The following is a 288,358-nucleotide window of genomic DNA, read 5'->3' as shown; positions in this document are numbered from 1 at the left end:
GTTGACACACCATGTGGAGGTGTTTAACTTATGGCGGATGTTCCAAGGGTCCCGACCAGGACCAAATGGAATGTTCACTGTGGGGGAAACACCGGAAGAAAAAGATATTAAGGAGGAAGGAGAGAATGGGGAGAAGGAGAGTGAAGGCCCAAAGAACACGGGGAACGGACAAGAGGGAGGAGAAAAGAATAACAACCCAAAAGAAAATGAACTAAAAAAGGAACAGAGCGACGATATAACCCTAGCAAAGATAGTGAAAACAGAGGGAGGGGGGTTGTACCCTTTAAGAGAACTAGGAGAAATAGGAAGAGAACAACTAAGGGCGGCTGAGGAGTACTCAAACCCGACATACAGCCCGCCACCATATGCAGTGACAGGTGTACACAAGGGAGGGGAGCGGACTAGTACGACGGGATCAGCCTATAGGAAGATGCCAGAGGGGGAGGGGAGGACTGGAGAAGAGCAAACTGAGGAAATAGGACATGACGAGTGGGTAGCTGCACAGATACTATTAAAATTACAAGGTACATTAACAGGAGAAGAGAGGAAGGTAGTGAGGAAGATGGACGAGGATAATACCAGGGAGAGTGAAATAAGGGGAGAAGAGCTGATAAGACAAAAGGAAGAGGTTTTGGAGGAACGGCTAGCAGAGCTAAGGGATGAGCAGAATGAACTAATCAAACAGCTCGAGAGTGAGGAAAGAGAGAGAGCAAGGGAATTGAAAGAAGGTAGGAACGAGTTGGAAAGAATAAGGGAACGAAATGAGTAGCAAAGGAGAGAAGCCGAAAGGGTAAAAGCAGCAGCAGAAAGGGTATCAAGAGCAGTACTACAAGAGAGGAAAAAGGAAGAAGAAGAGAAAGAAAAAGAAATGGCAATGTGGAAGAAGAGATTACTATCAGAAACGGCCAGGAAATACGAAGAAGGGAGGGTGATAGAGAGTATATTAGAATGGGAGAGGGTGAGAAGGGAAAGGAAGGAAGGGGATGAAAGGGTATTGGGGAAGATGAGTAGTGAAGTAATGGAGGAATTAAAAAGGAAAAGGGAGGAAATTGGTAGAGAGATGGGGGAGAGAAATGAAGGGGAAAGAGAAGATAGGAGAGGGGAGATTGAAGAAAGGAGGTATGTATATAGAGATACAGAAGTAGCCACAACATCAGCACAAAGGGGAGCGGGTGGTAAAGGAGAAAGGGGAGACACGGACCTAATAGACTTAAAAACAGTAACGATCAAGGGGAGAAAGACAGAGTGGGGGCAGCCACATACAGATGACTTTTGTAGTGAGGAAGAAGAAGGAATGGAGAAGGAAGGAAGAAATAGTGACAGGAAAAGCCTAGATAAACTATACACCACTCGGACCAATACAGACTCACCATGGATATGTATGAGAAAGGATGAACTGGAGAAAAGTGAGGAAGAAGAGCGAGGAATAGCGAAAAGACGGATACATGAAGCCACACCCTCACCATCCTACCCTCAGTCAACCACCCCACGCTCACTACGTACAACTAAACTGGCGCCTTTCACAAACGAGATGACACCTTATGTAGGTAGGCTTAGAGACCTCCCTAGACGTAGGCAGGAAGGACGAATACACACGCCCACATTAAATACAGGAGATGATGAAAGAAGGGGAAAAGATGGAGAAGAAAGAGTTACGAGCAGGGGAACTACGGACGGAATGGACGATATAAGAGAGAGGGAAGAAGAGGAGGGGTGTGGGGACTCAATTTTATGGAACCTAAGGGAGATAACGAGACACAACTTAATGCCACTTCTGGAGAGGGGAGGGGTGAGACCACAATACGTCCCTTGGAAGCATGTAGACAAAGAAAATATAAAGTGCAGGCTCCCATCATTAAGTGGAGGTGCAGGTAAATGGATATATGAAATGGAAAAACACACCGCAGGACAGAAACTGGCAGTGGGGGATGTAAAGGGCCTTCTAATATCCATATTAGGGGATGCAGCGGATGACATTTGGAAAAGAGCGGGATTCACTGGGGTAACAATAACCAACACATCACACGATGGGGCACCATTCGCAAACTGCAGACATGCATTATGGCAGGCACTAAGGGTACAGTACCCAGACACATCAGACATAGGAGCAATTTCCTCAAGATGCGTGAGAACGAAGATCCTGTTGATTATATCCAGGAAATTCAAGAGAAGTGGCGCATGGAAACTAGAGAACAATGGGACAAAACACCAGCAATATTCTATCATATACTGGTACAAGGGCTCCCAGAAGGAGTTCAGAAACAACTGAAGAAAGTAGTGGGAATGGAAGCAAAAGCATGGCCAGAAATACAACTGACAATAGTGCATCATTGTAGGACATGGCAAGGTAAAATGAAACAAAAGGAAGAGGACAGGAAAACGGAAGAGGCTAAACTTGTACAGAAAAAACTTACTAAATACACAATGGAAGGGGCACTAATAACTACACCTGCAACAATGACCCAAAGCCCCACACAAGTAGTGGCTGCACAAGACCCCTCCCAAATACAACCCTCCCAGACTATAACACAACAGATGCCGCCACTCCAACCATACACGGCCAACTTGGGAGGAGGATACTCAATGCCAGGAGCTGGGTATTATAATTACAATAGGGGAAGAGGAGGAATAATGAGAGGGAGAGGATACGGATATAACACACAACAACAGGTGGGAGGACTTAGAAATTCCTACCCCACCGGTCAACCAGTATACCAGGACAACACAGGAAGCTTTCCATGGCAGAGTAGGGAACCACCAGTGTGTTGGATTTGTGGATTAGTAGGACACATGTCACGCACGTGTAGAGTAAGACCAGGAACACCATCATGGAGCGAGCAGGGACAACTAAGGCCCACACAGGAACAGCAGGGGATACAGCAACAGCAGACGTTGCAACAGGGAAATGACCAGCAACAACTAGTAACACAACAACAGCCACAGGCGTTCTCACTGCCACAACAACAGGTAGCGACAATACAACAACCCCAAGCACAACTAACACAACTGGGTAGGGTGACAGTACTAGAACACAACCCTTACACAGGAAACGGTCAATCGTTGTACCCTCAATAGGACAGCCCACAGACGGCCTTGGTGTGTCCCATCCTGTCAGTAACCCCTAATAGTGCAGAGGAACCACGCATAGAGGTAACGATAGGTGACAAAAAGTTATCATTCCTTGTTGATACCGGGGCGACCCGGTCTTGCATAAGGGAAGGTAAGTTTAAGATGTCAGGCGAAGCCATGAACACCCAAGGATTCTCTGGGGATAGGGGGTTGGTTCCCTTTACTGATAACGTTCCCTTATCAATAGGGGATTACGACATGTCAGTCCCACTTTTATATTATAGGGCCTCACCAGTAAATATACTGGGGAGAGACATCATGAACAGGTTGAATATGACGATCTCCTTTACGGAAAACGGCATAATTTGCTCTACTCCAGGGATCAACATGCTCACAGAACGACAAATCATGCAAGCATACTGCGGACAGACAGCGATTAGGGCTGAGCCAGTTGATGGTGAACTATTCCAGTACGGGACAGACATGGCATTTGCCTGGATGCCAGGGATAGAAGGAAAGATCTGGAGGAGGCCAGCAGCCTATTTGTTCAGACCAGAAACTCCAGCCAATGAACCAGAAGGAAAGGTGATTTCAGTGAACATAGAGAGCATCATAGCAACAGCTGATTACATTGCAGTGCATGCCCAAGACAGCAAAGGAAGAGCATGGAGAGCAGTAATAGCACTAGCAGAGGGATGTAGACTCACCCAGGTGTCAGACGAGGAGCTCTTCTCAGAAGAAAAGGAGGAAGGTGAAATGGTGTTTATGATGAGTGTGGAGATATGGCTAAGAGTGGCGTATAAACAAGTGGCCCAAAAAATTGCAATGGCACTTGAGGCACCCGCATCCACCCCAGTTCCCTTCTTTGAGGAGGATATGGCAAAGGTACCCACATCGCTATGGACTACTAGCCCCTATGACGTAGGATGTATAAAAAGTATTGGGGGTGTAAGGATAAAATTGAAAAAAGGTGCAATACTCCCCAGAGTAAAACAGTACCCACTATCAAAAGAGGCAGATAAGAGCATATATGAAACCATAACGGCCCTCATAAATAATGGCATACTGGTCCCATCAGAATCACCATGTAACACAGCTGTATACCCAGTGTGCAAGGCTAAAGGGGGGTCTTGGCGCTTCATACAGGACCTCAGGCCCTTGAACAACATAGTGGAAGCAGAGTATCCCATAGCAGCAAACCCGGCCACAATATTGTGTGGCATTCCAGCAGAGGCATCACGATTTACAGTGATCGACCTTAAAAATGCTTTTTTCTCAATACCATTGCACCCAGACTCACAAGATTTGACAAGCTTCACGTACAGAAACACAAAGTGGAAACACACTAGATTGCCACAAGGGTACTGCGAGTCACCCTCAATATTCAACAGAGTAATACAGATGGATTTGGGTAACATTGAAGTAGAAAGCACAGTGTTGCAGTATGTAGACGACATAATAATTTACAGCACAAACGAAAAAAGATGCAGAGAGGACTCATTAAAAATGCTGACAATATTGGCTGAAAAAGGTTACAAGGTAGACATGGAAAAGTTACAGTACTGTAAGGAACAGGTACTTTACATTGGTCAGCTCATATCCCAACATGGAAGAAAGATTGCACCACAAAGAGCAAAGGCCATTTCAAAAACGCCATTGCCACAAACAGTGAGGGAACTGCAGCAGTTCCTAGGTCTGTGCAACTACTGTAGAGCATGGGTATTTGATTACAGCTCATACATAGGACCCCTGCTTGAGGGGTTAAAAGAAGCTAACAAAGGGGAGAAACAGTTGGGGTGGACAATGGAAATGAAAGAGGCTTTTGATGAACTGAAAGATGAGATATCAACTGCTCCAGTACTGGCCACCCCAGATTATGAGCGACAATTTTTCATATTTTCACATTGCGACTCAGCAGTAATGAAAGCAGTGTTGGCTCAAAAAACAAGCATGGGCTACAAACCAGTAGCGTTTTACAGCGGCCACTTAGATCCTGTAATTTTGGGTCATTTCCCTTGCGAACAAGGTCTCGCCGCAGCTGCTTTTGCGGTAGAAAAAGCGTCAGCAATCACCATGGGGTGCCCAACCACACTATTTGTGGAACATGCACTATTTGCAATATTGAATAAACCCAAGTCCACCCTAACCACGCAGAGGGCATCAGGTTATGAGATCATCTTATCTAGAGCTGAACTATCAATTGTTCGATGTAGCACGGGCAACCCTGCAAGGTTTTTAGCAGAAGTAATTGAGGAAGGAGATTATGCACACGATTGTACGCAAACCACTGAAATGTACTCATGTGCTAGAAAAGTTGAAGAAAACGCACTAGAGGGAGGTGAGCTCCTGTTCATTGATGGGTCATCAACAATTGACCAAAAAGATGGGATAAGGAGGACTGGGGCAGCGGTGGTGAAAATGATGGAGGTACCGGTGTGTGTGGCAATGAAATGTGTGCAATTACCACAGCATTACTCTGTTCAAGCGGCAGAGCTAATTGCTCTGATCTTGGCGTTGAAGGAAAGCTTTAATAAATGAGTGACCATATATTCTGACAGCGCATATGTTACGTCCACTGTCCACTCAGGGCTGTCAAAATGGAGAAGAAGAGGGTTTAGAAGAGCTGACGGCACTCCAGTGCAACATGCTCTTTTATTGGCGGAACTAATTGAAGTAATAAACAACCCCCAGGAATTAGCCTTGGTCAAGTGTACCGCACACACCAATGGAGAAGATCATGTCTCAAGAGGGAATGCAGCGGCAGACGCACATGCGAAGTATGCTGCATACTTTGGTGAGATATGGAACCCCCCAGAGTCAGACAGAGGGAGAGGGAGGGGAATGGCTAAGGAGATGTTGATAAGAGAAGGGTACACCCATCTCCCAGCCACGCAGATAATGGAGCTACAAGCGGCTGCACCAATGGCAGAAAAAGAAATATGGGTAAAAAGAGGATGCACAATGTACCAACTGACGCACTATGGCGCCAGGGTAACACTGGAAAAATTGTAATACCACTGGCACTATTGAATACCGCCCTGAGCCAACTACACCACCCAGCCCATACAGGCAAGGAAGTAATTGCAGCACGAATTAGGGAAGACTGGTTTTGCCCCGAGTTAAATTCTCATGTGTCAAATTTTATAAGTAACTGTCTCACATGTCAACAGTTTACGGCCGGTCACACTCTGAAGGTGATAAAAGGTACTATACCCCGGCCAGAGGGACCCTTCCGACATCTCCATATTGACTATGTTGATATGATCAACGTATGTCAAGGAAACAGGTATATGATTGTAGTAGTATGCCCATTTTCGAGGTGGATTGAAGCAGGGCCATGTTCACACCCAGATGCATTCAGAGCAGCTAAATTCCTAGTGAGGGAGGTCTTCCCCAGGTGGGGGGTGTGCGAGGTACTGCGGTCAGATAATGGCCCACATTTCGCAAACGAAATGTTCCAGCACATCACGTCCTTATTGAGCATCAAGCATAAATTTGCATGTGCATACCACCCACAGGCCAACGGTGTATGCGAACGCCTGAATGGCCTACTAAAAGAGGCAATTGCAAAAATACAGCAAACAACAAAAAAGAGTTGGTTGTATTGCCTTTCGCTAGCCCTATTTGAGCTAAGGAATAGACCAGGTTCCGACCACCACCTCACCCCTCACGAGGTGGTTACCGGACGTCAAATGCGCCTTCCTCTGACACCAACATCAAGAGCATTCACAGACCACGATAGTACTGCCACTGTTTTTGGTGATGAAATGTACCAATATGTGTCTTCTTTGATTACTAGTGTAGTGTTTGTGTCTCAACAGATCGAGCGCACGCGGGGCGGGTCTAACAGCGATCAACAAGAAGACGTGGATAAAGAATTGGAAAAGGAAAGACTGTGCAAAGTTGCTAAAGGTGACCACGTGCTACTTCGCAATTTCAACAGAAAGTGGAACAGCCCACGCTTCACTGGCCCCCATCTGGTAGAAGAGGTATCAACGAGAGCAGTAAAGCTACAGGACAAACGTGCCTGGAACCACCTACACGACGTAAAGATCTACAAACTCCAGACCCGCCCCAGCGCCACCGACAGGGCCACTGGAAGAACAACAACAGCGTCACCAACGGAGGAAGAGACTTCTACCACAACTAACGGCCTAAGTCATACCCTGCCACCCCTCAGATTCCCCAGAGACAACTACTAGAAAAAAAAGGGGTGATCCCCATACCGCCCACCCCATGGTTACACGATTAAAGAGTAAAGAGACTTCCGCCAGTTGAGCTCCAAACCCTCTGCCCATTGACCCCCTACCCACTGTAGTAATAACTGAACTGAAGGACATTGTCTTACACATATACACATGTAAACACCTGAATGTTCTCTTTCTTTTCTCTCGCACATGCAGGTACAGCGTATTATTGTAATACTAAGAAAGTAGATAACTAACCAATTCACTGCCCAGGAGTAGATGGTACCCTCAGACGAAAATTACCTGGAAGAATTGTCACACCAATTTGTATATGAAATAAAAAGGCCAACGTACCTGAAAAGAAGGAGGGTACGTGTCTACTACACAGCATTCCTCTTGGCCATAGAACATTCAATGCCCCACCTCCAACCATACTTGCCTGCCCTAAAAGATAGATCGCTTAGATTGGCGTGGGAACAGCTCTTCGCTTGGGCACTGAATGACTACTTGATAGGGAGAGCTTAAAAACGACAACTAACACTAATAACAAGCATATTAAGAATTTTCAGGCGGGCAACTGTAACGTCGCAAGAATAAGCTGCCGGACTGCAGCAAGGTAAAAGCAAAATGCCGGTGAAATTAGCATTTGTAATAAAATTGATAGGGATTTTAATGATCACCGGGTTCTTGGCTGCCTCTGTATGGCAGTACAGCTATGCTATCAATATTATTGCTGTACCCAAACCTAATACACCCCCACCCCCAGCTGCAACAGGTGTTACGTCAGGTGATACTAGTAAAATCCCACACAAGGAAAATAGAGTTAAACGCAGCACATACTCAGATAATAAAGGTATTGACAACTACATACAAGATTCAGCACACATCTCAAACAACATATGGTACCAACACATGACCCACATAGGTAAGCAGACAACAGAAGACAGCTGCTACGTTTGCTCATTAATTCCATATGCCATGAGCGCTTCTCGAACATTTGTTGCTACAGAAATAGATGAAAAGACAGCACGATGCATAATATACCTGGCACTGTTCCAAACGAAAGGAAGATTTCAAGGGACAGTGGTGCAATTGGTATGGAAAACACGAGACACATATCCATATGAAAACAACTTCCTCAAGACTTATTTAAGTTACCACAAGAAAAGTTTACATACTGAAGCCTTCAGATACATGACAAGTGGTCCTGAAAAAGGAGAAACAAAGAAGGTAACACTACAGTACCTACCATGTGATTGGTATGCCACTGAAGTTCCTGGTAAAACAGGATGTTGGGAGAGGCCACTGGTGACGATAACAGGGAAGGTGCACTTGGACAACAAATGGGAGATAGGAGTGGTTGGCAGCAACATGATAACAAAAGAAACTATTTCAACTATCGATGGACACAACCACAGATGTTGGATGACTTGGATCAAGTACGTACCCATGCTCACGTGGATAGAGAAGGATGAAGACCCAATAATAATACTGCTGCTAACTGCGCCTAAGGTATGCTACCAACATAAAGGAGAGGTGGACGTAGGATATAACACCAACTGTGCAAGCGTGATGGAGCTACCTGAGGGGGGAGCAGGAACAGCAGTGATAATGGACCATTACTGGGCCTGCGGAGAAAAGGCATACCACACGCTGCCCCCCCTGTGGAATGGTATATGCACAATAGTGCACGTTAATGTACCATCACTAGTGGTACCCCAGAAACACGTGAATATGGCCAACTTCCCCAAAATGGATGAAGGGAACGAGAGGAAGAAGAGATCTGTACAACCTCAGAAGGGGCCAGAGAACAAAACCAACAGCAATAATACTGTCCTGAATAGAAAGAAAAGACAAGGAGAACCTCTGACAGGAAATTACCTATGGGGTAGATCAGAAACAGCACTCACCTCAATTCCGCCAGAACACAGACTATTTAGCAGAGCAGCAATGTTCTTCTCCTCAATAATACATCCGGGATTACAGGCTTACGCAAATGCAAAATGGCTCCAGATAACTAGATGGGAACTAATGATGACCATCAATTCTACAGTGAATGGATTCAACGCAATAAAAGAGGAACTGCGCGCAGTGAGGATGGTGGCACTTCAGAACAGATATGTACTGGACGTCCTCACAGCAATGGAAGGAGGAGTTTGCGCAAAGATAGGACAATCATGCTGTACATTCAGCCCTGCCAATGATGCTGACAACGGTACACTGACAGAAGCAGTTTCACAATTGGCCCAGATGCACTCTAAAATGATGGATGAAAGTAAAGGTGTAACAAAGGATGGAAGCTGGTTTTCAATATTATGGTCATGGATGCCATCATGGCTGTCAGATGGACTGAAGGTTATAGTTGGATGTACTATTTTGGCTGGCGCTACACTGATCATAATAAGATTTTGGAAAGCCCGGAAGGCACGCACCACAGACAAAATGATTGAAATGGCCGGTATGCACCCCTTGATGCCAGCAGATGACGGCCAACACACAGGCATGATAATACAAGAGAGAGAGAAGTTGCGCAATCAGATCACCACCAACCACCTGGACCCACCATCTGTGAAGCTCGAAAACCCAAGAAACCCAAGGAGCTACATAGGGAAATGGGTATACTGCACTCCTGGAGGAACCTGTGAATACATGTATTGGTCATTTGAGGACCATGTTAACCACTATGGACATTTGGGAGGAATAACTAAAATATGGAGAGTGAGAGGAGATAAAGAAAAGGATATGTTTGTGGTCGACAAGTCGACCAGAGGGGGGACTGAAGTGGGAGAATGGAACAACACCTCCCACCAATCCCCTCTCGCACTTGGCCTAGAGGATCACGGGATTTGGCACCCGCCACGAGATGAGTTTGCCCATCTACCAGACGACCAAATACCTTGGTACAGGAACCTACGGATGTACCCACCTACCTGCCCTACCTGCCCAGCAGCTCGCCCTACCCAGGCCGACACCTGCAACATGGATCAACTCGACTAAACCAACACATCGTTAGAGATGCCATGACGACCTAGCCAACGGTCACACCTGTACGACCATGCACACTGGACACTCCTACACCAACCTACACGAAGAATATACTCAACGCTATGACGTAGGTGACGAACACATCCACGGACGTGCATCTTTATTATTTTACACATAGGCTTTTAAGATGCAGAAACGCAAGACGCAGGATGAACTTATCTAAATGGCTTGCTTACGCTTCACATAAACCCTATAACCTAAAGCGCCTGTGCACTCAACGGCTCCATTTATGCACCTGATTCAAGTAGGCCGCAAGCAAGAGCTTCCATGAACATTAAAAGGAACAAGAGTCCAGTTGCTGATCCTGCAGAATGAGCTCGGCGAAAAGCAGACAGCCAAGCCACAATGTTGCAATCTCGCACGCCGCACACCAACGTCAAGGTCGCACCTGCAAATTAAACAAGGCACACAGTGGGAAAAACAATATTAATTGTGCAGAATTCGGCCTCAAACACGGTCCTGCCTCACGTGACCAAGCCAAACCTGAAAGGATGCCAAGGCTAGGAGAACAGAGGCGCCTGGATCCCTCGTTACAAGACACAGGCAGATACAAATAAAAGACTCAATGGACATCTGCGACAGTGGGAGTAGTCGGCCTTCCAGCCTATGAATAAATCCTCGCATTGTCTACACGTACCCATAGTGAAACATTGTTGCAAATGACAGGTACACCGCGAGCTGGGAACGGCGATGGTCCCAGGCTGGGAGGCTCGCGAGCGCACCAATCAGAACATAGGGCTCTTATCACTGACGCCATTAACATTGACCAATCCTCAGGGGTCTTCATGTAACAATTCTCATGTATCTAATTGCAGGGACAACCCAGGTATACCACCTGACTGACCCTCAGCCACTAATACCCTTCTCTATATGTATGCTATACTAACCCTACCACTCAAGTAACCAATCCAGAGTGGAGATAGGTTTTTTGCTAACTTTTCGAGGTGACGCAAGTAGCGCGTCATACCAAGGTAAAAAGGGCCTGCGAGCCCCATGATTGTGTGTGTGTCAGGACGGACGCGTACGATCCTTGACCCATCCCTGCCGTTTGTATAATAAACAGCAGAACCACCTTGCTTCTTGCGTGTGCCTCATACTCATTTTTGTGATACGCGGGAGGAGTTGGGGCCTCCCTGCCCGGAGGTCCGCAGACGGCCCTGCCGACCCCGGCAGAATTTCCCCCCGACAAGGCGAACCTAGTTTGCCGCGACAAGTAAAACACAAGAAGGACTTTAACAAAAAGAAATGGCAAAGAAACCCAACCAGAGCCAAAAGAAAGAAGATTTGGTCAAGCGGGTTTATGTTTGAGGCTCATATAATGGCCAAGAACAGTACCACGTTTATCTAATTTAATCGAGGTAGAAAGTTAGGGTAGATACCACTGCCACCAGCCAAGTCTAAATGTTAAAAGAGCGAAACAATGCTCTAGGAGGTACAGATACCAAGGGATACGAATTAACCCTTTCCAGTACTCCATGGAAGATGGGGTGTACTGGATCTCTGGTAGATTGACTAAGTAAAGTTAATAGTAACTTTACCCTTTTCTGAAGGACGGTAGTCGCCTCCGAAATGGAGTCGAGGGAAGTCTCAAAGACAACCCTGTGCCACGGCACTGAAGGTGCTGTGTGACACACAAAAGAAGAGGGCTGCTGAAGTGGTGTACTTCAGAGGCCACAATCACAAAAACAGGTAGAAACGCATAGCAAAAGACAGGTAAGAGTGGGGAAAAAGCTCTCACTCTTACCAAGTGGAAAAAAATAAACTCCAGATGTCCAGCAAAGCTGCTGGGGGACTCACTAGTTGAGAAAAATCAGCCATAGATGAGAATTCTCCCTAACAGAAAGTGCCTAAAGCAGCGACTAAATGTAGATCACATTTGGGAAATGAAAGGGTTGTGTGAAAAAGTGCAGAAGCAAAAGTATGAGACCGCTATGAAAACCAAGCAAACACAACAAATGTCCTACCGTCCCACATTTCTGCAGGTGTCCAGGCAAAAAAGACTTATGCAAATTGCCCCAGAATGAATTACCCACAAGCCCAAGCAAAGACCGAATTTTGGTGAACGAAACTCACTTTTCAGACATTTCCCACCGCAAACCCACCGAAACACTCCGGCAACACATGTCATATCGTTGCGCGTTCCGACAGGTGTCCCAAAAAAACGGTACCTCACATGTGTGGGTGCACATACCTGGGCGCAATGTGAAAAAGCGAAACCACTGGTAACCCCAAGTCTTTCTGCAGAGCAGATTTTGCAGGATTTTGCTCTTGTGGACAACCTACACATTTGGGCCTGTGGTGTCGCAGCCACCAAGGAAAACAGGGAACCCCAAGCATTTCCAAAAAGAAGACACCCATGGGAATCCACAGAGGTCTGACTAGCGCGAATCGCCCCAGAATGTATTACCCACAAGCCCTGGCAATGTCCGAAATTTGGCAAAAAACCCTCTTTTTTTCAGGCATTTCCCACCGCCAAGCCACCGACAGACGCTACCAACAACACATGTCCTATCTTCCTGCATTTCCACAGGTGTCCCGACGAAAACAGTACCTCACATGTGTGGGTGCATCTACCTGGCCGCAACGGGAAGAGGCTAAACCACTGGCAACCCCAAGTCTTTCGGCAGAGCAGATTTTTGGGGATTTTGCTCTTGTGAACAACCTACAGATTTGGGCCTGGGGTGTTGGAGCCACCATGGAAAACAGGGAACCGGATGCATTCCCGAAAAAAAGACACTTGTGGGAAACCACAGAGGTCTGACTTGAGTGAATCGCTCCTTAAATTATTACCCACAAGCCTTGTCAAATTCCAAAATGTAGCGGAAAAAATCAAATTTTCAGACATTTCCCACCGCCAACTCACCAAAACATGCCACCAACAACACATGTCCTACCTTCCAGTGTTTCCACAGGTGTTCCGATGAAAACGGTACCTCACATGTGTGGGTGCACTTACTTGGCCGCAAAGTGAAAAGATTAAGCCACTGGTAACCCAAGTGTGTCGGCAGAGCAGATTTTGCAGGATTTTGCTCTTGTGAACAACCTACAGATTTGGGTTTGGGGTGTCGCAGCCACCAAGGACAATAGGGCACCCCATGTATTTCTGAAAAGAAGACACCTGTACGGATCCACAGAGGTCTTACTATCGAGAATTGCCCCAGAATGTGATGCCCACAAGTCCCAGCAAAGTACAAAGTTTGGTGAAAAAACTGAATTTTCAGACATTTCCCAACAGCAACCCACTGAAACACGCAGGCAACAACTCATGCCCTACTTTCCTACATTCCCACAGGTATCCCAACAAAAACGGTACCTCACATGTGTGGATGAAACTACCTGGGCGCAATGGGAAAAGACTAAACCACTGGTAACCCCAAGTCTTTCAGCAGAGCAGATTTTGCAGGATTTTGCTCTTGAGGACAACCTAGAGATTTGGGCCTGGGGTGTCTTAGCTAGCAAGAAAAACAGGGAACCCCATGCATTCTCGAAAGGATGACACCCGTGGGAATCCACAGAGGTCTGACTTGTGCGAATCGCCCAGAATGTATGACCCACAAGCTCCAGCAAATTTTGAAATTTGGTGAACAAAAACACAATTTTCAGACATTTCCCACTTCCGGCCCATCGAAAACACTCTGTCAACAACACATGTACAACCTTTCCACGTTCTCACAGGTGTCACAACGAGAACAGTACCTCAAATGTGGGTGCACCTACCTGGGTGCAAAGGTAGAAGGCTAAACCACTGGTAACCCCAAGTGTGTCGGCGGAGCAGATTTTGTGGGAATTTGTTCATGTAGGCAACCTACAGATTTGGGCCTAGGGTATTGCAGCTGCCAAGGAAAACAGAGAACCCTGTGCATTTCCAAAAAGAAGACACCAGGTGGAATCCACAGAGGTCTGACTTTCGCGAATCTCCCCAGATGTATTACCCACAAGCCCCGGCAATGTCTGACATTTTTCAAAGTTTTCAGACATTTACCACTGCCAAACCACCGAAACAAGCCACCAACAACACATGTCCCACCTTGCCACGTGTCCTCTGGTATCCCGACAAAAACGATACTTCATATGGGTGCACCTACCTGGGCGGGAAAGGAAAAAGTCTAAACCACTGGTAACCCCAAGTCCTTCTGCAGAGCAGATTTTGCAGGAGTTTGCTCTTGTGGAGAACCTAAAGATTTGAGCCTCGGGAGTCGCAGCCACAAAGGAAATTGGGAACCCCATGCATTTCCAAAAAGAAGACACCCGTGAAAATCCAGAGAGGTCTGACTAGCGCGAATCGTCCCTTAATTTATTACACACAAGCCACGACAAAGTTCAAAATTTGGAGAAAAACACATTTTTTCATACATTTCCCACCACCAAGCCAACGACTCCACCAACAACACATGTCCTACCTTCCTGCAGTCCCACAGGTGTCCCAATGAAAATGGGACAGTATGGCTTGGAATTATTACTATTTTTCCACCAACGTTAAATGCCAGTGAAATATAGGATATCATAGCTTACATCTCTTATCTGCTGCAGTAAACAATACACGTATGCGCCGGGAGGTAGTGTACGCGCTCCAGAGTCGACACGAGGCACAGTGCGCAAATGCGAGTGGTGCTTCTGGCCGACTCTGGCTCCTTCGCTGTTCCACGCACATGAGCAATGAGAACTCTAACGTTTGCCGCGTGCATGCGCGGGCCAATAGCGGCTATTCCGGCCCTCAAGAGCGCATTGACACACAAGCGACACACATCTGCGCATGCGCAGTTATGTACGAACAGTACACATATACGAAACCATGATCGGATGAAATTCACTCGTGATCCAGACACCGAAGGATTTGATTATAACACCCGCCCTGCATACAAAAGTAACTGATATATTTAAGTTAATATATGATAGCTCGTTACACATCCATAGAGGAAAGTTGGAGGTTTACCTGTACCTGCTTTTTTAGACACACCTTTAAGGACGTGGCTACCATCCAGATACAGGAAATAGAGGAGGACTAACAAACCAAGGAGGGAGGGTTGAAAGATTATATCTATCCCCACACAAAAGTGCTTACCATGCACAAAGGTGCTTATAGCATGAACAAATAGGAAGAGAGGTTGATCAAATGCAGCTTTAGAGTCCCCAACTAGTAAAGTATACTGAATCCACATTTTTTCTGTTTTTTCTGTGTCTATTTCAGAAACGTTCTTCTGAGGGGGAGTGTAGGTCATACAGAGTGGATTTGGGCCAAAAATAGAGGTTCTACCAGCATAGAAGAAAATGGTGTGTTAAATGTAATTTTTTTCACAATGGTTCTAGTTAAAAAAGACAATATTGAGTTAGCTAAACTAAATTAACAGTAGAACATTTTGCGGTGTTTTTTTGCCTTAGGAATTTAAAGTATGAACACATACATCTCTGAACAAATAGTATCACTGGCCCTGAAGATGGACTGTTGTAAAGTCTGAAACGCTTTGGCAATACTTTGAAACATCCTGATACTTATTTAGATTGGTGCCTTCAAACCAAAGAACATTATTTTGACTTTTAGAACCAAGAAAGGACTTCTCAATTACGTATTGTAAAGAAGACTGCACAATTGAGCTTGTGAAAAAACAAAGCCTGTGATGTAAACTTGTTATGTTTTACCCAGTTTGTGTTTAGGAAGTAATGCCTATTTCTTTGAAAAAGAGTTTCTTTGAAGAAGTATTATTTGTTTGAAAAAGAACAGCTGTTATTGATTAAAAAAAAAAACATAGAAGGGTCTATTTTACCTATGCAGAATATTGTGTTTTGGAATTGGTCAAATTGACTTGTTACTCTTTTAAATCATTTGTGATTGTTTTGAATCTACTCCTTTTGAATCTATTCACTGTTTCAACAGTATTTAGAGTTTAATGTACAATATTTTAAAACTCGGGGTCAGCCAATTAGGTTTTGGTCTCTCCTCGCAACCTGCATACCGTTATCTTAAACACAAGGAACTACATGGTACTTATACTTTAAACTACTAGCTGTGGGACTCCAATTAGACCCCACAGACTGTCGAAATTAACAGATTTGGGATGGTAATCCCTTTAGGAGTGCACTAAGGGTTGGCATGTAGCAATACATGCTTTCATTCTCACCTTTTCACTTTGCAGCCATGTAGGTGCACCCAAACATGTGAGGTAGCGCAAAGGGAAAATGCTAAACCACTGGTAACCCCAAGTCTTTCAGCAGAGCAGATTTTGCGGGATTTTGCTCTTTGGGACTGTTGGGCTGTGATGTGCTGTAGCCGGCAAAGATTTGCCGTGGTGTTATGGCCGGGTATAAAGCCGTTTTGATCGTTATGTACTAACTCACCGATCTGTCTAGAGAGCCTAGAGGCCAGTATCATGGTCAATATCTTAACATCATAATTCAGCATTGCGAGTGGGCGATACCAATCACACTCATCAGTTGGCTTTCTGGGTTTAAGCATTGGGATAATGAGCGTTTCCCTCATGTTGTCGGGCAGGGTCCCTAGTTCGTTTGCTTCCTGAAACACTCTGAGTAATAATGGTGTGAGGGATGTTTCATAAGTTTAGTAAAACTCTGGGGGCAACTCATCAGTGCCCGGGGTTTTGGAGGTAGCTAAAGATTTTATGGCCCCTGTGATGTCATTGGCTGCGATTTCTGCATCCAGGGCATCTCTTTGTGCGGGTATCAATTTAGGTAAACCAATTTCCTCAAGTGTGTCTAGGATTTTCTCCCGTGGTATGAGGGTATTGTGCACATAAATTTGGGTGTAAAAAGACTTGAACGCATGAGTAATGTCCTGCTGTGTCTGGACTAGGGTACCATCCACTCCTTTTAATGTAGTCGTGAGGTGTTTAGGGTGCTCCCTTTTGCAGAGCCAGGCCAATAGGCGGCCCGGTCTGTCGGCTTCTGTGTGTGCCCTAGTGGTTCTGGCCGTGTAATCAAACTTGGCCAATCTGCCCCATGTGTCGTTGCATTTGCTCTGGAGCTGACGCAATGTCTCCTCGTCTTGTTGTGTGCTAGGGGAGGTGGATTCAACCTTTTTTAATTTCATCCTCCCACCTCTCTTGTTCATTTCGCAATAGTTTTCTGATACCGCCGGCTTTTGCAATGACTTCCCCCAAATTATTACTTTAAAGGCCTCCCACACTGTGCCCACCCTATCCACACTGCCCTCATTTTCCTCAATATACTTCTCCAAGGAGTCCTGGAGGTCACTCTTAAATTCTGTGTCTTTCAGGGCCTCGATCAGCATTCTCCAGAACGGGATGGGGGATCTGGGGCCAGTCGCACTCCATTGTACCTGTAATGGCGAGTGGTGGGATATGGATCGCCCTAAATATTGTGCCAAGTCCATGTGGGCAAGACATTCCCTGCCAGTGAATATGTGGGGATGAGTAATAGGAGTAACCCCACCTCCCCGGATGTAATTCTCGCCAGACATCTGTCAGATCTAGACTTTCTAGCGCTGAGTTCAGCACGGCGGAGGTCGCTACAGCGCGGTTTAGAGGAGGAGCAGATCTGTCCAGATCTAGGTCGCGGAAACAGTTAAAGTCCCCTCCCGCTCCAAGATGAAAAAGCTGATCCTATAGTGAGTTACTTTGGTGTACAGCAACTCTAGATGGGCTGGGATGTTACATTTGGGGAAATTGGAGATTACTAGACACACCTCTACCTGTTCTATATATACCTGCACTATAACATATCGGCCCTTCGGGTCTGATTCTTCCTTGAGCAGCTTGAAAGGAATCTGGGGGCTAATCCATGTGAACACCCCACGCTGAGAGGACCCATCGTATCCCTTTTTCTACTTCTCCGGTAACCTTCTAGTTACAGTGACAAGTTTATCCGAGTGGCTGGTGGCAGTGGATACTGTCTACCAATTTCTAGGGAAACCTATATACAGGCTGCTGTCGCAGCTGTGGTAAGGGACACATTGGACCACCATCGTACTACAATGGTGCTGGTCTTTTCTTTTTTTTTCAACTCTTGATGACTTTTCCTTTCTATTTATTTATTTTTTTCCATTATTTATTATGCACCACTTGCCCATAGGCCTCAGAGCGACCTCTGAACCTACAGTGACTCTTTCCCACTCCTGAAAGTCTTCACAACAGAGAAGGAGACCGAGAATCTGGCAGAGACGTCTGACACAGGTGTGACAACCGTCGATGAACCGTAGCCTGTGACGAGTCCCAACAAGCCAGTATTGTGAAGACCGTCTGCTGGGCGTCCCATCGCTAGAAGCTGACCGCCTACTCCCGCCAAAAGTTCCTTCTTCAGCCTCCATGCCAAGAATACGAACCGGTGCTGCTGTTGCCTTCCCTGGGGACCCGCCGGTGACATTCTCTACTTTCTTCATGAAAAGGTACTGTTCCGCTCCTAGCTTGCTTATTTGATTGACTCCTCCTGATCTTCCAGCTTGGGGGTGGGGGACACAACCCAGCTGTGTTCTCCCAGGCCTAGGACACTGGTCTTTCAGTGTAAACTCCATCAGAGGGTCTACCCGTCCTCCTTGAGCCACCTTTTAACTAAACATTTTACTTACCTGCAACACAGAAGAAATCTGCTATTTTTGACAGCAACTTGTTTTAGGATATTTTGGATAACAGTTATGCTCAACGTAAGTAAAACCTATGTACTTTTGTCAGGAGCTACCAGCAACCTGAAAGGTAAGTATGGCCTAGGAAGACTTATTCTGGACAGGCTACAAGCAGGTCGGGGGAAGCAAGACCCAATTAGGGACTCTCATACAATTATCCCAACATGAATAATCCAGTGAAACCAACATCATTACTTTTGGGAAGAGGGGAACCTAATTGACAGGTGAATAAGTTAACCCTTTACCAACTTTCTGGTCGATTCATGGAAATAATGTGTGCTGAAATTTTCGACTCAAGCGTGCGAAAGTGTGCTAATCGCAGTGCCAGTGTGAAAATCGCAGCGAAACCCGAGCACAGCGATTCATGGAAGTCCGTGCACGAGGAAATTCCAGGATGTGCGCCAAAATACTGCGTGGCGCACGCTGGCGCACACGTCTTCAAACCGAGTGCGCTGAGTGCACAGCGAAAGCGCACATAGCGCGGCAAACAAAACATAAGTAGGCGTAACACGGGGCGTGACACGCGGAATGGGGAAGAACATGTGAAAATGAGGGCGTCACAGGGGAAGTACAGGAGGTAAGTGTGCGAAACGCCCACACGCTCGCCTACAACACGTATTCATGGAATCGAATAGGGCAAACCAGTGCACGGGCAAAGACGCGCACAGGCCTAAACACGTCCGCCACACGAAGGCAGGCGGTAGCGTCCCTGCGCATGAAAGAAATGTGCGCCAAAATGTGCGCTAACAAAAAGGACGTATATTCAGCCATGATGAATGTCCCATACTGTGGCCCTCTAGGACAAATGACGTGCAAAGGGGTACGCTACAAACACTGACACCCGCTGTGTGAAAAATAGCGTGTGCGTGTATTTCGGGGGTGCATGGGAAGTTTCAAACATGATAGGCCTTGGGCAAGCGGGGTACGTGTATTTCAGGGGTTTGCAAGAACTTTCACACGCGATTGGCCTTGGGCGAGCGGGGTACGTGTAAATCTGGGGCACGCAGGAAGTTTCACACGCGATTGGCCTGGGTACGTGTATTTCAGGGGTGCGCGGGAAGTTTCAATCGCGATTTTGCTGTCAGAGCGGGGAACGTGTATTTCGGGGTGCGCGGGAATTGGCAGTTTGGGTCCCCCCAGGTGTCCCCTCTACCCCCTCCATGACCCCTGCAGGCAGCCCACACCACAGGGGACTACCCTGCACCCCTGGTCATGTCCCACAGGCAGCCCATCCACCATGGGCATGCCCCCCAGCCAAGGCACATGTCACCTTGCAATATGATCAACAACTCATGTCCCCCTGCACCCCCACCCCCCAGCAGTCAGGGTCCCCTGCCAGCAGGCCCCCACTCATGTCCCACTCATGTCCCACTCATGTCCCCCAGCACCCCCACCCCCCAGCTGTCAGGGGCACCTGCCAGCAGGCCCCCACTCATGTCCCACTCATGTCCCCCTGCACCCTCACTCCCCAGCAGTCAGGGGCACCTGCCAGCAGGCCCCCACTCATGTCCCACTCATGTCCCCCTGCACCCCCACCCCCCAGCAGTGCAGGGCACCTGCCAGCAGGCCCCCACTCATGTCCCCCAGCACCCCCACACCCCAGCAGTCAGGGGCACCTGCCAGCAGGCCCCCACTCATGTCCACTTGTACCCCACCCCCCTGCAGTCAGGGGTACCTGCCAGCAGGCCCCCACTCATGTCCCACCCATGTCCCCCTGCACCTACACCCCCCAGCAGTCAGGGGCACCTGCCAGCAGGCCCCCACTCATGTCCCCTTGCACCCCCACCCCCCAGCAGTCAGGGGCCCCTGCCAGTAGGCCTCCACTCATGTCGCACTCATGTCCCCCTGCACCCCCACACCCCAGCAGTGCAGGGCACCTGCCAGCAGGCCCCCACTCATGTCCCCTTGCACCCCCACCCCCCAGCAGTCGGGCCCCTGGCAGCAGGCCCCCACTCATGTCCCACACATGCCCCCCTGCACCCCCACCCCCCAGCAATGCAGGGCACCTGCCAGCAGGCCCCCACTCATGTCCCCTTGAACCCCCACCCCCCAGCAGTCAGGGGCCCCTGGCAGCAGGCCCCCATGCATGTCCCACTCATGTCCCCCTGCACCCCACCCACAGCAGTGCAGGGCCCCTGCCAGCAGGCCCCCACTCATGTCCCACTCATGTCCCCCAGCACCCCCACCCCACAGCAGTCAGGGGCACCTGGCAGCAGGCCCACACTCATGTCCCACTCATGTCCCCCTGCACCCCCACCCCCAGCAGTCAGGGGCACCTGCCAGCAGGCCCCCACTCATGTCCCACTCATGTCCCCCTGCACCCCCACCCCCCAGCAGTGCAGGGGCACCTGCCAGCAGGCCCCCACTCATGTCCCCCAGCACCCCACCCCCCTGCAGTCAGGGGCACCTGCCAGCAGGCCCCCACTCATGTCCCCCTGCAACCCCACCCCCCAGCAGTCAGGGGCCCTTGCCAGCAGGCCCCCACTCATGTCCCCCAGCACCCCCACTCCCCAGCAGTCAGGGGCACCTGGCAGCAGGCCCCCACTCATGTCCCACTCATGTCCCCCTGCACCCCCACCCCCAGCAGTCAGGGGCACCTGCCAGCAGGCCCCCACTCAAGTCCCCCTCATGTCCCCCTGCACCTCCACCCCCCAGCAGTGCAGGGGCACCTTCCAGCAGGCCCCGACTCATGTCCCCCAGCACCCCCACCTCCCAGCAGTCAGGGGCACCTGCCAGCAGGCCCCCACATATATCCCCTTGCACCCCACCACCCAGCAGTCAGGGGCACCTGCCAGCAGGCCCCCACTCATGTCCCACTCATGTCCCCCTGCACCCTGACCCCCCAGCAGTCAGGGGCATCTGCCAGCAGGCCCCCACTCATGTCCCCTTGCACCCCCACCCCCCAGCAGTCAGGGGCCCCTGGCAGCGGGCCCCCCCTCATGTTCCTCTCATGCCCCCCTGCACCCCCACCCCCCAGCAGTGCAGGGCCCCTGCCAGCAGGCCCCCACTCATGTCCCACTCATGTCCCCCTGCACCCCCACCCCCCAGCAGTCAGGGGCCCCTGGCAGTGGGCCCCCACTCATGTTCCACTGATGCCCCCCTGCACCCCCACCCCCCAGCAGTGCAGGGCCCCTGTCAGCAGGCCCCCACTCATGTCCCCTTGCACCCCCATCCCCCAGCAGTCAGGGGCCCCTGGCAGCGGGCCCCCACTCATGTTCCACTGATGCCCCCCTGCACCCCCACCCCCCAGCAGTGCAGGGCCCCTGTCAGCAGGCCCCCACTCATGTCCCACCCATGTCCCCCTGCACCCCCACCCCCCAGAAGTCAGGGGCACCTGCCAGCAGGCCCCCATTCATGTCCCCTTGCACCCCCACCCCCCAGCAGTCAGGGGCCCCTGCCAGCAGGCCTCCACTCATGTCCCACTCATGTCCCCCTGCACCCCCACACCCCAGCAGTGCAGGGCACCTGCCAGCAGGCCCCCACTCATGTCCCCTTGCACCCCCACCCCCCAGCAGTCGGGCCCCTGGCAGCAGGCCCCCACTCATGTCCCACACATGTCCCCCTGCACCCCCACCCCCCAGCAATGCAGGGCACCTGCCAGCAGGCCCCCACTCATGTCCCCTTGAACCCCCACCCCCCAGCAGTCAAGGGCCCCTGGCAGCAGGCCCCCACGCATGTCCCACTCATGTCCCCCTGCACCCACACCCCCCAGCAGTGCAGGGCACCTGCCAGCAGGCCCCCACTCATGTCCCCCAGCACCCCCACACCCCAGCAGTCAGGGGCACCTGCCAGCAGGCCCCCACTCATGTCCCACCCATGTCCCCCTGCACCCCCACACCCCAGCAGTGCAGGGCACCTGCCAGCAGGCCCCCACTCATGTCCCCTTGCACCCCCACCCCCCAGCAGTCGGGCCCCTGGCAGCAGGCCCCCACTCATGTCACACACATGCCCCCCTGCACCCCCACCCCCCAGCAATGCAGGGCACCTGCCAGCAGGCCCCCACTCATGTCCCCTTGAACCCCCACCCCCCAGCAGTCAGGGGCCCCTGGCAGCAGGCCCCCATGCATGTCCCACTCATGTCCCCCTGCACCCCACCCCCAGCAGTGCAGGGCCCCTGCCAGCAGGCCCCCACTCATGTCCCACTCATGTCCCCCAGCACCCCCACCCCCCAGCAGTCAGGGGCACCTGGCAGCAGGCCCACACTCATGTCCCACTCATGTCCCCCTGCACCCCCACCCCCAGCAGTCAGGGGCACCTGCCAGCAGGCCCCCACTCATGTCCCACTCATGTCCCCCTGCACCCCCACCCCCCAGCAGTGCAGGGGCACCTGCCAGCAGGCCCCCACTCATGTCCCCCAGCACCCCACCCCCCTGCAGTCAGGGGCACCTGCCAGCAGGCCCCCACTCATGTCCCCCTGCACCCCCACCCCCCAGCAGTCAGGGGCCCTTGCCAGCAGGCCCCCACTCATGTCCCCCAGCACCCCCACTCCCCAGCAGTCAGGGGCATCTGGCAGCAGGCCCCCACTCATGTCCCACTCATGTCCCCCTGCACCCCCACCCCCCAGCAGTCAGGGGCACCTGCCAGCAGGCCCCCACTCATGTCCCCCTCATGTCCCCCTGCACCTCCACCCCCCAGCAGTGCAGGGGCACCTTCCAGCAGGCCCCGACTCATGTCCCCCAGCACCCCCACCTCCCAGCAGTCAGGGGCACCTGCCAGCAGGCCCCCACATATATCCCCTTGCACCCCACCACCCAGCAGTCAGGGGCAGCTGCCAGCAGGCCCCCACTCATGTCCCACTCATGTCCCCCTGCACCCTCACCCCCCAGCAGTCAGGGGCATCTGCCAGCAGGCCCCCACTCATGTCCCCTTGCACCCCCACCCCCCAGCAGTCAGGGGCCCCTGGCAGCGGGCCCCCACTCATGTTCCTCTCATGCCCCCCTGCACCCCCACCCCCCAGCAGTGCAGGGCCCCTGCCAGCAGGCCCCCACTCATGTCCCACTCATGTCCCCCTGCACCCCCACCCCCCAGAAGTCAGGGGCATCTGCCAGCAGGCCCCCACTCATGTCCCCTTGCACCCCCATCCCCCAGCAGTCAGGGGCCCCTGGCAGCGGGCCCCCACTCATGTTCCACTGATGCCCCCCTGCACCCCCACCCCCCAGCAGTGCAGGGCCCCTGCCAGCAGGCCCCCACTCATGTCCCACCCATGTCCCCCTGCACCCCCACCCCCCAGCAGTCAGGGGCACCTGCCAGCAGGCCCCCATTCATGTCCCCTTGCACCCCCACCCCCCAGCAGTCAGGGGCCCCTGCCAGCAGGCCTCCACTCATGTCCCACTCATGTCCCCCTGCACCCCACACCCCAGCAGTGCAGGGCACCTGCCAGCAGGCCCCCACTCATGTCCCCTTGCACCCCCACCCCCCAGCAGTCGGGCCCCTGGCAGCAGGCCCCCACTCATGTCCCACACATGTCCCCCTGCACCCCCACCCCCCAGCAATGCAGGGCACCTGCCAGCAGGCCCCCACTCATGTCCCCTTGAACCCCCACCCCCCAGCAGTCAAGGGCCCCTGGCAGCAGGCCCCCACGCATGTCCCACTCATGTCCCCCTGCACCCCACCCCCCAGCAGTGCAGGGCCCCTGCCAGCAGGCCCCCACTCATGTCCCACTCATGTCCCCCAGCACCCCCACGCCCAAGCAGTCAGGGGCACCTGGCAGCAGGCCCACACTCATGTCCCACTCATGCCCCCCTGCACCCCCACCCCCCAGCAGTCAGGGGCACCTGCCAGCAGGCCCCCACTCATGTCCCCCTGCACCCCCACCCCCCAGCAGTCAGGGGCACATGCCAGCAGGCCCCCACTCATGTCCCACTAATGTTCCCCTGCATCCCCACCCCCCAGCAGTGCAGGGGCACCTGCCAGCAGGCCCCCACTCATGTCCCCCAGCACCCCCACCCCCCAGCAGTCAGGGGCACCTGCCAGCAGGCCCCCACTCATGTCCCCCTGCACTCCCACCCCCCAGCAGTCAGGGGCCCTTGCCAGCAGGCCCCCACTCATGTCCCCCAGCACCCCCACTCCCCAGCAGTCAGGGGCACCTGGCAGCAGGCCACCACTCATGTCCCACTCATGTCCCCCTGCACCCCCACCCCCCAGCAGTCAGGGGCACCTGCCAGCAGGCCCCCACTCATGTCCCCCTGCACCTCCACCCCCCAGCAGTGCAGGGGCACCTTCCAGCAGGCCCTGACTCATGTCCCCCAGCACCCCCACCTCCCAGAAGTCAGGGGCACCTGCCAGCAGGCCCCCACATATGTCCCCTTGCACCCCACCGCCCAGCAGTCAGGGGCACCTACCAGCAGGCCCCCACTCATGTCCCACTCATGTCCCCCTGCACCCCCACCCCCCAGCAGTCAGGGGCATCTGCCAGCAGGCCCCCACTCATGTCCCCTTGCACCCCCACCCCCCAGCAGTCAGGGGCCTCTGGCAGCGGGCCCCCACTCATGTTCCACTCATGCCCCCCTTCACCCCACCCCCCAGCAGTACAGGGCCCCTGCCAGCAGGCCCCCACTCATGTAGCACTCATGTCCCCCTACACCCCCACCCCCCAGCAGTCAGGGGCACCTGGCAACAGGCCCCCACTCATGTCCCACTCATGTCCCCCTGCACCCCCACCCCCAGCAGTCAGGGGCACCTGCCAGCAGGCCCCCACTCATGTCCCCCTGCACCCCCACCCCCCAGCAGTGCAGGGGCACCTGCCAGCAGGCCCCCACTCATGTCCCCCAGCACCCCCACCCCCCAGCAGTCAGGGGCACCTGCCAGCAGGCCCCCACTCATGTCCCCTTGCACCCCCACCCCCCAGCAGTCAGGGGCACCTGCCAGCAGGCCCCCAATCATGTCCCACTCATGTCCCCGAGCACCCCCACCCCCCAGCAGTCAGGGGCACCTGCCAGCAGGCCCCCACTCATGTCCCCCAGCACCCCCACCCCCCAGCAGTCAGGGGCCCCTGCCAGCAGGCCCCCACTCATGTCCCACTCATGCCCCCCTCCACCCCCACCCCCCAGCAGTGCAGGGCCCCTGCCAGCAGGCCCCCACTCATGTCCCCCTGCACCCCCACCCCCCAGCAGTCAGGGGCACCTGGCAGCAGGCCCCCACTCATGTCCCACTCATGTCCCCCTGCACCCCCACCCCCCTGCAGTCAGGGGCACCTGCCAGCAGGCCCCCACTCATGTCCCCCTGCACCCCCACCCCCCAGCAGTGCAGGGGCAGCTGCCAGCAGGCCCCCACTCATGTCCCCCAGCACCCCCACCCCCCAGCAGTCAGGGGCACCTGCCAGCAGGCCCCCACTCATGTCCCCTTGCACCCCCACCCCCCAGCAGTCAGGGGCTCCTGCCAGCAGGCCCCCACTCATGTCCCCTTGCACCCCCACCCCCCAGCAGTCAGGGGCACCTGCCAGCAGGCCCCCAATCATGTCCCACTCATGTCCCTGAGCACCCCCACCCCCCAGCAGTCAGGGGCACCTGCCAGCAGGCCCCCACTCATGTCCCCCAGCACCCCCACCCCCCAGCAGTCAGGGGCACCTGCCAGCAGGCCCCCAATCATGTCCCACTCATGTCCCTGAGCACCCCCACCCCCCAGCAGTGCAGGGCACTTGCCAGTAGGCCCCCACTCATGTCCCCCAGCACCCCCACCCCCCAGCAGTCAGGGGCACCTGCCAGCAGGCCCTCATAAATGTCCCCTTGCACCCCCACCCCCCAGCAGTCAGGGGCACCTGCCAGCAGGCCCCCACTCATGTCCCCTTGCACCCCCACCCCCCCAGCAGTCAGGGGCACCTACCAGCAGGCCCCCAATCATGTCCCACTCATGTCCCTGAGCACCCCCACCCCCCAGCAGTCAGGGGCACCTGACAGCAGGCCCCCACTCATGTCCCCCAGCACCCCCACCCCCCAGCAGTCAGGGGCCCCTGCCAGCAGGCCCCTACTCATGTCCCACTCATGTCCCCCTGCACCCCCACACCCCAGCAGTGCAGGGCACTTGCCAGTAGGCCCCCACTCATGTCCCCTTGCGCTGCCACCCCCCAGCAGTTGGGCCCCTGGCAGCAGGCCCCCACTCATGTCCCACGCATGTCCCCCTGCACCCCCACCCCCCAGCAATGCAGGGCACCTGCCAGCAGGCCCCCACTCATGTCCCCTTGAACCCTCACCCCCCAGCAGTCAGGGCCCCCATGCATGTCCCACTCATGTCCCCCTGCACCCCACCCCCCAGCAGTGCAGGGCCCCTGCCAGCAGGCCCCCACTCATGTCCCTGGCAGCAGGCCCCCATGCATGTCCCACTCATGTCCCCCTGCACCCCACCCCCCAGCAGTGCAGGGCCCCTGCCAGCAGGCCCCCACTCATGTCCCACACATGTCCCCCAGCACCCCCACCCCCCAGCAGTCAGGGGCACCTGGCAGCAGGGCCACACTCATGTCCGACTCATGTCCCCCTGCACCCCCACCCCCCAGCAGTCAGGGGCACCTGCCAGCAGGCCCCCCACTCATGTCCCACTCATGTCCCCCTGCACCCCCACCCCCCAGCAGTCAGGGGCACCTGCTGCAGGCCCCCACTCATGTCCCACTAATGTCCCCCTGCACCCCCACCCCCAAGCAGTGCAGGGGCACCTGCCAGCAGGCCCCCACTCATGTCCCCCAGCACCCCCATCCCCCAGCAGTCAGGGGCACCTGCCAGCAGGCCCCCACTCATGTCCCCCTGCACCCCCACCCCCCAGCAGTCAGGGGCCCTTGCCAGCAGGCCCCCACTCATGTCCCCCAGCACCCACACTCCCCAGCAGTCAGGGGCACCTGGCAGCAGGCCCCCACTCATGTCCCACTCATGTCCCCCAGCACCCCCACCCCCCAGCAGTCAGGGGCACCTGCCAGCAGGCCCCCACTCATGTCCCACTCATGTCCCTCTGCACCCCCACCCCCCTGCAGTCAGGGGCACCTGCCAGCAGGCCCCCACTCATGTCCCCCAGCACCCCCACCCCCCAGCAGTCAGGGGCACCTGCCAGCAGGCCCCCAATCATGTCCCACTCATGTCCCCGAGCACCTCCACCCCCAAGCAGTCAGGGGCACCTGCCAGCAGGCCCCCACTCATGTCCCCCAGCACCCCCACCCCCCAGCAGTCAGGGGACCCTGCCAGTAGGCCCCCACTCATGTCCCCCAGCACCCCCATCCCCAGCAGTCAGGGGCACCTGGCAGCAGGCCCCCACTCATGTCCCCCTGCACCCCCACCCCCCAGCAGTCAGGGGCACCTGCCAGCAGGCCCCCACTCATGTCCCACTCATGGCCCCCTGCACCTCCACCCCCCAGCAGTGCAGGGCACCTGCCAGCAGGCCCCAACTCATGTCCCCAAGCACCCCCACCCCCCAGCAGCCAGGGGCACCTGCCAGCAGGCCCCCACCCATGTCCCCTTGCACCCCCACCCCCCAGCAGTCAGGGGTACCTAACAGCAGGCCCCCACTCATGTCCCACTCATGTCCCCCTGTACCCCCCATTAGTCAGGGGCACCTGCCAGTAGGCCTCCACTCATGTCCCCTTGCACCCCCACCCCCCAGCAGTCAGGGGCCCCTGCCAGCAGGCCCCCACTCATGTCCCACTCATGTCCCCCTGCACCCCCACCCCCCAGCAGTCAGGGGCCGCTGCCAGCAGGCCCCCACTCATGTCCCCCAGCACCCCCACCCCCCAGCAGTCAGGGGCCCCTGCCAGCAGGCCCCCACTCATGTCCCCCAGCACCCCCACCCCCCAGCAGTGAAATGGGGATTCCATGACACAAACCAAAAGTCAACTATGTACATCAACTCATGTCCGCCACACGAAGGCAGGCGGTATCGTCCCTGCTTATTAAAAAAATGTGCGCTATCAAAAAGCACGTATATACAGCTCTGATGAATTTCCCATACTGTGGCCCTCCAGGACAAATGACGTGCAAAGGGGTACGCGACAAACACGGACACCCACTGTGTCAACAATAGCGTACATTTTGTGGGTGCGTGGGAAGTTTCACATGCGATTGTGCCTGGGCGAGCGGGGTATGTGTACTTCAGGGGCTCGCGGGAAGTTGGGCTCGCGGAAAGTTGGGCTTGCGTGAATTTTTACACGTGATTGGGCCTGTGCGAGCGGGGTACGTGTAAATTTGGGGTGGGCGGGGAAGTACAGGAGGCAAATGCGTGGAACGGCCACACGCACGTGCCAAAAAAGACGCGCTAATCCGGAAAGACGTACGCCAGCAGGGAGCTGGCATACGTGGATCCCCGCAGCATAAATGTGCGCGCAAACAACAAGCAAGCTCAGACGCCAGGATGAACATACCGTTCCTAGCAGCAGTGGTCGTGGGATACCGCAGGAGGAGGAGGAGGATAGTCAGGCCCAGAATTTTCACACCCAGAACCAGCCTTTCTGGCATGCCTGATGACCAGGTGTATGGGAGGTACAGGTTTCCACCTCACATAATACTCGACCTGGTCAGTGAGTGGGAGGATGACCTCACATCACCCACCCTCTGCTCCCAAGCACTCAGCCCCCTGGAGAAGGTCCTCAATGTACTGCACTTTTTGGCCATCATTTCAGCTGACAAGTGCCATAGTGGGGGGGGTGTCACAGGCCACACAGTCACGCTGCCTTCACCAGGTCTTGGCAATCATGACTGCACGCCAATCAGTACGCAGGCACATATACCTGCCCAGAACACCTGCAGAAAGGCAGGCTGTCGTCCAGGATTTCTACGGGGTGGCACAATTCCCCAAAGTCCTAGGTGCCATTGATTGCACCCATGTGGCCCTAGGTCCCCCCAGGGCATCAGAGCACATCTATAGAAACCGCAAGCACTGGCATTCCATCAACGTGCAGGTAGTATGTGATGCCAAGGGAATCATCACCTCAGTATATGCCAACTATCCAGGGTCCACCCACGACAGTTTCATTTACAGAATGTCAACCCTAAACCGGGACCTAGAAGCTGGGCGGCATGGCGATACATGGCTGCTTGGTGAGTATAAATGCCTCTGCACATGCATGCAACAGATACTGAGTAATGTCACAACCCCACTAATGATACCCATCACCACCTCCCCAGCGGACAGTGCCTACCCTCTGAGCACCCACATGATGACGCCAATTCGGAACCCCACCACGCCACCCGAGGTAAGATACAACACAGCCCATATTGCAACCCGGGGCATAGTGGAGCACACATTCGGAGTGCTCAAGTCACGCTTTTGCTCCCTTGACCGTTCTGGTGGGCAGCTGTTATACGCTCCCCCAGTAGTGTGCAGGATCATAGTGGCAGCATGTGTCCTGCACAACATTGCAACACTCTGGGGACTGCCGGTGGACATGGTGGTGCCCCCACATCCCCAACCACATGCACGCCCGCTGCGCATGGGAGGGGAAAGGGCACGGGGTGAGGCAGCCCGAACACAGCTGGTGGCTACTTATTTCACTTAGAATCACACCCCTGTGGAGTGCACACAGCCCTGCCACATACCAGCTGACAATCAATGATGATGAAATGAGGGACAGTCAACTGTCACAACCATACCATCCTGAGATTGGCCACCTGGAAGTGTCACAATGTTTGCATCCCTACCTACAGAAACACCACCAATGCTGTGTCATCAAAAGACACACATATGCTGCCAAATGCATGACCCCCTTGCAAAATACAACATGAGAACAGTGCCATGTCACCCAACCCCTCCCCAGCACCGCCACCCAACACACCATGGCATGTCATGCTATGTGAGAGCAAACAAAGCAATCCCAAAAACCTGACACAAGTGTCACAAAGTACAGTGTCCCTAATGGAAACTGGCCACATACAATATGCTCCTAGTAATGTTGAACTAACAACACACATGACCAAATACTTACCAACTAAACAATGCATCTAGACAAGTTCAAACATTTCTAAAACATGACAGTACTAAGTTAAAGTAGTCGTAGTCATACAACCTGAATATGCCACCACATCACCCCCTTCAAACTAAAACTAGTCTGTGTACTGCATACAACATGAACTCCATCTCCAAAGTAGACGGCCTTGTGAAGACATGAGGAATGAACCTGCACATTCAGAGGGAGACATGGAAGCAAAATCATACATTAATACACCATGCAGTATACAATACAACAACAATATCCACAAGGAATGTCTACACAGTATGGACTACAGACTGCCCACACAGCTCATGGGAGCCCAACGTCACTTTGTACATCACTGTCACTTGGTCACACCCTTTGCAAGCCCATGGAAACGGGAAGCAGGAGGGGTGTGTGTCTCATGAACCCAAGCATCTAACCCAAACTCAGGACAAGCCTGCATGTGCCCAGCCGGAATACAGTGGATGCCCACGGGAGCCACACAAGGTAACACACTGTCAAATTATTTTTTTAAATAATCAAAATTGAAAATTCAAAAATCTAATTTCAAAAATCAAAAATTAAAAATTCAAAAATCAAAATTCAAAAATGGCCATGTGGTCGGGCCTGGGGGTGGTGGGGGGCGGATGTGCACCAACAGCCACCTGTGTGCTGCCGTCGCTCTCATGACCCTCTGCTGCTTCATCAGGAGGTGGTGGTGCTATGGGAGGCAGCCCACGCAAAGCCCTGGTATGGTCCTCCATGGCAGCAAACATGTGGGTGTGGAAGGTCTCGTTCTGGAGGATTATAGTGCGGAGATCCCCATGCAACACCTGACGTGATGCCCGGATCTCCTCCCGAGTTGCCCGCATCTCAGCTGAGAGCCTACAGCTGTTCTGCCCTAAAATTAGCAGAAGTCTCAAGCTCAAGAAGAGTCTGCCTGAGGTTATGGAGTTCTTCACTCAGGGCTTGGCGCAGAGTCTCCACTCCAGTGCCGCCCGTCGGTCCCTGTTGGATGCCAACATGTCTTCCCTGTGTGATTGGCAAATGGAGTCTGTTGCCTGCTGTAGTTGCTCCATCTGCCTTTCAGGGGGGATAATGGAAGTGGCCACCCTCTCCATTGCCTGAGCCATCATTTCAACTGATGCTGACTGTTGGGTTGCCATAGCGTACGTGGAGTTCTCCCATACGCTATTGCCTGGTGGCGTACGGCCACCGCGTCGACGGGCACCACACCTGTTTGGGGCAAGGCGATGTGCACCTTGCTGTGCCGGCACTGCCTGAGGCTGCAGGACTGCATCCCCCCTCTGATCTGCTGGCCCAGGAACAGGATCAGATGCTGTGGAGTGTGACCCTGCATCCGTAACCGCCAAAGGCGCCTTAACCAACACTGACATCCCCATAGAGGGATCTACTCCTGGTGCAGGTGGGTTGGCCAGAACAGAATCCCTGCCAGAAACACTTACCTGTGACGGCACATAGGTCTCATCATCCGAATAAGCACCTGAATAGAGGTCTGGGGAGGTGCCCCCAGAGACACCCCTGGAAAGTATGGTCTGCAGGAGGATTGGGTTCTCACCCACCACCACACCACGTCCCCCGCTGGTGCCCTGTCGTGCCTGGGATTCCTCCTTGGTCTGCACCATCTCCTCAACCTCAACTGCATCAAGTGCGTCATCCCCTGCAAAAACATGAAAGAGAAAAAATGGAAACAGGCATTAGCACCCTAGCACACAAATAGGCCTGTCAAGCTACAGAACAAGTACATGATTCACACATGTCCCACATGACTATAACCCTCCCATGCCTGCACTGTCACTGAGTAGTAAGGGGAGGCAAAAGGCAGACACTGATGACACCAATATGGGAGAGCAACACATTTGCTGCATGCTGGGTAGCACTGCCATCACACATTGGCCTGTGAGTGGCATGTCCAATACACATACATGACACATGGCAGCACACAGATGGCATTTAGCATAGCCATGGTACATTTGACAAGTATAGCCATATGTCAGTGATTGAGTACTGTCACCCATCCATGTGAGATGGACATGATGACATGAAAAATGCTGCATACTGGGACTAAGTACACATGTGCCACTCACTGCAACACATGCAAGGTACAAGAATACAGTAATAGTTGGCTGATCTATTTTTCCTCACATTGACATCGCAGGAAACATCTGTCATGTTCCACATGCAAACAGGCACTCATCTAAATATTTGTGCTGGCCAATACTCCATCAGCCTGAATGGTCTCACTGTGTACATAACCAGGTAAAGCATTGCCCCAGTGTGGCCAGTAAACAATGACCGAAGCATATCACATATGTCACAATATGGTTGATACATGTCTAGCAAAAAAGGGGAGAGTGGAAAATATTATCCTGAAGACACACTTACAAATTCTGACCAATGTAGTTGCAAGATGGCAGTACAAGGTCAACTGCACAATTGTGGACCTAATAGGATACTGTGGGCAGAAGGGATGCAGTCATAGCCAAATACAAGGCACGTGATCCCATGTGAGGAAGGAAATGGGTGACCCATAACACTCTGGAGTACACACCCTCACCAGGCACTCAATCAGAACCCGTCACCCAAAATACATACACATGCACTACACACACACGCATGGGCACTCACCGGACAATGCTTCGTAATCAGGTAGTTCTCCCACACCTCGGATCTGTTCCTCTGTGACGAAGGTCCCAGCAACAGACTCATGTTCAGTGAGTTTGTTGTCCTCTTGTGGAGACCCACCGCCAGTCACCAGAGTAGCGGCATGATTTGAGGCCAGCTTGTCCTTTGCTCTGCGTTTTAGGTCGTTCCACCGCTTGTAGCAATCATCAGCTGAGCGCCTCACAAATCCAAGGGCACTTATGTGGTTGGCGATGGTCTGCCAGTGTGTCTTATGTTGACCAGGTGTGGTCTTGGACCCTGCAGTCACCACCATTTCGTGGCTATGTTGCGACACATAGCTCACAAGTGAATTAAGCTCTGCATCATTAAAGCAAGGCTTCCTTGATGTGCCGGAGTGTGTAGCCGTGCCTGGGGTCTCAGCCTGTCGTGCCAGAGCACCCTTCTTCCTCTTTTTAGAAGGTGGAGCGGAGCCAGAGTGGCTAACACTGCTCTGGTCAGTAAGGGCAGAATCACCGGTGGACTCGGTTGTTGGAGTGTGCGAATGCACATTGACCATAGGACTTGGTGCAGGCATTGTCTGAAGTGTGATGTTGGCAGGGGGAACATCAGTATGATGGACCAGGACCGACACTGTCCTGGCTGGGAGAGTCAGAGTTGGGGCGGATGGAGCTGCAGCTGCCCCTGCAGCCTTACCACCCTGCATACTTGGGGCAGCAGATGACATAGCTGCCCCAGATCCACGTGCCTTGGTGACAACTTGCACCGCCACACGTGGCCTAGACTTGCTGACCTGGAAGTCAGCCAGGGAGTCGTCCTGTGCCAGGTCAGGTGCCACAATGGGCTGGTCCAACAGGGGCTGAGCTGGGATGGTCTCAGCCACGTTTCCCTCAACCATGCGGGGGGAGCATGGGTGTCCCTGATTGGTCCTCCACACATGGGGGTCTAGGGACACCCTGCAAATCCAAGCCACATCCCCTACCGCACCCCCCACGTCCACCTTTTGAAGGTCGGCCACCTTTGCCTCCCTTACCGCTTGGTCGCCTCCCAACCATGGTACTGATGTTGTTGTGCGTATGAGAGGAGCAGTAAACTATTGTACTGGGCAATTGGGGGTCAAAGGGGTAGGGTACTAGATGGAATTCGTACCCTAGTGCTCTAACAAGGCTGTCTGTGACCCCTGGGGGAATATGACGGGTCACGCAACGCACAGGCAGCCCAAAAACAAAAATAAACGTGCACGCAACCCCTCGTAGACCACGTGCGTGGAAAAATGAACCCGCACTACGCTGTGGCACCCAGAAACACAAAAATAAGCATACGCGTAATACACGCAGCCTACAATGACCTCTGAAGGGCAGTGCGACACACGGGGCAAGCACAGTTGCTAAGTACGTGCGGAACTCACCGTCTGCCTGGAATAAGAACGTGAAAAATACGCGCGTGTGCGCGTTGGCAACACCCCCGCCGAAAGAAGAATTGTACACTGTCTGAGGAGACAGGACAAAAGGAGAAGTGAACACTGTTTGAGGAAACAGGCCCAAAAAAAGTAGAAAAATGAAAGCTGTCAGAGGTAACAGGGAGTACGAACTTGAAACGCTGTGAAGTAATCGCGTGTGAACTGACAAGAAGTACAGAATTCACCCACTCGCTCTCCACGAAAAGCACGTACAAGAAAATGGCGTTCTACACGTACCTTTTAAACCGGCCCACACGTACACGTCACTTACGCGTGTACGTGTCCTTTCCTCCAATTACACGCGCTGACACTCGGACGTGCAGCTTTTCTACGTGTGCTCTGTCATCACGTGCTATGAGGGAAACACCCGCGCATGTCAGGTCACAGACACGCTTAGGTGCTAAGGGCCTTTGGTCCAATGAAATGGCATACGTGTGCTGACGCACTTACGCGCTAAGGGCCTTTTCTCGAATTACATGCTGACGTGCAAGACTTTCACGTGCCAAATCACTCCGTATCAAGCTGGCCACGCGTTCACACACGGAAGACCACGCTCCTGCCCAGAAGGCCGAATTACTGCCCCCCAGAGCCCTGAGCATGCTCCCACCTGCCATCTGCTGCTGCCTGATTGCCTGCTGCCCACGTGCCCTGCCATTTGCTGCCTGCACGTCAGCCAGGGGTGCTGTTGCTGTGACCACCCCTGCTGGAACCGAAGACTCCCGACTGATATTCCATCACTCCACAGCCCAGCCCCAGGACCCAGTTGCCCACCCACACCTGCCTCTGGGGTTTGCCATGTTGGGCACTACACCATCTGGCACCACTGGCAACCCCCAGCCAGAGAAACAGAGGGCCACCAGCTTCACTGCCACCGAAGTTGGTGTCCTGGTGGAGCAAGTCCTGGGGCAGTATGATGCCCTCTTCGGAAATTCGGCCGCCGACAAGGAAGGACGGACTCGGATCTGGACGGACACCGTGACTGCCATCAACGCGGAGGGGGTGGCAGTCCACGACTTCCAACATGTCAAGAAGCGCTGGGAGGACTTCAGGTCCAGGACCTTCAACAAGGCCCGGTGCCTCTTGAAGGCAGCGGATGCTAAGGGGCACTGGGGCCACCCGTTGGAACATCAGATGAGGGTCCTGGAACGCATATGCCCAGCGCTCCACGTCCAGGTCCTTGAGAGGCAGACCCGTCTGGAGTCGAGCGGTAAGTGTACATGCATACTGATTGGAAGCTGTGGGTGTGGTGGTGTGCCAGTAGTGTGCAGGTTGTACATGTGGTTTTGTAGGGCCATGTATGGATGTGTATGTACAGGGCTGTGAGGCTGACACATGCAAGTCCTTTCATGTGTGAGACACATGGATGGTGTATGTGTGGGTAAGCATGCAGGCCAAATGCAGATGTGTGAGCACACATGTTTGGATTACTGTGTATGTAAGTTGGCATGGTTGTGGTGTCACACATGGATGTTGGTTCCAGCTGCATGTATCTGCACCATGTACATGTGCATGTGTGTGTATTTGACATGGCTGCAACAGTGATGCAACATGGATGCATGTAAGACTGATATGTAGAAGACTGATTGCCAGATGTGACATGGGTGAAAATCTCATCACTGCGACAGTTGGCGGAGGTGTACACATGCATGTAAGTGTGGTGGCGTGTGTGCATGTCTAGTGCACTCCCTGTGTTTCATGTGATGTCTGGCTGACCTTTGGCTGCTCATGCTGTTGTATGTGTATAGATGGTGCTGGCTGTTGCAATATGGCTGTGGAATAGCTCATGTGTGTGAGTTGCAATGACATGTGTGTTGGGGATTGTGATGCCATGTCTGAAGTTTGACAATGCCACTCATGTACAACTGTCATGTGTGTATGAGTCCATTGTACAGTGCCCTGATGCCTGTCTCCTATCTCTCCCTGTCTGCAGCATCAACTGATGAAGAGGGCGGAGAAGGTGCTGTGGAGCACAGCGGCAGGGATCGCACCGCCAGCCGGAGACGCAAGGCCCGGTTCCCCTCCCAGGTTGTCATCTCGTCGGGGAGTGAGGAGTCCGGTGCCGCGTCCCTGGTTGCAGCTGCCGAGGGGAGGTCCAAGAGGCAGAGGTTGGAGTTGGACTCCTCGGCAGCCGAAGGGGCAGCTGAGACCCCACAGGGCCCAACGGAGGAAGATGGCACGGTGTCATCCAGGTTGGTGGGGGGTTTGTTGGAGGAGGAGGCCGTGCAAGGGACAGAGACGGGGTCTGGAGGTGGGGATTCCACTGGTGCTAGTGGTGCAGTGCAGGGGCAGGGACAGGAGGCAGAACAGGCCGTCGCGGAGGTGCCTGTGTGTAATCCTGTTCCAATCCTGTGACTGCATCATCTTGCACCAGCAGGGATACCTACGTCCAGACCCGTTCTCAGGGAGGGGATTGGCTTACACCAACTGGCCTCACTCTCCCTGCAGATGTGGCTATGTGGCACCGGGTTGAGCCTGTCCTGGGTGGGGTGGCATTGCGTCAACGTGCAATGCGAGCTGACCTGCAGTCTTTTCATGAGGAGACTGCACGTCTTCTCGCATGGATCATTGACCACATTGACCCACTGGGACAGCTCACCAGGGCCGGATTCCTCCATTTTCTGGACCTTGTTCCGACCCCCTCCACAACTGAACCCCCTATGCGCCAGTCGTCCTCCGTGCCATCCTCCCACCCATGTGTCACCTGGGTGCCCTGTCGAGCTGCCTCTAACTCTGCAGCCAGGCTGGTGGAGGACACATCCCTGCCACAGTCGGGAGTCAGACGTCCAGCAGGGGTGGCCAGCTCAACAACTGCACCCCAGCTGGAGGAGGATGTGCAGGCAGCAGGAGCCAGTGCACAGACAGCAGCACAGCAGCAGCAGCAACAAGGTGGGAGCCATGATGGCTCAGGGCCTTCATCATCGGAGGGGCAGGCATCGGCCGGAGGGCAGGAGGACCCTGGACGGGAAGTGTCTTCCGTGTGGCAGCGGTCGGGCCATGCGATAGATGCGGAGCGGCTGCGGGCGGAAGAGGCATGGCTCACGATGGTCAGGGTGGAAAGCTCCATGCGTAGGGCCCTGAGGCGGGCCGAGTGCCTCGAGGCCATTCACAGGGACCTGGAGTTCCAGATGTCATTGTCCCTGTGAACCCTCGGGTCCATGGAAGAGGACCGCCTCCGGGACATCGAGCAGGAGTTCGATGATGCCCTGGACCGGGACATCAACATGTGAGCCGTTGGACTTGCCCGCTGCCCTTGTAAATAGTTAGATAGTGTTAGGTTTCCTTTGGTTTTTTCTTTATTTTGGGTGCGCTTGGACAATGCACCACGTTTCTGTATATAGTTATTTATTAGGTAGTATTTTTGATAGGTTTCATTTCTTCAGTTGGGATCATGGACCCTGGATTGTTCATCTGTATATAGTTCACTATTGGATTCATCTCTTTTTTTTGGATTTCCCCATGGAGCAATGGTTTTCATTTTTGTTTTTCCCTTGGATTTGCTTTGTTGGACTGTGACTTTGGACACCTTTCCTTTGGATTATGATTTCTTGTTTTTCATTATTTTACGGACATGCAGCTTTTCTTTTTTTATTCCCATTGTTGTTTGTTTGATTTTAATTCCATTCATGTTGCTTTTAATACATGTTTTTCTTCACACTTCGATGTGTGGTATTATCTCATTGGTTTCATGCATGTCATGATATGGGTTTTCACATTCACTTGCAACCATTGTGTGACGGACATGTGTTCATTTACATACTTGCCATTGGGATTGTATCGTGTAATTGCCTTTTCTATGTGGGTGGATGCAATACTTGGTTGGGTCTTTGGGCTGGGGAGGCTGGCCATAAGGGCCATGATTGAGGATCGTCATGACCTGGGGGCAGGGGGACATGAGTGGGGGCCTGCTGGCAGGTGCCCCTCAGTGCTGGGGGGTGGGGGTTCAAGGGGCCATGAGTGGGACATGAGTGGGGGCCTGCTGGCAGGTGCCCTGCACTGCTTGGGGGGGCGGGTGTGCAAAGGGACATGAGTGGGGGCCGGCTGGCAGGTGCCCTGCACTGCTGGGGGGTGGGGGTGCAAGGGGTCATGAGTGGGACATGAGTGTGGGCCTGCTGGCAGGTGCCCTGCACTGCTGGGGGTGGGGGTGCTGGGGGACATGAGTGGGACATGAGTGGGGGCCTGCTGGCAGGTGCCCCTGCACTGCTGGGGGGTGGGAGTGCAGGGGGGACAAGAGTGGGACATGAGTGGGGGCCTGCTGGCAAGTGCCCCTGTCTGCTGGGGGGTGGGTGTGCAAGGGGACATGAGTGGGACATGAGTGGGGGCCTGCTGGCAGATGCCCCGCACTGCTGGGGGGTGGGGGCGCAAGGGGACATGAGTGTGGGCCTGCTGGCAGGTGCCCCGCACTGCTGGTGGGTGGGTGTGCAAGGGGACATGAGTGTGGGCCTGCTGGCAGGTGCCCTGCACTGCTGGGGGTGGGGGTGCTGGGGGACATGAGTGGGGACCTGCTGGCAGGTGCCCTGCACTGCTTGGGGGGTGGGGGTGCAAGGGGACATGAGTGGGGGCCTGCTGGCAGGTGCCCTGCACTGTTTGGGGGGTGGGGGTTCTGGGGGACATGAGTGGGGGCCTGCTGGCAGGTGCCCTGCACTGCTGGGGGCGCAAGGGGGTAATGCGTTGGTGATCACTAGTGCAAGGTGACATGTGGCTTGGCTGGGGGGGCATGCCCATGGTGGATGGGCTGCCTGCGGGACATGACCAGGGGTGCAGGGTAGTCCCCTGTGGTGTGGTCTGCCTGCAGGGGCCATGGAGGGTGTAGAGGCAACACCTGGGAGGACCCACACTGCCAATTCACGTGTAGGACTCTCCTGCACCCCCGGAATACACGTACCCCACTCGTACAGGGCCTATCGCGTGTGAAACTTCCCTGCACCCCAGTAATACACGTACCCTGCTGAAATCGCGTGTGGAACTTCCCGCGCTCCCCTTTAATAGAAGTACCCTGCTGAAATCGCGTGTTAAACTTCCCTGCACCCCAGAAATACACGTACCCTGCTGAAATTGCGTGTGGTACTTCCCGCGCACCCCTGTAATACACGTACCCTGCTGAAATTGCGTGTTAAACTTCCCCGCACCCCAGAAACACACGTACCCTGCTGAAATCGCGTGTGGAACTTCCCGCGCACCCCTTTAATACACGTACCCTGCTGAAATCACGTGTTAAACTTCCCCGCACCCCAGAAATACACGTACCCTGCTGAAATCGTGTGTGGAACTTCCCGCGCACCCCAGTAATACACGTACCCTGCTGAAATCGCGTGTTAAACTTCCCTGCACCCCAGAAATACACATACCCTGCTGAAATCGCATGTGGAACTTCCCGTGCACCCCAGTAATACACGTACCCTGCTGAAATCGCGTGTGGAACTTCCCGCGCACCCCTGTAATAAACGTACCCTGCTGAAATTGCGTGTTAAACTTCCCCGCACCCCAGAAATACACGTACCCTGCTGAAATCGCATGTGGAACTTCTCGCGCACCCCAGTAATACACGTACCCTGCTGAAATCGCGTGTTAAACTTGTCCGCACCCCAGAAATACACGTACCCTGCTGAAATTGCGTGTGGAACTTCCCGCGCATCCCAGTAATACACGTACCCTGCTGTAATCACGTGTTAAACTTCCCCGCACCCAGAAATACACATACCCTGCTGAAATCGCGTGTGGAACTTCCCGTGCACCCCAGTAATACACGTTCCCCCCTCGGCGTTTGCTGTTTGGCAGCCCTGTATACTGGTCCAGGGTTAGCACAGCCCTTTGCGCTGAATTGGGAATTTTGATGGCTTTTCCTTGCGCAAGGGCATTCTTGGGGGCGTAACTGGCGCTGCTGCAGGGTCGCTGCGCCACTCTGCGCCACGGCTGGTTTTGGTGGCTAAAATCCATGAATACGCTGTGCGCGGATATCGATTTTAGTGCACGCGGCTGGCGCAGACATTCGCACACGCACACTGTGCGCCAGCCGCGTGCGCCAGTTTTGTGCGAAATTCTATGAATTACTCTGTTTGTTGGAATGGCAAAACAGTTTCTAAGGAAAGTAAGACTTTGAGAATACTTATTTAAGATGGCACACAGCTTATAAATGGTAAGTAACTCCTATATATACTTTTCAGAATGGCAAAGCATCTTTAAGGTAAGTAATAACATTTTGTAACTATTCACTCAGAGTTTAAATCTACCAACTAACTCGTTTACAAGTACGTACACCTTTTAATACTTGTTTTACTTTAAAAGGCAGACCCCTTAAATTATCCAGATCTTCCCAATTCTAGTACATGAGTTGGGACCCTAGTGGTCTAGGAGTCTGCTGTAGGCAGGGTGAGATAGGGCTCAGTTGCAGGCAAAGCTCTGAGTTCCAGAAAAAGACTGTTCAAACAAGTATTTTACTTTAGAGTTAGTTGAGGGTCCAGGGACTTTAGAGAAGACACCCTAGAAGTTTTCCAGCAGTGGACCTGGGTTAACTGGACGAGAGATCTCCCAATAACAGAAACAACCCAAAACTACACAGGAATCAGAAGAGACTTAAGGTAAGTAAATACCCAAGCCAGCACAATATCTCGGCACAGAAGGTTTTGCAGCAGGAGGACTTAAGGATCTGCAGCTGAAAACCCAGGCACTGCTTTCCTTGTCAGGAGGACAGAATACAGGATCCTAGATGGGCTTTTTCAGAAAGGATTGAGACAGAAGGCTTCAAGCAAGGGTTTCTTTGTGGCTGAACGTGGCTCTGTGGATTTTGTGCCTTTTCAGGAGCACAGAATAAAACCAAATATCGCCTGTGCGATTCTCAGTGGAATCCCCCTGCAAGTCTTCCAATGGCAGCTCTATGTTTAGAATTAGGCCTTTATTCATTGAGAGTATGGTTAGATTGGAGGATTATTTCTCTTTATAAGATTTGTGCCTCAGCAGCTTGTACACTTTGAGGATTGAGGGCCGAAATGAACACTAGAAAAGCACATGCATTTTTTAAACTTGAGGCAGTGGCTCACCATGGCTTACCATGTTGTGGGATAGTGTGTGCTGGGTCTAGAAAGTTACAAATGTAAGTCAATTTCACTTTGCTGCTCTGGGAAGCAGTAGTTTATCCCAGTGAGGGTGGTTAAACTCTTGCTAAACCTTTGATGCCATCACTTACATGTACTGGTAGTTTCTTCTTTCTTGCTGAATCTCTTATGCCATCTCTACACTGTCCTGGTAGTTTCCTCTTTCTTGCTGAACCTTTGATGCCATCTCTACACTGCCCTGTAGTTTCATCTTTCTTTCTTAACCTCTGTTGCCATCTCTACATTCATCTGGTAGTTTTTTCTTTCTTGATGAACCTCTTATGCCATCTCTATACTGCCCTGTAGTTGCATCCTTCTTGATGAACCTCTGTTGCCATCTCTTCACTACACTATAGTTCCATTGTTCCTGCAGAACCTCTGTTGACATCTCTACACTGTTTTGTAGTTTCTTCTTTCTTGGTGAATCTCTTATGCCATATCTGCACTGCCCTGTATTTTCATCTTTCTTGCTGAACCTCTGATGCCATCTCTACACTGTACTGAGAGTTTCTTCTTTCTTGATGAACCTCTGTTGCCATCTCTTCACTGCCCTGTTATTCCATTGTTCTTGCTGAACCTCTGTTGCCATCTCTACACTGCCCTATACTTTCCTCTTTCTTGCTGAACCTCTCATTCCATATCTGCACTCCCCTGTAGTTTCATCTTTCTTGCTGAACCTGTGATGCCATCTCTACACTGTCCTGATAGTTTCTTCTTTCTTGATGAACCTCTGTTGCAATATCTTGACTGCCCTGTTATTCCATCGTTCATGCTGAACCTATGTTGCCATCTCTACACTGCCCTATAGTTTCTTCTTTCGTGCTGAACCTCTGATGCCATCTCTACACTGTCACGGCAGTTTCATATTTCTTGCAAAACCTCTGTTGCCATCTCTTCTCTGTCCTGTAGATTCATCTTTCTTGCTGAACCTCTGATGCCATCTCTACACTGCCCTGTAGTTTCTTCTTTTTGCTGAACATCTATTGCCATCTCTATACTGTCCTGTAGTATCTTCTTTCTTGCTGATTCTCTCTTGCCATCTCTACCTTCTCCTGGTACTTTCTTCTTTCTTGCTGAAATTCTGTTGCCATCTCTACACTGTCCTGAGAGTTTCTTCTTTCTTGATGAATCTCTGTTGCCATCTCTAAACTACCCTGTAGTTCCATCTTTCTTGCTGAATCTCGGTTGCCATCTCTTCACTGCCGTGCAGTTTCATCTTTCTTGCTGAAACTCTGTTTCTATCCATGCACTGCCCAGTAGTTTGATATTTCTTGCTGAAACTCTGTTGCCAGCTCTACACTACCCTGCAGTTTCATCTTTCATGCTAAATCTCTGATGCCATCACTTACATGTACTGGTAGTTTCTTCTTTCTTGCTGAACCTCTTAGGCCATCTCTACACTGTCCTGGTAATTTCCTCTTTCTTGCTGAACCTATGATTCCATCTCTACACTGCCCTGTAGTTTCCTCTTTCTTGCTGAACCTCTGTTTCCATCTCTACACTGCCCTATAGTTTCATCTTTCTTGCTGAAACTCTTATGCAATCTCACAGTGTCCTGGTAGTTTCTTCTTCTTGCTGAACCTCTGATGCCATCTCTACACTGCCCTGTAGTTTCATCTTTCTTTCTTAACCTATGATGCCATCTCTACATTCTCCTGGTATTTTATTCTTTCTTGATGAACCTCTTATGCCATCTCTATACTGCCCTGTAGTTGCATCCTTCTTGATGAACCTCTGTTGCCATCTCTTCACTGCCCTATAGTTCCATTGTTCTTGCAGAACCTCTGTTGACATCTCTACACTGTTTTGTAGTTTCTTCTTTCTTGCTGAACCTCTGATGCCATCTCTACACTGTACTGATAGTTTCTTCTTTCTTGATGAACCTCTGTTGCCATCTCTTCACTGCCCTGTTATTCCATTGTTCTTGCTGAACCTCTGTTGCCATCTCTACACTGCCCTATACTTTCTTCTTTCTTGCTGAACCTCTGATTCCATCTCTACACTGTCCTGGTAGTTTCTTCTTTCTTGGTGAATCTCTTATGCCATATCTGCACTCCCCTATAGTTTCATCTTTCTTGCTGAACCTGTGATGCCATCTCTATACTGTCCTATAGTTTCTTCTTTCTTGCTGAACCTCTGATGCCATCTCTACACTGTCCCGGCAGTTTCATATTTCTTGCAGAACCTCTGTTGCCATCTCTTCTCTGTCCTGTAGATTCATCTTTCTTGCTGAACCTCTGATGCCATCTCTACACTGCCCTGTAGTTTCTTCTTTTTGCTGAACATCTATTGCCATCTCTACACTGTCCTGTAGTATCTTCTTTCTTGCTGATCCTCTCTTGCCATCTCTACCTTCTCCTGGTTGTTTCTTCTTTTTTGATGAACCTCTGATGCCATCTCTACACTGATCTGTAGTTTCTTCTTTCTTGCTGAAATTCTGTTGCCATCTCTACACAGTCCTGAGAGTTTCTTCTTTCTTGATGAATCTCTGTTGCCATCTCTACACTACCCTGTAGTTCCATCTGTCTTGCTGAATCTCGGTTGCCATCTCTACACTACCCTGCAGTTTCATCTTTCATGCTAAATCTCTGATGCCATCACTTACATGTACTGGTAGTTTCTTCTTTCTTGCTGAACCTCTTAGGCCATCTCTACACTGTCCTGGTAATTTCCTCTTTCTTGCTGAACCTATGATTCCATCTCTACACTGCCCTGTAGTTTCCTCTTTCTTGCTGAACCGCTGTTTCCATCTCTACACTGCCCTATAGTTTCATCTTTCTTGCTGAAACTCTTATGCAATCTCACAGTGTCCTGGTAGTTTCTTCTTCTTGCTGAACCTCTGATGCCATCTCTACACTGCCCTGTAGTTTCATCTTTCTTTCTTAACCTATGATGCCATCTCTACATTCTCCTGGTATTTTATTCTTTCTTGATGAACCTCTTATGCCATCTCTATACTGCCCTGTAGTTGCATCCTTCTTGATGAACCTCTGTTGCCATCTCTTCACTGCCCTATAGTTCCATTGTTCTTGCAGAACCTCTGTTGACATCTCTACACTGTTTTGTAGTTTCTTCTTTCTTGCTGAACCTCTGATGCCATCTCTACACTGTACTGATAGTTTCTTCTTTCTTGATGAACCTCTGTTGCCATCTCTTCACTGCCCTGTTATTCCATTGTTCTTGCTGAACCTCTGTTGCCATCTCTACACTGCCCTATACTTTCTCCTTTCTTGCTGAACCTCTGATTCCATCTCTACACTGTCCTGGTAGTTTCTTCTTTCTTGGTGAATCTCTTATGCCATATCTGCACTCCCCTATAGTTTCATCTTTCTTGCTGAACCTGTGATGCCATCTCTACACTGTCCTATAGTTTCTTCTTTCTTGCTGAACCTCTGATGCCATCTCTACACTGTCCCGGCAGTTTCATATTTCTTTCAGAACCTCTGTTGCCATCTCTTCTCTGTCCTGTAGATTCATCTTTCTTGCTGAACCTCTGATGCCATCTCTACACTGCCCTGTAGTTTCTTCTTTTTGCTGAACATCTATTGCCATCTCTACACTGTCCTGTAGTATCTTCTTTCTTGCTGATCCTCTCTTGCCATCTCTACCTTCTCCTGGTAGTTTCTTCTTTTTTGATGAACCTCTGATGCCATCTCTACACTGATCTGTAGTTTCTTCTTTCTTGCTGAAATTCTGTTGCCATCTCTACACAGTCCTGAGAGTTACTTCTTTCTTGATGAATCTCTGTTGCCATCTCTACACTACCCTGTAGTTCCATCTGTCTTGCTGAATCTCGGTTGCCATCTCTACACTGCCGTGTAGTTTCCTCTTTCTTGCTGAAACTCTGTTTCTTTCCCTGCACTACCCTGCAGTTTCATCTTTCTTGCTAAACCTCTGATGCCATCACTTACATGTACTGGTAGTTTCTTCTTTCTTGCTGAACCTCTTATGCCATCTCTACACTGTCCTGGTAGTTTCCTATTTCTTGCTGAACCTATGATTCCATCTCTACACTGCCCTGTAGTTTCCTCTTTCTTGCTGAAACTCTGTTTCCATCTCTACACTGCCCTATAGTTTCATCTTTCTTGCTGAAACTCTTATGCAATCTCACACTGTCCTGGTAGTTTCTTCTTTCTTGCTGAACCTATGATGCCATCTCTACACTGCCCTGTAGTTTCATCTTTCTTTCTTAACCTCTGTTGCCATCTCTACACTGTACTGATAGTTTCTTCTTTCTTGATGAACCTCTGTTGCCATCTCTTCACTGCCCTGTTATTCCATTGTTCTTGCTGAACCTCTGTTGCCATCTCTACACTGCCCTATCCTTTCTTCTTTCTTGCTGAACCTCTGATTCCATCTCTACACTGTCCTGGTAGTTTCTTCTTTCTTGGTGAATCTCTTATGCCATATCTGCACTCCCCTGTAGTTTCATCTTTCTTGCTGAACCTGTGATGCCATCTCTACACTGTCCTGATAGTTTCTGCTTTCTTGATGAACCTCTGTTGCCATCTCTTGACTGCCCTGTTATTCCATCGTTCTTGCTGAACCTATGTTGCCATCTCTACACTGCCCTATAGTTTCTTCTTTCTTGCTGAACCTCTGATGCCATCTCTACACTGTCCCGGCAGTTTAATATTTCTTGCTGAACCTCTGTTGTCATCTCTTCTCTGTCCTGTAGATTCATCTTTCTTGCTGAACCTCTGATGCCATCTCTACACTGCCCTGTAGTTTCTTCTTTTTGCTGAACATCTATTGCCATCTCTACACTGTCCTGTAGTATCTTCTTTCTTGCTGATCCTCTCTTGCCATCTCTACCTTCTCCTGATAGTTTCTTCTTTTTTGATGAACCTCTGATGCCATCTCTACACTGATCTGTAGTTTCTTCTTTCTTGCTGAAATTATGTTGCCATCTCTACACTGTCCCGAGAGTTTCTTCTTTCTTGATGAATCTCTGTTGCCATCTCTACACTACCCTGTAGTTCCATCTGTCTTGCTGAATCTCGGTTGCCATCTCTACACTGCCGTGTAGTTTCATCTTTCTTGCTGAAACTCTGTTTCTATCCCTGCACTGCCCTGTAGTTTGATATTTCTTGCTGAAACTCTGCTGTCATCTCTACACTACCCTGCAGTTTCATCTTTCTTGCTAAACCTCTGATGCCATCACTTACATGTACTGGTAGTTTCTTCTTTCTTGCTGAACCTCTTATGCCATTTCTACACTGTCCTGGTAGTTTCCTCTTTCTTGCTGAACCTATGATTCCATCTCTACACTGCCCTGTAGTTTCCTCTTTCTTGCTGAAACTCTGTTTCCATCTCTACACTGCCCTATAGTTTCATCTTTCTTGCTGAAACTCTTATACAATCTCACACTGTCCTGGTAGTTTCTTCTTTCTTGCTGAACCTATGATGCCATCTCTACACTGCCCTGTAGTTTCATCTTTCTTTCTTAACCTCTGTTGCCATCTCTACACTGTACTGATAGTTTCTTCTTTCTTGATGAACCTCTGTTGCCATCTCTTCACTGCCCTGTTACTCCATTGTTCTTGCTGAACCTCTGTTGCCATCTCTACACTGCCCTATCCTTTCTTCTTTCTTGCTGAACCTCTGATTCCATCTATACACTGTCCTGGTAGTTTCTTCTTTCTTGGTGAATCTCTTATGCCATATCTGCACTCCCCTGTAGTTTCATCTTTCTTGCTGAACCTGTGATGCCATCTCTACACTGTCCTGATAGTTTCTTCTTTCTTGATGAACCTCTGTTGCCATCTCTTGACTGCCCTGTTATTCCATCGTTCTTGCTGAACCTATGTTGCCATCTCTACACTGCCCTATACTTTCTTCTTTCTTGCTGAACCTCTGATGCCATCTCTACACTGTCCCGGCAGTTTAATATTTCTTGCAGAACCTCTGTTGTCATCTCTTCTCTGTCCTGTAGATTCATCTTTCTTGCTGAACCTCTGATGCCATCTCTACACTGCCCTGTAGTTTCTTCTTTTTGCTGAACATCTATTGCCATCCCTACACTGTCCTGTAGTATCTTCTTTCTTGCTGATCCTCTCTTGCCATCTCTACCTTCTCCTGGTAGTTTCTTCTTTTTTGATGAACCTCTGATGCCATCTCTACACTGATCTGTAGTTTCTTCTTTCTTGCTGAAATTCTGTTGCCATCTCTACACTGTCCTGAGAGTTTCTTCTTTCTTGATGAATCTCTGTTGCCATCTCTACACTACCCTGCTGTTTCATCTTTCTTGCTAAACCTCTGATGCCATCACTTACATGTACTGGTAGTTTCTTCTTTCTTACTGAACCTCTTATGCCATTTCTACACTGTCCTGGTAGTTTCCTCTTTCTTGCTGAACCTATGATTCCATCTCTACACTGCCCTGTAGTTTCCTCTTTCTTGCTGAAACTCTGTTTCCATCTCTACACTGCCCTATAGTTTCATCTTTCTTGCTGAAACTCTTATGCAATCTCACACTGTCCTGGTAGTTTTTTCTTTCTTGCTGAACCTCTGATGCCATCTCTACATTCTTCTGGTAGTTTTTTATTTCTTGATGAACCTCTTATGCCATCCCTATACTGCCCTGTAGTTGCATCCTTCTTGATGAACCTCTGTTGCCATCTCTTCACTGCCCTATAGTTCCATTGTTCTTGCAGAACCTCTGTTGATATGTCTACACTGATCTGTAGTTTATTCTTTCTTGCTGAAATTCTGTTGCCATCTCTACACTGTCCTGAGAGTTTCTTCTTTCTTGCTGAATCTCGGTTGCCATCTCTACACTGCCGTGTAGTTTCATCTTTCTTGCTGAAACTCTGTTTCTATCCCTGCACCGCCCTGTAGTTTCATCTTTCTTGCTGAAACTCTGTTTCTATCCCTGCACTGCCCTGTAGTTTGAAATATCTTGCTGAAACTCTGTTGCCATCTCTACACTACCCTGCAGTTTCATCTTTCTTGCTAAATCTCTGATGCCATCACTTACATGTACTGGTAGTTTCTTCTTTCTTGCTGAACCTCTTATGCCATTTCTACACTGTCCTGGTAGTTTCCTCTTTCTTGCTGAACCTATGATTCCATCTCTACACTGCCCTGTAGTTTCCTCTTTCTTTCTTAACCTCTGTTGCCATCTCTACATTCTTCTGGTAGTTTTTTATTTCTTGATGAACCTCTTATGCCATCTCTATACTGCCCTGTAGTGGCATCCTTCTTGATGAACCTCTGTTGCCATCTCTTCACTGCCCTATAGTTCCATTGTTCTTGCAGAACCTCTGTTGACATCTCTACACTGTTTTGTAGTTTCTTCTTTCTTGCTGAACCTCTGATGCCATCTCTACACTGTACTGATAGTTTCTTCTTTCTTGATGAACCTCTGTTGCCATCTCTTCACTGCCCTGTTATTCCATTGTTATTGCTGAACCTCTGTTGCCATCTCTACACTGCCCTATCCTTTCTTCTTTCTTGCTGAACCTCTCATTCCATATCTGCACTCCCCTGTAGTTTCATTTTTCTTGCTGAACCTGTGATGCCATCTCTACACTGTCCTGATAGTTTCTTCTTTCTTGATGAACCTCTGTTGCAATCTCTTGACTGCCCTGTTATTCCATCGTTCTTGCTGAACCTATGTTGCTGTCTCTACACTGCCCTATAGTTTCTTCTTTCGTGCTGAACCTCTGATGCCATCTCTACACTGTCACGGCAGTTTCATATTTCTTGCAGAACCTCTGTTGCCATCACTTACATGTACTGGTAGTTTCTTCTTTCTTGCTGAAACTCTTATTCCATTTCTACACTGCCCTGGTAGTTTCCTCTTTCTTGCTGAACCTATGATTCCATCTCTACACTGCCCTGTAGTTTCCTCTTTCTTGCTGAAACTCTTATGCAATCCCACACTGTCCTGGTAGTTTCTTCTTTCTTGCTGAACCTCTGATGCCATCTCTACAGTGCCCTGTAGTTTCATCTTTCTTTCTTAACCTATGTTGCCATCTCTACATTCTCCTGGTCGTTTTTTCTTTCTTTATGAACCTCTTATGCCATCTCTATACTGCCCTCTAGTTGCATCCTTCTTGACGAACCTCTGTTGCCATCTCTCCACTGCCCTATAGTTCCATTGTTCTTGCAGAACCTCTGTTGACATCTCTACACTGTTTTGTAGTTTCTTCTTTCTTGGTGAATCTCTTATGCAATATCTGCACTGCCCTGTAGTTTCATCTTTCTTGCGGAACCTCTGATGTCATCTCTACACTGTACTGATAGTTTCTTCTTTCTTGATGAACCTCTGTTGCCATCTCTTCACTGCCCTGTTATTCCATTGTTCTTGCTGAACCTCTGTTGCCATCTCTACACTGCCCTATACTTTCTTCTTTCTTGCTGAACCTCTGATTCCATCTCTACACTGTCCTGGTAGTTTCTTCTTTCTTGGTGAATCTCTTATGCCATATCTGCACTGCCCTGTTATTCCATCGTTCTTGCTGAACCTCTGATGCCATCTCTACACTGTCCCGGCAGTTTCATATTTCTTGCAGAACCTCTGTTGCCATCTCTTCTCTGTCCTGTAGATTCATCTTTCTTGCTGAACCTCTGATGCCATCTCTACACTGCCCTGTAGTTTCTTCTTTTTGCTGAACATCTATTGCCATCTCTACACTGTCCTGTCGTATCTTCTTTCTTGCTGATCCTCTCTTGCCATCTCTACCTTCTCCTGGTAGTTTCTTCTTTTTTGATGAACCTCTGATGCCATCTCTACACTGATCTGTAGTTTCTTCTTTCTTGCTGAAATTCTGTTGCCATCTCTACACTGTCCTGAGAGTTTCTTCTTTCTTGATGAATCTCTGTTGCCATTTCTACACTACCCTGTAGTTCCATCTGTCTTGCTGAATCTCGGTTGCCATCTCTACACTGCCGTGTAGTTTCATCTTTCTTGCTGAAACTCTGTTTCTATCCCTGCACTGCCCTGTAGTTTGATATTTCTTGCTGAAACTCTGTTGCCATCTCTACACTATCCTGCAGTTTCATCTTTCTTGCTAAACCTCTGATGCCATCACTTACATGTACTGGTAGTTTCTTCTTTCTTGCTGAACCTCTTATGCCATCTCTAGACTGTCCTGGTACCTGGTAGTTTCTTCTTTCTTGCTGAACCTATGATTCCATCTCTACACTGCCCTGTAGTTTCCTCTTTCTTGCTGAAACTCTTAAGCAATCTCACACTGTCCTGGTAGTTTCTTCTTTCTTGCTGAACCTCTGAAGCCATCTCTACACTGCCCTGTAGTTTCATTTTCCTTTCTTAACCTCTGTTGCCATCTCTACACTGTACTGATAGTTTCTTCTTTCTTGATGAACCTCTGTTGCCATCTCTTCACTGCCCTGTTATTCCATTGTTCTTGCTGAACCTCTGTTGCCATCTCTACACTGCCCTATCCTTTCTTCTTTCTTGCTGAACCTCTGATTCCATCTCTACACTGTCCTGGTAGTTTCTTCTTTCTTTGTGAATCTCTTATGCCATATCTGCACTCCCCTGTAGTTTCATCTTTCTTGCTGAAGCTGTGATGCCATCTCTACACTGTCCTGATAGTTTCTTCTTTCTTGATGAACCTCTGTTGCCATCTCTTGACTGTCCTGTTATTCCATCGTTCTTGCTGAACCTCTGATGCCATCTCTACAGTGCCCTGTAGTTTCATCTTTCTTTCTTAACCTATGTTGCCATCTCTACATTCTCCTGGTAGTTTTTTCTTTCTTGATGAACCTCTTATGCCATCTCTATACTGCCCTCTAGTTGCATCCTTCTTGATGAACCTCTGTTGCCATCTCTCCACTGCCCTATAGTTCCATTGTTCTTGCAGAACCTCTGTTGACATCTCTACACTGTTTTGTAGTTTCTTCTTTCTTGGTGAATCTCTTATGCCATATATGCACTGCCCTGTAGTTTCATCTTTCTTGCTGAACCTCTGATGTCATCTCTACACTGTACTGGTAGTTTCTTCTTTCTTGATGAACCTCTGTTGCCATCTCTTCACTGCCCTGTTATTCCATTGTTCTTGCTGAACCTCTGTTGCCATCTCTACACTGCCCTATACTTTCTTCTTTCTTGCTGAACCTCTGATTCCATCTCTACACTGTCCTGGTAGTTTCTTCTTTCTTGGTGAATCTCTTATGCCATATCTGCACTCCCCTGTAGTTTCTTCTTTCTTGCTGAACCGCTGATGCCATCTCTACACTGCCCTGTAGTTTCATCTTTCTTTCTTAACCTCTGTTGCCATCTCTACATTCTCCTGGTAGTTTTTTCTTTCTTGATGAACCTCTTATGCCATCTCTATACTGCCCTGTAGTTGCATCCTTCTTGATGAACCTCTGTTGCCATCTCTTCACTGCCCTATAGATTCATCTTTCTTGCTGAACCTCTGTTGACATATCTACACTGTTTTGTAGTTTCTTCTTTCTTGGTGAATCTCTTATGCCATATCTGCACTGTCCTGATAGTTTCATCTTTCTTGATGATCCTCTTTTGCCATCTCTTGACTGCCCTTTTATTCCATTATTCTTGCTGAACCTATGTTGCCATCTCTACACTGCCCTATAGTTTCTTCTTTCTTGCTGAACCTCTTATGCCATCTCTACACTGTCCCGGCAGTTTCATATTTCTTGCAGAACCTCTGTTGCCATCTCTTCTCTGTCCTGTAGATTCATCTTTCTTGCTGAACCTCTGATGCCATCTCTACACTGCCCTGTAGTTTCTTCTTTTTGCTGAACATCTATTGCCATCTCTACACTGTCCTGTCGTATCTTCTTTCTTGCTGATCCTCTCTTGCCATCTCTACCTTCTCCTAGTAGTTTCTTCTTTTTTGATGAACCTCTGATGCCATCTCTACACTGATCTGTAGTTTCTTCTTTCTTGCTGAAATTCTGTTGCCATCTCTACACTGTCCTGTGAGTTTCTTCTTTCTTGATGAATCTCTGTTGCCATCTCTACACTACCCTGTAGTTCCATCTGTCTTGCTGAATCTCGGTTGCCATCTCTACACTGCCGTGTAGTTTCATCTTTCTTGCTGAAACTCTGTTGCCATCTCTACACTATCCTGCAGTTTCATCTTTCTTGCTAAACCTCTGATGCCATCAGTTACATGTACTGGTAGTTTCTTCTTTCTTGCTGAACCTCTTATGCCATCTCTACACTGTCCTGGTAGTTTCCTCTTTCTTGCTGAACCTATGATTCCATCTCTACACTTCCCTGTAGTTTCCTCTTTCTTGCTGAAACTCTTATGCAATCTCACACTGTCCTGGTAGTTTCTTCTTTCTTGCTGAACCTCTGATGCCATCTCTACACTGCCCTGTAGTTTCATCTTTCTTTCTTAACCTCTGTTGCCATCTCTACACTGTACTGATAGTTTCTTCTTTCTTGATGAACCTCTGTTGCCATCTCTTCACTGCCCTGTTATTCCATTGTTCTTGCTGAACCTCTGTTGCCATCTCTACACTGCCCTATCCTTTCTTCTTTCTTGCTGAACCTCTGATTCCATCTCTACACTGTCCTGGTAGTTTCTTCTTTCTTTGTGAATCTCTTATGCCATATCTGCACTCCCCTGTAGTTTCATCTTTCTTGCTGAACCTGTGATGCCATCTCTACACTGTCCTGATAGTTTCTTCTTTCTTGATGAACCTCTGTTGCCATCTCTTGACTGCCCTGTTATTCCATCGTTCTTGCTGAACCTATGTTGCCATCTCTACGCTGCCCTATAGTTTCTTCTTTCTTGCTGAACCTCTGATGCCATCTCTACACTGTCCCGGCAGTTTCATATTTCTTGCAGAACCTCTGTTGCCATCTCTTCTCTGTCCTGTAGATTCATCTTTCTTGCTGAACCTCTGATGCCATCTCTACACTGCCCTGTAGTTTCTTCTTTTTGCTGAACATCTATTGCCATCTCTACACTGTCCTGTCGTATCTTCTTTCTTGCTGATCCTCTCTTGCCATCTCTACCTTCTCCTAGTAGTTTCTTCTTTTTTGATGAACCTCTGATGCCATCTCTACACTGATCTGTAGTTTCTTCTTTCTTGCTGAAATTCTGTTGCCATCTCTACACTGTCCTGAGAGTTTCTTCTTTCTTGATGAATCTCTGTTGCCATCTCTACACTACCCTGTAGTTCCATCTGTCTTGCTGAATCTCGGTTGCCATCTCTACACTGCCGTGTAGTTTCATCTTTCTTGCTGAAACTCTGTTTCTATCCCTGCACTGCCCTGTAGTTTGATATTTCTTGCTGAAACTCTGTTGCCATCTCTACACTATCCTGCAGTTTCATCTTTCTTGCTAAACCTCTGATGCCATCACTTACATGTACTGGTAGTTTCTTCTTTCTTGCTGAACCTCTTATGCCATCTCTACACTGTCCTGGTAGTTTCCTCTTCTTGCTGAACCTATGATTCCATCTCTACACTTCCCTGTAGTTTCCTCTTTCTTGCTGAAACTCTTATGCAATCTCACACTGTCCTGGTAGTTTCTTCTTTCTTGCTGAACCTATGATGCCATCTCTACACTGCCCTGTAGTTTCATCTTTCTTTCTTAACCTCTGTTGCCATCTCTACACTGTACTGATAGTTTCTTCTTTCTTGATGAACCTCTGTTGCCATCTCTTCACTGCCCTGTTATTCCATTGTTCTTGCTGAACCTCTGTTGCCATCTCTACACTGCCCTATCCTTTCTTCTTTCTTGCTGAACCTCTGATTCCATCTCTACACTGTCCTGGTAGTTTCTTCTTTCTTGGTGAATCTCTTATGCCATATCTGCACTCCCCTGTAGTTTCATCTTTCTTGCTGAACCTGTGATGCCATCTCTACACTGTCCTGATAGTTTCTGCTTTCTTGATGAACCTCTGTTGCCATCTCTTGACTGCCCTGTTATTCCATCGTTCTTGCTGAACCTATGTTGCCATCTCTACACTGCCCTATAGTTTCTTCTTTCTTGCTGAACCTCTGATGCCATCTCTACACTGTCCCGGCAGTTTAATATTTCTTGCAGAACCTCTGTTGTCATCTCTTCTCTGTCCTGTAGATTCATCTTTCTTGCTGAACCTCTGATGCCATCTCTACACTGCCCTGTAGTTTCTTCTTTTTGCTGAACATCTATTGCCATCTCTACACTGTCCTGTAGTATCTTCTTTCTTGCTGATCCTCTCTTGCCATCTCTACCTTCTCCTGATAGTTTCTTCTTTTTTGATGAACCTCTGATGCCATCTCTACACTGATCTGTAGTTTCTTCTTTCTTGCTGAAATTCTGTTGCCATCTCTACACTGTCCTGAGAGTTTCTTCTTTCTTGATGAATCTCTGTTGCCATCTCTACACTACCCTGTAGTTCCATCTGTCTTGCTGAATCTCGGTTGCCATCTCTACACTGCCGTGTAGTTTCATCTTTCTTGCTGAAACTCTGTTTCTATCCCTGCACTGCCCTGTAGTTTGATATTTCTTGCTGAAACTCTGCTGTCATCTCTACACTACCCTGCAGTTTCATCTTTCTTGCTAAACCTCTGATGCCATCACTTACATGTACTGGTAGTTTCTTCTTTCTTGCTGAACCTCTTATGCCATTTCTACACTGTCCTGGTAGTTTCCTCTTTCTTGCTGAACCTATGATTCCATCTCTACACTGCCCTGTAGTTTCCTCTTTCTTGCTGAAACTCTGTTTCCATCTCTACACTGCCCTATAGTTTCATCTTTCTTGCTGAAACTCTTATACAATCTCACACTGTCCTGGTAGTTTCTTCTTTCTTGCTGAACCTATGATGCCATCTCTACACTGCCCTGTAGTTTCATCTTTCTTTCTTAACCTCTGTTGCCATCTCTACACTGTACTGATAGTTTCTTCTTTCTTGATGAACTTCTGTTGCCATCTCTTCACTGCCCTGTTACTCCATTGTTCTTGCTGAACCTCTGTTGCCATCTCTACACTGCCCTATCCTTTCTTCTTTCTTGCTGAACCTCTGATTCCATCTATACACTGTCCTGGTAGTTTCTTCTTTCTTGGTGAATCTCTTATGCCATATCTGCACTCCCCTGTAGTTTCATCTTTCTTGCTGAACCTGTGATGCCATCTCTACACTGTCCTGATAGTTTCTTCTTTCTTGATGAACCTCTGTTGCCATCTCTTGACTGCCCTGTTATTCCATCGTTCTTGCTGAACCTATGTTGCCATCTCTACACTGCCCTATACTTTCTTCTTTCTTGCTGAACCTCTGATGCCATCTCTACACTGTCCCGGCAGTTTAATATTTCTTGCAGAACCTCTGTTGTCATCTCTTCTCTGTCCTGTAGATTCATCTTTCTTGCTGAACCTCTGATGCCATCTCTACACTGCCCTGTAGTTTCTTCTTTTTGCTGAACATCTATTGCCATCTCTACACTGTCCTATAGTATCTTCTTTCTTGCTGATCCTCTCTTGCCATCTCTACCTTCTCCTGGTAGTTTCTTCTTTTTTGATGAACCTCTGATGCCATCTCTACACTGATCTGTAGTTTCTTCTTTCTTGCTGAAATTCTGTTGCCATCTCTACACTGTCCTGAGAGTTTCTTCTTTCTTGATGAATCTCTGTTGCCATCTCTACACTACCCTGCTGTTTCATCTTTCTTGCTAAACCTCTGATGCCATCACTTACATGTACTGGTAGTTTCTTCTTTCTTACTGAACCTCTTATGCCATTTCTACACTGTCCTGGTAGTTTCCTCTTTCTTGCTGAACCTATGATTCCATCTCTACACTGCCCTGTAGTTTCCTCTTTCTTGCTGAAACTCTGTTTCCATCTCTACACTGCCCTATAGTTTCATCTTTCTTGCTGAAACTCTTATGCAATCTCACACTGTCCTGGTAGTTTCTTCTTTCTTGCTGAACCTCTGATGCCATCTCTACATTCTTCTGGTAGTTTTTTATTTCTTGATGAACCTCTTATGCCATCCCTATACTGCCCTGTAGTTGCATCCTTCTTGATGAACCTCTGTTGCCATCTCTTCACTGCCCTATAGTTCCATTGTTCTTGCAGAACCTCTGTTGACATGTCTACACTGATCTGTAGTTTATTCTTTCTTGCTGAAATTCTGTTGCCATCTCTACACTGTCCTGAGAGTTTCTTCTTTCTTGCTGAATCTCGGTTGCCATCTCTACACTGCCGTGTAGTTTCATCTTTCTTGCTGAAACTCTGTTTCTATCCCTGCACTGCCCTGTAGTTTCATCTTTCTTGCTGAAACTCTGTTTCTATCCCTGCACTGCCCTGTAGTTTGAAATTTCTTGCTGAAACTCTGTTGCCATCTCTACACTACCCTGCAGTTTCATCTTTCTTGCTAAATCTCTGATGCCATCACTTACATGTACTGGTAGTTTCTTCTTTCTTGCTGAACCTCTTATGCCATTTCTACACTGTCCTGGTAGTTTCCTCTTTCTTGCTGAACCTATGATTCCATCTCTACACTGCCCTGTAGTTTCCTCTTTCTTGCTGAAACTCTGTTTCCATCTCTACACTGCCCTATAGTTTCATCTTTCTTGCTGAAACTCTTATGCAATCTCACGCTGTCCTTTAGTTTCTTCTTTCTTGCTGAACCTCTGATGCCATCTCTACACTGCCCTGTAGTTTCATCTTTCTTTCTTAACCTCTGTTGCCATCTCTACATTCTTCTGGTAGTTTTTTATTTCTTGATGAACCTCTTATGCCATCTCTATACTGCCCTGTAGTGGCATCCTTCTTGATGAACCTCTGTTGCCATCTCTTCACTGCCCTATAGTTCCATTGTTCTTGCAGAACCTCTGTTGACATCTCTACACTGTTTTGTAGTTTCTTCTTTCTTGCTGAACCTCTGATGCCATCTCTACACTGTACTGATAGTTTCTTCTTTCTTGATGAACCTCTGTTGCCATCTCTTCACTGCCCTGTTATTCCATTGTTATTGCTGAACCTCTGTTGCCATCTCTACACTGCCCTATCCTTTCTTCTTTCTTGCTGAACCTCTCATTCCATATCTGCACTCCCCTGTAGTTTCATCTTTCTTGCTGAACCTGTGATGCCATCTCTACACTGTCCTGATAGTTTCTTCTTTCTTGATGAACCTCTGTTGCAATCTCTTGACTGCCCTGTTATTCCATCGTTCTTGCTGAACCTATGTTGCTGTCTCTACACTGCCCTATAGTTTCTTCTTTCGTGCTGAACCTCTGATGCCATCTCTATACTGTCACGGCAGTTTCATATTTCTTGCAGAACCTATGATTCCATCTCTACACTGCCCTGTAGTTTCCTCTTTCTTGCTGAAACTCTTATGCAATCCCACACTGTCCTGGTAGTTTCTTCTTTCTTGCTGAACCTCTGATGCCATCTCTACAGTGCCCTGTAGTTTCATCTTTCTTTCTTAACCTATGTTGCCATCTCTACATTCTCCTGGTAGTTTTTTCTTTCTTTATGAACCTCTTATGCCATCTCTATACTGCCCTCTAGTTGCATCCTTCTTGACGAACCTCTGTTGCCATCTCTCCACTGCCCTATAGTTCCATTGTTCTTGCAGAACCTCTGTTGTCATCTCTTCTCTGTCCTGTAGATTCATCTTTCTTGCTGAACCTCTGATGCCATCTCTACACTGCCCTGTAGTTTCTTCTTTTTGCTGAACATCTATTGCCATCTCTACACTGTCCTGTAGTATCTTCTTTCTTGCTGATCCTCTCTTGCCATCTCTACCTTCTCCTGATAGTTTCTTCTTTTTTGATGAACCTCTGATGCCATCTCTACACTGATCTGTAGTTTCTTCTTTCTTGCTGAAATTCTGTTGCCATCTCTACACTGTCCTGAGAGTTTCTTCTTTCTTGATGAATCTCTGTTGCCATCTCTACACTACCCTGTAGTTCCATCTGTCTTGCTGAATCTCGGTTGCCATCTCTACACTGCCGTGTAGTTTCATCTTTCTTGCTGAAACTCTGTTTCTATCCCTGCACTGCCCTGTAGTTTGATATTTCTTGCTGAAACTCTGCTGTCATCTCTACACTACCCTGCAGTTTCATCTTTCTTGCTAAACCTCTGATGCCATCACTTACATGTACTGGTAGTTTCTTCTTTCTTGCTGAACCTCTTATGCCATTTCTACACTGTCCTGGTAGTTTCCTCTTTCTTGCTGAACCTATGATTCCATCTCTACACTGCCCTGTAGTTTCCTCTTTCTTGCTGAAACTCTGTTTCCATCTCTACACTGCCCTATAGTTTCATCTTTCTTGCTGAAACTCTTATACAATCTCACACTGTCCTGGTAGTTTCTTCTTTCTTGCTGAACCTATGATGCCATCTCTACACTGCCCTGTAGTTTCATCTTTCTTTCTTAACCTCTGTTGCCATCTCTACACTGTACTGATAGTTTCTTCTTTCTTGATGAACCTCTGTTGCCATCTCTTCACTGCCCTGTTACTCCATTGTTCTTGCTGAACCTCTGTTGCCATCTCTACACTGCCCTATCCTTTCTTCTTTCTTGCTGAACCTCTGATTCCATCTCTACACTGCCCTGTAGTTTCCTCTTTCTTGCTGAAACTCTGTTTCCATCTCTACACTGCCCTATAGTTTCATCTTTCTTGCTGAAACTCTTATGCAATCTCACACTGTCCTTTAGTTTCTTCTTTCTTGCTGAACCTCTGATGCCATCTCTACACTGCCCTGTAGTTTCATCTTTCTTTCTTAACCTCTGTTGCCATCTCTACATTCTTCTGGTAGTTTTTTATTTCTTGATGAACCTCTTATGCCATCTCTATACTGCCCTGTAGTGGCATCCTTCTTGATGAACCTCTGTTGCCATCTCTTCACTGCCCTATAGTTCCATTGTTCTTGCAGAACCTCTGTTGACATCTCTACACTGTTTTGTAGTTTCTTCTTTCTTGCTGAACCTCTGATGCCATCTCTACACTGTACTGATAGTTTCTTCTTTCTTGATGAACCTCTGTTGCCATCTCTTCACTGCCCTGTTATTCCATTGTTATTGCTGAACCTCTGTTGCCATCTCTACACTGCCCTATCCTTTCTTCTTTCTTGCTGAACCTCTCATTCCATATCTGCACTCCCCTGTAGTTTCATCTTTCTTGCTGAACCTGTGATGCCATCTCTACACTGTCCTGATAGTTTCTTCTTTCTTGATGAACCTCTGTTGCAATCTCTTGACTGCCCTGTTATTCCATCGTTCTTGCTGAACCTATGTTGCTGTCTCTACACTGCCCTATAGTTTCTTCTTTCGTGCTGAACCTCTGATGCCATCTCTATACTGTCACGGCAGTTTCATATTTCTTGCAGAACCTATGATTCCATCTCTACACTGCCCTGTAGTTTCCTCTTTCTTGCTGAAACTCTTATGCAATCCCACACTGTCCTGGTAGTTTCTTCTTTCTTGCTGAACCTCTGATGCCATCTCTACAGTGCCCTGTAGTTTCATCTTTCTTTCTTAACCTATGTTGCCATCTCTACATTCTCCTGGTAGTTTTTTCTTTCTTTATGAACCTCTTATGCCATCTCTATACTGCCCTCTAGTTGCATCCTTCTTGACGAACCTCTGTTGCCATCTCTCCACTGCCCTATAGTTCCATTGTTCTTGCAGAACCTCTGTTGTCATCTCTTCTCTGTCCTGTAGATTCATCTTTCTTGCTGAACCTCTGATGCCATCTCTACACTGCCCTGTAGTTTCTTCTTTTTGCTGAACATCTATTGCCATCTCTACACTGTCCTGTAGTATCTTCTTTCTTGCTGATCCTCTCTTGCCATCTCTACCTTCTCCTGATAGTTTCTTCTTTTTTGATGAACCTCTGATGCCATCTCTACACTGATCTGTAGTTTCTTCTTTCTTGCTGAAATTCTGTTGCCATCTCTACACTGTCCTGAGAGTTTCTTCTTTCTTGATGAATCTCTGTTGCCATCTCTACACTACCCTGTAGTTCCATCTGTCTTGCTGAATCTCGGTTGCCATCTCTACACTGCCGTGTAGTTTCATCTTTCTTGCTGAAACTCTGTTTCTATCCCTGCACTGCCCTGTAGTTTTATATTTCTTGCTGAAACTCTGCTGTCATCTCTACACTACCCTGCAGTTTCATCTTTCTTGCTAAACCTCTGATGCCATCACTTACATGTACTGGTAGTTTCTTCTTTCTTGCTGAACCTCTTATGCCATTTCTACACTGTCCTGGTAGTTTCCTCTTTCTTGCTGAACCTATGATTCCATCTCTACACTGCCCTGTAGTTTCCTCTTTCTTGCTGAAACTCTGTTTCCATCTCTACACTGCCCTATAGTTTCATCTTTCTTGCTGAAACTCTTATACAATCTCACACTGTCCTGGTAGTTTCTTCTTTCTTGCTGAACCTATGATGCCATCTCTACACTGCCCTGTAGTTTCATCTTTCTTTCTTAACCTCTGTTGCCATCTCTACACTGTACTGATAGTTTCTTCTTTCTTGATGAACCTCTGTTGCCATCTCTTCACTGCCCTGTTACTCCATTGTTCTTGCTGAACCTCTGTTGCCATCTCTACACTGCCCTATCCTTTCTTCTTTCTTGCTGAACCTCTGATTCCATCTATACACTGTCCTGGTAGTTTCTTCTTTCTTGGTGAATCTCTTATGCCATATCTGCACTCCCCTGTAGTTTCATCTTTCTTGCTGAACCTGTGATGCCATCTCTACACTGTCCTGATAGTTTCTTCTTTCTTGATGAACCTCTGTTGCCATCTCTTGACTGCCCTGTTATTCCATCGTTCTTGCTGAACCTATGTTGCCATCTCTACACTGCCCTATACTTTCTTCTTTCTTGCTGAACCTCTGATGCCATCTCTACACTGTCCCGGCAGTTTAATATTTCTTGCAGAACCTCTGTTGTCATCTCTTCTCTGTCCTGTAGATTCATCTTTCTTGCTGAACCTCTGATGCCATCTCTACACTGCCCTGTAGTTTCTTCTTTTTGCTGAACATCTATTGCCATCTCTACACTGTCCTGTAGTATCTTCTTTCTTGCTGATCCTCTCTTGCCATCTCTACCTTCTCCTGGTAGTTTCTTCTTTTTTGATGAACCTCTGATGCCATCTCTACACTGATCTGTAGTTTCTTCTTTCTTGCTGAAATTCTGTTGCCATCTCTACACTGTCCTGAGAGTTTCTTCTTTCTTGATGAATCTCTGTTGCCATCTCTACACTACCCTGCTGTTTCATCTTTCTTGCTAAACCTCTGATGCCATCACTTACATGTACTGGTAGTTTCTTCTTTCTTACTGAACCTCTTATGCCATTTCTACACTGTCCTGGTAGTTTCCTCGTTCTTGCTGAACCTATGATTCCATCTCTACACTGCCCTGTAGTTTCCTCTTTCTTGCTGAAACTCTGTTTCCATCTCTACACTGCCCTATAGTTTCATCTTTCTTGCTGAAACTCTTATGCAATCTCACACTGTCCTGGTAGTTTCTTCTTTCTTGCTGAACCTCTGATGCCATCTCTACATTCTTCTGGTAGTTTTTTATTTCTTGATGAACCTCTTATGCCATCCCTATACTGCCCTGTAGTTGCATCCTTCTTGATGAACCTCTGTTGCCATCTCTTCACTGCCCTATAGTTCCATTGTTCTTGCAGAACCTCTGTTGACATGTCTACACTGATCTGTAGTTTATTCTTTCTTGCTGAAATTCTGTTGCCATCTCTACACTGTCCTGAGAGTTTCTTCTTTCTTGCTGAATCTCGGTTGCCATCTCTACACTGCCGTGTAGTTTCATCTTTCTTGCTGAAACTCTGTTTCTATCCCTGCACTGCCCTGTAGTTTCATCTTTCTTGCTGAAACTCTGTTTCTATCCCTGCACTGCCCTGTAGTTTGAAATTTCTTGCTGAAACTCTGTTGCCATCTCTACACTACCCTGCAGTTTCATCTTTCTTGCTAAATCTCTGATGCCATCACTTACATGTACTGGTAGTTTCTTCTTTCTTGCTGAACCTCTTATGCCATTTCTACACTGTCCTGGTAGTTTCCTCTTTCTTGCTGAACCTATGATTCCATCTCTACACTGCCCTGTAGTTTCCTCTTTCTTGCTGAAACTCTGTTTCCATCTCTACACTGCCCTATAGTTTCATCTTTCTTGCTGAAACTCTTATGCAATCTCACACTGTCCTGGTAGTTTCTTCTTTCTTGCTGAACCTCTGATGCCATCTCTACACTGCCCTGTAGTTTCATCTTTCTTTCTTAACCTCTGTTGCCATCTCTACATTCTTCTGGTAGTTTTTATTTCTTGATGAACCTCTTATGCCATCTCTATACTGCCCTGTAGTGGCATCCTTCTTGATGAACCTCTGTTGCCATCTCTTCACTGCCCTATAGTTCCATTGTTCTTGCAGAACCTCTGTTGACATCTCTACACTGTTTTGTAGTTTCTTCTTTCTTGCTGAACCTCTGATGCCATCGCTACACTGTACTGATAGTTTCTTCTTTCTTGATGAACCTCTGTTGCCATCTCTTCACTGCCCTGTTATTCCATTGTTATTGCTGAACCTCTGTTGCCATCTCTACACTGCCCTATCCTTTCTTCTTTCTTGCTGAACCTCTCATTCCATATCTGCACTCCCCTGTAGTTTCATCTTTCTTGCTGAACCTGTGATGCCATCTCTACACTGTCCTGATAGTTTCTTCTTTCTTGATGAACCTCTGTTGCAATCTCTTGACTGCCCTGTTATTCCATCGTTCTTGCTGAACCTATGTTGCTGTCTCTACACTGCCCTATAGTTTCTTCTTTCGTGCTGAACCTCTGATGCCATCTCTATACTGTCACGGCAGTTTCATATTTCTTGCAGAACCTCTGTTGCCATCACTTACATGTACTGGTAGTTTCTTCTTTCTTGCTGAAACTCTTATTCCATTTCTACACTGCCCTGGTAGTTTCCTCTTTCTTGCTGAACCTATGATTCCATCTCTACACTGCCCTGTAGTTTCCTCTTTCTTGCTGAAACTCTTATGCAATCCCACACTGTCCTGGTAGTTTCTTCTTTCTTGCTGAACCTCTGATGCCATCTCTACAGTGCCCTGTAGTTTCATCTTTCTTTCTTAACCTATGTTGCCATCTCTACATTCTCCTGGTAGTTTTTTCTTTCTTTATGAACCTCTTATGCCATCTCTATACTGCCCTCTAGTTGCATCCTTCTTGACGAACCTCTGTTGCCATCTCTCCACTGCCCTATAGTTCCATTGTTCTTGCAGAACCTCTGTTGACATCTCTACACTGTTTTGTAGTTTCTTCTTTCTTGGTGAATCTCTTATGCCATATCTGCACTGCCCTGTAGTTTCATCTTTCTTGCTGAACCTCTGATGTCATCTCTACACTGTACTGATAGTTTCTTCTTTCTTGATGAACCTCTGTTGCCATCTCTTCACTGCCCTGTTATTCCATTGTTCTTGCTGAACCTCTGTTGCCATCTCTACACTGCCCTATACTTTCTTCTTTCTTGCTGAACCTCTGATTCCATCTCTACACTGTCCTGGTAGTTTCTTCTTTCTTGGTGAATCTCTTATGCCATATCTGCACTGCCCTGTTATTCCATCGTTCTTGCTGAACCTCTGATGCCATCTCTACACTGTCCCGGCAGTTTCATATTTCTTGCAGAACCTCTGTTGCCATCTCTTCTCTGTCCTGTAGATTCATCTTTCTTGCTGAACCTCTGATGCCATCTCTACACTGCCCTGTAGTTTCTTCTTTTTGCTGAACATCTATTGCCATCTCTACACTGTCCTGTCGTATCTTCTTTCTTGCTGATCCTCTCTTGCCATCTCTACCTTCTCCTGGTAGTTTCTTCTTTTTTGATGAACCTCTGATGCCATCTCTACACTGATCTGTAGTTTCTTCTTTCTTGCTGAAATTCTGTTGCCATCTCTACACTGTCCTGAGAGTTTCTTCTTTCTTGATGAATCTCTGTTGCCATTTCTACACTACCCTGTAGTTCCATCTGTCTTGCTGAATCTCGGTTGCCATCTCTACACTGCCGTGTAGTTTCATCTTTCTTGCTGAAACTCTGTTTCTATCCCTGCACTGCCCTGTAGTTTGCTATTTCTTGCTGAAACTCTGTTGCCATCTCTACACTATCCTGCAGTTTCATCTTTCTTGCTAAACCTCTGATGCCATCACTTACATGTACTGGTAGTTTCTTCTTTCTTGCTGAACCTCTTATGCCATCTCTAGACTGTCCTGGTACCTGGTAGTTTCTTCTTTCTTGCTGAACCTATGATTCCATCTCTACACTGCCCTGTAGTTTCCTCTTTCTTGCTGAAACTCTTAAGCAATCTCACACTGTCCTGGTAGTTTCTTCTTTCTTGCTGAACCTCTGAAGCCATCTCTACACTGCCCTGTAGTTTCATTTTTCTTTCTTAACCTCTGTTGCCATCTCTACACTGTACTGATAGTTTCTTCTTTCTTGATGAACCTCTGTTGCCATCTCTTCACTGCCCTGTTATTCCATTGTTCTTGCTGAACCTCTGTTGCCATCTCTACACTGCCCTATCCTTTCTTCTTTCTTGCTGAACCTCTGATTCCATCTCTACACTTTCCTGGTAGTTTCTTCTTTCTTTGTGAATCTCTTATGCCATATCTGCACTCCCCTGTAGTTTCATCTTTCTTGCTGAACCTGTGATGCCATCTCTACACTGTCCTGATAGTTTCTTCTTTCTTGATGAACCTCTGTTGCCATCTCTTGACTGCCCTGTTATTCCATCGTTCTTGCTGAACCTCTGATGCCATCTCTACAGTGCCCTGTAGTTTCATCTTTCTTTCTTAACCTATGTTGCCATCTCTACATTCTCCTGGTAGTTTTTTCTTTCTTGATGAACCTCTTATGCCATCTCTATACTGCCCTCTAGTTGCATCCTTCTTGATGAACCTCTGTTGCCATCTCTCCACTGCCCTATAGTTCCATTGTTCTTGCAGAACCTCTGTTGACATCTCTACACTGTTTTGTAGTTTCTTCTTTCTTGGTGAATCTCTTATGCCATATCTGCACTGCCCTGTAGTTTCATCTTTCTTGCTGAACCTCTGATGTCATCTCTACACTGTACTGGTAGTTTCTTCTTTCTTGATGAACCTCTGTTGCCATCTCTTCACTGCCCTGTTATTCCATTGTTCTTGCTGAACCTCTGTTGCCATCTCTACACTGCCCTATACTTTCTTCTTTCTTGCTGAACCTCTGATTCCATCTCTACACTGTCCTGGTAGTTTCTTCTTTCTTGGTGAATCTCTTATGCCATATCTGCACTCCCCTGTAGTTTCTTCTTTCTTGCTGAACCGCTGATGCCATCTCTACACTGCCCTGTAGTTTCATCTTTCTTTCTTAACCTCTGTTGCCATCTCTACATTCTCCTGGTAGTTTTTTCTTTCTTGATGAACCTCTTATGCCATCTCTATACTGCCCTGTAGTTGCATCCTTCTTGATGAACCTCTGTTGCCATCTCTTCACTGCCCTATAGATTCATCTTTCTTGCTGAACCTCTGTCGACATATCTACACTGTTTTGTAGTTTCTTCTTTCTTGGTGAATCTCTTATGCCATATCTACACTGTCCTGATAGTTTCATCTTTCTTGATGATCCTCTTTTGCCATCTCTTGACTGCCCTTTTATTCCATTGTTCTTGCTGAACCTATGTTGCCATCTCTACACTGCCCTATAGTTTCTTCTTTCTTGCTGAACCTCTTATGCCATCTCTACACTGTCCCGGCAGTTTCATATTTCTTGCAGAACCTCTGTTGCCATCTCTTCTCTGTCCTGTAGATTTATCTTTCTTGCTGAACCTCTGATGCCATCTCTACACTGCCCTGTAGTTTCTTCTTTTTGCTGAACATCTATTGCCATCTCTACACTGTCCTGTAGTATCTTCTTTCTTGCTGATCCTCTCTTGCCATCTCTACCTTCTCCTGGTAGTTTCTTCTTTTTTGATGAACCTCTGATGCCATCTCTACACTGATCTGTAGTTTCTTCTTTCTTGCTGAAATTCTGTTGCCATCTCTACACTGTCCTGAGAGTTTCTTCTTTCTTGATGAATCTCTGTTGCCATCTCTACACTACCCTGCTGTTTCATCTTTCTTGCTAAACCTCTGATGCCATCACTTACATGTACTGGTAGTTTCTTCTTTCTTACTGAACCTCTTATGCCATTTCTACACTGTCCTGGTAGTTTCCTCTTTCTTGCTGAACCTATGATTCCATCTCTACACTGCCCTGTAGTTTCCTCTTTCTTGCTGAAACTCTGTTTCCATCTCTACACTGCCCTATAGTTTCATCTTTCTTGCTGAAACTCTTATGCAATCTCACACTGTCCTGGTAGTTTCTTCTTTCTTGCTGAACCTCTGATGCCATCTCTACATTCTTCTGGTAGTTTTTTATTTCTTGATGAACCTCTTATGCCATCCCTATACTGCCCTGTAGTTGCATCCTTCTTGATGAACCTCTGTTGCCATCTCTTCACTGCCCTATAGTTCCATTGTTCTTGCAGAACCTCTGTTGACATGTCTACACTGATCTGTAGTTTATTCTTTCTTGCTGAAATTCTGTTGCCATCTCTACACTGTCCTGAGAGTTTCTTCTTTCTTGCTGAATCTCGGTTGCCATCTCTACACTGCCGTGTAGTTTCATCTTTCTTGCTGAAACTCTGTTTCTATCCCTGCACTGCCCTGTAGTTTCATCTTTCTTGCTGAAACTCTGTTTCTATCCCTGCACTGCCCTGTAGTTTGCAATTTCTTGCTGAAACTCTGTTGCCATCTCTACACTACCCTGCAGTTTCATCTTTCTTGCTAAATCTCTGATGCCATCACTTACATGTACTGGTAGTTTCTTCTTTCTTGCTGAACCTCTTATGCCATTTCTACACTGTCCTGGTAGTTTCCTCTTTCTTGCTGAACCTATGATTCCATCTCTACACTGCCCTGTAGTTTCCTCTTTCTTGCTGAAACTCTGTTTCCATCTCTACACTGCCCTATAGTTTCATCTTTCTTGCTGAAACTCTTATGCAATCTCACACTGTCCTGGTAGTTTCTTCTTTCTTGCTGAACCTCTGATGCCATCTCTACACTGCCCTGTAGTTTCATCTTTCTTTCTTAACCTCTGTTGCCATCTCTACATTCTTCTGGTAGTTTTTTATTTCTTGATGAACCTCTTATGCCATCTCTATACTGCCCTGTAGTGGCATCCTTCTTGATGAACCTCTGTTGCCATCTCTTCACTGCCCTATAGTTCCATTGTTCTTGCAGAACCTCTGTTGACATCTCTACACTGTTTTGTAGTTTCTTCTTTCTTGCTGAACCTCTGATGCCATCTCTACACTGTACTGATAGTTTCTTCTTTCTTGATGAACCTCTGTTGCCATCTCTTCACTTCCCTGTTATTCCATTGTTATTGCTGAACCTCTGTTGCCATCTCTACACTGCCCTATCCTTTCTTCTTTCTTGCTGAACCTCTCATTCCATATCTGCACTCCCCTGTAGTATCATCTTTCTTGCTGAACCTGTGATGCCATCTCTACACTGTCCTGATAGTTTCTTCTTTCTTGATGAACCTCTGTTGCAATCTCTTGACTGCCCTGTTATTCCATCGTTCTTGCTGAACCTATGTTGCTGTCTCTACACTGCCCTATAGTTTCTTCTTTCGTGCTGAACCTCTGATGCCATCTCTATACTGACACGGCAGTTTCATATTTCTTGCAGAACCTCTGTTGCCATCACTTACATGTACTGGTAGTTTCTTCTTTCTTGCTGAAACTCTTATTCCATTTCTACACTGCCCTGGTAGTTTCCTCTTTCTTGCTGAACCTATGATTCCATCTCTACACTGCCCTGTAGTTTCCTCTTTCTTGCTGAAACTCTTATGCAATCCCACACTGTCCTGGTAGTTTCTTCTTTCTTGCTGAACCTCTGATGCCATCTCTACAGTGCCCTGTAGTTTCATCTTTCTTTCTTAACCTATGTTGCCATCTCTACATTCTCCTGGTAGTTTTTTCTTTCTTTATGAACCTCTTATGCCATCTCTATACTGCCCTCTAGTTGCATCCTTCTTGACGAACCTCTGTTGCCATCTCTCCACTGCCCTATAGTTCCATTGTTCTTGCAGAACCTCTGTTGACATCTCTACACTGTTTTGTAGTTTCTTCCTTCTTGGTGAATCTCTTATGCCATATCTGCACTGCCCTGTAGTTTCATCTTTCTTGCTGAACCTCTGATGTCATCTCTACACTGTACTGATAGTTTCTTCTTTCTTGATGAACCTCTGTTGCCATCTCGTCACTGCCCTGTTATTCCATTGTTCTTGCTGAACCTCTGTTGCCATCTCTACACTGCCCTATACTTTCTTCTTTCTTGCTGAACCTCTGATTCCATCTCTACACTGTCCTGGTAGTTTCTTCTTTCTTGGTGAATCTCTTATGCCATATCTGCACTGCCCTGTTATTCCATCGTTCTTGCTGAACCTCTGATGCCATCTCTACACTGTCCCGGCAGTTTCATATTTCTTGCAGAACCTCTGTTGCCATCTCTTCTCTGTCCTGTAGATTCATCTTTCTTGCTGAACCTCTGATGCCATCTCTACACTGCCCTGTAGTTTCTTCTTTTTGCTGAACATCTATTGCCATCTCTACACTGTCCTGTCGTATCTTCTTTCTTGCTGATCCTCTCTTGCCATCTCTACCTTCTCCTGGTAGTTTCTTCTTTTTTGATGAACCTCTGATGCCATCTCTACACTGATCTGTAGTTTCTTCTTTCTTGCTGAAATTCTGTTGCCATCTCTACACTGTCCTGAGAGTTTCTTCTTTCTTGATGAATCTCTGTTGCCATTTCTACACTACCCTGTAGTTCCATCTGTCTTGCTGAATCTCGGTTGCCATCTCTACACTGCCGTGTAGTTTCATCTTTCTTGCTGAAACTCTGTTTCTATCCCTGCACTGCCCTGTAGTTTGATATTTCTTGCTGAAACTCTGTTGCCATCTCTACACTATCCTGCAGTTTCATCTTTCTTGCTAAACCTCTGATGCCATCACTTACATGTACTGGTAGTTTCTTCTTTCTTGCTGAACCTCTTATGCCATCTCTAGACTGTCCTGGTACCTGGTAGTTTCTTCTTTCTTGCTGAACCTATGATTCCATCTCTACACTGCCCTGTAGTTTCCTCTTTCTTGCTGAAACTCTTAAGCAATCTCACACTGTCCTGGTAGTTTCTTCTTTCTTGCTGAACCTCTGAAGCCATCTCTACACTGCCCTGTAGTTTCATTTTTCTTTCTTAACCTCTGTTGCCATCTCTACACTGTACTGATAGTTTCTTCTTTCTTGATGAACCTCTGTTGCCATCTCTTCACTGCCCTGTTATTTCATTGTTCTTGCTGAACCTCTGTTGCCATCTCTACACTACCCTATCCTTTCTTCTTTCTTGCTGAACCTCTGATTCCATCTCTACACTTTCCTGGTAGTTTCTTCTTTCTTTGTGAATCTCTTATGCCATATCTGCACTCCCCTGTAGTTTCTTCTTTCTTGATGAACCTCTGTTGCCATCTCTTGACTGCCCTGTTATTCCATCGTTCTTGCTGAACCTCTGATGCCATCTCTACAGTGCCCTGTAGTTTCATCTTTCTTTCTTAACCTATGTTGCCATCTCTACATTCTCCTGGTAGTTTTTTCTTTCTTGATGAACCTCTTATGCCATCTCTATACTGCCCTCTAGTTGCATCCTTCTTGATGAACCTCTGTTGCCATCTCTCCACTGCCCTATAGTTCCATTGTTCTTGCAGAACCTCTTTTGACATCTCTACACTGTTTTGTAGTTTCTTCTTTCTTGGTGAATCTCTTATGCGATATCTACACTGCCCTGTAGTTTCATCTTTCTTGCTGAACCTCTGATGTCATCTCTACACTGTACTGGTAGTTTCTTCTTTCTTGATGAACCTCTGTTGCCATCTCTTCACTGCCCTGTTATTCCATTGTTCTTGCTGAACCTCTGTTGCCATCTCTACACTGCCCTATACTTTCTTCTTTCTTGCTGAACCTCTGATTCCATCTCTACACTGTCCTGGTAGTTTCTTCTTTCTTGGTGAATCTCTTATGCCATATCTGCACTCCCCTGTAGTTTCTTCTTTCTTGCTGAACCGCTGATGCCATCTCTACACTGCCCTGTAGTTTCATCTTTCTTTCTTAACCTCTGTTGCCATCTCTACATTCTCCTGGTAGTTTTTTCTTTCTTGATGAACCTCTTATGCCATCTCTATACTGCCCTGTAGTTGCATCCTTCTTGATGAACCTCTGTTGCCATCTCTTCACTGCCCTATAGATTCATCTTTCTTGCTGAACCTCTGTTGACATATCTACACTGTTTTGTAGTTTCTTCTTTCTTGGTGAATCTCTTATGCCATATCTGCACTGTCCTGATAGTTTCATCTTTCTTGATGATCCTCTTTTGCCATCTCTTGACTGCCCTTTTATTCCATTGTTCTTGCTGAACCTATGTTGCCATCTCTACACTGCCCTATAGTTTCTTCTTTCTTGCTGAACCTCTTATGCCATCTCTACACTGTCCCGGCAGTTTCATATTTCTTGCAGAACCTCTGTTGCCATCTCTTCTCTGTCCTGTAGATTCATCTTTCTTGCTGAACCTCTGATGCCATCTCTACACTGCCCTGTAGTTTCTTCTTTTTGCTGAACATCTATTGCCATCTCTACACTGTCCTGTCGTATCTTCTTTCTTGCTGATCCTCTCTTGCCATCTCTACCTTCTCCTAGTAGTTTCTTCTTTTTTGATGAACCTCTGATGCCATCTCTACACTGATCTGTAGTTTCTGCTTTCTTGCTGAAATTCTGTTGCCATCTCTACACTGTCCTGTGAGTTTCTTCTTTCTTGATGAATCTCTGTTGCCATCTCTACACTACCCTGTAGTTCCATCTGTCTTGCTGAATCTCGGTTGCCATCTCTACACTGCCGTGTAGTTTCATCTTTCTTGCTGAAACTCTGTTGCCATCTCTACACTATCCTGCAGTTTCATCTTTCTTGCTAAACCTCTGATGCCATCACTTACATGTACTGGTAGTTTCTTCTTTCTTCCTGAACCTCTTATGCCATCTCTACACTGTCCTGGTAGTTTCCTCTTTCTTGCTGAACCTATGATTCCATCTCTACACTTCCCTGTAGTTTCCTCTTTCTTGCTGAAACTCTTATGCAATCTCACACTGTCCTGGTAGTTTCTTCTTTCTTGCTGAACCTCTGATGCCATCTCTACACTGCCCTGTAGTTTCATCTTTCTTTCTTAACCTCTGTTGCCATCTCTACACTGTACTGATAGTTTCTTCTTTCTTGATGAACCTCTGTTGCCATCTCTTCACTGCCCTGTTATTCCATTGTTCTTGCTGAACCTCTGTTGCCATCTCTACACTGCCCTATCCTTTCTTCTTTCTTGCTGAACCTCTGATTCCATCTCTACACTGTCCTGGTAGTTTCTTCTTTCTTTGTGAATCTCTTATGCCATATCTGCACTCCCCTGTAGTTTCATCTTTCTTGCTGAACCTGTGATGCCATCTCTACACTGTCCTGATAGTTTCTTCTTTCTTGATGAACCTCTGTTGCCATCTCTTGACTGCCCTGTTATTCCATCGTTCTTGCTGAACCTATGTTGCCATCTCTACACTGCCCTATAGTTTCTTCTTTCTTGCTGAACCTCTGATGCCATCTCTACACTGTCCCGGCAGTTTCATATTTCTTGCAGAACCTTTGTTGCCATCTCTTCTCTGTCCTGTAGATTCATCTTTCTTGCTGAACCTCTGATGCCATCTCTACACTGCCCTGTAGTTTCTTCTTTTTGCTGAACATCTATTGCCATCTCTACACTGTCCTGTCGTATCTTCTTTCTTGCTGATCCTCTCTTGCCATCTCTACCTTCTCCTAGTAGTTTCTTCTTTTTTGATGAACCTCTGATGCCATCTCTACACTGATCTGTAGTTTCTTCTTTCTTGCTGAAATTCTGTTGCCATCTCTACACTGTCCTGAGAGTTTCTTCTTTCTTGATGAATCTCTGTTGCCATCTCTACACTACCCTGTAGTTCCATCTGTCTTGCTGAATCTCGGTTGCCATCTCTACACTGCCGTGTAGTTTCATCTTTCTTGCTGAAACTCTGTTTCTATCCCTGCACTGCCCTGTAGTTTGATATTTCTTGCTGAAACTCTGTTGCCATCTCTACACTATCCTGCAGTTTCATCTTTCTTGCTAAACCTCTGATGCCATCACTTACATGTACTGGTAGTTTCTTCTTTCTTGCTGAACCTTTTATGCCATCTCTACACTGTCCTGGTAGTTTCCTCTTTCTTGCTGAACCTATGATTCCATCTCTACACTTCCCTGTAGTTTCCTCTTTCTTGCTGAAACTCTTATGCAATCTCACACTGCCCTGGTAGTTTCTTCTTTCTTGCTGAACCTCTGATGCCATCTCTACACTGCCCTGAAGTTTCATCTTTCTTTCTTAACCTCTGTTGCCATCTCTACACTGTCCTGATAGTTTCTTCTTTCTTGATGAACCTCTGTTGCCATCTCTTGACTGCCCTGTTATTCCATCGTTCTTGCTGAACCTATGTTGCCATCTCTACACTGCCCTATAGTTTCTTCTTTCTTGCTGAACCTCTGATGCCATCTCTACACTGTCCCGGCAGTTTCATATTTCTTTCTTAACCTATGTTGCCATCTCTACATTCTCCTGGTAGTTTTTTCTTTCTTGATGAACCTCTTATGCCATCTCTATACTGCGCTGTAGTTGCATCCTTCTTGATGAACCTCTGTTGCCATCTCTCCACTGCCCTATAGTTCCATTGTTCTTGCAGAACCCCTGTTGACATCTCTACACTGTTTTGTAGTTTCTTCTTTCTTGGTGAATCTCTTATGCCATATCTGCACTGCCCTGTAGTTTCATCTTTCTTGCTGAACCTCTGATGCCATCTCTACACTGTACTGATAGTTTATTCTTTCTTGATGAACCTCTGTTGCCATCTCTTCACTGCCCTGTTATTCCATTGTTCTTGCTGAACCTCTGTTGCCATCTCTACACTGCCCTATACTTTCTTCTTTCTTGCTGATCCTCTGATTCCATCTCTACACTGTCCTGGTAGTTTCTTCTTTCTTGGTGAATCTCTTATGCCATATCTGCACTCCCCTATAGTTTCATCTTTCTTGCTGAACCTGTGTTGCCATCTCTACACTGTCGTATAGTTTCTTCTTTCTTGCTGAACCTCTGATGCCATCTCTACACTGTCCCGGCAGTTTCATATTTCTTGCAGAACCTCTGTTGCCATCTCTTCCCTGTCCTGTAGATTCATCTTTCTTGCTGAACCTCTGATGCCATCTCTACACTGCCCTGTAGTTTCTTCTTTTTGCTGAACATCTATTGCCATCTCTACACTGTCCTGTAGTATCTTCTTTCTTGCTGATCCTCTCTTGCCATCTCTACCTTCTCCTGGTAGTTTCTTCTTTTTTGATGAACCTCTGATGCCATCTCTACACTGATCTGTAGTTTCTTCTTTCTTGCTGAAATGTTGTTGCCATCTCTACACTGTCCTGAGAGTTTCTTCTTTCTTGATGAATCTCTGTTGCCATCTCTGCACTACCCTGTAGTTCCATCTGTCTTGCTGAATCTCGGTTGCCATCTCTACACTGCCGTTTAGTTTCCTCTTTCTTGCTGAAACTCTGTTTCTATCCCTGCACTGCCCTGTAGTTTGATATTTCTTGCTGAAACTCTGTTGCCATCTCTACACTACCCTGCAGTTTCATCTTTCTTGCTAAACCTATGATGCCATCACTTACATGTACTGGTAGTTTCTTCTTTCTTGCTGAACCTCTTATGCCATCTCTACACTGTCCTGGCAGTTTCCTCTTTCTTGCTGAACCTATGATTCCATCTCTACACTGCCCTGTAGTTTCCTCGTTCTTGCTGAAACTCTGTTTCCATCTCTACACTGCCCTATAGTTTCATCTTTCTTGCTGAAACTCTTATGCAATCTCACACTGCCCTGGTAGTTTCCTCTTTCTTGCTGAACCTATGATTCCATCTCTACACTGCCCTGTAGTTTCATCTTTCTTTCTTAACCTCTGTTGCCATCTCTACACTGTACTGATAGTTTCTTCTTTCTTGATGAACCTCTGTTGCCATCTCTTCACTGCCCTGTTATTCCATTGTTCTTGCTGAACCTCTGTTGCCATCTCTGCACTGCCCTATCCTTTCTTCTTTCTTGCTGAACCTCTGATTCCATCTCTACACTGTCCTGGTAGTTTCTTCTTTCTTGGTGAATCTCTTATGCCATATCTGCACTCCCCTGTAGTTTCATCTATTCTTGCTGAACCTGTGATGCCATCTCTACACTGTCCTGATAGTTTCTTCTTTCTTGATGAACCTCTGTTGCCATCTCATGACTGCCCTGTTATTCCATCGTTCTTGCTGAACCTATGTTGCCATCTCTAAACTGCCCTATAGTTTCTTCTTTCTTGCTGAACCGCTGATGCAATCTCTACACTGTCCCGGCAGTTTCATATTTCTTGCAGAACCTCTGTTGCCATCTCTTCTCTGTCCTGTAGATTCATCTTTCTTGCTGAACCTCTGATGCCATCTCTACACTGCCCTGTAGTTTCTTCTTTTTGCTGAACATCTATTGCCATCTCTACACTGTCCTGTAGTATCTTCTTTCTTGCTGATCCTCTCTTGCCATCTCTACCTTCTCCTGGTAGTTTCTTCTTTTTTGATGAACCTCTGATGCCATCTCTACACTGATCTGTAGTTTCTTCTTTCTTGCTGAAATTCTGTTGCCATCTCTACACTGTCCTGAGAGTTTCTTCTTTCTTGATGAATCTCTGTTGCCATCTCTACACTACCCTGTAGTTCCATCTGTCTTGCTGAATCTCGGTTGCCATCTCTACACTGCCGTGTAGTTTCATCTTTCTTGCTGAAACTCTGTTGCCATCTCTACACTATCCTGCAGTTTCATCTTTCTTGCTAAACCTCTGATGCCATCACTTACATGTACTGGTAGTTTCTTCTTTCTTGCTGAACCTCTTATGCCATCTCTACACTGCCCTGGTAGTTTCCTCTTTCTTGCTGAACCTATGATTCCATCTATACACTTCCCTGTAGTTTCCTCTTTCTTGCTGAAACTCTTATGCAATCTCACACTGTCCTGGTAGTTTCTTCTTTCTTGCTGAACCTCTGATGCCATCTCTACACTGCCCTGTAGTTTCATCTTTCTTTCTTAACCTCTGTTGCCATCTCTACACTGTCCCGGCAGTTTCATATTTCTTGCAGAACCTCTGTTGCCATCTCTTCTCTGTCCTGTAGATTCATCTTTCTTGCTGAACCTCTGATGCCATCTCTACACTGCCCTGTAGTTTCTTCTTTTTGCTGAACATCTATTGCCATCTCTACACTGTCCTGTAGTATCTTCTTTCTTGCTGATCCTCTCTTGCCATCTCTACCTTCTCCTGGTAGTTTCTTCTTTTTTGATGAACCTCTGATGCCATCTCTACACTGATCTGTAGTTTCTTCTTTCTTGCTGAAATTCTGTTGCCATCTCTACACTGTCCTGAGAGTTTCTTCTTTCTTGCTGAATCTCTGTTGCCATCTCTACACTACCCTGTAGTTCCATCTGTCTTGCTGAATCTCGGTTGCCAACTCTACACTGCCGTGTAGATTCATCTTTCTTGCTGAAACTCTGTTTCTATCCCTGCACTGCCCTGTAGTTTGATATTTCTTGCTGAAACTCTGTTTCCATCTCTACACTACCCTGCAGTTTCATCTTTCTTGCTAAACCTCTGATGCCATCACTTACATGTACTGGTAGTTTCTTCTTTCTTGCTGAACCTCTTATGCCATTTCTACACTGTCCTGGTAGTTTCCTCTTTCTTGCTGAACCTATGATTCCATCTCTACACTGCCCTGTAGTTTCCTCTTTCTTGCTGAAACTCTGTTTCCATCTCTACACTGCCCTATAGTTTCATCTTTCTTGCTGAAACTCTTATGCAATCTCACACTGTCCTGGTAGTTTCTTCTTTCTTGCTGTACCTCTGATGCCATCTCTACACTGCCCTGTAGTTTCATCTTTCTTTCTTAACCTCTGTTGCCATCTCTACATTCTTCTGGTAGTTTTTTATTTCTTGATGAACCTCTTATGCCATCTCTATACTGCCCTGTAGTTGCATCCTTCTTGATGAACCTCTGTTGCCATCTCTTCACTGCCCTGTAGTTCCATTGTTCTTGCAGAACCTCTGTTGACATCTCTACACTGTTTTGTAGTTTCTTCTTTCTTGCTGAACCTTCGATGCCATCTCTACACTGTACTGATAGTTTCTTCTTTCTTGATGAACCTCTGTTGCCATCTCTTCACTGCGCTGTTATTCCATTGTTATTGCTGAACCTCTGTTGCCATTTCTACACTGCCCTATCCTTTCCTCTTTCTTGCTGAACCTCTGATGCCATCTCTACACTGTCCTGATAGTTTCTTCTTTCTTGATGAACCGCTGTTACAATCTCTTGACTGCCCTGTTATTCCATCGTTCTTGCTGAACCTATGTTGCTGTCTCTACACTGCCCTATAGTTTCTTCTTTCGTGCTGAACCTCTGATGCCATCTCTACAATGTCACGGCAGTTTCATATTTCTTGCAGAACCTCTGTTGCCATCACTTACATGTACTGGTAGTTTCTTCTTTCTTGCTGAACCTCTTATGCCATTTCTACACTGCCCTGGTAGTTTCCTCTTTCTTGCTGAAACTCTGTTTCCATCTCTACACTGCCCTATAGTTTCATCTTTCTTGCTGAAACTCTTATGCAATCTCACACTGTTCTGGTAGTTTCTTCTTTCTTGCTGAACCTCTGATGCCATCTCTACAGTGCCCTGTAGTTTCATCTTTCTTTCTTAACCTATGTTGCCATCTCTACATTCTCCTGGTAGTTTTTTCTTTCTTGATGAACCTCTTATGCCATCTCTATACTGCCCTCTAGTTGCATCCTTCTTGATGAACCTCTGTTGCCATCTCTCCACTGCCCTATAGTTCCATTGTTCTTGCAGAACCTCTGTTGACATCTCTACACTGTTTTGTAGTTTCTTCTTTGTTGGTGAATCTCTTATGCCATATCTGCACTGCCCTGTAGTTTCATCTTTCTTGCTGAACCTCTGATGTCATCTCTACACTGTACTGATAGTTTCTTCTTTCTTGATGAACCTCTGTTGCCATCTCTTCACTGCCCTGTTATTCCATCGTTCTTGCTGAACCTCTGTTGCCATCTCTACACTGCCCTATAGTTTCTTCTTTCTTGCTGAACCTCTGATGCCATCTTTACACTGTCCCGGCAGTTTCATATTTCTTTCTTAACGTATGTTGCCATCTCTACATTCTCCTGGTAGTTTTTTCTTTCTTGATGAACCTCTTATGCCATCTCTATACTGCCCTGTAGTTGCATCCTTCTTGATGAACCTCTGTTGCCATCTCTCCACTGCCCTATAGTTCCATTGTTCTTGCAGAACCTCTGTTGACATCTCTACACTGTTTTGTAGTTTCTTCTTTCTTGGTGAATCTCTTATGCCATATCTGCACTGCCCTGTAGTTTCATCTTTCTTGCTGAACCTCTGATGCCATCTCTACACTGTACTGATAGTTTCTTCTTTCTTGATGAACCTCTGTTGCCATCTCTTCACTGCCCTGTTATTCCATTGTTCTTGCTGAACCTCTGTTGCCATCTCTACACTGCCTTATACTTTCTTCTTTCTTGCTGAACCTCTGATTCCATCTATACACTGTCCTGGTAGTTTCTTCTTTCTTGGTGAATCTCTTATGCCATATCTGCACTCCCCTATAGTTTCATCTTTCTTGCTGAACCTGTGATGCCATCTCTACAATGTCCTATAGTTTCTTCTTTCTTGCTGAACCTCTGATGCCATCTCTACACTGTCCCGGCAGTTTCATATTTCTTGCAGAACCTCTGTTGCCATCTCTTCCCTGTCCTGTAGATTCATCTTTCTTGCTGAACCTCTGATGCCATCTCTACACTGCCCTGTAGTTTCTTCTTTTTGCTGAACATCTATTGCCATCTCTACACTGTCCTGTAGTATCTTCTTTCTTGCTGATCCTCTCTTGTCATCTCTACCTTCTCCTGGTAGTTTCTTCTTTTTTGATGAACCTCTGATGCCATCCCTACACTGATCTGTAGTTTCTTCTTTCTTGCTGAAATTCTGTTGCCATCTCTACACTGTCCTGAGAGTTTCTTCTTTCTTGATGAATCTCTGTTGCCATCTCTACACTACCCTGTAGTTCCATCTGTCTTGCTGAATCTCGGTTGCCATCTCTACACTGCCGTGTAGTTTCCTCTTTCTTGCTGAAACTCTGTTTCTATCCCTGCACTGCCCTGTAGTTTGATATTTCTTGCTGAAACTCTGTTGCCATCTCTACACTTCCCTGCAGTTTCATCTTTCTTGCTAAACCTCTGATGCCATCACTTACATGTACTGGTAGTTTCTTCTTTCTTGCTGAACCTCTTATGCCATCTCTACACTGTCCTGGTAGTTTCCTCTTTCTTGCTGAACCTATGATTCCATCGCTACACTGCCCTGTAGTTTCCTCTTTCTTGCTGAAACTCTGTTTCCATCTCTACACTGCCCTATAGTTTCATCTTTCTTGCTGAAACTCTTATGCAATCTCACACTGTCCTGGTAGTTTCTTCTTTCTTGCTGTACCTCTGATGCCATCTCTACACTGCCCTGTAGTTTCATCTTTCTTAACCTCTGTTGCCATCTCTACATTCTTCTGGTAGTTTTTTATTTCTTGATGAACCTCTTATGCCATCTCTATACTGCCCTGTAGTTGCATCCTTCTTGATGAACCTCTGTTGCCATCTCTTCACTGCCCTGTAGTTCCATTGTTCTTGCAGAACCTCTGTTGACATCTCTACACTGTTTTGTAGTTTCTTCTTTCTTGATGAACCTCTGTTGCCATCTCTTCACTGCGCTGTTATTCCATTGTTATTGCTGAACCTCTGTTGCCATTTCTACACTGCCCTATCCTTTCCTCTTTCTTGCTGAACCTCTCATTCCATATCTGCACTCCCCTGTAGTTTCATCTTTCTTGCTGAACCTGTGATGCCATCTCTACACTGTCCTGATAGTTTCTTCTTTCTTGATGAACCTCTGTTGCAATCTCTTGACTGCCCTGTTATTCCATCGTTCTTGCTGAACCTATGTTGCTGTCTCTACCCTGCCCTATAGTTTCTTCTTTCGTGCTGAACCTCTGATGCCATCTCTACAATGTCACAGCAGTTTCATATTTCTTGCAGAACCTCTGTTGCCATCACTTACATGTACTGGTAGTTTCTTCTTTCTTGCTGAACCTCTTATGCCATTTCTACACTGTCCTGGTAGTTTCGTCTTTCTTGCTGAACCTATGATTCCATCTCTACACTGCCCTGTAGTTTCCTCTTTCTTGCTGAAACTCTGTTTCCATCTCTACACTGCCCTATAGTTTCATCTTTCTTGCTGAAACTCTTATGCAATCTCACACTGTCCTGGTAGTTTCTTCTTTCTTGCTGAACCTCTGATGCCATCTCTACAGTGCCTTGTATTTTCATCTTTCTTTCTTAACCTATGTTGCCATCTCTACATTCTCCTGGTAGTTTTTTCTTTCTTGATGAACCTCTTATGCCATCTCTATACTGCCCTCTAGTTGCATCCTTCTTGATGAACCTCTGTTGCCATCTCTCCACTGCCCTATAGTTCCATTGTTCTTGCAGAACCTCTGTTGACATCTCTACACTGTTTTGTAGTTTCTTCTTTCTTGATGAATCTCTTATGCCATATCTGCACTGCCCTGTAGTTTCATCTTTCTTGCTGAACCTCTGATGTCATCTCTACACTGTACTGATAGTTTCTTCTTTCTTGATGAACCTCTGTTGCCATCTCTTCACTGCCCTGTTATTCCCTCGTTCTTGCTGAACCTCTGTTGCCATCTCTACACTGCCCTATAGTTTCTTCTTTCTTGCTGAACCTCTGATGCCATCTTTACACTGTCCCGGCAGTTTCATATTTCTTTCTTAACCTATGTTGCCATCTCTACATTCTCCTGGTAGTTTTTTTTTTCTTGACGAACCTCTTATGCCATCTCTATACTGCCCTGTAGTTGCATCCTTCTTGATTAACCTCTGTTGCCATCTCTCCACTGCCCTATAGTTCCATTGTTCTTGCAGAACCTCTGTTGACATCTCTACACTGTTTTGTAGTTTCTTCTTTCTTGGTGAATCTCTTATGCCATATCTGCACTGCCCTGTAGTTTCATCTTTCTTGCTGAACCTCTGATGCCATCTCTACACTGTACTGATAGTTTCTTCTTTCTTGATGAACCTCTGTTGCCATCTCTTCACTGCCCTGTTATTCCATTGTTCTTGCTGAACCTCTGTTGCCATCTCTACACTGCCCTATACTTTCTTCTTTTTTGCTGAACCTCTGATTCCCTCTCTACACTGTCCTGGTAGTTTCTTCTTTCTTGGTGAATCTCTTATGCCATATCTGCACTCCCCTATAGTTTCATCTTTCTTGCTGAACCTGTGATGCCATCTCTAGAATGTCCTATAGTTTCTTCTTTCTTGCTGAACCTCTGATGCCATCTCTACACTGTCCCGCCAGTTTCATATTTCTTGCAGAACCTCTGTTGCCATCTCTTCCCTGTCCTGTAGATTCATCTTTCTTGCTGAACCTCTGATGCCATCTCTACACTGCCCTGTAGTTTCTTCTTTTTGCTGAACATCTATTGCCATCTCTACACTGTCCTGTAGTATCTTCTTTCTTGCTGATCCTCTCTTGCCATCTCTAACTTCTCCTGGTAGTTTCTTCTTTTTTGATGAACCTCTGATGCCATCTCTACACTGATCTGTAGTTTCTTCTTTCTTGCTGAAATTCTGTTGCCATCTCTACACTGTCCTGAGAGTTTCTTCTTTCTTGATGAATCTCTGTTGCCATCTCTACACTACCCTGTAGTTCCATCTGTCTTGCTGAATCTCGGTTGCCATCTCTACACTGCCGTGTAGTTTCCTCTTTCTTGCTAAACCTCTGATGCCATCACTTACATGTACTGGTAGTTTCTTCTTTCTTGCTGAACCTCTTATGCCATCTCTACACTGTCCTGGTAGTTTCCTCTTTCTTGCTGAACCTATGATTCCATCGCTACACTGCCCTGTAGTTTCCTCTTTCTTGCTGAACCTATGATTCCATCTCTACACTGCCCTGTAGTTTCATCTTTCTTTCTTAACCTCTGTTGCCATCTCTACACTGTACTGATAGTTTCTTCGTTTTTGATGAACCTCTGTTGCCATCTCTTCACTGCCCTGTTATTCCATTGGTCTTGCTGAACCTCTGTTGCCATCTCTGCACTGCCCTATCCTTTCTTCTTTCTTGCTGAACCTCTGATTCCATCTCTACACTGTCCTGGTAGTTTCTTCTTTCTTGGTGAATCTCTTCTGCCATATCTGCACTCCCCGGTAGTTTCATCTATTCTTGCTGAACCTGTGATGCCATCTCTACACTGTACTGATAGTTTCTTCTTTCTTGATGAACCTCTGTTGCCATCTCATGACTGCCCTGTTATTCCATCGTTCTTGCTGAACCTATGTTGCCATATCTACACTGCCCTATAGTTTCTTCTTTCTTGCTGAACCTCTGATGCCATCTCTACACTGTCCCGGCAGTTTCATATTTCTTGCAGAACCTCTGTTGCCATCTCTTCTCTGTCCTGTAGATTCATCTTTCTTGCTGAACCTCTGATGCCATCTCTACACTGCCCTGTAGTTTCTTCTTTTTGCTGAACATCTATTGCCATCTCTACACTGTCCTGTAGTATCTTCTTTCTTGCTGAAATTCTGTTGCCATCTCTACACTGTCCTGAGAGTTTCTTCTTTCTTGATGAATCTCGTTTGCCATCTCTACACTACCCTGTAGTTCCATCTGTCTTGCTGAATCTCGGTTGCCATCTCTACACTGTCGTGTAGTTTCATCTTTCTTGCTGAAACTCTGTTTCTATCCCTGCACTGCCCTGTAGTTTGATATTTCTTGCTGAAACTCTGTTGCCATCTCTACACTACCCTGCAGCTCCTTCTTTCTTGCTAAACCTCTGATGCCATCACTTACATGTACTGGTAGTTTCTTCTTTCTTGCTGAACCTCTTATGCCATTTCTACACTGTCCTGGTAGTTTCCTCTTTCTTGCTGAACCTATGATTCCATCTCTACACTGCCCTGTAGTTTCCTCTTTCTTGCTGAAACTCTGTTTCCATCTCTACACTGCCCTATAGTTTAATCTTTCTTGCTGAAACTCTTATGCAATCTCACACTGTCCTGGTAGTTTCTTCTTTCTTGCTGTACCTCTGATGCCATCTCTACACTGCCCTGTAGTTTCATCTTTCTTTCTTAACCTCTGTTGCCATCTCTACATTCTTCTGGTAGTTTTCTATTTCTTGATGAACCTCTTATGCCATCTCTATACTGCCCTGTAGTTGCATCCTTCTTGATGAACCTCTGTTGCCATCTCTTCACTGCCCTGTAGTTCCATTGTTCTTGCAGAACCTCTGTTGACATCTCTACACTGTTTTGTAGTTTCTTCTTTCTTGCTGAACCTCTGATGCCATCTCTACACTGTACTGATAGTTTTTTCTTTCTTGATGAACCTCTGTTGCCATCTCTTCACTGCGCTGTTATTCCATTGTTATTGCTGAACCTCTGTTGCCATTTCTACACTGCCCTATCCTTTCTTCTTTCTTGCTGAACCTCTCATTCCATATCTGCACTCCCCTGTAGGTTCATCTTTCTTGCTGAACCTGTGATGCCATCTCTGCACTGTCCTGATACTTTCTTCTTTCTTGATGAACCTCTGTTGCAATCTCTTGACTGCCCTGTTATTCCATCGTTCTTGCTGAACCTATGTTGCTGTCTCTACACTGCCCTATAGTTTCTTCTTTCGTGCTGAACCTCTGATGCCATCTCTACAATGTCACGGCAGTTTCATATTTCTTGCAGAACCTCTGTTGCCATCACTTACATGTACTGGTAGTTTCCTCTTTCTTGCTGAACCTATGATTCCATCTCTACACTGCCCTGTAGTTTCCTCTTTCTTGCTGAAACTCTGTTTCCATCTCTACACTGCCCTATAGTTTCATCTTTCTTGCTGAAACTCTTATTCAATCTCACATCGTCCTGGTAGTTTCTTCTTTCTTGCTGAACCTCTGATGCCATCTCTACAGTGCCCTGTAGTTTCATCTTTCTTTATTAACCTATGTTGCCATCTCTACATTCTCCTGGTAGTTTTTTCTTTCTTGATGAACCTCTTATGCCATCTCTATACTGCCCTCTAGTTGCATCCTTCTTGATGAACCTCTGTTGCCATCTCTCCACTGCCCTATAGTTCCATTGTTCTTGCAGAACCTCTGTTGACATCTCTACACTGTACTGATAGTTTCTTCTTTCTTGATGAACCTCTGTTCCCATCTCTTCACTGCCCTGTTATTCCATCGTTCTTGCTGAACCTATGTTGCCATCTCTACACTGCCCTATAGTTTCTTCTTTCTTGCTGAACCTCTGATGCCATCTCTACACTGTCCCGGCAGTTTCATATTTCTTTCTTAACCTATGTTGCCATCTCTACATTCTCCTGGTAGTTTTTTCTTTCTTGATGAACTTCTTATGCCATCTCTATACTGCCCTGTAGTTGCATCCTTCTTGATGAACCTCTGTTGCCATCTCTCCACTGCCCTATAGTTCCATTGTTCTTGCAGAACCTCTGTTGACATCTCTACACTGTTTTGTAGTTTCTTCTTTCTTGGTGAATCTCCTATGCCATATCTGCACTGCCCTGTAGTTTCATCTTTCTTGCTGAACCTCTGATGCCATCTCTACACTGTACTGATAGTTTCTTCTTTCTTGATGAACCTCTGTTGCCATCTCTTCACTGCCCTGTTATTCCATTGTTCTTGCAGAACCTCTGTTGACATCTCTACACTGTTTTGTAGTTTCTTCTTTCTTGGTGAATCTCCTATGCCATATCTGCACTGCCCTGTAGTTTCATCTTTCTTGCTGAACCTCTGATTCCATCTCTACACTGTCCTGGTAGTTTCTTCTTTCTTGGTGAATCTCTTATGCCATATCTGCACTCCCCTATAGTTTCATCTTTCTTGCTGAACCTGTGATGCCATCTCTACACTGTCCTATAGTTTCTTCTTTCTTGCTGAACCTCTGATGCCATCTCTACACTGTCCCGGCAGTTTCATATTTCTTGCAGAACCTCTGTTGCCATCTCTTCCCTGTCCTGTAGATTCATCTTTCTTGCTGAACCTCTGATGCCATCTCTACACTGCCCTGTAGTTTCTTCTTTTTGCTGAACATCTATTGCCATCTCTACACTGTCCTGTAGTATCTTGTTTCTTGCTGATCCTCTCTTGCCATCTCTACCTTCTCCTGGTAGTTTCTTCTTTTTTGATAAACCTCTGATGCCATCTCTACACTGATCTGTAGTTTCTTCTTTCTTGCTGAAATTCTGTTGCCATCTCTACACTGTCCTGAGAGTTTCTTCTTTCTTGATGAATCTCTGTTGCCATCTCTACACTACCCTGTAGTTCCATCTGTCTTGCTGAATCTCGGTTGCCATCTCTACACTGCCGTGTAGTTTCCTCTTTCTTGCTGAAACTCTGTTTCTATCCCTGCACTGCCCTGTAGTTTGATATTTCTTGCTGAAACTCTGTTGCCATCTCTACACTACCCTGCAGTTTCATCTTTCTTGCTAAACCTCTGATGCTATCACCTACATGTACTGGTAGTTTCTTCTTTCTTGCTGAACCTCTTATGCCATCTGTACACTGTCCTGGTAGTTTCCTCTTTCTTGCTGAACCTATGATTCCATCTCTACACTGCCCTGTAGTTTCATCTTTCTTGCTAAACCTCTGATGCCATCACTTACATGTACTGGTAGTTTCTTCTTTCTTGCTGAACCTCTTATGCCATCTCTACACTGCCCTGGTAGTTTCCTCTTTCTTGCTGAACCTATGATTCCATCTATACACTTCCCTGTAGTTTCCTCTTTCTTGCTGAAACTCTTATGCAATCTCACACTGTCCTGGTAGTTTCTTCTTTCTTGCTGAACCTCTGATGCCATCTCTACACTGCCCTGTAGTTTCATCTTTCTTTCTTAACCTCTGTTGCCATCTCTACACTGTACTGATGGTTTCTTCTTTCTTGATGAACCTCTGTTGCCATCTCTTCACTGCCCTGTTATTCCATTGTTATTGCTGAACCTCTGTTGCCATTTCTACACTGCCCTATCCTTTCTTCTTTCTTGCTGAACCTCTCATTCCATATCTGCACTCCCCTGTAGTTTCATCTTTCTTGCTGAACCTGTGATGCCATCTCTACACTGTCCTGATAGTTTCTTCTTTCTTGATGAACCTCTGTTGCAATCTCTTGACTGCCCTGTTATTCCATCGTTCTTGCTGAACCTATGTTGCTGTCTCTACACTGCCCTATAGTTTCTTCTTTCGTGCTGAACCTCTGATGCCATCTCTACAATGTCACGGCAGTTTCATATTTCTTGCAGAACCTCTGTTGCCATCACTTACATGTACTGGTAGTTTCTTCCTTCTTGCTGAACCTCTTATGCCATTTCTACACTGCCCTGGTAGTTTCCTCTTTCTTGCTGAACCTATGATTCCATCTCTACACTGCCCTGTTGTTTCCTCTTTCTTGCTGAAACTCTGTTTCCATCTCTACACTGCCCTATAGTTTCATCTTTCTTGCTGAAACTCTTATGCAATCTCACACTGTCCTGGTAGTTTCTTCTTTCTTGCTGAACCTCTGATGCCATCTCTACAGTGCCCTGTAGTTTCATCTTTCTTTCTTAACCTATGTTGCCATCTCTACATTCTCCTGGTAGTTTTTTCTTTCTTGATGAACCTCTTATGCCATCTCTATACTGCCCTCTAGTTGCATCCTTCTTGATGAACCTCTGTTGCCATCTCTCCACTGCCCTATAGTTCCATTGTTCTTGCAGAACCTCTGTTGACATCTCTACACTGTTTTGTAGTTTCTTCTTTCTTGGTGAATCTCTTATGCCATATCTGCACTGCCCTGTAGTTTCATCTTTCTTGCTGAACCTCTAATGTCATCTCTACACTGTACTGATAGTTTCTTCTTTCTTGATGAACCTCTGTTGCCATCTCTTCACTGCCCTGTTATTCCATTGTTCTTGCTGAACCTCTGTTGCCATCTATACACGGCCCTATACTTTCTTCTTTCTTGCTGAACCTCTGATTCCATCTCTACACTGTCCTGGTATTTTCTTCTTTCTTGGTGAATCTCTTATGCCATATCTGCACTCCCCTGTAGTTTCATCTTTCTTGCTGAACCTGTGATGCCATCTCTACACTGTCCTGATAGTTTCTTCTTTCTTGCTGAACCTCTGTTGCCATCTCTTGACTGCCCTGTTATTCCATCGTTCTTGCTGAACCTATGTTGCCATCTCTACACTGCCCTATAGTTTCTTCTTTCTTGCTAAACCTCTGATGCCATCTCTACACTGTCCCGGCAGTTTCATATTTCTTGCAGAACCTCTGTTGCCATTTCTTCTCTGTCCTGTAGATTCATCTTACTTGCTGAACCTCTGATGCCATCTCTACACTGCCCTGTAGTTTCTTCTTTTTGCTGAACATCTATTGCCATCTCTACACTGTCCTGTCGTATCTTCTTTCTTGCTGATCCTCTCTTGCCATCTCTACCTTCTCCTGGTAGTTTCTTCTTTTTTGATGAACCTCTGATGCCATCTCTACACTGATCTGTAGTTTCTTCTTTCTTGCTGAAATTCTGTTGCCATCTCTACACTGTCCTGAGAGTTTCTTCTTTCTTGATGAATCTCTGCTGCCATCTCTACACTACCCTGTAGTTCCATCTGTCTTGCTGAATCTCGGTTGCCAACTCTACACTGCCGTGTAGTTGCATATTTCTTGCTGAAACTCTGTTTCTATCCCTGCACTGCCCTGTAGTTTGATATTTCTTGCTGAAACTCTGTTGCCATCTCTACACTATCCTGCAGTTTCATCTTTCTTGATAAACCTCTGATGCCATCTCTTACATGTACTGGTAGTTTCTTCTTTCTTGCTGAACCTCTTATGCCATCTCTACACTGTCCTGGTAGTTTCCTCTTTCTTGCTGAACCTATGATTCCATCTCTACACTGCCCTGTAGTTTCCTCTTTCTTGCTGAAACTCTTATGCAATCTCACACTGTCCTGGTAGTTTCTTCTTTCTTGCTGAACCTCTGATGCCATCTCTACACTGCCCTGTAGTTTCATCTTTCTTTCTTAACCTCTGTTGCCATCTCTACACTGTACTGATAGTTTCTTCTTTCTTGATGAACCTCTGTTGCCATCTCTTCACTGCCCTGTTATTCCATTGTTCTTGCTGAACCTCTGTTGCCATCTCTACACTACCCTATCCATTCTTCTTTCTTGCTGAACCTCTGATTCCATCTCTACACTGTCCTGGTAGTTTCTTCTTTCTTTGTGAATCTCTTATGCCATATCTGCACTCCCCTGTAGTTTCATCTTTCTTGCTGAACCTGTCATGCCATCTCTACACTGTCCTGATAGTTTCTTCTTTCTTGATGAACCTCTGTTGCCATCTCTTGACTGCCCTGTTATTCCATCGTTCTGGCTGAACCTATGTTGCCATCTCTACACTGCCCTATACTTTCTTCTTTCTTGCTGAACCTCTGATGCCATCTCTACACTGTCCTGGTAGTTTCCTCTTTCTTGCTGAACCTATGATTCCATCTCTACACTGCCCTGTAGTTTCCTCTTTCTTGCTGAAACTCTTATGCAATCTCACACTGTCCTGGTAGTTTCTTCTTTCTTGCTGAACCTCTGATGCCATCTCTATACTGCCCTGTAGTTTCATTTTTCTTTCTTAACCTCTGTTGCCATCTCTACACTGTACTGATAGTTTCTTCTTTCTTGATGAACCTCTGTTGCCATCTCTTCACTGCCCTGTTATTCCATTGTTCTTGCTGAACCTCTGTTGCCATCTCTACACTACCCTATCCATTCTTCTTTCTTGCTGAACCTCTGATTCCATCTCTACACTGTCCTGGTAGTTTCTTCTTTCTTTGTGAATCTCTTATGCCATATCTGCACTCCCCTGTAGTTTCATCTTTCTTGCTGAACCTGTCATGCCATCTCTACACTGTCCTGATAGTTTCTTCTTTCTTGATGAACCTCTGTTGCCATCTCTTGACTGCCCTGTTATTCCATCGTTCTGGCTGAACCTATGTTGCCATCTCTACACTGCCCTATACTTTCTTCTTTCTTGCTGAACCTCTGATGCCATCTCTAAACTGTCCTGGTAGTTTCCTCTTTCTTGCTGAACCTATGATTCCATCTCTACACTGCCCTGTAGTTTCCTCTTTCTTGCTGAAACTCTTATGCAATCTCACACTGTCCTGGTAGTTCCTTCTTTCTTGCTGAACCTCTGATGCATCTCTACACTGCCCTGTAGTTTCATTTTTCTTTCTTAACCTCTGTTGCCATCTCTACACTGTACTGATAGTTTCTTCTTTCTTGATGAACCTCTGTTGCCATCTCTTCACTGCCCTGTTATTCCATTGTTCTTGCTGAACCTCTGTTGCCATCTCTACACTGCCCTATCCTTTCTTCTTTCTTGCTGAACCTCTCATTCCATCTCTACACTGTCCTGGTAGTTTCTTCTTTCTTTGTGAATCTCTTATGCCATATCTGCACTTCCCTGTAGTTTCATCTTTCTTGCTGAACCTGTGATGCCATCTCTACACTGTCCTGTTAGTTTCTTCTTTCTTGATGAACCTCTGTTGCCATCTCTTGACTGCCCTGTTATTCCATCGTTCTTGCTGAACCTATGTTGCAATCTCTACACTGCCCTATAGTTTCTTCTTTCTTGCTGAACCTCTGATGCCATCTCTACACTGTCCCGGCAGTTTCATATTTCTTTCTTAACCTATGTTGCCATCTCTACATTCTCCTGGTAGTTTTTTCTTTCTTGATGAACCTCTTATGCCATCTCTATACTGCCCTATAGTTTCTTCTTTCTTGCTGAACCTCTGATGCCATCTCTACACTGTCCCGGCAGTTTCATATTTCTTTCTTAACCTATGTTGCCATCTCTACATTCTCCTGGTAGTTTTTTCTTTCTTGATGAACCTCTTATGCCATCTCTATACTGCCCTGTAGTTGCATCCTTCTTGATGAACCTCTGTTGCCATCTCTCCACTGCCCTATAGTTCCATTGTTCTTGCAGAACCTCTGTTGACATCTCTACACTGTTTTGTAGTTTCTTCTTTCTTGGTGAATCTCTTATGCCATATCTGCACTGCCCTGTAGTTTCATCTTTCTTGCTGAACCTCTGATGCCATCTCTACACTGTACTGATAGTTTCTTCTTTCTTGATGAACCTCTGTTGCCATCTCTTCACTGCCCTGTTATTCCATTGTTCTTTCTGAACCTCTGTTGCCATCTCTACACTGCCCTATACTTTCTTCTTTCTTGCTGAACCTCTGATTCCATCTCTACACTGTCCTGGTAGTTTCTTCTTTCTTGGTGAATCTCTTATGCCATATCTGCACTCCCCTATAGTTTCATCTTTCTTGCTGAACCTGTGATGCCATCTCTACACTGTCCTATAGTTTCTTCTTTCTTGCTGAACCTCTGATGCCATCTCTACACTGTCCCGGCAGTTTCGTATTTCTTGCAGAACCTCTGTTGCCATCTCTTCCCTGTCCTGTAGTTTCATCTTTCTTGCTGAACCTCTGATGCCATCTCTACACTGCCCTGTAGTTTCTTCTTTTTGCTGAACATCTATTGCCATCTCTACACTGTCCTGTAGTATCTTCTTTCTTGCTGATCCTCTCTTGCCATCTCTACCTTCTCCTGGTAGTTTCTTCTTTTTTGATGAACCTCTGATGCCATCTCTACACTGATCTGTAGTTTCTTCTTTCTTGCTGAAATTCTGTTGCCATCTCTACACTGTCCTGAGAGTTTCTTCTTTCTTGATGAATCTCTGTTGCCATCTCTACACTACCCTGTAGTTCCATCTGTCTTGCTGAATCTTGGTTGCCATCTCTACACTGCCGTGTAGTTTCCTCTTTCTTGCTGAAACTCTGTTTCTATCCCTGCACTGCCCTGTAGTTTGATATTTCTTGCTGAAACTCTGTTGCCATCTCTACACTACCCTGCAGTTTCATCTTTCTTGCTAAACCTCTGATGCCATCACTTACATGTACTGGTAGTTTCTTCTTTCTTGCTGAACCTCTTATGCCATCTCTACACTGTCCTGGTAGTTTCCTCTTTCTTGCTGAACCTATGATTCCATCTCTACACTGCCCTGTAGTTTCCTCTTTCTTGCTGAAACTCTGTTTCCATCTCTACACTGCCCTATAGTTTCATCTTTCTTGCTGAAGCTCTTATGCAATCTCACACTGCCCTGGTAGTTTCCTCTTTCTTGCTGAACCTATGATTCCATCTCTACACTGCCCTGTAGTTTCTTCTTTCTTGATGAACCTCTGTTGCCATCTCTTCACTGCCCTGTTATTCCATTGTTCTTGCTGAACCTCTGTTGCCATCTCTGCACTGCCCTATCCTTTCTTCTTTTTTGCTGAACCTCTGATTCCATCTCTATACTGTCCTGGTAGTTTCTTCTTTCTTGGTGAATCTCTTATGCCATATCTGCACTCCCCTGTAGTTTCATCTATTCTTGCTGAACCTGTGATGCCATCTCTACACTGTCCTGATAGTTTCTTCTTTCTTGATGAACCTCTGTTGCCATCTCATGACTGCCCTGTTATTCCATCGTTCTTGCTGAACCTATGTTGCCATCTCTACACTGCCCTATAGTTTCTTCTTTCTTGCTGAAACTCTGATGCTATCTCTACACTGTCCCGGCAGTTTCATATTTCTTGCAGAACCTCTGTTGCCATCTCTTCTCTGTCCTGTAGATTCATCTTTCTTGCTGAACCTCTGATGCCATCTCTACACTGCCCTGTAGTTTCTTCTTTTTGCTGAACATCTATTGCCATCTCTACACTGTCCTGTAGTATCTTCTTTCTTGCTGATCCTCTCTTGCCATCTCTACCTTCTCCTGGTAGTTTCTTCTTTTTTGATGAACCTCTGATGCCATCTCTACACTGATCTGTAGTTTCTTCTTTCTTGCTGAAATTCTGTTGCCATCTCTACACTGTCCTGAGAGTTTCTTCTTTCTTGATGAATCTCTGTTGCCATCTCTACACTACCCTGTAGTTCCATCTGTCTTGCTGAATCTCGGTTGCCATCTCTACACTGCCGTGTAGTTTCATCTTTCTTGCTGAAACTCTGTTTCTATCCCTGCACTGCCCTGTAGTTTGATATTTCTTGCTGAAACTCTGTTGCCATCTCTACACTATCCTGCAGTTTCATCTTTCTTGCTAAACCTCTGATGCCATCACTTACATGTACTGGTAGTTTCTTCTTTCTTGCTGAACCTCTTATGCCATTTCTACACTGTCCTGGTAGTTTCCTCTTTCTTGCTGAACCTATGATTCCATCTCTACACTGCCCTGTAGTTTCCTCTTTCTTGCTGAAACTATGATTCCATCTCTACACTGCCCTGTAGTTTCATCTTTCCTTCTTAACCTCTGTTGCCATCTCTACACTGTACTGATAGTTTCTTCTTTCTTGATGAACCTCTGTTGCCATCTCTTCACTGCCCTGTTATTCCATTGTTCTTGCTGAACCTCTGTTGCCATCTCTGCACTGCCCTATCCTTTCTTCTTTCTTGCTGAACCTCTGATTCCATCTCTACACTGTCCTGGTAGTTTCTTCTTTCTTGGTGAATCTCTTATGCCATATCTGCACTCCCCTGTAGTTTCATCTATTCTTGCTGAACCTGTGATGCCATCTCTTCATTGTCCTGATAGTTTCTTCTTTCTTGATGAACCTCTGTTGCCATCTCTTGACTTCCCTGTTATTCCATCGTTCTTGCTGAACCTATGTTGCCATCTCTACACTGCCCTATAGTTTCTTCTTTCTTGCTGAACCTCTGATGCTATCTCTACACTGTCCCGGCAGTTTCATATTTCTTGCAGAACCTCTGTTGCCATCTCTTCTCTGTCCTGTAGATTCATCTTTCTTGCTGAACCTCTGATGCCATCTCTACACTGCCCTGTAGTTTCTTCTTTTTGCTGAACATCTATTGCCATCTCGACACTGTCCTGTAGTATCTTCTTTCTTGCTGATCCTCTCTTGCCATCTCTACCTTCTCCTGGTAGTTTCTTCTTTTTTGATGAACCTCTGATGCCATCTCTACACTGATCTGTAGTTTCTTCTTTCTTGCTGAAATTCTGTTGCCATCTCTACACTGTCCTGAGAGTTTCTTCTTTCTTGATGAATCTCTGTTGCCATCTCTACACTACCCTGTAGTTCCATCTGTCTTGCTGAATCTCGGTTGCCATCTCTACACTGCCGTGTAGTTTCATCTTTCGTGCTGAAACTCTGTTTCTATCCCTGCACTGCCCTGTAGTTTGATATTTCTTGCTGAAACTCTGTTGCCATCTCTACACTATCCTGCAGTTTCATCTTTCTTGCTAAACCTCTGATGCCATCACTTACATGTACTGGTAGTTTCTTCTTTCTTGCTGAACCTCTTATGCCATTTCTACACTGTCCTGGTAGTTTACTCTTTCTTGCTGAACCTATGATTCCATCTCTACACTGCCCTGTAGTTTCCTCTTTCTTGCTGAAACTCTGTTTCCATCTCTACACTGCCCTATAGTTTCATATTTCTTGCTGAAACTCTTATGCAATCTCACACTGTCCTGGTAGTTTCTTCTTTCTTGCTGTACCTCTGATGCCATCTCTACACTGCCCTGTAGTTTCATCTTTCTTTCTTAACCTCTGTTGCCATCTCTACATTCTTCTGGTAGTTTTTTATTTCTTGATGAACCTCTTATGCCATCTCTTTACTGCCCTGTAGTTGCATCCTTCTTGATGAACCTCTGTTGCCATATCTGCACTGCCCTATAGTTCCATTGTTCTTGCAGAACCTCTGTTGACATCTCTACACTGTTTTGTAGTTTCTTCTTTCTTGGTGAATCTCTTATGCCATATCTGCACTGCCCTGTAGTTTCATCTTTCTTGCTGAACCTCTGATGCCATCTCTACACTGTACTGATAGTTTCTTCTTTCTTGATGAACCTCTGTTGCCATCTCTTCACTGCCCTGTTATTCCATTGTTCTTTCTGAACCTCTGTTGCCATCTCTACACTGCCCTATACTTTCTTCTTTCTTGCTGAACCTCTGATTCCATCTCTACACTGTCCTGGTAGTTTCTTCTTTCTTGGTGAATCTCTTATGCCATATCTGCACTCCCCTATAGTTTCATCTTTCTTGCTGAACCTGTGATGCCATCTCTACACTGTCCTATAGTTTCTTCTTTCTTGCTGAACCTCTGATGCCATCTCTACACTGTCCCGGCAGTTTCGTATTTCTTGCAGAACCTCTGTTGCCATCTCTTCCCTGTCCTGTAGTTTCATCTTTCTTGCTGAACCTCTGATGCCATCTCTACACTGCCCTGTAGTTTCTTCTTTTTGCTGAACATCTATTGCCATCTCTACACTGTCCTGTAGTATCTTCTTTCTTGCTGATCCTCTCTTGCCATCTCTACCTTCTCCTGGTAGTTTCTTCTTTTTTGATGAACCTCTGATGCCATCTCTACACTGATCTGTAGTTTCTTCTTTCTTGCTGAAATTCTGTTGCCATCTCTACACTGTCCTGAGAGTTTCTTCTTTCTTGATGAATCTCTGTTGCCATCTCTACACTACCCTGTAGTTCCATCTGTCTTGCTGAATCTCGGTTGCCATCTCTACACTGCCGTGTAGTTTCCTCTTTCTTGCTGAAACTCTGTTTCTATCCCTGCACTGCCCTGTAGTTTGATATTTCTTGCTGAAACTCTGTTGCCATCTCTACACTACCCTGCAGTTTCATCTTTCTTGCTAAACCTCTGATGCCATCACTTACATGTACTGGTAGTTTCTTCTTTCTTGCTGAACCACTTATGCCATCTCTACACTGTCCTGGTAGTTTCCTCTTTCTTGCTGAACCTATGATTCCATCTCTACACTGCCCTGTAGTTTCTTCTTTCTTGATGAACCTCTGTTGCCATCTCTTCACTGCCCTGTTATTCCATTGTTCTTGCTGAACCTCTGTTGCCATCTCTGCACTGCCCTATCCTTTCTTCTTTTTTGCTGAACCTCTGATTCCATCTCTATACTGTCCTGGTAGTTTCTTCTTTCTTGGTGAATCTCTTATGCCATATCTGCACTCCCCTGTAGTTTCATCTATTCTTGCTGAACCTGTGATGCCATCTCTACACTGTCCTGATAGTTTCTTCTTTCTTGATGAACCTCTGTTGCCATCTCATGACTGCCCTGTTATTCCATCGTTCTTGCTGAACCTATGTTGCCATCTCTACACTGCCCTATAGTTTCTTCTTTCTTGCTGAAACTCTGATGCTATCTCTACACTGTCCCGGCAGTTTCATATTTCTTGCAGAACCTCTGTTGCCATCTCTTCTCTGTCCTGTAGATTCATCTTTCTTGCTGAACCTCTGATGCCATCTCTACACTGCCCTGTAGTTTCTTCTTTTTGCTGAACATCTATTGCCATCTCTACACTGTCCTGTAGTATCTTCTTTCTTGCTGATCCTCTCTTGCCATCTCTACCTTCTCCTGGTAGTTTCTTCTTTTTTGATGAACCTCTGATGCCATCTCTACACTGATCTGTAGTTTCTTCTTTCTTGCTGAAATTCTGTTGCCATCTCTACACTGTCCTGAGAGTTTCTTCTTTCTTGATGAATCTCTGTTGCCATCTCTACACTACCCTGTAGTTCCATCTGTCTTGCTGAATCTCGGTTGCCATCTCTACACTGCCGTGTAGTTTCATCTTTCTTGCTGAAACTCTGTTTCTATCCCTGCACTGCCCTGTAGTTTGATATTTCTTGCTGAAACTCTGTTGCCATCTCTACACTATCCTGCAGTTTCATCTTTCTTGCTAAACCTCTGATGCCATCACTTACATGTACTGGTAGTTTCTTCTTTCTTGCTGAACCTCTTATGCCATTTCTACACTGTCCTGGTAGTTTCCTCTTTCTTGCTGAACCTATGATTCCATCTCTACACTGCCCTGTAGTTTCCTCTTTCTTGCTGAAACTATGATTCCATCTCTACACTGCCCTGTAGTTTCATCTTTCTTTCTTAACCTCTGTTGCCATCTCTACACTGTACTGATAGTTTCTTCTTTCTTTATGAACCTCTGTTGCCATCTCTTCACTGCCCTGTTATTCCATTGTTCTTGCTGAACCTCTGTTGCCATCTCTGCACTGCCCTATCCTTTCTTCTTTCTTGCTGAACCTCTGATTCCATCTCTACACTGTCCTGGTAGTTTCTTCTTTCTTGGTGAATCTCTTATGCCATATCTGCACTCCCCTGTAGTTTCATCTATTCTTGCTGAACCTGTGATGCCATCTCTACATTGTCCTGATAGTTTCTTCTTTCTTGATGAACCTCTGTTGCCATCTCTTCACTGCCCTGTTATTCCATTGTTCTTGCTGAACCTCTGTTGCCATCTCTGCACTGCCCTATCCTTTCTTCTTTCTTGCTGAACCTCTGATTCCATCTCTACACTGTCCTGGTAGTTTCTTCTTTCTTGGTGAATCTCTTATGCCATATCTGCACTCCCCTGTAGTTTCATCTATTCTTGCTGAACCTGTGATGCCATCTCTACATTGTCCTGATAGTTTCTTCTTTCTTGATGAACCTCTGTTGCCATCTCTTGACTGCCCTGTTATTCCATCGTTCTTGCTGAACCTATGTTGCCATCTCTACACTGCCCTATAGTTTCTTCTTTCTTGCTGAACCTCTGATGCTATCTCTACACTGTCCCGGCAGTTTCATATTTCTTGCAGAACCTCTGTTGCCATCTCTTCTCTGTCCTGTAGATTCATCTTTCTTGCTGAACCTCTGATGCCATCTCTACACTGCCCTGTAGTTTCTTCTTTTTGCTGAACATCTATTGCCATCTCTACACTGTCCTGTAGTATCTTCTTTCTTGCTGATCCTCTCTTGCCATCTCTACCTTCTCCTGGTAGTTTCTTCTTTTTTGATGAACCTCTGATGCCATCTCTACACTGATCTGTAGTTTCTTCTTTCTTGCTGAAATTCTGTTGCCATCTCTACACTGTCCTGAGAGTTTCTTCTTTCTTGATGAATCTCTGTTGCCATCTCTACACTACCCTGTAGTTCCATCTGTCTTGCTGAATCTCGGTTGCCATCTCTACACTGCCGTGTAGTTTCATCTTTCGTGCTGAAACTCTGTTTCTATCCCTGCACTGCCCTGTAGTTTGATATTTCTTGCTGAAACTCTGTTGCCATCTCTACACTATCCTGCAGTTTCATCTTTCTTGCTAAACCTCTGATGCCATCACTTACATGTACTGGTAGTTTCTTCTTTCTTGCTGAACCTCTTATGCCATTTCTACACTGTCCTGGTAGTTTCCTCTTTCTTGCTGAACCTATGATTCCATCTCTACACTGCCCTGTAGTTTCCTCTTTCTTGCTGAAACTCTGTTTCCATCTCTACACTGCCCTATAGTTTCATATTTCTTGCTGAAACTCTTATGCAATCTCACACTGTCCTGGTAGTTTCTTCTTTCTTGCTGTACCTCTGATGCCATCTCTACACTGCCCTGTAGTTTCATCTTTCTTTCTTAACCTCTGTTGCCATCTCTACATTCTTCTGGTAGTTTTTTATTTCTTGATGAACCTCTTATGCCATCTCTTTACTGCCCTGTAGTTGCATCCTTCTTGATGAACCTCTGTTGCCATATCTCCACTCCCCTGTAGTTTCATCTTTCTTGCTGAACCTGTGATGCCATCTCTACACTGTCGTGATAGTTTCTTCTTTCTTGATGAACCTCTGTTGCCATCTCTTGACTGCCCTGTTATTCCATCGTTCTTGCTGAACCTATGTTGCCATCTCTACACTGCCCTATAGTTTCTTCTTTCTTGCTGAACCTCTGATGCCATTTCTACACTGTCCCGGCAGTTTCATATCTCTTTCTTAACCTATGTTGCCATCTCTACATTCTCCTGGGAGTTTTTTCTTTCTTGATGAACCTCTATTGCCATCTCTACACTGTCCTGTAGTATCTTCTTTCTTGCTGATCCTCTCTTGCCATCTCTACCTTCTCCTGGTAGTTTCTTCTTTTTTGATGAACCTCTGATGCCATCTCTACACTGATCTGTAGTTTCTTCTTTCTTGCTGAAATTCTGTTGCCATCTCTACACTGTCCTGAGAGTTTCTTCTTTCTTGATGAATCTCTGTTGCCATCTCTACAATACCCTGTAGGTCCATCTGTCTTGCTGAATCTCGGTTGCCATCTCTACACTGCCGTGTAGTTTACTCTGTTTCTATCCCTGCACTGCCCTGTAGTTTGATATTTCTTGCTGAAACTCTGTTGCCATCTCTACACTACCCTGCAGTTTCATCTTTCTTGCTAAACCTCTGATGTCATCACTTACATGTACTGGTAGTTTCTTCTTTCTTGCTGAACCTCTTATGCCATCTCTACACTGTCCTGGTAGTTTCCTCTTTCTTGCTGAACCTATGATTCCATCTCTACACTGCCCTGTAGTTTCCTCTTTCTTGCTGAAACTCTGTTTCCATCTCTACACTGCCCTATAGTTTCATCTTTCTTGCTGAAGCTCTTATGCAATCTCACACTGCCCTGGTAGTTTCCTCTTTCTTGCTGAACCTATGATTCCATCTCTACACTGCCCTGTAGTTTCATCTTTCTTTCTTAACCTCTGTTGCCATCTCTACACTGTACTGATAGTTTCTTCTTTCTTGATGAACCTCTGTTGCCATCTCTTCACTGCCCTGTTATTCCATTGTTCTTGCTGACCCTCTGTTGCCATCTCTGCACTGCCCTATCCTTTCTTCTTTCTTGCTGAACCTCTGATTCCATCTCTATACTGTCCTGGTAGTTTCTTCTTTCTTGGTGAATCTCTTATGCCATATCTGCACTCCCCTGTAGTTTCATCTATTCTTGCTGAACCTGTGATGCCATCTCTACACTGTCCTGATAGTTTCTTCTTTCTTGATGAACCTCTGTTGCCATCTCATGACTGCCCTGTTATTCCATCGTTCTTGCTGAACCTATGTTGCCATCTCTACACTGCCCTATAGTTTCTTCTTTCTTGCTGAACCTCTGATGCTATCTCTACACTGTCCCGGCAGTTTCATATTTCTTGCAGAACCTCTGTTGCCATCTCTTCTCTGTCCTGTAGATTCATCTTTCTTGCTGAACATCTATTGCCATCTCTACACTGCCCTGTAGCTTCTTCTTTTTGCAGAACATCTATTGCCATCTCTACACTGTCCTGTAGTATCTTCTTTCTTGCTGATCCTCTCTTGCCAACTTTACCTTCTCCTGGTAGTTTCTTCTTTTTTGATGAACCTCTGATGCCATCTCTACACTGATCTGTAGTTTCTTCTTTCTTGCTGAAATTCTGTTGCCATCTCTACACTGTCCTGAGAGTTTCTTCTTTCTTGATGAATCTCTGTTGCCATCTCTACACTACCCTGTAGTTCCATCTGTCTTGCTGAATCTCGGTTGCCATCTCTACACTGCCGTGTAGTTTCATCTTTCTTGCTGAAACTCTGTTTCTATCCCTGCACTGCCCTGTAGTTTGATATTTCTTGCTGAAACTCTGTTGCCATCTCTACACTATCCTGCAGTTTTATCTTTCTTGCTAAACCTCTGATGGCCTCACTTACATGTACTGGTAGTTTCTTCTTTCTTGCTGAACCTCTTATGCCATTTCTACACTGTCCTGGTAGTTTCCTCTTTCTTGCTGAACCTATGATTCCATCTCTACACTGCCCTGTAGTTTCCTCTTTCTTGCTGAAACTCTGTTTCCATCTCTACACAGCCCTGTAGTTTCATCTTTCTTTCTTAACCTCTGTTGCCATCTCTACACTGTACTGATAGTTTCTTCTTTCTTGATGAACCTCTGTTGCCATCTCTTCACTGCCCTGTAGTTTCATCTTTCTTTCTTAACCTCTGTTGCCATCTCTACATTCTTCTGGTAGTTTTTTATTTCTTGATGAACCTCGTATGCCATCTCTATACTGCCCTGTAGTTGCATCCTTCTTGATGAACCTCTGTTGCCATATCTGCACTCCCCTGTAGTTTCATCTTTCTTGCTGAACCTGTGATGCCATCTCTACACTGTCCTGATAGTTTCTTCTTTCTTGATGAACCTCTGTTGCCATCTCTTGACTGCCCTGTTATTCCATCGTTCTTGCTGAACCTATGTTGCCATCTCTACACTGCCCTATAGTTTCTTCTTTCTTGCTGAACCTCTGATGCCATCTCTACACTGTCCCGGCAGTTTCATATTTCTTTCTTAACCTATGTTGCCATCTCTACATTCTCCTGGTAGTTTTTTCTTTCTTGATGAACTTCTTATGCCATCTCAATACTGCCCTGTAGTTGCATCCTTCTTGATGAACCTCTGTTGCCATCTCTCCACTGCCCTATAGTTCCATTGTTCTTGCAGAACCTCTGTTGACATCTCTACACTGTTTTGTAGTTTCTTCTTTCTTGGTGAATCTCTTATGCCATATCTGCACTGCCCTGTAGTTTCATCTTTCTTGCTGAACCTCTGATGCCATCTCTACACTGTACTGATAGTTTCTTCTTTCTTGATGAACCTCTGTTGCCATCTCTTCACTGCCCTGTTATTCCATTGTTCTTTCTGAACCTCTGTTGCCATCTCTACACTGCCCTATACTTTCTTCTTTCTTGCTGAACCTCCGATTCCATCTCTACACTGTCCTGGTAGTTTCTTCTTTCTTGGTGAATCTCTTATGCCATATCTGCACTCCCCTATAGTTTCATCTTTCTTGCTGAACCTCTGATGCCATCTCTACACTGTCCCGGCAGTTTCATATTTCTTGCAGAACCTCTGTTGCCATCTCTTCCCTGTCCTGTAGATTCATCTTTCTTGCTGAACCTCTGATGCCATCTCTACACTGCCCTGTAGTTTCTTCTTTTAGCTGAACATCTATTGCCATCTCTACACTGTCCTGTAGTATCTTCTTTCTTGCTGATCCTCTCTTGCCATCTCTACCTTCTCTTGGTAGTTTCTTCTTTTTTGATGAACCTCTGATGCCATCTCTACACTGATCTGTAGTTTCTTCTTTCTTGCTGAAATTCTGTTGCCATCTCTACACTGTCCTGAGAGTTTCTTCTTTCTTGATAAATCTCTGTTGCCATCTCTACACTACCCTATAGTTCCATCTGTCTTGCTGAATCTCGGTTGCCATCTCTACACTGCCGTGTAGTTTCCTCTTTCTTGCTGAAACTCTGTTTCTATCCCTGCACTGCCCTGTAGTTTGATATTTCTTGCTGAAACTCTGTTGCCATCTCTACACTACCCTGCAGTTTCATCTTTCTTGCTAAACCTCTGATGCCATCACTTACATGTACTGGTAGTTTCTTCTTTCTTGCTGAACCTCTTATGCCATCTCTACACTGTCCTGGTAGTTTCCTCTTTCTTGCTGAACCTATGATTCCATCTCTACACTGCCCTGTAGTTTCCGCTTTCTTGCTGAAACTCTGTTTCCATCTCTACACTGCCCTATAGTTTCATCTTTCTTGCTGAAGCTCTTATGCAATCTCACACTGCCCTGGTAGTTTCCTCTTTCTTGCTGAACCTATGATTCCATCTCTACACTGCCCTGTAGTTTCATCTTTCTTTCTTAACCTCTGTTGCCATCTCTACACTGTACTGATAGTTTCTTCTTTCTTGATGAACCTCTGTTGCCATCTCTTCACTGCCCTGCTATTCCATTGTTCTTGCTGAACCTCTGTTGCCATCTCTGCACTGCCCTATCCTTTCTTCTTTCTTGCTGAACCTGTGATGCCATCTCTACACTGTCCTGATAGTTTCTTCTTTCTTGATGAACCTCTGTTGCCATCTCATGACTGCCCTGTTATTCCATCGTTCTTGCTGAACCTATGTTGCCATCTCTACACTGCCCTATAGTTTCTTCTTTCTTGCTGTACCTCTGATGCCATCTCTACACTGTCCCGGCAGTTTCATATTTCTTGCAGAACCTCTGTTGCCATCTCTTCTCTGTCCTGTAGATTCATCTTTCTTGCTGAACCTCTGATGCCATCTCTACACTGCCCTGTAGTTTCTTCTTTTAGCTGAACATCTATTGCCATCTCTACACTGTCCTGTAGTATCTTCTTTCTTGCTGATCCTCTCTTGCCATCTCTACCTTCTCTTGGTAGTTTCTCCTTTTTTGATGAACCTCTGATGCCATCTCTACACTGATCTGTAGTTTCTTCTTTCTTGCTGAAATTCTGTTGCCATCTCTACACTGTCCTGAGAGTTTCTTCTTTCTTGATGAATCTCTGTTGCCATCTCTACACTACCCTATAGTTCCATCTGTCTTGCTGAATCTCGGTTGCCATCTCTACACTGCCGTGTAGTTTCCTCTTTCTTGCTGAAACTCTGTTTCTATCCCTGCACTGCCCTGTAGTTTGATATTTCTTGCTGAAACTCTGTTGCCATCTCTACACTACCCTGCAGTTTCATCTTTCTTGCTAAACCTCTGATGCCATCACTTACATGTACTGGTAGTTTCTTCTTTCTTGCTGAACCTCTTATGCCATCTCTACACTGTCCTGGTAGTTTCCTCTTTCTTGCTGAACCTATGATTCCATCTCTACACTGCCCTGTAGTTTCCGCTTTCTTGCTGAAACTCTGTTTCCATCTCTACACTGCCCTGTAGTTTCATCTTTCTTTCTTAACCTCTGTTGCCATCTCTACACTGTACTGATAGTTTCTTCTTTCTTGATGAACCTCTGTTGCCATCTCTTCACTGCCCTGTTATTCCATTGTTCTTGCTGAACCTCTGTTGCCATCTCTGCACTGCCCTATCCTTTCTTCTTTCTTGCTGAACCTCTGATTCCATCTCTACACTGTCCTGGTAGTTTCTTCTTTCTTGGTGAATCTCTTATGCCATATCTGCACTCCCCTGTAGTTTCATCTATTCTTGCTGAACCTGTGATGCCATCTCTACATTGTCCTGATAGTTTCTTCTTTCTTGATGAACCTCTGTTGCCATCTCTTCACTGCCCTGTTATTCCATTGTTCTTGCTGAACCTCTGTTGCCATCTCTGCACTGCCCTATCCTTTCTTCTTTCTTGCTGAACCTCTGATTCCATCTCTACACTGTCCTGGTAGTTTCTTCTTTCTTGGTGAATCTCTTATGCCATATCTGCACTCCCCTGTAGTTTCATCTATTCTTGCTGAACCTGTGATGCCATCTCTACATTGTCCTGATAGTTTCTTCTTTCTTGATGAACCTCTGTTGCCATCTCTTGACTGCCCTGTTATTCCATCGTTCTTGCTGAACCTATGTTGCCATCTCTACACTGCCCTATAGTTTCTTCTTTCTTGCTGAACCTCTGATGCTATCTCTACACTGTCCCGGCAGTTTCATATTTCTTGCAGAACCTCTGTTGCCATCTCTTCTCTGTCCTGTAGATTCATCTTTCTTGCTGAACCTCTGATGCCATCTCTACACTGCCCTGTAGTTTCTTCTTTTTGCTGAACATCTATTGCCATCTCTACACTGTCCTGTAGTATCTTCTTTCTTGCTGATCCTCTCTTGCCATCTCTACCTTCTCCTGGTAGTTTCTTCTTTTTTGATGAACCTCTGATGCCATCTCTACACTGATCTGTAGTTTCTTCTTTCTTGCTGAAATTCTGTTGCCATCTCTACACTGTCCTGAGAGTTTCTTCTTTCTTGATGAATCTCTGTTGCCATCTCTACACTACCCTGTAGTTCCATCTGTCTTGCTGAATCTCGGTTGCCATCTCTACACTGCCGTGTAGTTTCATCTTTCGTGCTGAAACTCTGTTTCTATCCCTGCACTGCCCTGTAGTTTGATATTTCTTGCTGAAACTCTGTTGCCATCTCTACACTATCCTGCAGTTTCATCTTTCTTGCTAAACCTCTGATGCCATCACTTACATGTACTGGTAGTTTCTTCTTTCTTGCTGAACCTCTTATGCCATTTCTACACTGTCCTGGTAGTTTCCTCTTTCTTGCTGAACCTATGATTCCATCTCTACACTGCCCTGTAGTTTCCTCTTTCTTGCTGAAACTCTGTTTCCATCTCTACACTGCCCTATAGTTTCATATTTCTTGCTGAAACTCTTATGCAATCTCACACTGTCCTGGTAGTTTCTTCTTTCTTGCTGTACCTCTGATGCCATCTCTACACTGCCCTGTAGTTTCATCTTTCTTTCTTAACCTCTGTTGCCATCTCTACATTCTTCTGGTAGTTTTTTATTTCTTGATGAACCTCTTATGCCATCTCTTTACTGCCCTGTAGTTGCATCCTTCTTGATGAACCTCTGTTGCCATATCTCCACTCCCCTGTAGTTTCATCTTTCTTGCTGAACCTGTGATGCCATCTCTACACTGTCGTGATAGTTTCTTCTTTCTTGATGAACCTCTGTTGCCATCTCTTGACTGCCCTGTTATTCCATCGTTCTTGCTGAACCTATGTTGCCATCTCTACACTGTCCCGGCAGTTTCATATCTCTTTCTTAACCTATGTTGCCATCTCTACATTCTCCTGGGAGTTTTTTCTTTCTTGATGAACCTCTATTGCCATCTCTACACTGTCCTGTAGTATCTTCTTTCTTGCTGATCCTCTCTTGCCATCTCTACCTTCTCCTGGTAGTTTCTTCTTTTTTGATGAACCTCTGATGCCATCTCTACACTGATCTGTAGTTTCTTCTTTCTTGCTGAAATTCTGTTGCCATCTCTACACTGTCCTGAGAGTTTCTTCTTTCTCGATGAATCTCTGTTGCCATCTCTACAGTACCCTGTAGGTCCATCTGTCTTGATGAATCTCGGTTGCCATCTCTACACTGCCGTGTAGTTTACTCTGTTTCTATCCCTGCACTGCCCTGTAGTTTGATATTTCTTGCTGAAACTCTGTTGCCATCTCTACACTACCCTGCAGTTTCATCTTTCTTGCTAAACCTCTGATGTCATCACTTACATGTACTGGTAGTTTCTTCTTTCTTGCTGAACCTCTTATGCCATCTCTACACTGTCCTGGTAGTTTCCTCTTTCTTGCTGAACCTATGATTCCATCTCTACACTGCCCTGTAGTTTCCTCTTTCTTGCTGAAACTCTGTTTCCATCTCTACACTGCCCTATAGTTTCATCTTTCTTGCTGAAGCTCTTATGCAATCTCACACTGCCCTGGTAGTTTCCTCTTTCTTGCTGAACCTATGATTCCATCTCTACACTGCCCTGTAGTTTCATCTTTCTTTCTTAACCTCTGTTGCCATCTCTACACTGTACTGATAGTTTCTTCTTTCTTGATGAACCTCTGTTGCCATCTCTTCACTGCCCTGTTATTCCATTGTTCTTGCTGACCCTCTGTTGCCATCTCTGCACTGCCCTATCCTTTCTTCTTTCTTGCTGAACCTCTGATTCCATCTCTATACTGTCCTGGTAGTTTCTTCTTTCTTGGTGAATCTCTTATGCCATATCTGCACTCCCCTGTAGTTTCATCTATTCTTGCTGAACCTGCGATGCCATCTCTACACTGTCCTGATAGTTTCTTCTTTCTTGATGAACCTCTGTTGCCATCTCATGACTGCCCTGTTATTCCATCGTTCTTGCTGAACCTATGTTGCCATCTCTACACTGCCCTATAGTTTCTTCTTTCTTGCTGAACCTCTGATGCTATCTCTACACTGTCCCGGCAGTTTCATATTTCTTGCAGAACCTCTGTTGCCATCTCTTCTCTGTCCTGTAGATTCATCTTTCTTGCTGAACATCTATTGCCATCTCTACACTGCCCTGTAGCTTCTTCTTTTTGCAGAACATCTATTGCCATCTCTACACTGTCCTGTAGTATCTTCTTTCTTGCTGATCCTCTCTTGCCAACTTTACCTTCTCCTGGTAGTTTCTTCTTTTTTGATGAACCTCTGATGCCATCTCTACACTGATCTGTAGTTTCTTCTTTCTTGCTGAAATTCTGTTGCCATCTCTACACTGTCCTGAGAGTTTCTTCTTTCTTGATGAATCTCTGTTGCCATCTCTACACTACCCTGTAGTTCCATCTGTCTTGCTGAATCTCGATTGCCATCTCTACACTGCCGTGTAGTTTCATCTTTCTTGCTGAAACTCTGTTTCTATCCCTGCACTGCCCTGTAGTTTGATATTTCTTGCTGAAACTCTGTTGCCATCTCTACACTATCCTGCAGTTTTATCTTTCTTGCTAAACCTCTGATGGCCTCACTTACATGTACTTGTAGTTTCTTCTTTCTTGCTGAACCTCTTATGCCATTTCTACACTGTCCTGGTAGTTTCCTCTTTCTTGCTGAACCTATGATTCCATCTCTACACTGCCCTGTAGTTTCCTCTTTCTTGCTGAAACTCTGTTTCCATCTCTACACAGCCCTGTAGTTTCATCTTTCTTTCTTAACCTCTGTTGCCATCTCTACACTGTACTGATAGTTTCTTCTTTCTTGATGAACCTCTGTTGCCATCTCTTCACTGCCCTGTAGTTTCATCTTTCTTTCTTAACCTCTGTTGCCATCTCTACATTCTTCTGGTAGTTTTTTATTTCTTGATGAACCTCGTATGCCATCTCTATACTGCCCTGTAGTTGCATCCTTCTTGATGAACCTCTGTTGCCATATCTGCACTCCCCTGTAGTTTCATCTTTCTTGCTGAACCTGTGATGCCATCTCTACACTGTCCTGATAGTTTCTTCTTTCTTGATGAACCTCTGTTGCCATCTCTTGACTGCCCTGTTATTCCATCGTTCTTGCTGAACCTATGTTGCCATCTCTACACTGCCCTATAGTTTCTTCTTTCTTGCTGAACCTCTGATGCCATCTCTACACTGTCCCGGCAGTTTCATATTTCTTTCTTAACCTATGTTGCCATCTCTACATTCTCCTGGTAGTTTTTTCTTTCTTGATGAACTTCTTATGCCATCTCAATACTGCCCTGTAGTTGCATCCTTCTTGATGAACCTCTGTTGCCATCTCTCCACTGCCCTATAGTTCCATTGTTCTTGCAGAACCTCTGTTGACATCTCTACACTGTTTTGTAGTTTCTTCTTTCTTGGTGAATCTCTTATGCCATATCTGCACTGCCCTGTAGTTTCATCTTTCTTGCTGAACCTCTGATGCCATCTCTACACTGTACTGATAGTTTCTTCTTTCTTGATGAACCTCTGTTGCCATCTCTTCACTGCCCTGTTATTCCATTGTTCTTTCTGAACCTCTGTTGCCATCTCTACACTGCCCTATACTTTCTTCTTTCTTGCTGAACCTCCGATTCCATCTCTACACTGTCCTGGTAGTTTCTTCTTTCTTGGTGAATCTCTTATGCCATATCTGCACTCCCCTATAGTTTCATCTTTCTTGCTGAACCTCTGATGCCATCTCTACACTGTCCCGGCAGTTTCATATTTCTTGCAGAACCTCTGTTGCCATCTCTTCCCTGTCCTGTAGATTCATCTTTCTTGCTGAACCTCTGATGCCATCTCTACACTGCCCTGTAGTTTCTTCTTTTAGCTGAACATCTATTGCCATCTCTACACTGTCCTGTAGTATCTTCTTTCTTGCTGATCCTCTCTTGCCATCTCTACCTTCTCTTGGTAGTTTCTTCTTTTTTGATGAACCTCTGATGCCATCTCTACACTGATCTGTAGTTTCTTCTTTCTTGCTGAAATTCTGTTGCCATCTCTACACTGTCCTGAGAGTTTCTTCTTTCTTGATAAATCTCTGTTGCCATCTCTACACTACCCTATAGTTCCATCTGTCTTGCTGAATCTCGGTTGCCATCTCTACACTGCCGTGTAGTTTCCTCTTTCTTGCTGAAACTCTGTTTCTATCCCTGCACTGCCCTGTAGTTTGATATTTCTTGCTGAAACTCTGTTGCCATCTCTACACTACCCTGCAGTTTCATCTTTCTTGCTAAACCTCTGATGCCATCACTTACATGTACTGGTAGTTTCTTCTTTCTTGCTGAACCTCTTATGCCATCTCTACACTGTCCTGGTAGTTTCCTCTTTCTTGCTGAACCTATGATTCCATCTCTACACTGCCCTGTAGTTTCCGCTTTCTTGCTGAAACTCTGTTTCCATCTCTACACTGCCCTATAGTTTCATCTTTCTTGCTGAAGCTCTTATGCAATCTCACACTGCCCTGGTAGTTTCCTCTTTCTTGCTGAACCTATGATTCCATCTCTACACTGCCCTGTAGTTTCATCTTTCTTTCTTAACCTCTGTTGCCATCTCTACACTGTACTGATAGTTTCTTCTTTCTTGATGAACCTCTGTTGCCATCTCTTCACTGCCCTGCTATTCCATTGTTCTTGCTGAACCTCTGTTGCCATCTCTGCACTGCCCTATCCTTTCTTCTTTCTTGCTGAACCTGTGATGCCATCTCTACACTGTCCTGATAGTTTCTTCTTTCTTGATGAACCTCTGTTGCCATCTCATGACTGCCCTGTTATTCCATCGTTCTTGCTGAACCTATGTTGCCATCTCTACACTGCCCTATAGTTTCTTCTTTCTTGCTGTACCTCTGATGCCATCTCTACACTGTCCCGGCAGTTTCATATTTCTTGCAGAACCTCTGTTGCCATCTCTTCTCTGTCCTGTAGATTCATCTTTCTTGCTGAACCTCTGATGCCATCTCTACACTGCCCTGTAGTTTCTTCTTTTAGCTGAACATCTATTGCCATCTCTACACTGTCCTGTAGTATCTTCTTTCTTGCTGATCCTCTCTTGCCATCTCTACCTTCTCTTGGTAGTTTCTTCTTTTTTGATGAACCTCTGATGCCATCTCTACACTGATCTGTAGTTTCTTCTTTCTTGCTGAAATTCTGTTGCCATCTCTACACTGTCCTGAGAGTTTCTTCTTTCTTGATGAATCTCTGTTGCCATCTCTACACTACCCTATAGTTCCATCTGTCTTGCTGAATCTCGGTTGCCATCTCTACACTGCCGTGTAGTTTCCTCTTTCTTGCTGAAACTCTGTTTCTATCCCTGCACTGCCCTGTAGTTTGATATTTCTTGCTGAAACTCTGTTGCCATCTCTACACTACCCTGCAGTTTCATCTTTCTTGCTAAACCTCTGATGCCATCACTTACATGTACTGGTAGTTTCTTCTTTCTTGCTGAACCTCTTATGCCATCTCTACACTGTCCTGGTAGTTTCCTCTTTCTTGCTGAACCTATGATTCCATCTCTACACTGCCCTGTAGTTTCCGCTTTCTTGCTGAAACTCTGTTTCCATCTCTACACTGCCCTATAGTTTCATCTTTCTTGCTGAAGCTCTTATGCAATCTCACACTGCCCTGGTAGTTTCCTCTTTCTTGCTGAACCTATGATTCCATCTCTACACTGCCCTGTAGTTTCATCTTTCTTTCTTAACCTCTGTTGCCATCTCTACACTGTACTGATAGTTTCTTCTTTCTTGATGAACCTCTGTTGTCATCTCTTCACTGCCCTGTTATTCCATTGTTCTTGCTGAACCTCTGTTGCCATCTCTACACTGCCCTATCCTTTCTTCTTTCTTGCTGAACCTCTGATTCCATCTCTACACTGTCCTGGTAGTTTCTTCTTTCTTTGTGAATCTCTTATGCCATATCTGCACTCCCCTGTAGTTTCATCTTTCTTGCTGAACCTGTGATGCCATCTCTACACTGTCCTGATAGTTTCTTCTTTCTTGATGAACCTCTGTTGCCATCTCTTGACTGCCCTGTTATTCCATCGTTCTTGCTGAACCTATGTTGCCATCTTTACACTGCCCTATACTTTCTTCTTTCTTGCTGAACCTCTGATGCTATCTCTACACTGTCCTGGTAGTTTCCTCTCTCTTGCTGAACCTATGATTCCATCTCTACACTGCCCTGTAGTTTCCTCTTTCTTGCTGACACTCTTATGCAATCTCACACTGCCCTGGTAGTTTCTTCTTTCTTGCTGAACCTCTGATGCCATCTCTACACTGCCCTGTAGTTTCCTCTTTCTTTCTTAACCTCTGTTGCCATCTCTACACTGTACTGATAGTTTCTTCTTTCTTGATGAACCTCTGTTGCTATCTCTTCACTCCCCTGTAGTTTCATCTTTCTTGCTGAACCTGTGATGCCATCTCTACACTGTCCTGATAGTTTCTTCTTCCTTGATGAACCTCTGTTGCCATCTCTTGACTGCCCTGTTATTCCATCGTTCTTGCTGAACCTATGTTGCCATCTTTACACTGCCCTATACTTTCTTCTTTCTTGCTGAACCTCTGATGCCATCTCTACACTGTCCTGGTAGTTTCCTCTTTCTTGCTGAACCTATGATTCCATCTCTACACTGCCCTGTAGTTTCCTCTTTCTTGCTGAAACTCTGTTTCCATCTCTACACTGCCCTATAGTTTCATCTTTCTTGCTGAAGCTCTTATGATATCTCACACTGCCCTGGTAGTTTCCTCTTTCTTGCTGAACCTATGATTCCATCTCTACACTGCCCTGTAGTTTCATCTTTCTTTCTTAACCTCTGTTGCCATCTCTACACTGTACTGATAGTTTCTTCTTTCTTGATGAACCTCTGTTGCCATCTCTTCACTGCCCTGTTATTCCATTGTTCTTGCTGAACCTCTGTTGCCATCTCTGCACTGCCCTATCCTTTCTTCTTTCTTGCTGAACCTGTGATGCTATCTCTACACTGTCCTGATAGTTTCTTCTTTCTTGATGAACCTCTGTTGCCATCTCTTCACTGCCCTGTTATTCCATTGTTCTTGCTGAACCTCTGTTGCCATCTCTGCACTGCCCTATCCTTTCTTCTTTCTTGCTGAACCTGTGATGCCATCTCTACACTGTCCTGATAGTTTCTTCTTTCTTGATGAACCTATGTTGCCATCTCATGACTGCCCTGTTATTCCATCGTTCTTGCTGAACCTATGTTGCCATCTCTACACTGCCCTATAGTTTCTTCTTTCTTGCTGAACCTCTGATGCCATCTCTACACTGTCCCGGCAGTTTCATATTTCTTGCAGAACCTCTGTTGCCATCTCTTCTCTGTCCTGTAGATTCATCTTTCTTGCTGAACCTCTGATGCCATCTCTACACTGCCCTGTAGTTTTTTTCTTTTTGCTGAACATATATTGCCATCTCTACACTGTCCTGTAGTATCTTCTTTCTTGCTGATTCTCTCTTGCCATCTCTACCTTCGCCTGGTAGTTTCTTCTTTTTTGATGAACCACTGATGCCATCTCTACACTGATCTGTAGTTTCTTCTTTCTTGCTGAAATTCTGTTGCCATCTCTACACTGTCCTGAGAGTTTCTTCTTTCTTGATGAATCTCTGTTGCCATCTCTACACTACCCTGTAGTTCCATCTGTCTTGCTGAATCTCGGTTGCCATCTCTACACTGCCGTGTAGTTTCATCTTTCTTGCTGAAACTCTGTTTCTATCCCTGCACTGCCCTGTAGTTTGATATTTCTTGCTGAAACTCTGTTGCCATCTCTACACTATCCTGCAGTTTCATCTTTCTTGCTAAACCTCTGATGCCCTCACTTACATGTACTGGTAGTTTCTTCTTTCTTGCTGAACCTCTTATGCCATTTCTACACTGTCCTGGTAGTTTCCTCTTTCTTGCTGAACCTATGATTCCATCTCTACACTGCCCTGTAGTTTCCTCTTTCTTGCTGAAACTCTGTTTCCATCTCTACACAGCCCTGTAGTTTCATCTTTCTTTCTTAACCTCTGTTGCCATCTCTACACTGTACTGATAGTTTCTTCTTTCTTGATGAACCTCTGTTGCCAACTCTTCACTGCCCTGTAGTTTCATCTTTCTTTCTTAACCTCTGTTGCCATCTCTACATTCTTCTGGTAGTTTTTTATTTCTTGATGAACCTCGTATGCCATCTCTATACTGCCCTGTAGTTGCATCCTTCTTGATGAACCTCTGTTGCCATATCTGCACTCCCCTGTAGTTTCATCTTTCTTGCTGAACCTGTGATGCCATCTCTACACTGTCCTGATAGTTTCTTCTTTCTTGATGAACCTCTGTTGCCATCTCTTGACTGCCCTGTTATTCCATCGTTCTTGCTGAACCTATGTTGCCATCTCTACACTGTCCTGATAGTTTCTTCTTTCTTGATGAACCTCTGTTGCCATCTCTTGACTGCCCTGTTATTCCATCGTTCTTGCTGAACCTCTGATGCCATCTCTACACTGTCCCGGCAGTTTCATATTTCTTTCTTAACCTATGTTGCCATCTCTACATTCTCCTGGTAGTTTTTTCTTTCTTGATGAACTTCTTATGCCATCTCTATACTGCCCTGTAGTTGCATCCTTCTTGATGAACCTCTGTTGCCATCTCTCCACTGCCCTATAGTTCCATTGTTCTTGCAGAACCTCTGTTGACATCTCTACACTGCTTTGTAGTTTCTTCTTTCTTGGTGAATCTCTTATGCCATATCTGCACTGCCCTGTAGTTTCATCTTTCTTGCTGAACCTCTGATGCCATCTCTACACTGTACTGATAGTTTCTTCTTTCTTGATGAACCTCTGTTGCCATCTCTTCACTGCCCTGTTATTCCATTGTTCTTTCTGAACCTCTGTTGCCATCTCTACACTGCCCTATACTTTCTTCTTTCTTGCTGAACCTCCGATTCCATCTCTACACTGTCCTGGTAGTTTCTTCTTTCTTGGTGAATCTCTTATGCCATATCTGCACTCCCCTATAGTTTCATCTTTCTTGCTGAACCTCTGATGCCATCTCTACACTGTCCCGGCAGTTTCATATTTCTTGCAGAACCTCTGTTGCCATCTCTTCCCTGTCCTGTAGATTCATCTTTCTTGCTGAACCTCTGATGCCATCTCTAAACTGCCCTGTAGTTTCTTCTTTTAGCTGAACATCTATTGCCATCTCTACACTGTCCTGTAGTATCTTCTTTCTTGCTGATCCTCTCTTGCCATCTCTACCTTCTCTTGGTAGTTTCTTCTTTTTTGATGAACCTCTGATGCCATCTCTACACTGATCTGTAGTTTCTTCTTTCTTGCTGAAATTCTGTTGCCATCTCTACACTGTCCTGAGAGTTTCTTCTTTCTTGATGAATCTCTGTTGCCATCTCTACACTACCCTATAGTTCCATCTGTCTTGCTGAATCTCGGTTGCCATCTCTACACTGCCGTGTAGTTTCCTCTTTCTTGCTGAAACTCTGTTTCTATCCCTGCACTGCCCTGTAGTTTGATATTTCTTGCTGAAACTCTGTTGCCATCTCTACACTACCCTGCAGTTTCATCTTTCTTGCTAAACCTCTGATGCCATCACTTACATGTACTGGTAGTTTCTTCTTTCTTGCTGAACCTCTTATGCCATCTCTACACTGTCCTGGTAGTTTCCTCTTTCTTGCTGAACCTATGATTCCATCTCTACACTGCCCTGTAGTTTCCGCTTTCTTGCTGAAACTCTGTTTCCATCTCTACACTGCCCTATAGTTTCATCTTTCTTGCTGAAGCTCTTATGCAATCTCACACTGCCCTGGTAGTTTCCTCTTTCTTGCTGAACCTATGATTCCATCTCTACACTGCCCTGTAGTTTCATCTTTCTTTCTTAACCTCTGTTGCCATCTCTACACTGTACTGATAGTTTCTTCTTTCTTGATGAACCTCTGTTGCCATCTCTTCACTGCCCTGTTATTCCATTGTTCTTGCTGAACCTCTGTTGCCATCTCTGCACTGCCCTATCCTTTCTTCTTTCTTGCTGAACCTGTGATGCCATCTCTACACTGTCCTGATAGTTTCTTCTTTCTTGATTAACCTCTGTTGCCATCTCATGACTGCCCTGTTATTCCATCGTTCTTGCTGAACCTATGTTGCCATCTCTACACTGCCCTATAGTTTCTTCTTTCTTGCTGAACCTCTGATGCCATCTCTACACTGTCCTGGCAGTTTCATATTTCTTGCAGAACCTCTGTTGCCATCTCTTCTCTGTCCTGTAGATTCATCTTTCTTGCTGAACCTCTGATGCCATCTCTACACTGCCCTGTAGTTTCTTCTTTTAGCTGAACATCTATTGCCATCTCTACACTGTCCTGTAGTATCTTCTTTCTTGCTGATCCTCTCTTGCCATCTCTACCTTCTCTTGGTAGTTTATTCTTTTTTGATGAACCTCTGATGCCATCTCTACACTGATCTGTAGTTTCTTCTTTCTTGCTGAAATTCTGTTGCCATCTCTACACTGTCCTGAGAGTTTCTTCTTTCTTGATGAATCTCTGTTGCCATCTCTACACTACCCTATAGTTCCATCTGTCTTGCTGAATCTCGGTTGCCATCTCTACACTGCCGTGTAGTTTCCTCTTTCTTGCTGAAACTCTGTTTCTATCCCTGCACTGCCCTGTAGTTTGATATTTCTTGCTGAAACTCTGTTGCCATCTCTACACTACCCTGCAGTTTCATCTTTCTTGCTAAACCTCTGATGCCATCACTTACATGTACTGGTAGTTTCTTCTTTCTTGCTGAACCTCTTATGCCATCTCTACACTGTCCTGGTAGTTTCCTCTTTCTTGCTGAACCTATGATTCCATCTCTACACTGCCCTGTAGTTTCCGCTTTCTTGCTGAAACTCTGTTTCCATCTCTACACTGCCCTATAGTTTCATCTTACTTGCTGAAGCTCTTATGCAATCTCACACTGCCCTGGTAGTTTCCTCTTTCTTGCTGAACCTATGATTCCATCTCTACACTGCCCTGTAGTTTCATCTTTCTTTCTTAACCTCTGTTGCCATCTCTACACTGTACTGATAGTTTCTTCTTTCTTGATGAACCTCTGTTGTCATCTCTTCACTGCCCTGTTATTCCATTGTTCTTGCTGAACCTCTGTTGCCATCTCTACACTGCCCTATCCTTTCTTCTTTCTTGCTGAACCTCTGATTCCATCTCTACACTGTCCTGGTAGTTTCTTCTTTCTTTGTGAATCTCTTATGCCATATCTGCACTCCCCTGTAGTTTCATCTTTCTTGCTGAACCTGTGATGCCATCTCTACACTGTCCTGATAGTTTCTTCTTTCTTGATGAACCTCTGTTGCCATCTTTTGACTGCCCTGTTATTCCATCGTTCTTGCTGAACCTATGTTGCCATCTTTACACTGCCCTATAATTTCTTCTTTCTTGCTGAACCTCTGATGCCATCTCTACACTGTCCTGGTAGTTTCCTCTTTCTTGCTGAACCTATGATTCCATCTCTACACTGCCCTGTAGTTTCCTCTTTCTTGCTGACACTCTTATGCAATCTCACACTGCCCTGGTAGTTTCTTCTTTCTTGCTGAACCGCTGATGCCATCTCTACACTGCCCTGTAGTTTCCTCTTTCTTTCTTAACCTCTGTTGCCATCTCTACACTGTACTGATAGTTTCTTCTTTCTTGATGAACCTCTGTTGCTATCTCTTCACTCCCCTGTAGTTTCATCTTTCTTGCTGAACCTGTGATGCCATCTCTACACTGTCCTGATAGTTTCTTCTTTCTTGATGAACCTCTGTTGCCATCTCTTGACTGCCCTGTTATTCCATCGTTCTTGCTGAACCTATGTTGCCATCTTTACACTGCCCTATACTTTCTTCTTTCTTGCTGAACCTCTGATGCCATCTCTACACTGTCCTGGTAGTTTCCTCTTTCTTGCTGAACCTATGATTCCATCTCTACACTGCCCTGTAGTTTCCTCTTTCTTGCTGAAACTCTGTTTCCATCTCTACACTGCCCTATAGTTTCATCTTTCTTGCTGAAGCTCTTATGATATCTCACACTGCCCTGGTAGTTTCCTCTTTCTTGCTGAACCTATGATTCCATCTCTACACTGCCCTGTAGTTTCATCTTTCTTTCTTAACCTCTGTTGACATCTCTACACTGTACTGATAGTTTCTTCTTTCTTGATGAACCTCTGTTGCCATCTCTTCACTGCCCTGTTATTCCATTGTTCTTGCTGAACCTCTGTTGCCATCTCTGCACTGCCCTATCCTTTCTTCTTTCTTGCTGAACCTGTGATGCTATCTCTACACTGTCCTGATAGTTTCTTCTTTCTTGATGAACCTCTGTTGCCATCTCTTCACTGCCCTGTTATTCCATTGTTCTTGCTGAACCTCTGTTGCCATCTCTGCACTGCCCTATCCTTTCTTCTTTCTTGCTGAACCTGTGATGCCATCTCTACACTGTCCTGATAGTTTCTTCTTTCTTGATGAACCTATGTTGCCATCTCATGACTGCCCTGTTATTCCATCGTTCTTGCTGAACCTATGTTGCCATCTCTACACTGCCCTATAGTTTCTTCTTTCTTGCTGAACCTCTGATGCCATCTCTACACTGTCCCGGCAGTTTCATATTTCTTGCAGAACCTCTGTTGCCATCTCTTCTCTGTCCTGTAGATTCATCTTTCTTGCTGAACCTCTGATGCCATCTCTACACTGCCCTGTAGTTTTTTCTTTTTGCTGAACATATATTGCCATCTCTACACTGTCCTGTAGTATCTTCTTTCTTGCTGATTCTCTCTTGCCATCTCTACCTTCGCCTGGTAGTTTCTTCTTTTTTGATGAACCACTGATGCCATCTCTACACTGATCTGTAGTTTCTTCTTTCTTGCTGAAATTCTGTTGCCATCTCTACACTGTCCTGAGAGTTTCTTCTTTCTTGATGAATCTCTGTTGCCATCTCTACACTACCCTGTAGTTCCATCTGTCTTGCTGAATCTCGGTTGCCATCTCTACACTGCCGTGTAGTTTCATCTTTCTTGCTGAAACTCTGTTTCTATCCCTGCACTGCCCTGTAGTTTGATATTTCTTGCTGAAACTCTGTTGCCATCTCTACACTATCCTGCAGTTTCATCTTTCTTGCTAAACCTCTGATGCCCTCACTTACATGTACTGGTAGTTTCTTCTTTCTTGCTGAACCTCTTATGCCATTTCTACACTGTCCTGGTAGTTTCCTCTTTCTTGCTGAACCTATGATTCCATCTCTACACTGCCCTGTAGTTTCCTCTTTCTTGCTGAAACTCTGTTTCCATCTCTACACAGCCCTGTAGTTTCATCTTTCTTTCTTAACCTCTGTTGCCATCTCTACACTGTACTGATAGTTTCTTCTTTCTTGATGAACCTCTGTTGCCATCTCTTCACTGCCCTGTAGTTTCATCTTTCTTTCTTAACCTCTGTTGCCATCTCTACATTCTTCTGGTAGTTTTTTATTTCTTGATGAACCTCGTATGCCATCTCTATACTGCCCTGTAGTTGCATCCTTCTTGATGAACCTCTGTTGCCATATCTGCACTCCCCTGTAGTTTCATCTTTCTTGCTGAACCTGTGATGCCATCTCTACACTGTCCTGATAGTTTCTTCTTTCTTGATGAACCTCTGTTGCCATCTCTTGACTGCCCTGTTATTCCATCGTTCTTGCTGAACCTATGTTGCCATCTCTACACTGCCCTATAGTTTCTTCTTTCTTGCTGAACCTCTGATGCCATCTCTACACTGTCCCGGCAGTTTCATATTTCTTTCTTAACCTATGTTGCCATCTCTACATTCTCCTGGTAGTTTTTTCTTTCTTGATGAACTTCTTATGCCATCTCTATACTGCCCTGTAGTTGCATCCTTCTTGATGAACCTCTGTTGCCATCTCTCCACTGCCCTATAGTTCCATTGTTCTTGCAGAACCTCTGTTGACATCTCTACACTGCTTTGTAGTTTCTTCTTTCTTGGTGAATCTCTTATGCCATATCTGCACTGCCCTGTAGTTTCATCTTTCTTGCTGAACCTCTGATGCCATCTCTACACTGTACTGATAGTTTCTTCTTTCTTGATGAACCTCTGTTGCCATCTCTTCACTGCCCTGTTATTCCATTGTTCTTTCTGAACCTCTGTTGCCATCTCTACACTGCCCTATACTTTCTTCTTTCTTGCTGAACCTCCGATTCCATCTCTACACTGTCCTGGTAGTTTCTTCTTTCTTGGTGAATCTCTTATGCCATATCTGCACTCCCCTATAGTTTCATCTTTCTTGCTGAACCTCTGATGCCATCTCTACACTGTCCCGGCAGTTTCATATTTCTTGCAGAACCTCTGTTGCCATCTCTTCCCTGTCCTGTAGATTCATCTTTCTTGCTGAACCTCTGATGCCATCTCTACACTGCCCTGTAGTTTCTTCTTTTAGCTGAACATCTATTGCCATCTCTACACTGTCCTGTAGTATCTTCTTTCTTGCTGATCCTCTCTTACCATCTCTACCTTCTCTTGGTAGTTTCTTCTTTTTTGATGAACCTCTGATGCCATCTCTACACTGATCTGTAGTTTCTTCTTTCTTGCTGACATTCTGTTGCCATCTCTACACTGTCCTGAGAGTTTCTTCTTTCTTGATGAATCTCTGTTGCCATCTCTACACTACCCTATAGTTCCATCTGTCTTGCTGAATCTCGGTTGCCATCTCTACACTGCCGTGTAGTTTCCTCTTTCTTGCTGAAACTCTGTTTCTATCCCTGCACTGCCCTGTAGTTTGATATTTCTTGCTGAAACTCTGTTGCCATCTCTACACTACCCTGCAGTTTCATCTTTCTTGCTAAACCTCTGATGCCATCACTTACATGTACTGGTAGTTTCTTCTTTCTTGCTGAACCTCTTATGCCATCTCTACACTGTCCTGGTAGTTTCCTCTTTCTTGCTGAACCTATGATTCCATCTCTACACTGCCCTGTAGTTTCCGCTTTCTTGCTGAAACTCTGTTTCCATCTCTACACTGCCCTATAGTTTCATCTTTCTTGCTGAAGCTCTTATGCAATCTCACACTGCCCTGGTAGTTTCCTCTTTCTTGCTGAACCTATGATTCCATCTCTACACTGCCCTGTAGTTTCATCTTTCTTTCTTAACCTCTGTTGCCATCTCTACACTGTACTGATAGTTTCTTCTTTCTTGATGAACCTCTGTTGCCATCTCTTCACTGCCCTGTTATTCCATTGTTCTTGCTGAACCTCTGTTGCCATCTCTGCACTGCCCTATCCTTTCTTCTTTCTTGCTGAACCTGTGATGCCATCTCTACACTGTCCTGATAGTTTCTTCTTTCTTGATGAACCTCTGTTGCCATCTCATGACTGCCCTGTTATTCCATCGTTCTTGCTGAACCTATGTTGCCATCTCTACACTGCCCTATAGTTTCTTCTTTCTTGCTGAACCTCTGATGCCATCTCTACACTGTCCCAGCAGTTTCATATTTCTTGCAGAACCTCTGTTGCCATCTCTTCTCTGTCCTGTAGATTCATCTTTCTTGCTGAACCTCTGATGCCATCTCTACACTGCCCTGTAGTTTCTTCTTTTAGCTGAACATCTATTGCCATCTCTACACTGTCCTGTAGTATCTTCTTTCTTGCTGATCCTCTCTTGCCATCTCTACCTTCTCTTGGTAGTTTCTTCTTTTTTGATGAACCTCTGATGCCATCTCTACACTGATCTGTAGTTTCTTCTTTCTTGCTGAAATTCTGTTGCCATCTCTACACTGTCCTGAGAGTTTCTTCTTTCTTGATGAATCTCTGTTGCCATCTCTACACTACCCTATAGTTCCATCTGTCTTGCTGAATCTCGGTTGCCATCTCTACACTGCCGTGTAGTTTCCTCTTTCTTGCTGAAACTCTGTTTCTATCCCTGCACTGCCCTGTAGTTTGATATTTCTTGCTGAAACTCTGTTGCCATCTCTACACTACCCTGCAGTTTCATCTTTCTTGCTAAACCTCTGATGCCATCACTTACATGTACTGGTAGTTTCTTCTTTCTTGCTGAACCTCTTATGCCATCTCTACACTGTCCTGGTAGTTTCCTCTTTCTTGCTGAACCTATGATTCCATCTCTACACTGCCCTGTAGTTTCCGCTTTCTTGCTGAAACTCTGTTTCCATCTCTACACTGCCCTATAGTTTCATCTTACTTGCTGAAGCTCTTATGCAATCTCACACTGCCCTGGTAGTTTCCTCTTTCTTGCTGAACCTATGATTCCATCTCTACACTGCCCTGTAGTTTCATCTTTCTTTCTTAACCTCTGTTGCCATCTCTACACTGTACTGATAGTTTCTTCTTTCTTGATGAACCTCTGTTGTCATCTCTTCACTGCCCTGTTATTCCATTGTTCTTGCTGAACCTCTGTTGCCATCTCTACACTGCCCTATCCTTTCTTCTTTCTTGCTGAACCTCTGATTCCATCTCTACACTGTCCTGCTAGTTTCTTCTTTCTTTGTGAATCTCTTATGCCATATCTGCACTCCCCTGTAGTTTCATCTTTCTTGCTGAACCTGTGATGCCATCTCTACACTGTCCTGATAGTTTCTTCTTTCTTGATGAACCTCTGTTGCCATCTCTTGACTGCCCTGTTATTCCATCGTTCTTGCTGAACCTATGTTGCCATCTTTACACTGCCCTATAATTTCTTCTTTCTTGCTGAACCTCTGATGCCATCTCTACACTGTCCTGGTAGTTTCCTCTTTCTTGCTGAACCTATGATTCCATCTCTACACTGCCCTGTAGTTTCCTCTTTCTTGCTGACACTTGTATGCAATCTCACACTGCCCTGGTAGTTTCTTCTTTCTTGCTGAACCTCTGATGCCATCTCTACACTGCCCTGTAGTTTCCTCTTTCTTTCTTAACCTCTGTTGCCATCTCTACACTGTACTGATAGTTTCTTCTTTCTTGATGAACCTCTGTTGCTATCTCTTCACTCCCCTGTAGTTTCATCTTTCTTGCTGAACCTGTGATGCCATCTCTACACTGTCCTGATAGTTTCTTCTTTCTTGATGAACCTCTGTTGCCATCTCTTGACTGCCCTGTTATTCCATCGTTCTTGCTGAACCTATGTTGCCATCTTTACACTGCCCTATACTTTCTTCTTTCTTGCTGAACCTCTGATGCCATCTCTACACTGTCCTGGTAGTTTCCTCTTTCTTGCTGAACCTATGATTCCATCTCTACACTGCCCTGTAGTTTCCTCTTTCTTGCTGAAACTCTGTTTCCATCTCTACACTGCCCTATAGTTTCATCTTTCTTGCTGAAGCTCTTATGATATCTCACACTGCCCTGGTAGTTTCCTCTTTCTTGCTGAACCTATGATTCCATCTCTACACTGCCCTGTAGTTTCATCTTTCTTTCTTAACCTCTGTTGCCATCTCTACACTGTACTGATAGTTTCTTCTTTCTTGATGAACCTCTGTTGCCATCTCTTCACTGCCCTGTTATTCCATTGTTCTTGCTGAACCTCTGTTGCCATCTCTGCACTGCCCTATCCTTTCTTCTTTCTTGCTGAACCTGTGATGCTATCTCTACACTGTCCTGATAGTTTCTTCTTTCTTGATGAACCTCTGTTGCCATCTCTTCACTGCCCTGTTATTCCATTGTTCTTGCTGAACCTCTGTTGCCATCTCTGCACTGCCCTATCCTTTCTTCTTTCTTGCTGAACCTGTGATGCCATCTCTACACTGTCCTGATAGTTTCTTCTTTCTTGATGAACCTATGTTGCCATCTCATGACTGCCCTGTTATTCCATCGTTCTTGCTGAACCTATGTTGCCATCTCTACACTGCCCTATAGTTTCTTCTTTCTTGCTGAACCTCTGATGCCATCTCTACACTGTCCCGGCAGTTTCATATTTCTTGCAGAACCTCTGTTGCCATCTCTTCTCTGTCCTGTAGATTCATCTTTCTTGCTGAACCTCTGATGCCATCTCTACAGTGCCCTGTAGTTTCATCTTTCTTTCTTAACCTATGTTGCCATCTCTACATTCTCCTGGTAGTTTTTTCTTTCTTGATCAACCTCTTATGCCATCTCTATACTGCCCTCTATTTGCATCCTTCTTGATGAACCTCTGTTGCCATCTCTCCACTGCCCTATAGTTCCATTGTTCTTGCAGAACCTCTGTTGACATCTCTACACTGTTTTGTAGTTTCTTCTTTCTTGGTGAATCTCTTATGCCATATCTGCACTGCCCTGTAGTTTCATCTTTCTTGCTGAACCTCTGATGTCATCTCTACACTGTACTGATAGTTACTTCTTTCTTGATGAACCTCTGTTGCCATCTCTTCACTGCCCTGTTATTCCATTGTTCTTGCTGAACCTCTGTTGCCATATCTACACTGCCCTATACTTTCTTCTTTCTTGCTGAACCTCTGATTCCATCTCTACACTGTCCTGGTAGTTTCTTCTTTCTTGGTGAATCTCTTATGCCATATCTGCACTCCCCTGTAGTTTCATCTTTCTTGCTGAACCTGTGATGCCATCTCTATACTGTCCCGATAGTTTCTTCTTTCTTGATGAACCTCTGTTGCCATCTCTTGGCTGCCCTGTTATTCCATCATTCTTGCTGAACCTATGTTGCCATCTCTACACTGCCCTATAGTTTCTTCTTTCTTGCTGAACCTCTGATGCCATCTCTACACTGTCCCGGCAGTTTCATATTTCTTGCAGAACCTCTGTTGCCATCTCCTCTCTGTCCTGTAGATTCATCTTTCTTGCTGAACCACTGATGCCATCTCTACACTGCCCTGTAGTTTCTTCTTTTTGCTGAACATCTATTGACATCTCTACACTGTCCTGTAGTATCTTCTTTCTTGCTGATCCTCTCTTGCCATCTCTACCTTCTCCTGGTAGTTTCTTCTTTTTTGATGAACCTCTGATGCCATCTCTACACTGATCTGTAGTTTTTTCTTTCTTGCTGAAATTCTGTTGCCATCTCTACACTGTCCTGAGAGTTTCTGCTTTCTTGATGAATATCTGTTGCCATCTCTACACTACCCTGTAGTTCCATCTGTCTTGCTGAATCTCGGTTGCCATCTCTACACTGCCGTGTAGTTTCATCTTTCTTGCTGAAACTCTGTTTCTATCCCTGCACTGCCCTGTAGTTTGATATTTCTTGCTGAAACTCTGTTGCCATCTCTACACTACCCTGCAGTTTCATCTTTCTTGCTAAACCTCTGATGCCATCACTTACATGTACTGGTAGTTTCTTCTTTCTTGCTGAACCTCTTATGCCATCTCTACACTGTCCTGGTAGTTTCCTCTTTCTTGCTGAACCTATGATTCCATCTCTACACTGCCCTGTAGTTTCCTCTTTCTTGCTGAAACTCTTATGCAATCTCACACTGGCCTGGTAGTTTCTACTTTCTTGCTGAACCTCTGATGCCATCTCTACACGGCCCTGTAGTTTTATCTGTCTTTCTTAACCTCTGTTGCCATCTCTACACTGTACTGATAGTTTCTTCTTTCTTGATGAACCTCTGTTGCCATCTCTTCACTGCCCTGTTATTCCATTGTTATTGCTGAACCTCTGTTGCCATCTCTACACTGCCCTATCCTTTCTTCTTTCTTGCTGAACCTCTGATTCCATCTCTACACTGTCCTGGTAGTTTCTTCTTTCTTTGTGAATCTCTTATGCCATATCTGCACTCCCCTGTAGTTTCATCTTTCTTGCTGAACCTGTGATGCCATCTCTACACTGTCCTGATAGTTTCTTCTTTCTTGATGAACCTCTGTTGCCATCTCTTGACTGCCCTGTTATTCCATCGTTCTTGCTGAACCTATGTTGCCATCTCTACACTGCCCTATAGTTTCTTCTTTCATGCTGAACCTCTGATGCCATCTCTGCACTGTCCCGGCAGTTTCATATTTCTTGCACAACCTCTGTTGCCATCTCTTCTCTGTCCTGTAGATTCATCTTTCTTGCTGAACCTCTGATGCCATCTCTACACTGCCCTATAGTTTCTTCTTTTTGCTGAACATCTATTGCCATCTCTACACTGTCCTGTAGTATCTTCTTTCTTGCTGATCCTCTCTTGCCATCTCTACCTTCTCCTGGTAGTTTCTTCTTTTTTGATGAACCTCTGATGCCATCTCTACACTGATCTGTAGTTTCTTCTTTCTTGCTGAAATTCTGTTGCCATCTCTACACTGTCCTGAGAGTTTCTTCTTTCTTGATGAATCTCTGTTGCCATCTCTACACTACCCTGTAGTTCCATCTGTCTTGCTGAATCTCGGTTGCCATCTCTACAATGTCGTGTAGTTTCATCTTTCTTGCTGAAACTCTGTTTCTATCCCTGCACTGCCCTGTAGTTTGATATTTCTTGCTGAAACTCTGTTGCCATCTCTACACTACCCTGCAGTTTCATCTTTCTTGCTAAACCTCTGATGCCATCACTTACATGTACTGGTAGTTTCTTCTTTCTTGCTGAACCTCTTATGCCATCTCTACACTGTCCTGGTAGTTTCCTCTTTCTTGCTGAACCTATGATTCCATCTCTACACTGCCCTGTAGTTTCCTCTTTCTTGCTGAAACTCTGTTTCCATCTCTACACTGCCCTATAGTTTCATCCTTCTTGCTGAAACTCTTATGCAATCTCACACTGTCCTGGTAGTTTCTTCTTTCTTGCTGAACCTCTGATGCCATCTCTACACTGCCCTGGTAGTTTCCTCTTTCTTGCTGAACCTATGATTCCATCTCTACACTGCCCTGTAGTTTCCTCTTTCTTGCTGAAACTCTGTTGCCATCTCTACACTACCCTGCAGTTTCATCTTTCTTGCTAAACCTCTGATGCCATCACTTACATGTACTGGTAGTTTCTTATTTCTTGCTGAACCTCTGATGCCATCTCTGCACTGTCCCGGCAGTTTCATATTTCTTGCACAACCTCTGTTGCCATCTCTTCTCTGTCCTGTAGATTCATCTTTCTTGCTGAACCTCTGATGCCATCTCTACACTGCCCTATAGTTTCTTCTTTTTGCTGAACATCTATTGCCATCTCTACACTGTCCTGTAGTATCTTCTTTCTTGCTGATCCTCTCTTGCCATCTCTACCTTCTCCTGGTAGTTTCTTCTTTTTTGATGAACCTCTGATGCCATCTCTACACTGATCTGTAGTTTCTTCTTTCTTGCTGAAATTCTGTTGCCATCTCTACACTGTCCTGAGAGTTTCTTCTTTCTTGATGAATCTCTGTTGCCATCTCTACACTACCCTGTAGTTCCATCTGTCTTGCTGAATCTCGGTTGCCATCTCTACAATGTCGTGTAGTTTCATCTTTCTTGCTGAAACTCTGTTTCTATCCCTGCACTGCCCTGTAGTTTGATATTTCTTGCTGAAACTCTGTTGCCATCTCTACACTACCCTGCAGTTTCATCTTTCTTGCTAAACCTCTGATGCCATCACTTACATGTACTGGTAGTTTCTTCTTTCTTGCTGAACCTCTTATGCCATCTCTACACTGTCCTGGTAGTTTCCTCTTTCTTGCTGAACCTATGATTCCATCTCTACACTGCCCTGTAGTTTCCTCTTTCTTGCTGAAACTCTGTTTCCATCTCTACACTGCCCTATAGTTTCATCCTTCTTGCTGAAACTCTTATGCAATCTCACACTGTCCTGGTAGTTTCTTCTTTCTTGCTGAACCTCTGATGCCATCTCTACACTGCCCTGGTAGTTTCCTCTTTCTTGCTGAACCTATGATTCCATCTCTACACTGCCCTGTAGTTTCCTCTTTCTTGCTGAAACTCTGTTGCCATCTCTACACTACCCTGCAGTTTCATCTTTCTTGCTAAACCTCTGATGCCATCACTTACATGTACTGGTAGTTTCTTATTTCTTGCTGAACCTCTTATGCCATCTCTACACTGTCCTGGTAGTTTCCTCTTTCTTGCTGAACCTATGATTCCATCTCTACACTGCCCTGTAGTTTCCTCTTTCTTGCTGAAACTCTGTTTCCATCTCTACACTGCCCTATAGTTCCATCCTTCTTGCTGAAACTCTTATGCAATCTCACACTGTCCTGGTAGTTTCTTCTTTCTTGCTGAACCTCTGATGCCATCTCTACACTGCCCTGGTAGTTTCCTCTTTCTTGCTGAACCTATGATTCCATCTCTACACTGCCCTGTAGTTTCCTCTTTCTTGCTGAAACTCTTATGCAATCTCACACTGTCCTGGTAGTTTCTTCTTTCTTGCTGAACCTCTGATGCCATCTCTACACTGCCCTGTAGTTTCCTCTTTCTTGCTGAAACTCTGTTTCCATCTCTACACTGCCCTATAGTTTCATCCTTCTTGCTGAAACTCTTATGCAATCTCACACTGTCCTGGTAGTTTCTTCTTTCTTGCTGAACCTCTGATGCCATCTCTACACTGCCCTGGTAGTTTCCTCTTTCTTGCTGAACCTATGATTCCATCTCTACACTGCCCTGTAGTTTCCTCTTTCTTGCTGAAACTCTTTTGCCATCTCTACACTACCCTGCAGTTTCATCTTTCTTGCTAAACCTCTGATGCCATCACTTACATGTACTGGTAGTTTCTTCTTTCTTGCTGAACCTCTTATGCCATCTCTACACTGTCCTGGTAGTTTCCTCTTTCTTGCTGAACCTATGATTCCATCTCTACACTGCCCTGTAGTTTCCTCTTTCTTGCTGAAACTCTGTTTCCATCTCTACACTGCCCTATAGTTTCATCCTTCTTGCTGAAACTCTTATGCAATCTCACACTGTCCTGGTAGTTTCTTCTTTCTTGCTGAACCTCTGATGCCATCTCTACACTGCCCTGGTAGTTTCCTCTTTCTTGCTGAACCTATGATTCCATCTCTACACTGCCCTGTAGTTTCCTCTTTCTTGCTGAAACTGTGTTGCCATCTCTACACTACCCTGCAGTTTCATCTTTCTTGCTAAACCTCTGATGCCATCACTTACATGTACTGGTAGTTTCTTCTTTCTTGCTGAACCTCTTATGCCATCTCTACACTGTCCTGGTAGTTTCCTCTTTCTTGCTGAACCTATGGTTCCATCTCTACACTGCCCTGTAGTTTCCTCTTTCTTGCTGAAACTCTGTTTCCATCTCTACACTGCCCTATAGTTTCATCCTTCTTGCTGAAACTCTTATGCAATCTCACACTGTCCTGGTAGTTTCTTCTTTCTTGCTGAACCTCTGATGCCATCTCTACACTGCCCTGGTAGTTTCCTCTTTCTTGCTGAACCTATGATTCCATCTCTACACTGCCCTGTAGTTTCCTCTTTCTTGCTGAAACTCTTATGCAATCTCACACTGTCCTGGTAGTTTCTTCTTTCTTGCTGAACCTCTGATGCCATCTCTACACTGCCCTGTAGTTTTATCTTTCTTTCTTAACCTCTGTTGCCATCTCTACACTGTACTGATAGTTTCTTCTTTCTTGATGAACCTCTGTTGCCATCTCTTCACTGCCCTGTTATTCCATTGTTATTGCTGAACCTCTGTTGCCATCTCTACACTGCCCTATCCTTTCTTCTTTCTTGCTGAACCTCTGATTCCATCTCTACACTGTCCTGGTAGTTTCTTCTTTCTTTGTGAATCTCTTATGCCATATCTGCACTCCCCTGTAGTTTCATCTTTCTTGCTGAACCTGTGATGCCATCTCTACACTGTCCTGATAGTTTCTTCTTTCTTGATGAACCTCTGTTGCCATCTCTTGACTGCCCTGTTATTCCATCGTTCTTGCTGAACCTATGTTGCCATCTCTACACTGCCCTATAGTTTCATCTTTCTTGCTGAACCTCTGATGCCATCTTTGCACTGTCCCGGCAGTTTCATATTTCTTGCAGAACCTCTGTTGCAATCTCTTCTCTGTCCTGTAGATTCATCTTTCTTGCTGAACCTCTGATGCCATCTCTACACTGCCCTGTAGTTTCTTCTTTTTGCTGAACATCTATTGCCATCTCTACACTGTCCTGTAGTATCTTCTTTCTTGCTGATCCTCTCTTGCCATCTCTACCTTCTCCTGGTAGTTTCTTCTTTTTTGATGAACCTCTGATGCCATCTCTACACTGATCTGTAGTTTCTTCTTTCTTGCTGAAATTCTGTTGCCATCTCTACACTGTCCTGAGAGATTCTTCTTTCTTGATGAATCTCTGTTGCCATCTCTACACTACCCTGTAGTTCCATCTGTCTTGCTGAATCTCGGTTGCCATCTCTACACTGCCGTGTAGTTTCATCTTTCTTGCTGAAACTCTGTTTCTATCCCTGCACTGCCCTGTAGTTTGATATTTCTTGCTGAAACTCTGTTGCCATCACTTACATGTACTGGTAGTTTCTTCTTTCTTGCTGAACCTCTTATGCCATCTCTACACTGTCCTGGTAGTTTCCTCTTTCTTGCTGAACCTATGATTCCATCTCTACACTGCCCTGTAGTTTCCTCTTTCTTGCTGAAACTCTGTTTTCATCTCTACACTGCCCTATAGTTTCATCCTTCTTGCTGAAACTCTTATGCAATCTCACACTGTCCTGGTAGTTTCTTCTTTCTTGCTGAACCTCTGATGCCATCTCTACACTGCCCTGTAGTTTCATCTTTCTTTCTTAACCTCTGTTGCCATCTCTACATTCTTCTGGTAGTTTTTTATTTCTTGATGAACCTCTTATGCCATCTCTATACTGCCCTGTAGTGGCATCCTTCTTGATGAACCTCTGTTGCCATCTCTTCACTGCCCTATAGGTCCATTGTTCTTGCAGAACCTCTGTTGACATCTCTACACTGTTTTGTAGTTTCTTCTTTCTTGCTGAACCTCTGATGCCATCTCTACACTGTACTGATAGTTTCTTCTTTCTTGATGAACCTCTGTTGCCATCTCTTCACTGCCCTGTTATTCCATTGTTCTTGCTGAAGCTCTGTTGCCATCTTTACCCTGCTCTATCCTTTCTTCTTTCTTGCTGAACATCTGATGCCATCTCTACACTGTCCCGACGGTGGTCAGTCACAATCTATAAAAAATAATCTCCAATAACAATAAGGTCGAAAAAAAAGACCGAAAAAAAAAAGTTTTTTTTTTTTTTTAAATTATATATTGATTTTGGGGTCCGGGATTAAAAAAAATGGTAAAAAAAAAACAAAAAAAGGGGGGGCTTGGGGGGAACCCCCCCATTTCGAATAAAAAATGTCATAAAAAAAAATTCGACCTTTTTTTTTTCGGCCTTTTTTTTCCGAGATTTATTTTTTCGAGATTTGTAAATTAGGTATTATGACCATAAACCTGTCCCGACAGTTTCATATCTCTTGGAGAACCTCTGTTGCCATCTCTTCTCTCTCCTGTAGATTCATCTTTCTTGCTGAAACTCTGTTTCTATCCCTGCACTGCCCTGTAGTTTGATATTTCTTGCTGAAACTCTGTTGCCATCTCTACACTACCCTGCAGTTTCATCGTTCTTGCTAAACCTCTGATGCCATCACTTACATGTACTGGTAGTTTCTTCTTTCTTGCTGAACCTCTTATGTCATCTCTACACTGTCCTGGTAGTTTCCTCTTTCTTGCTGAACCTATGATTCCATCTCTACACTGCCCTGTAGTTTCCTCTTTCTTGCTGAAACTCTGTTTCCATCTCTACACTGCCCTATAGTTTCATCTTTCTTGCTGAAAATCTTATGCAATCTCACACTGTCCTGGTAGTTTCTTCTTTCTTGCTGAACCTCTGATGCCATCTCTACACTGCTCTGTAGTTTCATCTTTCTTTCTTAACCTCTGTTGCCATCTCTACATTCTTCTGGTAGTTTTTTATTTCTTGATGAACCTCTTATGCCATCTCTATACTGCCCTGTAGTTGCATCCTTATTGATGAACCTCTGTTGCCATCTCTTCACTGCCCTATAGTTCCATTGTTCTTGCAGAACCTCTGTTGACATCTCTACACTGTTTTGTAGTTTCTTCTTTCTTGCTGAACCTCTGATGCCATCTCTACACTGTACTGATAGTTTCTTCTTTCTTGATGAACCTCTGTTGCCATCTCTTCACTGCCCTGTTATTCCATTGTTCTTGCTGAAGCTCTGTTGCCATCTCTACACTGCCCTATCCTTTCTTCTTTCTTGCTGAACCTCTGATGCCATCTCTACACTGTCCCGACGGTGGTCAGTCAAAATCTCGAAAAAATAATCTCCATTAACAATAAGGTCGAAAAAAAAAGACCGAAAAAAAGAAAGTTGATTTTGTTTTTAAATTATATATTGATTTTGGGGTCCGGGATTAAAAAAAAATGGTAAAAAAAAAAGAAAAAAAGGGGGGGCTTGGGGGGGAAACCCCCCCATTTCGAATAAAAAATGTCATAAAAAAAAATTCGACCTTTTTTTTTTCGGCCTTTTTTTTCCGAGATTTATTTTTTCGAGATTTGTAAATTAGGTATTATGACCATAAACCTGTCCCGACAGTTTCATATTTCTTGGAGAACCTCTGTTGCTATCTCTTCTCTCTCCTGTAGATTCATCTTTCTTGCTGAACCTCTATTGCCATCTCGACACTGCCCTGTAGTTTCTTCTTTCTTGCGGATCCTCTATTAGCATCTCTACACTGTCCTGGTAGTTTCTTCTTTTTTGATAAACCTCTCATGCCTTACACTCCCCTGTAGTTTCATCCTTCTTGCTGAACCTCTGTTGCCATCTGTACGCTGATCTGTAGTTTCTTCTTTCTTGCTGAAATTCTCTTGCCATCTCTACACTGTCCTGAGAGTTTCTTCTTTCTTGATGAATCTCTGTTGCCATCTCTACACTACCCTGTAGTTCCATCTTTCTTGCTGAATCTCGGTTGCCATCTCTACACTGCCGTGTAGTTTCATCTTTCTTGCTGAAACTCTGTTTCTATCCCTGCACTGCCCTGTAGTTTGATATTTCTTGCTGAAACGCAGTTGCCTCTCTACACTACCCTGCAGTTTCATCTTTCTTGCTAAACCTTTGATGCCATCACTTACATGTACTGGTAGTTTCTTCTTTCTTGCTGAACCTCTTATGCCATCTCTACACTGTCCTGGTACTTTCCTCTTTCTTGCTGAACCTATAATTCCATCTCTACACTGCCCTGTAGTTTCCTCTTTCTTGCTGAACCTCTGTTTCCATCTCTACACTGCCCTATAGTTTCATCTTTCTTGATGAAACTCTTATGCAATCTCAAAGTGTCCTGGTAGTTTCTTCTTTCTTGCTGAACCTCTGATGCCATCTCTACACTGCCCTGTAGTTTCATATTTCTTTCTTAACCTCTGTTGCCATCTCAACATTCTCCTGGTAGTTTTTTCTTTCTTGATGAACCTCTGTTGCCATCTCTCCACTGCCCTATAGTTCCATTGTTCTTGCAGAACCTCTGTTGACATCTCTACACTGTCCTGGTAGTTTCTTCTTTCTTGGTGAATCTCTTATGCCATATCTGCACTCCCCTGTAGTTTCATCTTTCTTGCTGAACCTGTGATGCCATCTCTACACTGTCCTGATAGTTTCTTCTTTCTTGATGAACCTCTGTTGCAATCTCTTGACTGCCCTGTTATTCCATCGTTCTTGCTGAACCTATGTTGCCATCTCTACACTGCCCTATAGTTTCTTCTTTCTTGCTGAACCTCTGATGCCATCTCTACACTGTCCCGGCAGTTTCATATTTCTTGCAGAACCTCTGTTGCCATCTCTTCTCTGTCCTGTAGATTCATCTTTTTTGCTGAACCTCTGATGCCATCTCTACACTGCCCTGTAGTTTCTTCTTTTTGCTGAACATCTATTGCCATCTCTACACTGTCCTGTAGTATCTTCTTTCTTGCTGATCCTCTCTTGCCATCTCTACCTTCTCCTGGTAGTTTCTTCTTTTTTGATGAACCTCTGATGCCATCTCTACACTGATCTGTAGTTTCTTCTTTCTTGCTGAAATGATGTTGCCATCTCTACACTGTCCTGAGAGTTTCTGCTTTCTTGATGAATCTCTGTTGCCATCTCTACACTACCCTGTAGTTCCATCTGTCTTGCTGAATCTCGGTTGCCATCTCTACACTGCCGTGTAGTTTCTTCTTTCTTGCTGAAACTCTGTTTCTATCCCTGCACTGCCTTGTAGTTTGATATTTCTTGCTGAAACACTGTTGCCATCTCTACACTACCCTGCAGTTTCATCTTTCTTGCTAAACCTCTGATGCCATTACTTACATGTACTGGTAGTTTCTTCTTTCTTGCTGAACCTCTTATGCCATCTCTACACTGTCCTGGTAGTTTCCTCTTTCTTGCTGAACCTATGATTCCATCTCTACACTGCCCTGTAGTTTCCTCTTTCTTGCTGAAACTCTTATGCAATCTCACACTGTCCTGGTAGTTTCTTCTTTCTTGCTGAACCTCTGATGCCATCTCTACACTGCCCTGTAGTTTTATCTTTCTTTCTTAACCTCTTTTGCCATCTCTACACTGTACTGATAGTTTCTTCTTTCTTGATGAACCTCTGTTGCCATATCTTCACTGCCCTGTTATTCCATTGTTATTGCTGAACCTCTGTTGCCATCTCTGCACTGCCCTATCCTTTCTTCTTTCTTGCTGAACCTCTGATTCCATCTCTACACTGTCCTGGTAGTTTCTTCTTTCTTTGTGAATCTCTTATGCCATATCTGCACTCCCCTGTAGTTTCATCTTTCTTGCTGAACCTGTGATGCCATCTCTACACTGTCCTGATAGTTTCTTCTTTCTTGATGAACCTCTGTTGCCATCTTTTAACTGCCCTATAGTTTCTTCTTTTTGCTGAACATCTATTGCCATCTCTACACTGTCCCGGCAGTTTCATCTTTCTTGCTGAACCTCTGATGCCATCTCTACACTGCCCTGTAGTTTCTTCTTTTTGCTGAACATCTATTGCCATCTCTACACTGTCCTGTAGTATCTTCTTTCTTGCTGATCCTCTCTTGCCATCTCTACCTTCTCCTGGTAGTTTCTTCTTTTTTGATGAACCTCTGATGCCATCTCTACACTGATCTGTAGTTTCTTCTTTCTTGCTGAAATTCTGTTGCCATCTTCTACACTGTCCTGAGAGTTTCTTCTTTCTTGATGAATCTCTGTTGCCATCTCTACACTACCCTGTAGTTCCATCTGTCTTGCTGAATCTCAGTTGTCATCTCTACACTGCCGTGTAGTTTCATCTTTCTTGCTGAAACTCTGTTTCTATCCCTGCACTGCCCTGTAGTTTGATATTTCTTGCTGAAACTCTGTTGCCATCTCTACACTACCCTGCAGTTTCATCTTTCTTGCTAAACCTCTGATGCCATCACTTACATGTACTGGTAGTTTCTTCTTTCTTGCTGAACCTCTTATGCCATTTCTACACTGTCCTGGTAGTTTCCTCTTTCTTGCTGAACCTATGATTCCATCTCTACACTGCCCTGTAGTTTCCTCTTTCTTGCTGAAACTCTGTTTCCATCTCTACACTGCCCTATAGTTTCATCTTTCTTGCTGAAACTCTTATGCAATCTCACACTGTCCTGGAAGTTTCTTCTTTCTTGCTGAACCTCTGATGCCATCTCTACACTGCCCTGTAGTTTCATCTTTCTTTCTTAACCTCTGTTGCCATCACTACATTCTTCTGGTAGTTTTTTATTTCTTGATGAACCTCTTATGCCATCTCTATACTGCCCAATAGTTGCATCCTTCTTGATGAACCTCTGTTGCCATCTCTTCACTACCCTATAGTTCCATTGTTCTTGCAGAACCTCTGTTGACATCTCTACACTGTTTTGTAGTTTCTTCTTTCTTGCTGAACCTCTGATGCCATCTCTACACTGTACTGATAGTTTCTTCTTTCTTGATGAACCTCTGTTGCCATCTCTTCACTGCCCTGTTATTCCATTGTTATTGCTGAACCTCTGTTGCCATCTCTACACTGCCCTATCCTTTCTTCTTTCTTGCTGAACCTCTCATTCCATATCTGCACTCCCCTGTAGTTTCATCTTTCTTGCTGAACCTGTGATGCCATCTCTACACTGTCCTGATAGTTTCTTCTTTCCTGATGAACCTCTGTTGCAATCTCTTGACTGCCCTGTTATTCCATCGTTCTTGATGAACCTATGTTGCTGTCTCTACACTGCCCTATAGTTTCTTCTTTCGTGCTGAACCTCTGATGCCATCTCTACACTGTCACAGCAGTTTCATATTTCTTGCAGAACCTCTGTTGCCATCACTTACATGTACTGGTAGTTTCTGCTTTCTTGCTGAACATCTTATGCCATTTCTACACTGCCCTGGTAGTTTCCCCTTTCTTGCTGAACCTATGATTCCATCTCTACACTGCCCTGTAGTTTCCTCTTTCTTGCTGAAACTCTGTTGCCATCTCTACACTGCCCTATAGTTTCATCTTTCTTGCTGAACCTCTGTTGCCATCTCTACACTGCCCTATCCTTTCTTCTTTCTTGCTGAACCTCTGATTCCATCTCTACACTGTCCTGGTAGTTTCTTCTTTCTTTGTGAATCTCTTATGCCATATCTGCACTCCCCTGTAGTTTCATCTTTCTTGCTGAACCTGTGATGCCATCTCTACACTGTCCTGATAGTTTCTTCTTTCTTGATGAACCTCTGTTGCCATCTCTTGACTGCCCTGTTATTCCATCGTTCTTGCTGAACCTATGTTGCCATCTCTACACTGCCCTATAGTTTCTTCTTTCTTGCTGAACCTCTGATGCCATCTTTGCACTGTCCCGGCAGTTTCATATTTCTTGCAGAACCTCTGTTGCAATCTCTTCTCTGTCCTGTAGATTCATCTTTCTTGCTGAACCTCTGATGCCATCTCTACACTGCCCTGTAGTTTCTTCTTTTTGCTGAACATCTATTGCCATCTCTACACTGTCCTGTAGTATCTTCTTTCTTGCTGATCCTCTCTTGCCATCTCTACCTTCTCCTGGTAGTTTCTTCTTTTTTGATGAACCTCTGATGCCATCTCTACACTGATCTGTAGTTTCTTCTTTCTTGCTGAAATTCTGTTGCCATCTCTACACTGTCCTGAGAGTTTCTTCTTTCTTGATGAATCTCTGTTGCCATCTCTACACTACCCTGTAGTTCCATCTGTCTTGCTGAATCTCGGTTGCCATCTCTACACTGCCGTGTAGTTTCATCTTTCTTGCTGAAACTCTGTTTCTATCCCTGCACTGCCCTGTAGTTTGATATTTCTTGCTGAAACTCTGTTGCCATCACTTACATGTACTGGTAGTTTCTTCTTTCTTGCTGAACCTCTTATGCCATCTCTACACTGTCCTGGTAGTTTCCTCTTTCTTGCTGAACCTATGATTCCATCTCTACACTGCCCTGTAGTTTCCTCTTTCTTGCTGAAACTCTGTTTTCATCTCTACACTGCCCTATAGTTTCATCCTTCTTGCTGAAACTCTTATGCAATCTCACACTGTCCTGGTAGTTTCTTCTTTCTTGCTGAACCTCTGATGCCATCTCTACACTGCCCTGTAGTTTCATCTTTCTTTCTTAACCTCTGTTGCCATCTCTACATTCTTCTGGTAGTTTTTTATTTCTTGATGAACCTCTTATGCCATCTCTATACTGCCCTGTAGTGGCATCCTTCTTGATGAACCTCTGTTGCCATCTCTTCACTGCCCTATAGGTCCATTGTTCTTGCAGAACCTCTGTTGACATCTCTACACTGTTTTGTAGTTTCTTCTTTCTTGCTGAACCTCTGATGCCATCTCTACACTGTACTGATAGTTTCTTCTTTCTTGATGAACCTCTGTTGCCATCTCTTCACTGCCCTGTTATTCCATTGTTCTTGCTGAAGCTCTGTTGCCATCTTTACCCTGCTCTATCCTTTCTTCTTTCTTGCTGAACCTCTGATGCCATCTCTACACTGTCCCGACGGTGGTCAGTCACAATCTATAAAAAATAATCTCCAATAACAATAAGGTCGAAAAAAAAGACCGAAAAAAAAAAGTTTTTTTTTTTTTAAATTATATATTGATTTTGGGGTCCGGGATTAAAAAAAAATGGTAAAAAAAAAACAAAAAAAGGGGGGGCTTGGGGGGAACCCCCCCATTTCGAATAAAAAATGTCATAAAAAAAAATTCGACCTTTTTTTTTCGGCCTTTTTTTTCCGAGATTTATTTTTTCGAGATTTGTAAATTAGGTATTATGACCATAAACCTGTCCCGACAGTTTCATATCTCTTGGAGAACCTCTGTTGCCATCTCTTCTCTCTCCTGTAGATTCATCTTTCTTGCTGAAACTCTGTTTCTATCCCTGCACTGCCCTGTAGTTTGATATTTCTTGCTGAAACTCTGTTTCCATCTCTACACTACCCTGCAGTTTCATCTTTCTTGCTAAACCTCTGATGCCATCACTTACATGTACTGGTAGTTTCTTCTTTCTTGCTGAACCTCTTATGTCATCTCTACACTGTCCTGGTAGTTTCCTCTTTCTTGCTGAACCTATGATTCCATCTCTACACTGCCCTGTAGTTTCCTCTTTCTTGCTGAAACTCTGTTTCCATCTCTACACTGCCCTATAGTTTCATCTTTCTTGCTGAAAATCTTATGCAATCTCACACTGTCCTGGTAGTTTCTTCTTTCTTGCTGAACCTCTGATGCCATCTCTACACTGCTCTGTAGTTTCATCTTTCTTTCTTAACCTCTGTTGCCATCTCTACATTCTTCTGGTAGTTTTTTATTTCTTGATGAACCTCTTATGCCATCTCTATACTGCCCTGTAGTTGCATCCTTCTTGATGAACCTCTGTTGCCATCTCTTCACTGCCCTATAGTTCCATTGTTCTTGCAGAACCTCTGTTGACATCTCTACACTGTTTTGTAGTTTCTTCTTTCTTGCTGAACCTCTGATGCCATCTCTACACTGTACTGATAGTTTCTTCTTTCTTGATGAACCTCTGTTGCCATCTCTTCACTGCCCTGTTATTCCATTGTTCTTGCTGAAGCTCTGTTGCCATCTCTACACTGCCCTATCCTTTCTTCTTTCTTGCTGAACCTCTGATGCCATCTCTACACTGTCCCGACGGTGGTCAGTCAAAATCTCGAAAAAATAATCTCCATTAACAATAAGGTCGAAAAAAAAAGACCGAAAAAAAGAAAGTTGATTTTGTTTTTAAATTATATATTGATTTTGGGGTCCGGGATTAAAAAAAAATGGTAAAAAAAAAAGAAAAAAAGGGGGGGCTTGGGGGGGGGAAACCCCCCCATTTCGAATAAAAAATGTCATAAAAAAAAATTCGACCTTTTTTTTTTCGGCCTTTTTTTTCCGAGATTTATTTTTTCGAGATTTGTAAATTAGGTATTATGACCATAAACCTGTCCCGACAGTTTCATATTTCTTGGAGAACCTCTGTTGCCATCTCTTCTCTCTCCTGTAGATTCATCTTTCTTGCTGAACCTCTATTGCCATCTCGACACTGCCCTGTAGTTTCTTCTTTCTTGCGGATCCTCTATTAGCATCTCTACACTGTCCTGGTAGTTTCTTCTTTTTTGATAAACCTCTCATGCCTTACACTCCCCTGTAGTTTCATCCTTCTTGCTGAACCTCTGTTGCCATCTGTACGCTGATCTGTAGTTTCTTCTTTCTTGCTGAAATTCTCTTGCCATCTCTACACTGTCCTGAGAGTTTCTTCTTTCTTGATGAATCTCTGTTGCCATCTCTACACTACCCTGTAGTTCCATCTTTCTTGCTGAATCTCGGTTGCCATCTCTACACTGCCGTGTAGTTTCATCTTTCTTGCTGAAACTCTGTTTCTATCCCTGCACTGCCCTGTAGTTTGATATTTCTTGCTGAAACGCAGTTGCCTCTCTACACTACCCTGCAGTTTCATCTTTCTTGCTAAACCTTTGATGCCATCACTTACATGTACTGGTAGTTTCTTCTTTCTTGCTGAACCTCTTATGCCATCTCTACACTGTCCTGGTACTTTCCTCTTTCTTGCTGAACCTATAATTCCATCTCTACACTGCCCTGTAGTTTCCTCTTTCTTGCTGAACCTCTGTTTCCATCTCTACACTGCCCTATAGTTTCATCTTTCTTGATGAAACTCTTATGCAATCTCAAAGTGTCCTGGTAGTTTCTTCTTTCTTGCTGAACCTCTGATGCCATCTCTACACTGCCCTGTAGTTTCATATTTCTTTCTTAACCTCTGTTGCCATCTCAACATTCTCCTGGTAGTTTTTTCTTTCTTGATGAACCTCTGTTGCCATCTCTCCACTGCCCTATAGTTCCATTATTCTTGCAGAACCTCTGTTGACATCTCTACACTGTCCTGGTAGTTTCTTCTTTCTTGGTGAATCTCTTATGCCATATCTGCACTCCCCTGTAGTTTCATCTTTCTTGCTGAACCTGTGATGCCATCTCTACACTGTCCTGATAGTTTCTTCTTTCTTGATGAACCTCTGTTGCAATCTCTTGACTGCCCTGTTATTCCATCGTTCTTGCTGAACCTATGTTGCCATCTCTACACTGCCCTATAGTTTCTTCTTTCTTGCTGAACCTCTGATGCCATCTCTACACTGTCCCGGCAGTTTCATATTTCTTGCAGAACCTCTGTTGCCATCTCTTCTCTGTCCTGTAGATTCATCTTTTTTGCTGAACCTCTGATGCCATCTCTACACTGCCCTGTAGTTTCTTCTTTTTGCTGAACATCTATTGCCATCTCTACACTGTCCTGTAGTATCTTCTTTCTTGCTGATCCTCTCTTGCCATCTCTACCTTCTCCTGGTAGTTTCTTCTTTTTTGATGAACCTCTGATGCCATCTCTACACTGATCTGTAGTTTCTTCTTTCTTGCTGAAATGCTGTTGCCATCTCTACACTGTCCTGAGAGTTTCTGCTTTCTTGATGAATCTCTGTTGCCATCTCTACACTACCCTGTAGTTCCATCTGTCTTGCTGAATCTCGGTTGCCATCTCTACACTGCCGTGTAGTTTCTTCTTTCTTGCTGAAACTCTGTTTCTATCCCTGCACTGCCCTGTAGTTTGATATTTCTTGCTGAAACACTGTTGCCATCTCTACACTACCCTGCAGTTTCATCTTTCTTGCTAAACCTCTGATGCCATTACTTACATGTACTGGTAGTTTCTTCTTTCTTGCTGAACCTCTTATGCCATCTCTACACTGTCCTGGTAGTTTCCTCTTTCTTGCTGAACCTATGATTCCATCTCTACACTGCCCTGTAGTTTCCTCTTTCTTGCTGAAACTCTTATGCAATCTCACACTGTCCTGGTAGTTTCTTCTTTCTTGCTGAACCTCTGATGCCATCTCTACACTGCCCTGTAGTTTTATCTTTCTTTCTTAACCTCTTTTGCCATCTCTACACTGTACTGATAGTTTCTTCTTTCTTGATGAACCTCTGTTGCCATATCTTCACTGCCCTGTTATTCCATTGTTATTGCTGAACCTCTGTTGCCATCTCTGCACTGCCCTATCCTTTCTTCTTTCTTGCTGAACCTCTGATTCCATCTCTACACTGTCCTGGTAGTTTCTTCTTTCTTTGTGAATCTCTTATGCCATATCTGCACTCCCCTGTAGTTTCATCTTTCTTGCTGAACCTGTGATGCCATCTCTACACTGTCCTGATAGTTTCTTCTTTCTTGATGAACCTCTGTTGCCATCTTTTAACTGCCCTATAGTTTCTTCTTTTTGCTGAACATCTATTGCCATCTCTACACTGTCCCGGCAGTTTCATCTTTCTTGCTGAACCTCTGATGCCATCTCTACACTGCCCTGTAGTTTCTTCTTTTTGCTGAACATCTATTGCCATCTCTACACTGTCCTGTAGTATCTTCTTTCTTGCTGATCCTCTCTTGCCATCTCTACCTTCTCCTGGTAGTTTCTTCTTTTTTGATGAACCTCTGATGCCATCTCTACACTGATCTGTAGTTTCTTCTTTCTTGCTGAAATTCTGTTGCCATCTTCTACACTGTCCTGAGAGTTTCTTCTTTCTTGATGAATCTCTGTTGCCATCTCTACACTACCCTGTAGTTCCATCTGTCTTGCTGAATCTCGGTTGCCATCTCTACACTGCCGTGTAGTTTCATCTTTCTTGCGGATCCTCTATTAGCATCTCTACACTGTCCTGGTAGTTTCTTCTTTTTTGATAAACCTCTCATGCCTTACACTCCCCTGTAGTTTCATCCTTCTTGCTGAACCTCTGTTGCCATCTGTACGCTGATCTGTAGTTTCTTCTTTCTTGCTGAAATTCTCTTGCCATCTCTACACTGTCCTGAGAGTTTCTTCTTTCTTGATGAATCTCTGTTGCCATCTCTACACTACCCTGTAGTTCCATCTTTCTTGCTGAATCTCGGTTGCCATCTCTACACTGCCGTGTAGTTTCATCTTTCTTGCTGAAACTCTGTTTCTATCCCTGCACTGCCCTGTAGTTTGATATTTCTTGCTGAAACGCAGTTGCCTCTCTACACTACCCTGCAGTTTCATCTTTCTTGCTAAACCTTTGATGCCATCACTTACATGTACTGGTAGTTTCTTCTTTCTTGCTGAACCTCTTATGCCATCTCTACACTGTCCTGGTACTTTCCTCTTTCTTGCTGAACCTATAATTCCATCTCTACACTGCCCTGTAGTTTCCTCTTTCTTGCTGAACCTCTGTTTCCATCTCTACACTGCCCTATAGTTTCATCTTTCTTGATGAAACTCTTATGCAATCTCAAAGTGTCCTGGTAGTTTCTTCTTTCTTGCTGAACCTCTGATGCCATCTCTACACTGCCCTGTAGTTTCATATTTCTTTCTTAACCTCTGTTGCCATCTCAACATTCTCCTGGTAGTTTTTTCTTTCTTGATGAACCTCTGTTGCCATCTCTCCACTGCCCTATAGTTCCATTATTCTTGCAGAACCTCTGTTGACATCTCTACACTGTCCTGGTAGTTTCTTCTTTCTTGGTGAATCTCTTATGCCATATCTGCACTCCCCTGTAGTTTCATCTTTCTTGCTGAACCTGTGATGCCATCTCTACACTGTCCTGATAGTTTCTTCTTTCTTGATGAACCTCTGTTGCAATCTCTTGACTGCCCTGTTATTCCATCGTTCTTGCTGAACCTATGTTGCCATCTCTACACTGCCCTATAGTTTCTTCTTTCTTGCTGAACCTCTGATGCCATCTCTACACTGTCCCGGCAGTTTCATATTTCTTGCAGAACCTCTGTTGCCATCTCTTCTCTGTCCTGTAGATTCATCTTTTTTGCTGAACCTCTGATGCCATCTCTACACTGCCCTGTAGTTTCTTCTTTTTGCTGAACATCTATTGCCATCTCTACACTGTCCTGTAGTATCTTCTTTCTTGCTGATCCTCTCTTGCCATCTCTACCTTCTCCTGGTAGTTTCTTCTTTTTTGATGAACCTCTGATGCCATCTCTACACTGATCTGTAGTTTCTTCTTTCTTGCTGAAATGCTGTTGCCATCTCTACACTGTCCTGAGAGTTTCTGCTTTCTTGATGAATCTCTGTTGCCATCTCTACACTACCCTGTAGTTCCATCTGTCTTGCTGAATCTCGGTTGCCATCTCTACACTGCCGTGTAGTTTCTTCTTTCTTGCTGAAACTCTGTTTCTATCCCTGCACTGCCCTGTAGTTTGATATTTCTTGCTGAAACACTGTTGCCATCTCTACACTACCCTGCAGTTTCATCTTTCTTGCTAAACCTCTGATGCCATTACTTACATGTACTGGTAGTTTCTTCTTTCTTGCTGAACCTCTTATGCCATCTCTACACTGTCCTGGTAGTTTCCTCTTTCTTGCTGAACCTATGATTCCATCTCTACACTGCCCTGTAGTTTCCTCTTTCTTGCTGAAACTCTTATGCAATCTCACACTGTCCTGGTAGTTTCTTCTTTCTTGCTGAACCTCTGATGCCATCTCTACACTGCCCTGTAGTTTTATCTTTCTTTCTTAACCTCTTTTGCCATCTCTACACTGTACTGATAGTTTCTTCTTTCTTGATGAACCTCTGTTGCCATATCTTCACTGCCCTGTTATTCCATTGTTATTGCTGAACCTCTGTTGCCATCTCTGCACTGCCCTATCCTTTCTTCTTTCTTGCTGAACCTCTGATTCCATCTCTACACTGTCCTGGTAGTTTCTTCTTTCTTTGTGAATCTCTTATGCCATATCTGCACTCCCCTGTAGTTTCATCTTTCTTGCTGAACCTGTGATGCCATCTCTACACTGTCCTGATAGTTTCTTCTTTCTTGATGAACCTCTGTTGCCATCTTTTAACTGCCCTATAGTTTCTTCTTTTTGCTGAACATCTATTGCCATCTCTACACTGTCCCGGCAGTTTCATCTTTCTTGCTGAACCTCTGATGCCATCTCTACACTGCCCTGTAGTTTCTTCTTTTTGCTGAACATCTATTGCCATCTCTACACTGTCCTGTAGTATCTTCTTTCTTGCTGATCCTCTCTTGCCATCTCTACCTTCTCCTGGTAGTTTCTTCTTTTTTGATGAACCTCTGATGCCATCTCTACACTGATCTGTAGTTTCTTCTTTCTTGCTGAAATTCTGTTGCCATCTTCTACACTGTCCTGAGAGTTTCTTCTTTCTTGATGAATCTCTGTTGCCATCTCTACACTACCCTGTAGTTCCATCTGTCTTGCTGAATCTCGGTTGCCATCTCTACACTGCCGTGTAGTTTCATCTTTCTTGCTGAAACTCTGTTTCTATCCCTGCACTGCCCTGTAGTTTGATATTTCTTGCTGAAACTCTGTTGCCATCTCTACACTACCCTGCAGTTTCATCTTTCTTGCTAAACCTCTGATGCCATCACTTACATGTACTGGTAGTTTCTTCTTTCTTGCTGAACCTCTTATGCCAGCTCTACACTGTCCTGGTAGTTTCCTCTTTCTTGCTGAACCTATGATTCCATCTCTACACTGCCCTGTAGTTTCCTCTTTCTTGCTGAAACTCTGTTTCCATCTCTACACTGCCCTATAGTTTCATCTTTCTTGCTGAAACTCTTATGCAATCTCACACTGTCCTGGTAGTTTCTTCTTTCTTGCTGAACCTCTGATGCCATCTCTACACTGCCCTGTAGTTTCATCTTTCTTTCTTAACCTCTGTTGCCATCTCTACATTCTTCTGGTAGTTTTTTATTTCTTGATGAACCTCTTATGCCATCTCTATACTGCCCTGTAGTGGCATCCTTCTTGATGAACCTCTGTTGCCATCTCTTCACTGCCCTATTGGTCCATTGTTCTTGCAGAACCTCTGTTGACATCTCTACACTGTTTTGTAGTTTCTTCTTTCTTGATGAACCTCTGTTGCCATCTCTTCACTGCCCTGTTATTCCATTGTTCTTGCTGAAGCTCTGTTGCCATCTCTACACTGCCCTATCCTTTCTTTTTTCTTGCTGAACCTCTGATGCCATATCTACACTGTCCCGACGGTGGTCAGTCAAAATCTCGAAATAATAATCTCCAATAACAATAAGGTCAAAAAAAAAAGACCGAAAAAAAAAGTTTATTTTTTTTTTAAATTATATATTGATTTTGGGGTCCGGGATTAAAAAAAATGGTAAAAAAAACAAAAAAAAGGGGGGGCTTGGGGGGAACCCCCCCCCATTTCGAATAAAAAGTGTCATTAAAAAAAATTCGACCTTTTTTTTTTCGGCCTTTTTTTTCCGAGATTTATTTTTTCGAGATTTGTAAATTAGGTATTATGACCATAAACCTGTCCCGACAGTTTCATATTTCTTGGAGAACCTCTGTTGCCATCTCTTCTCTCTCCTGTAGATTCATCTTTCTTGCTGAAACTCTGTTTCTATCCCTGCACTGCCCTGTAGTTTGATATTTCTTGCTGAAACTCTGTTGCCATCTCTACACTACCCTGCAGTTTCATCTTTCTTGCTAAACCACTGATGCCATCACTTACATGTACTGGTAGTTTCTTCTTTCTTGCTGAACCTGTTATGCCATCTCTACACTGTCCTGGTAGTTTCCTCTTTCTTGCTGAACCTATGATTCCATCTCTACACTGCCCTGTAGTTTCCTCTTTCTTGCTGAAACTCTGTTTCCATCTCTACACTGCCCTATAGTTTCATCTTTCTTGCTGAAACTCTTATGCAATCTCACACTGTCCTGGTAGTTTCTTCTTTCTTGCTGAACCTCTGATGCCATCTCTACACTGCCCTGTAGTTTCATCTTTCTTTCTTAACCTCTGTTGCCATCTCTACATTCTTCTGGTAGTTTTTTATTTCTTGATGAACCTCTTATGCCATCTCTATACTGCCCTGTAGTGGCATCCTTCTTGATGAACCTCTGTTGCCATCTCTTCACTGCCCTATAGGTCCATTGTTCTTGCAGAACCTCTGTTGACATCTCTACACTGTTTTGTAGTTTCTTCTTTCTTGCTGAACTTCTGATGCCATCTCTACACTGTCCCGACGGTGGTCAGTCAAAATCTCGAAATAATAATCTCCAATAACAATAAGGTCGAAAAAAAAAGACCGAAAAAAAAAGTTGATTTTTTTTTTAAAATTATATATTGATTTTGGGGTCCGGGATTAAAAAAAAATGGTAAAAAAAAAAAAAAAAGGGTGGGCTTGGGGTGGAACCCCCCCATTTCGAATAAAAAATGTCATAAAAAAAAATTCGACCTTTTTTTTTTCGGCCTTTTTTTTCCGAGATTTATTTTTTCGAGATTTGTAAATTAGGTATTATGACCATAAACCTGTCCCGACAGTTTCATATTTCTTGGAGAACCTCTGTTGCCATCTCTTCTCTCTCCTGTAGATTCATTTTCTTGCTGAACCTCTATTGCCATCTCTACACTGCCCTGTAGTTTCTTCTTTCTTGCGGATCCTCTATTAGCATCTCTACACTGTCCTGGTAGTTTCTTCTTTTTTGATAAACCTCTCATGCCTTACACTCCCCTGTAGTTTCATCCTTCTTGCTGAACCTCTGTTGCCATCTGTACGCTGATCTGTAGTTTCTTCTTTCTTGCTGAAATTCTCTTGCCATCTCTACACTGTCTGAGAGTTTCTTCTTTCTTGATGAATCTCTGTTGCCATCTCTACACTACCCTGTAGTTCCATCTTTCTTGCTGAATCTTGGTTGCCATCTCTATACTGCCGTGTAGTTTCATCTTTCTTGCTGAAACTCTGTTTCTATCCCTGCACTGCCCTGTAGTTTGATATTTCTTGCTGAAACGCTGTTGCCTCTCTACACTACCCTGCAGTTTCATCTTTCTTGCTAAACCTTTGATGCCATCACTTACATGTACTGGTAGTTTCTTCTTTCTTGCTGAACCTCTTATGCCATCTCTACACTGTCCTGGTACTTTCCTCTTTCCTGCTGAACCTATGATTCCATCTCTACACTGCCCTGTAGTTTCCTCTTTCTTGCTGAACCTCTGTTTCCATCTCTACACTGCCCTATAGTTTCATCTTTCTTGATGAAACTCTTATGCAATCTCACAATGTCCTGGTAGTTTCTTCTTTCTTGCTGAACCTCTGATGCCATCTCTACACTGCCCTGTAGTTTCATATTTCTTTCTTAACCTCTGTGTCCATCTCGACATTCTCCTGGTAGTTTTTTCTTTCTTGATGAACCTCTGTTGCCATCTCTCCACTGCCCTATAGTTCCATTGTTCTTGCAGAACCTCTGTTGTCATCTCTACACTGTTTTGTAGTTTCTTCTTTCTTGGTGAATCTCTTATGCCATATCTGCACTGCCCTGTAGTTTCATCTTTCTTGCTGAACCTCTGATGCCATCTCTACACTGTACTGATAGTTTCTTCTTTCTTGATGAACCTCTGTTGCCATCTCTTCACTGCCCTGTTATTCCATTGTTCTTGCTGAACCTCTGTTGCCATCTCTACACTGCCCAATACTTTCCTCTTTCTTGCTGAACCTCTAATTCCATCTCTACACTGTCCTGGTAGTTTCTTCTTTCTTGGTGAATCTCTTATGCCATATCTGCACTCTCCTGTAGTTTCATCTTTCTTGCTGAACCTGTGATGCCATCTCTACACTGTCCTGATAGTTTCTTCTTTCTTGATGAACCTCTGTTGCTATCTCTTGACTGCCCTGTTATTCCATCGTTCTTGCTGAACCTATGTTGCAATTCTCTACACTGCCCTATAGTTTCCTCTTTCTTGCTGAACATCTGATGCCATCTCTACACTGTCCCGGCAGTTTTATATTTCTAGCAGAACATCTGTTGCCATCTCTTCTCTGTCCTCTAGATTCATCTATAGTTCCATTGTTCTTGCAGAACCTCTGTTGACATCTCTACACTGTTTTGTAGTTTATTATTTCTTGCTGAACCTCTGATGCCATCTCTACACTGTACTGATAGTTTCTTCTTTCTTGATGAACCTCTGTTGCCATCTCTTCACTGCCCTGTTATTCCATTGTTCTTGCTGAACCACTGTTGCCATCTCTACACTGCCCTATACTTTCTCTTTCTTGCTGAACTTCTGATGCCATTTCTTCTCTGTCCTGTAGATTCATGTTTCTTGCTGAACCTCTGATGCCATCTCTACACTGTCCTGGTATTTTCCTCTTTCTCGCTGAACCTATGATTCGATCTCTACACTGCCCTGTAGTTTCCTCTTTCTTGCTGAACCTCTGTTTCCATCTCTACACTACCCTATAGTTTAATCTTTCTTGCTGAAACTCTTATGCAATCTCACAGTGTCCTGGTAGTTTCTTCTTTCTTGCTGAACCTCTGATGCCGTCTCTACACTGCCCTGTAGTTTCATCTTTCTTTCTTAACCTCTGTTGCCATCTCTACATTCTCCTGGTAGTTTTTTCTTTCTTGATGAACCTCTTATGCCATCTCTATACTGCCCTGTAGTTGCATCCTTCTTGATGAACCTCTGATGCCATCTCTTCTCTGTCCTGTAGATTCATCTTTCTTGCTGAACCTCTGATGCCATCTCTACACTGTCCTGGTATTTTCCTCTTTCTCGCTGAACCTCTGATGCCATCTTACACTGCCCTGTAGTTTCATCTTTCTTTCTTAACCTTTGTTGCCATCTTTACATTCTCCTGGTAGTTTCTTCTTTCTTGGTGAATCTCTTATGCCATATCTGCACTGTCCTGATAGTTTCATCTTTCTTGATGATCCTCTTTTGCCATCTCTTGACTGCCCTGTTATCCCATCGTTCTTGCTGAACCTATGTTGCCATCTCTACACTGCCCTATAGTTTCTTCTTTCTTGCTAAACCTCTGATGCCATCACTTACATGTACTGGTAGTTTCTTCTTTCTTGCTGAACCTCTTATGCCATCTCTACACTGTCCTGGTAGTTTCCTCTTTCTTACTGAACCTATGATTCCATCTCTACGCTGCCCTGTAGTTTCCTCTTTCTTGCTGAACCTCTGTTTCCATCTCTACACTGCCCTATAGTTTCATCTTTCTTGCTGAAACACTTATGCAATCTCACAGTGTCCTGGTAGTTTCTTCTTTCTTGCTGAACCTCTGATGCCAACTCTACACTGCCCTGCAGTTTCATCTTTCTTTCTTAACCTCTGTGTCCTTCTCTACATTCTCCTGGTAGTTTTTTCTTTCTTGATGAACCTCTTATGCCATCTCTATACTGCCCTGTAGTTGCATCCTTCTTGATGAACCTCTGTTGCCATCTTTTCACTGCCCTATAGTTCCATTGTTCTTTCAGAACCTCTGTTGACATCTCTACACTGTTTTGTAGTTTCTTCTTTCTTGCTGAACCTCTGATGCCATCTCTACACTGTACTGATAGTTTCTTCTTTCTTGATGAACCTATGTTGGCATCTCTTCACTGCCCTGTTATTCCATTGTTCTTGCTGAACCTCTGTTGCCATCTCTAGATTCTCCTGGTAGTTTTTTATTTTTTGATGAACCTCTTATGCCATCTCTATACTGCCCTGTAGTTGCAACCTTCTTGATAAACCTCTGTTGCCATCTCTTCACTGCCATATAATTCCATTGTTCTTACAGAACCTCTGTTGACATCTCTACACTGTTTTGTAGATTCTTCTTTCTTGATGAATCTCTTATGCCATATCTGCACTGCCCTGTAGTTTCATCTTTCTTGGTGAACCTCTGATGCCATCTGTACACTGTACTGATAGTTTCTTCTTTCTTGATGAACCTCTGTTGTTGCCATCTATTCAATGTCCTGTTAATCCATTGCTCTTGCTGAACCTCTGTTGCCATCTCTACACTGCCCTATACTTTCTTCTTTCTTGCTGAACCTCTGATGCCATCTCTAAACTGTCCCGACAGTTTCATATTTCTTGCAGAACCCCTGTTGCCATCTCTTCTCTGTCCTGTAGATTCATCTTTCTTGCTGAACCTCTGATGCCATATCTACACTGTCCTGGTAGTTCCCTCTTTCTCGCTGAACCTAGGATTCCATCTCTACACTGCCCTGTAGTTTCTTATTTCTTGCTGAACCTCATTTTCCATCTCTACACTGCCCTATAGTTTCATCTTTCTTGCTGAAACTCTTATGCAATCTCACAGTGTCTTGGTAGTTTCTTCTTTCTTGCTGAACCTCTGATGCCATCTTTACACTGCCCTGTAGTTTCATCTTTCTTTCTTAACCTCTGTTGCCATCTCTAGATTCTCCTGGTAGTTTTTTCTTTCTTGATGAACCTCTTATGCCAGCTCTATACTGCCCTGTAGTGGCATCCTTCTCGATGAACCTCTGTTGCATCTCTTCACTGCCATATAGTTCCATTGTTCTTGCAGAGCCTCTGTTGACATCTCTACAATGTTTTGTAGTTTCTTCTTTCTTGGTGAATCTCTTATGCCATATCTGCACTGCCCTGTAGTTTCATCTTTCTTGCTGAACCTCTGATGCCATCTCTACACTGTACTGATAGTTTCTTCTTTCTTGATGAACCTCTGTTGTTGCCATCTCTTCACTGCCCTGTTATTCCATTGTTCTTGCTGAACCTCTGTTGCCATCTCTACACTGCCCTATACTTTCTTCTTTCTTGCTGAACCTCTGATTCCATCTCTACACTTTCCTGGCATTTTCTTCTTTCTTGGTGAATCTCTTATGCCATATCTGCACTCCACTGTAGTTTCATCTTTCTTGCTGAACCTGTGATGCCATCTCTACACTGTCCTGATAGTTTCTTCTTTCTTGATGAACCTCTTTTGCCATCTCTTGACTGTCCTGTTATTCCATCGTTCTTGCTGAACCTATGTTGCCATCTCTACACTGCCCTATAGTTTCTTCTTTCTTGCTGAACCTCTGATGCCATCTCTACCCTGTCCTGTAGATTCATCTTTCTTGCTGAACCTCTGATGCCATCTCTACACTGCCCTGTAGCTTCTTCTTTTTGCTGAACATCTATTGCCATCTCTACAATGTCCTGTAGCATCTTCTTTCTTGCCGATCCTCTGTTGCCATCTCTACCTTCTCCAGGTAGTTTCTTCATTTTTGATGAACCACTGATGCCATCTCTTCTCTGTCCTGTAGATTCATCTTTCTTGCTGAACCTCTGATGCCATCTCTACACTTTCCTGGTATTTTCTTCTTTCTTGGTGAATCTCTTATGCCATATCTGCACTCCCCTGTAGTTTCATATTTCTTGCTGAACCTGTGATGCCATCTCTACACTGTCCTGATAGTTTCTTCTTTCTTGATGAACCTCTTTTGCCATCTCTTGACTGTCCTGTTATTCCATCGTTCTTGCTGAACCTATGTTGCCATCTCTACACTGCCCTATAGTTTCTTCTTTCTTGCTGAACCTCTGATGCCATCTCTACACTGTCCTGTAGATTCATCTTTCTTGCTGAACCTCTGATGCCATCTCTACACTGCCCTGTAGCTTCTTCTTTTTGCTGAATATCTATTGCCATCTCTACAATGTCCTGTAGTATCTTCTTTCTTGCCGATCCTCTGTTGCCATCTCTACCTTCTCCAGGTAGTTTCTTCATTTTTGATGAACCTCTGATGCCATCTCTTCTCTGTCCTGTAGATTCATCTTTCTTGCTGAACCTCTGATGCCATCTCTACACTGTCCTGGTATTTTCCTCTTTCTCGCTGAACCTATGATTCCATCTCTACGCTGCCCTGTAGTTTCCTCTTTCTTGCTGAACCTCTGTTCCCATTTCTACACTGCCCTATAGTTTAATCTTTCTTGCTGAAACTCTTATGCAATCTCACAGTGTCCTGGTAGATTCTTCTTTTTTGCTGAACCTCTATTGCCATCTCTACAATGCCCTGTAGTGTCTTCTTTCTTGATGAACCTCTGTTGACATCTCTACACTGTTCTGGTAGTGTCTTCTTTCTTGCTGAACCTCTGATGTCATCTCTCGATTACCCTGTAGTTTCATCCTTCTTGCTGAACCTTTGTTGCCATCTCTAAACTACCCTGTAGTTTCATCTTTCTTGCTGAATCTCGGTTGCCATCTCTACACTGCCGTGTAGTTTCATCTTTCTTTCTTAACCTCTGTTGCCATCTCTACATTCTTCTGGTAGTTTTTTATTTCTTGATGAACCTCTTATGCCATCTCTATACTGCCCTGTAGTGGCATCCTTCTTGATGAACCTCTGTTGCCATCTCTTCACTGCCCTATTGGTCCATTGTTCTTGCAGAACCTCTGTTGACATCTCTACACTGTTTTGTAGTTTCTTCTTTCTTGATGAACCTCTGTTGCCATCTCTTCACTGCCCTGTTATTCCATTGTTCTTGCTGAAGCTCTGTTGCCATCTCTACACTGCCCTATCCTTTCTTTTTTCTTGCTGAACCTCTGATGCCATATCTACACTGTCCCGACGGTGGTCAGTCAAAATCTCGAAATAATAATCTCCAATAACAATAAGGTCAAAAAAAAAAGACCGAAAAAAAAAAGTTGATTTTTTTTTTAAATTATATATTGATTTTGGGGTCCGGGATTAAAAAAAATGGTAAAAAAAACAAAAAAAAGGGGGGGCTTGGGGGGAACCCCCCCCCATTTCGAATAAAAAGTGTCATTAAAAAAAATTCGACCTTTTTTTTTTCGGCCTTTTTTTTCCGAGATTTATTTTTTCGAGATTTGTAAATTAGGTATTATGACCATAAACCTGTCCCGACAGTTTCATATTTCTTGGAGAACCTCTGTTGCCATCTCTTCTCTCTCCTGTAGATTCATCTTTCTTGCTGAAACTCTGTTTCTATCCCTGCACTGCCCTGTAGTTTGATATTTCTTGCTGAAACTCTGTTGCCATCTCTACACTACCCTGCAGTTTCATCTTTCTTGCTAAACCACTGATGCCATCACTTACATGTACTGGTAGTTTCTTCTTTCTTGCTGAACCTGTTATGCCATCTCTACACTGTCCTGGTAGTTTCCTCTTTCTTGCTGAACCTATGATTCCATCTCTACACTGCCCTGTAGTTTCCTCTTTCTTGCTGAAACTCTGTTTCCATCTCTACACTGCCCTATAGTTTCATCTTTCTTGCTGAAACTCTTATGCAATCTCACACTGTCCTGGTAGTTTCTTCTTTCTTGCTGAACCTCTGATGCCATCTCTACACTGCCCTGTAGTTTCATCCTTCTTGATGAACCTCTGTTGCCATCTCTTCACTGCCCTATAGGTCCATTGTTCTTGCAGAACCTCTGTTGACATCTCTACACTGTTTTGTAGTTTCTTCTTTCTTGCTGAACTTCTGATGCCATCTCTACACTGTCCCGACGGTGGTCAGTCAAAATCTCGAAATAATAATCTCCAATAACAATAAGGTCAAAAAAAAAAGACCGAAAAAAAAAAGTTGATTTTTTTTTTAAAATTATATATTGATTTTGGGGTCCGGGATTAAAAAAAAATGGTAAAAAAAAACAAAAAAAGGGTGGGCTTGGGGTGGAACCCCCCCATTTCGAATAAAAAATGTCATAAAAAAAAATTCGACCTTTTTTTTTTCGGCCTTTTTTTTCCGAGATTTATTTTTTCGAGATTTGTAAATTAGGTATTATGACCATAAACCTGTCCCGACAGTTTCATATTTCTTGGAGAACCTCTGTTGCCATCTCTTCTCTCTCCTGTAGATTCATTTTCTTGCTGAACCTCTATTGCCATCTCTACACTGCCCTGTAGTTTCTTCTTTCTTGCGGATCCTCTATTAGCATCTCTACACTGTCCTGGTAGTTTCTTCTTTTTTGATAAACCTCTCATGCCTTACACTCCCCTGTAGTTTCATCCTTCTTGCTGAACCTCTGTTGCCATCTGTACGCTGATCTGTAGTTTCTTCTTTCTTGCTGAAATTCTCTTGCCATCTCTACACTGTCTGAGAGTTTCTTCTTTCTTGATGAATCTCTGTTGCCATCTCTACACTACCCTGTAGTTCCATCTTTCTTGCTGAATCTTGGTTGCCATCTCTACACTGCCGTGTAGTTTCATCTTTCTTGCTGAAACTCTGTTTCTATCCCTGCACTGCCCTGTAGTTTGATATTTCTTGCTGAAACGCTGTTGCCTCTCTACACTACCCTGCAGTTTCATCTTTCTTGCTAAACCTTTGATGCCATCACTTACATGTACTGGTAGTTTCTTCTTTCTTGCTGAACCTCTTATGCCATCTCTACACTGTCCTGGTACTTTCCTCTTTCCTGCTGAACCTATGATTCCATCTCTACACTGCCCTGTAGTTTCCTCTTTCTTGCTGAACCTCTGTTTCCATCTCTACACTGCCCTATAGTTTCATCTTTCTTGATGAAACTCTTATGCAATCTCACAATGTCCTGGTAGTTTCTTCTTTCTTGCTGAACCTCTGATGCCATCTCTACACTGCCCTGTAGTTTCATATTTCTTTCTTAACCTCTGTGTCCATCTCGACATTCTCCTGGTAGTTTTTTCTTTCTTGATGAACCTCTGTTGCCATCTCTCCACTGCCCTATAGTTCCATTGTTCTTGCAGAACCTCTGTTGTCATCTCTACACTGTTTTGTAGTTTCTTCTTTCTTGGTGAATCTCTTATGCCATATCTGCACTGCCCTGTAGTTTCATCTTTCTTGCTGAACCTCTGATGCCATCTCTACACTGTACTGATAGTTTCTTCTTTCTTGATGAACCTCTGTTGCCATCTCTTCACTGCCCTGTTATTCCATTGTTCTTGCTGAACCTCTGTTGCCATCTCTACACTGCCCAATACTTTCCTCTTTCTTGCTGAACCTCTAATTCCATCTCTACACTGTCCTGGTAGTTTCTTCTTTCTTGGTGAATCTCTTATGCCATATCTGCACTCTCCTGTAGTTTCATCTTTCTTGCTGAACCTGTGATGCCATCTCTACACTGTCCTGATAGTTTCTTCTTTCTTGATGAACCTCTGTTGCTATCTCTTGACTGCCCTGTTATTCCATCGTTCTTGCTGAACCTATGTTGCCATCTCTACACTGCCCTATAGTTTCCTCTTTCTTGCTGAACATCTGATGCCATCTCTACACTGTCCCGGCAGTTTTATATTTCTAGCAGAACATCTGTTGCCATCTCTTCTCTGTCCTCTAGATTCATCTATAGTTCCATTGTTCTTGCAGAACCTCTGTTGACATCTCTACACTGTTTTGTAGTTTATTATTTCTTGCTGAACCTCTGATGCCATCTCTACACTGTACTGATAGTTTCTTCTTTCTTGATGAACCTCTGTTGCCATCTCTTCACTGCCCTGTTATTCCATTGTTCTTGCTGAACCACTGTTGCCATCTCTACACTGCCCTATACTTTCTCTTTCTTGCTGAACTTCTGATGCCATTTCTTCTCTGTCCTGTAGATTCATGTTTCTTGCTGAACCTCTGATGCCATCTCTACACTGTCCTGGTATTTTCCTCTTTCTCGCTGAACCTATGATTCGATCTCTACACTGCCCTGTAGTTTCCTCTTTCTTGCTGAACCTCTGTTTCCATCTCTACACTACCCTATAGTTTAATCTTTCTTGCTGAAACTCTTATGCAATCTCACAGTGTCCTGGTAGTTTCTTCTTTCTTGCTGAACCTCTGATGCCGTCTCTACACTGCCCTGTAGTTTCATCTTTCTTTCTTAACCTCTGTTGCCATCTCTACATTCTCCTGGTAGTTTTTTCTTTCTTGATGAACCTCTTATGCCATCTCTATACTGCCCTGTAGTTGCATCCTTCTTGATGAACCTCTGATGCCATCTCTTCTCTGTCCTGTAGATTCATCTTTCTTGCTGAACCTCTGATGCCATCTCTACACTGTCCTGGTATTTTCCTCTTTCTCGCTGAACCTATGATTCCATCTCTACAATGTCCTGTAGTTTCCTCTTTCTTGCTGAACCTCTGTTTCCATCTCTACATTGCCCTATAGTTTCATCTTTCTTGCTGAAACTCTTATGCAATCTCACAGTGTCCTGGTAGTTTCTTCTTTCTTGCTGAACCTCTGATGCCATCTTACACTGCCCTGTAGTTTCATCTTTCTTTCTTAACCTTTGTTGCCATCTTTACATTCTCCTGGTAGTTTCTTCTTTCTTGGTGAATCTCTTATGCCATATCTGCACTGTCCTGATAGTTTCATCTTTCTTGATGATCCTCTTTTGCCATCTCTTGACTGCCCTGTTATCCCATTGTTCTTGCTGAACCTATGTTGCCATCTCTACACTGCCCTATAGTTTCTTCTTTCTTGCTAAACCTCTGATGCCATCACTTACATGTACTGATAGTTTCTTCTTTCTTGCTGAACCTCTTATGCCATCTCTACACTGTCCTGGTAGTTTCCTCTTTCTTACTGAACCTATGATTCCATCTCTACGCTGCCCTGTAGTTTCCTCTTTCTTGCTGAACCTCTGTTTCCATCTCTACACTGCCCTAAAGTTTCATCTTTCTTGCTGAAACACTTATGCAATCTCACAGTGTCCTGGTAGTTTCTTCTTTCTTGCTGAACCTCTGATGCCAACTCTACACTGCCCTGCAGTTTCATCTTTCTTTCTTAACCTCTGTGTCCTTCTCTACATTCTCCTGGTAGTTTTTTCTTTCTTGATGAACCTCTTATGCCATCTCTATACTGCCCTGTAGTTGCATCCTTCTTGATGAACCTCTGTTGCCATCTTTTCACTGCCCTATAGTTCCATTGTTCTTTCAGAACCTCTGTTGACATCTCTACACTGTTTTGTAGTTTCTTCTTTCTTGCTGAACCTCTGATGCCATCTCTACACTGTACTGATAATTTCTTCTTTCTTGATGAACCTATGTTGCCATCTCTTCACTGCCCTGTTATTCCATTGTTCTTGCTGAACCTCTGTTGCCATCTCTAGATTCTCCTGGTAGTTTTTTATTTTTTGATGAACCTCTTATGCCATCTCTATACTGCCCTGTAGTTGCAACCTTCTTGATAAACCTCTGTTGCCATCTCTTCACTGCCATATAATTCCATTGTTCTTACAGAACCTCTGTTGACATCTCTACACTGTTTTGTAGTTTCTTCTTTCTTGATGAATCTCTTATGCCATATCTGCACTGCCCTGTAGTTTCATCTTTCTTGGTGAACCTCTGATGCCATCTGTACACTGTACTGATAGTTTCTTCTTTCTTGATGAACCTCTGTTGTTGCCATCTATTCAATGTCCTGTTAATCCATTGCTCTTGCTGAACCTCTGTTGCCATCTCTACACTGCCCTATACTTTCTTCTTTCTTGCTGAACCTCTGATGCCATCTCTAAACTGTCCCGACAGTTTCATATTTCTTGCAGAACCCCTGTTGCCATCTCTTCTCTGTCCTGTAGATTCATCTTTCTTGCTGAACCTCTGATGCCATACCTACACTGTCCTGGTAGTTCCCTCTTTCTCGCTGAACCTAGGATTCCATCTCTACACTGCCCTGTAGTTTCTTATTTCTTGCTGAACCTCATTTTCCATCTCTACACTGCCCTATAGTTTCATCTTTCTTGCTGAAACTCTTATGCAATCTCACAGTGTCTTGGTAGTTTCTTCTTTCTTGCTGAACCTCTGATGCCATCTTTACACTGCCCTGTAGTTTCATCTTTCTTTCTTAACCTCTGTTGCCATCTCTAGATTCTCCTGGTAGTTTTTTCTTTCTTGATGAACCTCTTATGCCAGCTCTATACTGCCCTGTAGTGGCATCCTTCTCGATGAACCTCTGTTGCATCTCTTCACTGCCATATAGTTCCATTGTTCTTGCAGAGCCTCTGTTGACATCTCTACAATGTTTTGTAGTTTCTTCTTTCTTGGTGAATCTCTTATGCCATATCTGCACTGCCCTGTAGTTTCATCTTTCTTGCTGAACCTCTGATGCCATCTCTACACTGTACTGATAGTTTCTTCTTTCTTGATGAACCTCTGTTGTTGCCATCTCTTCACTGCCCTGTTATTCCATTGTTCTTGCTGAACCTCTGTTGCCATCTCTACACTGCCCTATACTTTCTTCTTTCTTGCTGAACCTCTGATTCCATCTCTACACTTTCCTGGCATTTTCTTCTTTCTTGGTGAATCTCTTATGCCATATCTGCACTCCACTGTACTTTCATCTTTCTTGCTGAACCTGTGATGCCATCTCTACACTGTCCTGATAGTTTCTTCTTTCTTGATGAACCTCTTTTGCCATCTCTTGACTGTCCTGTTATTCCATCGTTCTTGCTGAACCTATGTTGCCATCTCTACACTGCCCTATAGTTTCTTCTTTCTTGCTGAACCTCTGATGCCATCTCTACCCTGTCCTGTAGATTCATCTTTCTTGCTGAACCTCTGATGCCATCTCTACACTGCCCTGTAGCTTCTTCTTTTTGCTGAACATCTATTGCCATCTCTACAATGTCCTGTAGCATCTTCTTTCTTGCCGATCCTCTGTTGCCATCTCTACCTTCTCCAGGTAGTTTCTTCATTTTTGATGAACCTCTGATGCCATCTCTTCTCTGTCTGTAGATTCATCTTTCTTGCTGAACCTCTGATGCCATCTCTACACTTTCCTGGTATTTTCTTCTTTCTTGGTGAATCTCTTATGCCATATCTGCACTCCCCTGTAGTTTCATATTTCTTGCTGAACCTGTGATGCCATCTCTACACTGTCCTGATAGTTTCTTCTTTCTTGATGAACCTCTTTTGCCATCTCTTGACTGTCCTGTTATTCCATCGTTCTTGCTGAACCTATGTTGCCATCTCTACACTGCCCTATAGTTTCTTCTTTCTTGCTGAACCTCTGATGCCATCTCTACACTGTCCTGTAGATTCATCTTTCTTGCTGAACCTCTGATGCCATCTCTACACTGCCCTGTAGCTTCTTCTTTTTGCTGAACATCTATTGCCATCTCTACAATGTCCTGTAGTATCTTCTTTCTTGCCGATCCTCTGTTGCCATCTCTACCTTCTCCAGGTAGTTTCTTCATTTTTGATGAACCTCTGATGCCATCTCTTCTCTGTCCTGTAGATTCATCTTTCTTGCTGAACCTCTGATGCCATCTCTACACTGTCCTGGTATTTTCCTCTTTCTCGCTGAACCTATGATTCCATCTCTACGCTGCCCTGTAGTTTCCTCTTTCTTGCTGAACCTCTGTTCCCATTTCTACACTGCCCTATAGTTTAATCTTTCTTGCTGAAACTCTTATGCAATCTCACAGTGTCCTGGTAGATTCTTCTTTTTTGCTGAACCTCTATTGCCATCTCTACAATGCCCTGTAGTGTCTTCTTTCTTGATGAACCTCTGTTGACATCTCTACACTGTTCTGGTAGTGTCTTCTTTCTTGCTGAACCTCTGATGTCATCTCTCGATTACCCTGTAGTTTCATCCTTCTTGCTGAACCTGTGTTGCCATCTCTAAACTACCCTGTAGTTTCATCTTTCTTGCTGAATCTCGGTTGCCATCTCTACACTGCCGTGTAGTTTCATCTTTCTTGCTAAACCTCTGATGCCAACACTTACATGCACTGGTAGTTTCTTCTTTCTTGCTGAACCTCTTATGCCATCTCTACAATGTCCTGGTAGTTTCCTCTTTCTTGCTGAACCTATGATTCCATCTCTACACTGCCCTGTAGTTTCCTCTTTCTTGCTGAACCTCTGTTACCATCTCTACACTGCCCTATAGTTTCATCTTTCTTGCTGAAACTCTTATGCAATCTCACAGTGTCCTGGTAGTTTCTTCTTTCTTGCTGAACCGCTGATGCCATCTCTACACTGCCCTGTAGTTTCATCTTTCTTTCTTAACCTCTGTTGCCATCTCTACATTCTCCTGGTAGTTTTTTCTTTCTTGATGAACCTCTTATGCCATCTCTATACTGCCCTGTAGTTGCATCCTTCTTGATGAACCTCTGTTGCCATCTCTTCACTGCCCTATAGATTCATCTTTCTTGCTGAACCTCTGTTGACATATCTACACTGTTTTGTAGTTTCTTCTTTCTTGGTGAATCTCTTATGCTATATCTGCACTGTCCTGATAGTTTCATCTTTCTTGATGATCCTCTTTTGCCATCTCTTGACTGTCCTGTTATATCATCGTTCTTGCTGAACCTATGTTGCCATCTCTACACTGCCCTATAGTTTCATCTTTCTTGCTGAACCTCTGATGCCATCTCTACACTGTCCCGGCAGTTTCATATTTCTTGCAGAACCTCTGTTGCCATCTCTTCTCTGTCCTGTAGATTCATCTTTCTTGCTGAACCTCTGATGCCATCTCTACACTGCCCTGTAGTTTCTTCTTTTTGCTGAACATCTATTGCCATCTCTACACTGTCTTGTAGTATCTTCTTTCTTGCTGATCCTCTCTTGCCATCTCTACCTTCTCCTGGTAGTGTCTTCTTTTTTGATGAACCTCTGATGCCATCTCTACACTGATCTTTAGTTTCTTCTTTCTTGCTGAAATTCTGTTGCCATCTCTACACTGTCCTGAGAGTTTCTTCTTTCTTGATGAATCTCTGTTGCCATCTCTACACTACCCTGTAGTTCCATTTTTCTTGCTGAATCTCGGTTGCCATCTCTACACTGCCGTGTAGTTTCATCTTTCTTGCTGAAACTCTGTTTCTATCCTTGCACTGCCCTGTAGTTTGATATTTCTTGCTGAAACTCTGTTGCCATCTCTACACTACCCTGCAGTTTCATCTTTCTTGCTAAACCTCTGATGCCATCACTTACATGTACTGGTAGTTTCTTCTTTCTTCCTGAACCTCTTATGCCATCTCTACACTGTCCTGGTAGTTTCCTCTTTCTTGCTGAACCTATGATTCCATCTCTACGCTGCCCTGTAGTTTCCTCTTTCTTGCTGAACCTCTGTTTCCATCTCTACACTGCCCTATAGTTTCATCTTTCTTGCTGAAACTCTTATGCAATCTCACAGTGTCCTGGTAGTTTCTTCTTTCTTGCTGAACCTCTGATGCCAACTCTACACTGCCCTGTAGTTTCATCTTTCTTTCTTAACCTCTGTGTCCATCTCTACATTCTCCTGGTAGTTTTTTCTTTCTTGATGAACCTCTTATGCCATCTCTATACTGCCCTGTAGTTGCATCCTTCTTGATGAACCTCTGTTGCCATCTTTTCACTGCCCTATAGTTCCATTGTTCTTGCAGAACCTCTGTTGACATTGCTACACTGTTTTGTAGTTTCTTCTTTCTTGATGAATCTCTTATGCCATATCTGCACTGCCCTGTAGTTTCATCTTTCTTGCTGAACCTCTGATGCCATCTGTACACTGTACTGATAGTTTCTTCTTTCCTGATGAACCTCTGTTGTTGCCATCTCTTCACTGTCCTGTTAATCCATTGTTCTTGCTGAACCTCTGTTGCCATCTCTACACTGCCCTATACTTTCTTCTTTCTTGCTGAACCTCTGATGCCATCTCTACACCGTCCTGACAGTTTCATATTTCTTGCAGAACCCTTGTTGCCATCTCTTCTCTGTCCTGTAGATTCATCTTTCATGCTGAACCTCTGATGCCATATCTACACTGTCCTGGTAGTTTCCTCTTTCTCGCTGAACCTATGATTCCATCTCTACACTGCCCTGTAGTTTCTTATTTCTTGCTGAACCTCTGTTTCCATCTCTACGCTGCCCTATAGTTTCATCTTTCTTGCTGAAACTCTTATGCAATCTCACAGTGTCTTGGTAGTTTCTTCTTTCTTGATGAACCTCTGATGCCATCTCTACACTGCCCTGTAGTTTCATCTTTCTTTCTTAACCTCTGTTGCCATCTCTAGATTCTCCTGGTAGTTTATTATTTCTTGATGAACCTCTTATGCCATCTCTATACTGCCCTGTAGTGGCATCCTTCTTGATGAACCTCTGTTGCCATCTCTTCATTGCCATATAGTTCCATTGTTCTTGCAGAACCTCTGTTGACATCTCTACAATGTTTTGTAGTTTCTTCTTTCTTGGTGAATCTCTTATGCCATATCTGCACTGCCCTGTCGTTTCATCTTTCTTGCTGAACCTCTGATGCCATCTCTACACTTTACTGATAGTTTCTTCTTTCTTGATGAACCTCTGTTGTTGCCATCTCTTCACTGCCCTGTTATTCCATTGTTCTTGCTGAACCTCTGTTGCCATCTCTACACTGCCCTATACGTTCTTCTTTCTTGCTGAACCTCTGATGCCATCTCTACACCGTCCCGACAGTTTCATATTTCTTGCAGAACCCCTGTTGCCATCTCTTCTCTGTCCTGTAGATTCATCTTTCTTGCTGAACCTCTGATGCCATATCTACACTGTCCTGGTAGTTTCCTCTTTCTCGCTGAACCTATGATTCCATCTCTACACTGCCGTGTAGTTTCTTATTTCTTGCTGAACCTCTGTTTCCATCTCTACACTGCCCTATAGTTTCATCTTTCTTGCTGAAACTCTTATGCAATCTCACAGTGTCTTGGTAGTTTCTTCTTTCTTGCTGAACCTCTGATGCCATCTCTACACTGCCCTGTAGTTTCATCTTTCTTTCTTAACCTCTGTTGCCATCTCTAGATTCTCCTGGTAGTTTTTTCTTTCTTGATGAACCTCTTATGCCATCTCTATACTGCCCTGTAGTGGCATCCTTCTTGATGAACCTCTGATGCCATCTCTACACTTTACTGATAGTTTCTTCTTTCTTGATGAACCTCTGTTGTTGCCATCTCTTCACTGCCCTGTTATTCCATTGTTCTTGCTGAACCTCTGTTGCCATCTCTTCACTGCCCTGTTATTCCATTGTTCTTGCTGAACCTCTGTTGCCATCTCTACACTGCCCTATACTTTCTTCTTTCTTGCTGAACCTCTGATTCCATCTCTACACTGTCCTGGTAGTTTCTTCTTTCTTGATGAACCTCTTTTGCCATCTCTTGACTGTCCTGTTATTCCATCGTTCTTGCTGAACCTATGTTGCCATCTCTACACTGCCCTATAGTTTGTTCTTTCTTGCTGAACCTCTGATGCCATCTCTACACTGTCCCAGCAGTTTCATATTTCTTGGAGAACCTCTGTTGCCATCTCTTCTCTGTCCTGTAGATTCATCTTTCTTGCTGAACCTCTGATGCCATCTCTACACTGCCCTGTAGCTTCTTCTTTTTGCTGAACATCTATTGCCATCTCTACAATGTCCTGTAGTATCTTCTTTCTTGCCGATCCTCTGTTGCCATCTCTACCTTCTCCAGGTAGTTTCTTCATTTTTGATGAACCTCTGATGCCATCTCTACACTGATCTGTAGTTTCTTCTTTCTTGCTGAAATTCTGTTGCCATCTCTACACTACCCTATAGTTCCATCTTTCTTGCTGAATCTCCGTTGCCATCTCTACACTGCCGTGTGGTTTCATCTTTCTTGCTGAAACTCTGTTTCTATCCCTGCACTGCCCTATAGTTTGATATTTCTTGCTGAAACTCTGTTGCCATCTCTACACTACCCTGCCTTTTCATCTTTCTTGCTAAACCTCTGATGCCATTACTTACATGTACTGGTAGTTTCTTCTTTCATGCTGAACCTCTTATGGCATCTCTACACTGTCCTGGTAGTTTCCTCTTTCTTGCTGAACCTATGATTCCATCTCTACACTGCCCTGTAGTTTCCTCTTTCTTGCTGAACCTCTGTTTCCATCTCTACACTGCCCTATAATTTCATCTTTCTTGCTGAAACTCTTATGCAATCTCACAGTGTCCTGGTAGTTTCTTCTTTCTTGCTGAACATCCGATGCCATATCTACACTGCCCTGTAGTTTCATCTTTCTTTCTTAACCTCTGTTGCCATCTCTACATTCTCCTGATAGTTTGTTCTTAATTGATGAACCTCTTATGCCATCTCTATACTGCCCTGTAGTTGCATCCTTCTTGATGAACCTCTGTTGCCATCTCTTCACTGCCCTATAGTTCCTTTGTTCTTGCAGAACCTCTGTTGACATCTCTACACTGTACTGATAGTTTCTGCTTTCTTGATGAACCTCTGATGCCATCTCTACACTGTACTGATAGTTTCTTCTTTCTTGATGAACCTCTGTTGCCATCTCTTCACTACCCTGTTATTCCATTGTTCTTTCTGAACCTCTGTTGAAATCTCTACACTGCCCTATACTTTCTTCTTTCTTGCTGAACCTCTGACCCCATCTCTACACAGTCCCGACAGGTTCATATTTCTTGCTGAACATCTAATGCCATCTCTACACTGTCCCGGCAGTTTCATATTTCTTGCAGAACCTCTGTTGCCATCTCTTCTCTGTCCTGTAGATTCATCTTTCTTGCTGAACCTCTGATGCCATCTCTACACTGCCCTGTAGTTTCTTCTTTTTGCTGAACATCTATTGCCATCTCTACACTGTCCTGTAGTATCTTCTTTCTTGCTGATCCTCTCTTGCCATCTCTACCTTCTCCTGGTAGTTTCTTCTTTTTTGATGAACCTCCGATGCCATCTCTACACTGATCTTTAGTTTCTTCTTTCTTGCTGAAATTCTGTTGCCAATTCTACACTGTCCTGAGAGTTTCTTCTTTCTTGATGAATCTCTGTTGCCATCTCTACACTACCCTGTAGTTCCATCTTTCTTGCTGAATCTCGGTTGCCATCTCTACACTGCCGTGTAGTTTCATCTTTCTTGCTGAAACTCTGTTTCTATCCTTGCACTGCCCTGTTGTTTGATATTTCTTGCTGAAACTCTGTTGCCATCTCTACACTACCCAGCAGTTTCATCTTTCTTGCTAACCTCTGATGCCATCACTTACATGTACTGGTAGTTTCTTCTTTCTTGCTGAACCTCTTATGCCATCTCTACACTGTCCTGGTACTTTCCTCTTTCCTGCTGAACCTATGATTCCATCTCTACACTGCCCTGTAGTTTCCTCTTTCTTGCTGAACCTCTGTTTCCATCTCTACACTGCCCTATAGTTTCATCTTTCTTGATGAAACTCTTATGCAATCTCACAATGTCCTGGTAGTTTCTTCTTTCTTGCTGAACCTCTGATGCCATCTCTACACTGCCCTGTAGTTTCATATTTCTTTCTTAACCTCTGTGTCCATCTCGACATTCTCCTGGTAGTTTTTTCTTTCTTGATGAACCTCTGTTGCCATCTCTCCACTGCCCTATAGTTCCATTGTTCTTGCAGAACCTCTGTTGTCATCTCTACACTGTTTTGTAGTTTCTTCTTTCTTGGTGAATCTCTTATGCCATATCTGCACTGCCCTGTAGTTTCATCTTTCTTGCTGAAACTCTGATGCCATCTCTACACTGTACTGATAGTTTCTTCTTTCTTGATGAACCTCTGTTGCCATCTCTTCACTGCCCTGTTATTCCATTGTTCTTGCTGAACCTCTGTTGCCATCTCTACACTGCCCAATACTTTCCTCTTTCTTGCTGAACCTCTAATTCCATCTCTACACTGTCCTGGTAGTTTCTTCTTTCTTGGTGAATCTCTTATGCCATATCTGCACTCTCCTGTAGTTTCATCTTTCTTGCTGAACCTGTGATGCCATCTCTACACTGTCCTGATAGTTTCTTCTTTCTTGATGAACCTCTGTTGCTATCTCTTGACTGCCCTGTTATTCCATCGTTCTTGCTGAACCTATGTTGCCATCTCTACACTGCCCTATAGTTTCCTCTTTCTTGCTGAACATCTGATGCCATCTCTACACTGTCCCGGCAGTTTTATATTTCTAGCAGAACATCTGTTGCCATCTCTTCTCTGTCCTCTAGATTCATCTATAGTTCCATTGTTCTTGCAGAACCTCTGTTGACATCTCTACACTGTTTTGTAGTTTATTATTTCTTGCTGAACCTCTGATGCCATCTCTACACTGTACTGATAGTTTCTTCTTTCTTGATGAACCTCTGTTGCCATCTCTTCACTGCCCTGTTATTCCATTGTTCTTGCTGAACCACTGTTGCCATCTCTACACTGCCCTATACTTTCTCTTTCTTGCTGAACTTCTGATGCCATTTCTTCTCTGTCCTGTAGTTTCCTCTTTCTTGCTGAACCTCTGTTTCCATCTCTACACTACCCTATAGTTTAATCTTTCTTGCTGAAACTCTTATGCAATCTCACAGTGTCCTGGTAGTTTCTTCTTTCTTGCTGAACCTCTGATGCCGTCTCTACACTGCCCTGTAGTTTCATCTTTCTTTCTTAACCTCTGTTGCCATCTCTACATTCTCCTGGTAGTTTTTTCTTTCTTGATGAACCTCTTATGCCATCTCTATACTGCCCTGTAGTTGCATCCTTCTTGATGAACCTCTGATGCCATCTCTTCTCTGTCCTGTAGATTCATCTTTCTTGCTGAACCTCTGATGCCATCTCTACACTGTCCTGGTATTTTCCTCTTTCTCGCTGAACCTATGATTCCATCTCTACAATGTCCTGTAGTTTCCTCTTTCTTGCTGAACCTCTGTTTCCATCTCTACATTGCCCTATAGTTTCATCTTTCTTGCTGAAACTCTTATGCAATCTCACAGTGTCCTGGTAGTTTCTTCTTTCTTGCTGAACCTCTGATGCCATCTTACACTGCCCTGTAGTTTCATCTTTCTTTCTTAACCTTTGTTGCCATCTTTACATTCTCCTGGTAGTTTCTTCTTTCTTGGTGAATCTCTTATGCCATATCTGCACTGTCCTGATAGTTTCATCTTTCTTGATGATCCTCTTTTGCCATCTCTTGACTGCCCTGTTATCCCATCGTTCTTGCTGAACCTATGTTGCCATCTCTACACTGCCCTATAGTTTCTTCTTTCTTGCTAAACCTCTGATGCCATCACTTACATGTACTGATAGTTTCTTCTTTCTTGCTGAACCTCTTATGCCATCTCTACACTGTCCTGGTAGTTTCCTCTTTCTTACTGAACCTATGATTCCATCTCTACGCTGCCCTGTAGTTTCCTCTTTCTTGCTGAACCTCTGTTTCCATCTCTACACTGCCCTATAGTTTCATCTTTCTTGCTGAAACACTTATGCAATCTCACAGTGTCCTGGTAGTTTCTTCTTTCTTGCTGAACCTCTGATGCCAACTCTACACTGCCCTGCAGTTTCATCTTTCTTTCTTAACCTCTGTGTCCTTCTCTACATTCTCCTGGTAGTTTTTTCTTTCTTGATGAACCTCTTATGCCATCTCTATACTGCCCTGTAGTTGCATCCTTCTTGATGAACCTCTGTTGCCATCTTTTCACTGCCCTATAGTTCCATTGTTCTTTCAGAACCTCTGTTGACATCTCTACACTGTTTTGTAGTTTCTTCTTTCTTGCTGAACCTCTGATGCCATCTCTACACTGTACTGATAGTTTCTTCTTTCTTGATGAACCTATGTTGCCATCTCTTCACTGCCCTGTTATTCCATTGTTCTTGCTGAACCTCTGTTGCCATCTCTAGATTCTCCTGGTAGTTGCAACCTTCTTGATAAACCTCTGTTGCCATCTCTTCACTGCCATATAATTCCATTGTTCTTACAGAACCTCTGTTGACATCTCTACACTGTTTTGTAGATTCTTCTTTCTTGATGAATCTCTTATGCCATATCTGCACTGCCCTGTAGTTTCATCTTTCTTGGTGAACCTCTGATGCCATCTGTACACTGTACTGATAGTTTCTTCTTTCTTGATGAACCTCTGTTGTTGCCATCTATTCAATGTCCTGTTAATCCATTGCTCTTGCTGAACCTCTGTTGCCATCTCTACACTGCCCTATACTTTCTTCTTTCTTGCTGAACCTCTGATGCCATCTCTAAACTGTCCCGACAGTTTCATATTTCTTGCAGAACCCCTGTTGCCATCTCTTCTCTGTCCTGTAGATTCATCTTTCTTGCTGAACCTCTGATGCCATATCTACACTGTCCTGGTAGTTCCCTCTTTCTCGCTGAACCTAGGATTCCATCTCTACACTGCCCTGTAGTTTCTTATTTCTTGCTGAACCTCATTTTCCATCTCTACACTGCCCTATAGTTTCATCTTTCTTGCTGAAACTCTTATGCAATCTCACAGTGTCTTGGTAGTTTCTTCTTTCTTGCTGAACCTCTGATGCCATCTTTACACTGCCCTGTAGTTTCATCTTTCTTTCTTAACCTCTGTTGCCATCTCTAGATTCTCCTGGTAGTTTTTTCTTTCTTGATGAACCTCTTATGCCAGCTCTATACTGCCCTGTAGTGGCATCCTTCTCGATGAACCTCTGTTGCATCTCTTCACTGCCATATAGTTCCATTGTTCTTGCAGAGCCTCTGTTGACATCTCTACAATGTTTTGTAGTTTCTTCTTTCTTGGTGAATCTCTTATGCCATATCTGCACTGCCCTGTAGTTTCATCTTTCTTGCTGAACCTCTGATGCCATCTCTACACTGTACTGATAGTTTCTTCTTTCTTGATGAACCTCTGTTGTTGCCATCTCTTCACTGCCCTGTTATTCCATTGTTCTTGCTGAACCTCTGTTGCCATCTCTACACTGCCCTATACTTTCTTCTTTCTTGCTGAACCTCTGATTCCATCTCTACACTTTCCTGGCATTTTCTTCTTTCTTGGTGAATCTCTTATGCCATATCTGCACTCCACTGTAGTTTCATCTTTCTTGCTGAACCTGTGATGCCATCTCTACACTGTCCTGATAGTTTCTTCTTTCTTGATGAACCTCTTTTGCCATCTCTTGACTGTCCTGTTATTCCATCGTTCTTGCTGAACCTATGTTGCCATCTCTACACTGCCCTATAGTTTCTTCTTTCTTGCTGAACCTCTGATGCCATCTCTACCCTGTCCTGTAGATTCATCTTTCTTGCTGAACCTCTGATGCCATCTCTACACTGCCCTGTAGCTTCTTCTTTTTGCTGAACATCTATTGCCATCTCTACAATGTCCTGTAGCATCTTCTTTCTTGCCGATCCTCTGTTGCCATCTCTACCTTCTCCAGGTAGTTTCTTCATTTTTGATGAACCTCTGATGCCATCTCTTCTCTGTCCTGTAGATTCATCTTTCTTGCTGAACCTCTGATGCCATCTCTACACTTTCCTGGTATTTTCTTCTTTCTTGGTGAATCTCTTATGCCATATCTGCACTCCCCTGTAGTTTCATATTTCTTGCTGAACCTGTGATGCCATCTCTACACTGTCCTGATAGTTTCTTCTTTCTTGATGAACCTCTTTTGCCATCTCTTGACTGTCCTGTTATTCCATCGTTCTTGCTGAACCTATGTTGCCATCTCTACACTGCCCTATAGTTTCTTCTTTCTTGCTGAACCTCTGATGCCATCTCTACACTGTCCTGTAGATTCATCTTTCTTGCTGAACCTCTGATGCCATCTCTACACTGCCCTGTAGCTTCTTCTTTTTGCTGAACATCTATTGCCATCTCTACAATGTCCTGTAGTATCTTCTTTCTTGCCGATCCTCTGTTGCCATCTCTACCTTCTCCAGGTAGTTTCTTCATTTTTGATGAACCTCTGATGCCATCTCTTCTCTGTCCTGTAGATTCATCTTTCTTGCTGAACCTCTGATGCCATCTCTACACTGTCCTGGTATTTTCCTCTTTCTCGCTGAACCTATGATTCCATCTCTACGCTGCCCTGTAGTTTCCTCTTTCTTGCTGAACCTCTGTTCCCATTTCTACACTGCCCTATAGTTTAATCTTTCTTGCTGAAACTCTTATGCAATCTCACAGTGTCCTGGTAGATTCTTCTTTTTTGCTGAACCTCTATTGCCATCTCTACAATGCCCTGTAGTGTCTTCTTTCTTGATGAACCTCTGTTGACATCTCTACACTGTTCTGGTAGTGTCTTCTTTCTTGCTGAACCTCTGATGTCATCTCTCGATTACCCTGTAGTTTCATCCTTCTTGCTGAACCTTTGTTGCCATCTCTAAACTACCCTGTAGTTTCATCTTTCTTGCTGAATCTCGGTTGCCATCTCTACACTGCTGTGTAGTTTCATCTTTCTTGCTAAACCTCTGATGCCAACACTTACATGCACTGGTAGTTTCTTCTTTCTTGCTGAACCTCTTATGCCATCTCTACACTGTCCTGGTAGTTTCCTCTTTCTTGCTGAACCTTTGATTCCATCTCTACACTGCCCTGTAGTTTCCTCTTTCTTGCTGAACCTCTGTTTCCATCTCTACACTGCCCTATAGTTTCATCTTTCTTGCTGAAACTCTTATGCAATCTCACAGTGTCCTGGTAGTTTCTTCTTTCTTGCTGAACCGCTGATGCCATCTCTACACTGCCCTGTAGTTTCATCTTTCTTTCTTAACCTCTGTTGCCATCTCTACATTCTCCTGGTAGTTTTTTCTTTCTTGATGAACCTCTTATGCCATCTCTATACTGCCCTGTAGTTGCATCCTTCTTGATGAACCTCTGTTGCCATCTCTTCACTGCCCTATAGATTCATCTTTCTTGCTGAACCTCTGTTGACATATCTACACTGTTTTTTAGTTTCTTCTTTCTTGGTGAATCTCTTATGCTATATCTGCACTGTCCTGATAGTTTCATCTTTCTTGATGATCCTCTTTTGCCATCTCTTGACTGTCCTGTTATATCATCGTTCTTGCTGAACCTATGTTGCCATCTCTACACTGCCCTATAGTTTCATCTTTCTTGCTGAACCTCTGATGCCATCTCTACACTGTCCCGGCAGTTTCATATTTCTTGCAGAACCTCTGTTGCCATCTCTTCTCTGTCCTGTAGATTCATCTTTCTTGCTGAACCTCTGATGCCATCTCTACACTGCCCTGTAGTTTCTTCTTTTTGCTGAACATCTATTGCCATCTCTACACTGTCTTGTAGTATCTTCTTTCTTGCTGATCCTCTCTTGCCATCTCTACCTTCTCCTGGTAGTGTCTTCTTTTTTGATGAACCTCTGATGCCATCTCTACACTGATCTTTAGTTTCTTCTTTCTTGCTGAAATTCTGTTGCCATCTCTACACTGTCCTGAGAGTTTCTTCTTTCTTGATGAATCCCTGTTGCCATCTCTACACTACCCTGTAGTTCCATTTTTCTTGCTGAATCTCGGTTGCCATCTCTACACTGCCGTGTAGTTTCATCTTTCTTGCTGAAACTCTGTTTCTATCCTTGCACTGCCCTGTAGTTTGATATTTCTTGCTGAAACTCTGTTACCATCTCTACACTACCCTGCAGTTTCATCTTTCTTGCTAAACCTCTGATGCCATCACTTACATGTACTGGTAGTTTCTTCTTTCTTCCTGAACCTCTTATGCCATCTCTACACTGTCCTGGTAGTTTCCTCTTTCTTGCTGAACCTATGATTCCATCTCTACGCTGCCCTGTAGTTTCCTCTTTCTTGCTGAACCTCTGTTTCCATCTCTACACTGCCCTATAGTTTCATCTTTCTTGCTGAAACTCTTATGCAATCTCACAGTGTCCTGGTAGTTTCTTCTTTCTTGCTGAACCTCTGATGCCAACTCTACACTGCCCTGTAGTTTCATCTTTCTTTCTTAACCTCTGTGTCCATCTCTACATTCTCCTGGTAGTTTTTTCTTTCTTGATGAACCTCTTATGCCATCTCTATACTGCCCTGTAGTTGCATCCTTCTTGATGAACCTCTGTTGCCATCTTTTCACTGCCCTATAGTTCCATTGTTCTTGCAGAACCTCTGTTGACATTGCTACACTGTTTTGTAGTTTCTTCTTTCTTGATGAATCTCTTATGCCATATCTGCACTGCCCTGTAGTTTCATCTTTCTTGCTGAACCTCTGATGCCATCTGTACACTGTACTGATAGTTTCTTTCTTCTTTCCTGATGAACCTCTGTTGTTGCCATCTCTTCACTGTCCTGTTAATCCATTGTTCTTGCTGAACCTCTGTTGCCATCTCTACACTGCCCTATACTTTCTTCTTTCTTGCTGAACCTCTGATGCCATCTCTACACCGTCCTGACAGTTTCATATTTCTTGCAGAACCCTTGTTGCCATCTCTTCTCTGTCCTGTAGATTCATCTTTCATGCTGAACCTCTGATGCCATATCTACACTGTCCTGGTAGTTTCCTCTTTCTCGCTGAACCTATGATTCCATCTCTACACTGCCCTGTAGTTTCTTATTTCTTGCTGAACCTCTGTTTCCATCTTTACGCTGCCCTATAGTTTCATCTTTCTTGCTGAAACTCTTATGCAATCTCACAGTGTCTTGGTAGTTTCTTCTTTCTTGATGAACCTCTGATGCCATCTCTACACTGCCCTGTAGTTTCATCTTTCTTTCTTAACCTCTGTTGCCATCTCTAGATTCTCCTGGTAGTTTATTATTTCTTGATGAACCTCTTATGCCATCTCTATACTGCCCTGTAGTGGCATCCTTCTTGATGAACCTCTGTTGCCATCTCTTCATTGCCATATAGTTCCATTGTTCTTGCAGAACCTCTGTTGACATCTCTACAATGTTTTGTAGTTTCTTCTTTCTTGGTGAATCTCTTATGCCATATCTGCACTGCCCTGTCGTTTCATCTTTCTTGCTGAACCTCTGATGCCATCTCTACACTTTACTGATAGTTTCTTCTTTCTTGATGAACCTCTGTTGTTGCCATCTCTTCACTGCCCTGTTATTCCATTGTTCTTGCTGAACCTCTGTTGCCATCTCTACACTGCCCTATACGTTCTTCTTTCTTGCTGAACCTCTGATGCCATCTCTACACCGTCCCGACAGTTTCATATTTCTTGCAGAACCCCTGTTGCCATCTCTTCTCTGTCCTGTAGATTCATCTTTCTTGCTGAACCTCTGATGCCATATCTACACTGTCCTGGTAGTTTCCTCTTTCTCGCTGAACCTATGATTCCATCTCTACACTGCCGTGTAGTTTCTTATTTCTTGCTGAACCTCTGTTTCCATCTCTACACTGCCCTATAGTTTCATCTTTCTTGCTGAAACTCTTATGCAATCTCACAGTGTCTTGGTAGTTTCTTCTTTCTTGCTGAACCTCTGATGCCATCTCTACACTGCCCTGTAGTTTCATCTTTCTTTCTTAACCTCTGTTGCCATCTCTAGATTCTCCTGGTAGTTTTTTCTTTCTTGATGAACCTCTTATGCCATCTCTATACTGCCCTGTAGTGGCATCCTTCTTGATGAACCTCTGATGCCATCTCTACACTTTACTGATAGTTTCTTCTTTCTTGATGAACCTCTGTTGTTGCCATCTCTTCACTGCCCTGTTATTCCATTGTTCTTGCTGAACCTCTGTTGCCATCTCTTCACTGCCCTGTTATTCCATTGTTCTTGCTGAACCTCTGTTGCCATCTCTACACTGCCCTATACTTTCTTCTTTCTTGCTGAACCTCTGATTCCATCTCTACACTGTCCTGGTAGTTTCTTCTTTCTTGATGAACCTCTTTTGCCATCTCTTGACTGTCCTGTTATTCCATCGTTCTTGCTGAACCTATGTTGCCATCTCTACACTGCCCTATAGTTTGTTCTTTCTTGCTGAACCTCTGATGCCATCTCTACACTGTCCCAGCAGTTTCATATTTCTTGGAGAACCTCTGTTGCCATCTCTTCTCTGTCCTGTAGATTCATCTTTCTTGCTGAACCTCTGATGCCATCTCTACACTGCCCTGTAGCTTCTTCTTTTTGCTGAACATCTATTGCCATCTCTACAATGTCCTGTAGTATCTTCTTTCTTGCCGATCCTCTGTTGCCATCTCTACCTTCTCCAGGTAGTTTCTTCATTTTTGATGAACCTCTGATGCCATCTCTACACTGATCTGTAGTTTCTTCTTTCTTGCTGAAATTCTGTTGCCATCTCTACACTACCCTATAGTTCCATCTTTCTTGCTGAATCTCCGTTGCCATCTCTACACTGCCGTGTGGTTTCATCTTTCTTGCTGAAACTCTGTTTCTATCCCTGCACTGCCCTATAGTTTGATATTTCTTGCTGAAACTCTGTTGCCATCTCTACACTACCCTGCCTTTTCATCTTTCTTGCTAAACCTCTGATGCCATTACTTACATGTACTGGTAGTTTCTTCTTTCATGCTGAACCTCTTATGGCATCTCTACACTGTCCTGGTAGTTTCCTCTTTCTTGCTGAACCTATGATTCCATCTCTACACTGCCCTGTAGTTTCCTCTTTCTTGCTGAACCTCTGTTTCCATCTCTACACTGCCCTATAATTTCATCTTTCTTGCTGAAACTCTTATGCAATCTCACAGTGTCCTGGTAGTTTCTTCTTTCTTGCTGAACATCCGATGCCATATCTACACTGCCCTGTAGTTTCATCTTTCTTTCTTAACCTCTGTTGCCATCTCTACATTCTCCTGATAGTTTGTTCTTAATTGATGAACCTCTTATGCCATCTCTATACTGCCCTGTAGTTGCATCCTTCTTGATGAACCTCTGTTGCCATCTCTTCACTGCCCTATAGTTCCTTTGTTCTTGCAGAACCTCTGTTGACATCTCTACACTGTACTGATAGTTTCTGCTTTCTTGATGAACCTCTGATGCCATCTCTACACTGTACTGATAGTTTCTTCTTTCTTGATGAACCTCTGTTGCCATCTCTTCACTACCCTGTTATTCCATTGTTCTTTCTGAACCTCTGTTGAAATCTCTACACTGCCCTATACTTTCTTCTTTCTTGCTGAACCTCTGACCCCATCTCTACACAGTCCCGACAGGTTCATATTTCTTGCTGAACATCTAATGCCATCTCTACACTGTCCCGGCAGTTTCATATTTCTTGCAGAACCTCTGTTGCCATCTCTTCTCTGTCCTGTAGATTCATCTTTCTTGCTGAACCTCTGATGCCATCTCTACACTGCCCTGTAGTTTCTTCTTTTTGCTGAACATCTATTGCCATCTCTACACTGTCCTGTAGTATCTTCTTTCTTGCTGATCCTCTCTTGCCATCTCTACCTTCTCCTGGTAGTTTCTTCTTTTTTGATGAACCTCTGATGCCATCTCTACACTGATCTTTAGTTTCTTCTTTCTTGCTGAAATTCTGTTGCCAATTCTACACTGTCCTGAGAGTTTCTTCTTTCTTGATGAATCTCTGTTGCCATCTCTACACTACCCTGTAGTTCCATCTTTCTTGCTGAATCTCGGTTGCCATCTCTACACTGCCGTGTAGTTTCATCTTTCTTGCTGAAACTCTGTTTCTATCCTTGCACTGCCCTGTTGTTTGATATTTCTTGCTGAAACTCTGTTGCCATCTCTACACTACCCAGCAGTTTCATCTTTCTTGCTAACCTCTGATGCCATCACTTACATGTACTGGTAGTTTCTTCTTTCTTGCTGAACCTCTTATGCCATCTCTACACTGTCCTGGTAGTTTCCTCTTTCTTGCTGAACCTATGATTCCATCTCTACGCTGCCCTGTAGTTTCCTCTTTCTTGCTGAACCTCTGTTTCCATCTCTACACTGCCCTATAGTTTCATCTTTCTTGCTGAAACTCTTATGCAATCTCACAGTGTCCTGGTAGTTTCTTCTTTCTTGCTGAACCTCTGATGCCAACTCTACACTGCCCTGTAGTTTCATCTTTCTTTCTTAACCTCTGTGTCCATCTCTACATTCTCCTGGTAGTTTTTTCTTTCTTGATGAACCTCTTATGCCATCTCTATACTGCCCTGTAGTTGCATCCTTCTTGATGAACCTCTATTGCCATCTTTTCACTGCCCTATAGTTCCATTGTTCTTGCAGAACCTCTGTTGACATCTCTACACTGTTTTGTAGTTTCTTCTTTCTTGCTGAACCTCTGATGCCATCTCTACACTGTACTGATAGTTTCTTCTTTCTTGATGAACCTATGTTGCCATCTCTTCACTGCCCTGTTATTCCATTGTTCTTGATGAACCTCTGTTGCCATCTCTAGATTCTCCTGGTAGTTTTTTATTTCTTGATGAACCTCTTATGCCATCTCTATACTGCCCTGTAGTTGCATCCTTCTTGATAAACCTCTGTTGCCATCTCTTCACTGCCATATAATTCCATTGTTCTTGCAGAACCTCTGTTGACATCGCTACACTGTTTTGTAGTTTCTTCTTTCTTGATGAATCTCTTATGCCATATCTGCACTGCCCTGTAGTTTCATCTTTCTTGCTGAACCTCTGATGCCATCTGTACACTGTACTGATAGTTTCTTCTTTCTTGATGAACCTCTGTTGTTGCCATCTCTTCACTGTCCTGTTAATCCATTGTTCTTGCTGAACCTCTGTTGCCATCTCTACACTGCCCTATACTTTCTTCTTTCTTGCTGAACCTCTGATGCCATCTCTACACTGTCCCGACAGTTTCATATTTCTTGCAGAACCCCTGTTGCCATATCTTCTCTGTCCTGTAGATTCATCTTTCTTGCTGAACCTCTGATGCCATATCTACACTGTCCTGGTAGTTTCCTCTTTCTCGCTGAACCTTGATTCCATCTCTACACTGCCCTGTAGTTTCTTATTTCTTGCTGAACCTCTGTTTCCATCTCTACACTGCCCTATAGTTTCATCTTTCTTGCTGAAACTCTTATGCAATCTCACAGTGTCCTGGTAGTTTCTTCTTTCTTGCTGAACATCCGTCTCTTGTGGTGACAGGAGCAGAAATGGAGGATGTGGTAGACCTACTACGTTGATCACAAGGTACAACCTTGGGAATGGCCCAACCATGGAATGACCTGAGGTGTCGCTTCATAGATTGCTATGGTGAATTTTTACTACAAAATACTTTGGATTGTCTGAAAAAGTACTTTTAAAATGTTCAGGGACCCGGACAGTGTCCGCAATTCAGGACACATGCTCAGGGTGGGTGCGGTCACATGATGACATTGCTAACACATCCGTGAAGGGAACGGGTGTCCGTAGGACAGAAAATGTACAGGAACGGCTGTGTGCATGCACGCAGGTATTCTACGGTCCGTGTACGGGTCCTGAAACTAATTAAAAGTGCGACACAAGTGAGACGGACAGTTACGGACAGGCTCAATGGGTGTGGTGCGCATGTGCGTAGATGTCCTACAAGCAGTCCGGACAGGTACAGAGTCCTTAAGACACCGCCATTTTGTTTAATTACGGACATCCCGGACACCGCGCATGTTCTTAGAAAAGTTTCACCTTGCCTGCGGACAGTATGGACATGAATAGTTTCCTAAGGAAACCTCCATTTTGGTTAATTACGGACATCCTGGACATCGAATGTGTTCTCATAACAGTTTCAAGTTGCCTGCGGACAGTACGGATAGGAATAGTGTCCTTAGGACACCTCCATTTTGTTTAATTACGGACATCCCGGACACCGCGCGTGTTCTTAGAACAGTTTCAACTTGCCTGCGGACAGTACGGATAGCAATAGTGTCCTTAGGACACCTCCATTATGGTTAATTACAGACAACCCAGGCACTGCATGTGTTCTTAGAACAGTTTCAACTTGCCTGCGGACAGTACGGACAGGATTAGTGTCCTTAGGACACCTCCATTTTGTTTAATTGCGGACATCCCGGATACCGCACGTGTTCATAGAACAGTTTCAACTTGCCTGCGGACAGTACGGACAGGAATAGTGTCCTTAGGACAGCTCCATTATGTTTAATTATGGACATCCCGGACACCGCACATGTTTTTAGAACAGTTTCAACATGCCTGCGGACAGTACGGACAGGAATAGTGTCCGTAGGACACCTCCATTTTGGTTAATTACGGACATGCTGGACACCACCGTGTTCTTAGAACAGTTTCAACTTGCCTGCGGACAGTACGGACATGTTTAGTGTCCTTAGGCCACCCCCATTTTGGATAATTACAGACTTTCAGGACACCCATGGTGCCCACAGACATCTTAACTGCCTTTTTGTTAAAAATAAGACACAAAGGTATGAATTAAAACACATATAATATTTTTTTAAATTATATACAGATATAAAATGTATGAAAGAGAAGGGGCAGCAGAAACTGACACAAACACAGGGTAATTGGGGGTTTGGAAAGGATGGATGGGAGGAGATGAAGGAAAGGAAGTCTCATCGTAACGTTTTTCTTGGTGTTGAGGGTTTGGGGATAGTTGACTGGGACACGGAGAGGGTGAACAGGTGCATGTGGGACATATTTAATTTTTTCTGTTATTTGCTGCACACAATGATTATGTTTATACATGAGTAGATTACTATTCTTACGTCCTTAGGACACCCCCATATAGTTTTGCTTCAACTATGTTCTTACAATAATTCATTTAGGGTCCACGCACAGCGTATAAAACTTCATAATAGAATGCTATTTATATCAATGCACTACATACTTCTTGATATTTATTTCAATGACCCTTGACACTTTTTTGTCAATATTTTAATAAGAATCCTTTGTACAGACTTTTTAAGAAAAGTAAATGAACATGTAATGTCATCAGTGATGTCATCAACGATATTTGTGATGTCATCTTTGATGTCCTGGATGTTAGTCTTAGCCATGCACGATGGTGGCGCGAGTTATGGTTGCTTAGCTTGGCATAACTAGCGAATTTTAAGGGTTTTTTTCGGTTTTATTTTGAACCATAATGTCCCTTTAACTACGTTTTTTTTTACTGAATATATATATATACATATACATATACATATATATATATATATATATATATATATATATATATATATATATATATATATTGGTGAATCCACACCAAACTTTGAAAAAAAAGTATATGGCCACTCTGAATTATTTTGCAAAGTTTGGTGAGGTTTGGTCCGGGGGTATAGTTATAGGGGGGGGGCCCAAAATATATTTTTTTTCTCTTTGACTTAATACAGCCCAAACCGCTCGATGGATTTTCACCAATTTGTTTTTAATTTTTATTTTTTATTTTACTTGTTTAATTGTTTTGCAATTTTTACAAGAAGAAATCCTCCTTCTCATCTTTAGAACCTTCGCATCGCCGTCAGTTAGTTTCAAATATCTCCGATTCAGACTGCTTTGTTTCCCAAGTCCAAGTTTTGCATGAATGCCACCACTGCTAGTACCCATTGGACCTTTTCTCCATTTAACAAGCTGGACCACCAATTTTCTTCAGAGTATGTTTTAACTTTTGAAAGCACATGGCCCAGGTATTGTTCTCTTTGAGATGAGACTGCTCCACAGGACAGCAGCAAGTGTCGCAGGGTCTCAGGGTGGTCCACTTTTAAACAGTATCAACAGTCTGTACTGGATGATTGACCCCTTCTTTTCAGGATAACGTTCGTAGGCAAGATGTTGAGCCTAATCCTTAAAAAAAAGTTTCTATATGTCTTGTTCAGAATTTTTTTTAGGTATTCAGGTAACTGATTCACTTTTCCTGGAAGAAATGGTACGTCTGCCATTGATTTATATTTACTGGCTAGATCAAGGGTGTTAATCCAGTCAAATTCCAGAAGTTTCATTTTCCTTTTGTTCGAATTTGTCCAAAGTTCTTCTTCAGTGCTGTTTATTTTATCCAAAACAGCCTTATTCTTCGCACCCCACAAGTTGATGGTAGTATTTTTGCCTTTTGTCATTTATTGTGAAGACTGCAGGACCTGTTGGGGCTATAATTTTCCTGCATAGCATGAGCGTATTTCGCTCTACAATACTTTGCAGAGACACCAGCCCCAGTTCAAGTTGAATGATCGTCATAGGTGTAGAGGGTGGAAGGTTGAAAATCCAACGTCAAAAATAGACTTCCAGTCTTGACCATATGGTTTGTGGTAGTTGAGGCAATGCTTCAGTTCCGTAGGTTAGGGCAGGTACAACCTTACCCTTGTAAAATTTGATTATGGGAATGATTGAAAAACAACCATATTTTCTATCAATCGTTTTGGTCTGTGATACCAAGTTCCTGATCTTTTCAAATAGGCTCATCTGCATTTGTTGTTCAATCGAAATGTTGTTGAATAGGATGCCTGAATACTTAAATTCCTTCACCTTCTCAATTTTGACTCCTTCTAGGTACCATTGCAGGTTATCAGATTTTTTGCTTGACTTCTCCATGATCATTATTTTTGTCTTGTTCTTATTAATCTCCAATTTGTTGTCACAGATGTAAGCTGACAAATTATCTAATTGCCGCTGGAGACCTATAGGAGTCAAGTCGAGCAATATCATATCATCGGCATAAAGGAGGCATGCAATTTTGACGTCTCCTAGGGTTGGTGTAAATAATCGTATATTCATGTCAGAGTATTGATAGTCGCCCAGATATGCATTAAAGAGGGTCGGGGCTAAGGGGCAACCCTGCTTGACTCCTCTGTGCGTAGCAATGCTCTCAGAAAGAAACCCTTCAACATTTAGCCTGATGTTTATGCTTGTGTCCCTGTAAAGTGCTTGAATAGGTTTTCACCAAATTTGCAGCAGGAGCAGCGGGTTGGTCCTGAAAGTGTGCTTTTGTAAATTTTAAACGATCAAAAGTATGTCTCAAAAAATTAGTGATATCTATGTCCGCTCTGCGGACACACTTCCCTGTTCGCTCCGCGGACAGGAAACCGATTGGCTAATCGGCTTGCGTTATGTCCACAGACATGTGACGTGTTCGCTGACTGGATGTTGAAGAACGTGAAGTGTGTCAGATTGTTCTGATGCACCCGCCATCTTGGATCTGCCAACAGCACGGCGGCAAACAGAGGCAAAATGCAATATTGGGGAGTGTTTTGGTGTGCAACAGTGCTTGGGGAGGTTTGGGGAGTAAGAGATGGGTCAAATACTGTATTTGTTTAGGTGGCAGGTGCGCCTGATGTGTTCGCCATTCACACAGACAGCTGCGCTGTCTGGGATGTCCGTAATTAGTCAAAATGAAGGGTGTCCTAAGGACACTATTCCCATCCGTGCTGTCCGTGCTATCCGCAGGAAAGTTGAAACTATTCTAAGGACACGTGCAGTGTCCACAGACTTAAAAAATGCCCATATGCACATAGTTAAAATGTTTGACTCTATGGGTGTGATATGCTGCGGTGGTTGTAGCCAGGGTCTAGAGTCTTGGGTGCATCTAACCATACATCACATTTATTGTGATGTATGGTTAGATGTTTGCTTCAATGGTGCTGTTATGCAGCAGTATTTATGCGTTCCATTAGAATATACTTACTGTTTGATTTTATGTGATTGGATATATTTTTTCATGAGTTGGGTAACTGGGGCAGATATTCTTTTTCAATCTCTGTGATAAAAGAAAAGATCATGTTAGTTTAGGTATTTTATAAAGACTTATTATATTGCAAAATAGACATTTCAGCTTTTTTTCGACCCTCCTATTTAGTGTTTACAAACCAATGTACTGTGCAATTTGCTCAATTTCTGTGTTTGTTTCTTTAAATCATTGGGTCTGTGGGAAACAAAATCCATGTTGGATTAAAAAAAAACCTTGTTTTGTTATGCTACAGTATATTTGTTTGTTTTCAGTGTTCACTTGTTGTTTCTGGCTAATGTTCTATCTGTTGGCTTGTTGCAGATTGTTACAAAACCTGTTGTTGAATTTTAACTAGTTATAGTTTTTTTATTTATATTCTCAAGTTGGTGATCTATCTGTTGGGTTGTTGATGATTTTTGGAGCAGTTAGATACATGTTGGTGTATATTAACTATATGTTTCTTATTATAATTTAGTGGTATTGATTTATCTGTTTGGTTGTTACAGAATCTTGGGGAAGTTAGATACCTATTGGCACATTCTAACTGTTTATTTCTTGTTATAATTTAGTGGTATTGATTTATCTGTTTGGTAGTTATAGAATCTTGGGGCAGTTAGATACCTGTTGGCGTATTCTGTTTATAGTTTTTTAATTGAAATTTTATTAATGTTTATGAACAGATTAGTTATTAGTGGGATTTATTTGCTTGGTTGTTGAAAAATCTTGGAGCTGTTAGATACCTGTTGGCGTATTCTAACTTGTTAATGTTTAAGTAAAGATTGGTTATTAAATTTTGGTTTTAAGAAGATTAAATCAGCATTTATAAGATTTGCTGGTAATCTCTGCTTTAGAGTAATGGTACTATCATTACATTCAAACCATCCACAATTCTTTTTTATCTATGCAGTGTAGTGACCTGCATTGGTTGTGGGTCTTGCATGGTAGATTATACCTATTGTTGTGAAGGTTTTCTTACCAAGTGATACTTGACCATGTGTAAATCCAGTCAGCTTGCAGTTGTTTTTGGTACCATCTGCATTGTAACGTAGAAGCATTAATATTACGTATTTACTATGTGTTTGTATTAGTAAGGTGCAGCGATTATCTGAATTGCAGGTCGTACATAATCTACCATAGTTTGCATTTTGTACAAGTTGCTGAAATGGAACGGATTCACAGTTAGGTATGGATATATACACAAAGCGCTCATTAGGGATTTGTTCCTGTGCCACATTGTTGCAGAGAGTGCATGTATGAAATCCACAAGACTTCATTTATAGGTATATTTATGTTTTCCAGTACTTGTAGTAAGTACATTAGAAATTCTTGTGGATCTTCTTGTGCGTTTATAGTGAATTTCACCAATCCAGCAAAGTAGTCCAATGTTTGTCTTATTCCATGAATACTATATGTGTTGTTAGGATTGTTGGTTGCGTTTCTATGAAGGATTAACATTTGCAAACACAATTGGTCTGTACTGTATAAGTAAATGTCAACAACTGGTGGCAATTGAAATAGAATATTGATTGCTACATTTGCGTAGCAATTTACACCAGTTATATTTGAAAATTTGAATGGACCAGATAGTTCTGTCAAGTCATTTTTTCGGAGTGTGTGTTGGTTCTTTGAAGAAGTACCTGAGTTACTTTGAGTAATAGATTCTTCATTGGTTGCGGTAATTGATGAAGTATTAGCTTCTTTTACTCTCTTTGGAAGATTTGCAGTGAGATCCTGTTGCATTTCTGTTTGAATTAGTTTTCTTTTACAACGTGTTCCTTTTTGTGGAATAGGATATTGTCGGGGAGAAGCTGGATCCCCCCCACCCCCAGGGCAGTGGGGGGCCAGCAGCCATACCCTCACCAGCTATGGGAGGCCCCAACACCTCCCATATGGCCCCCAGAAATGCAACAGAGTGCCAAGCAGGCAGCAGCATGTTTTCAAACTGCATTTATTTCTGGCACAGAAAAGAAAACACACAAAGCATCGTGCACACCGCGAATTCAGGCGCCGTCTCCCCCGGGGCTGTCTTGCAAGTAAGTTTTATAATCACACTGCAGGCTGACCTCACAGAATTGGATCAGCTCCCAGAAACCTATCTCCTCCTGTTATTGGCTGCAGAGTGGTGGGTTACATATGTAGCCCTTATAGAGAGCCTGATAATTGGATATTAACCTCCTGCGTCAGTGGGTTGATTTAGCTGTGCCAGCCCCCATTACCTAATTCTAATCTTGTTGCAATGTGACTTTGTTCCCATAACTTTTAGCTGAACAAGCAGTTCGCACCTGGGCTCTGGCTTGTTACAAGTTATGTTTCAATGTTGTGCGTGTCCTTGAGAAAATGTCTTTCTTTCCCAGAAAGAAAAAAAAAAGCACACTGGGTTGCCGTGATTTATTCGCATTTGTGGATAAAAAAATGTCTGTCTGCAGAAAGCAATTTTATCTTGAACTTGCGGCCTTGGCAGGTCGGACTTGTTTTGCGAGGAATGTTGATAAGGCTCCCGCAGCCAGTGTTCAGTGTTCAGTGAGTGAAATGAACTTAGCTGTAATTTTCCTGAAACATAGCTTTACACTGTGCATTTAGACCATGTTAGTTTGGAGTAGAGCGCTCGCTTTGACACCCGTGCAGAGCCTGTTAACGCAGGTTCGAATCCCGGCGGGGCCAAACTCAGCCTTTCATCCTTCCGAGGTCGATAAATGAGCACCACACACCGTGGGTAATAATAAGCAGCGCTCGGATACCTGAGGGTTTGTAGCGCTATATAAAAGCCTAATTATTATATAGGCATTTGCAAGCCTTTAAACAGGTATTTTTGTGTTTGTAGATTCTGATATTGCAGCATTGATTCTAATGTAGCATAGAAGTTGCACTGTTGGTGAAGTGGGTGTGTTTCAGCATATTTGTCACCCATGGGTGCGCTGGGGCCTGGTTCAAATGATAAGTGCGCTCCTTGTTCTTCCTGTTGTTCTTCCTGTTGTTCTTCTATGTAGGCGCTTGGGGTGCGGGGGCATGGATTTGGTCTCCATTTTCCCTCTTCAGTCCCCCCTCTGGTCGACTTTGTCGACCACACCACCAAGCAACATTCACCTCCTTCCGGTCTGCATATCTTTGCCAATTCCTTGAAGTGTCCATAATTTTCTGTATTGTTGTTGATCAACAGTACATATAGGAGTGTTCCCCTTCTGTGTTCCACCACACTCACTTCCCTTCGTACTTCCTCTGATCACAGGGAGTGGCCACCTTTATTACTGCTGGAACCATGTTGCGCACCGCTATCTTAGTCCGGCTCTTCCTTTCACCATGTCTCTTATTTGAATTCCGATGTCTTCTTCTGTTGTTCTCTTGCAATGTATCTCTATCTTGCACAATGGTGCTGTGCTCGGTACTCGTCCTTCCGTTATCACCTTCAAGCAACCAGGCAGTCATGATGTCATCCATCACCATGCAAGCACTAGCTAGTTCTTTGCTTTCTCTTTTCAGATGCATTTTTTGCTGATCATTCTTTGGTATGCTGGTACTGCACCCACTCATTCTTCTTTCTCGCTCGAGAAGTAATTCCCCCCTCTTTTTACTTCTCTGTCTGTTTCTCTTCTTCCGTTGTTTTCCATCTTGGTGAATGTGTCACTCTTCACATCTTCCTTGGTCATCACCAACAAGGGCATGCTGATGCGCACCAATGAACACTCTCCTCCCCAATTCAGTGGTAGTTTCTCTTGATCTTTGGATGCATGTGGTCAATAGTAGTCCATAAGCAGTGATGTTCCTGCTCTCATCTCGCAACTTCTCTCAACCTTCTTGCATCCAGCATGATTGTCCACTTCTTGTCACTGTTGTGCTGGTAACAGTATACGTCCTTCTTCAGTGACCATCTTTGCTCTTTTCTCCCACTCTGTTAGGCACTTATCATATTTTTGTCTCTTATTATTTTATTTTTCTTCTCTCCTTTTGTTTTCTTTCTTCTTTTATTATTTATTTATTTATTTATTTATTTTTCAATCTCAATGTTGCTGTCTTCCCTTGCAATCTTCTTCGCACCTTGTCATACATGGGCGTCGTGCTCTGGTGTAGTAATTTCTGTTGTAATCAATTCTCTTCCGGCATATGTTAAAGAACAGTCAGGACAGCTCTCTCCAGTGGTGTCCCTACCAATTTTGTACATGTGTGCATGTTGTTGGTCACTTCTGATATGTGTGTTATGTGTATGTTTTACTCCCCTTGTGTCTGCCCTTAACTCTCTTTACTTTAGCAGCAGCTTTTCCTTACCCACTGACGCCGTAACTGTTCCTGCTTAGGTTAGGGAATGTTAGCAGGGGATACAGCGGTAATGCTCATTATTACAAATAATTTTCAAAGTACCACCCCCATAATTTCGTTCATCATTAATAGTCCCATTGTGAAGGTAAAAGTCCTTATTTGCGTGCCCATAACCACTTACGCTGCTGGGTCCTTGCAGCTGATGAGATGATAAAGTTGCCCGCCTGAAAATCGCAAGAAAAGCGTTAATACGTTAGTACATGTTAGTAACATCAAGCTCCGCGAACTAAACAATCACTAAGGGCAAAATCAAACCTCCCCCTGGACATTTCGTGTTTTCAAAATTTCTCAATATGGGTAGGGAAAATCTTGGGCTGTTTATTCAATGGAAGCAAGGAAATATACTTCAGGGAAACATGCTCTAAGGGGTCTGAGGTTCTTGATAGGGTGGGCAATTGAGTGGGGAATGCTTCACAATGTTTTACTCAGTGGACCTCACAGTTTCTAATGGAAGATAACATTAAGGAAATTTCCTACACATTTCTAACAGCATACATACGCAACAACCTGCATGTGCGGGGAAAAGAGAAGAAACAAAACAGTGTTACAGCTGTAGGTGCAAAAAATGTAATATGAAACTCAATTAAACTTTGGAAATGCGTGTGTCAGTCCCTATTCTAGTTGCTAGTGTGCGTTGGACCATGGGATGGCCATGTTTCCCTAACTCGGGAGAGTTCGTGCTATTTTGCAGTTCATGAAAATCTCTTGCGTTGGCCCTGTTGATCGTTGCTCCCTCGTTGCCAGGGTGGCCACCGCTTTGTAGGGCTTGACACCTTACACTTCTGACAAAGTCTGTCAGGAGGGGAAAATGTCCCACTGTAGTCCATAGCCATTGGGTGTTGGTTGTCCGTTGTCTTCAGGCCTGCCCTGGGTCCTTTGGATCTGGCGAGAAATGAAATGGAAGCGCTTGAGACCTGACAATTTACATATTCTTCATTTTCTTGACCTAACCTCTCTGCACTACTCTCACACTATTCAGTGTCCTAGTGGGAGGAGCCAATGGTACACCTATGCACCATCCTGTCACCACCTGGTGGCGTTCAATGGCGGTCTGACTGTAAATTATTACACAATTCGGAATGTACCCAGAAAATGGGTAGGCACTTAATTTTTGTGAAGATACTCATTACACACTTGGATCATATATATGCAAATTGGGTGCTAGTGTACAAATGGGCCTTTGGATCTTTGTATTTACTGTGCTTTTGTTATAAGTTATTTATAGTGCGTGCCTTTGTCCCGTGGGGCATCAGGCACTGACAAGCTAAATAGGGAAACATCAGGGTGGTAAATTTGTCATATAGGGTGGCTGTGTTTCTAAATTAAGTGCACCATGTTACTTAGTTAAGATAATCGTAGGGTTTTTAAAACTTTTTTTTTTTTCTATGGCTCCTCTCTCACTTCTCAGGGTGTGCCTTGCAGTGAACTGCAGGCACTTTAAGCTGGTACTAATGAAATCCGCTACCAATTTACTCTCATTCTCTCTATCCCACCCCATGTCCACTTTTTAAAGCTTACCTACTCTGTTAATTACTCATTTAGTCTAGTATTTTATTACTCCACTACTGTAATTACTGTTACATTTAAACAATATATATTTCTAATTACTGTTACATTTAAACAATATATATTTCTAATTACTGTTACATTTAAACAATATATATTTCTCCCCCCAATATCTGCTTTCAAATTTTAATACAACCATCATTCTCCAGTTCGTGCAGCAATGACCTCTTTCCCTATGTGTGTTTACTAATGCATTTGTGCCAGTGTTATTTTCAAAAGCGCTAGTGGCAGTACCACTTGCACTGTTATTGTGTCGCCAAATTAATTCTGTTGGGAACATGGATCATCCACCCTTTACCCCTATTTCTCTCCTCCTGTGGTGAACTGTCAATGAAATGTAGGCCTCCCCCCTCAAGTGCACCTTCTTCCACCTTTTGTGTCTCATTTAATTGTTCTGTGTTAATCGTGTATTCATGAGCCCAGTCTCCTCACTGAAAGATGTGTGCTCAAAATGTAGCTAAATGTACTCTCTTGTGATGCGCTATCATTATGCACCCCCCTCTGTACCGTGCACCCCCATTATTCTTAAACAATCTTCCTTACTTTCAACATGTGTATGCCTGGTGTTTAACAAGTTATGGATTTCTCTGTTAATAAGGTGGTCATATCCACATTGCTCATGATGTCACAAATGTCTCTTCCCTAATGCATGGCCTAGTTGCCCCACTGTCACCCAGAAAAGAAAATGTTTTGATACCTATCACCACCCCTATGCAATTGTCCTCTGCATTATTGAGTGTGCGTGAGTGTGTGTGTCGGCGCGCGTCTCGCCCGCTCTGTCGGGGAGGTGGAGCATGAGTGTGTGTGTGGCAGAGTCAGTTAAATCAAGGTTGTCTTGGGCTGTCCTATTAGCGGTATAATGTCAATCTATGTCCTTTGAAAGGTTTGTTCCCCATCAGGAAGACCGCTCCCAGTCATGCAACCGGTACCATTGCTATTGTGTCAGTGTTCTGTATGAGTGCTGGCTGCTGTGCAGTGCCCCAGTGTTGTCATTCTAGTCAGTCCTGGGGTAGTGGTGCTGTCATTTGTTGTGTCTGTACATGTAGTGGTAACAGTACCTGCATTGGTGCTTGTGGTGTCTGCTGAAATGATCCCATCCTGCCCCATGTATCCTCCCCACATGGGCGGTGCATATTGTGGTGATTGTTGACACTGCTATTGTGATTCTTGTGCGTGTGTGTTGAAGCTGTTTTTAACTGCCCCTCCCATCGCATGCTTGAATGATTTATTTTGTGCCTACTTGTCCTCATCTGCCTTTCTCTGCCCCTGTGTCATCAAATATTACACTCCCGGAGGTTCAGAAGGGTGAGTCCCCTCTTCCCTCTGCTCGTGTTTGTTCAACATCAGCTGACCCCTCGCATTTTCCTTTTCCTTCGTGCACACAGTTCAACTGTAGCCATGTGCTTTTAAAGCTATTCCCGTGTAAGTGCTGTGTATGTGTGTCCTTAGCGATTGCTGCACGCTTCTGGAGAAGCCGCCTATGAGCAGCCATGGTCTTTTTAATTTACCTTCAGTACTTTTGAATCTTTGCACACTATGTTTTACTGACTTATTTCAGCATGGAAGCTGTGTGCTACACAACAAGTGAAGGGGAGTCATTTCTGTATTGTGTGATACATTTTACCTCTATTCAATTCGAAAATTTCGGTAGTCCGCTGTTCAGGGAGCAAAAGTTAGAAGATAATTGAACATTTTTTTCAACTTCTGTGAGCCTTCTTTGCTCCGCACCTTAGCCAGTGCACTCCACGTGCAATCCATCTTCACCAAACCATTGCCTTCTCCGGCACACCCCCACAATCTTGCGCATGTGTCTTCCACACACCGCCTCTTGGTCACCTATTCTCCAAATCCAAAACCACACCACTATCTCCTCACCATCAAACTTTGTGTCCTTATGCATCAATCTGAAGGTGACGTCACCAAAGTAAAAACACAATGCAAATGAACAGACAAATGTGCATACACAGAACAATAACCCATTTCTCCCAACCCCACAAAAATCCCAAAATAAAACCCCACAATCCCCACAGCTGTCTTCCTGTCTCAACTGGAACAAGGTAAACCACAATAAACTCTTATAATTGGACTGCACACACTGCGTCGCCTAGTGCATGATACGCTCCTCACCAGGGGACCTTAACCAGCCAACTATCTTCCGCACTCGGGAACAATCTAGCTACCTCCTGCGGGAAAACATCATCCACTCACTGAACTAAAACGCTCAATTAGCAGGGAACCTCATCTACTCATTGATCTATAACGTCAATTCATAGGAAATCCAGACCCCGTACATGAAATCACCATCCAGACCAATCAGCGCGGCACTCCTGTTCTAGACCAATCAGCGCGGCACTCCTGTTCTATGTGTAGGGAGTCACTACCCCACCCAATATGCTCAAAAACACAAGAAGGGACCACTGCCACCACCCCAGTCCCAACTACAATTCACGTGCCGATCACTACCAATGCGCTGAATTTTGTAACAATGTACAATCACCCACCACCCAATTTACAATCCCTCCCTAAAAAAAAAAAAAAAACACTAACATTTCTACTTTAAACATTTCCCCCCCTCAGAGCCCATGTTGCTGGTTTACTTACATTTTCCTATGCTGCACTGGCAGTTGCACCACTGCTGGACACTCCCTCAATGCGCTTCACCGGACCCCTTCTCCTGCAGGGCTCTCACCTGCCCTCAAGCGGGGTATTTCCAAGTGGCCCCCGAAGCCTTTAGCCGGTTACGCGTTTTTCCGGTGGTCTTCAGGTGCAGGCGAGGGTCTCACAGCTTCCTTGAGTCGGCGGCAGGGAGCTCAGTCCATCGCAGAGCTTGCGCAGGCAGAGCTCAATTACCCATGTTACAATGAGCAATGAGCCTCACAGAGGGCACCAACTTGTCGGGGAGAAGCTGGATCCCCCCCCACCCCCAGGGCAGTGGGGGGCCAGCAGCCATACCCTCACCAGCTATGGGAGGCCCCAACACCTCCCATATGGCCCCCAGAAATGCAACAGAGTGCCAAGCAGGCAGCAGCATGTTTTCAAACTGCATTTATTTCTGGCACAGAAAAGAAAACACACAAAGCATCGTGCACACCGCGAATTCAGGCGCCGTCTCCCCCAGGGCTGTCTTGCAAGTAAGTTTTATAATCACACTGCAGGCTGACCTCACAGAATTGGATCAGCTCCCAGAAACCTATCTCCTCCTGTTATTGGCTGCAGAGTGGTGGGTTACATATGTAGCCCTTATAGAGAGCCTGATAATTGGATATTAACCTCCTGCGTCAGTGGGTTGATTTAGCTGTGCCAGCCCCCATTACCTAATTCTAATCTTGTTGCAATGTGACTTTGTTCCCATAACTTTTAGCTGAACAAGCAGTTCGCACCTGGGCTCTGGCTTGTTACAAGTTATGTTTCAATGTTGTGCGTGTCCTTGAGAAAATGTCTTTCTTTCCCAGAAAGAAAAAAAAAAGCACACTGGGTTGCCGTGATTTATTCGCATTTGTGGATAAAAAAATGTCTGTCTGCAGAAAGCAATTTTATCTTGAACTTGCGGCCTTGGCAGGTCGGACTTGTTTTGCGAGGAATGTTGATAAGGCTCCCGCAGCCAGTGTTCAGTGTTCAGTGAGTGAAATGAACTTAGCTGTAATTTTCCTGAAACATAGCTTTACACTGTGCATTTAGACCATGTTAGTTCATATAGGCATTTGCAAGCCTTTAAACAGGGATTTTTGTGTTTGTAGATTCTGATATTGCAGCATTGATTCTAATGTAGCATAGAAGTTGCACTGTTGGTGAAGTGGGTGTGTTACAGCATATTTGTCACCCATGGGTGCGCTGGGGCCTGGTTCAAATGATAAGTGCGCTCCTTGTTCTTCCTGTTGTTCTTCTATGTAGGCGCTTGGGGTGCGGGGGCATGGATTTGGTCTCCATTTTCCCTCTTCAATATGTTTTTAGATGGGGGGGTGTATAGTGAACGTAGTCATTTATATTCTAAAATGCAAGGAATATTAGCGTTTACTTTACTTGCATCAAAGTTGATTAGCAATAGACCGTCAAAAGTACATACCCGTGATAGTGCTACATAGCTCATGCCTTCTTTAAAGACTGTGTTTACAATATCTAGCAATGCTTTATCCTGGGTAAGACCTTATGATTTGTGAATGGTGACTGCGTATGCTAGAGTCAGAAAAAATTGTTCTCTGCGTACATACATGTCTTTGAAAAGAAGGAATCGAACTGTTTAGCGCACTATCCTTTTTACTTCTTAAAGTTTGTCAAAGAGAATATTGACAAACTGAATGTTGTTGTCACGTGGGTATGTTTGAAAGCCAACAACTGCACTCAGTGCTCCATTAACTAGTCCTTGCTCCACGTCAAGGTTATGTTTAAGCATTACTCTACAGTTTAAGGATAATTTTAATATTTTCTCCAAACCAGCTGTGTTGGAGATAGAATGTTCTAAGGTATTTAGGGGGTAATTCATAGAAATCAGCGCACAAGTGGTGCACGCGGCTGGCGCACAGTGAGTTTTACATATATTTTCACTAGCGCGAGTGGGGTACGTGTATTCTGAGGGGTGTGCGGGGAGTTTTACATGCATTTTTGCTGGCGCGAGAGGGGTACGAATATTCTGTGGCATGCACAGGGAATTTTGCACGTGTTTTCACTAGCGCGAGTGGGGTACGTGTATTCTGAGGGGTGCGCAGGGAGTTTTACACGCGATTTCGCTGGTGCGAGTGTGGTACGTGTATTCTGCGGAGTGCGCAGTGAGTTTTAAATGTCTTTTCACTAGCGCGAGTGGGGTACGTGTATTCTGAGGGGTATGCGGGGAGTTTTACATGCGTGTTTGCTGGCGCGAGAGTGGTACGTGTATTCTGTGGCGTGCGCAGGGAATTTTGCACGTGTTTTCACTAGCACGAGTGGGGTACGTGTATTCTGAGGGGTGCGCAGGGAGTTTTAAACGTGATTTCGCTGGCGCAAGTGGGTTACGTGTATTCTGAGGGGTGCACGGGGAGTTTTACACACATTTTCGCTAGCGCGAGCGGGGTATGTGTATTCTGAGGGGTGTGCAGGGAGTTTTACATGCGTTTCTGCTGACGGGAGAGGGGTACGTGTATTCTGAGGGGTGTGCGGGGAGTTTTACACACAATTTGGCAGTGTGGGTCCTCTCAGGTGTACCCCCTCCCCAGGCCCTGCAGGCAGCCCACACCACAGGGGACTACCCTACACCCCTGCCAATGCCCTGCAGGCAGCCCATCCACCTTGGGCATGCCCCGCATGCAGCCCACATGGCACCATGCACTTGTGAGCCCCAACACACGTCCCACCCACCACTGATGGCCACCTGCCAGCACGCCCCGACACATGTCCCAACACATATGTTCTAACAAAACAGACCCATGTCCCTAAAACCATCCCTAATCCCCCTTGCCCCCCAGTCGAAGCATGCAACCATCCACAGAACCCACTCCCAAATTACACATGCCATGATAGTCTAAATGAACCACCATGCCCATGCAGGAATGCACAATGGAGCCACACAGTGGCAACACATGACTGAGGAAATGTTCAATGAGACATGCACAAAAAATACCATTGGGAATATAGAAAAAGAAAGTATGTACAAGTCTGAAACTATATACAATGGAAGTCCAAATGGTCCATGATCCACAAACAAAAGGAAACCTACAAAAAAGTCCTATGAAGAAAAAACGATATACACAAAGTGTAACTCCAAAATAAAATACAAAGGAAACCTAAGACTATTGAACTATATACAATGGCGGCGGGTAAATCCTACGGCTCACTCTCTGATTTTCCGGGCAAGGGCATCATCGAACTCCATGTCGATGTCCCGGAGGTGGCCCTCTTCCTTGTCCTCGAGGTCTCGCAGGGATGCAGTCATGGCCTGTTCCAACTCCCTGTGAGTTGTCTCGAGGCACTCAGACCGCCTCAATGCCCTGCGCATGGAGTTCTCCGCCCTGACCATAGTGAGCTGTGCCTTCTCTGCCTGCCACCGCTCCGCATCTATCCACTGGGCCAACCGCTGCCACATGGAAGACGCTCCCATTCCAGGGTCCTCCTGCCCTCCGGCGGATGCCTGCCCCTCTGATGTTGATGGCCCGAGCCATGATGCCTTCCATGTTGAGCCTGCCGCTGCCTCCGATGCAACTGCCTCTGCCAGCACGACGGCATCCGGGCTGATGGAATCCACCGGGGCCATCGTGTACGTGCTCTGCCCGATGATACCGGCACATCCTCCATCTGCTGGGGTCCAGTTGCTGGGGTGTCCACCCCTGCTGGACCTCTGACTCCCGACTGTGGCCGGGATGGGATCTCCACCGAGCTGGCTGAGTTGGTCGGGGCAGGTCCACAGGGGTCCCTGGTGGAATCTGGGCTGGAAGACGGCATGGAGAATGACTGGTGCACATTGGCACGCCGCTCTTTGTGATGATGTGCGTGGTCCCCCCACGAAGCACGCACATCATCACAAATGTCACTACTGCACAACATGACACCAATCAGGACGGACTCCATATGGTCACGGGTCTCCTCGTCCGCAGAAAGAGGAGTGCCAGATGACATGGACCTCCCCCCTACCTGCGGACGAGCCTGGGATGGGGCCTCCCTGCTGATGCATGGTGGTACAGTCACGTTTTCAGGGACAGTGACATGCACAGGCCCCTCCAGGGCGACCTGTGCTGCCTCCTGTCCCTGCCCCTGGACTGCACCACTTGCACCAGTGGTACCACCCCCACCAGGCCCCATGTGCGGCTCAGTAGCGGTCTCCTCTTCTGTGCACACCACCAACCTGGATGGCTCCACACCGTCTTCGCCATCGCAAGCCCCTGTGGGGCTCACCAGCCCCTTCCACTGCAGCCGTAGTGCCAGATGCGGCCCCAGTTCTCGCGCTTCTGGATGATGGTAATTCATGGGAGGGTGACAGGGCCTTGCCTCGCCGGCCGGTGGAGGCATCCCCACCTCTTTGCTCCACAGCACCATCCCCGCCCTCTTCTTCACTCACTGCTGTGTAGAGGGAGACATAGAACACAAGCATCAGGGTACTGTACAATAGTCCCCCAGACAGGAAGCAATAGCACATAAGTGGCAGTGTCAAACATCATGTCCCTCCACAACACATGGGTCAGTGCAGGCAACACATATGCAGGAACCGGCATGGCACATGCAACAATAATTTGCATCCATGTCCACCGCACCGTAGAAACATCCAATGATGGCCTGAAACTCACATGCATCAAGGGACATGCTGATCACATGCACACGCATCACCAGAGAGTCATGCATCTGGCCCCGTATGCCCACAGACACAGTGGATACAAGGATGAGTAGGCTAGATCAGCGATACAACACATCAACACGGACATGTGTCATGCATACATGGCACGCACACTACTATGACTCACGGACATGTACATCATGCATGTCCATGACAGCAGCACACATCTCTCACATCCGAAACATGTCAAAGTACAGGCACAGGCATGCATACATGTGCGCATACCGCATGCTGCTCAGCATGATGCATTGTAACACATACACCAAGCATGTGGGTCATGCCTGACTAGACTCACATGCAGCACCATCATTTCCTGCACACACACATCCATACATGACCCATGTCACACATGCAGCCGAGTAGCTAACAACCACCATGCTTCAACATGCACTGTTTCAAACGTGAATGCATGGGCACTTACCAATTGACTCCAGACGGGCCTGCATCCTGAGGATCTGGTGGTGAAGCACTGGGCGAATGCACTCCAGGACCCTCATCTGCTGGGTGGTAAGTGGGGCCCGGTGCCCCACTGCATCCGCTGCCTCCACGTAGCGCTGGGCCTTCTTGAGAGTCCTGGACTTGTAGTCCTCCCAGCGCTTCAGGACGTGTTTGATGTTGCGGGGTGCCACCCCCTCTGCATTGATGGCATCCACTATGTCCTTCCAGATCCTCTACTGTTCTTCCTTCTCAGTGCGTGATGGTGTGAAGAGGGCATCATAATGCCCCAGAACTTGCTGCACCAGGATTCCAACTTCACTGTAGTGGGGGATTGCCACTGGTGCCGGAAGGTGTTGTGTCGGACATGGCAACCCCGATGCAGGTGTGGGTGGGCAACTCGGTCCTGGGGCTGGGCTGTGGAGTGATGTAACACCAGTCGGGAGTCTTCTCTTCCAGCAGGGATGGTTACAGCAACTGGACCCCTGCAGATGGCATATGTGCAGGCACCAAATGGCAGGGCACAGTGGCAGCAGGCAGGCAGCAGCAGTTGGCTCATGGGAGGCTGCTCGGGGCTCTGGGTGGCGGTAATTCGGCTTTCTGGACAGGAGTATGGTCTTCTGTGTGTTGTCGCGTGGCCTTGATACGGAGTGATTTGGCATGTGAAAAAATTGCACATCAGCGTGTAATTTGAGGAAAGGCTCTTAGCACGTAAGCGCATATGTGACAAAACACGCACAGGCGTTTCCCTGGCACGGGTTGAGGGGTCCCAAGTGAGTTCCCATCGCTCTGTACGTGCTTTTCGTGGAAAGCGGTGCATGTGTTTCCCAGGCATTGGGGTTCACATGCAATTACTTCACAGAAGGAGGGTGTTGGCTACGCATTCTTCTTCTACACTCAAGGCAGACGGTGAGTTGCACACGCTATTTTTCTCACTGCGGGTGTCCCTGTTTGTCTCGTACCCTTTTTTTTCCCAAACTCGCCTGCGTGTTGATCACATATATATTTTTGGGATCCTGGCTGCCACAGCGTACTGCGTTTGTTTTTTTACACGCACGTGGGCTACAGGGGTCGCTTATCTCTTTTTCTTGCTTTGATGGGATGCCTGTGCATTGCATGACATGTCATTTCTCCTAGGGGGCCACAGAATGGGACATTAATCATAGCCGTATATACGTGTTTGTTGTTTTGCGCACACTTTTGTAATGCGCAGGGACTATACCACCTGCCTTCATGTGGTGGACATGTTTAGGCCTGTGCTTGTCTTTGGCCATGCGTGGGTTTCCCCTATTCGATTCCATGAATACGTGTGGTTCGCGTGCGTGTGGGCATTCCGTGTAAAACCCAGCAGTACATCCCCAGTTACGCCTTTATTTTCATGCGTTGTTCTCCATTCTGCGCGTTCCGCCCCGCGTTCCGTCCCCTTTTTGGTATGTGCACTAATGTTATGGATGTTTCAATGACGTGTGCGCCACGCACGGATTTGGTGCACATCACGAGCAAAACACGCGCAGGTCCTTCCATGAATCGCACGCTTGCTTTTTCACGCTTGCACCACCTTGCGCCACGATTTTCGGTGCACATTTGTTCCATGAATCAGCACCCTCAGTCTTGTTGTCGCTTGTGACATATGGGTAGTGTCATACCATGTAGGTCCAGTTTGTCTGTGGAGCAAATTTCAATTATTGGTTGCATTTCTTTCTTTAACATTGTTTCATTGAATTTGAAACAGCTTGCAAGAGTTGGCATTAAAGCCACACAATTGACATTTTTGTGCACTAATTGCTCCATAACGTCAGTAGCACATGCGCTATCGCCATAAATTGCATGGATGTGCTGGGTTTTCAATATTGCTTGTGCTTCTTGAGATAGTACACCAACTCTAATACTTTTCAGAATGTTGCCGTAAGTGAGGTCTACAGATTGACGCATGTTTTCTGTTAATTCTCTGTATTGGACAAAAAAAAGATGGACAGTATCGGTGCGGACGTGTCCCTACTGAGATATGACCTGCAAAAACTGACCTCACGCACTGGGGAGGTGGAGGCACAAATTTCAGAAACCGAAGACAGCCTACAAGGGATAAACCTCAACGTGTCCGGCATGATGGCACGCATCAAGCTCCTGGAGGCTAGAGTGGACGATAGCGAAGGCAAATCCAGGCAAAACAATGTTCGCATACTTGGCCTTTCCGAGAAGGCGGAGGGGGATTGTATGAAACTATTCATCGAGGAATGGCTTGTGGACACATATGACGCGCAATCCTTCTCGAAATTTTTCTTCATCGAACTGGCCCAATGCATTTCAACTGGCAGGGTCACCCCGGGAGCACCATGGCGCACAGTTATCGCAAGATTTCTAAACTATAGAAATAGGAATACGGTGCTGCAGCTGGCGAGATTGAAAGGGACAATCACGAATAATGGATCAAAAATCGCCTTCTTCGCTGACTTTACCAAGGAGATGCAAAAGGCATGCCAGTCATTCGATCCGCTGAAGAGGCACCTCCACTCACTGGGTGTCAAGTACGGACTAATCTTTCCCACCCAGCTCAAGATTTACCATAAGGGGACATTGGTGCATTTTACAGATCCCAAGGAAGCATGGAGCTGGGCCGAGAGGCACATAGATGGAGACTGGGGCCCTGGAGGGGGGGGAGAAGAGAACGCAATCGACCACATCCTGAGCACCCATCCAACATGGATTTGCAACAGCAACAACAAATTGAGAATCAGCACCAAGAAAACGCATAAGGAGCTACAACGGCCAGTGAAGATGCCTGAAATATCGCACAAGTAACTCAACAGAGCTCACGCTCCATAATGGAAACCGAAACATAAGGCATATCTAGGCTGGCGGCCGACCAAACAGCCGCCCCCGATCAAGGCAACGAATCAAAAGTTAAAGATTTAATTGGTTGAATGTTTATATTGGGTTGACGACCGACCCCAAATGCCTACACTGCAAACAGGAAGAAGAAGAAGGGACCTTCTACCATATCCTTTGGCAATGTACACATATACAACACTTCTGGCATAAGTGTAGCAAAAGACTCAATAAAGTAATGTGCCGTCCGATCCCAACAGACCCTAAACTCCTCCTTTTGAGTATTGAAGATGCAGTAGACATGTCTCGCTTTGAAAAGCTTCTTCTCTCGTCAGCAACAGTAATTGCCAAAAGGAATATTGCACAATTTTGGGGCTCAGAAGTTCCCCCGAAATATGACCAATGGATGTCAGATGTGGACGCCATCATCCTAATGGAACGCTGAGTCTACCAAGCTAGCAGAGAAAATCTGGGGTAAATGGGAACAGACATTATAACTCAGATCCAGAATGGACAAGGAGCTTTGTTGCGCAATTCTGCCAAGGCCATGAACAATAACGTCACTTTTTGAGGCTGCTTGAGACAGACTAATAAGTAAACGGCCATTTGCTGACTTGTTTGCATCTATTTCTCACAACAACTGTGTCTCCACGTCTGCTTATATCCAGATCGTATCAGATTGTACTACTCTGCCTTTTGTATGCAAAATTATATGGTTATGCTTTGTATGTTTTTGTATTATCGCACAAAATGCAATAAAATGTGTTATAAAAAAAAGTGTTGGTATTGTGTGTTTTTCCTATTTCTGCCTTCTCTCTCCCATTTTAAATAATTATTGGAGTGCCATCTATGGTTACGCGCTCACCTCTGTTTTGCTAAATAAGTGGTGTATTAACCTAGACTTGTCAAAATAATTAATTAGGGAGGTGTATATATTTCTAGTGACTGTGTTTGAAATTGCTTGACATATTAGTGCCAGTGTATTTTTACAAGTGTGTTTTTAAATAAATAATTATATACATTTATACCAAAGCTTTGGTCAGTGTTTGCTTGTACTACTGTATTTTGAGCCCAATAGTGTATACTCTACATACTGCCTAACTCCTCTTGAGGGAAGTCTGACTGCTCAACCACAGCTACCAGGTAAATCTGGCTGGTGCAGACTGCTACCAATTGGGTTTACTGCTAACACCTGTAGTGTCTAATCTTTCCCACCCAGCTCAAGATTTACCATAAGGGGACATCGGTGCATTTTACAGATCCCAAGGAAGCGTGGAGCTGGGCCGAGAGGCACATAGATGGAGACTGGGGCCCTGGAGGGGGTGGGAGAAGAGAACGCAATCAACCACATCCTGAGCACCCATCCAACATGGATTTGCAACAGCAACAACAAATTGAGAATCAGCACCAAGAAAACGCATAAGGAGCTACAACGGCCAGTGAAGATGCCTGAAATATCGCACAAGTAACTCAACAGAGCTCACGCTCCATAATGGAAACCGAAACATAAGGCATATCTAGGCTGGCGGCCGACCAAACAGCCGCCCCCGATCAAGGCAACAAATCAAAAGTTAAAGATTTAATTGGTTGAATGTTTATATTGGGTTGACAGATGCTTCCGTTGGGGGTGGAGTATGGGGTGGGGGGAGTTGAGGATGATGTTTTTTTCAGTTTTCATTGTTTAGCATGCAGGGACATGATGAGTATGCTGTACAGATCAAACGCGGTACAACTGCCGCATATACAATTGAGGAGACACATGCGCAAATCTACACTCCAAACAGCCAATGGCACCTGAGACTAATTCAACCCAGAGAAGGCTCAAACTCCTGTCATAGAACGTGAATGGGCTGGGATCCAGCATCAAAAGAAAACTGGTACTGCAGCACCTAAATAGACACTCTCCGGATATAGTCTTTCTGTCCGAAACACACCTTGCAGTAAATGTGTGCAAATTCTTCCAAAGATCAAACTACCGCACAGCAGTGCACGCTGGTTTCTCCATGGGTGCGAGAGGGGTGCTCATACTGATCCATAAAAGACTTCCGATTGTGATCACGCACATGCTACAGGATAGGAGGCTGCTATGTACACATCCAAGTAACGCTATGGAGCCACACCCTGGCACTCATGGCAGTATACTCCCCGCCACTTCTCCTTAATGACCTGCTAACCGAAATTACCCCATCCTGGCAGCAAACCCCACAGACACATGGGTGTTAGTAGGGGACTTCAATGAAGTCATGAATAATATCCTTGATTGCACGCACTTGAGAGCCAGGAACCCCGCCACCACCACCAAATTGGCTTCCTTCACGTCAGCATTGGGCCTGTGTGGCGCATGGAGAGACCTGCACTCTGAGGTTCGACAGTATCCTTCTCACTCTGGGGCCCATGCCTCTATGTCCAGAATAGACTATTTCTTCTTACCATGCCAAAATATTCATAAAGTATCCAGTGCATTCTTCCTCCCGCGGGGGATCTCCGACCACTCCCTACTGATACTCGAACTGGAAATGGCAAGACCACCTTGTGGAGGCTGAACACCTACTACTTGGGGTTCCCGGACCTTCAGGAAAAGATGGAGGCAGCTACTTCCAACTATTTTGAGTTGAATGCAGGCTCGGTTGACGATCCCAATATACTATGGGAAGCATACAAAACAGTCTTACGCAGTGAAATCTTCTCATGGGCCCTCAGCAAAAAAGAAGGTACAACGCGAGAGAATCACCGAAGCCGAAAGCAAAGTCACGTCGAAGGAATTAGATCACATTGCTAGAGACACCCCGGAGATGAACAGAGCTCTTATAATGGCACAGCAGAAGCTCCACAATCTAGCCTTAGACTGTGCCAAAAACGCACACATTGATATGAAAGTATGGCTGTACGAAATGGGAGAAAAAGCAGGCAAAATGCTCGCGTGGCTGGAAAAGCGCAACGAAGGACAACAGAAGGTGAAGTGCATCAGAACCTCAAATGCAGATCTTGTCTACTCCGATGCAGAGACTGCAGAGCGTTTTGCAGAATTCTACGAGGACCTTTACAAACCCCCCATCAATGCTGCAGTCAGCACCATACTGAATGATATTGACCTCCCAACACTTACCACAGAACGAGCTACCACTCTAGACAACAAAATTATGGCTGACGAAATTTCAACAGCCATTGCCCAACTCCAAACAGGCAAGACCACAGGTCCCAATGGGTTCGCACTTGCCATCTGGAAAAAGCTGAACCATCTAGATATACCCACTTAGCATGTTTGATTGAATGGCTGAGTGAATGGGGGTATGCTGCATAAAAGCAGGGCTTTGGGGACTGGAACTTCAGAAGTCGCCACAGGACCTGAGAATCCGATGAGGGAGAAGCTGAGCCAACCTACCATGACGACACCAACCGGTACCATGACGACACTCACCACTTCCCGATGACAGAGAAGATCTCCCGGCTGGAGGGGCTTCTTCCCCTGACTGGTACGCACAACCAGTTTACCTTTCTTTCTTCGCACCCCAGCCTGGATTGTGGTCGAACTGCCCATGCCAAGTACCCCAGTGGCCGGATAGCCACTCACCACTGAACCGCGAATCAACAGACCGCTCCTTGTACCTGAGAAACTCTGCGGCTGGTTTCTTCCCTGGCAGTGCAACGGACTCCTGTCTTCCTCCACGACGAGATCCTCTCTTCCCCCGGACGAAACACCGACTTGCATCCACTGCCAGGAACAACTGCCCCCGCGGGAGTGTTCTCACCACTTTAAGGTACCGTGTCCACCAGGCCTCCCTTTCTAAAGATTTCTACAAGGTAATAAGAACTCCTTAACCTTCTGGACTAGGCTGGCCGCCTTGGCCCTCTGACTGGTCCCTTTCTTTGATCCAACTCCTTTTTGAACCCTTACAAGACTTTTGTGCACTGCACCCGTGTGACCTTGGACACATTTTGTTTCGATCCTCTTAAAGCGGATCCGTCCTACTGACTCTGAATTCACAGTTTTTCTTTGCCTTCCTCTCTTGTTCTGTTCTTGTAAAAGTGTTGGGATCTGTTTCAATTTGTTCTCTGCTTTTCTCTCCCTTGTTAAAACGAACTATTAGAGTGCCATCTACGTTAAGCGCTCACTGCTGTCTGAAAATAAGTGGGGCTTTACTTAAGACTTGTCTGATATTCTTTTAAGGGAGTGAATATCTTTTAGTGACCGTGTTTCTGAATTGCTTGCTATTAGTGCCTGTGTTGTTTTCTAGATGTGGTTTTAAATCAATAATTATATCTCTTTTACACTAAGCCCTGGTCAGTGTTTACTTGTTCTATTGTGTGCTCTTGACCTATTGTGAATACTCTGTATACTGCCTAACTCTTCTTGAGGGCAGTCTGACTGCTCGGCCACAGCTACCAAGTGAATCTGTGTGGTACTACTGCCAAACACCTGTAGTCTTAAATATTTTGCTGTGGTCCCAGAGGGAACTGCACAGGTTTCTGCCTAACACTGGTGTACAGCGGTGGGATTTGTATTGAGTATACACTTTAGAGTGCTTGTTGAACACTTTAGGACAACTAACCACAGAGCTTAGCATTGAAAAGCTGATTTTCTAACTATGTCTGCTATGGAGAGTTATACCCTAGAATCATTGTCTGCCAAAATGGCTGATTGCTTAAAAGTATTGTTTAGACATAAGAATCTCTCTGAGAAGGGCAAGAAAATGGAACTTATAGAAAGATTGTTAGAAAGCCAAAGTCTGGGTGGTACAGAGGAATCTACCCCACCAGCAAATGTAGGAAACAGTGATGGTATTGATCTGAATCAAAGTCTTGAGAACGAGTCAGAAGAGGAAAGTGAACCTAATGAAGTTAGCCACACTCAGCCTCTGTCTGCCTTACCTACTGTACCTACTGGGCCTATGTAACCCTGCTTATTTTGAACTTGAAAAAATGAAGCTTGAATTAGAGTACAAACTCTATGAATGTGTGAAGCTAGCTAGATTTGGGAAGACCCCTTCCCAGTATCTTAAGAGGTTTAGGACCCTCAAAAAGCATGATGGTACCCCATGGGTTACCTGGGTGAGTGAAAGTTTGAAAAACTTAGAGGGATGGATTAAGGGTTACAGAGTTAACACTTATGAAGGAATGAAGAATCTTGTAATGTTGGAGTCAATTTATGATGCCTGCTCTCCTGAGCTCAGACAGCACTTGGCTGATTCAAAGGAATTAGATTCCAGGAAGTTAGCTAAGGCTGCTGACTTGTGGGTTGCCAACAGGGCCATTGACAAGGATTCTGGGGCTACTCAGAAAAACAATGAGGGGAAACAGCTGAAAAAGGACTCCAAAGAGAATTCTAATAATTCTAATTCCAAAGAAGGCCCCAAACAGAACCAAAAGGGTAAGCCACCAGGGAAACCAAATCAGGCTAGTGCACCTCCTGGTGCCAAACCCGAAGGAGGTCAGAACAAGCCACCATTCCAGAAAGCATTTGGTAAATGCTTTGTTTGTGGCTCTACTGACCATATGAAAGGAGATCCCAATGTAAGGGTAAACCTTCAGGGGTCCAGCTTGTCTCCTTAGCCTTCGCTCCAGAGGAGGAAGTACAAATGGCAAGTGGAAACTTTCTATTACTGGCTGATGAACCGATTGGAGTCTCAGCCAGTGTTTCTTTAGTGTCTCTGGGTCTGTGGGAACAACAGAACTTAGATGTCTATAATTCTATCCACGATAATACTAAAGCGTATTATAAGGACAGTGTCCAGGTGAATGGTCAGGAGAATCCTGCCATCCGGGACACTGGGGCCAGCATAACTGTGGTGGACAAATCATTTTTTCAGGCTGAGGATGTTGCTAAGGCACACAAACGCCTCACCAAGTTAGCTGGAGGGCCTGTGCAGATGCTTTCCCAATTACTAGTTCTCATCCAGTGTAATGACATGACTGTGAAGATACCTGTCAGCATACAAAGTGAGGTGCCAGGAAGGGTTCTTCTGGGTAATGACTTGAAAACTCTTGGAGTAGTGTTACATACCCCCAGAGCTCCTAGTAAAAGGTTACAGGAGCTCACCAGACCTGCAAGGGAGAGAACCATGAGAGGTACTCCCAAGGAGATGATGAAGAAGGATATCACTCCTGCTCCACTGGAGATGTCACCTGCTGTCTCTAAGAAAATAGAAGAAAAAAAGAAACCTAAAACTTCTAAAAAGAACCTCACAGCCAGCACTCCAGTGCAGCCAACAAGGACTTCCCCTAGGTTGTCCAAAGTTACACCAGTAACTCCCCCTCCAAATGAGGCTGAGAGGGAGGCACAACCCTGTGTGGTTGAACTAGACTCTGAAGAAGAGCTAGTGGAAGGCCATGAACTCATTGGAGATCTGGATCATGTTGGCCATCCTGAGCTGCAGTGTATACTGGCATAAGGTGGACCCAACAGGGCAGACTTCAGTAAGGGACAGAGAGAATGTCCAACTCTGGAAGGTCTTCGCCACCAGGCAGATGCTCAGGCTGAAGGGCAAGAGCCTGGGAAATATAGGTTACACTGGGAAGATGGCCTCTTCTACAGTGAACCAAATGAGTCTGCACCTGGGGACAACAAATGACTTGTAGTACCCCAAGAGAACAGACCACAGTTCTTGCAGTTAGCCCATGAGATTCCTTTGGCTGGTCACTTGAGTTTCAAGAAGACTAAGGAAAGGCTCTCTACTTTTATTGGCCAAAGATGGGGGCTGAAGTAGATAAATACTGCAGGAGCTGCCACACCTGCCAGACTTCTGGCAAGGTTTGCTCCACAAATGTGGCACCTTTAGTGCCTCTCCCTGTACTGGGAGTCCCATTTGAGAGAGTAGGGATTGACATTGTTGGTCCCCTTGATCCTCCAACTTCCTCAGGCAACAGGTTTATAATTGTTGTAGTAGACCATGCTACTAGATACCCTGAGGCAATTACAATGAGGACTGTTACAGCTCCGGCTGTGGCTAAGGCTCTCCTTGGTATTTATACCAGGGCTGGGTTTCCTAAGTAAGTAATCTCTGACAGGGGGTCAAATTGTATGTCCCACTACACGAAGGCCAAGTGGAAAACCTGCAGAGTTACTTACAAGTTCTCAACCGCATACCACCCTCAGACAAATGGATTGGTTGAAAGGTTCAACTGAACCATGAAGAGCATGATAGGTGCTTTAGAGGACCCCCTTAAAAGAAAGTGGGACCTTCTACTGCCATGCCTTCTCTTTGCTTATAGAGAAGTCCCTCAGGAGGGAGTAGGTTATTCTCCCTTTGAACTTCTTTATGGTCATCCGGTCAGAGCTCCATTGGCCCTGATCAAGGAGGGGTTGGAGAATGCTCCTTCCCCCAAGCCAGTCAGAGTGACTGACTATTTGATAGGTCTCCGAAGGAGAACATCACAAATGATGGCAGAAGCAAGTGATAACTTGAAAGCTGGACAAGCATTGGTCAAGCACTGGCACGACCAAAAGGCTAACATGGTTGAGTTTACTCAAGACCAGCTAGTTCTCATTATGATTCCAACAAGGCAGAGAGCCTTGCAAGACAAATGGATGGGACCCTTCAAAGTTGTGGGTAAACTTGGAGAGGTCAACTATCTGGTGGACTTGGTCAACCCCAAGGAGGCTCCAACAGTCTTCCACACCAACAGACTAAAAGCGTATGTCTCCAGACCTGATGTAGGAGCTTTGCTTCTAGCATCATCAGAGGAAGAAGAAGAGAGTGAAGCTCTTCCTGATCTCCTCAGAGGCTTACCTTTAGACGAAAAGATTGAAGGAGTACATTTCTCTTGAAATCTGACACCTGAGCAACAGGAAGAATGCAAATCTATGTTAAATCAGTTTGCCTCTCTGTTCCTACTTTCACCAGGCTTGACCCCTTGGGGACAGCATGACATACTCACTGGTGACTGTCTGCCAGTCAAAAGCAGAGGATATCGAATGTCAGAAAATGTAAGAACCCACATCAAAGGTGAGGTCAACAAGGTGCTTGATCTCGGGGTAATAGAACCCTCTACTAGTCCATGGTCTAGCCCAGTTGTGTTAGTACCAAAGGCAGGATCTAAAGAACTTAGAATCTGTGTGGATTACAGAGCTCTTAATGCAGTCACTAAGACTGATGCCCCGCCTTTGCCAAGGACAGATGAGTTGGTGGATAGACTTGGTGCAGCCAAGTTCCTCAGCACATTTGACTTGACGTCATGCCAAGGAGAAAACTGCATTTTCTACCCCAGTTGGCTTATACCAGTTTAAGGTTATGCCTTTTGGATTGAAAAATGCACCTGCTACGTTTCAAAGGATGGTAAACCAGGTTCTAAATGGGATGGAGGACTTCTGCATGGCATACTTGGATGACATAGCAGTGTTCAGCAATTCCTGGGAAGAACATGTGGACCACCTGAGATATGTTTTGCAGGCTCTTGGAAAGGCCAATCTGACCATAAAGGCAAGTAAATTCCAGATTGGACAGAGTAAAGTGGTCTACCTTGGACATGAGGTTGGAGATGGAGAAATAAGGCCTTTGCCAAGTAAGATTGAAGCTGTGCAAAATTGGACAACACCTACTACTCAGACTCAGGTGAGAGCCTTCTTAGGTCTCACTAGGTATTACAGGAATGTCATTGAGAACTATGGGTCTATATCTTTTCCACTGAATGTCATCTCCTCTCCTAAATTCCCTAAAAAGGTTAGGTGGAATGAGGAATGCAATCAGGCCTTTGAAACCCTGCAAATGGCTCTTTGCCAAGCCCCAGTACTCAGAGCTCCTGACTATCACCAAACTTTCATTGTGCAAACAGATGCTTCAAATGTAGGAATAGGCTCAGTCCTCAGTCAACTGGATGGGAAAGGTAGGGCGCACCCCATTTGCTTCATCAGTAGAAAACGGAAGGATCCTGAAACAAGGTGGGCAACCATTGAACAAGAGTGTTTTGCTATTGTGTGGTTTCTGAAGAAGTTTTGGCCATACTTGTATGGTTCTACTTTTGTCATTCAGACTGACTACCAACCCTTGAGATGGTTAATGCAAATGAAAGGGGAAAACCCAAAACTATTGAGATGGTCAATCTGCCTGCAAGGGTTTGATTTCACCATTGAGCACAGGTCAGGGTGTCACCACCAAAATGCTGATGGTCTCTCTAGGATGTATGTCATCGACTAGAGATATGAGTTTCATCCAGGAGTGGTTTAAATCCTCCTGTCCCTTAGTCTGGGGGGGCGAGTGTTAGGGAGAATTATCTCTTTAGGCTGAATTTCCTAACCTAGTGAGTCCCCCAGCAGCTTTGCTGGATTCCTAGAGTTTGTTTTTTTCCTCCTGCCAAGAGTGAGACTCTTTTTCTCCCACTCTTGGACATGATTTATGGTATTCCTTTGACTGGTAATGTGTTTTATGGGCTATCGGGTCCTTTACTCCATAGGGTCTCATGTGTTTTTACTATGTGTGTTACACAGCACCCTCCATGCAGTAACACAGGGGTGTCATAGTGACACCCCACCATAGACTCCATACCCTGGGACTGACTACTGTCTCCCAGGGCATGTAAAGTCACCATTGGCTTTACTAGTCCCAAATTATTAACAGAAACCAGTACAAACCATCATATTGTGGACGTACTGGTCGGGGCAATTCGATTGCCCCAAGGTCTGTTAGTCGAGGGGGCACGTCTCCGTCCCCCTGATCGAGTTTTGGCTGGTGGCAGTGGAAACTAGTTTTTATATTCGACCGCAAATATTTCCCATGGGATTTTCCCATTGTTCGAGGCTACCAACTTTCATTATTTAATTCTCATAGCCTCGAACATACCGCCAGTTTATTTAATTAATATTAATTCTCCGGTTGGTATTTTTTGCCAAGACTCGATTCTAAAATGGCGTTTGTGTTCTCTTCTGTGACTCCAACCCAAGTCGAGCCCTTTGTTCCATTTTTTGGTGGGCTTCTCCACAGAAGCCTCAAAAAGTGGTGCCACTCTGTCTGGGTACCACAGGGGGTATGGGAGGGGGTTTAGGCACCCTGGACTGAGTTACCTTGGTAACTCAAATCACACTCTCGTGTGATTGGCCCAAGTGTCCGGCCAGCTAGGCTGAGTGAATGGGGGTATGCTGCATAAAAGCAGGGCTTTGGGGACTGGAACTTCAGAAGTCGCCACAGGACCTGAGAATCCGATGAGGGAGAAGCTGAGCTGACCTACCACGACGACACCAACCGGTGGAGCCCTGCAGAACCGACTCACCACTTCCCGATGACAGAGAAGAGCTCCCGGCTGGAGAGGCTTCTTCCCCTGACTGGTGGGCACAACCAGTTTACCTTTCTTTCTTTGCACCCCAGCCCGGTTTGTGGTCGAACTGCCGTGCCAAGCACCCCGGTGGCCGGATAGCCACTCACCACTGAACCCTGAATCAATGGACCACTCCTTGTACCTGAGAAACACCACAGCTGGTTTCTTCCCTGGCAGTGCAACAGACTCTATCTTCCTCCACGACAAGATCCTCTCTTCCCCCGGACGAAGCACCGACTTACATCCGCTGCCAGGAATAACTGCCCCCGTGGGAGTGTTCTCACCACTTTAAGGTTCCGTGTCCGCCAGGCCTCCCTTTCTAAAGATTGCTACAAGGTAATAATAACTCAACCTTCTGGACTGGGATGGCGGCCTTGACCCTCTAACTGGTCCCTTTCTTTGATCTTAAATCTTTTGCAGTGGTCCCAGAGGGAACTGCACAGGTTTCTGTCTAACAGTGTGATTGTGCATTGGGCATCTACAATTAGTTGGGAAGGCTATTCTTCTATTTGTCTTTTACTATACTGCGGTTCAGCTGAGAGTAGAAAGTGATCTAGTGGTGAGGAGAAGCACTAATAGTAAGTCTAATGGTAAAAAATTAAAACAGTTCTTTGTTTTGTAATACTAACATTCTAGGGGTTGAGTTATGTTATTTGTGTTCCAAAAAATATGGATATGTGTGCCATTCTGCCTGCTAATCCATGTTTAATAAATGGGGATTTGAGGGCAGAATGGTTCAGAAATCTCTATTTTTCTGGTGCTCAAATTACATGATTGAACCACACAGTGTCTTTAAGTAACAGTAAGAATATATTAAGGTAGTATTGTACTTTTGTGGAATGAGCAGGTTTCTTCGGATATGTTGTTTGTAGTTCAGATGCTGCTGATTTTCAGGAGAGTGGCCTTCACTTCAATTGTAAAAGAAAGAAGTTAGTAATTTTGTGTGTTTATAGCACTGTTGTTAATTTAGCTATTGATTTTTATTTTTTTGCAGTAGTATTCTTCTTTGATATCTGAACATAGTGTATGCATGCATTTCATTTGACTATGTGCAGACTTTATATTTTATTTACAATATGTTAGTTCAACATGGTTTGCAAATGAGTAGAATATTAAATGTATGAAATTCACTTGTTTTTTTAAAGCTGTGTTGTAGATAGCAGGCCGGTTTGGTAGCGACAGTTGATTATAGTTAATGGGAAAAATTACAATACGTTCATTTTATAGGTTATACAGGTTTAGTTGCATTACTCTGTTTATATGCATTTGTAAGAGTTGTACATGTACTGTGACTAAAATATGCATACCTAGTACGTGGATATGCATGCAGCTGTAAATAGAAATCTTGGAGACTTGTAGTGTAGTTTTTGTAGTAGGTGATTTCCATTGATATGAGACTTGTACTCAGAGTGATCAACAGTACATTTGAAGTGCAGAACTCTGATGATGGAGTTAGATGTAGAGGTCTTGGATGCTATTGGTGGATGGTTGTGTGACTGCTTGGCTGTATCCAATGAGGGAATGGCACCGAGAGTGATGTTGAAATGGTAAAAAGGCTGGGTCAGAGTTACGTGCTTCACGAACACCGGGGCTGTCGCAGATAGGGCATGCCACATCCAGGGTTTTCCAGCAAATCCAGCATGGAAAGGTGACTGTAGGGATCAGGGAATCAGATATTGAGGTTGTACATTTGTGTTGAAAGAGTCTGTGTGTAGTGAAGTTGGCAGAGGTGGAGAAAGTCAGGGTGTTGGTGCATGGAGATATGTTTGTGCATGCTTTACAGCAGTATGCTCAAAGCAGGCACGTGGCAAACAATTTCGATGTTAAAGGAGTGGAGGTAGTGTGGAGCACTGTGCCTGATTGCAATGTACAGGGAATTGTACACATTTGTGAAGATATGGGCAGGATAAACAGTCCCCATCTGTAGTTTTGCACTATGGTGCTTTTCATTTGGGCTATGTCAGTACCCCTAGTTTGTTGGCAGATTTGGAACACGTTTTTCAAGCATTAATGAACATCCTTCCAAATGCCAAAGTAATTGTTTCTGGATTACTACCTGGGGCAATATGGGACAATAGTTCTGTTCTTTGTCCTCAGCAAAACATTGGTAGGTGTGCAATCAAGAGAGGCATGTGTGCTTTCATGCTTAGAGCTGGTATGTTTTTCTGTAATAATGAGAATATTGATTCCATGAATGCTGTTTATTTTAAAGAAGATGACATGTCCTTATCTTTTTTGGGAAATGCTATGCTGTTTTGGAACTTAAGGGTTGCTTTGGAGAAGGTTATGTGAAAATGTTTGTAGTAAAGTAAGAAGAAAAAAACAAAAAATACAAAATAACAGGTGTCTGTCAAGCATCTGCAAAAAAAAACGGCTCTTTTCAGAGCCAAACTCAAAGGGGAAATGGGGCACACTATTTAATTTTACATTACCACGCTCAGATTTTCGATATGTCTGCGGACATGGCGGTAGTCCGCGGACAGCGCGTATTACAAACAGGGATTTTGGGGTGGAAAGGCATGCAGATGAGAATGAGCAGAGCAAGGGATTGGTTAGTAAAGGTTACTGGGTGTGTTGTGTAAGGAGAGAATTTGTCAGAACGTGTTTTACCTTAGAGAAGAACAGATAGCTATGGCTGTGTGTTCCTGAAAACAGATTATCTGGATTTTGGGAAACTCATGGGTACAATGGTTGGAAGTGCATGCAGAACGCTGTGGAGTAGCTGCAGATCTTGGATTTCCTCATGTGGAAGTGCACTGGCATGGAGTGCGTGGAATGAAGTCGCTGGACTTGGTACCCCTCTGTGCTACTTTAGAGACAGAGCATCATCCAGACATAATTATAATTAATTGTGGAGGGAACAGTTTAGGACATGTGTCTGGAATTTCTTTGCAATTTGCAATGAAAGAAGGACTTGGGAAGGTCATGGACATGTTTCCAAATTCCCAAGTAATTTTTTCTCGTATTGCGCAAAGACAAATCTGGCTGCGTTCTTCTTCATTTGGTCCACAAATGGAGAAAGCGAGGCACAATGTCAATATGGCTGTTTGTGCATTTCTAAGAGATGTTGGCATGTCCTCTTTTCACAATGAAAATATTTTGTTTCGTAGCACATACATTTTTCGCAGAGATGGAGTCCATCTTACTTATGCCAGCAATCAGATTTTTTTTTTAAATGTACAAAATGCATTACAACTTTTTTTGGAATTACAGTAATCTATTTTGCAGTAGATTTCAAGTTGTTCAAGCACACAAAAACACCACCAAAAGACTCTTTTCAGAGCCACCACTTCCTCCCAGAGTAAAGTGCATTGGTTTTGCTAGGGCAGCACCCTAAAACTTAATGGGGCCGATTTATGGAACAAACATCCGCCGAAAATCTTGGCGCAAACAGGCGCATGCGTGAAAATATAGGCGCATGCTCGTGCGATTCATGGAAGTCCCTGCGTGTGTTTCCCTTGGGATGTGCGCCAAACCCGTGCGTGGTGTACACGGGCGCACACGTCATTGCAACTGCTCGAACGCCGTGCCTGATGCGTACAGGGAAAGCGCACAACATCTGTGCACACACCAAAAAGGGGGCGGGACACAGGGTGTAACACGCGGAATGGGGAACAACATGTGAAAAAGAAGGCTTAACAGGAAGTACTGCAGGGAAATACATGGAACGCCCACACACATGCGAACAACCCGTATTCATGGATTCAAATCCGGGAAATCTGTGCACGGCAAAAGACGCACGCAGGCGTCAACATGTCCGCCACACAAAGGCAGGCTTAAGCGTCCCCGCGCACAGCATAAAAGTGCACGTATATACAGCTATGATGATTGCCCCATTTGTCGCAGCACTGATCGTGGGACACCGCAGGAGGAGGAGAATAGCCAGGGCTTGCATTTTTTTGCCACGGACCAGCCTTTTTGGGATGCTTGACGACCAGGTCTATGGCAGGTATAGGTTTCCACCTCATATCATCCTAGACCTCGTCAGGGAGTGAGAAGATGACCTTACATCACCCACCCTGTGCTCCCAAGCATTGAGCCCCTTGGAGAAGGTGCTCAATGTCCTGCATTTTTTTGGCCATTGGGTCATTTCAGCAGACAACTGCCATAGTGGGGGGGGTCTCACAGGCCACGCAGTCACTCTGCCTACACCAGGTGTTGGCAATCTCATCACTGCATGCCCCTCAGTCCGCAGGCACATATACATGCCCAGAACACCCGCAGCAAGGAAGGCCGTGGTCAGGGACTTTTACAGGGTGGCACACTTCCCCAAAGTGCTCAGTGCCATAGATTGCACCCATGTGGCCCTGCGTCCACCTAGGGCCACTGAGCACATCTATCGGAACGGCAAGCACTGGCATTCCCTCAACGAGCAGGTTGTATGCGATGCTAAAGAAATCATCACCTCTGTGTATGCAAACTACCCTGGCTCCACCCATGACAGTTTCATATACAGAATGTCTGCCCTGAACCGGGCCCTGGAAGCTGGGCAGCATGGTGACACATGGCTCCTAGGTGAGTACAAATGCCTGTGCACATTCATGCATGTCACACACAGACAAATACCAAAACCCTAATAATCACAACTATTATCACCTCCCCAGGGGACAGTGCCTACCGTCTGAGCAACCACATTATGACGCCAATCCGGAACCCCACCACACCACCCCAGGTAAGATACAATGATGCCCATATTGCAACCAGGGGCATAGTGGAGCACACATTCGGAGTGCTAAAGTTAAGCTTCCGCTCCCTTGACCGCTCTGGTGGGAAGCTACTATATGCATCCCCAGTAGTGTGCAGGATCATTGTGGCAGCATGTGTCCTGCACAATGTTGCAACACGGCGGGAGGTACCGGTGGACATGGTGGTGCCCCCACATCCCCAACCACAGGCACAGGCGCTGCCCATGGGAGGGGACAGGGCATGTGGCGAGGCAGCCTGGACCCAGCTTGTAGCCACATTCTTCACCTAAACTCCCACCCCTGCGGAGTGCACACAGGCCCGGCACATACCAGGTGACAATCGATGATGACAAAGAGACAGTCAACTGTCACAACCTTTCCGCCCTGAGAATGTTGCCACAGAAGTGCTACAATGTGTGCATCCCTAGCTACTTAAACATAACCAATCCTGTGTGACCAAAAAAGGAACACATGCAAGGTGTGTATCACACCCCCCTAAACAGGCCATGACAATCCTTGATATGTCAACCAAACCCTCCCACCAAACCCACATCGCCCTTGTCTGCCACACCATGACATGGCATGCAATAGCAAAAGCCCAACACATGACCAATAAGATACAAAGTGACATGTGATAAATGGAAAGTGTCTCGAGACAATGACGCCTGACATGGAATCAGATGAAATGACTGACCAACAGCCTCCCACACATACCAAGCCATACACAAATGCCATCCACCAGTCCTACTATGAACACAACACTGAATGCCCGTTCACATGCACAATGGGCAAGCCAGAATCCCTACTCCTGAACCCGTGTGCTGTGTGTGTCTCCTGCAACACACTGCTCAGCACACAGCACAGTGAGCAGCCATTGTGTTCCACATACACCTTGAGCATCACATGAAAAAAAACTAATGAAATCTACAACCAAATGACGCATGTACAGGCTACACAAATGGCAATAGATCATGTGCTGCATGGACACAGCGGGCCTGAGAATGCAAACTGTGTGCACCTGTGGCCATGGAAGGGTGGTTGTACGTGTGGTGGATCATTGTGCAACTGTGTGTGTCATTAGGGACATGCACTCAATATATGCATGTGAAATCAAGTGACCCTCAGTGTCCTCTAAACATCACATGTGAACATTGGCCATGTGAACCCCCCAGTATGTCAAACCACACCAATCCCCTGACAACTGAAAAGGAAACACAACACAGGGACAGGCATTGACCAGCACAAAACATCATGTACATAGTACCCCACAATTACAATGTCAGAGTGCCCAAAACACTTTAGCCCAAGCCAACTGTCCAACAACAAAAGGCCCTCCCTTACACATCACCTTGATCTTCAGAACATCTGTCTCTGGGGCATGTAGCCTTCTTCCCTCAAGTCTACCTGGCTACAGGATCACCCTACCCCTTGCTCTCCATGTTCCAGCTTGCATGTAAATAGGGACCAGCCCCCTCAGAGGCCACCTTGACTGGTAAAAATACCAAATCGCAGTGAACTCCAAGGAGCCAAACCCCCAAACCAGGGAAAAAGCCTTTAGGCACCAAAAAACCCAGGAAGAGTCTCCAGTAGATGACTAGAAGTAGCAGGAAATGTCAAAGCACATGTACAACCACAATGATAGAACAACCAAGGTAGCACAGTTGAACGTCTTCGCACAAGCCCTTTGCCTGTGCTTGCGCACACATCCACACGTCTGCACCACTGAATGGGCCCAGTTCTCTGGATTCGGTGTCCCTGTGTCTGCTGGCAAAGGTATTCTGGAGGCTCATCTTTCTGCAGAAAGGGCATTAAAGAAATCACTAAGACATGAAAGTTCCCTGTGTGTGTCTCTTCATGCTGGTTGTCACTGGTCCAGGTCACAGAGCTACATCCAAACTCCTCCCACCATCATTGACAGGCCAAGGGTACAGGTACTGTCTACAGCATGAAGTGCATCAAGCACATATACAGGCAGGAAAATGACATACATCGCAATCCACTTCAATTAATGCATAAATCAATCACATACTCACCCAAATTCATTACAGACATTGGGTGGATGAAACGCAACCAATCCCCACTAGGGGTGTTAACACAAGTACAACAGCAGCAGACAGGCCACAGTCATGAGGCAAGTCCAAATCCCTTGTGTAAAATTTTGTAACACAGAACCTTCCTAGCGAGCCCATGGATAAGGGAAGCAGGAGTGGCATATGTGAGTCAGGACCCCAAGCTGCAAACACATACACAAGACAAGCTTGAAGGGCGCAGCTGGAACAGACAGTGGATGCTTTTAAAAGCCACAAAGCACCACACCGTCACATGAATGCACAATAGACAAACAATATTAACCTATATTAACTAATTAAACTAACTATGAACAACATATGAACTGGGAGGGGGGAGAGACCCAGGAGGGGGGAGGTACAGGGTGCATCTCAACACCCACATGCGATGATGTTGAGACAATTGGTGTAGTTGGGCTCAACGCCTGCACACCACGATCTGTGTGGAAGATAATTCATCGTCAAGTCTGCCTCTTCCTGTAAAGGACGACGTGGGCCAGGAGCCTGACCACGCCTAGTCGCAGCTTGCCCCTCGTCAGCAGCAAGTCTGCCAGACGGGTGAGCTTGGTTCTGTGCAGCAATGACACGCAGGTCTGCATGCAGAACCTCCCGTGATACACGTGCTTCTTCTTGCAAGGTAACATGTGTAGCATTGAGTTCTTCCTGTGTGGTCTGGCTGGACAACCGATGCACCTCCCGGCAAGCATGTAGCTCAGCCGAGATGGTACGCTCAAGCTGCTCAAACCTCTCCTCTGACCGCACCCTCTGGGATGTCAAGAGGGCATCCAGAGTGGATCTGAGGGACCGAGACTCAGCCCTCAGGGCCCCCATGTGTGACTCTGCGTGAGCATCAATTGCTTGATGCAGAGACAACATTTCAGCCTGGCGTGCCCTGTCAGAAGCCGCCATGCCCAGCCTGAGCGAGCGGGCCGTGGACTGAGCCGCCTGCCGCTGGAGAAGCACCTGCCTAGGAGGGGGGAGAACGGATTGGGCCACACGTTCCATGCTCGCAGCGATGTTATCAAGTGCTGCCCCCTGACGTTCTGAATTGGCAGTCATGTCTTGCTCCCACTCAGTATACCTCGGTGGCGCGCGGGCACTGTGTTGCTGGGCTTGACACCTGCGGGACCCGAGGACTGGCCGTCCTTGTTGGCTTGGCACCGCCCGCGGCTGCACGACTGCATGCCCCATCTACGTGATGCCCCAGGCACATCAGCGACTGGTGTTGAGGGTGACCCTGCATCTCGATCCACCACAGGCGGAGGTCCCACCACTGACTGGCCCCTCAGTGCAGGTGTCGCGGACAGAGTAGTGTCCACATCAGAATCACTCACCCCTGATGTCTGGACCTGATGCTCATCCAACTCGACATGGCTGTCAGAGTGGTCATCTGGGCTGGAATCATAGTCAGCCAAAGACAAGATGGGCTGAAGCACACGTGGGTGTTCGTGGACTACCACCCCACGACCCCCACTAGTGCTGGATTGTGGTTGTGATAACAACCCTGTGCCTGCATGACAACACCATCCTTTGGCTCCAATCCGTCATCATCTGAAAAGTGGAGAGAAAAAATACATTAGTACACATGTCAGAAGCACATGACACACATACACATAGACATCACACAGACAGCCAACACATGAAACAGATATGTCACACACAAAAGATAACCTGCCATGCATGCCTGGTCAATTTGACATAGCATCAGTGAGTAGGCATGTAGAACGGTGTTACATGGCTCAGAAGCGGGCTGATGCAGTGCACAACATGTGTACGTTACTCACTATCGACATGAACAGGTACTTCATGATGTGTATCAATAATCCTGAAGCCAGTGGAAGGGCTAGTTCAGGCATCACGTGCAATGTGCATGCAATGGGTTGCATGGCTACAAGCAAAGCCCCCCTAGTGAAAATGCAGGGATGCCTTGCTTGGTATCAAAAGGCTGAACAGAGACCTGTGTATTGGCAGACAGTGTTGACTGGCATCTATGTCATCATCTGAGTCAACTGACAACACAGCAGATGATGATGGGACAGTAAGCAGGACCCATGACAAACCCTCAGTAGTACACCCAAGTGTGCAAAAGCCACTACACCAGTTGGACAGAGTCAGTGGGCCTGAAATTGGGGGAGGACTGTGCCCCACACAGACTGTGACACCCTAAACATGTGTGATGCAGGACTGGGCCAGAGTGGCCATGGGATGGATGGTGGAATGGCATGAAATGTCGGTCACCCTGGACATGTACTACAATGATCATCCACTCAAGGACACATAGGGGGGCGCATGTAATGCACATGGAGCATGAATGGGCACTCATGTCCCTACGGAGCATCTACCATCTGCACAGTCCAAGTGAGACACCCTGCATCAAGGACAAAGGATGTACCCCACTGCATGTGCCTGGCAGGTTGGCTGGTGGAAGTTAGCATGTACACAGGAGGCTTGAACAGACCATTGCAGTACCGCGAAATGATGCACAACAGTGCAATGGTGAAATTCGGGTGCAGGGGGGTGGAGGGGCAAGGGAGCATGCCTACGTGGAGTACCTGCATGCAGGCTGGAGACACATGCACATCACTCATGCAATGACATAGTCTCAGTGCTGAGAGGAAAACCACCCTGGGCTACATGCAGAAAGGCCAGAGAGCAGGAACATGGACTGGGGGGGCATCTGGGTGACTAGCATGTGAGTAGTGTGGTGATCAGGACAGTCCCCGTCTGCTCTACATGTCCACCATCCTGCACAGCAAGTACGCATCAGTGAAGCATTGCATGACTAGCACATGTGAACCATGTACACATAGCATGTAGTGGCAGTTAAGCACAACACATCACACAGGCAAAACACACATGGGCTGGACATACACGCTACAACACTCACTGGACTGGCCATCAAAGTCCTGCATCTCTCCCACTCTCTCGACCATTTCTTATGGTATGAACTCCGCAACGAGTGCCTCATGCGGAGTGAGGTCATCCTCCTCAGGTGGTGGCCCACCACCAGTCACCAGAGTCATACTGTAATTAGAGGCACACTTGGCCTTAGCGCTGCGTTCAAGGTCATTCCAACGCTTCTTGCACTCAGCACCTGTGCCACCTCATGGCTGAATGCACTCACATTATCCGCAACATGCTTCCAGTGGGTATTCCGATGGGCAGCCGTAGTATGACAATTCGGCCCCACTATCATGTCACGGCTGTGGGCCTTCACGTAGTCCACAAGGCAGTCCAGTTCCTCATTGCAGAAAGGCTTCTTCCTTGAGGTGAAGGAGGCCATGGCTGTGTCTGGGGTCCCAACCTGTGCTGCAGATGCAACCTTCCTTCTCTTGGATAGTGGCACGGACTCTGGCTGGCGAATGCCGCCCTGATCACTATGGCCAGTGGGACCGGTGGATTGAACCAAGGGAGTGGCAGGTTGAAGGACGACCGAAGGCCTGACTTGCGTTAGTGGCTGCTGGTTGCCCTGGAATGGACCCTGCACAGCAACATCCGCTGTGCCAGGGTCATTGACCGCGACTGTCCTGGTTGGTAGTCTCACAACCGGGGTGTTGTTGGCTGCATCTGCCCCTGCAGTTGCCAACACCCAGCAGGTCGGGGCAGCAGATGACATTGCTGCCCCAGGGACACGTCTCTCGGTCAGGGCAGCCCTGCATGCACCTACGGCGTTCCTCCTGACCGGCTGGAAATCTTCCAGTGATTCTTCAAGTGCCAACGCAGCCTGTGCTGGCAGACCCTGAGCCTGGGTGGTGGTGCCCACAGCTGCACCTGTAGCTACCACTCCCCTTGGGCCCGTGGCAGTCGATGAAATTGACTGCCGGGTCACACGGGCACCAGTGCCAGATGCAGAAGCTGCATCTCCCGGAACCACAGGGGGTGGTGGCATGACTGCACAAAACATGGCACATCATTGTGCTCAAGTGGCGCACCCCTACCTCTTCCCCCTCTGTGGCCACCCTCGATACCCTGGAGTCCCCCTACTCCCTGGTCACCCGGCCACGTCCCTGACCATGCCCGCCACAAGGAGTACACCCAGCTGAGGCACCCCTCACCTTTGGTGGCCTCCCAACCATTGCACAGATGAAGTAGTGCCGGCACAGATGGAGTAGTGCCAATGGGAGGTGTATACCACAATTGTCCTGGGCAATTGTGGTGAAGGGGATGGGATGCAAGATTTTAACAGCACCCCTGCACCTGCAAGGCTGTATGTGACCCCGGTGATGTAGTGACGGGTCACGCAATGCTCAGGCACCCAAAACTGCAATAAAACGGTGCACGCAACCCCTGCAGCCTACGTGCATGGAATTAACTTCCCGCAGTACGCGGTGGCACCCAGGAGCATGAAAAACACATACGCGTGGGACACGCAGGCCACTATGACCTTGAAAACGGGTGCGATACACAGGGGCACCCACAGTGGGAAAATAGCGTGCGCGACTCACTGTCTGACTAGCGCGATGCAGAAAAACATGAGTAGCCAATACCTCCGCCAAAATAAAAGATACGTCCTTAATAGCTGTGAAGTTGTGATGGTGGCGAAACAACACGAAGTAGCAACACACACGTCGGTCTCCACGAAAGGCACGTACAGCGAACTGCCGGGACCCACTCAACTTCAACCCGTGCTGAGGGAAACATCTGCGCACATCACATCACTTACGCGTTTAGGACCTTTCCTCGGATTACACGCATTCACACGCTGACGTGTAGTTATTTCACGTGCTGAATCACTATGCACCCATCACGAGGGAAACGACTGTGCACGTAACGTCACAAACGCGCTTACGCGCTAAGGGCATTTCCTCGGATTTCACGCTGATGTGCAGTTTTTTCACGTGCCAAATCACTCTGTATCAAGCTGGCCACTCGAAAACACACAGAAGACCACGCTCCTGCCCCGAAGGTCATTTTCCTTCCCCCCAGAGCCCCGATCACGCTCCCACCTGCAATCTGCTCCTGCCTGACTGCCTGCTGCCCACGTGCCCTGCTATTTGCTGCTTGCACGTCAGCCATGGGTGCAGTTGCTGTGACCACCCCTGTTGGAACTGAAGACTCCCGACTGGGATACCATCGCTCCACAGCCCAGCCCCAGGACTCAGTTGCCCACCAACACCTGCCTCTGGGGTTGCCATGTCAGGCACAACACCATCTGACACCACTGTCAACCCCCATCCAGAGAGGCAGAGGGCCACCAGCTCAGTGCCAGGGAAGTTGGTGTCCTGGTGGAGCATGTCCAGGAGCAGTATGATGCCTTCTTTGGCGGTTCGGGCGCCGACAATGAAGGACAAACCAGGATCTGGATGGACATTGTGACTGCCATCAACGAAGAGGGGGTGGCAGTCCCTGACATCAAACATGTCTGGAAGCGCTGGGAGGACTTCAGGTCCAGGACCCTCGACAAGGCCCAGTGCCTCTTAAAGGGGCGCCAGATAGACCTGTCGGACCACCAAATGAGGGTCCTGGAACGCCCACACCCAGCGCTCCACGTCCAGGTCCTTGAGAGGCAGACCCATCTGGAGTCGAGCGGTAAGTGTACATGCATACTGATTGGATGCTGTGCATGTTGTGGTGTGCCAATAGTGTGCAGGTTGCACATGTGTTTTTGTAGGGCCATGTATGGATGTGTATGTACAGGGGCATGAGGCTGACACATGTGAGTCCTCTCATGTGTGAGACACATGGATGGTGTATGTGTTGGTAAGCATGCAGGCCAAATGCAGGTGTGTGAGCACACATGTTTGAATTACTGTGTATGTACGTTGGCATGGTTGTGGTGTCACACATGGATGGATGTTTCAGCTGCATGTATCTGCACTGTGTACATGTGTATGTGTGTGTTTTTGACAAGTGTGCAACTGTAATGCAACATGGATTCATGGGACACTGACATGTAGAAGGCTGAATGGCAGATGTGACATGGATGGCGATCTCATCACTGCGACAGTTGGTGGAGATGTACACATGCATGTAAGTGTGGTGGCCTGTGTGCATGTGTTATGCACTCCCTGTGTTTCATGTGACATCAGGCTCACCTTCGGCTGCTCGTGCTGTTGTTTGTGTATGGATGGTGCTGCCTGGTGCAATAATGCTGTTGAATTGCTCATGTGTGAGTTGAAATGACGTGTGTTGGGGAGTGTGATGCTATGTCTGAAGTTTGACACTGACACTCATGTACAACTGTCATGTGTATATCAGTCCACTGTCCAGTGCCCTGATACCTGTGTTCTATCTCTCCCTGTCTGCAGCGTCAACTGATGAAGAGGGCGGAGAGGGTGCTGTGGAGCAAAGTGGCAGGGATCGCACCACCAGCCGGAGACGCAAGGCCAGGCTCCCCTCCCAGGTTGCCATCTTATCGGGGAGTGAGGAGTCTGGTGCTGTGTCCCAGTCCGCAGCTGCCATGGGTAGGTCCAAGAGGCGGAGGTTGGAGGTGGACTCCTAGGCAGCAGAAGGGGCATCTGAGACCCCACAGTGTCCGACGGAGGAAGATGGCGCAGAGTCATCCAGGTTGGTGGGGGCTTTGGTGGAGGAGGAGGCCATGGAAAGGACACACACGGGGTCTGGAGGTGGGGATTCCACTGGTGCTAGTGGTGCAGTGCAGGGGCAGGGAAAGGAGGCAGCACATGCCACCGCGGAGGTGCCTGTGTGTAATCCTGTCCCCGATCCTGTGACTGTATCATCCCGCACCAGCAGGGATGCCTATGTCCAGACCCGTCTTCCGGGAGGGGATCCGCTTACAACAACTGGCCTTCCTCTCCCTGCGGATGTGGCTATCCGGGACCGGGTTGAACCTGTCCTGAGTGGGATGGCGTTGCGTCAACGGGGCATGCGAGGTGACCTGCAGTGTTTTTGTGAAGACACTGCACGTCATCTCGAATGCCTCATTGACCGCGTTGACCTACTGGGACTGGTCACCTGGGCTGGATTTCTACGTATGCTGGACCTTCTTCCGACCCCCTCCTCACCTGAACACCCTACATGCCAGTCGTCCTCCATGCCATCTTCCCACCCATGTATCACCTGGGTACCCTGTGGAGCTGCCTCTGACCCAGCGACCAGGCTGGTGGGGGACACATCCCTGCCACAGTCGGGAGTCGGACGTCCAGCAGGGGTGGCCACCACGCCAACTGCACCCCAGCTAGAGGAGGACACACAGGCAGCAAGAGCCAGGGCACAGGCACAGCAGCAGCAGCAACAAGGAGGGAGCCATGATGGCTCGGGGCCATCAACATCAGAGGGGCAGGCATCGGCCAGAGGGCAGGAGGACCCAGGATTACAAGTGTCTTCCGTGTGGCAGCGGTTGGGCCACGCCATAGATGCGGAGCGGCGGCGGGCGGAAGAGGCACGGCTCACAATGGTCAGGGCGGAGAACTCCATGCGGAGGGCACTTAGGCGGGCCGAAAGCCTCGAGGCAATTCGCAGGGAGTTGGAGATCAACATGTCATCGTCCCTGCAAACCCTCGGGGCCATGGAAGAGGATCGCCTCCAGGACATCGAGCAGGAGTTCGATGATGCCCTGACCCGGGAAATGGGGAAGTGACCCGTTGGACTAGCCCGTCGCCATTGTATATAATTTGTAGTTTTAGGTTTCCTTTATCTTTTTCATTCATTTGGGGTGCTTGGACTATGCCCCGCCTTTTTGTATATAGTTCTTTATTAGGTCGTTTTTTTACTAGGTTTCATTTCATTTGTTGGGCTCATGGACCCTGGATTACTTCTTTGTACAGAGTTGAACAGTTGATTTATCTATTATTATTTTTCTCACCATGGATCAATGAATTTTACTGTTTCCGTTTCCTTTGGATTTAATTTGTTGGCCGGAGACTTTGGACACATTTTCATTTCGATTGATTTGGATTCAGACTTCATGTTTTTCTTTTTATGTTTTGGACATGCTGTATTTCATCTTTTTTTGATCCATTTTTTCATGTTTTCATTTGATTACATTATTTTTTTGTACAATACATTTTGTTTTACTACTTTAATATGTGGTATTCTCTCATTGGTATCGTGCATGTCACGGTGGAGGTTTTCACAATCACCGCACCCATTGTGGGTTTGTGACAGACATGTGTTGATGTACATTCTTGCCATTTGGGTTGTATCATTTAATGGGCATTTCAATGTGGGGTGGATGGGATACTTGGTTGGGTCTTTGTACAGGGGTGGCGTGCGGTGGTATTTGGGAAGCCATGAGGCACATGATTGTGGATCATGATGACGTGTTGGGGGGACATGAGACCGGGCCTGCTGGCAGGTGCCAGTCAATGTTGGGTGGGGGTGTGCTGGGGGACATGAGTCGGGGCCTGCTGGCAGGTGCCCATCAATGCTAGGTGGGTGGGGGTGCTGGGGGACATGAGTCGGGGCCTGCTGGCAGGTGCCCGTCAATGCTGGGTGGGGGGGTGCTGGGGGACATGAGTCGGGGTCTGCTGGCAGGTGCCCGTCAATGCTGGGTGGGGGGTGCTGGGGGACATGAGTCGGGGCCTGCTGGCAGGTGCCCATCAATGCTAGGTGGGTGGGGGTCCTGGGGGACATGAGTCGGGGCCTGCTGGCAGGTGCCCGTCAATGCTGGGTGGGGGGTGCTGGGGGACATGAGTCGGGGCCTGCTGGCAGGTGCCCATCAATGCTAGGTGGGTGGGGGTCCTGGGGGACATGAGCCGGGGCCTGCTGGCAGGTGCCCGTCAATGCTGGGTGGGGGGGTGCTGGGGGACATGAGTCGGGGCCTGCTGGCAGGTGCCCATCAATGCTAGGTGGGTGGGGGTCCTGGGGGACATGAGTCAGGGCCTGCTGGCAGGTGCCCGTCAATGCTGGGTGGGTGGGAGCCCTGGGGGACATGAGTCGGGGCCTGCTGGCAGGTGCCCATCACTGTTGGGTGGGTGGGGGTGCTGAGGGACATGAGTCGGGGCCTGCTGGCAGGGGCCGTCAATGCTGGGTGGATGGGGGTCCTGGGGGACATGAGTTGGGGCCTGCTGGAAGGTGCCCATCACTGTTGGGTGGGTGGGGGTACTGGGGGACATGAGTCAGGGCCTGCTGGCAGGTGCCCATCAATGCTGGGTTTGTGGGGGTCTGGGGTCATGAGTCAGGGCATGCTGTCAGGTGCCCATCACTGCAGGGTGGGTGGGGGTTCTTGGGGACGTGAGTCGGGGCCTGCTGGCAGGTGCCCGTCAATGCTGGGTGGGTGGGTGTCCTGGGGGACATGAGTCGGGCCTGCTGGCAGGTGCCCATCACTGCTGGGTGGGTGGGGGTTCTGGGGACATGAGTTGGTGATCATTGATGTGGGCTGGCTGGGGGACATGCCCATGGTGGATGGGCTGCATGTGGAACATGACCAGGGGTGCAGGGTAGTCCCCTGTGGTGTGGGCTGCCTGCAGGGGCTGTGGAGGGGGTAGAGGGCACACCTGGGAGGACCCACACTGCCATTTCACATGTGGGACTCACCGCGCACCCCACTGGATACACGTACCCCGCTCTGACAGCGAAATCATGTGTGAAATTCCCCCGAACCCCAGTAACACATGTACCCCGCTCGCACAGGGCCAATCGCGTGTGAAACTCCCAGCGAACCCAGTAATACACGTACCCCGCTCGCACAGGCCCAATCGCGTGTGAAATTCCCCCGAACCCCAGTAATACACCTACCCCGCTCGCACAGGGCCAATCACGTGTGAAACTCCCCGCAAACCCCAGTAATACACGTACCCCGCTCGCACAGGGCCAATCGCGTGTGAAACTCCCTGCGTTTGAAACTCCCCGCGCATGGGTGTACATGTATTCGGAGGGGTGCACGGGGAGTTTTACAGGCATTTTCGTGGTTGGGGGGCTGTATGCTGGTCCACTGGCCTGTGCGCTATGTACGGGATTTGTTCACTGAATTTCATAATTTTTTAGTAGCGCAACTTAACCATAACGTCCCTTTAACAAAGTTTTTTCACTGAATTTCATAGGTTTGTAGTAGCACAATTTAATAATAATAACTCTGACTTTATGTGCATGTCAAATTGAACATACTGAACCCCCTCTACTGAGTTTGATGTCCGCAAACTCTTTTAATGTCCGCGGACATGTTCGGACAACAGCACCACTACCCAAAAACTCTGGGGGGGTATATTTAATTGTTATATCATAACATATTAACATTTTACAAATTCACAAACCAGCACACATACACATTATATGTAGTAATACATAAGAAGTGTAACTCATATATGTAACGCACTAACCATTCATTTAAATACAATATGTTTTAAAATGGAATATACCAAAAGACGAAAGATAGGCTTCCAACATAATTACTCCACAGACACTCCACAACCAAGAACAACAGCAGATCTAGAGACCACTTACAACATACCTTACCTGAAATAGTAAGTGTACTTCATTTTACTCATATATTTATAAACTTTCTGTAATAGATTTTAAAAAAATGATATGTTTTTTTTCTCACAGAAATGTCTAGTACTCTGGAGTGGCTAGAGGAGCATTTCCCACATGAGGAAATGTCAGAAGATAGTGAATGTAATGGTGGACACTTTACAATATATACCATTTAATTATTATTATTTTATATAAATTTAAGATCACATTTTTTTTGTACGGAGCATACCAAAATAGAAAGTACTACAGAAAAAGATGTTATGGATAAGACTCTTCACAGCATACAAGAAAAAATGGATCTACTGTTGGCTAATTTTAATAATTTAAAAAACTTAATTGTCCCACATGTACCTGTCCCCCCTTACCATATCCCAGTGAATTATCCCCAAACCCTCTCCATGAACCAAAACGTTTTGATGAGACTTCCATCCCTTTTTCACCTCATACATATCCTATTGAAACGCCTAATTCTCCTATTTTTGTTTCAGTTTCTACCTCACCTTCTCTGTCATAAATTAATCATACATGTTAAATAAAGTTACATTTTTATATTGTGTTCTAATTAATTTCATGTTTTTTTTTTTAAAGCAATTTAGGTGTCTGCGGACAGTGCGGGTGTCCGGAATGTCCGCGAAGAAACGAAAATGGAGGTGTCCTGAAGAACACTTTACCTGTCTGTACTGTTCGCTAGCAAATTGAAACTGTTCTAAGAACACTCGCGGTGTCCTGAAATGTTCGTAAATAAACAAAATGGGGGTGTCCTGAGAACGGTATGACTGTCTGTTTTGTTCGTAGGCAGATTGAAAATGTTCTAAGAACACATCATGTGTCCTATAATGTTCGTAAATAAACGAAATAGGGGTGTCCTTAGAACACTGTACCTCTCCGTAATATTTACATGCAAGTTGAAACTGTTCTAAGAACAAACGCAGTGTCCTGAAATGTTTGTAAATAAACAAAATAGGGGTGTCCTGAGGACGCTATGCCCGTCCGTATTGTTCACAACCAAGTTGAAACTGTTCTAAGAACACATGCGGAGTCCACAAATGTGCGTAAATAAACCAAATGGAGGTGTCCTGAGAACGCTATGTCTGTCCGTATTGTTCGCAAGCAAGTTGAAACTGTTCTAAGAACAAATGCCTGTCTGTAACTGTTCGTTTGACGTGTGACGCACTTTTAATTACTTCAGGACCTGAACAGTGTCTGTAGAACATTAATGCGCATATGCAAACCAATGTCCGTGCCTTTGGTGTCCTGCGGACAGCTGCTCCCTTCGCGGACATGTTCGCGAAGCGATCATGTGACCGCGCCCATGCTGATCGTGTGTTCTGAATGCGAACAAATTGAAAGTACATTTTCAAGTGATCCACAATATTTTTCAATAGAAACTCACCATAACACAAGTCCCAGATACTAATCCTGAGTTTCTACATACTTTTAAAAACTTTTTGAACCTTTTTTTTTGTGTTCGATCTGTCCGGTGACAGCGCGCATGTCCGCGAACCGCGTACAAGCACCCCTATAAAAGACCACGCCCTAGAGCTTATTCTCATTGTGTTTCTCGCTATTCTACAGAGCACAGCGAATTTTACTGCCACCTGCAGATTTCCATCTTGAACCTGATGGCATCCATGGCTGCACTGCTGCTACCTGGTGCTGCATCTGCCTCAGCACCACCCCCACCCCCTCCACCACCACCACCACCCCAAGGGCCTGAAGAGGGGAACAGGAGTGAGGATGCAGAGGAGGAAGAAGAGGATGACGAGGATGAGGTAGTTGAACTCCCTACTATCCGCACTCGGTGTGAGTCTTGGGTGTGGCGGTTATTTACCATTCGTGGGAATGGTCCTAAGGCTTGTGCAAACCAAGTCACCTGCAACGAGTGCAAAATGGTACTCAGTCATGGGAGGCTTGGTTCGTACAGTTTTGGGACCACTACCATGAAGTGACACCTAAGGTCATTTCACACTGGGGACATTCGCAGGTTGACTTCCTGTACTTCATCCTCCGTTTCTGATCCTGTCACCACAAGGAACACTCCTGTGGGACAGCGTATTCCTCAAGCTGCCTCACAGGCCATACACAATGCTGATGACCCTTACCTTTCGAGGGTCACAGTTGTGTGTATGTACTGAGACGCAATACTCTGCAGGGGGGAGCGACTTTGGAGTGCTTTTAAGACTATCGTCTCAGAGCACGAGAAGATCTGCTCACTACCCAAATAAAACCCACACTACATCTTCCTCTCTCAGTGCACCCTTTCTTATCCCCGTGGTTGGTGTAAAAAGCCAAAAAAATATAAAACAACAAAAATCAATAAAAGAAGTGAAAATAAATGAAGCAGGGCCCTTTGTATTTTTAGCTGTCCGCGGATAGTCCGCGGACATCTAAAATTTTGGGGTGCTACCCTATCATAACAATTGCAATTTTCTCTGGGAGGAATTAGTGGGTCTGAAAAGAGCCTTTTTTGGCGTTTGTGTTTGAAAAATTATAAATACTCAACACCTACTACAAAATGGACGCTGTAATTCTAACAAAGGTCGCAATGCATTTTGTATATTTCTCAGAAAAATCTGATTGCCAGCATAAGTTAGATGGACTCCATCTCTGTGAAAAATGTATGTACTACGAAACATAATATTTTCATTGTGAAAAGAGGACATGCCAAAATCTCTTAAAAAGGCACAAACAGCCTTATTGACATTGGGCCTTGCTTTCTCCATTTGTGGACCAAATAAAGAAGAATGAAGCCACATTTGTCTCTGCACAATCCGTGAAAAAATTACTTGAGAATTTGGAAACATGTCCATGACCTTTCTAAGTCCTTCTTTCATTGCAAATTGCAAAGAAATTCCAGACACATGTCCTAAACTGTCCCCTCCACAATGAATTATAATTATATCTGGATGTTGCTCTGTCTCCAAAGTAGCACAGAGAGGTAGCAAGTCCAACCACTTCATTCCACGTACTGCATGCCAGTGTACTTCCACATGTGGAAATCCAAGATCTACAGCTCCTCCACAGCTTTCTGCATGCACCTTCAACCAATGTATCAACGAATCTCCCAAAATCTAAACAATCTGTTTTCTGAAGCACACAGCCATAGCTATCTGTTTTTCTCTCAGCAAAAAGAGTATCTGAGAAACTCGCTACTGGCACAACACACCCACTAAACTTTCCTGACCAATCCCTTTCTATGCTCATTCTAAATTGCATGGTTTCCCAACCCAAAAATCCCCGGATGTAACACCCGATGTCCGCGAACTACCACCATGTCCGCGGACATATCGTAACATGGACAGCCCTTCTACCATTTCCACTTCACTTTCTGTGCCATTCCCTCATTGGATGTAGCTAAGAAGTCACATGACCATCTACAAATCACATAGAAGACCTCTACATCTAACTGCATCATCATCATCGATCAGCACTGCAAATGTACTGTGAATCTCTCTTGAGTACAAGTGTCATTTCATTGGAAAGCACCTTCTATAAGAAATACTGTACAAGTCTCCAAGATTTCTACTTGCAGATCCATGCATATCCATATGCAGGAACACAAACTACAGATATGCATATGTTCTGTAAAGTGCATGTACAATTATTCTAGTTTCATATAAAATGCTTAACTGACTTTTACCTTGTATAATCTGTAAAATGAATTTACTGTCTTTTTTTCAATCTCCTAAAATCAACTGTCACTTTCAAACCTTTATACTATTTAATTTCTTTTTACACACACATATTCAAATCATGTTGAAGTAACATTTAAAAATAATATATATATAGACTGCATACAGTCAAACAAGATTGCATGCATACACTATGTTCAGACCTCAAACAACAATACTTATACAATAACATAAACATGTATGTATTTATTTATTTACTTACTTACTTATATTTATAAAGTGCAAACAGCCCATGACATTGAGGCACTATTACTTGCAAGAGCTAAGTGACAGGAATAGTGGTATTCACTGGTACATTATGAATTTCACAAGGCATAGTAAAGATATTTTGTGTGCTATAGTTAGTCATTGCAATACAGTTTATTCATTAAGAACATATGATATGTATTCAACTGGTGCGACGTATCTCATGTGAATAAGATAGTTTTAATGGTTTTGAGGAAGGCGCTGAAGATGTCAATTAAAAAAGTTAATGTCTAAATTAAAAACATTGTGTTTCTCGCTATTCTACAGAGCACAGCGAATTTTACTGCCACCTGCAGATTTCCATCTTGAACCTGATGGCATCCATGGCTGCACTGCTGCCATAATGTCTAAATTAAAAACAGTGCTATATACAAACACAATTATTAAGTTGTTTCTTTTACAAATGCAATGAAGACCATTCTCCTGAAAAGAAGCAGAAGTACAAAGAACAACTAAGAAGTAACCTGCTCATTTTAGAAAAGAAGTCAGTTGAATACCAGCATAATATTTGAATTATTACTCAAACAGACTGTACGGTTAATTCATGCTATTCCTGTGCCTAAGAATAGAGATTGTGCACCATTCTGTCCAAAAATACCCATTTCTTAAACAGCGATTTACAGCCAGAATGGCCCACAAATTCCTATTTTTTTCGACACACAAATTACCCAACTCAGCTGCTAGAATTTTGATGTTATAGAACAAACAACTGTTTTAATTGTATAGCATTAGATTTACTATTTGTACGTCTCCACACCACTAGCTTACTTTTTTCTGTCATGTGAACCCCAGTTTAGTAACACATTAATTCAAGAATACCCATCCCTACTAGTTGTAGTTGCCCAATGCACAATCACACACCATTACATACATCTTTATCATCTTACTCAAACACTCATGCATACAGCACGCATACGTTGCAGAACACCCCAACCCATACTTTCTTTATTTTTTTCAACAGACCCTAAAGAATGCCTACCAAAAATCAAGACTGTAGAAAGCAACGCAGAAGCAGAGCAAATGAAAATAGAAGTGTCCAACATAAGCACCCATCTCTAGCAGAATTTGTAACAACAGTTGAAACAAAATAGCTAATACAGTCATTTAGTGAAACAAAAGAAGTTTCAAGTACAGAAACTTTGCCTCCTCTATCAAAATGTAAAACAAACCAGAAAACAATGAACAAAAAATCAGCTATCACTACAGATAAAACTGCTTCTATAAATCTTGATATAGTGCAAAGTAAGCATACCAAGAAAAGTATTTTAGCCAAAATGTTCCATCACAGAGTCCTCCAAAATCTTATAAAAACAGGAGAGAAACGAGGTTCAACCCTTAAAACCTATCGTAGAAAATTAATCTTAGAAGCGTTGATAGACAGTGCAATTCTTCTCAAAAGAAAGTTATTTATTTTAGTGTTAAACAAAATGAAACCACTTGCAAAACTAATGACTAAATTACAAAAAAGACTGCTCAATAAACAAAATGTCAACAGTAAGAACTTTTTAAATATCTGTGGAGGTGAATGGAGTCACACTACAAGCACAGAACCATATTTTAATGAAGAAGCATACAAACAAAAGCAAACAAATACAATTGCCATACATAGCAGTGGTCGAGGTTATGAAAAGTTAATAATACGATAATGGAACAAGAAGTACTGCTTACAAAAATATGCCCTGAAAACGTAGAATTACCTCTCCATTCAACTGAATCAGAACGTCTAGTGTACAAATGGCCATGCACATCAATGTGTACCATTCCAAAAAAAATGTCAAGTCTTTACGCCAATTCCTCAATCAATATGTGAAAGGCAAAGACAAAATCAAAATTAAACTACTGCAAAATATGGATACCTGTCCAGTGCGGAAGTACAGAGGACTACAAGGACAATCATTGGCCTGCATTACAGGACCTATTTGCAAAACCACCTTCCATGATATCAAAAGGATATCAACACATCATTCAACTATAAGAAATTTAGTCTATAAACTGTACTATGCTAAAAGTCCTGCTTTAGCACTAGCAAAGTTAAATAACATCCTTCTACATGGTACAGCCAAAGAACTACCTGAAGAAATTGACCATATCCAGACAAAATATTTTGGAAATGAAAGCCACATACAAAATGCAATACCTTTACAACAGACTAGCAACAATTGTACACATGGCAACCTTCTACTACACACATACAAAAAAGAAATACTAAAATGTAAAAGTACATCAGCTGAAGTACCAAACCATGTGTGTGTGTATGTTGCTGCAGAACTTTTTATAAAAGTAACACAAAAACTGTGTCATACAAAATAGAAGACAATGAAGATTCTAAATGGTTTGAATTAGCTTTCTACCTTATAGCAGAAAACAATTACGAAATAACTGACCCCTTAATACTTTGCAGTTTATGCACTACAAAACCTGACAACAACCTAACTCCTTCACGTGCTATCACAAATAGTTTGGAATTATATCCACTACCAAAACCCCTACAACAACTTAATTTATATGAGAGCATCATAATTCAAACAGTACACCCATTTCAAGCAATAATACGCCTTCAACCAAAAACAGCAATATTACCTCCCTCTGAATTGGTGAAAGGTATTCATGGAAAAGTAGTGTATTTACCATTAGATCTAGAGGAAAATGTGCACACTCTAGGAGTGCAACGTCCAATGCAGCAATCTTTAATTATCTTAGTAAATGGAGTACGCACAAAAGACAAAAGAAAATGGCACCAGCTGGTAGATTTACATAAAGTAAGACGAGCCTTGCAATATCTTAAAAAAAATAATGAATACTACAAAGAAATTAATATTGAAGAAAACTTGAAGGATACAACTGAAATAATTCAAGAGACACCAGAAGCTGGTCAATTTGAGCTCCTAGATCCTGCTACAATATCAAATACTTTAGAGCATTATACAATTCATCCATGACACCATAGAAGATTCACTAGAAACATACCAAATGCGTCAAACAAAAGGATCACCAATCAGCATATGGGAAAAAAGTATAGAAGCACGTGCTTTTCCTCTACTCTTTCCTACTGGCAAAGGAGGAAGGTACGATGATAGACCTATTCAATTATCAGCATCAGAATACCGCTCATTACGGATGTATTCTGAAGATCCCAGATTTAGACAAAATGTGGAATACATATTCCACCTACTCTTTGAAAGTGAACTAGCAACTTTATGTTACAGAGTTGCACACACATTCAAATCAGGATCCCACTTTCAAAATATGTCAGCTACACAATTATTACAAAAAGTGGAACAAAAAAATTAGGTTTTACAATCAAATATTACACATCTATTGGCAAATATGCGTGGTACTAAAGAGTACTGGTTTCAACATCATGGAGAACTACGTTGTATGATCAGAAACTTTGGGCCACCAACTTGGTTTGTTACATTAAGTTTTGCAGAATATGCATGGGAAGATTTACATGCTTTCCTACGCATATCAAACAAAAACAAAACAAACATAGATATACTAACACCAGGAGAACTTTGTTCTCTGGATCCTGTTAATGTTTCAAGATATTTTCACCATCGCTTCATTGCTGTGCTACATTTTATTTGTAATAAAACTGTTCCTCCCCTTGGAGAAGTGCAACACTTCTTTTGGAGAAAAAAATACCAAGCCAGAGGATCACCACATATCCACATGCTTTTATGGATTAAAGATGCTCCTAAATTTGGTCAAGACAGTGATGCCACTGTTTTACAGTTTATTGAAAAATATGTCACTTGTGAAATTCCATCAGAATCCACAAATAGTGATCTTCATGCACAAATTTTACAATTTCAAAGACACAAATGTGGCAAATATTGTCGTCGCAAATACAAAAACAAAGGGAAATACTACACCAAATGCCGGTTTGGTTTCCCTAGACCAGTTACAAATACAGGTCAAGTGAACAACCTCATGTCTTCAGTTAGACATAGTATTAAAGGTAAGTCAACTAAAAATACATATTACATAAAAAGAAAAGAAGAAGAAAAATAGATCAATGATTACAATGCAATCATTGCCCACTTATGGAATGCAAACATAGATGTGCAGTACATTGCAGAAAATTCTACTGCAGTTGCACGATATGTCACAGCATACTTAACCAAAGCAGAAAAGACAGAGTTGCAAGACCTCTGGAATGACGTGTCATCAGATAAAACAGTATCTCAAAAATTATACAGTTTGGGCATAAAAATGCTCACCCATAGAGAATGTGGATCCTATGAAGCAGCTGATCGTTTAACTGGTACTGCACTCTATGGTAAATCTGAAAATATAGTTTGGCTAAGTCTTGGTCCAGCTAAATCTAGAAAAAGAGTTCTAAAATCATACGAAGATATACATGTTTATGCACCAAAATACTTCTGCATTCGCAGTAGTGTTGAGAACTGCCAATTATAAATGGGGACACAGTTAATTTCAGGAAATGTGTTTGGATGGTAACTAACAACATCCATATGGGAGCAATAGTATGGTGAAGAAATATATTTGCTGCTGTGCAATAAATGTACATATTTGAGGAATATAGTCACACTGGATCTGTAATAAGAATTGAAGTCTAACTTAAGTTCAGAGAAAAAAAATATATGATAAAAAAAAATCAACAGGTGAGTCATATTGCAAATATGTTAAATATTAAGTACTTGGATCAACCATAAGAGCAATGCAATTATAAAGCACAAATGGTAAATCAAATGGTTCTCTGTTACAGTATGATCATATTTGCAATGGTCATTGTTAGGCAGAATCCCATGCAGTTCCCTCAGGGAACACTACCCAGGATTAGGACTACAGGTGAGAGCAATAAATCCCCTTTGGTATCAGTCTGTACCACGAAGATTTAGTTGGTAGCTGTGGCTAAGCAGTCAGACTTATCTCAAGAGGGAGATGAGCAGTATTCAGGGTTTACACAATAGGTATCACAGTACTATGGAACAAGGAAACACTGACCAAAGCTTTGTATCAAAAAGAGAATATATATTTATTTTATACACATCTAGTTCAACACATGAATCACAGTTAACAAAGCAAATTAAGTTCAGTAAAAAAAAAGTATATACAACTCCCTATTCAATTGTAGACAAGTTTGCAATAGAGTTAAAACTGAGCACAACAATACAGTGAAAACCAACTGCAAATGGCACTCTATCAATTTAACGAAAGGCAGGGAAAGCAGAAGTTAAACCGAAATATCTTCAGCACCCCCTAGCAACACTTCCCTGAACTTTTGTGAACAAGTAATGCACAGTAACACTTTAGCAGAAAGATAGGTGAATGAAAACTGAGCAAAATGGCACTCCACAAATTAAGACAGTAGGAAGGAAGAGGGGTTTAGAAGATTCAGGTGTATCATTTCTCTTTGAAAACCAATCTAGTGAGAGCAGATCTAACAAATCAGCCAGAGTCAATAGGCCTGAGCCAGAGTCAGTGGCACAGGACCAAGAGTTTAGGAGCAAAAATGTTCTTGTAGCTGCAGACAAGTCTTTGGTAAACGAATATTGAATAGGTAGTTGTGAGGTGAAGGACAATGTTGAGAGAGAGGGCGGCCAACCCAACAAGTAGCTAAAGGATTTAAAACACCTTTCGGGCTACCACAGGAAAAGGGAGTCCTGGCGGAACAATGTACCTTAAACATGAAGAAGTGGCTCCTGCGGTGGCGGTTGTTCCTGGTAGTTCCTGCAGGTCGAGGGGTCCAGCAAAGGAAGAGAGGCTCTCGTCGTGGAGGAAGGTCCAAGACACTGCACTACCCAGGGATGAAACCAACCGCGGTGCTGCCAAACAAAGTTGAAAAGGTACGCTCCTTTTAATCACAGCCTGGGTCGATAGCTGCCTGGCTATCTGGTCTCCAAGTGCTGGGCACTGTCAATTCGACCAAGGCAGGTCCAGGGAAGTGATGGGTGAACTGGTGATCTCCTCTCGTCGTGTGGAAGAAAAGTGGTGAGACTATCCGGCAGGGCTTCACCGGTGGTGTAGATGCTGAAGATGTCTGTGGCTTCTCTTCCCTTCGGTTCTGTAGTTCCAGTGGCAACGTCTTGTTCTTGTAGTCCTCAGGACCCTGTTTTTATGCAGAAAGAGACCCATTCATACATCATAGCTGTCACTCACACAGTGGAGTGATCTTCTTGGCGGGAGACCCTCTGGCCGATCAGGTTAGAGTGCAACATGAGTTGCTGTGGCAACTCTGTCCAGGGGTTCTACTCCCCCTCCCAAACAACAGACCCACCCCAGACTCAGATGCACCGACAGGAGGGCTTCTTGGCAGAAGCCCACCAAAAGAGAGAACAAAGGATCCCTGAACTGGGTTAGGAGTTTAGAGTAGGACACGAGAAAGAATTTAGTTTAAAGTTCTGGCAAATAAAACCTACCGGAGTAAAGTTAATAATAAAATAAACCGGCGGTATGTTAGAGGCTGTCAGTAAAAGTGTTAGCCTCGAACAATGGGAAAATCCCATGGGAAAATATTTGTAGTTGAATATTTATGGTAGTAACCACTGCCACCAGCCAGAAACTTTTTAGAGCGGGCCTTCAAGGTACCCGCTCGAAAATGAACCTGAGCGAAAAACTATTAACCCTTTCCAGCACCTCCATAGTAAGATGGGTTGTACTGGTTTAGTTCATAGGATTTGACTAGTAAAGTCACTGGGGACTTTACATGCCCTGGGAGATAGTAGTCAGTCCCAGGGTATGGCGTCTATGTTTAGGGGTCGCTACGTGTCACTGCACGGAGGGTGCTGTGTAAAACATGTGAATAAAGATGGTTCCTATGGGTGAGAGAAAATCCCATAGTCATTAAACACAAAAATAGCCTAGAACACACATAGCAAAAAAGGCCTAGAGTGGGAAAAAGAGTCTCACTCTTAGCAGGTAAAAAGACACAAACCCTTCAAATCCAGCAAAGCTGCGGGGGGACTCTATAGGTAATGGAAATTAGCCAAAGAATGAGAATTCTCCCTAACAGTCATCACAGAAATGTTCAGTCTTACAGGAACACACCCATCTCATTATCTGAATTCAAACAAATGATGGTCAATCTAAATTTGCAAATGCTGCGTGCTTCTTGTTGCTGTAGATGTAACTCTGTGTTGCCACCGCGCCTGGTGGGGTGTACTTTGCAAAGTCCAATAAATCTGATGCTCCGTTTGTCATCCAATTGATGAAACGTTTGCCAATGCACCGAAAGGGGCAATGTTCCGTCCTGACTGCCCACTAAGGACAGGTGTTCCCAGATCATGCTGCCTATGTAAATTCTCAAAAGACTTAACAGATGTAATCAATATATTAAATCAAATCATTTGGCAATCAAATATATTCTCTCAACTTGGGATGTGAAAGCATTGTACACATCCATCAAACATTTAAACATGCTTTTTTTCAGGTGGGATTTAACCCGTTATTTAGCAACCATTTGAAATTGGTTATTTGATAATCAAGATTCCAATATTGGGTAAGCAAACCATCACCTACATGAGATAACTGTTCTATCTTTCAAATTCAACTTGGACATTTCAGAATTTGACACATTTTTCCTAATTGACACATTTTTTATTTTTCGCTTTTGTTCGTGATTTTCTCTCTTTCTGTTCCCACATTATGCATCCCTTATCCCCCTTCCCATATTTCTGTCTTGATATATTTCTGATTTGTGAAATATTGTTATGCAATACTCGTTTCATTATTTGTTTACATGGTCTATATGTTTGTTTTTTATTCTTTCCACTTCCAAATGGACTTTCTACTGCTATGATGATAACTGAATGTGGTTAAATTTCTATTTGTACAATTGTCCATAGCCCTGATTGAAAAAGGCAGAGGACCTCCCAAAACACGTGTCTTTAATCCAAGCCTGTGTATTGTATTCATTGGCATTCTTTTGTTCTTCTATGTCTCTTACATAAACAGAGAAGGGTTTTCTTTTCTCTGTACCTTCACTTGGCAGCTGACACTGCCCAAGGCGCAGGACACTCAGTAGTTGATGTCTCAAGACCCCACGTCTGTTTTACAATTTTCTAATGTAATGGGGTGACTCTCTGCCCCCACACCAAATGCCGGAGGGGCATCTCATTCAGCTCTCCCTGGAGGCAGATAAGAGGGGGTCATCTCATGCAGCCCTCCCTGGGGCCTGATGCCCCTTCCTATGAGCAGATATCAGCCCCCAGGTAGGGCTACAAGGGGTGCCCCGATTTCCCCTTGGGGTGAGGGGGAGAGGGCCACCCCCCTTTTCCGTAAAGTAAATCCCTGGTGGCTGGTGGCCCCTCCACTCCCACCCAAAATTCTCTTTTTTTCATTTTGCTCCCTTCCCTGGAGGCAGATGATCAGCCATTTGGCCCCAGGGGGACCCTAATCTGCAGGGCCCATCCTTTTTGGGTCCTGCACACTTATTCCTGGTGGCTCACCCCTCTATCCCCGATTGGATGGGGGGCCACCTCATGTTCTCCTGCCTGGGGGAATAAATATGTCCCAGGGAGGGCTAAAAGGGGTGCCCCCCCTTTCCACTTGGTTTGGGAGAGGGAGGACCACCATCCTTTTAGGGGGGGGAAAAAAAAATCTACCCCACCCCCACGCCCCATCCCATTTGTTTTTTTGTATTTTTTATTTTTCCCCCTTCCCTGGGGGCAGATGATCAGCCATCTGCCCTCAGGGTTTATCAGATATGTGCCCCTATGCTTTGGGAGCCGGGGGGGAGAGGGCTGCTTACAGTAAGCAGCCCTCCTCCCCCCACGTCATAAACATATCCCTGCTGGTCCAGTGGGATTGTTGGTCACAGATCGAGTGCTCTACGCCCGATCCATGACCAGCAATGCCATCATAAATGGTGTTTTTTGAAAGGGGAGAATCTCCCCTTTCCAACAACACCACTTTATCAACAATCCCTTTTGTCTAGTGCGCCCCAAACCCTCTCCCACCTCCCCCCTTCCTTCGGAAATATTTTTTGTTTATCCTCACCCCTGGGGGCAGATGATCACTGCCCCCAGGCATCTCCAGAGCTGTGTTGCCATGCTTTGGGGGATTGGGAGAGAGGGGGCTGCTTACCTAGTAAGCAGCCCCCTCCCTCCGCTCCCAAAACAACCCATGGTGGTCCAGTGGCATTGCTGGCCACGGATCGAGCGGTATGCGCCTGATCCATGATCAGCGATGCTGTGACACGAGGTATCGTTGGAAAGGGGAGAATCTCCCCTTTCCAACAATACCTGCCTCAAACTCGGGCTTGAAATACAGCCACAGAACGAGGCAGAGGGAGAAGGGAGCTTACCTTCTATTTTCACTGCGGCAACCGAAAATGGCTGCTGCAGTGAATTTACTTTCAATTTCATGTAGGTGTGCATTACGCATGCCAACATGAAATTGAAGGTAATCCAACCCCCGTACAAAACAGAGTGCCGAAAAGGACAAGGTATCTCGTCCTTGGCAACAGGGAGGGAATTCCAAGGACGAGATACCTCGGCCTTCGCACTGTAGTATAATTTATCGTGTTTTGGAGAGCAGCGCCACTGCATGGGATCACATTATAGCTGTAAGGTGGTACAGCAAGTCATGTGTTGCCAGGGTAACATATGGACAGGTATATGAAGACAGGCTATCTATGAACATCATTTTTCTTTCCCCATTTTTCAATCCTTAGTTTAAAAGAACACAATATTTCTCAATTGAAAATGCCTCAATTACTGGAGACACATGTGATCTCCATGTGAAAATGAGGTAGAAAAGACAGGCTCTGAAAGTCATTTTAAACGTGCACTTGGATTCATTTTTTTTTCTCTGTTCACTGTGTTAGCTGGATGCAAAATCTGCATGCCAGGAAATGAGTAGATACAGTTTCTAAACTGTATAAGCCAAGCCATTGTTGAAGAAGGAGGATAGATTATTGTGGACTTTGATTGGGTACATGTCATTTTAAGGGTTCTGACAGAGGTTTCTTGAAGCAGCTCGGGGAGAAGGAGAGTTAGTGGACATTTTGCAGAGCTTCAGTGAAGACTTGGCTGGAGCTGCTGTGGGGTTGCCTGGCTGGGCTGCTGGGAGGCGTTGTTCCAGTGCACTGCTGACCTTCGGAGACTGGGGTGTCCAGTCAATTAGCGCCGGCTTGAGAACAAAATATTGCAGATTGTAACTGCATGTTCTCGCTGGGTGCTTTAAAAAGAAGACCCTGAGCCACTTTTCGGAGGTGACCAGCGAGGAGATCGCGTGTGGGAGAGCTACAAATAGCTGGTAAATATACGAATGGAGTGAGTTTGCTGTGACGGACAAATTATTTATTATTAGGCAGGCAGTGTAGCGATAGTCACTATTGGGAATCACTGTGTTTAAATGCCACATTCTAATGTTGCCATCTAAATGCAAGTGAATTGATGTACTGTTCTTTTTATTGTTGCAAGAATTTAAAGAAATGCCTTGTATTTTTGCAATTGTTTCTCTTCTGTTTATTCTAGAAAAGACTGCCTCGCAAAGCTGGTAATGTATGATTTTGAAATGAAACTGGTATAAACACAACCTGTGTAACGTTTTTTTTTGCTGCTGTCTTTCTCTGGTGTATTTAGCCCATATCACATAATAAAAGGGGAGGTACTGCCTATGTAGATAAATTAATGTTATGAGCAATTATAAATAGCTGTGTGCGTGGTTCCGCTCAGTGTATATGTATGAGTGTGTCTTCTGAGTGGAATATAATACAATTTTCTGCTGGGCATATATGAATCAGCAGAGAGAGGCCTCTGGAAACATAGTCTCACTAAAATAAATAAATTAGTGATAACACCACATGTTATTGTGAATACTTTATGGAAACAGTCTCACTAATGTAAATACATTAGTGATAACACCACGTGTTATTGTGAATACTTTATAGAAGCATAGCTCACTGGTGTAGATAAATCAGTGATAACAGCCATAAGTTGCACTCCATATGAAAATGTGGTGTTATTGAATAATGTAGAAGCCTGAGGCCTCTAGAGATCACAAGAACAGTCTAAACAAAAGAAAGGGGTTTTGTACATTAGGCCCACAAATAAAACAAAGAAATTATGCTCACCACTATACCACAACAAAATGTATTCTAACAAATGTATCTGTGTACTGAAATAATGCATAGCCACTGTAACACTATAATACCAAACCCAATCTAAATACAAGGAGTGGTTATTACTAAACTATTTTGTTTTTGGTGGTAAGAAAATACCGTTAGGTCCCAAATCTACACAAAATACCCAAAATATTAATGGTGCGTTGCAGGCCGGGAAAGTGATCATAGAGCACCTACTGGCCGTGGCAAGTGTGTCTCACACCGCCATTAAAGGGAACCCATTTCATAATAGCAGTATGTCACTAAAAACGAATTTCAGAATGTCTCAAAGGGAAGCCACATTCTAGACCTAGTGCAATATTTAGAGGCAAAATTATTTGCACATAGGACATGGTCATTGAATAGTACCTCAGAATGTCATGACCGCATTCATGGTGAGGTGCAGAAAGAAAAGCTATACAATATTTTTGCAGAAAGCAGCATAATTCAGGTCTGCCTTCTAAGGTTATTAAATGCAGCCGATACAAATGCTGAGAAGGACTGTTTGATACGGCTGTGCGCCAAGATATGGTTTATTTTGAATAGGTACCTGCGAATGCAGGAAAATGATACCCAGCTAATTAACAGGTTAAAGACAAACTTAGATGGGGCAAGTAAGAAAGAGGAAATGTTAAGAGCGAAATTGGATGTATGTCAAAAAGATATGCAGTTAAAATGCAGAGATTTTGATATTCAATTGTCCAAAAGCAAGAAACAGTTTGAAGACAGTGAACAAGAATTGGTACACTTAAAAGGATTGATGGACCACATTAGACAAGATAAAAATGAGATGGTTTCAGAAATGCAAGTTTTACAAAAATAACATTTTGAAAAAGAAAGTGACCTCCAAAATGCAGAACAAGAAATGATTAAAATGCTTCAAGAAAGAGACAAGCGAAATAAAGAATTTAATGAATGTCAAATGTAAATGTGTTACATGCAGGAGGTAATTAATAAAATGAGTGATGAAAACAACTATTTACAAAATGAAGCAGACAGACCCCTTAAAAAGTGTAAGGACTTGGAACAGCAAATGTGCATTCCCAGGTCCCAGGAGAGGCGGCAGGGCACCACATTCAATGGAGTTGAGGTGAATTCTATTTCTACCCAAAGAGCTAGTGCCCCAGTGAATGGGCCGGTGACTGAACTTGGTTGCAGCACCCTTGGGGGATTTGATACTCCCATTGGGGGCCACCACCAATCCCATACACCTGGAACCAGGGTTGAGTCACCAAGTAGTGCATTTCCATGCATTTCAACAAGTTGCCCCATAAAGATAATGAAATCCATTAAAGCCCTGATCAAACCATTTAAAAAGGGAGGGGAATGCTGCATAGAGGATCACTTAGAAGCAGTTCATGACATTTTTAAAGCCCTCCAGATACCTAAGGAACAGTACAGGCAGTATTTTCATTTAACTTTAGATGCTCCGACGGCCAGTGTCCTATGGTGATTGAATGAACAGCAGAATATGACATGGGCAGATTTTGAAAAAGAGATTAGGCGTCATTTTTCTCCTTTCCAGTCATTGCAGGAGGCAAAGAAAGTTGCTTACACAATCACTGCTGGGCCTAATACATCCCCTCGCCAGTTTTTACAAGACGTAAAAAGAGCATTTTCTCGCTTTGATGTATCTTTTGACCCCAATTCCAATGAGTTTAAAACTGCCTACTTCTATGGGCTACAGAAAGACATCATATGCCAATTGGTCCGTGAATTTGACTGTGACAAGTCCCTTGAATGGATTGTACACCAAAGCACAAAACTGTATGAGGTATTGTCAGGGTAGAGAAAGTAATAAAATTAAAGATACTAGACCTAAATCTAAAGAACCATCAGCAACAGTAATGGAAATCAGGTCAGCCAAAATGTCCCTTGAGTCTGCTCAAAGTCCAAGTAAAAATATTTTGGCACCTGAACAAAGGGGTAATCAACAAAGGTCGTCACACCCTGCACCAATGTTTCAATCACATGATCCTAGTAAGAGGGAGAGCTACATCAGCCCCTGGTACTTAGGAGATATGCCCGGGCAGGCTATCAACCTGATATGTCAGGTATGAACAATAATCAGAGACAAAATCAGGATCAACGAGATGATGGTCATTATCAGACATTGGGGACACAAAGCAGATTTTATCCCAATACCATGATATATGGTAATCAGGATAGACCCCGATATGTGGATCGATTTGCTGATAATGGGAATCAACATAGAGGCCAGTACCCACAACATGAGAGACAGGACATGAGGCAGAGCATAAACTACACTCCACGTCAGTACAATGATTCCCCATGAGGGGACTACAACCAAAGGATGGGTGCACCCCGCTCCCCTCCACAAATGAATCAAGAGTTCAGGAACCATCCCAATAGAAACCATTCCCCTGAGAGGCATCAGAATAGATCTAATCAGGGGGAAAACAACCAATATCGACCTAGGCCACAGAGAGAGGATACTAGAGAGATGGAAAGGTTCCAGTGCCTCGAGACGCAAGTGAAAATGTTAGCTGAGCAAATAGGAAATCTCTGTACAGCGCAAAAACAGTCATCAAAGGAGGGGGCAGAAGGCCATAGCAATGACTGGGGGGCTTCTGAAAAGTGACTAAGTACTTATGATACCTGCAGTGCCAAAAAGACAGATTGCTCTGATGTAATTTTGCATAATGACTCTGAGATGCCTAATGATTTAAAAATGGAAATACCAGTAAATGAACATGTAACAGAAAATGCAAATACTTCTAAAAGAGAGGTACGGTTTAACCTAGAACTAAATCAAACATTGGAGATTTGTACAAATGAAATAGGAAAACCTGAAGAACAAAGAGACAGATTTAAGAAAAATGACTCATGCATGGGCAATCAAAACAAAGACCAAACATAGGCAGCAAAAAGAAATGCTCAAAAGGAGGGTACAGGTCAATCACCTGAAGAATTCTTTGAGCCACATATTTTTTAAGAGGTTAAAAGGGCTGGTACCATACTGAATAATCACAAATACACAGAAATAGACAATGACAAATTGCCAAGTGATGTTGTTACACATGTTCAGTTGGAGGGTTGTAGTGTGACCGCTGATGATACCTGGATGGATGGGCGAACGGTGGCCATACTCCAAAAAACCTCTGAACATGGGGAAATGAATAAAGTCTCTCACAGAGGAATGAGCAAAAAGGAGGGAAAAATGTCTTTCCATTTACCAATGTGCTTAGCCAAAAGTGAAAAAGGCCTGAGAAAGGTGAGCCCTGAAATCAGTAAGAATTCACACGTATGTGTGTTAGAGGAAGTTGAGGACAGATATTATGCTCCCATCACTGTAGAAGAAAAATGCAATACATTTGCAATGATTGACACTGGCGCACAGACCACAATTATGTCTAAACAATTGGTAAAGAGTATCAATGAAGGGAGATCCCCACAGAATCAGGTCACAGTGAAGGAAAGTCAAGGTCCAGTGCAAATTTTTAATGGGGAGGAGGTGCCTATTATAGGCATCACCGAGGTTGACATAAAGATAGGTAAACACAGAATGAAACAGGAGGTATTGGTCACATCCATTTGTGAAATTCCATTTTTGATGGGAACAGATTGCCTGAAAAGATTATCTCCTCTCATAGATGAGGTGAATGGAGAACTGTGGTCCCTGACTAAAAAACCATTGAGACCTAAAAAAACTAAAATCACAAACCACCAATATAAATGAGTGTCACACTGTTGCCAAAACAAATGATGCAGTGGAGGTATATCTCCAGAATAGTTGCATACCTAGCGTCACTGTTATATTAATGTGTCAAGACAAAATGCAGAGTGAAAATGAAAAATTACCTGTACAAATATACTTAGACCCAAGGAAAGAATGGCAAACTGCCATAGATGAGCACACCTTACGTTTTTATTTAAAAGAGAAGACATACAAACAGAATACTGCTCCTAGAGCAGGTTCAGAAAAACACATTACCACTCTTGCTGACATACACATGGAAGATGAGCAACCATGGGTTCATGTTGGGATAAATGACTATTCAAAACAATAAAAGCCACTTTAGTACTTTAGTGCTTGAACAGGAAAGGAGCTTCATTAATGAGAAATTGTTGCAAAAAATAATGGAAAGGGAGGAGACCCCGAAATTTAGGATTAAAAACCAGTATGTCTATGGTTTGCACGGTCCAGACTTTGAAAACCGAATTGCAGGTAGATGCATGCTGTAAATTAGCATTGGGCAAAAAACAATTTACCATAATGTTTGGATAGTGAGTGGAACACAAAATGACTTTTACATGGGCAATGACATCATTCATAGAATGTGTATGGTGTTAGATTTCCTTTATCAAAAGATATGGTCACGCCTAGGTTGGCCGGCACCTGAATTTGAAGACAAAAGAAGGGCTTATCATTGCACACAGCTGGTCCCTTATGCAATTGAATTACAAATGAGGAAAGATACTATTATCCCAGCATTCACAAAGCAGTTTGCAATAACACTGAAATGCAAAAATGGACAGCAGATGAAAGATTCTGATGCATTTCTGTGTCTGAATGAATCCATAAAACAGCAAGGCCTGGATTATGAATACATTCCATTGGTAGATGTGGGTGAAGGGTCAGTACAAATTATGGTGAATAATAAAGGTTGTCAGGATATTCATTTAGAGGAAAACTCCCCATTAGGAATGGCCATACAAAAATCACACTACACAGCAGATCTAAATAACATGATGATTGGAAATATCCCTGAAATGTATGTAGATGCTAAGGGTGAATTGCCAGAATATCTGGACTCTCAGCCCAAAGGGATATTTAAAATTCATTCTGTGTACCCTTATGATTCAAGCGAGACAGTGTGATTTCATCAAGAGGATTGCATAACTTTTAACTTAAAAGAAAATGAAATACAAAATCATCCGATTGAAGTGGAAGCTGATATACCAAAACATTTAAAAGTGGCGGCGTTACAGAGAGACACAGCCACACAGTTGGAGGAAAGTGCAGAGATTCCCCTGCCAGAACATTTTCCAGAATTCTCCAAAATGGTAGAGGAGGAGATTTTAGCAGCGGATGCATGTGACAATGATGAGAATAGAAATGAACTGAGGAAGATATTTATGGAGTTTAAAGATGTATTTGCAAAAGATGCTTATGATTGCGGGCTAACTGATTTACATGTGGCCACGATACCGGAAGGGTGTAACAGAAGTCCAATATTTGTGCGCCAGTATAGATTACCACTGGCATGTTTAGAGTCATTGGCAGAGATTATTAAAAATTTGGAGTCGCGCGGAATCATCAGGCCCATTCATAGCACATCCAATACACCTATTTTAGGTTTGGTAAAGCCAAATGGTCAATGTTGACTGTCTGCAGATTTGAGGGAGTTAAATAAAAGAGTGCCACTGCCATTCATTGATCAGGGATTAGCTCAGGTACATGGTTCAAAAGTATTTACCACATTAGATCTCACCTCTGGATATTTGTGCGTGCCATTGGCAGAGGAGATACAGAACTTATTTTCCTTTACATTTGACAGGACTCAATACGCCTGGCTTAGAGCTCCGTTCGGGTACATCAATAGTGGGAGTGAATTTGGCATATTTTTGAGAAAGTCCATGCCAGATGCAGCGGAAAGAGGAACAATAGTTTACGTGGACGATGTCCTGATAAAAAATGAAAGCCTGAAAAGCCATTTTGATGAAATAAGACATGTGCTTGGCCAGTTGCAGAAAGCAGGCACCAAAGTATCTTTACAAAAAGCACAATGGTGCAAGAAAAAAGTGAACTTTCTCAGCCATGAAGTGACTGAACATGGACTAAATCTACAAAAGAAAAAAATAGAGGCCATACAAAAAATAAAAGACCCTAAAAATGTGAAAGGGGTAAAACGTTTATTAGCAATGACAGGCTAAAACAGAAAGTTCATTGAAAATTATGCTGAAATTACTCAACCATTGACTAAACTGCATAAACTGAATATACCCTGGAAATGGGAAAAAGAGCAGTCTGAGGCAGTGGCTAAATTAAAGGAATGTCTTGTAAAGACACCATGTTTAGCATATCCCATAAAGGACAGGGATTTCTTTATAGAAATAGGTTTCTCGGAACATAGTATGTCAGCAGTGTTATCACAAAAACATGATTTGAATCACAAAACCATTTCTTATGCAAGTAAGGCGTTTTCCAAAGTTGAATTTAAATTCAATTAATGTGAAAAGGCCCTATTAACCACTGTGTGGGCGCTACAACATTTCCGCCTCATTGTTCAGGGAGAAAAGGTGATTATTGAGACAAATCAGCAACCTTTGCAGTTTTTAGAGAGTAAAAGAATTAGGTCAGGTAATCTAGCGCAGTCCAGAATCACTTCATGGACGCTGGCATTACAAGGTTTTCCTGTAGAAGTGAGATATGGCCAAAATAAAAAAGCCTAATTGCTCAAGGTTTAGCGGATTTACATGACTGGGCAGCTGAACAAGTATCAAACGAAATGGAAGTGGAACCTAATTTACAGGAATTTGAACAATCACCACACAAAGCTTTTGATGAAAAGACATGCAAGGACTTGCCAACTGTATATGTTGATGGTTGTGCTTTTCACATTGAAAATGACAGTAATAAACAATTAGTGTCAGGAATAGGAAATGTTTGGTTGAAATGTGAAGGCGTCCCTAGCATAGGGATGAGAATTGGAGCTAGGAGCAGTCAAGTAGCGGAATTGGCCGCCATTTATAAAGCAATTGCTACTGCAGTTGATAATAAATTCAGTGAAATTGTCCTGGTGACTGATTCTGATTATGCACGAAATAGCTTTGTGGAATATTTACCTGGCTGGAAAGCGAGGGGCATGGTTACATACAATAAAAAGCCACTTAAACATGGAAAAAATGATGCAAGCCATAGACAAATTGGTGTCAGAGAATGATTTAACAATACACTGGAGGAAAATTTGTGGGCATTTAAAAACTCCAGGAGAGGATAAGGAGGGGAATGATAAGGCAGATCAACTGGCCAAAATTGGGGCTGTGATGGGAGAATTGCTACCTATTGAACATTTACTTGGTGAAATACAAATTGATGCAGTAACACGTTCTAAAGCACCAAAGGAGGTAGATCAACCAGTAGCACAATGGAGTTATGATACACCAGACCAAGATCTGATTGAGGCACAAAAGGATGATCTAATTTTGGGAACATATTATAATCATTTGATAGACCCTGAACAAAACCCTTTAACAGAAAATGATTGTATAGGAAAAGAAGAGTTGAGGGTGCTATTAAAGAATAAAAAATGGATTAGACTACAGGATGGACTCATGATTAGAGAGTCCATAATAGGACAGATACAGTGGGTGGTGCCCCTTTCATTCAGAGGGCTAATGCTACACCATGCACATGATGCAGGCCACAGAGGTTCACAAAAAACATTGGAAATACTAAAAGATTATGCTTACTGGCCACATATGTCCCAAGATGTAGAATTATAAACCAGAGGATGTCTATTATGCGCCCAATTTAAACCTGATTCACCAATGCATAGAGCTCCATTAATGAAAAGAGGCCTAACTCTTCCATGGTCAGATTTGCAAATAGACTATGTAGGGCATGTAAAGAGGTCGAGCAGGGTGAACCGTTATATTTTAAGTATGGTGTGTTTGATGTCGAAATGGATTGAGTGTATTCCTGCACCATATTGTAGTGCGCAAAGAGCAGCCACATTACTGGTGAATCATGTGTTTTCAAGGTTTGGGTTGCCACAAAGAATAGAATAAGACAGAGGAAGTCATTTCACAAGTGCTCTAATGAGTAAGGTATGGCAAATACTGGGTGTGAAAAGAAAAATACATATTGCATATCGGGCGGCTTCTTCGGGTGGAGTTGCACGCAGTAATTGGTCTGTTGTGGACATATTAAAGAAATTTGTGGCAGAAGCAGGTTCCAGCTGGGATTTACGTTTACCTTTGGTTTTGATGGCAATCAGATCATCTCCTGCCAAAGCAACAGGTATTAGCTCCCATAAGGTTTTGACAGGTAGGAAAATGTTATTACCACAACACCTGCTATACAGAACACATGAGCAGACAAGTGTCAGCGCGTCTACAGTTCATGAATACATTGATGAACTGAGGAAGCATTTACAACATGCATTTGCTTTTGTACAGAGAAATCTAGAGAGAGCTGCTGACAGTGCAAAGTCATATTATGATAAAAAGACATCAGTAAGAGAGTATTGTGTGGGCGCTCAGGTGTATAAATTTCATTTTGGAAAAAGTAAACAGAAAAATTCCAAATTTCTAGCAGGGTTTATAGTCATAATTTCGAAAGTCATTTTTTCGAGAAAAAAAATGTCGAAAAAAAAAATGTCGAATTTATTTTTCATGCATTTTTTTTTCGAAATTCGAAATGGGGGGGTTCCCCCCAACCGCCCTTTTTTAAAAAAAATGTTGTTTTACCCATTTTTTTATCCCGAACCCCAAAATAAATATACAATTAAAAAAAAACGAATTTGACATTTTTTTTCTACATTTTTTTTTGAAAAAATTGTCATTCGACATTCTTTTTTCGAAAAAATGACCGACCACCTTCTAGCAGCATTGCAGGGGCCATTCCGAATTGTAGATAAGATCTCTCCTGTGGTTTATAACATTTTGAAGACTGAAGGTGAAACAGCAACTGAACAGTTTGTTCATGTGAATCAAATTAAACTATGCCACCCCAGACATGAGATTAAACAGCTTGAGCGTGTAGAAACAGATAAAGTCCCTTGAACATAAATGGGTCTAGTCAGAAGGCAGCGGCAGATAAGTTAAATAAAGATGGTTGATTATTATAATGGAACATAAATACTGTGATATATGTAGTTATGGTTAAATTGGTGGTTTCATAGGAAGAGCACTTTTTGGGTGGCTTATAACTTCGCTCCCTCTAGACGGATCCTCACCAAACTTGTATATGGCCCACTCTGAATTTTCTTGCAAAGTTTGGAGAGGTTTGGTCCAGAGGGGGCAAAGTTATAGGGGGGTCCCAAAACTTTAGTTTTTTCCCATAGACATAATGGGAAAAACTTTGCGCACGGCTACAGCCCTAACCGCTGGATGGATTTACACCAAATTTGCGGCAGGAGTGGTGGCTTGGTCCAGAAAGCGTGCTTTTGCAAATTTGGTGTAAATCCGTCCAGTAGTTTTTTAAAAAATGACCAAAATGTAAGGCAAAAAAATTAGTGATATCTGTGTTCGCTTCGCGGACCGACTTACCTGTTCGCTCCGCGGACAGCACCCCGATTGGCCCATGGGCTTGCGTCATGTCCGCGTACATGCGACGTGTTCACTGATTGGGTTGGTGTGGTGCGTGATGCGTGTCAGATTTTCTGTCGCGCCCGCTGACCTCGGACAGCACGGTGAAACTTGAATTAAAAATTGTATTTAGTGGCATGTGTTGGTATGTAAGAGTGTTTGGGGAGGGTGGGGGAGTATGGGAGGTTCAATGTTGTATTTTTTTATGTGCTAGATGCTTTTGTTGTGTTCGATTTGTCTGCGGACAACACGGCTGTTCTGGAATGTTCGTAATAAACAGAATGGATTTGGTGTCAAGTTGAAAGTGTTCTAAGAACACTTGTGGGGTCTTGGAATGTTAGCAGGGGCTGTCCTGCAGACGTTGTGTGTATTGTTCGTTGGCAAGCTGAAAGTGTTCTAAGAACACTTGCGGTGTTTACATACACAAAGAAAATGGGGGTGTCTTGAGGACGCTGTCCGTATTGTCCTTTGGCAAGTTGAATGTGTTCTAGGACCTTCCTTGTGTCCGCAGACATTTAAATGGTTGCAATGCTTGAATCTATGGGTGTGACATAGTCATATGCCATGCACCCAAGAGTCTATGCCCTGGCCAGAAGCTCTGCAACATATCACAGTCATATGCCATGCACCCAAGAGTGTATGCCCTGGCCAGAAGCACCGCAGCATATCACACTCAGAGTGGCTTATAACTTTGGGTCAAAAATACAGTTTTAGTATTTTATAAAGAGTTATTACATTGTACAGTCAACATTTTTTCTTTTTTTTTACCCTCATATTTAGTCGATGACAAACGAGAGTACTGTGCAATTTGCTCAGTTTCTGTGTCTGTTGCTAAAATCATTGGGTCTGTGGGAGAAAACAAATCCATGTTGGATTAAAAAAAAACCTTTTTCTGTTATGCTACAGTTTATTTGTTTGTTTGTTTTCAGTGTTTACTTGTTGTTTCTGGCTAATGCTTTATACATTGGATTGTTCCAGTTTTTGGGAGCAGTAAGATATTAGGTATTTGTTTGGATATTGTACAGTTTTGGAGCAGTTAGATACCAGTAGGCGTATTCTAACTGTTTATTTTTTGATCCAATTTAGTGGTATTGATTTATCTGTTTGAATATTTCTAAATTTTGGGACAGTTAGATACCAATTGGCGTATTCTAACTGTCTATTTTTTGATTTATTTGAGTAGTCCTAATTTATCTGTTTAGTTGTTGTAGCATCTTTGGACAGTTAGATAGCTTTTGGAATATTGTGACAGTTTATATTTTTTTACTACAAGTGTACTTAAGGTTTAAGTACAGTTTAGTTATCAAATTTTGGTTTTAAGAACATTAAATAAGCGTTTGTAAGATTTGCTGGTAATCTCTGCTTTAGAGTAATGGTACTATCATTACATTCAAACCATCAACATTTCTTTTTATATATGCAGTGTAGTGTCCTGAGTTGGTTGCGGCTCCTGCGTGGTAGATGATACCTATTGTTGTGAAGGTTTTCCTACCAAGTGATATTTGGCCATGTGGGAATCCAGTCAGCTTGCAGTTGTTTTTGGTACCATCTGCATTGTAACGTAGAAGCATTAGTATTATGTATTTACTATGTGTCTGTATTACTAACGTAGAGCGATTATCTGAATTGCAGGTGGAACATAATCTACCATGGTTTGCATTTTGTACAAGTTGCTGAAATGGAACAGATTCACAGTTAGGTATTGATATATACACAAAGCGCTCATTGGGGATTTGTTCTTGTGTCACATTGTTGCAGAGAGTGCATGTATGTTTCCACATGTATGAAATCTGGAAGATTTCATTTATAGGTATGTTTTTGTTTTCCAGTACTTGCAGTAAGTACATTAGAAATTCTTGTGGATCTACATGTGAGTTTATAGTGAATTTCACCATTCCAGCACAGTAGTCCAATTGTTATCTTATTCCATAAACACTATACGTGTTGTCAGGATTGTTTGCTGCATTCTTGTGAAGTACTAACATTTGCAAACACAATGGGTCTGCACTGTGTAAGTAAATGTTCTCAACAATTGGTGGTAATTGAAATAGAATATTCATTGCTACATTTACGTAGCAACTTACACCAACTATATTTGAGAGTTTAAATGGACCATGTAGTTCTGTATCTGACTGCTTTTTTGGAGTTTGTCTTCCTTCTTTGAAGAAGTACCTGGTTTACTTTCCCTAATTGATTCATTTTTGATTGTGGTACTTGATGAAGTTTTAGTTTCTTTTACTCTCTTTGGAGGATTTGCAGTGACATCCTGTTGCATTTCTGTTTGATTTAGTTTTCTTTTAGAACGTTTTACTTTTTGTGGCACAGAATATGTGTTTAGATGGGGGTGTATAGTGAGCGAAGTGCAAGGAATATCAGCGTTTACTTTACTTGGATCAAAGTTGATTAGAAATAGACCGTCCAGTGTACGTAAGCGTGATAGTGCTACGTAGCTCATGCCTTCTTTAAAGACTGTGTTACCAATGTCTATCGTTGCTTTGTCTAAGGTAAGACCTTGTGTTTTATGAAGGGTGACTGCGTATGCAAGAGTTAGAGAAAATTGTTCTCTGCGTACATACATGTCTTTGAAGAGAAGGAATCGAGCTGTTGAGCGTCCTATTCTTTTAACTTCTGAAAGTTTGTCAAAGAGAATATTGACAAAATGAATGTTGTTGTCACGTGGGTATGTTTGAAAGCCAACAACTGTACCCAGTGCTCCATTAACTAGTCCTTGGTCCACGTAAAGGTTACGTTTCAGCATTACTCTGCAATTTAAGGATAATTTTAATATCTTTTCCAAGCCTGCTGTGTTTGAGATTGATTTTTCTAAACTGTTTAGTCTTGCTGTGGCTTGGTCACACATGGGTAGTGTCATTCCATGTACATCTAGTTTGTGTCGTAAATCTCCCCCCGTCTCACCTGTGATCGGGATCTCCCTTGTTCGGTCGCAGGTCTCTTCCTGTGGATGGTTCGGGTCTTGAATAGGCTCGCCCGAGCCTCGTCGGGTTGTAGGACGCATTCAGAGCGCCGGGAAGTTCGTGGTCCCAGGGTATCCAGGATAGTGATGAACGAGTAAGTAGGGGGGGAATCCAGGAACAGGATAAAGGCAAGGAAGGAAGTAACAGGATCAAAGGAAACCAAAGTAGCGAGTAAACACACGTCGGGTCACTACCGAAGATAGTGTTGAGATGTGCGGACCCGCAGGGGCCTGACCAAATTATAGTACATGCCACGACGTGAAAGCTAGTGCGTAGCACGGAGCTTGGTACAGCCATGTTGGGAGGAACAAGGAGTACAAGCCCTTCGGGACAATGACCATGAGGTCCAGAAGGGGCAATTTCGCCGGGTCATGACAGCATGCCCCCTCCGAAGACTGGTTCCTCCAGGCTTGCCTGGGTGAATAAGATGGAATCTTCCGAGCAAATGAGGGGTCTTTAAATTAGAAACCGGTTCCCATGTTCTCTCGCTAGGGGGGTAACCTTTCCACTCTACCAGATATTGTAGTCGACCCCTCCTATACCGGGAATCACATATCCTGGACACCTCATATTCCAACTAGTCGTCCACAACAACAGGTGTGGGTTTGAAGGGTTTTCGAGTAGAACTAACGTAGGGTTTCAACAGGGAAGTATGGAAGAATGGATGTATCTTCTTCCAGGAATCTGGGAGATTAAGTCGGAAGGAGACAGGATTGATGATCTCCTTTATAGAAAATGGACCATAATAGCGAGGAGCTAATTTGTTTGGTCGTAGATGTCGAGGTAACATTTTCGAGGCTAACCAGACTTGATCGCCAACTGAATAGGAAGGTGATGGTCTTCTCTTAGAGTCTGCATATCTTTTGGTTCGAGTCTGGGCCTTTTCTAACTGATCCTTGGCCTCTCTTTGTACGTCGATCAGCGTCTGAATCCAAGAGTCAAGGGTAGACTCTGGAAGAACTGATGGTAAAACAGATGGCTGATAACCTTGACTGCAATAGAAAGGGCTGATCTTGAGAGCTGAATGATCTGAGTTATTGTAGGAGAATTCGGCTAAAGGTATAAGGAGAGACCAATCGTCTTCAACCTTGGTGGCAAAAAAATGAAGATATTGTTCCAGGGTTTTATTTACTCGTTCCGTTGCCCCGTTGGTTTGTGGATGATAGCATGAAGAAAGGGCGCGTTGGATTCCTAGAACACGACTGAGATGTTTCCAGAATTGTGAAATATACTGAGGTCCCCGATCCGAAATAATCTTGGAAGGAAGGCCATGAAGACGAAAAATATGTTCCAGGAAAATTCCAGCAAGTTCTGAGGAAGATGGTAGTTTATACAATGGTGTAAAATGACCTAGATGAGTGAACAAGTCAATGGTTACTATGATGGTTGTATATCCTCGGGAAGGTGGTAATTCAACAATGAAGTCAGTGGCAATAACTTCCCAGGGTCTGGTTGACAATGTAGGTTGTAGAAGCAGACCCGCCGGCCTCTGATTATCATATTTGTGCTCACTACAAATAGCACAGGTCTTGATGTATTGAACTACACTGGACTTCATCCCTGGCCACCAGAACTGTCTTTGTATAAGACGGAAGGTGTTGGTTACTCCTCGATGGTTGGAGTGAAGAGTATCATGGCATAGATTCATTACCTTCTGTTGAAGTTCTTTTGTCGGAATGACCACTGAATTGTTCTTGAATAAATATCCTTCCTTGATTGTTATACGCCAGGGATTTTTCTTCGATATGTCCTTCCAGAGTTCAGACAATTGAGTCTGTACTCTGATTTCTTCCAGGAGATTGATCGCTTGAGCTACAAAGATTGTGGGTGGAAACATTTTAGGATATATCTTATCCTCCAAGGGAACGTAGTCAGGATGCCGAGAAAGGGCATCGGCAATCGTGTTTTGCGGTCCAGGAACATGTGAAATTTGAAATTGTAATTGAGCAAAGAAGTAGGCCCATCGAGCTTGTCTACTGTTCCTGCATTCCATGGATTGTGGGACCTGAAGATTTTGATGATCAGTACGGACTTGAACTGGATATTTAGCACCCAGGAGTAGATATCTCCATTCAGTGAAGGCATGACGAATAGCCAATAACTCCTTCTCCAGAACTGAGTAGTGAGTCTCGCTGGTGGTCATGGTCCGTGAGAGATAAGCAATGGGATGTTCCAATTTATCATCGGATTCTTGTTTTAAAACTGCTCCTATGGTGTAATTGGAGGCATCAGTTTCCTCTAGAAAAGGACGATTTATGTCAGGTTGGGCCAGGATGGGGGCCTGAGTGAATTCTTCTTTCAAGCGTTGGAATGCCTTGTCTTGTGGTATAGACCAGTTAAATGGAACGTCTTTCTTCAGGAGATTAACAATGGGTTGAACAATCTCGGAAAAGGTGGGAATGAATTTTCAGTAGAATTTGGCAAGCCCCAGGAAGGATTGTATTTGCTTAACAGATGTTGGGGCGGGCCAAGTCAGTATGGCCTTCACCTTTGAAGGGTCCATACTAATTCCTTCTGAGCTAAGGACAAATCCCAGATAGTGAACTGATGTAACATGAAACAAACATTTTTCTGGTTTGGCTAAGAGTTGATTTTCACGGAGACGTTGAAGTACTGTTTTTACATGTTCTTCATGTTTCAAGGAGTCCTTGGAGAAGATTAATATGTCATCCAAGTAGACGATAACATTGAGAAATAACATATCAGAGAACACCCTATCCATAAAACGCTGGAAGACTGCAAGAGCATTAGTCAGACCAAAGGGCATGACTAGGTATTCAAAGTGGCCAAAGGGTGTTCTAAAGACTGTTTTCCATTTGTCTCCTTCCCGGATACGAATCAAATGGTAAGCACCTCGTAGATCCAGTTTCGTGAATATCACTGCACCTCTCACAGCTTCAAGGATATCCGAGATCAGGGGTAGTGGGTATCTGTCTTTCAGGGTGTATTGATTTAGGCCCCGATAGTCCAGGCAAGGTCTAAGCTCTTTGGTATCCTTTTTTGGAATGAAGAACAATGAAGCACTAGCTGGTGATTTTGAAGGTCTTATGGTGCTGTTCTCAAGATTAGTGTCTAGGTATTCCCGGAGGGCTCTCTTTTCAGTTTCTGAAAGGATAAACATCCTGCCAAAGGGAATCACTGCTGAAGGTTCAGTATCTATGGCACAGTCTTCGGGTCTATGTGGAGGTAAGGCTTGAACAATAGCAGTAGAGAATACATCAGCAAACCTTTGATAGATCTCTGGAATTTGTACAATATTGGAAACCATGAGTGGTGTCTCTGGACACCTTGGTAGACTTATAGGAGCTGTGACTGAGGTATCCATGTTTAAACAATGGTTCATACAGAACTCCAAGCCCTGGAATAAGGATCCGGCCGTCCAGTTAATATATGGATTGTGCCTTTGTAACCAGGGCATGCCCAGAACCAAGGGGTAATGGGCTGATTTTATAATATCAAACACAATTCTTTCTTTATGATGATTTATGGAGAGATGGATCTCTCTTGTTTGCAGACTTATGGGTCCTGAGGAAAGAGGTCTTCCGTCAATTGCTTCCACTGGCTGTGAAAAACTTCTTGCTTCATATGGAATGTTATGACTTCTGACCCAATCTTGATCAATGAAGACTCCCATTGCTCTGCAATCCACCAAGGCCAGTATGGGGTAGATCTTGTCCTTGGATGGCGATAAAAAGGCCTGTAATATCACCAATTTGTTTTGTCCAGGAGAGTTCAAGGATGGAATTGATGTGGAGCAAACATCGCTCTCCCGAAACCTTGCTCCATTTAGGATCGGGAGCTGGCGTTTCCCGAGCGTCGGGGAGGAGCCAGAGTACACTCTCTAACTAGATGTTTATCTGAGGCACAATACATGCATAAGCCTGTGTGTATCCTTCTTAACCTTTCCTGCAGGGAAATTGGTCCACGAAAGGCTCCAAGTTGCATGGGTTCAGAATCGGTGCTCGGATTCTTGGCAGATTCTGTCCTTGTAGTATTCTCTGGGGAGTTTCTTGAGACATTATTCTTTTTCTTTTCAGCCTTTCTTTCTTGGATTCTGAAGTCTATTTGCATAGACAAGTCCAGGAGGGCCTGGAATGAACAAGGACGTGCCACCCTGGCTAACTCGTCCTTAATCTCTTCATTTAGACCTCTGCGAAACAAGGTAAAACCAGCTTCCAGGGGCCAGTCCGCCTCTTTGGCTAGCTGTTTGAATCTGGTAACATAGGTTAACATGTCTTGGGATCCTTGTTGGAAGTCAAGTAACTTCTCTTGAGCACCGTGGACCAGCTCTGGCCGTTCGAACATGGTCTTGAGTTCCGAGATGAACCCTTCATAATCATCCAGGAGAGCATCCCCTGAATTGAGTAAAGGAGTGGCCTATGTAAGGGCATTACCGGAAAGATGCGATATTATGAAGCCCACCTTAGCCCTAGGAGTTGAGAAATAGTAGGGCTTGAAGGTAAAATGTACCAAACAAGAATCCAGGAATCCACGTAAGGTCTTTGTTGAATCGTCGTATTTATCAACTACTCCTCCCAATAAAACGCTGTCCTTGTTCGCGGAGTCACGTGATAAGACAAGCTATTTTAGCGCTGCGTTCTCGGCTTTTAAATTCTGCATCTCTGTGGAAAGTTCTTGCATTCCGCGCATCAGGTCCTGAATAGCATTCTCCATAGTAGAATCCGTATTGATCGTTTGGCATCTCAAACTGTCGTAAATCTCCCCCCCGTCTCACCTGTGATCGGGATCTCCCTTGTTCGGTCTCAGGACTCTTCCTGTGGATGGTTCGGGTCTTGAATAGGCTCGCCCGAGGGTTGTAGGACGCGTTCAGAGTTCCGGGAAGTTCGTGGTCCCAGGGTATCCAGGATAGCGATGAACGAGTAAGTAGGGTGGGGGAAATCTAGGAACAGGATAAAGGCAAGGAAGGAAGTAAGAGGATCAAAGGAAACCAAAGTAGCGAGTAAACACATGCCGGGTCACTACTGAAGATAGCGTTGAGACGCGTGGACCCGCAGGGGCGTGACCAATTTATAGTGCGTGCCACGACGTGAAAGCTAGTGCGTAGCATGGAGTTTGGTACAGCCATGTTGGGAGGAACAAGGAGTACAAGTCCTTCGTGACAATGACCATGAGGTCCAGAAGGGGCAATTTCGCCGGGTCATGACAGTTCGTCTGTGGCGCTAATTTCCATTATTGGTTGCATTTCTTTACTTAACATGATTTCATTGAATTTGAAGCAGCTTGCAAGAGTTTGCATTAAGGCCACACAATTGACATTGTTGTGGGCTAATTGTTCCATAACATCTGTAGCACATTTATTATCACCATAAAGTGCATGAATGTGCCGGTTTTTCAATATTGCTTCTGCTTCTCTAGAAAGTATACCAACTCTGATACTTTTTAAGATGTTGGCATAAGTGAGATCTGCAGATTGGCGCATGTTTTGTGTTAATTTTCTGTATTGGAAATGTTGCCAAAGGTTGACATTTCCAATGCTGCCAACAGTTTTACGACAGAGTTGGTGTCCTAATGTTTTAAAAATAGGCTCACCTTTTACAGGTGTCAATTGAAGAAGATCTCCGAAAACAATAATGTGTTTTCCTGCAAAGAGCTCTTCATAGATTGTTTTGAGTACTTCCTGTAATCTGAGGTGAATCAAAGCCAACATTAGGTTGGACACCATGCTCACTTCATCTATTAGTAGCATTTTCATTTGTTTTAATACTCTGCGTAGTTCCATTGCAGATTCTGCAGAAAGTTTGTAATAATCTAATTTGTTTTGGTGTTCTACTGGCAGGAGTAGTAATCGGTGTAAAGTGACACCACCTATGTTGTAGGCAGCTAAACCTGTGGGGGCAGTGACAATAGCTGACAGTTTGTTGTTTGTCAATTGTTGAAGGAACTTACTGATGATTTTGATTAGGAATGTTTTGCCAGAACCAGCTTCACCACTGACATACAATACTATAGGTTTGTAATTTTGACAGGTGTATTCTTTGTTTTCATGTTGTACACCATGTGCAATTTCTTTTGTTACTTCTTGAAAAATGCTACGTTGCTCATTGTTTAGCTTTGATTCTAGTATAGTTAAGTCTTCTTTATCTTCATACTGACGCATGGTGTTTTGTACTTCTATCATAGCTAATTCTGCCTCATTTGTTATTAGTGGTTCTCCCAGTGGTTCTTGGCTTACTGTTACAGAAGGTTGACTACTGTCAGGAGTATCCTTATCTAGATGAGCTTGGAGTTCTTCTTCATGTTGCTGTTCATTGTGCAACATTGTTTTGTACTGTGCAAAGTTTACATCAGTTATACTGCTTTCATTTGCTTTGAAAGCGTCTTCATATGAGTCATAGTTATCTAGTATTTCATCTTCTTTTCTCCATGGTTTAAAGAGTTGTAGCAAGGATATGTAATCTAGTTCTTTCTGTTGTGGAGTTTTTAATGACAATTTGATATGATTAATTAAGCTTTGTTTGGTAAGTTTCACTAAACTGCCTTCATAATCTGTCTCTCTATATCTACCTTTTTTTCATCAGGTTTTATATTATTTTTGTATGCAAAGTTTTGGTCTATTTGGTATAGACACATGTTTTCCAAAGTGGTACTCCTGTTCGGATAGTATGTGTCCAGTAAATAGTTTTTCAAAATGTCTTGGCTGTTGGGATCATTTTTGGCTATTGTTTCTATGTCCTTATATGATTTGAGAACTCTTTTTCTAGATTTAGCAGGACCAAGACTTAGCCATTCTATATTTTCAGATTTTCCATACAAAGCAGTACCGGTTAAACAATCTGTAGCTTCATAGGAGCCACATTCTCTATGAGAGAATATTTTTATGCCTAAGCTGTACAATTTCTGAGATAGTGTTTTGTCTGATGATAGGTCATTCCAGAGGTCTTGAAGCTCTGCTTTGTCTGCTTTTGTTAAGTAGGCTGTAACATTTTGTGCAACTGCAGTGGAATTGTCTGCAATGTACTGCACATCTATGTTTGCATTCCATAAGAGGGCAATGATTGCATTGTAATCATTGATATATTTTTATTATTCTGTTCTTTTTATGTAATATGTGTTCTTAGGTGATTTACCTTTAACACTATCTCTAACTGAAGACATGAAGTTGTTCATTCACCTGTTTCTGTAATTGGACTAGGGAAACCAAAGCGGCATTTGGTGTAGTATTTCACTTTGTTTTTGTATTTGCAACAGCAATATGTGCCACATTTGTGTCTTTGAAATTGTACAATTTGTGCATGAAGGTCACTATGTCTCGTTTGTGAAGGGATTTCACAAGTGACATATTTTTGGATGAACTGCAAAACAGTGGCATCACTGTCCTGACCAAATTTAGGAGCATCTTTAATCCATAAAAGCATGTGGATATGTGGTGCTCCTCTGGCTTTGTATTCTTTTCTCCAAAAGAAGTGTTGCACTTCTCCGAGGGGAGGAACAGTTTTATTACAAATAAAATGTAGCATAGCAATGAAGCGATGGTGAAAATATTGTGAAACATTAACAGGATCCTGTGAACAAAGTTCTCCAGGTGTTAGTATATCTATGTTTGTTTTGTTTTCGTTTGATATGCGTAGGAAAGCATGTAAATCTTCCCATGCATATTCTGCGCAACTTAATGTAAGAAACCAAGGCACGATTCATGGAATTAATGTGCACCGAAAATTCCGGTGCAGAGGTGCTAAAACGTGCGATTCGCAGGAAAAGTGCGGAAATCGCAGGGCAACTGCGAAAATCGCAGGGAAACCGGCACACATCGATTCATGGAAGTCCGTGCACGAGAAAAATATTGGATGTGCGCTGAAAAAGTGCGCAGCGCACGCCGGTGCACAGGTCATCCAACGGCGTGCGCCACAGCCGCTGCAAAATCGCACATAGCTCGGCGCACATAACAAAAGTAGGCGCAATACGGGGCGTAACACTCGGAATGGCGAACAACGTGTGAAAATATGGGCGTCACGGGGGAAGTACAGGAGGCAAGTGCGCGGAACACTCACACGCTCGCCTACAACCCATATTCATGGAATCGAATAGGGCAAACCAGCGCACGGTCAAAGACGCGCACAGGGCCAAACAAGTCCTGTGCGCTAACAAAAAGCACCTATATACAGCTATGACGAATGATCCATACTGTGGCCCTCTAGGACAAATGAGGTGCAAAGGGTTACCGACAAACACGGACACCCGGTGTGTGAAAAATAGCGCGTGCGTGTATTACGAGGAGTGCGGGAACTTCCACACGCGATTGGCCTGGGTATGTGTATTCCGGGGTGCGCGGGAAGTTTCACACGCAATTTCAGCAGGGTACGTGTATTCCAAGGTGCGCGGGAAGTTTCACATGCAAATTTTAAGGGTACGTGTATTTCGGTGTGCGCGTGAAGTTCCACATGCGATTCCAGCAGGGTACGTGTATTCCAAGATGCGCGGGAAGTTTCACACGTGAATTTGCAGGGTATGTGTATTTCGGTGTGCGTGTTAAGTTCCACACGCGATTCCAGCAGGGTACGTGTATTCCAAGGTGCGCGGGAAGTTTCACATGCGAATCTGCAGGGTACGTGTATTTCGGTGTGCGCGTTAATTTCCACATGTGATTCCAGCAGGGTACGTGTATTCCAAGGTGCGTGTGAAGTTCCACACGCGAATTTGCAGGGTACGTGTATTTGGGTGTGCGCGTTAAGTTCCACACACGATTCCAGCAGGGTACGTGGATTCCAAGGTGCACCTGACGTTCCACACGCAAATTTGCAGGGTACGTGTATTTCGGTGTGCACGTGAAGTTCCACACGCGATTTCAGCAGGGTACGTGTACTCCGGGTGTGCGGGAAATTCCACATGCGAATCGAGCAGCCTACGTGTATTTCGGGGATGCCGGGGAGTCCTACACGTGAATCGACCATGTGGGTCCTCCCAGCTGTTCCCTCTACACCCTCCACGGCCCCTGCAGGCGGCCCGCACCACAGGAAACTACCCTGCACATGTCCCGCAGGCAGCCCATCCACCATGGCTATGCCCCCAGCCAACCCACATGTCACCTGGCACTACTGCGCACCAACGCATGTCTCCCAGCACCCCCACCACCAGCACTGTGGGGGAACCTCCACCAGGCCCCCACTCCTGTCCCCCTGCACCCCCACCCCCCAGCATCCAGGGGCACCCTCCACCAGGCCCCCACTCATGTCTAACTCATGTCTCCCAGCACCCCCACCCCCCACCAGTCAGGGGCACCTGCCAGCAGGCCCCCACTCATGTGCAACTCATGTCCCCCTGCACCCACCCCCCCCCCGCAGTGCAGGACCCCCTCCACCAGGCCCCCACACATGTCTCCCAGCACCCCCAACCCCCAGCATCCAGGGGCACCCTCCACCAGGCCCCCATTCATGTTCCCCTGCACCCCCACCCCCTGCAGTGCAGGGCACCCTCCACCAGACCCCAACACATGTCTCCCAGCACCCCCACCCCCCAGCACTGTGGGGCACCCTCCACCAGGCATCCACTCATGTCCAACTCATGTCTCCCAGCACCCCCACCCCCCACCAGTCAGGGGCACCTGCCAGCAGGCCCCCACTCATGTCCAACTCATATCTCCCATCACCCCGACCCCCCAGCATCCAGGGGCACCCTCCACCAGGCCCCCACTCATGTCCAACTCATGTCTCCCAGCACCCCCACCCCCCAGCATCCAGGGGCACCCTCCACCAGGCCCCCACTCCTGTCCCCCTGCACCCCCACCCCCTGCATCCAGGGGCACCCTCCATTAGGCCCCCACTCATGTCCAACTCATGTCTCCCAGCACCCTCACCCCCCACCAGTCAGGGGCACCTGCCAGCAGGCCCCCACTCATGTCCAACTCATGTCCCCCTGCACCCCCACACCCCTGCATCCAGGGGAACCCTCCACCAGGCCTCCACTCATGTCCAGCTCATGTCTCCCTGAACCCCCACCCCCCCGCAGTGCAGGGCACCGTCCACCAGGCCCCCACTCATGTCTCCCTGCACCCCCACCCCCCCGCAGTGCAGGACACCCTCCACCAGGCCCCTACACATTTCTACCAGCTCCCCCACCCCCCAGCACTGTGGGACACCCTCCACCAGGCCCCCACTCATGTCCAACTCATGTCTACCAGCACCCCCACCCCCCACCAGTCAGGGGCACCTGCCAGCAGGCCCCCACTCATGACCAACTCATGTCCCCCTGCACCCCCACCCCCCTGCATCCAGGGGCACCCTTCACCAGGCCCCCACTCATGTACAACTCATGTCTCCCTGCACCCCCTTGCCCCCGCAGTGCAGGGAACCCTCCACCAGGCCCCCACACATGTGTCCCAGCACCCCCACCCCCCAGCACTGTGGGGCACCCTCCACCAGGCCCCCACTCCTGTCCCCCTGCACCCCCACCCCCCTGCATCCAGGGGCACCCTCCACCAGGCCCCCACACATGTCCAACTCATGTCTCCCAGCACCCCCACCCCCCAGCATTCAGGGGAACCTGCCAGCAGGCCCTCACTCATGTTCAACTCATGTCCCCCTGCACCCCAACCGCCTTGCATCCAGGGGCACCCTCCACCAGACCCCTACTCCTGTCCGCCTGCACCCCCACACCCCTGCATCCAGGGGCACCCTCCACCAGGCCCCCACTCCTGTCCCCCTGCACCCCCACCCCCCTGCATCCAGGGCACCATCCACCAGGCCCCCACTCCTGTCCCCCTGCACCCCCACCCCCCTGCATCCAGGGGCACCCTCCACCAGGCCCCCACTCCTGTCCCCCTGCACCCCCACACCCCTGCATCCAGGGGCACCCTCCACCAGGCCCCCACTCATGTCCAACTCATGTCTCCCAGCACCCCCACCCCCCAGCATCCAGGGGCACCCTCCACCAGGCCCCCACTCCTGTCCCCTGCACCCCCACCCCCCTGCATCCAGGGGCACCCTCCACCAGGCCCCCACTCATGTCCAACTCATGTCTCCCAGCACCCCCACCCCCCACCAGTCAGGGGCACCTGTCAGCAGGCCCCCACTCATGTCCAACTCATGTCCCCCTGCACCCCCACCCCCCTGCATCCCGGGGCACCCTCCACCAGACCCCCACTCCTGTCCCCCTGCACCCCCACCCCCCTGCAACCAGGGGCAGCCTCCACCAGGCCCCCACTCATGTCCCCCTGCACCCCCACCCCCCGCAGTGCAGGGTACCCTCCACCAGGCCCCCACAAATGTCTCCCAGCCCCCCCACCCCCCAACACTGTGGGGCACCCTCCACCAGGCACCCACTCATGTCCAACTCATGTCTCCCAGCACCCCCACCCCCCACCAGTCAGGGGCACCTGCCAGCAGGCCCCCACTCATGTTCAACTCATGTCTCCCAGCACCCCCACCCCCCAGCATCCAGGGGCACCCTCCACCAGGCCCCACTCCTGTCCCGCTGCACCCCCACCACCCTGCATCCAGGGGCACCCTCCACCAGGCCCCCACTCATGTCCAACTCCTGTCCCCCAGCACCCCCACCCCCCAGCATCCGGGGGCACCCTCCACCAGGCCCCCACTCATGTCCCCCTGCACCCCCACCCCCCTGCATCCAGGGACACCCTCCACCAGGCCCCCACTCATGTCCAACTCATGTCTCCCAGGACCCCCACCCCCCACCAGTCAGGGGCACCTGCCAGCAGGCCCCCACTCATGTCCAACTCATGTCCCCCTGCACCCCCACCCCCGGCATCCCGGGGCACCCTCCACCAGACCCCCACTCCTGTCCCCCTGCACCCCCACCCCCCTGCATCCAGGGGCACCCTCCACCAGGCTCCCACTCATGTCCCCCTGCACCCCCACCCCCCCACAGTGCAGGGTACCCTCCACCAGGCCCCCACACATGTCTCCCAGCACCCCCACCCCCCAGCACTGTGGGGCACCTTCCACCAGGCACCCACTCATGTCCAACTCATGTCTCCCAGCACCCCCAGTCCCCACCAGTCAGGGGCACCTGCCAGCAGGCCCCACTCATGTCCAACTCATGTCTCACAGCACCCCCACCTCCCAGCATCCAGGGGCACCCTCCACCAGGCCCCACTCCTTTCCCCCTGCACCTCCACCCCCCTGCATCCAGGGGCACCCTCCACCAGGCCCCCACTCCGGTCCCACTGCACCCCCACCCGCCTGCATCCAGGGGCACCCTCCACCAGGCCCCCACTCATGTCCAACTCATTTCTCCCAGCACCCCCACCCCCCAGCATCCAGGGGCACCCTCCACCAGGCCCCCACCCCTGTCCCCCAGCACCCCCACCCCCCAGCATCCGTTGGCACCCTCCACCAGGCCCCCACTCATGTCCCCCTGCCCCCCCACCCCTCTGGATCCAGGGACACCCTCCACCAGGCCCCCACTCATGTCCAACTCATGTCTCCCAGCACCCCCACCCCCCAGCATCCAGGGGCACCCTCCACCAGGCCCCCACTCATGTCCCCCTGCACCCCCACCCCGCTGCATGCAGGGGTACCCTCCACCAGGCCCTCACTCATGTCCAACTCATGTCTCCCAGCACCCCCACCCCCCACCAGTCAGGGGCACCTGTCAGCAGGCCCCCACTCATGTCCAACTCATGTCCCCCTGCACCCCCACCCCCCTGCATCCCGGGGCACCCTGCACCAGACCCCCACTCCTGTCCCCCTGCACCCCCACCCCCCTGCAACCAGGGGCAGCCTCCACCAGGCCCCCATTCATGTCCCCCTGCACCCCCACCCCCTGCAGTGCAGGGTACCCTCCACCAGGCCCCCACAAATGTCTCCCAGCCCCCCCACCCCCCAGCACTGTGGGGCACCCTCCACCAGGCACCCACTCATGTCCAACTCATGTCTCCCAGCACCCCCACCCCCCACCAGTCAGGGGCACCTGCCAGCAGGCCCCCACTCATGGCCAACTCATGTCTCCCAGCACCCCCACCCCCCAGCATCCAGGGGCACCCTCCACCAGGCCCCACTCCTGTCCCCCTGCACCCCCACCACCCTGCATCCAGGGGCACCCTCCACCAGGCCCCCACTCATGCCCAACTCCTGTCCCCCAGCACCCCCACCCCCCAGCATCCGGGGGCACCCTCCACCAGGCCCCCACTCATGTCCCCCTGCACCCCCACCCCCCTGCATCCAGGGACACCCTCCACCAGGCCCCCACTCATGTCCAACTCATGTCTCCCAGCACCCCCACCCCCCACCAGTCAGGGGCACCGGCCAGCAGGCCCCCACTCATGTCCAACTCATGTCCCCCTGCACCCCCACCCCCCTGCATCCAGGGACACCCTCCACCAGGCCCCCACTCATGTCCAACTCATGTCTCCCAGCACCCCCACCCCCCACCAGTCAGGGGCACCCTCCACCAGACCCCCACTCCTGTCCCCCTGCACCCCCACCCCCCTGCATCCAGGGGCACCCTCCACCAGGCCCCCACTCATGTCCCCCTGCACCCCCACCCTCCCGCATCCGTTGGCACCCTCCACCAGGCCCCCACTCATGTCCCCCTGCCCCCCCACCCCTCTGGATCCAGGGACACCCTCCACCAGGCCCCCACTCATGTCCAACTCATGTCTCCCAGCACCCCCACCCCCCAGCATCCAGGGGCACCCTCCACCAGGCCCCCACTCATGTCCCCCTGCACCCCCACCCCGCTGCATGCAGGGGTACCCTCCACCAGGCCCTCACTCATGTCCAACTCATGTCTCCCAGCACCCCCACCCCCCACCAGTCAGGGGCACCTGTCAGCAGGCCCCCACTCATGTCCAACTCATGTCCCCCTGCACCCCAACCCCCCTGCATCCCGGGGCACCCTGCACCAGACCCCCACTCCTGTCCCCCTGCACCCCCACCCCCCTGCAACCAGGGGCAGCCTCCACCAGGCCCCCATTCATGTCCCCCTGCACCCCCACCCCCTGCAGTGCAGGGTACCCTCCACCAGGCCCCCACAAATGTCTCCCAGCCCCCTCACCCCCCAGCACTGTGGGGCACCCTCCACCAGGCACCCACTCATGTCCAACTCATGTCTCCCAGCACCCCCACCCCCCACCAGTCAGGGGCACCTGCCAGCAGGCCCCCACTCATGGCCAACTCATGTCTCCCAGCACCCCCACCCCCCAGCATCCAGGGGCACCCTCCACCAGGCCCCACTCCTGTCCCCCTGCACCCCCACCACCCTGCATCCAGGGGCACCCTCCACCAGGCCCCCACTCATGCCCAACTCCTGTCCCCCAGCACCCCCACCCCCCAGCATCCGGGGGCACCCTCCACCAGGCCCCCACTCATGTCCCCCTGCACCCCCACCCCCCTGCATCCAGGGACACCCTCCACCAGGCCCCCACTCATGTCCAACTCATGTCTCCCAGCACCCCCACCCCCCACCAGTCAGGGGCACCGGCCAGCAGGCCCCCACTCATGTCCAACTCATGTCCCCCTGCACCCCCACCCCCGGCATCCCGGGGCACCCTCCACCAGACCCCCACTCCTGTCCCCCTGCACCCCCACCCCCCTGCATCCAGGGGCACCCTCCACCAGGCCCCCACTCATGTCCCCCTGCACCCCCACCCCCCCGCAGTGCAGGGTACCCTCCACCAGGCCCCCAGACATGTCTCCCAGCACCCCCACCCCCCAGCACTGTGGGGAGCCCTCCACCAGGCACCCACTCATGTCCAACTCATGTCTCCCAGCACCCCCACCCCCCACCAGTCAGGGGCACCTGCCAGCAGGCCCCCACTCATGTCCAACTCATGTCTCACAGCACCCCCACCCCCCAGCATCCAGGGGCACCCTCCACCAGGCCCCACTCCTTTCCCCCTGCACCTCCACCCCCCTGCATCCAGGGGCACCCTCCACCAGGCCCCCACTCCTGTCCCCCTGCACCCCCACCCGCCTGCATCCAGGGGCACCCTCCACCAGGCCCCCACTCATGTCCAACTCATGTCTCCCAGCACCCCCACCCCCCAGCATCCAGGGGCACCCTCCACCAGGCCCCCACTCCTGTCCCCCAGCACTCCCACCCCCCAGCATCCGTTGGCACCCTCCACCAGGCCCCCACTCATGTCCCCCTGCCCCCCCACCCCTCTGCATCCAGGGACACCCTCCACCAGGCCCCCACTCATGTCCAACTCATGTCTCCCAGCAACCCCACCCCCCACCAGTCAGGGGCACCTGCCAGCAGGCCCCCACTCATGTCCAACTCATGTCCCCCTGCACCCCCACCCCCCTGCATCCAGGGGCACCCTCCACCAGGCCCCCACTCCTGTCTACCCTCCCACCCCCCAGCAGTGCAATTCGCCTGTGTACGTGTATTTCAGGGTTGTGTGTGTAGTCTGACATACAAATTCATCAGCGTACGTGTATTATGGGTCTGCGTGAACTTCCACACGCGATATCAGCAGGGTGCGTGTATTACAGGGTTCGCAGGAAGTTCCACACGCGATTGTCCGTGGTGCATGTATTTCGGGGTGCGCATGAAGTTTGACACACGACTGGGCCTGTGAGAGTGGGGTACGTGTATTCCTGGGGTGGGCGGGAAGATTTACACGTTCGCCTACAAAGCGCCAAAAAAAAAGGTCCAATCCGGAAACACGGTGCACGTCCCGCGCAGCATAAAAGAGAGCGCAAATAACAAACAAGCTCAGACGCCAGGATGAACATACCGTTCCTAGCAGCAGTGGCCGTGGGATACCGCAGGAGGAGGAGGAGGATTGTCAGGGCAAGAATCATCACACCCAGAACCAGCCTATTTGGTATGCCTGATGACCAGGTGTATGAGAGGTACAGGTTTCCACCACACATAATACTCGACCTGGTCAGTGAGTGGGAGGATGACCTCACATCACCCACCCTGTGCTCCCAAGCACTCAGCCCCCTGGAGAAGGTCCTCAATGTACTGCACTTCTTGGCTACCGGATCATTTCAGCAGACAAGTGCCATAGTGGTGGGTGTCACAGGCCACGCAGTCACGGTGCCTACACCAGGTGTTGCCATCATCACTGCATGCCTATCAGTCCGCAGGCACATATACCTGCCCAGAACACCTGCAGAAAGGCAGGCTGTCAGCCAGGATTTCTACAGGGTGGCACAATTCCCCAAAGTGCTAGGTGCCATTGATTGCACCCATGTGACTCTACGTCCCCCCAGGGCATCTGAGCTCATCTATAGAAACCGCAAGCACTGGCATTCCATCAACGTCTAGGTAGTATGTGATGCCAAGGGAATCATCACCTCAGTATATGCCAACTATCCAGGGTCCACCCATGACAGCTTCAGTTACAGGATGTCAACCCTAAACCGGGACATGGAAGCTGGGCGGCATGGCGATGCATGGCTGCTTGGTGAGTATAAATGCCACAGCACATGCATGCATGAGAGATACAGAGTAATGTCACTACCCCACTAATGATCCCCATCACCACCTCCCCAGGGGACAGTGCCTACCCTCTGAGCACCCACATGATGTTGCCAATTCAGAACTCCATCACGCCTCCCGAGGTAAGATACAACACAGCCCATATTGCAACCCGGGGCATAGTGGAGCGAACATCCGAAGTGCTCAAGTCACGCTTTCGCTCCCTTGACCGTTCTGGCGGGCAGCTGTTATGCGCTCCCCCAGTAGTGTGCAGGATCATAGTGGCAGCATGTGTCCTGCACAATGTTGCAACACGCCGGGGCCTGGCTGTGGACATGGTGGTGCCACCACATCCCCAACTACATGCACGCCCGCTGCGCATGGGAGGGGAAAGGGCACGGGGTGAAACAGCCCGTACGCAGCTGGTGGCTAATTACTTCACATAGAAATCACACCCCTGTGGAGTGCACACAGCCCTGGCACATACCATCTGACAATCAATGATGACACAATCTGACAATTCTGATGAATTAATGGACAGTCAACTGTCAGAACCATAGCAGCCTGAGATTGTTCACCTGGAAGTGTCACAATGTGTGCATCCCTACCTACACAAACACCACCAATGCAGTGTCATCAAAAGACACACTTCTATGCAGCAAAAAATGAATATTCACTTGCAAAACACAACATGAGAACAGTGCCATGTCACCCAACCCCTCCCCGGCACCGCCACACAACACACCATGGCATGTCATGCTATGTGAGAGCAAACAAATTAATACCCACAACATGACACAAGTGTCACGAACTACAGTGTCCCTAATGGAAACTGGCCACACATGAAATGCTCACAGTAATGCAGGACCAACAACACACATTACCAAATACTTACCAATAATACTAATCACCTACACAACCTCCAACCTACCATAAACATGACAGTACGGACTTAAAAAATTGGTAGCCTCACTACCTGATAATGCCAGCACTCCAAACACTTCCAACTATACAGTGTTAGCGCCAAGCAAAAGTGTAGGTGCACTGCTTACAACATGGACTCCAGTTCCAAAGTAGACCGCCTTGTGAAGACATGATAAATGGACCTGCAAATTAGGAGGATGAGATGGATGCAGAGGCACATATCAATACACCATGCAGTGTACAACACAACAACAATATGCACTAGGAATGTATACAAAGTATTGACTACAGACTACCCACACATCAAATGGGAGTCCAACGTCACTGTGTAAGTCAATGTCACTTGGGCACACCCTTTGCAAGCCCATGGAAATGGGAAGCAGAAGGGGCGTGTGTCACACAAACCCAAGCATCTGACCCAAATTCAGGACAAGCCTGCATGTTCCCAGCCACAGTACAGCGTATGCCCACGGGAGCCACACAAGGCAACACACTGTCCAAAAAATCAAGAATAAAAAAAAAAAAAGAAAAAAAAAAAAGAAAATCAAAAATGGCCATTAATGGGCCCGGGAGGGGTGGGGGAGGCCACCCAGGAGGTCCGAGGACAGGGTGCACACCAAATCCCACCTGTGTGGATCTTGCGGAAAAAAAAACACCTCCATGGGCTCATGGCCTGCACGGCTACCCTATTGTGGGAGAATCGCTGCTGTCGCTCTCCTCACCCTCTGCAGCTGCATCAGGAGGTGGTGGCACTATGGGAGGCAGCCCACGCAAAGCCCTAGTCTGGTCCTCCATTGCAGCAAGCATGCAGGTGTGGAAGGTCTGCTCCAGCTGCTGTTCTGTCCTCGTGTTAGCTGAAGCCTCAAGCTCAACCAGAGTTGCCCTGAGCTGACAGAGTTCCACCCTCAGGGCTTCCCTGTGGCCCTGGGACTCAATAGAAATGGCTTCCCGCAGAGTCTCCAGTACCGCCCGCCTGTCCCTGTTGGACGCCAACATGTCCTCCCTGTGTGACTGGCTAATGGAGTCTGTTGCCTGCTGTAGTTGTTCAATCAGCCTTTCTTGGGGGACAATGGAAGTGGCCACCCTATCCATGGCCTGAGCCATCATCTCAGTTGATGCTGCCTGTTGGTTTGCCATACCGTATATGGATTGCTCCCATGCGGTATTGCCAGGTGGCTTATGGCCACCGCGTCGGCGGGCACCACAACTGTCTGGGGCAAGGCGAACTGCACCTTGCTGTGCCGGCACTGCCTGAGGCTGCAGGACTGCATTCCCCCTCTGATCTGCTGGCCTAGGAACAGGATCAGATGTAGCGAAGTGTAACCCTGCATCCGTAACCACCAAAGGCGGTCCTACCAACACTGACATCCCCATTGAGGGTTCTACTCCTGGTGCAGGTGGGTTGGACAGTACAGAATCCCTCCCAGAAACACTTACCTGCGACTGCACATAGGTCTGATCATCCAAATCGACACCTGAATAGAGCTCGGGGGAGGTGCACCCAGAGACACCCCTCGAGATGACGGTCTGCAGCAAGTGTGGGTTCTCACCCACCACCACACCACGTTCCTCACTGGTGCCCGGTCGGGCCTGAGACCCCTCCTGGGTCTGCACCATCTCCACAACCCCAGCAGTATCAAGTGCGTCATCCCCTGCAAAGACATGAAAGATAAGAAATGGGAACAGGTATTAGCACCATGGCACACAATTAGGGCTGAGAAGCAACAGAAACAGTACTTTATTGACACATGTCCCACATGACTATAACCCTCCCATGCATGCACTGTCGCGGGGAGGCAAATGGCACACATTGATGACACCAAGATGGAAGACCGATACATTTGCTGCATGCTGGCTAGCAGTGCCATCACACATTGGCCTGTGATTGGCATGTCCAATACACATACATGACACATGCCATCACACAGATGGCATGTACCCTAGCCATATCACACATGTGACAATAGGACTGAGAAATGCCTAGTGAAAGTGGTGGAATGCAGACAATCAGCCTGAATGAACACAGAATAATATGCAACTATGTTGTGGCAAGATGACACTTCAAGGGCAACTGGCATGAGGTTGGGCTACATTTCTACTGTTGCCAGAAGGGATACTGTTACACCCAAATCCTGGTGCGCAGAATGTATTGGATGAAGCACATGGGTGACCCAAAGCACTCAGGCACACACACCCTCACCTGGCACTCAATCAGAAGCACTCACACACACCATGCACATGGATGACACACACATGCATGTGCACTCACAGGACAATGCCTCGTAATCTGGCAGGTCTCCCACACCTTGGATCTGTTCCTCCGTGATGTAGGTCCCAGCAACATACTCATGTGGAGTGAGTTCTATGTCCTCTGCCGGAGACCCACCTCCAGTCACTAGAGTTGCGGCATGACTTGAGGCCAGCTTTTCTTTGCCCTGCGCTTAAGGTCATTCCAGCGCTTGTAGCAATCATTAGCTGTGCGCCTCACGAATCCAAGGGCACTTATGAGTTCCGCAAAGGTCTGCCAGTGTGCATGACGTTGTGCAGGTGTGGTCTTGCATCCTGCAGTAATCACCATTTCGCTGTCATGTGCAGACACATACTCCACAAGTGCATCAAGTTTGGCCTGATTGAAGCTGGGCTTCCTTGGTGGGCCGGACTGTGTAGCTGTGTCTGGGGCATCAGCCTGTACTGGACAAGCACTCTTCCTATTCCGCTTGGAAGGTGGTGGTGATACTGAGTGTCCAGCGCTGCTCTGGACACCAGGGGCAGGAGCCCCGGTGGACTGTGGACTAGGAGTGTGGGAATGAACACTCACCACGGGACTTGGTGCAGGCATTAGCTGAAGTGTGATGTAGTCAGGGGAACGTCAGCAGGATGGACTAGGACCGACACTGTCCTGGCTGGGAGACTCAGAGCTGGGGTGGATGGAGCCGCAGCTGCCCCTGCAGCCTCCCCACCCTGCCTACTCGGAGCAGCAGATGACATAGCTGCCCCTGATCCACGTGGGCTGGTGACACCAACGTGCACCGCCACACGTGGCCTAGACCTGCTGACCTGGAAGTTAGCCAGGGAGTCACCCTGTGCCAGGTCTGGTGCCACAATGGGCAAGTCCAACAGGGGCTGAGCAGGGATGATGTCAGCCACGTTACCCTCAACCGGGGGGGGCATGGGTGTCCCTGAATGGTCACCCACACATGGGGGGCTAGGGGCACCCTGCAAGTCCTAGCCACGTCCCCTACCGTATCCACCACGGCCACTTCTTGTGGCTCGCCCACCTTTGCCACCCTTACCACATGCTCGCCTCCCAACCATGGCACTGATGTTGTTGTGCGTATGGGAGTTGCAGTAAACTATTGTCCTGAGCAATTGGGGGTTAAAGGGGTATGGTACTAGATGTAATTCGTACCCTAGTGCTCTAGCAAGGCTGTATCTGACCCCTGGGGGAAGATGACGGGTCACGCAATGCACAGATGGTGAATCGCTCCCGAAAAAGGGAGATAATGTGCACGCAACCCCTCCTAGACCACGTGCGTGGAAAAAAAAACCTGCACTACACTGTGGCACACAGAAACTCAAAAATGAACGTATGCGTGTCACACGCAGCCTAGACTGACCTCTGAAGGGGTAGGCAACACACGGGGCAAGCACAGATGTCCAATACGTGCGCGACTCACCATCTGCCAGGAAAAATTGCGTGAAAAATATGCGCGTGTGCGCGTTGGCAACACCCCCGCCAAAAGAAGAATTGTACGCTGTCTGAGGATACAGGACAACAGGAGAAGTGAACGCTGTTTGAGGAAACAGGCCCAGGAAAAAGACAAGAAGAGAAAAAGCTGTCAGAGGTAACAGGGAGTACGAACTTGGAACACCGTGAAGTAAATCGCTTGTGAACCGACAAGAAGTACAGATTTCACCCACTCGCTCTCCAAGAAAAGCACATACAAGGAAATTGCGTTCTACACGTACCTTTTAAACATGCCCACACATCCAGCGTCACTTCCACGTGTACGCGCTAAGGCCTCATCCTCCAATTACACGAGCTGACACTCTGACGTGCAGTCATTGGACATGTAACATGCACCCGTGTACAGGGAAACGCCCGCGCACGCACGTCTCAGACGCGCATACACGCTGGTGGCCTTTGGGCAAATGAATTTGCGTACGTGTGCTGACGCGCTTACGCGCTAAGGCCCTTTCCTCGAATTACATGCAGACGTGCTGGATTTTCACGTGCCAAATCACACCGTATCAAGCTGGCCACACGTAAGCACACGGAAGACCCCGCTCCTGCCCAGAAAGCCGAATTACTGCCCCCCAGAGCCCTGAGCACGCTCCCACCTGCTATCTGCTGCTGCCTGATTGCCTGCTGCCCACGTGTCCTGCCATTTGCTGCCTGCACATCAGCCAGGGGTGCTGTTGCTGTGACCACCCCTGCTGGAACCGAAGACTCCCGACTGGGATGCCATCGCACCACAGCCTAGCCACAGGACCCAGTTGCCCACCCACTCCTGCCTCTGGGGTTGTCATGTCGGGCACTGCAACATCTGGCACCACTGACAACCTCCGGCCAGAGAGGCAGAGGGGCACCAGCTTCACTGCCACCGAAGTTGGTGTCCTGGTGGAGCAAGTCCTGGGGCAGTATGATGCCCTCTTCGGAAGTTTGCGCGCCGACAAGGAAGGACGGACTCGGATCTGGATGGACATTGTGACTGCCATCAACGCGGAGGGGGTGGCAGTCCAACAATTCCATCATGTCAAGAAGCGCTGGGAGGACTTCAGGTCCAGGACCCTCAACAAGGCCGGTGCCTCTTGAAGGCAACGGATGCTAAGGGGAACTGGGGCCACTTTTCGGAAGATCAGATGAGGGTCCTGGAACGCATATCCCCAGCGCTCCACGTCTAGGTCCTTGAGAGGCAGACCCGTCTGGAGTCGAGCGGTAAGTGTACATGCATCATGACTGTAAGCTGTGTGTGTGGTGATGTGCCAGTAGTGTGCATGTTGCACATGTGTTTTTATGGGGCCAAGTAAGGGTGGGGGTGTACAGGGACATGAGGCTAACACATGCAAGGGCTCTCATGTGTGAGACATGGATGGTGCTTGTGTGTGTAGGCTTGCATGCCAAATGCAGTTGTGTGGGCACGCATGTTTGGATGAATGTGTATGTAAGTAGGCATGTTCGTGATGTCACACATGGATGTTGTTTTCAGCTGCATGTATCAGCACTGTGTACATGTGCATGTGTGTGTATTTGACAAGGGTGCAACAGTGATGCAACATGGATGCATGTGACAGCGGGATGTGGAAGCCTGATTAGCAGATGTGACATGGATGCCGATCTGAACACTGCGACAGTTGGTGGTGTGTGTGCATGTGTAGTGCACTCCCTGTGTTGCATGTGATGTCTGGCTCACCTTTGCCTGCTCATGCTGTTGTATGCGTTTGGATTGTGCTGGCTGTTGCAATATGGCTGTGGTATGGCTCATGTGTGCGAGTTGAAATGACATGTGTGTTGGCGATTGTGATGCCATGTCTGAGGTTTGCCAATGCCACTCATGAAGAACTGTCATGTGTGTATGTGTCCATTGTACAAGTGCCCTGATGCCTGTGTTTTACTTCTCCCTGTCTGCAGCGTCAACTGATGAAGAGGGCGGAGAAGGTGCTGTGGAGCACAGCGGCGGGGATCGCACCGCCAGCCGGAGACGCAAGGCCCGGCTCCCCTCCCAGGTTGTGATCTCGTCAGGGAGTGAGGAGTCCGGTGCCGCGTCCCAGGCCGCAGCTGCCGGGGGGAGGTCCAAGAGCCGGAGGTCGGAGTTGGACTCCTCGGCAGCAGAAGGGGCAGCTGGGACCCCACAGGGCCCAACGGGGGAAGAGGGCACGGAGTCATCCAGGTTGGTGGGGGGTTTGGTGGAGGAGGAGGCCGTGCAAGCAACAGAGACGGGGTCTGCTAGTGGTGCAGTGGTGCTAGTGGTGCAGTGCAGGACCAGGGACAGGAGGCAGCACAGGCCACCGCGGAGGTGCCTGTGTGCAATCCTGTCCCTGATCCTGTCACTGCATCATCTTGCATCAGCAGGGATGCCCACGTCCAGACCCGTTTTCAGGCAGGGGATGAGCTCACAACAACTGGCCTTCCTCTGCCCGCGGCCGTGGCTTTCCAGGTCCGGGTTGAGCCTGTCCTGACTGGTGTGGCGTTGTGTCAACGGGCCATGCGAGGTGACCTGCAGTCTTTTCATGAGGAGACTGCACGTCATCTCGAATGGCTCATTGACCGCGTCGGCCTACTGGGACAGGTCACCCAGGCCGGATTCCTCCGTTTGCTGGGGCTTGCTCCGACCCACTCCTCAACTGAACCCCCTATGTGCCAGTCATCCTCTGTGCCATCTTCATACCCATCAATCACCTGGGTGCCCTGTGGAGCTGCCTCTGACGTTGTGGTCAGGCTGGTGGAGGAGGCATCCCTGCCACAGTCGGGAGTCGGACGTCCAGCAGGGGTGGCCACATCAACGACTGCACCCCAGCCAGTGGAGGATGTGTAGGCAGCAGGAGCCAGGGCACGGGCACAGGCATAGCAGCAGCAGCAACGAGGTGGGAGCCATGATGGCTCGGGACCTTTGACATCGGAGGGGCAGGCATCGGCCGGAGGGCAGGAGGACCCAGGACGGGAAGTGTCTTCCGTGTGGCAGCGGTTGGGCCATGCCATAGATGCGGAGCGGCAGCGGGCGGAAGAGGCACGGCTCACGATGGTCAGGGCGGAGAACTCCATGTGGAGGGCCCTGAGGTGGGCCGAGTGCCTCGAGGCAATCCGCAGGGAGTTGGAAGTGAACATGTCAACGGCCCTGCGGACCCTCGGGCCGTGGAGGAGGACCGCCTCCGGGACATTTAGCAGGAGTTCGATGATGCCCTGGCCCGGAACATCCCGAAGTGAGCCGTCGGATTGGCCCGCTGCCCTTGTAAATAGTTCTGTAGTTAGTGTTAGGTTTCCTTTGGTTTTGCATTTTTTTTGGACCTTTTGGACAATGGGCCACATTTTTGTATATAGTTTTTTTTATTAGGTAGTGTTATTAGATAGGTTTCATTTCTTCTGTTGGGATCATGGACCCTGGATTGTTTATCTCTATATAGTTGACTGTTGGATTTTCTATATTTTTTTTTTTATAATTTACACATGGAGCAATGGTTTTCGATTTTAATTTTCCATTGGATTTACTTTTGTGAACTGTGACTTTGGACACCTTTCCTTTGGATTATGATTTGTGGTTTTACATTATTTTATGGACATGCTGCTTTTTTTTTTAATTCCCATTTTTGTTTGTATATTTTTGATTCAATTTATGTTGCTTGTAATACATATTTTTTATTCCAACTTCAATGTGTAGTATCATCTCATTGGTTTCATGCATATCATGATATGGGTTTTGCCATTCACTGACACCCATTGTGTGAATGAGAGGGACAGGTGTTCATTTACAAACTTGCCATTGGGGTTGTATCATGTAATTGCCATTTCTAAGTGGGTGGATGCAATACTTGGGTGGGTGTTTGGCATTTGGAGGCACAGGGATCTAGATTGTGATGACGTGTTGGCTGGGGGACATGTGTGGGGGCCTGCTGGCAGGTGCCCCTGACTGGTGGGGGGTGGGGGTGCAGGGGAACATGAGATGGACATGAGTGGGGGCCTGCTGGCAGGTGCCCCTGACTGGTGGGGGGTGGGGGTGCTGGGAGACATGAGTTGGACATGAGTGGGGGCCTGGTGGAGGCTGCCCCTGGATGCAGGGGGGTGGTGGTGCAGGGGGACATGAGTTGGACATGAGTGGGGGCCTGGTGGAGGGTGCCCCTGGATGCAGGGGGGTGGGGGTGCAGGGGGACATGAATGGGGACCTGGTGAAGGGTGCCCCTGGATGCAGGGGGGTGGGGGTGCAGGGGGACATGGGTGGGGGCCTGGTGGAGGGTGCCCCTGGATGCAGGGGGTGGGGGTGCAGGGGGATTTGAGTGGGGGCATGGTGGAGGGTGCCCCTGGATGCTGGGGGGTGGGGGTGCAGGGGGACAGGAGTGGGGACCTGGTGGAGGATTGCCCACAGTGCTGGGGGGTGGGGGTGCAGGGAGACAGGAGTGGGGGCCTGGTGGAGGGTGCCCTGCACTGCGGGGGCTGGGGGTGCAGGGAGACATGAGTTGGACATGAGTGGGGGCCTGGTGGAGGGTGCCCCTGGATGCAGGGGGGTGGGGGTGCAGGGGGACATGAGTTGGACATGAGTGGGGGCCTGCTGGCAGGTGCCCCTGACTGGTGGGGGGTGGGGTGCTGGGAGACATGAGTTGGACATGAGTGGGGGCCTGGTGGAGGGTACCCCTGGATGCAGGGGGTGGGGGTGCACGGGGACAGGAGTTGGACATGAGTGAGGGCCTGCTGGCAGGTGCCCCTGACTGGTGGGTGGTGGGGGTGCTGGGAGACATGAGTTGGACATGAGAGGGGGCCTGGTGGAGGGTGCCCCTGGATGCAGGGGGGTGGGGGTGCAGGGGAACATGAGATGGACATGAGTGGGGGCCTGGTGGAGGGTGCCCCTGGATGCAGGGGGGTGGGGGTGCAGGGGGACATGAATGGGGACCTGGTGAAGGGTGCCCCTGGATGCAGGGGGGTGGGGGTGCAGGGGGACATGGGTGGGGGCCTGGTGGAGGGTGCCCCTGGATGCAGGGGGTGGGGGTGCAGGGGGATTTGAGTGGGGGCATGGTGGAGGGTGCCCCTGGATGCTGGGGGGTGGGGGTGCAGGGGGACAGGAGTGGGGACCTGGTGGAGGATTGCCCACAGTGCTGGGGGGTGGGGGTGCTGGGAGACATGAGTGGGGGCCTGGTGGAGGGTGCCCCTGGATGCTGGGGTGTAGGGGTGAAGGGGGACATGCGTTGGTGGGCCGTAGTGCAAGGTGACATGTGGGTTGGCTGAGGGGCATGGACATGGTGGATGGGCTGCCTGCGGGACATGTGCACAGTAGTCCCCTGTGGTGTGGGCTGCCTGCAGGGGCCGTGGAGGGTGTCGGGTGAACAGCTGGGAGGACCCACACGGCCGATTTACGTGTAGGACTGCCCGGCATCCCCGGAATACACGTAGGCTGCTGGATTCGCGTGTGGAATTTCCCGCGCTCCTTGGAATACCCGTACCCTGCTGAAATTGCATGTGAAACTTCACGCGCAACCCGAAATACACACACCATGGACAATCGCATGTGGAACTTCCCAAGCACCCCGAAATACACGTGCCCAGGGCAATCGCGTGTGGAACTTCCCGCGAACCCCGTAATACACGTACCCTGATGATATCGCGTGTGAAAGTTCACACGGACCCATAATACACGTACCCTGATGAATTCGCGTGTCAGACTACACGTGAACCCCTGATATACACGTACACAGGCGAATCGCACTGCTGGGGGATGGGGGGTGGTAGAAAGGAGTGGGGGACTGGTGGAGGGTACCCCTGGATGCTGGGGGGTGGGGGTGCTGGGAGACAGGAGTGGGGGCCTAATGGAGGGTGCCCCACAGTGCTGGGGGGTGGGGTTGCAGTGGGACATGAGTTGGACATGTGTGGGGGCCTGCTGGCAGGTGCCCCACAGTGCTGGGGGTGAGGGTGCTGAGAGACATGCGTTGTTGATCAGTAGTGCAAGGTGACATGTGGCTTGGCTGGGGGACATGGCCATGGTGGATGGTCTGCCTGTGGGGCATGAGCAGGGGTGCAGGGTAGTCCCCTGTGGTGTGGGCTGACTGAGGGGCCGTGGAGGGTGTAGAGGGAACACCTGGGAGGACCCACACGACCAAATCACGTGTAGTGCTCCCCGCGCACCCCTGAAATACACGTGCCCTGATGGAATTGCGTGTGATACTTCCCGCGCACCCCTGAAATACACGTACCCTGCTGATTTGGCGTGTGATACTTCCCGCGCACCCCTGGAATACACGTGCCCTGATGGAATCGCGTTTGTTACTTCCCACGCACCCCTGATGTACACGTACCCAGGACAATCGCGTGTGAAACTTCCCGTGAACCACTGAAATACACGTTCCCCGCTTGGCGTTTGCTGTTTGGCAGCCCTGTGAACTGGTCCAGGATTAGCGCAGCCCTTTGCGATGAATTGGGAATTTTGATGGCTTTTCCTTGCGCGAGGGCATTCTTGGGGGCGTAACTGGCGCTGCTAAAGGGTCGCTGCGCCACTCTGCGCCACAGCTGATTTTGGAGGCTAAGATCCATGAATACGCTGTGCAATAAAATGGATTTTAGCTCATGCGGCTGGCACAGAGATTTGCACGCGCACTGTGCACCAGCCTCGTGCGCCACTTTTGTGCAAAATTCTATGAATTACCCTGCAAGTTGGTGGGCCAAGGTTTCTGATCATACAACGTACATCTCCATGACGTTGAAACCAGTACTCTTTAGTACCACGCATATTTGCTAATAGATTTGTAAGATTTGCTTGTAAAACCTCATCTTTTTGTTGAACTTTTTGTAATAATTGTGTAGCTGTCATTTTTTGAAAGTGGGATCCTGATTTTAATATGTGTGCAACTCCGTAACATAAAGTTGCTAGTTCACTTTCAAAGAGTAGGTGGAATATGTATTCCACATTTTGTCGAAATCTGGGATCTTCAGAATACTTTCGTAATGAGCGATATTCTGATGCTGATATTTTAATAGGTCTATCATCGTATTATCCTCCTTTGGCAGTAGGAAAGAGTAGAGGAAAAGCATGTGCTTCTATACTTTTTTCCCATATGCTGATTGGTGATCCTTTTGTTTGACGCATTTGGTACGTTTCCAGTGCATCTTCTATGATGTCATTAGAGTGCAATGGATGAATTGTATAATGGTCTAAAGTGTTTGATATTGTAGCAGGATCTAGGAGCTCAAATAGACCAGTTTCTTGTGTCTGTTCAATTATTTCACTTGTATCTTGCAAGTTTTCTTCAATATTAACTTCTTTGTAATATTCATTGTTCTCTTTAAGATATTGTAGGGCTTCTCTAACTTTATGTAAATCTACTAGTTGTTGCCAAATTATTTTGTCTTTTGTAGGTACTCCATTTACCAAGATAATTAAAGATTGCTGCATTGGACGTTGCACTCAGAGAGTGTGCACATTTTTTTAGATCTATGGTAAATACACTACTTTTCCACAAATACCTTTCGCTAATTCAGAGGGAGGTAATTTTGCAGTTTTTGGTTGAAGGCGTATTATTGCTTGAAATGGATGCACTGTTTGAATTATGATGCTCTCATATAAATTAAGTTGTTGAAGGGGTTTTGGTAGTGGATACAATTCCAAGTTATTTGTGATAGCACGTGAAGGAGTTTGGTTGTTTTCAAGTTTTGTAGTGCAGTAAGTGCAAAGTATTATGGGATCAGTTATTTCGTATTTGTTTCTGCTATAAGGTAGAGAGCTTATTCAAACCATTTAGAATCGTCATTGTCTTCTATTTGTATGATAGGTCTATAGTTTTTGTGCTACTTTTATATAGAGTTCTGCGGCAACATACACACACGTGGTTTGGCACTTCAGCTGAAGTACTTTCAAATTTTAGTATTTCTTTTTTGTATGTCTGTAGTGAAAGGTTGCCATGTGCAGAATTGTTACGAAATTGGTTGACAGCTAATTCATCTTGTAAGTGGGTTTCACTTCCAAAATATTTTGTCTGGATATAGTCGATTTCTTCTAGGAGGTCTTTTGCTGGACCATGTAGAAGAAAGTTATTTAAATTGGCTAGTACTAAAGCAGGACTTTTAGCATAGTACAGTTTATAGACTAGATTTCTTATACTTGCATGATGTGTTGATATCCTTTTGATATCATGAAAGGGTGTTTTGCAAGTAGGTCCTGTAATGCAGGCCAAGGAATGTCCTTGTAGTCCTTTGTACTTGCGTATTGGACAAGCATCCATATTTTACAGTAGTTTAATTTTGATTTTGTCTTTGCTTTTCACATATTGATTGAGGAATTGGCGTAAAGACTTCAACATTTTTTTGGGAATGTTACACATTGATGTGCATGGCCATTTGTACACTAGATATTCTGATTCAGTTGAATGGAGGGGTACATCTACGTGTTCAGGGCATATTTTTGTAAGGAGTTCTTCTTGTTCCATTATGGTATTATTAACTTTTTCATAACCTTGACCACTGCTATCTATGGCAATTGTATTTGTTTGCTTTTGTTTATAGGCTTCTTCATTAAAGTATGGTTCTGTGGTTGTAGTGTGACTCCATTCACCTCCACAGATATTTAAGAAGTTATTTCTGTTGACATTTTGTTTATTGAGAAGTATTTTTTGTAAATTAGTTATTAGTTTTGTTAGTGGTTTCATTCTGTTTAACACTAAAATAAATAACTTTGTTTAGAGAAGAAGTGCACTGTCTATCAACGCTTCTAAGATTACTTTCCTACGATAGGTTTGAAGTCTTGAACCTGGTTTCTCTCCTGTTTTCATAAGATTTTGAAGGACTTTGTGACAGAACATTTTGGCTAAAATACTTTTCTTGGTATGCTTACTTTGTACTATATCAAGATTTATAGAAGAAGTTTTATTTGTAGTGATAGTTAATTTTCTGTTAATTGTTTTTTGGGTTGTTTTACTTTTTGATAGAGGAGGGAAAGTTTTTGTACTAGAAACTTCTTCTGTTTCACTACATGACTGTATTAACTGTTGTGTTTCAACTTTTTTTACAAATTCTGCTATAGATGGATGTTTATGCTGGAGACTTTTCTTTTCATTTGCTCTACTTCTGCGTCCCTTTCTACAGAGTTGCTTTTTGGTAGGCATTCTTTAGGGTCTGTTGAAAAAAATACAGAAGGTATGGGTTGGGGTGTTCTGCAATGCATGTGTGGTGTGTGCATGAGTGTTTGAGTAAGATGATAAAGATGTATGTAATGGTGTGTGATTGTGAATTGGGAAGTACAACTAGTAGGGATGGCTATTCTTGAATTAATGTGTTACTAAACTGGGGTTCAGGTGACAGAAAAAAGTAAGCTAGTGGTGTGGAGAAGTATAAATAGTATATCTAAAGCTATACAATTAAAACAGTTGTTTTTTCTACAACATCTAAATTCTAGCGGCTGAGTTGGCTAATTTGTATGTCAAAAAATAGGAATTTGTGGTCCATTCTGCCAGAAAATAACTGTTTAAGACAGGGGGATTTTTGGTCAGAATGGTGCAGAATCTCTATTTTTAGGCACAGAAATAGCATGAATTAAGCTTACAGTGTGAGTAATAATTCAAATATTATGGTAACATTCTACTTACTTTTTTTCTAAAATGAGCAGTTTGCTTCTTAGTTGTTCTTCTTAGTTCCAATTCGGCTGCTTCTTTTCAGGAGAATGGTCTTCACTGCAATTGTAAAAGAAAGAAATTAGTAATTTGGTTTGTATATAGCACTCTTTTTAATTTAGACATAGATTTTTTAAATTGAAATGCTCAGCGCCTTCCTTAAAACCATTGAAACTATTTTATGACTAACTGTAGGAAAGAAAATATCTTCACTATGGCTTGTTAAATTCATAATGTACCACTGTATACCACTATTCCTGCAACTAAGCTTTTCCACGTAATAGTGAGTCCATGTCATAGCCTGCTTTTCCACATAATAGTGAGTGAATGTCATAGCCTGCTTGTCCTATATAAATGTAAGTAATTATATAAACTAAAAAAGTAAAACCAAATATGTGTTTGTACAAATATTATTCTTTGAGATTTGATCATAGAGTGTGCATGTAATTTTGTTTGATTATATGTAGTCTATATATTTTATTTGAAAAAAATTACTTTAACATTATTTGCGTGTGTGTGTGTGTACGAACAAATTAAACGGTATAAAGGTTTGTAAGTCACAGTTCATTTTAGGATAATGAAAAAATGATCGTAGATTCATTTTACAAATTATACAAGGTAAAAGTCGGTTAGAAAATGGGTTCATGTACTGTATAGAAAATATGCATACCCGTAGTTTGTGTTCATGCATATGGATATGGACGAAGCTGCAAGTAGAAATCTTGGAGATTTGTCTAGTATTTCTCGTAGATCGTGGTTGCCAATGGTATGAGACTTGTAGTCCGAGAGATTCACCGTACATTTGCAGTGCTGATCTATGATGATGCAGTTACATGTAGAGGTCGTGGATTTGATTGGTGGATGGTCATGTGATTTCTTAGCTACATCCAATGAGGGAATGGCACAGAGAGTGAAGTGGAAATGGTAGAAGGGCTGTCCATGTTACGATACGTTCGCGGACATGGCGGTAGTTCCAGGACACCGCGTATTACATCCGGGGAATTTGGGGTGGGGAGGCATGCAAATGAGATTGAATGTAGCAAGGGATTGGTCAGTAAAGTTTAGTGAGTGTGTTGTGCTAGGAGAGGTTTTGTCTGATATTCTTTTTGGTGAGAGAAGAACAGATAGCTATGGCTGAGTGTTTCAAAAAACAGATTGTGTGGATTTTGGGAGACTCGTTGATACATTGGTTGAAGGTGCATGCATAAAGCTGTGGAGTATCTATACATATTGGATTCCCACATGTGGAAGTGCACTGGCATGGAGTGTGTGGAATGAAGTGGTTGGACTTGCTACCTCTCTGTGCAACTTTGAAGATAGAGGAACATCCAGACATAATTGTAAATCATTTTGGAGGGAACAGTTTAGGACATGTGTCTGGAATTTCTTTGCAATTTGCAATGAAAGAAGGACTTCAGAAGATCATGGATATGTTTCCAAACTCCAAAGTAATTTTTTCACGGATTGCGCAGAGACAAATGTGGCTTCGTTCTTTCTCATGTGGTCCACAAATGGAGAAAGCAAGGCGTAATGTCAATAAGGCTGTTTGTGCTTTCCTAAGAGATGTTGGCATGTTCTCTTTTCACAATGAAAATATTATGTTTCGTAGTACATACTTTTTTTGCAGAGATGGAGTCCATCTTACTTATGCTGGCAATCAGATTTTCTGAGAAATGTACAAAATGCATTGTGACCTTTTTTAGAAATGCAGCATATATTTTTAAGTAGGTGTTAAGTATTTATAATTTTTGACATACAAACACCTCCCAAAGGCTCTTTTCAGAGCCACCACTTCCTCCCAGAGAAAAAAGCAATGGTTACAATAGGGCAGCACCACAATTTTTCTTTATTTTCGCAAACTGTCCGCGGACTTTCAAGAAATAGAAAGGGCCCTGCATTCTTTATCGTTACTTCTATTTTTTAACTGTGAAAGGCGGCTCTGAAAAGAGCCTTATTTTTTTAGTTGATTTTTGTTATTTTGTATTTTTTTGGTTTTTTACACATAACACAATAGGAGAGGAGGGGAAAGGAGGGTAAAGGGGGGGCACCAACCACAGGGATAAGAAAGGCCGAGCCGAGAGAGGAAGATGTAGAGTGGGTTTTATTTGGGTAGTGAGAAGATCTTCTCGTGCTCTGAGACGATAGTCTCAAAAGCACTCCGAAGTCGCTCCCCCCTACAGAGTACTGTGTCACAATACATACATACAACTGTGACCCTCGAAAGGTAAGGGTCATCAGAATTCTGTACGGCCTGTGAGGCAGCTTGAGGAAGACGCTGTCCCACAGAGGTGTTCCTTGTGGTGACAGGATCAGAAATGGAGGATGAAGTAGAGGCAATCAACCTACTACGCTCTTCACAAGGTACAACCTTGCGAATGGCCCCAGTGTGGAATGAGTTCAGGTGTCGCTTCATGGTCGTAGTCCCAAAGCTATACGAACCATGCCTCCCACGACAGAGTACCATTTTGCACTCGTTGCAGGTGACACGGTTCGCACAAGCCTTAGGACCATTCCCATGAACAGTAAACAACCGCCACGCCCTAGAATCACGCCGCTGGTGGGTAATAGGGATTTCCTCTACCTCATTCTCATCATCCTCTTCTTCCTCCTCTGTATCCTCACTCCTGTTCCCCTCTTCAGGCCCTTGGAGAAATGGTGGTGGTGGAGGGGGTGGGGGTGGTGCTGAGGCAGATGTAGCACCATGTGGTAATAGTCGAGCCATGGATGTCATAGGCTTGGAGATGGAAATCTCAAAATCTGCAAAGTATGCAGCAAAATGCAGTGTGCTCTGTGGAATAGTCAGAAACACAATGAGAATGCGCTCTAGGGTGTGGTCTTATATAGGGGTGCTTGTGCGCGGGTCGCAGATATGCGCGCCGTCCGGAAGACAGATCAAACATCAAAAAAGCTTCAAAAAGTCACAAGAACTATGTGGAAAGTTAGGATTAGTATGTGGGATTTATGGTATGGTTATTTTTTAATGAGAAATATTGTGGATTACTTGGAAATGTACTTTTAAACTGTTCGGGGACACGAACAGTGTCCGCATTTAGAGCACGAGATGAACGTGGGCACGGTCACATGATTGTTTTGTGAGCATGTTCGCTAAACTAGCGGCTGTCCGCAGGACACCCAATGTACAGACATTGTTTTGCGCATGCGTGTTGATGTTCTACGGACAGTGTTCGGGTCCTGAACTAATTAAAAGTGTGTCACATGTAAAACAAACAGTTACGGACAGCAGTTTGTTCTTAGCACAGTTTAATTTATTTGCTAACAATACGGACAGACATAGCGTTTCAAGCACACCTCCATTTTCGTTTAGTTATGAAGAATTCAGGACACCACAAGTGTTCTTAGAACAGTTTCTGCTTGCCAGCGAACACTACGAACAGGCATAGTGTTCTTAAGGACACCTCCATTTTTGTTTATTTACGAACATTTCAGGACACTCCGAGTGTTCTTAGAACTTTTTCAACTTGCATGAGAACATTACGGACAGATGTAGTGTCCTCAGGACAGTTACATTTTCTTTTCTTTACGAACATTTCCAAATAACCACGCTGTCCGTGGACACCTAAATTGGTTTCATCACAAAGAACTGAATGTAATTACAACAGAATATAAGAAAAGTAACTTTATTTCATATATATATACAATTATGCCTGGGAAGGTGCGGCAGAAACAGTAACAAAAACAGGAGAATTAGGGATTTCTAGATAACTGGGATCAGGTGAAGAAGGGAATGAAAGCTCATCAAAACGCTTTGGACCATAGACAGGGTTCGGGGTTAACTGCGTGGGATAGGGTGAGGGGGGACAAGTGCAGGTTGGACAATGGTGTGGTGTTGGGGGTTTCACATAATTTTCCACAAAGTTTTTCAAATCCATAAAATTTTGCATAAGGTCGTCCATTTTTTGATTAATCTGCTGTAGAGTGATATCCTCTGATTGTTGTTATGAGATGCTTGGAATTTTTGTATGGTCTGTAATAAATAAAATGTATATGTTAAATGTATACAAAATAATATTTATTAGTTGGCTTATATAGTAAAGTGTGTACCATTAGGTGGACTATCTTCTAACATTTCCTCTCGTGGGAAATGCTCCTCTAGCCAGTCGAGAGTACTACACATTTCTGTGAGAAAACAAAAAAGAAATATGTTTTTTTTTCTAATATAGAAAGTTTATAAATATATGAGTAAAAAGAAGTGCACTTACTATGTCTGGTGAGATATGTAATCAGTAGTCTATACGTCTGGTCTTGCTGTTGGTTGTGGAGCATCTGTGAGGTAATTATGGTGGAAGCCACTTTATCTTCTTTTGGTATATTCCATTTTAAAACATATTGGGCCTCATTACGACCCAGGCGGTAAGTTACCGCCTGGGCCGTGACTTTACCACCATGGCGTAAACTACGTTTACGCCATGGTGGTTGGCGGACTTACCGCCCCATTCCGAGGTTGGCGGGGCGGTAAGTCCCCAATCCCCATTTACCCTTCCCCATTCCCATTTTTGCCCCATAGGGCATAATGGGAGTGGGGAAGGCGTTAATTACGCCACCGTAAATTACGGTGGCGTAATTAACTCCATGGTCCCTTAGCGCCATGGATTTTAACACCTGCTAAAAGCAGGTGTTAAAACCTCCATGGCGCTAAGGGACCTCGTACTCAGGCGGTAAGGGTCGGCGCTGTTTACGCCGGCGTAAACCCCTTACCGCCTGAGTCGTAATGAGGCCCATTGTATTTAAATGAATGGTTAGTGTGTTACATATATGGGTTACATTTTTTAAGTATTACTACATATACTTTGTGTGAATGCTGTTTTGTGAATTTGTTAATTGTTCCTATGTTATTATATAACTATTACACATACCCCCCCTGAGTTTTTAGGTGGTGGTACTGTTGTCCGAACATGTCTGCGGACCGTCAAATTCAGTAGAAAGGGTTCAGTATGTTCCATATTATATGTACATGAAGTCAAAGTTATTATTGTTAAGTTGTGCTACTAAAAAACTATGAAATTCAGTAAAGAAACGTTGTTACAGGGACGTTATGGTTAAGTTGCACTAATAAAAACCTATGAAATTCAGTGAAAAACCTTGTTAAAGGGACGTTATGGTTAAGTTGCGCTACTAAAAACCTATGAAATTCAGTGGAAAAACTTTGTCAAAGGGACGTTATAGTTCCAAGTAAAACTGAAAAACCCTTGAAATTCACCAGTTATGGTAAGCTAAGCAACCATAACTCGCGCCACCACCGTGCACTGCTAAGACTAACACCCAGGACATCAAAGATGACATCACATAACTGGTGAATTTCAAGGGTTTTTCGGTTTTACTTGGAAACATAACATCCCTTTAACAAAGTTTTTTCACTGAATATATATTTGTATAGGTTTTTAGTAGCGCGCAACTTAACCATTACGTCCCTTTAACAAAGTTTTTTCACTGAATATATATATATATATATATATATATATATATATATATATATATATATATATATATATATTCAGTGAAAAAACTTTGCTAAAAGGACATTATGGTTAAGTTGCGCTACTAAAAACCTATGAAATTCAGTGAAAAAACTTTGTTAAAGGGATGTTATGGTTCAAAGTAAATCCGGAAAACCCCTGAAATTCGGCAGTTATGGTAAGATAAGCAACCATAACTCGCGTCACCGTGCACTGCTAACACTAACACCCAGGACATCAAAGATGACATCACAAATGTCATTGATGACATCACTGATGACATCACATGTGCATTTACTTTTCATGAAAACTCTGTACAAGTGATTCTTATAATGTTGACCAAAAACTTTCAAGGATCATTGGGATAAATATCATGAGCTAATTAGAGCATTAGGCAATGCATTGATATAAATAGCATTCTATTATGAAGTTCTATCCAGTATAATAAGCTACTCATGCAGAAACATAGGCAGTGTGTGCAGCATACATGATGAAGGTGCAATATTCATAATCTTGCCATGTTGAATAGTGAAATGATAACTGCTTTCTCATTAGAGTTTTGCGTACTGTGAAACATGTAATAAGTAGATAATAAAACCCACTTAATACATAATTGCATTATTACAGACAAAACACAAAGAGACAACAACACATACAAATATGAGTATATACAGGGACAGTGAAGTAAACCACAAAGCAGAAGTAGTAGCAGAAAGAGTTCATAACCTAACTGATTGTCTTTATGCAGAGAAACTATTGCTCTGTTTCAAAGCTGCTGCTTACCATATGTATGTTTATCACATGATGTGACTGCACCCTAAGGAAAGGAGTGTGAGTACAATGTATACAAATATGAGCACATACAGGGAAGAAAGAGTAATACAAATGAAACTATGAGAAAGTGCTAATAACCCTAATGATTATCTTCATGCACAGAAAGGATTGCTCTCTTTCAAGCCTGTGTCTTCTGCTATGTATATTGAAGTGGGAGAATGGAAGACCAGGCTCCCGTCCTTCACCTCTCGCGCTTGGCCTAGAGGGTCACGGCCCAGACACCCGCCGCGAGAAGAGTTTGTCCATTTACCAGACGACCAGGTACCCTGGTACAGGAACATACGGATGTGTCCATCTGCCTGCCCAGCAGCCCGCACTGGCCATGCCGACACCTGCGGCTCGGATCAGCTAGACTAAAATCCACACGTCGTTAGAGATGCCATGACGACCTAGACAACGGGAAGCACATCTGTACAAATATACACACTGAACATTTCCACACCAATCTACACGAAGAACATACTCAGTGCTCTGACGTAGGCGACAGGCATATTCACGGACGTGCATCTTTATTATTTTTACATAGGCTTTCAGAATGCAGAAACGCAAGACGCATCATGAACTCATCTATAACGCTTGCTCACGCTTCTCTTGAAACCCGTTACCACCATGAGAGGTATAATGGAAACACGATACTGGTCATGGAAATATATGCTATTATAACCTAAAAGCACCTATGCACCAAACGGACTACTTATGCACCAGGCCCGAGTAGGCCTCAACCAAGAGCTCCCGTGGACATTAACAAAGCAAGAGTCAGGTTGCTGATCCTGCAGAAAGAACCCGGTGGAGCAACCAGCCAAGGTCGCAATGTTGCAAACCCACATTCCAAGAACAAATCATCAAAGGCACGATGTTGCAACCTCGCACTCCGCGCCCCAACGATAAAGTCACGCCGGCAAATTAAACCAGACGCGCAGTAGAAAAAACAATATTAATTGTGCAGAATTCTGCCTCTTTCACGGTCCCTCCCCACGTGACCAAGCCGAACCTGACGAGATGCCAAAACCCAGGAGAGAAAAGGCGTCTGGGTCCCTCGCTACGAGACACAGGCCGATACACTTGAAAGGATCAATGGATATCTGCTACAGTGGGAGCGGTCAGCCTTCCACCTATGAATAAATCCTCACATTGTCTGCACGTACCCATATTGAAACATTGTTGCAATCACAGGTACACCGAGAGCTGGGAACAACGGTGGTCCCAGGCTGGGAAGCTCACGAGTGCACCAA

This window comes from Ambystoma mexicanum, chromosome 2q, assembly GCF_040938575.1.
Source record: "Ambystoma mexicanum isolate Mex_15411 chromosome 2q, UKY_AmexF1_1, whole genome shotgun sequence".
Lineage (NCBI taxonomy): Eukaryota > Metazoa > Chordata > Amphibia > Caudata > Ambystomatidae > Ambystoma > Ambystoma mexicanum.
Note: the sequence above shows the minus strand (reverse complement) of the source record.